The sequence below is a fragment of the Corythoichthys intestinalis genome, chromosome 17 (assembly GCF_030265065.1).
Source record: "Corythoichthys intestinalis isolate RoL2023-P3 chromosome 17, ASM3026506v1, whole genome shotgun sequence".
Taxonomy (NCBI): Eukaryota; Metazoa; Chordata; class Actinopteri; order Syngnathiformes; family Syngnathidae; genus Corythoichthys; species Corythoichthys intestinalis.
This window is the reverse complement of record NC_080411.1, coordinates 6,074,508-6,320,819: the sequence shown is the minus strand read 5'-3', so window position 1 is coordinate 6,320,819 and position 246,312 is coordinate 6,074,508. Positions and strand designations below refer to the sequence as shown.

Sequence of the window (246,312 nt, the reverse complement as noted above, 5' to 3'; positions counted from 1 at the left end):
CATAAATGATATTAACATACACAATAAATACAAACTTGTTAATAATCTCTTAACTATCGAGGAATGCAAAAAAACTTTTTTTTTCTTGTAAGACTATTCAACATTGTCTGTTTAAATAGAGGAATTATATATAACTGAAAAAACTGTCATTCAATAACAAAAATAAATTAAAAAATGGAACCTTCCTTCAGGTAAAACACTACTGCTTTTGTCCACAAGTACAGCCAAACCAAATAAAAAATGAAAGGTGTTTTGAGGCAGCTTTAAGACAACTAAATGCGAATAATTCACTTAATAACGGAAGGGTCAATTCTATCGTTACAACATATGGAAAGACAATCTAAATTACTTGTATAATCGAACTCAAAAAACTTATGCATGAATTAATTTTCAGTAGATTGGACTATTGCAACGGTATATTTACATGTCTTGATAAAAAATCAGTCAGGAAGCTGCAGCTTGTACAGAATGCTGCTGCCAGAGTCCTTACAAATACAAGGAAACTTGACCATATTACACCGGTTTTGAAATCATTACACTGGCTTCCAATGAGTTAAAGGATAGACTATAAAATACTACCGCTCGTCGTCATCGTTGGAAAGCTTAAAATCTCAATTTTCTGGGGGACGAAAAATTTTGAACAGGAGGGCATTTAAAAAAAAAAAAAAGTTTTTCAAACCGCAAAACCCTATCTGGAGGTGAGAGCACGCTAGAGCAGAATTACAGACGCCATGACTTTAACGAGATGTTATCGTGTACTTACCTTGTTTCGATCCAAAAACTGTGTAGCATGTATCACTGAGTGTCAAGACACAGCTGTAAATGGCCACAGCTGGATTTTTTGGGGGGATTTTATGGGTGAAACAAGGTAATATAACAAGGGTCGCGATGCAGAAATCACAGACATTAAGGAGTGGTCGAGATTTTTTTTTTTCTTCATATATTTACCCTTTTAAGTGTTATTTTTTTTTTTTTGTTCAGTATTTCTTTGTTTGGATCGATTATCATTAACATATCGGAGAAAATGCGAAAGTAACAAAAAAAATACAATTAAGCGATAATAATGAGGTAGATATCCGTGACTTTTTTACAGACGCCATTATTTTTCATTGTGACATAATTTGTTTAAAAGTTTAAAATATGTGATTGTATAATTTTTTAAAGTTGTTTTTTAAAAAAAAACGAAATATGAGACATCAATAAATGATTCTAAGCTAAAAACGACAAACATTTTGAATAATAAATATAATTACCTTCGTTTTATGGCTGGGTTGAAACAAAAGCGGTTTGGGCGACGTCTGTAAATGGGGGTTTTCAGGGTAAAAGGGACTAATTAAAATTAGTTCGGGGGCTTAATGCGCCATGAATCTGCTATGGCAGCATATAGACATATTGTTCTATCAAACACAACAGTTGTTTTGGCTTAAAATACAGCAGTTTCTTTTTAAGAGGAGTGCAAGAGCAGAAACTGCTTTTTCAGTCTTGTCTGTGTTTTCCGCCATATCGATTTTGAATTTGAGAAAAAAAAAGATTTGTCTAATTCCAAAGGGTTGGGTTAATACACGTGTGAAACTCATGGGGTTCGGTACATTTAGCTAGGTTAAGAACCACTGATCTTACTCTTTTTATATAAAATTGTCATGTTAGACCCAATAAGCATGCGCTTTCATGTAAAAACAATTCTAAAGCTAATCTTATAGCTTTTTATTTATTTATTTATTTTTATACAATATCCATCAGCTTTATTTGTAAATTCATCAAAGTAAAACAAACATTTCACGACTTGAAATTAATAGAATTTCAATTTAAAGACTTGAGGAGTGTAATGCGACAGCAGATAGAAGTCGGAGTACCCTAGTCATCGCTTGTGTTTGCTGTCCTCAGAAAACGTTGTCTTGTTCCAAAATGAACAACAACAAACGCGTGTTACGTCTTTCAATCTGTCGGTGACCATCTCAGTTCATCTGTAAAACATTTTTTGTCACTTCGTAAATTATTTTAAATCATTTTTGGGGAGTTACAAGTAAGGGATTTCTGCGTGTAGCTCAGCTGACGCCAGTGAAGAGGTGACTTTTGGAAGCTCTGTAACGAAAATGCAGGAAGTATACAACTTTCAAATACCTTTTATGTGTTAACACACGTGCGTGCTTTATATTAAAACAACTTCCGGCGTATTAAATAGTTTCTACCATGATTTATAACCTTTTGAAGTGTGCAGAGAAAACACAAGTGAGTAGCGTTTTGTCAGTTCGCCGTGAAGCACACTGCCCGATTGACTCTCCACGGTTCTCATGATGCGTTTAAATTCCAGCCTGCTGCTCGGGAATTATATCAGTCGAAGCATCCTGACTCTTACGAACGTAATGGCAGAAGTAGCACCAGCTCCAGCAACCCCGGCTAAGGCGCCGAAGAAGAAGACCTCCAAAGCGGCAAAGAAGAAGCCTGGTCCCAGCCTTAGCGAGCTTATCGTTAAGGCTGTGGCTGCTTCCAACGAGCGCCATGGCGTCTCTTTGGCCGCCCTCAAGAAATCACTGGTCGCCGCCGGTTACGACTTGGACAAGAACAAGTCCCGCGTGAAGACCGCCGTTGTCGGACTGGTGACCAAGGGTACTCTCGTCCAGACAAAGGGAGTTGGTGCTTCAGGTTCTTTTAAGATGAACAAGAAGGCGGAGGGGAAAGCGAAGGCCCCGGCAAAGGCTGCCAAGAAGACCCCAGCCAAAGCGAAGAAGCCCGCCGCAAAGAAAGCGACACCGAGCAAGAAGCCTAAATCTGCCGCAGCCAAGAAGACGGCCAGCAAGAAGCCGGCGAAAAAGGCAGCTAAATCAACGACCCCCAAGAAAGCAGCTAAGAAAGCCACCAAGAGCCCGAAGAAGGCAGCGGCCCCCAAAAAGGCTCCCGCGGCCAAGAAGGCTTCAGCGGCCAAAAAGAGCCCTGCTAAAAGGGTCGCCAAACCCAAAACTGTCAAGAAGGCAGCACCCAAAAAGAAGTAAATTAACACTTCTTTTTACACAAAAGGCTCTTTTAAGAGCCACCACATATTCTTCAAAGAGCAAAACAATCCTTTAATGTATAATCTGTGGTTACTGATGATATGTGAATTTATGGTACTAATAATTAGTGATGGGAATTCCGGCTCTTTTTAGAGAGCTGGTTCTTTAGGGCCGGCTCACTAAAAAGAGCTGGCTCTTTCAGCTCCCAAATGGCTCCTCAGTTTTTTGTTGTTGTTGCTTATATTAATTGACTACCAAAAATAATGTTGAATTATGAGTAAAACGAATTACTAAGGTATAAGGTAAAAATATACTAGTGATGGGAATTCCGACTCTTTTTAGAGAGCCTGTTCTTTTGGCTCGGCTCACTAAAAAGAGCTGGCTCTTTCGGCTCAAATGGCTCCTCAGTTATTTTGTTGCTTAAATTAATTTACTACCAAAAAATATGAGTATAACGAATTACTAATGTAAAAAATATACTAGTGATGGGAATTTCGACTCTTTTTAGAGAGCCTGTACTTTTGGCTTGGCTCACTAAAAAGATCTTTCGGCTCAAATGGCTCCTCAGTTTTTTTTTGTTGCTTACATTAATTTACTACCAAAAAATATGAGTAAAACAAATTACTAATGTAAAAAATATACTAGTGATAGGAATTCCGGCTCTTTTTAGAGAGCCTGTACTTTTGGCTTGGCTCACTAAAAAGATCTTTCGGCTCAAATGGCTCCTCAGTTTTTTTGTTGTTGCTTAAATTAATTTACCAAAAAATATGAGTAAAACAAATTACTAATGTAAAAAATATACTAGTGATAGGAATTCCGGCTCTTTTTAGAGAGCCTGTACTTTTGGCTCGGCTCACTAAAAAGATCTTTTGGCTCAAATGGCTCCTCAGTTTTTTTGTTGTTGTTGTTGTTGTTGCTTAAATTAATTTACTACCAAAAAATATGAGTATAACGAATTACTAATGTAAAAAATATACTAGTGATAGGAATTCCGGCTCTTTTTAGAGAGCCTGTACTTTTGGCTCAGCTCACTAAAAAGAGCCGGCTCTTTAGGCTCCCAAATGGCTCTTCAGTTTTTTTTGTTGTTGTTGTTGCTTGAATTAGTTTACTACCAAAAATAATGTTAATTTATGAGTAAAACGAATTACTAATGTAAAAAATATACTAGTGATGGGAATTCCAACTCTTTTTAGAGAGCCTGTACTTTTGGCTCAGCTCACTAAAAAGAGCCGGCTCTTTAGGCTCCCAAATGGCTCCTCAGTTTTGTTGTTGTTGCTTGAATTAGTTTACTACCAAAAATGATGTTAAATTATGAGTAAAACGAATTACTAATGTAAAAAATATACTAGTGATGGGAATTCCGGCTCTTTTTAGAGAGCCTGTTCTTTTGGCTCAGCTCACTAAAACGAGCCGGCTCTTTCGGCTCCCAAATGGCTCCTCAGTTTTTTTGTTACTTGAATTAATTTACTACCAAAAATAATGTTAAATTATGAGTAAAACAAATAACTAATGTAAAAATATCTTGTAACCATTTTTTTGTAATAGTGTCATGCTGTGGGTCAGGGTCACCAACCCGCGGCTCTACAGACCCCAATCACCAACGTCACACAATCACGTGATCGCTGTATTGTGCCGCCATGTTGCCAGGTTCAAACCTCTTTAACTGCTGAAATGCAAAGAAAACTGTTTTAACAGTTATTTCTATAACACATACGAAAACTGATTTTCATTAAAAATTGTATTGTTTCAATGATTTGCAAAATAAAAGTTAGCAAACTCTCCTAATTTTTATTTTCCCTCATTTCCTCACATACTAAATGCAAAATCTCAATTTTAACTACTTAATAACATGGGATATACATTAAAATTGAAGTGGATGTAAACATTTACTTTTTCTTTTAATAATACAGATACAAGTAACATACATTCAGAAAAATAAGTACAAATGACCTATATTATGCAGTGAAATGGAATATGTTTTGAAGATTGCGCAAACATTCTTTTTTAAATCATAAGGAAATGAATAAGTAGCCTAACACAAATGAACAAATATTAGTCCAAAGTGCACATGGACAGCTAAGGTGTTCTGAACCTCCCCATCAGAGTAAATAAAACTAAATATGATAAATAGGCCTCCTCAACTATTTCGTTGCTCTTAAAGATTTTATCCATTTTATGTTGCATTGCCCTTTTTTGTCGCATCAATTCAACAAGCTTTTTTTTTTTTTTTTTTTTTGCTGTTCCAGAAAACATGCACATTTGAACCAATCAGAGCTAATCATCTCTGCTGATTAGTGCTGCGTGCATTAGCACATTGACGTGGCTCATCATCGTCAGACTCCGATAACTGCAGCAGCTGGAGAAACCTCCATGCCGTCCGTGGAATAAAATCAATAATGAATATTGGTGGAAACAGATTACGCTACGCAAGCACTTTATTATGCTTGTTGTTAACACTTGTGTTTGTAAATCTGATGTTGTTAGATTGTTTTCTTCTTGGAGCTGAAATGCATGTGTGGCAGCTTGGCATTTTTTTTAATTTTTTTTTTGACATAGCATTTTGACAGTTGCTGTCATATTTTTGAATCAAAGCACCCTTTACCGGAACAGCATTCCGGCTCTGAATCTTATACCGAAACTGCGTTCTGGCCCTGAATCTTATACCAGAACTGCGTTCCTGACCGTTATGGCCCACTTTCACCCCTGGTAATAGGAGGAATGTACGTAGTGGTAAAATGTAATCACGATGAGCTGACGGACAATATGGCGGCACAAGTCAGGGGGGCGGAGTTGTGACCTCACGTTAATGGAGTCTATAGACATATTGTTCTATATAACACATCCGTTCTTTTGGCTTAAAATATAGCAGTTTATTTTATAGATGGTTGCAAGAGCAGAAACTGCTTTTTCAGTCTTGTCTTTTTTGCCATATATTTTCCTTTTTTATGTTTTCAATTAAATACATGTTTATCTCATATACGTCAAATTTTGTTGTTCACAATGTGGATTTCGCTGTTAAAAATGACATTAAAGACCATTCTATATATATATATATATATATATATTTTTTTTTTTTTCTAAATACCAACTAGGACATTTTCATAGCTTGAGAATAAAAGTTTCTTTAATAATAATAATATTGAACAAGGGTTTCAAAATTCATGCATCAGAAGATTAAAAAAAAAAACAAAAAAAAACTTGGCAGTAGTGATGTGTCGGTCACGAACGAGCCGGTACAAAGAGCCGACTCTTTGAAGTGAGCGATGAGAGCCGGCACCCTCCCTCGAGAGCCGGCTCGGTCATTTCCCCTTCTCTCTCTCTATTATATACACACATATATATATATATACACACACACATATATATACACACACATATATATATATACTGTATAAATATAGGAAAGGACACACAAACGCGGTTTGTAGGCCTTTAAGATGAGCAGAAAACGCAGTAACATTTGGAGACATTTATTTTGGCTAAAGCCACATGACAATAGGGCAGAATGCCGTGTCTGCAAACTTAACCCCTTAGAGCCTAATGTATCACATTTGATACACTTAGAATTTCAATAGAGACTAATTTAGAAATGTGAATTTTTAATTAATTTTTTAAATGAAGGATGCAAGTAAACACATGCATCTGCAGGTTCCATGAGAAAAAAAATCTGGATTTAGCAAAAAGACTGGACAAATAATTACTGAGAGAAGGAGACGGATCAGCCCGTCCAAGTGGAAATATTTAATTTTCTACAATGCAAATTTAAAATAAAGTAAGGAGTAGCTTATGTTTTGTTCGCTGCTGGTGTTGTTGCAGTTACTACTATTTTCGTCATGATGCAGCATGTTTGATTGTTGGTTGAAGTTTAATTTTGTTGCTTGTTTGGACCCTTTTTAATGTTCAATAAAATAAGTAAAAAACCCTTTTCTTTGCTTGATAATTGTTGCCATTTGCAGTCAGTTGAGTGCAATATTTAGTTCACCAAGTCATTTATCAAAATCTATGCTAAAATTTGTCATAAATATTTAAAAGAAAAGCTAAAGTTAAAAAGAGCCGTTTGAGAGCCAAAAGAAGCCGGCTCTTTTCACTGAGCTGATCTAAATGATCCAGATCACCAAAAATCCCATCATTACTTGGCAGTAGATGAAAATATTAGTTAGACACACTGAGATTTATCAGGTTTTAGATTTAAAAAGCATGCCCTAATAATTAGTAATTAAAAAGTTGCAATCTTTACTTTTTGACTACTGTTAGTTTTCTGTATGGAGATCAGCTCTTATAAGAAAGTGCATGGCTCTTAAAAGAGCCGTTTTGGGGATTCACTTGTCCAAGCTCAGAATTTACTTGGACTTGGTTGCCTTCTCGGTCTTCTTGGGCAAGAGTACAGCCTGAATGTTAGGCAGCACACCGCCCTGAGCGATGGTCACTCCGCCAAGGAGTTTGTTTAGCTCTTCGTCATTGCGGACGGCCAGTTGCAAATGACGTGGGATGATTCTGGTCTTCTTGTTGTCGCGGGCAGCATTGCCGGCCAACTCAAGAATCTCAGCGGTCAAATACTCGAGCACAGCAGCCAAGTAGACGGGAGCCCCGGCACCAACACGCTCGCCGTAGTTGCCTTTGCGTAGCAGTCTATGGACACGGCCGACCGGGAACTGAAGCCCAGCACGGGATGATCGGGTCTTGGCCTTAGCCCTCGCTTTACCGCCGGTTTTTCCTCTTCCGCTCATTTTCAAGTCGTTGTGATTCAAGTCTTCACAAATATACTGCTAAAGCGTTCATGGGTGAGTATTTATAGAAACATTGGCTGGTCATTGATTGGCTAGTTGTGTAGAAGAAGCAACTGGCCAATCAGAACAAGGGCTTTTTTTAGGCTGTTTTGCTTCAGTTTGATTATAATTGCCGCTTCGTTTTAAACTATTTATACTAAATAATCAATTTCAAGTATTAAGTATAACAATCAAGTCTTAATCGGCTATCTATTATTTAATTACACATTAGGTTTCATTATTTTGAACACATTTGGAAAGGAAAAGTTTCGTGATAATGATTTAAATAGACAGGGTAGGGTGATTCAAAAGGAATGTTCCTAAATCATCACGCGATATGTCAAAAATGAAAAACATTACAAAACTCTGGCATAGGCAAATGTGTTGAACATAACTTCAAGTATTATTTCATGTATTTCAAATGCCAGTGAGGGCCACCTTTGAGCACTTGATTTGAAAACTTACGTACGTAATTTTCGGACTATAAACCGCTACTTTTGCCCCTCGTTTTAAATCCTGCGATTTATAGTCCAGTGTGGTTTATTTTTGGGGTATATTGAACATGTGTCTAAGCAAAATTTCTGTAACTTCATTTATTCTTTTTTTTTTATATATATATATTTTTGATCAATCACGTGATTGTTTTGGCACATTCTTTTTGAATCACCCTGTATATTAGTCCTGCTCAAACGTAAGGCTGATATTAAGATGGGCCTAGGAAAATGTATAAGATATGTTTAGTTCTTCGAAGTAAACAGAAGTGATCATTCAAAACATTCGATTTTTAATATCATTTTAAAAAATATAGAGGGCTATAGACAACAAAGACAGATTTTGAATAAAACATAGCCATGAAGAAAATAATAATTCTTCTACATCTTTCAAAAATGTTAATATACTGTATCCCCACCCCCCCCAAAAAAAAAAAAATTATAGTATATGCACAGCTTTAAATATATTGTCACATGTTGCTGTTCAGTGAATGCTAGTTATAAAAAGTAAACATTTATCTTGATGAAAAACATCAATTAAAAAAAAAAACCAAAAAAAACTTTTAAATGTTGTATTTTTTAAGCAAACATCATGTCCTGCCACGCATTACATAATGCTTTGTTATGGTAAATGTATGTAGAATAGAATAGGAATAGCACAAGTCTTTATTGTCATTGACAGCAACGAAATGAACATTGTGAACAACGAAATTTGACGTAGCACTCCAGATGAACATATGTATTTTACAAAATAAAAGGGGAAAACATACGTATACTCTTGGGCTATAAGTGAGTAATTATAGCTTGCTTAGACTGAAATATGTGCAACAAAGAAATAGTGCAACGCGGTCCTACATTAGCGCCATAAGTGCAACAAGACTAAAATATGATTGTAAATTTTCTATGAATAAAAAGAGGCCAAATGATTGTGCAAGGTCACAATTTTGTACAGGTTGTATGTAGTACACATGGGTTAGTGTGTTTATGAGGATAGATTTTTGTGTTTATTTAGGGCAATGATGATAGTGAGAAAAAATGTGTAGATCCATCCAGTGTTTACTGTGAACATTATTTCCATAGGGATATAATTCTCTTCAGTTAAAGTGGGTGGCTCTTAAAAGAGCCGTTGAGTTGAGTAGCTGCCTAAGCAGTCTACTTGGAGCTGGTGTACTTGGTGACGGCCTTGGTACCCTCAGACACGGCGTGCTTGGCAAGCTCACCGGGCAGCAGGAGACGCACGGCGGTCTGGATCTCCCTGGATGTGATGGTGGATCTCTTGTTGTAGTGAGCTAGACGGGAAGCCTCGGAAGCAATGCGCTCGAAGATGTCATTGACGAAGGAGTTCATGATGCTCATGGCCTTGGAAGAGATACCAGTATCGGGGTGGACCTGCTTCAGTACCTTGTACACGTAGATGGCATAGCTCTCCTTCCTGGTCCTTCTCTTCTTCTTCCCGGTCTTGCTGACGCTCTTGGCGACAGCTTTCTTGGAGCCCTTTTTAGGCGCAGTCTTCGCTGGTTCAGGCATTTCGTTGGGGTATGGCTACCTTCTGTAGTGAGGGTAAGGAAAGAGCCCTACGTATTTATAGGAGGCTCGAGCACTGTGCCAGCGCGCCCCTCTGATTGGCTGAAAGTCTCTCGCTTGGTAACTCATACATTGGCGCGCTTGTGGTGCAGCGTTTTTGACCGACCTGAGAGAGGACAGTTGCCCCATTTTGGCGGTTGGATCGCGACTTTGTAGCACTTTCTTTGTTCTAAATGTATTAACACGTTTCACATACTAATTTAAGCTAGCGCTGTTTATAATCGAATTGCATTATTATTGTTTGTCACTAAATCGGAACTTTCTACAGTTTGAGTAAATGGTCAGTGTACCTTTCTGTCATTCGTTTTTATTTCAATTTCTGGAAAACGGAAACGAGCTTTTTTTCGTTTAGTGTCTCAATAAAACGGGGGAAGAAGCCTTTTTCTCTTGTTAAAAATGATGGTGTGCGAGGCCGGGGCTGGTTGGACTTTGGAAAATTATTTTGTGCTGTCTTTATTACTCTAATTTGATAATTCGTTCCGTGATTTATAAATAATGTTTATTTCAATTTCTTATGATCTCTGTGCCGTCATTTTCATTTAAAATAATTAAAAACGCCTGTAAAAGAAGTTGACTCCGGTTATCTTTGCTTCGACTTTTTCCCTCCTCTTCAAATCATAATTCTGAGACTGCACGATACAAATTTGGAAACACACATCTAAACAATTAAAAGTTAGAACTAGATCTCCTTCTATACCTCCCCCATCTTCTATTAAGCTTGCTTTATTGTGCATATCCATAACTGTCTATACATATATTTCAAATTTCAAGCTATTTGCCTTTTATTCATTTCCTGCTTCATTTCCATTTCTGATTTATTTGTATTTGTATTTTATTTGGATTCCCATTAGCTGATGAACACATCCGCTACTCTTCCTGGGGTCCACACAAAACATAAACAAGACATCAACATACAAATCAACATAGGCTATACATAAAAGAACGAAAAGAATAAGTTCCTATCTTGGGAATTCACACACTAAAAAAGGCATAATTCAACATACTGACAGAAAAAAGAAGAGACAGTAAGGAGGTAAATAGACAATAAGCAATATATAAGTAGACAACAACAAAGAGAATTCCATTACAATTTCCATCAAAAATTAAACACAGTTGACCCTAAAATACTTATAATAAAATAAAAATAATTTTGCTCAGAGTTTTTAAAATTTGGTCTGGAAGGGCATTGCATTCAACCATTGCTCTGTTTCAATTATCATTATTTTTATTATCATTATTATTAGTAATAATGTTTTTATTATTATTATTATATATACAGTGGGGCAAATAAGTATTTAGTCAACCACTAATTGTGCAGGTTCTCCCACTTAAAAATATTAGAGAGGCCTGTAATTGTCAACATGGGTAAACCTCAACCATGAGAGACAATGTGGAAAAATAACCAGAAAATCACATTGTTTGATTTTTAAAGAATTTATTTGCAAATCATGGTGGAAAATAATTATTTGGTCAATACCAAAAGTTCATCTCAATACTTTCTTATGTACCCTCTGTTGGCAAAAACGGAGGCCAAATGTTTTCTGTAACTCTTCACAAGCTTTTCACACACAGTTGCTGGTATTTTGGCCCATTCCTCCATGCAGATCTCCTCTAGAGCAGTGATATTTTGGGGTTGTCGTTGGGCAACATGGACTTTGAACTCCCTCCGCAGATTTTTGTATAGGGTTGAGACCTGGAGACTGGCTAGGCCACTCCAGGACCTTGAAATGCTTCTTACGAAGCCATTCCTTTGTTTTCCTGGCTGTGTGTTTGGGATCATTGTCATGCTGAATGACCCAGCCACGTCTCATCTTCAATGCCCTTGCTGATGGAAGGAGATTTTCACTCAAAATCTCTCGATACATGGCCCCATTCATTCTTTCCTTTACACAGATCAGTCATCCTAGTCTCTTCGCAGAAAAAAAGCCCCAAAGCATGATGTTTCCGCCCCCATGCTTCACAGTGGGTATGGTGCAATTCAGTATTCTTTTTCCTCCAAACAAGAGAACCTGTGTTTCTACCAAAAAGTTCTATTTTGGTTTCATCGGACCATAACACATTCTCCCAGTCCTCTTCTGGATCATCCAAATGCTCTCTAGCGAACCACATGGACGTGTACTTTCTTCAGCAGGGGGACACGTCTGGCAGTGCAGGATTTGAGTCCCTGGCGGCACATTGTGTTACTGATAGTAGGCTTTGTTACTGTGGTCCCACCTCTCTGTAGGTCATTCACTGGGTCCCCCCGTGTCGTTCTGGGATTTTTGCTCCCCGTTCTTGTTATCATTTTGACGCCACGGGGTGAGAAGGGAGTTGAAAGTCCGTGTTGCCCAACGACAGCCTCAAAACATCACTGCTTTAGAGGAGATCTGCATGGAGCAATGGGCCAAAATACCAGCAACAGTGTTTGAAAAGCTTGTGAAGAGTTACAGAAAACGTTTGGCCTCCATGATTGCCAACACAGGGTACATAACAAAGTATTGAGATGAACTTTTGGTATAGACCAAATACTTATTTTCCACCATGATTTGCAAATAAATTCTTTAAAAATCAAACAATGTGATTTTCTGGTTATTTTTCCACATTGTCTCTCATGGTTGAGGTTTACCCATGTTGACAATTACAAGCCTCTCTAATATTTTCAAGTGGGAGAACTTGCACAATTAGTGGTTGACTAAATACTTATTTGCCCCACTGTATATATGTATATACATACACACACACACACACACACACACACACATATATATATATATTTTTTTTTTTTTAAATTTTTTTTTTTTATTCTAACCGTTTTTAATGCAATTTTTTTATATATAACTTTATTTCCTGTTTTGATAGTCTTTTAACTTTCTTTTGATTTCATGTGTTTATGAAATTCATCTAATGTAAAGACCCTTGAATTGCCTTGTGTTGAATTGTGCTACAAATAACTTTGCCTTGCCTTTCAATTTGGGAAGAGTTATAATTTGCAGATTAATGTGTGCTCTGACTTTTTTTTTTTTTTTTTGGACATGTATCTTTAGTCTGGAGTATAACTATCAAAAGAACACAAAAGAAGCGACAAGGACAATACACCCCTCACCCACCATGAACCGCCCTGACTAGGCCATTATCTTGCCAGTAACGGCTACATTTACGGAACAAAGGCAGATGCTCACAGAGGATTATGGATATCAAGTAGAAATCACCCAGCCAAAGAGGCACCAATCATTAGGGCATGTAAAATAATCGCTCTTTGGAAATCCGATTTAAAAGGTGTGCTCTGCAAGGACACCTTTATGCGATTTCAACAACTGCAAAGTAAAGTTGGACTACCAAGCATTCATTTCTTTAGATGTCTTTGTTTACTGTCATGTGACCTTATTTGAAAGGGCCATTCTTTACTTCAATTTAAAAAGTTGTTTCGATTAAAAACAAAAACTTCAATTTAAAAAAAAAAAAAAAAAATGAAGAAAAAAATCCAATCAAAGAAAGTTTTCAAATGCATTTTTTTGAATCTCGAGTTTATTTTTGTATTCTAACATTGTTTTGAAGAGACTTTTTCCTTATTTAAGTGATTTTTCTTTTGGAAAAAAATTAATTTAAAAAAAAATATATATATATATATATATATATATATATATATATATATATATATATATATATATATATATATATATATATATATATATATATATATATATATATATATATATAGGCTGTTTGAAGCAACTTATTTTTGGCCCAAACTCAAAACAACATTACTTTAAGAAAAAAAAAAATGTTTCAATGTAAGAAAAAACTCAAAGAATCAAAGAAATTGTTATCAAATGCATTTTTTGGAGTCTCAAATTTATTTTTTTGCATTCAAAAATTTATTTGAAGTGACTTTTTTGTTTTATAGAAGTGATTTTTGTTTTGAAAAGAAACATGTATATATTGTTTGAAGCAATTTGTTTTTGGCACAAACTCAAAACAACATTACTTCAATTAAAAAAAAGGTTTAAATATTAAAAAAAAAAAAACCTCAATAAAAATCCAATCCAATCAAAGAAATCGTTTTCAAATGCATTTTTCTGACTGTCAATTTTTTTTTTTTTTTTTTTTTTTTTTGCATTCAAACATTACTTAAATATAAAAATTGTTTCAATATAAAAAAACCCTCAAAGAATCAAATAAATTGTTTTCAAATGCATTTTTTTTTATTCTCAAATTTATTTTTTGCATTAAAACATTTTTTTTTGAAGTGACTTTTTATTGAAGTGATTTTTCTTTTGAAAAGAAAATGCATATATTGTTTGAAGAGGGAAAAAAATCCAATCAAAGAAAGTTTCTAAATGCATTTTTTAATCTCAAATGTATTTTTTTGCATTCAAACATTTATTTGAAGTGACTTTTTTTTTTTTTTATATAGAAGTGATTTTTCTTTTGAAAAGACAATGTATATATTGTTTGAAGCAATTTGTTTATGGCACAAACTCAAAACAACATTACCTCAATTAAAAAAAAAAAAAATTTAAATGGTTTCAATATTTTAAAAAAAATTCAATCAAAGAAATCGTTTTCAAATGCATTTTTCTGACTGTCAAATTTATTTTTGCATTCAAACATTTTTTTGAAGTGACTTTTTATTGAAGTGATTTTTCTTTTGAACAGAAAATGCATCTATTGTTTGAAGCAACTTATTTTTGGCCCGAACTCAAAACAACATTACTTCAATAAAAAAAAAATCAGTATAAAAAAAAACCTCCAAGAATCAAATAAATTGTTTTCAAATGCATTTTTTTATCCTCAATTTTTTTTTTTGTTTTTTTTTTTTGCATTAACTTTTTTTGAAGTGACTTTTTATTGAAGTGATTTTTCTTTTGAAAAGAAAATGCATGTATTGTTTGAAGAGGGGGAAAAATCCAATCAAAGAAAGTTTCTAAATGCATTTTTTAATCTCAAATGTATTTTTTTGCATTCATTTATTTGAAGTGACTTTTTTTTTTTTTTTTTTTTTTTAGAAGTGATTTTTCTTTTGAAAAGAAAATGCATATATTGTTTGAAGAGGGAAAAAAATCCAATCAAAGAAAGTTTCTCAATGCATTTTTTAATCTAAAATGTATTTTGGCATTCAAACGTTTTTTAAGTGACTTTATTATTGAAGGGATTTTTCTTTAAAAAAAAAAAAAAAAAAAAACATATAGTAAAGAAAATGCATATATTGTTTGAAGAGGGGAAAAAATACAATCAAAGAAAGTTTCTAAATGCATGTTTTAATCTCAAATGTATTTTTTTGCATTCAAACATTTTATGAAGTGACTTTTTATTTGAGTGATTTTTCTTTTGAAAAGAAAATGCATATATTGTTTGAAGAGGGAAAAAAATCCAATCAAAGAATGTTTCTAAATGCATTTTTTAATCTAAAATGTATTTTGGCATTCAAACATTTTTTAAGTGACTTTATTATTGAAGGGATTTTTCTTTAAAAAAAAAAATATATATATATATATATATATATACATATATATATATATATATGCTGTTTGAAGCAACTTATTTTTGGCCCACCCACTCAAAACAACATTACTTCAATAAAAAAATAATTGTTTCAATATAAAAAAAAAAAAAAAAACTCAAATTGTTTTCAAATGCATTTTTTTGATTCTCAAATTTTTTGCATTCAAACTTTTTTTTTTAGAAGTGACTTTTTATATAAGTGATTTTTCTTTAGGGAAAAAAAACCCCCGTATATATATGTATATGTGCTGTTTGAAGCAATTTATTTTTGGCCCAAACAACATTACTTCAAAGCTATTAAAAAATCCAAAGGAATAAGTTTTTAAACTCATTGAGTCAAAATTTGTTTTACATTGAGATATTTATAAATTCAATTTTTTATTATTGTAAATGTTTACCGATTGAAACAATTTAATTTTTTTATTATTAGATAAATCTACCTCCATAAAATGCAGGCAGGCACAACATTAAACGACGGAGGATGAAGTTTAAACCTCAATCGCCGGTTTTATTATTCATGGATAACGGCACATCTCTACTGCTGACATTTAATAAACTACGTTTCAGCATAAATATGGAACAGAAGCTCAGGAGAGAAAGTGTGTGGCCCTTAAAAGGACCTTTTGGGATAAATTGTAGTAGTCTGATTGCAGAATTTAACCGCCGAATCCGTACAGTGTACGTCCTTGCCTCTTCAAAGCATACACCACATCCATGGCAGTCACGGTCTTTCTCTTAGCGTGTTCGGTGTAAGTGACGGCATCTCGGATAACGTTCTCCAGGAACACCTTAAGCACACCACGTGTCTCCTCGTAGATCAGGCCGGAGATTCGCTTGACACCGCCACGGCGAGCCAGACGACGAATTGCCGGCTTGGTAATGCCCTGGATGTTATCACGGAGTACTTTGCGATGGCGTTTAGCGCCCCCTTTGCCTAAGCCTTTACCTCCTTTGCCGCGACCTGACATTTTCTTTCACTTTAGCTGGATCGAAGAGAGAATAACCCCTCGCCGCCGGACTGACGTTCATATTACATGAATGCGGACCTAAACGAGAGCAGTTGTCCAAGTGTAAGAGGAGGAGTCACACAGCGGCCCTTCCCACATGAGAACACTCTCCAGTTTCCGCTTTTTAAAGCGCTTTATTGAATCGCACAAACATACAGTAATATAAATTGGACAGACTAAACATATAAAAATCACACAAAAACATGGATTATTTAACACAAATATGCCATTTGAAGGAGTTCGTGCATCCATTCCCCCCATTTTTCTTAAATCTGCTGGTATCTGTATTGCTATGTAACACCAAAAGGGTCAAAAGTTAATAAAGCAATTTGAAGTAAATACCATTTTATAAATAACAAATTGTGTAATATGCCCCTTAAAATGTAAAATAAGGTTATTCTAGTGATGGCCAATGAAGCTTTTTTAGAAGCTTCGAAACACTTGGGCAAAGTGCTTCGAAAATAGGTTCAGTACATGAAGCTTCATTACCTGTGAGCTCTAGCCTACTACAGTAGAGAGGTAGATTTGTGTCTTTATTATTCAATCCCCCCAAAAAGTAGCTTAAATCAAAATATATATTTTCAATTTTTTAAAAAAAAGTGTTTGAATGCAAAAGAAAATTTGAAACTCCAAAAAATGCATTTGAAAACTAGTTTTGTTTGACTTCCTTTTGTTTTATTATTAATTTTTTGGGATTGAAGTTGAGTTAATTTTGATTGAAGCAACTTTTTCTGGGATTGAATGATTTAGACTAAAATGGCCCACCTATAATATGGCCCAAACACAAAAAGGATTGCTTCAATCAGTTTAAAAGTAAAATTAAGTGTTCCTATGCAAATTTCTGAGTCTCAAATGTTTTTTCGCATTCAATTTTTTTTTTCTATGATTGATTTTTTTCTAGTTTTGATTGAGGTGGTTTGTCTTTTGAATTTTTTTTTTTTTTGTCAGAAGCAACTTGTTTATTGATTGGATAATAAAGACACAAATTTCCTGGCAAAATGTGGCCCAAACGCAAAACTACATTACTTCAATCAAAAAAAAAAAAAAAAAAAAGACTTGACAAAAAAAATTTTTTCGATGAAAGAAGACGTTTTCAAATGCTTTTTCTTTAGTTTCAAATTTATTTTTGCATTCAAACACATTTTTTTGATTGAAGTGACTTTTTTGTTGTTGTTGAAAATATACATTTTGATTGACGCAACTTTTTGGGGAGATTGAATAATAAATACACAAATCTACCTCCATACTGTACTGGCAAAAACTAAAACTGCAGGGGCTCTCAATGCATCTTTCCTTCGAGGTTTCAAGCTTGATGCATGCAGGAAAATTGATTTTGGTGTGCCATTTCGTCATCCTCTGAAAATATTTTTAAAAAGTAAATTTAAAAAAGTGTTTGTTTTTTTTGGGGGGGGGGGACATGAAATACTAAACGAACTTCTCTTTACATTATATTGATAAATAAATTCAATTCAGAATTGAGTGATCCATTTAACTAAGGATGTAAAAAAAAATTTAGCATAAGTGTACAGTATCTTGGCGAAATGTGGAAGGAAAAAAGTAAATACTGTAGTTGTCAAAATATGGCTTACACGAATATTTCAAGAGGGTGAATATTTACAAATGAAGATTAATGAATTACAAATAAAGATTTATGAATGTATGTTTTGTTTTATCAATGAGAGCAATTTGGGGGAGGGGGAACTGACGGTATGCTTTATGTAACTATGGCCATGTGGCATGGGGGGCACTCAAAAGTTTTTATTGAGGTACATAATTATCTTTTTTTTCTTTTTGCTCACAAAAAGTGGCAATTACTGACTATTTGTGTTTCTATTGAGTTTTTCATTAGCTTCTCATTGCCCCAAAAATACTTTTAGCATGCCTTTCCCTTTCATACTTTTAACCATTGTGTTTTCTTGTGGTAGCTTTAAAACAGAGAGTTGATCTGTTGACCACATTCGTCATATTTAAACCTTCCCTATTTGATATAACTACATTTAAGTATTTTAAAGGCATTTTATGTATGTTTTGCCCGTATGCATCCAAACAAAACAAGTAAAAAGCGCACGGTAGTACTTTGGGTGTAAAATTTGCCTCTTGTAGGACATTTTGGCAGAACACTTTTAGTGTTCGTCTAGTGACAGTAACAAACTAGGTCATTACCCCGAGCGTCCATTGCGTGCAAAATATGGCGCCCTCCATAGGTCAAAACATGTTCTAAATATTAAAGTTTTTTAAATCAATGGCAATATTTTATGTGTTTCTTATAACATATTGTAGTAAAAGAGAATTATGGCTTATTAGAGCCTACAAGTCTAAGTCCAAGGTTCCCTTTAAGTCTGCAGTTATCTGCATGACTATGGAATAGGGATGGGCGGATCGATACCAAAATATCGATATTTCGATCCAGCGCGTTAAGTTTTAGGTATCGATCCCCAAGCAAAAGTATCAATATTTGGAATTAATACATGATATTTTCTTTGTCTATTTTTTGGGTATAGACCCTACCCACGTGACGTCACAACTCCGCTCTCCTGAATGGTACCGCCCAATTGTCCGTCAAAACATAGTGTTAGCCTGTTACGGCTACGTACATTCCTCCTATTTATGGCGTGTTTTTCTGCTCCTTAACATTAATAATCAAAATGGTGAAGGCGTGTGTGGCTGTTGGTTGCACTAACAGAGAAGATGGAAGGAGAGACTTGAAGTTTTACCGTATTCCGAGGGATCCAAAGAGGAGAGCGAAATGGACGGCTGCAATTCGACGTGAAAACTGGGCACCAAAAAATCACCACAGAATATGTAGTAGTCATTTTATATCCGGTAAGATGCATTTAAGATATACTTAGAGGGTTTTGGGCTGACAAATAACCACAATTAAGATCATTGTTAGGCTAATCGCCGACAACATACACGTATGTATGCAGTGAGAGAGCTATCGCTAAACCATATAAACATTAAAAGCCTTAACTCCATTGACAAACGACATGAAATACATTAGACTTGACAGTGGATGTTAGCAATAACAAAAGATTTTGAATTGAAAATTTCGTAACTCACCTTTCCAAGCACAAGATAGATTCCTGCCGAATTTTCGTGGACGAGGACCTGTTTCACCCAACCAGCAACGAAGTATTTATAAGCCTCCAAGCTCTTGAAGTTTTTCAAATTTTCGTGAGAATAGGCTGATTTTGTGTGGACAAGATAATTGTAAATATCAGCGTAGCAGATGTCAGGCAGACAGGGCGAAGACAGTTGGTCGAAAAACATCGATTTGGGCATCAAATATGGATCTGGCGACTGTATAGAACAAAGCTTTTCCACATAACGCCTTTTATGCAACACATCCAGTGAGTTTACGGCATCAGAAAGCACCGGGTCTTTCATGAAATGCATTTTAAATTCCTCGATCAATTGAAACCAATGCTAAAAAATGACGGACAAGTGGGCGGAACCATACAGCGAGCACGTGGTTTTGTGACGTCGGTGGGTAGGGTCTATATTTTTGTGCACACTTTTGCACGTAAGCAGTGCACACACATAAGCAATGACTTTAATAAAAGTGTTAAGTGAATGGTTTGTTAAATATTTAGAGATTTAAACTATCCTGCTGCAGACTTTAAGGTTCTCAAGAAAAGGAAACCTACTGACCTAATGCCTTACTTGACCTTATTATTATTTCTTATTCATTATTATTTCTTGCAAATTTATGTTTAATATTTATTTTGTTTAATGTTTTATTTTCTGTGAAATATATTTTTCCATAATATTTTATGTTACAATTAAATGCTTGATTTCTTATGTTTTGTTGCTATTTATTTTTATTTTGTTAAAGGTCTGTTTCAATCATTTCGAAATCTGTTTGAAAATTGTGCTAGTAAAATAAAATTCAAAAGCGGCAAGTGACTATTGTTTATTGGATTTGTTTTTAATGATCTACCATTAGAAGGCGGTAACATGCTACTATTAATTCGTTCTTTAATTACATTAAAAATATATTTAACTTAGGTAGAATAAAATTTGACCAAATACAACGTGTAGCAGGCAAATGTTCTGTGCATATGAATTTAAGGGTCATGGTTAAAGAGTAAGACTGACTAATCAGATTTTGTTGTTGATGGATTGGTTTGTGAGTTTGTAGGGAAACTGCTTTGCTAGTTATTAAAAGCAGCAGTTTTTCCATTGCAGTGCATATTTGACACAGAGACTTAATAGTTTTTGAGTGCTTGCTGTAGTTGTACATTAGATGTCATCAGAATGGCTGAGAACTCTGCAGGGTTGTGTATATAAATATATATGTGTTGTATATAAAATATGAACTTCCGGTATTGTTCTCGGATCGGGATCGTAATATTTGGCCCTGGTGTGACTTGGTATCGGATCGAATCCAAAATCACTGGTACAGTATTGCCCATCACAACAAATTGTTTTCTGTTAAATCTATGGAGCAAAGTCAGTGGAAAATTTAGTTGTATAAAATTAAAACGTCTAAATTCGGAGGCCAAAATACTGCATAGATGTATGTAATACAAATCAATATTTATTTAAAAAAAAAAAAAAAAAAAAAAATACATTGATAGGTAGCAGATAGCTACAAGCAGCATGATTCAGAACAAGCTCAGAAAAGAGTGTGTGTGGCCCTTAAAAGGACCTTTTGGGATGATTTGTAGCAATTTTGCTGAAGAATTTAACCGCCGAATCCGTACAGTGTACGTCCCTGTCTCTTCAGAGCATACACCACGTCCATGGCTGTAACGGTCTTCCTCTTGGCGTGTTCGGTGTAAGTGACGGCATCGCGGATGACGTTCTCCAGGAAGACCTTGAGCACACCACGTGTCTCTTCGTAGATAAGACCGGAGATTCGCTTGACACCGCCGCGGCGAGCCAAACGCCTGATAGCTGGCTTGGTGATACCTTGGATGTTATCACGGAGAACTTTACGGTGACGCTTAGCGCCGCCTTTTCCAAGACCCTTTCCACCTTTGCCACGGCCTGACATATTTATTCTTATTGCTGTATCTGAAACAGAATGCCTCAGGGACGGACAGCCTGCCGCTCTTATTACATGAATGCGGACCTAAATGAGAGCAGCTGACGCAGTGTGGGCGGGAAAGAAAGGAGCTTCACTCTGCAGCCCCTCCTACATGAATGTCTCTCCAGTTTCCCCTTTTTACATCGATGCTCTCAATGTTTTGATTATAATAAGGCTGTAACAATTTTAAACATGATTATTCTTTCATAATAACTTTAGCGTGACTTGGGGCCATAACCATTCTATTAATTTAGAAATTGATTTACAATTATTTTAGAAATACAATCATCTTTAATATTTGAACAATATAATAATTGCTAATATATACTTATATATATGGCGGAAAACACAGACAAGACTGAAAAAGCAGTTTCTGCTCTTTCACCCCTCTTTAAAATAAACTGCTGTATTTTAAGCTAAAACAACTGTTGTGTTTGATAGAGCAATATGTCTATATGCCGCCATAGCAGATTCATGGCGCACTAAGCCTCCAAACTATTTTTAATTTGTCCGTTTTACCCTGAAAACCCCCGTTTACAGACGTCGCGCAACCGCTTTTGTTTCAACCTAGCCATTAAAAGAAGGTAAGTAATTATATTTATTATATAAAATGGCTGTCAAATTTAGCTTAGAATCATTAATTGATGTCTAATATTTAGTTTTAAAAAAAAGAAAAAGAAACGACTTTAAAAAATTATTCATTTGCATATTTTAAACTAGTAAAACAATTACGTCACAATGAAAAATTTGGCAACTGTAAAAAAAAAAAAATCACGGATATCTACCACATAACTATCGCTTAGTTGTTGTTGTTTTTTTGTTACTGTTGCATTCTCCCTGATATGTTGGATGATAAGTAATCGATCAAAACAAAAAAAAATTGAAAAATAATGTTTAAAATGGTAACTATATGAAAAAGAAAATCTCAACTACTCCTTGTTGTCTGCGATTTCTGCATCGCGACCCTTGTTATATCACCATGGCTACGTTCATACTACAGGTTTTAATGCACGAATCCGATTTTTTGTCATATCCGTTTTTTTGGCGGGCCCGTTCAGACTGCTTTTATCCATTGAGACCGTTCAAGTATTACGCATGCGCACTAATTCGCAGTCCGACACGCGCTAAGCAAGAAGACCCGCATGCGCAGAAGCATCAAAACAAATGACACACGTCATCCGTCATTCCAGGGATATCATGTTTTGCTTTTCAAAAGGAGGACACAAATAACAGACATAAATAATCCCCGTTTAGACTTATATTCAAAGTTTATATGGATTGATAGCATGCACGCACTGTCCGTGCACGTCACGCACATATGGGCAGTTTGCCCCGACTCTCTCTCGGCCGTGTAAGCAATGTTGAAATATTGCTCACTTGTAACAGAGAAAACTGAGCATTCTCAGGCTTATCCTCAACCCATTTTTTATTTTTTATGACTGTTGTGAAGCCCAGCCCTTCCCCGAAAGCCGTGTTCACTGCAAGCTAGGCGCTAATAACGCACAGGTGCATCGCTACGGTAACGACTCTCTCGCTATTTGATGACGTAATTGCTGCATGAAATCCGATTTGCGGGACTGGACAGTACAGACCGCCGCAACAGTCTGGAAAAATGTGGCCCAGATCGGATTTAGACCACATACGAAAGTGACCCAGATCGGATTTGAAATGGTCCGGTTCTATGCGACTTGTCACGTTCAGACCGTCAAGTTAATGCCTCACTCGAGTCGGAAAAACACGAAAAAATCGGATTCGTGCATTAAGACCTGTAGTATGAACGTAGCCCATGTTTCACTCACAAAATAAAATTTAAAAATCCAGCTGTGTCCATTCACAGCTGTGACTGGACACTCGGTGAAACATGCTACATGGAGTTTTGGATCAAAACATGGTATGTACGCGATTATATCTCGTTAAAATCATGGCGTGTTTAATTCTGCTCTCGCGTGCTCTCGCCTCCAGTTGGGGTTTTACTGTTCGTAAGTTTTTTGTTTGTTTTAATCTCTCCTGTATACATTTTCTCTTCCCCCCAAAAATTGAGGTATTAAGCTTTCCTATGATGTATCACATGTGCTTATCGGACAATTTTGAAATTTGGCCAAATTGAGGGATTTGCTGAATTTATGATTAAAGTTTTTCTTCAAAAGTTAGGGGGGGAAAAAACGTGCATCACAAAAGAAAAAAAAAATTAAAAACAAAACTGGAGACAAAATGGCGGATTAGACTGGCGTCGTAAAGTTGAAATCACTAGAGTCAGGTATTTAAATGTTTTATATTTGCCAATTGGTAGCAATTTTACTGTAGTGAAAAAACTCATTTTCTGGTACTTGTTTTAACTTGACTAACCCATATCTTATACAGGGGCCGAAGCTGTACTCTGTTCATTATTCAACAAACACGCCAGCAATTTATTTATTTGCTGCATTTTAGTTGGAAACTGATATGCTAAAATTTAAGTACCTTTCATAGGATTTTCTCATTTAGATTCAAGTGTGGTGGCTCTGAAAAGAGCCGTTGTGGTAGTTAGTAGAAGGGAGATTTTACGCCCTCTCTCCGCGAATACGCCTGGCCAGTTGGATATCTTTCGGCATGATGGTGACCCTCTTGGCGTGAATAGCGCACAGGTTGGTGTCCTCGAACAAGCCGACCAAGTAAGCCTCGCTAGCCTCCTGCAGAGCCATGACCGCCGAACTTTGGAAGCGCAGATCAGTCTTGAAGTCCTGAGCGATCTCCCTCACCAAACGCTGGAAGGGCAACTTGCGGATGAGCAACTCGGTGGATTTCTGGTAGCGACGGATCTCACGAAGAGCTACTGTGCCGGGCCTGTAACGATGAGGCTTCTTGACTCCGCCGGTGGCTGGAGCACTCTTGCGGGCGGCTTTGGTGGCCAACTGCTTCCTGGGCGCTTTCCCGCCGGTGGATTTACGAGCTGTCTGCTTAGTTCTTGCCATTGCTGACTTTTCGCCTTGCTTCCGAAGGGGTGAATAAACAATGACGAATAGTGATTCGCGGCTTGCTTTTAAACGCTACAAATGACCGCTCAGTGAACCCGGCGCATCCAGATTGGTGGAGAGATCAGCCCCGCCTTGACGAGAGCCCTCCCACCTCAAGACCGATTGGCGGACTGCATTCAAGTTCCCCCGCCCCCAATGCAAAGCCCCTCTTCGCGCTGAAAGCCTCTCTCCTGGTTGGTCTATCACAAACGTCCCGCGCATTTTGCAGCTATTAAAGCTGGACTTTGGTCAGCTACCGGCACATTCTCTGTTCTTACTCAGCAAAGAATATTCAACATGAGCGGAAGAGGCAAAACCGGCGGCAAGGCAAGAGCAAAGGCCAAGACTCGTTCATCCCGTGCCGGACTGCAGTTCCCGGTCGGTCGTGTCCACAGACTTCTACGCAAAGGCAACTATGCTCAGCGCGTCGGCGCCGGTGCTCCCGTCTACTTGGCGGCTGTGCTGGAGTATTTGACCGCTGAAATTCTGGAGTTGGCCGGCAACGCAGCCCGCGACAACAAGAAGACTAGAATCATCCCCCGTCATCTGCAGCTGGCCGTGCGTAACGACGAGGAGTTGAACAAACTTTTGGGCGGAGTGACCATCGCTCAGGGCGGTGTGCTGCCCAACATCCAGGCCGTGCTTCTGCCAAAGAAGACCGAGAAGGCAGCCAAGGCCAAGTAAATCTTCAACGCCCGGAACAAGTCCCCAAAACGGCTCTTTTAAGAGCCACGCACTTTGTTTCTAGAGCTCTACTCCTTCACAAATTTGTCACTCTAAAAATCAAAAGTTGTTCATGGTATGCTACTGCTGAAATTTAAAAGTAAATGCTTCAGGAAGTTTAAAATATCACGTTCGTTGGGAGCTTCTTTCCAATCAGGGAACCTTTACACAAAACTTTTAAACAATTTATCTTCTACAAATCAACTGATTCATGAATCATTACCTCAGCTGATTATTCTAATAAAGGAAAATCAAATTAGTTCGGTGCATTCCTAATAAAAGTAGTTGAATCAAAGTTTGCAAATAGTGATCCCTCGTTTTTTTGCGTTTAAAGGGGTCCAGAACCCACCGCGATAAGTGGAAAATCCGCCAAGTAGCAACTAGGGAAGGGCGATACCAGTGATTTTGGATTCGATCCAATACCAAGTAACACCAAGGCCAAATATTGAGATCCCGATCCGATATTGATACCGGAAGTTCATATATATACAACCCTGCAGAGTTCTCAGCCATTCTGATATCTAATGTACAACTACAGCAAGCACTAAACTATTAAAAGTCTCTTTGTGTCAAATACGCATTGCAATGGAAAAACTGCTGCTTTTAATGACTAGCAAAGCAGTTTCCCTACAAACTCACAAACCAATCCATCAACAACAAAATCTGGTTAGTCAGTCTCACTCTTTAACCATGACCCTTAAATTCATATGCACAGAACATTTCCCTGCTACACGTTGTATTTGATCAAATTTTAATCTACCTAAGTCAAATATTTTTGATCTAATTAAAGAACAAATTAATAGTAGCATGTTACCACCCTCTAACGGTAGACCATTAAAAACAAATCCAATAAACAAGTCACTTGCAGTTTTTGAATTTTATTTGACTAACACAATTTTTAAACAGATTTTGAAATAATTGAAAGACCTTTAACAAAACAAAAATAAATAGCAACCAAACATAAGAAATCAAGCATTTAATAGTTTTTAACATAAAACAATATGGAAGAATATATTTCACAGAAAAATATTAAACAAAATAAATATTAAACGTAAAATATTTTTAAAAAGTGCACAAAATATACCCCAAAAAATAGACAAAGAAAATATAATATATTAATTCCAAATATCGATACTTTTGCTTGGGGATCGATCGATTCCTAAAACATAATGCGCTGGATCGAAATATCGATATTTTGGTATCGATCCGCCCATCCCTAGTGTGTGAATGTAGTCTGATTTAGCATTGGAAAATTACACTACACAATTATTATTATACTGTATTATTGTTCCAATTTGTTTTCCTGTGTGTAATTGCCATTTGTAATAGAACCAGCGGTATTTATTAAAGATTTAGTGTAGGATTTCAGGCTGTGGAGCAAATTCATGGAATTATAATGTTTTCTTTTGGGAAAATCCTGCTCTACATGCAACCATTTTGAATTACGAACAAGCTCCTGTAACGAATTAACTTCGTATGTAGAGGTATCACTGTATATGTTAATACTGTATAAACATATAGTGTACTCGATTTTACATAATTCACAAACAAAACTACGTATATGAACAGACTTATTAAAAAGTAGTCAAAATGTAATTAAATGAAATCAGTCCATGGTGGAAATAAAAATGTTTCGGACCAACCAACTAAAGTACGAAATTATTTTTGCTGAAGCTACTTGGACCCCCCCCCCCCCCCCCCCCCCCCAAATGTTAGTTTATAGAAGATTAGCACTTTATGCTGTTTGTTTTACAATTTAAATGTATTTTTGGGTTTTGCCAGGTTGTTTTCCAACTACAAATCTTTCAAATAAAGTTTGTTTAAGCTTAAATATAATTTGAAAACACATCTGTCAAGAAATAAAGTTGGAATGACCGGTTATGAAATTGTTACACTGGCTTCCAGTAAGTCAAAGGATGGACTATAAAATACTACTGCTCAGCTACAAAACACTTAATGGCCTTGGTCTAAAATATATGCTTGATTTGTTGGATCCATATGATCGGATCCATCTAGCCCCCTAAGGTCGTCTGGAACCGGTCTGCAGTATGTTCCAAGAACAAGTACCAAGCAGGTCGAGGCAGCATTCAGTCACCTCTGGAACAAGTTACCTGAAGGTCTTAAGTGTGCTCAAACTGTTAGCTCCTTTAAATCCGGGCTAAAAATGCTTTTGTTTACCACAGCAAATTCATAACTATATATTTTTAAAGTTTCAAGCTATTTGCTATTTATTCATTTTCTGATTTAATTCGATTTCCGATTTCAATTATTATTTCTTTTTAATTCTATTGATGATTTAATGTGATTTTTATGTATAATTTCATTTGTTTCAATTGTGTTTGTTTTAACTTTCTTTCGATTGAATGTGGTTTTCACGAATCATTTTATCTCTGTTCGTGGACTTTCATGTGATGTAAAGCGCTTTGGTTGGATTGTGCTATAAAAATAAATTTGCCTTGCCTAATCTGTATGACTGCCGTGGCTCCTTTTCACTTGTGGGAGAGCAAGCTTGTTTAACAACTGTTTACAACCATGCAGCACTAAATGTAACAAATGAAGTAATCAAGGCAAATGAAACGAAAAACATTAATTTAAAGTGCAGCAACTACTGTTATAACGACGACCCAATAATAAGATCATATGCATTGATGATTACTTGTAGAGCGGTTTTACAAATGCTCAAAGACGCTTTACATTTAAAAACAAGGTAAACAACATGAGCAGAGTTTAAAAAAAAAAAAAATAATAATAATAATAATAATAATAATAGAAAAAAAAACCGTGAGAGCCAATTATGGCAGTAACGTAATGTACGTAAAGTATATGATTTAAATTAAAACAGTTACATGACTTGAGTCAAACATTTTGAACAAAGCACCTCTATGTATGGTCATTCGTGGACAAATTAGGCCAACTGTCTTCTTTCAGGTCGGCAGACTGGTCCCCCGCTCACAAAAAGGCGCGTTCGGGAGCTTTTTTGTCTGACCCCGCCCTCCTAGAGTCTCAGCCAATTGGAGCGTGGCGCTAGAACAGCGCGCGATGCTCCAGCCACATATAAAGACACGGACGTCCTCGACCGCAGATATTCAACCTTAGTTGACTATTGCAACCATGCCTGAACCAGCGAAGACTGCTCCCAAGAAGGGCTCCAAGAAAGCCGTCGCCAAGAGCGTCAGTAAGACCGGAAAGAAGAAGAGAAGGACCAGGAAGGAGAGTTATGCCATTTACGTGTACAAGGTATTGAAACAAGTCCACCCCGATACCGGTATCTCCTCCAAAGCCATGAGCATCATGAACTCCTTCGTCAACGACATCTTCGAGCGCATCGCTTCCGAGGCCTCCCGTCTGGCACACTACAACAAGCGCTCTACCATCTCCTCCCGGGAGATCCAGACCGCCGTGCGTCTCCTGCTGCCCGGTGAGCTTGCCAAGCACGCTGTGTCTGAGGGTACCAAGGCCGTCACTAAGTACACCAGCTCCAAGTAAACTGCGTAGGCAGCAACTCAACCCAACGGCTCTTTTAAGAGCCACATACTTGTTCAAGAGAGTTAATATTTTACACAGTAGGAATCCATATGGTCAGTGACGCTAACTGCTTGGATTGGACAGGACAAAAATACTTGAAAGTGTGTTTCTGTAATTTTTAATATTTATTATTGGGGAACGGTGGCCCTCACAGCAATTAACTCCCTGAGCCTCACATTTCCCCCTGATTTTTACTGCAACACCAGGGGGGAAAAAAGTGCAGTTTTTGGTCTGAAATATTTCATGCCTTTATTGGTCATTTTTAACGTTAATGTGATTTTGGTTTGAAATGAGCACTTACATTTGCCTCTTTGACGGTGTGTTTTGTCTCGGCCAAAGAGGGCATGCCAAACCTCATGATTTGATTTCAAAGGGTGAAGTTTCTTCCAATCATCTCACAGAAGTGGCAATAGTAACTAAATTCAGTGTATTTATTGGTTTAGATCAAAACATTTTACTGAAGACTAGTGATGGGAATTCCGGCTCTGTTCTGCCAAAATCTCCATCGGCGAAACGTCTACATTAGTCCAATTTGACACCTAAAGTACTACCGTGCGCGCCAAACTTGTTTTGTTTAGATGCATACAGGAATAACGTACTAAAAAAATGCCTGCAGAAAATACTTAAATGTAGTTATATCAAATAAGGACGGTTTAAATACGCTACGTGACTAATGTGGTCAACTGCTTCAAAGCTAACACAAAAAAACACAATGGTTAAAAGTATGAGAGGGTAATACATGCGAAAAGTATCTTTGAGGCAGTGAAAAGGTTCTGAATAACTAAATACAAACAAAAATAGTGAGTACTCGCTGCGCGCATGCGTGTGGATGCATGCGCAAGCACGCTGAGCATTGTGTAGTAGACGTTTAGCCGCGTAGTAAGGAATGGCCGAACACCGGTGTTCTACCAAAATCTGCTACATTGGCGAAACGTCTACACTGGTCGAATTTGACACCCAAAGTACTACCGTGCGCTCTAAACTTGTTTTGTTTAGATGCATCCAGGCATAACATACTAAAAATGCCTGAAGAAAATACTTAAATGTAGCTGTAGCAAATAAGAATGGTTTAAATTCGCTACGTGAGGTCAACTGCTTCAAAGCTAACACAAAAAAACAATGGTTAAAAGTATTAGAGGGTAATACATGCAAAAAGTATATTTGAGGCAGTAAAAAGGTTCTAAAAACCTGAATAAAAACAAAAATAGTGAGTTCTCGCCGCTTCTAACCGATGTGCTAATGCGTGTGGATGCTTGCGCAAGCGCGCTGAGCATTGTGTAGGACGTTTTGCCGCGTAGTACTCACGATTTGTTTTTAGTTATTTAGAACCTTTTCACTGCCTCAAAGATACTTTTAGCATGTATTACCCTCTCATACGTCTAACCATTGTTTTTTTCTTGTGTTAAGCTTTGAAGCGGTTGAGTCACGTAGCGTATTTAAACCGTCCTTGTTTGATATAACTACATTTGAGTATTTTCTGCAGGCATTTTTTTAGTACGTTATTCCTGTATGCATCTAAACAAAACAAGTTTAGAGCACACGGTAGTACTTTCGGTGTCAAATTCGACCAATGTAGACGATTCGCCGATGTAGCAGATTTTGGCAGAACGCCGGCTCTTTTGGCTCCCAAATGGCTCGTTTTTGTTGTTGCTTAAATTCATTTACTACCAAAAATAATGTAAAATTATGTGTAAAACGAATTACTAATAAAAAAATATACAGTATATCAAATATTTATTAATTATATGGCCTTATTTATATTCTTCTGAACATTTGCAATTTTGCAAGGCCCAGAAAAATTCTGTTCTATTGCTATATAAACATGTAACCCACCAAAAGAAAGATTAGACTCTCTTCAGCAGAAAAAAAAATCTTTAGAAATCAGCATTAGAAAATAGCTTAGAGCAATTTTCCAATTTCTGATGTAAAAGCATATATTTCAAACATAACTCCGACTTTAACACAGCTATTTTTCGCTTTTGTGACATCCCGAACATCTGAATAGTGTTTTCGTTCAACTGCATAATATCAACAACAAGACAAATAGAGCTTTTGATTGCAAAGTAACAATTTATTTACACATAACTATTGAACTTTTTGCGCACATAACAACGGAGAAGGCTCTTGGCTGCTCCCGGTTGAATGAGGTGGCTCCCAGTAATCTGCGGAGTCCGGATCAAGATCGGTCTCACTTTTTTCATCATCTTCATTGTTGGTTTAAACTTCGGGCTCAGAAGTAACACAACGTGAGCTCCGTAGAACGCTATGGAACCTGATGCTGTTGTGGCCGTCACCGTCGGTCTCATCAAGATATTTTTTTTTAATCTTTGACGATGGTTTCGTTTTCTTTTCAAAACACTCCTCCAGTGTTGTTTGCCTTTTTTCCGATCGTTCCCCACATTTTCTCACACGTCTTCACAAGATCTCCAACTTTCGTTTCCTGACTATTTTTCTTCACTTCCTTTCTTGGCCCAAGATGGGTTCTTACAAAATGCGCTACTGCCCTCCAGTGGCCAGTTTTATTGCTTTAAAATGAGTTTTGAGCATTGTGCATTGCAGTTTAGGTGCAACAGAACTTAGAGAAAAATGTAAAAGACGTATAAATACATTTTTGGGACACTGAAACAATTAAAAATAGAACGTATTTATACGTTTTTGGGAGCAAATGAGTTAATTACTGTATCATACTCAGGAAATGTTTTGTTATGGTTTGGAGAGTTTTGTTATTTTTTTAGCGATAGTCTTTTTAACCCTATTTCAGCCTGTTTTCAATAAATTAATTTTTTAAAGTGCTTTTTGTCTCACACACACACCCTTCTTGCTCGTGCATAGTACAGCCCAACTTAAAACGTGCAAAAGGTAAATTATAGCTATTTTTCAACTGATTTTAAGATTTTGAGTCACTTGCTCTATAAAGGTTTTCAGGTTAAGTGACAACATTTGATCTTCTTCTCAAAATTATCTTGAACGCAGTAAAATCGTAGGTCCAAATTGCTTAGCGATGCCCCTCAAAACAAGGTGAAGCCATTTATCAACCGAGTTTGAACGTGAATGCAACAGTGAGCTATGCTTCTTTCCTGAGATGAGCCGGCATGCTTGAAGCCCCAAGTTGACAGGAACTTGCATAATAAGGTGTGCGTTGACGTCACAATATCTGCTCATTCACACAGCTCTTTGACAAACGAAATCCATTGCAAACAAATCATAGCAACAAAATAGAATTCCGTCGCAGATCCCATTTAAGGGTACCTTCCCAGTGGCTTTTGGATCACAAACTCCTCCACAAAAGGTTTCTAGACTGCGTGATTTCTTGTGTGTACACTCAAGTTCTGCTTTACATAGACTCTTTGTCCACAAACTGAGTGTGCGAAAGGTTTCTCTCCAGTGTGGGTTCTTGGGTGTATTCGTAAACTTGACTTGTCAGGGAATCTTCTGGAGAAGATTTTTCACCCGTGTGCCTCATTGTGTGATTTACAAAGTTTTCCTTGCGAGTGAATGTTTTATCACAAAGTGAGCAGGAGAAAGGCTTCTCGACAGTATGTCTTCTTGCATGATTCTTCAAATGACTTTTTTGAGTGAATCTTCGGTCACAAACTGGACATGAAAAAGGTTTCTCACCAGTGTGGGTTCTTGTGTGCACTTTCAAAGAGTCCCTTTGAGTGAATGTCTGGCCACAAACTGCGCAGGCAAAAGGTTTCTCCCCTGTGTGTATTCTCACGTGGAGTTTTAAAGATTCCTTGTAAGCGAATGTTTGGCCGCAAAATGAGCAGGCAAATGGTTTCTCCCCAGTGTGGATTCTTGTGTGCATTTGTAACCCTCTATTTAATTTGAATTTTTTACCACAGACTGAGCAGGTGAAAGGTTTCTCACCAATGTGGGATCTCGTGTGTTGCTGTAAGTATTCTTTCCGGGAGAATTTTTGGTCACAAATTGAGCAGGAGAAAGGTTTCTCACCAGAGTGCGTCCACGAGTGTATTTTTAAGACTTGCCTCCGAGCAAATTTCTCCCCGCAAATTGAGCAGGAGAATGGTTTCTCACCAGTGTGGCTTCTCATGTGACAATTTAAGGAATCCTTGTAAGAGAAGGATATCCCACAAATTGAGCAGGAGAAAGGTTTCTCGCCGGTGTGTCTTCTCGTGTGACTTTTTAAGGATTCCTTGTGAGTGAATTTCTGCCCACAAACTGAACAGGAAAAGGGTTTCTCTCCGGTGTGTGTCCTTGTGTGTCTTTGTAAGTGTTCCTTTCTCGAGAATTTTTTATCACAAACTGAGCACTGGAATGGTTTCTCGCCAGTGTGGCTCATCATATGATTTTTGAAATGACACGTTTGGCCAAAACATTTGCCACATAGAGAGCATTTCCATCGTTTGTTTTCGTGACCCATCTGACCTTCATCGTCAACGTCAGGCGAGTGTGACGTGCCGTCGTCGCTTTCTGACAGTGGCGCTATGAGGCCTTCTGCTTGGGATCTTTCTGGTGAGCTGCCGCTCAGAGGCCCTCTGCTTGCTTCACTTAGATCTTCACCTTCAACACCAGTCACTAAAAACGTGGTGATCTGATCTTCCTCTTTAATTTGTGGTGGCTCTTCCTCCTCCTTTTTGATACTGGATATCTGCAGCATCACCTCCTCTTTAACGTGCGGGTCCCCTGATTCCTCGTTAACGTAAGGAGGCTTCTCCTCCTTTATATTTGGGAGGTGCTCCTGCTCCTCGTTTTCTTGCAGGTTCTCCGGCTCTTCTTCCTCTTTCACGGGATAGGGCCCAGGCTCATTGTACTCGGGACCAAGACATTGTTCACTGACGTTTCCTGTGGGACAAGAAGATAATGACACATGGTTTTTCCCCAAGTCAATTTTCATGTTGCATATTGTTAGCTGTGCCTCTGTTGAAATCATTCACCGTTATTGATAATGACAGAAATCCAACTAAACTGTTTAAATGGATAACAAGTGAGTGGCAAACTCCTTAGTGTCGACTGATTTTATCCTGACGTGGGACAAAGCAAGTACCTCGACATAAAATTGCTTCGACATCCAGCGTGAAATTTGACTCGCCATTTCTACATCCGACGACATGCTCGAAATACGACGATTTAGCGCTGTAGTTTCTTTGTTTTCCCGTAAGACCAACGCACATCGGATTTTCTTGTGAGTGAAATCAACATGGGTTCCAAGAATGTTAGTGCAAGTGGTGAAAAAGGAAAAAGGTGACGCTTATCATTGAATTGAAGATGGAAATTAAAGAAAAATATGAGCCTGGTGTGCGCGTCTGTGAACTGGCTCGACAATACAGCCATAGATTGATCTCAACAGTCCTCCTCTGAGCTCCGTTTACCAGTCTTTATAAGTTAAGGTGACTGTAATTATTGTAACATCGCCAAAGAAATCGCCAGCTTCGTCAGGTTTTTAATCACTTATTTCAGAACTTGTGCAACACAACATGCCAACTGTCCGCCGTAGCTGACGGCAACAACAGAACATGAAAAGTGAAAGTAAAAACTAATGCACCTTCCTCACTCTGTCACGTCAGCCAAGCAGTACGTTCACGTGCAGCATGCAAAACACACGCTACATTAGACCCCGATTCGTTAAATTATTATAGGTATTATTGTTATAATTATTACTATTATTATATTACTATTTCGATTTTTATTTACAATGTATTTGTTTTGCTCTGTGTAATTGCAATTTGCAATAGCATCAGCAGTATTACTTAAGGTTTTTAGTGTAGGTTTTCAGGCTATGGAACAAATTCATAGAATTATAATGTATTCTTATGGGCTCAACGTACGACCATTTCAACGTACAAACAAGGTCCTGGAACGAATTAACTTCGTATGTAGAGGTACCACTGTACTGCAATAGAATCCAAGCATTTGTCAAATGTTGGTCTGTGAAAAAAATGGGCTCCTTTTGGACCCTGCCTACTACTTTAAACCGGGGTCTCCAAACTGTGACCTGCAGCCCAGTTTTAATTGGCCCCCAGCAAATTATGACCTATGCACGATCTCCCTGAGTTTTGGGAACTTGGGATATCTCCTAACTTTACCCAATGTGGTAGGATATGCACTCTTTAGCCACATTACAGCCCAAGATAAAACCTAAGTACAAGTAGTCCCCGGATTACAACGGACCCGACTTAACAGATTTCGACTTCACGCCACCTTCGTCTCGTCCCCCCCCCCCCCCAAATGTTGACATTTGTTTTGTAATGCATGCTTTTATTTTGGCGCAGGAAGCGAGCGCATGAACAGACGCGCCAACTCCACACACACACACACAAATCAGCCGAGTGAAAGAGGTGACAGCCTGCGCGCGCTTTTGTTGATAGTGAAGAATCCACAGAGCCAACACCTGTATATAACACCTTTTGTAGTGCGTTTTCAATTGTGGTCAAAAACTTGGGGCGAGTTTATGTGATTGTTTTTAGTAATATGCGGACACTAACTCATAGATGCTAATCGTTTGTTATTGCTGTACCAGCAGCTTGTAAATGCAAATTTGAATTGCTGTTATTGAAGATGAGACCAATTTACGTTCTTTTTATTTTAGTTTCATTCTACAAGTGTTGATGTCATGAGCCGCTGAAAAACGTCAGCAAACCACTCGGACGTCATTTCGGAGCTTACTGTCTAGCTAGGACTTAAGTCCAACGTCTTGGCAAGGACAGTACAATGACGTACAATTCATGTTTATGGATAGTTATCTTTAATTTAGAGGCTGTTTAGGGGTTTTTAAAGGGTTAGTTCCGACTTATGCGGAAATCCGGGTTACATCGACAGCGCAGGAACTGAACTCGTTCGTAAACCGGGGACTACCTATACACATCACACCTTTAGGTACGTGACAAAACCAGGAAAAGTGGGGTTCAATGGTGGACAAAAAAACTGCCAAAATTAAAAATAGATACAAGTGAAAATAACGACTACATATACAAAAATGAGAAATAGCAATCAAAATTAAAAATGTATATGGAAATATATACACAAATAAATCAAAGTAAAAATAATTTTTTAAAAAAACCACAAAAATAATTCTATAAAAAATGAATAAAATATCAACGAATAAATAAAAGCACTTTGCGCTCATATTTATTTCATTGTAAGCATTCAACATACAGAAGGAAATGCTATTAAAATAAAGGGCGGTCGTAAAATTGTTGAACTGTTCACCTATTGGTCAGTTGGCATACTAGACATTTGTAGTTGGTAGAACTTTCGTTAGCAATAATTAAAATTGTAATTAAAAGATATTTTAAGAATTCCGTTTTCGTAAGAGGACATGAGTTACCACTTTCCGTAAATTTCACATTCAAATATTGAGGGGGAAAAATGCCAATCAGTTTTCACTGAAACACAATGTATAACAATGGTCTGGTAAATCCCCGGATAACTGACAGTGAACTTTTGTTTTTCAGCCCATTTTCAAAATATTGCTACTTATGTAAACCCTTTCCAATTCACTAATGCTCAAACAAAACATTTTTAAACTCATTTGCTGCCATTTACGGCGTCCAGTCGATTTCGACCGGGAGGATTTAAATCGATTGTGCATTCGTTACCTCTTGTAACATTATATAATTAAATATAAAGTCACACACGAAGTGAAATTGATGAGGGGATAACATTGAAACCATTTCCGAAATCTGTGAACCAACCTGCAAGTCTGTTCAGAACTATATTTGCTTGCATTTTGCAAACGGTCGAGAGTTGATGACGTCGTGCTTCTTTCGCACCACCCAGTTGTGCCTCGAACGTTGCAGCTGGCGTCCAGCCAGCTCACATTCTGCCCAATTCGATGTTGATGAGTCGATCACAACCACGTATTTACCTTTGTTCGCAAACTAAGCTAAGAAGAGCTAAACTATGCTAAGCTAAGCTAAGCTAAGTAGGCCGCGAAGCTTCAACGATTTCAAGATGGATGCAGCGAATGTTTTTAGCTTCATTTCGTTAGTGTTAGGCGTCCTGCTTTGGTAGGTTAACACCGCACAAGGCAGAAAGGTTTGTAGAGCGCGTGTGGCTATTTCGTGGAGAAAAAACTGCCACTTGAGGTAGCAAGTTGACAGCGCTGCGACAAGTGGTTGTGCGCATGCGCAAACAAGCAGCTCTCCAGTTGGTTTAAAGTGCCTCTGACAGCATGAAAAAAAAAAATCTCAACTAGCATTGTTATGTGAATCAGAGTCATATTTTGAGACGATTCGACTATATACAACAATTTGGCGAAGCGCAGATGACGAGAAATTAGTCTTTTAATCTGCTGTTTAGACATGCCTGTCATTATGGCGCTCTAACTTCCTCAGCTGGATAATGACGTCAGATGGGTCACGATTTCATCTGATTTAGAATTCAGCCCATTGAGGAGGGAAGATTCAGAACGAGGAAAATACAACAGAGAGGAGCAAAATGTCATGAATGTTTCAATCTCTGTACTACAATATTTTACAGGATATTATTTTTATCTAAGTATTTTCCCCAATTGCTAAATAAATGGTATGGTCTTGACAATTAACAATCTTGTGCTAAATGGAATATGAAATATTAAAAATGTAGTTATTCAGTACGACAGGGCAAAATTACTGCATAATGGTCAAAACTGGCAACTTCTTCCTCTCCCGAACGGTATTTTATGCCACCGGAGTTAGTCCGACTTTTGTCATTTCCCTGCCCCAGATTCGGAAGAAAGAGCATCGTTCTGCTGGGGCCACGGCAGTGCTCGTCCTCGTTGCCGGAAATGAACGCCGAAAATAGACCATTCTCGGTGGACAAACCGGCTGACGTTGGAGCGGGGTGCTGCTCAGGGCTAAGCCGAGAAAAGCGCATTCTTGGCGGGCATGCCTATATCGGCCGGCGACCTTGGTGATGGACGAGCCCCCGGTCGTCGGCCGTGTGGCCTTCTCGGTGGACAGGGGATGTGGAAAAACTCTGTTTACATAAAGACAGCCGCTATCTACATTCACTAATAGACTAGCACTGTACTTCAACATATTTACGTAAAATAAATGCTAACTGCTAGTTTTTTTGCTTTTAACCAAGAATAAAGACCGTTTAACATCCATATCGATAAAGAATTTGGGGATGTAAGCATTTATTCACAAGAATTTACACCAGATAGCTCTGTTTACATAAGGCGGCTGCTAGCTAGATTTTCTATAACAAAGTAGCATTGTACTTAAACATATTTACGTAAAATAAATGCCAACTGCACGTTTCTTTTATTGTTTTTTTTTTTTGTTTTTTTTTGCTTTCAACCAAGAATCAAGACTGTTTTACGTCAATATCTATATAGAATTTGAAGATTTAAGCATTTATCCACAATAATTTTCACCGGATAGCACTGTTTACATAGGGCAGCCGCTAGCTACATTTACTAACAGACTAGCATTGTACTTCGACATATTTACGTAAAATAAATGCTAACTGCACTTTTTTTTTTTGCGTTTAACCAAGAATTGAGACTGTTTTACGTCCACATCTAGAAAGAATTCAGGGGTTTAAGCATTTATTTACAAGAATTTTCACCAAATAAAAGCTCCTTGTCTGTAATTCCACTCGATCAGGTTTGACGGCCTCACCAACCAGCTACACTGTTGTTTTGGTAAGAGAAAGTGTAAAACGGAAGTCGCGAGCAGAAATGCGGAAGTACCTCGTAAACTTGTCTCTAAATATTACGACTATAATTTCTGTTTAAATATACTGTACAGAAATTAATTTTGGAACATTTTTTGGTTTGTTGTGTGCTGCAAGATTTTTTTCTAATGTAAAAACGTGCCGTGACTCAGAAAAGGTTGAAAAACACTGGTACATCGTACATAATTTTTCACTTAAAAAATTTCCCACGCTCATGTTTCCACCCGGTACGTAAACGTCGGCGCAACCCGGATGTGTCAACTTCTCGTGGTGGTGTTAGCGTTAGCATAAATTAGCCTCTCTTTTCCAGTCCAGCATGGAGAAAACAAGCGATGGGACGTGGGGCAGCTTAGCTGTTAAATTAAACGACAACATCTTGGAGACACTCCGGGAACTCCAATTCACGCACATGACGCCCGTGCAGGTTTGCGCTATGGACTTAGAAGTGCTACACTTTAGCCATTCGGCGGTAAACAAGTGTGCTTTTCTTCCAGGCTGCCTGTATCCCCCTTTTCATGAGCAACAAGGATGTCGCTGCCGAGGCGGTGAGTGATAAATATTACACAAAAATCGACAGTTAAAATAGCCAACGCTCAGCTGTTCCAATTTGTTGCCAAATAAGCAATTCAATACTTAAAAAAAATATTTCTTACCAAGGTGAATGGACAACATTTTCAAACACAAATTCCCAAACAAATCACATTTTTGACAAAGTCTTGGGGGGGGGGGGAACCTACAGCTAAATTATGCAATTTGGTCGGATATTCAGGAAGATGTGGTCTGAAACTTGCCTCAGACTCCCTTCATAACCAACAGTGTCTGTTTAATTTATAAATCACTGGGTGTTTGGGTCAGCAAATTAATTTCTATATATCCCACCAAAATATGAACAGAAAAATACTTCAGAATTGAAACTAGATTTTTGGGACTAAGGGAAGAGCGCAATGTGCATCAAAAATAAATGCGCAGGTGCAAAAATTTGGGCATCCAGACCAAGAAAAAAATGAATCAACATTCAATAGATCTTCTATTTACCAAGATATTACAACCCCGTGCAAAAAGTATGGAATCACCAGTCTCCGACGAGCACTTGCTCAGACATTTTATCATGTAGAACAAACTTGGATTAAAAGCTTGAAAAAAGTAATGAATTAGTTCAAAAGTGCAACTCTTTAGCATTCAGAAACACTGAAAGAAATGAATAAAAAACATTGTGGTGGTCAGTAAATGTTACTTTAATAGAGCGAATGCAGAGAAATATATGTGGAATAACTCCATTGTGAGGAAAAAAATATGGAATCATGAGAAACAAACAAAGAAATAACAGTCAAAACACATCTCTAGTATTTAGTAGCACCACCTCTGGCTTCTATGACAGCTTGCAGTCTCTGAGGCATGGACTTGATGAGTATTCTTCATCAATTTGGTGCCAACTCTCTTTGATTGCAGTTGCCATATCATCCTTGCAGGTCGGAGCCTTGCTGTGGACCTTTTTTTTTTTTTTTTTTAAATATCCAAAACAGGTTTTCAATAGGGTTGAGATCTGGGCTATTTGCAGGCCATGCCATTGGCTGGATAAGTCTTTCTCCAAGGAATGCTTTAACAGTTTTAGCACTGTGGCATGATGTATTGTCATCTTGGAACATGACAAACATATTTTCAATTGAAGGGATAATAAAGCTGTCGAAAATTTCAATGTAAACTTGTGCATTTATTTAAGATTTAACCACAGCCATCTCCCCAGTGCCTTTGCCTGACATGCAGCTCCATATCATCCATGACTGAGGAATTTTATTCTGGCAGTTATCTTTGTAAATCTCACTGGAACTGCACCAAACCAAAGTTCCAGCATCACCACCTTGTCCAAAGCAGATTCTTGACTCTTGACACCCTGTCCAATGCAGATTCTTGACTCTTGACAAGGTCATGATGAATTAAGTTGTTCGTCAGCACCATCTCAAAATATCTTCCTGGTTGTTTCAATTGCAGAGCAATAAAAGCAAACCATCGGAGGCAGTAAGAACTAGCGGTGGGAACCTCTTGGTACCTCACGATATGATACAATTTGCGATACAAAGCTCACGATGACCTAACGATACGGTGATAGGACGGTTATAGATGCATTGGTCAGGAAATCATTGGAGGATATTCTACAAAACATCTAATGAACAGAAAAACAAGCTATTTTCATCCTTCTCCTGTGAATTGGAATGAGTTTATCACTATTAGACGTCCAATCCGTCCCACTTCAAACGGATTGGGCGTCTATGGCGGTCAATGGCTACCAATGAGTTTAATTTGGTTGTATTTCAGGCTATTTGGTGTCGATTTTTAGTCACTTCCTGTTGATTTTGGGGCATTTATGGGTCACTTCCGGTTCATTTTTGGTTACAAAACAGGAAGTGACCCAAGAATCTCCCCAAATGAATTGGCAGTGACTCAAACTCAACAGAAAGTGACCTGTAAATACCCTAAAATGAACAAAAAGTGACCTGTAAGCGCCTCAACGATATATCGATTCTTGGCAGGGGCATATCGATAACCTTTACGGATATCAAAGTATCACGATAACGCTATATCACCCTTTCGATATTTAGTCGTACCCCTATTACAGACGCTATTTAAATAAATCTGAAAGGATAAGCATCTCGTCACGCTTTTTCATCCATTTTAAACTAATCTGGTAACCGGCAGTCTGTAAAAACAACACCAATTGGACTAAACCACTTCCTGATTCAATCCCTGAATGAAGCAGTAAAGTGAGTCATTGGTCACATGATTTGAAGAAAGTGTCGGAGCAGTGAATAATTTTGAAATTAATTGATGTCAATGGCAGCCAGTGAGATAATCAGGGTTTTACAGATACAGATACTGTACATAAACATCTATCTCTTTGTTATGGTTGCGTGACTTATTCGGCCTGATATCTTGTTCAGGTCACTGGGAGCGGGAAGACACTGGCGTTCGTCATTCCTATTCTGGAAGTTCTGCTCAGGAGAGAAGAGAAGCTCAAGAAGATGCAGGTGAGGGATCTTCAAATTTGGAATACATCGACTGGAATTAATGAGGATTCATGAAAAATGGAGTGAAATTGTAATACGCAATGGTGTCATGTTGGTTGACGTTCAGGTGGGGGCGCTGGTGGTCACGCCCACACGCGAGCTTGCCATACAGATCGGCGAAGTGATTGGGCGTTTCCTCCAGAGGTTCCCGCAGTTCACGTAAGTATTTCTGTCTAGCGTTAATGGTAGTCTGTCGTAGTGAGTCGAGTTTTACATGATGTCGTCATGTCCCGTCTTCTCTGTTTGCAGGCAGATGTTGATGATCGGCGGCAACAACCCGATGGAGGATGTGGAGAAATTCAAGAAAAATGGGTAAACTCGAAAATTTTATCGTATAGTCATGTGAAAAAATTAGGACACCCCATTAAATATTCATTTCTTAATTAAGAAATTTTCACTTATATTGTTTTTCTTTATCTCTGGAAAATACAGTGATTTAATAGCAAGTAAACAACAAAAATTAACATTGTTTTACTCATTAAACCAAATATATCAGCAAAAATGCATATTCTAACTGAAGAAAAAGTTGGGACACCTTACCACCTAATAGCTAGTGTTACCGCCTTTGGCTGAAATAACTTCAGTGAGACGCTTTTTGTAGCCATTTACAAAGTCTTTGACATCGGTCTTGGGAAAGTTTGCACCACTCCTCAACACTTCAGTGTCAAATTGTTCTTTGTGTTAGGCCCCAAGGTTTTCTCTTGACTATAATTCTGCATGAAGCTGCAAATAAAGTAAATGTAAATTTAGCCACAGCCATGCTATCGCTAATGGTGTTTTCAACTGTGCTTTCGACTCGGACAAACTAGGGTGTTGTTGGATAATGGAACAGTGGTGCTGTTAGTGACTCTCAATGTTCACCTTTCAACAAAGAACCAAAGTGCTAGTTAGCCAGTAAAATGCATTGGGTTAGCTTGGTTATTATAAAGTAATGGCTTCTAGTCTGCTAAATACGGCTAAATCTTTCTTCCATCTTGGCTGGGTTCTATTGAATACCACCCAGCACAGCAATGTTGGAATAAGAGTTTGTGTTGCAGGGCCAACATCGTTGTGGGCACGCCTGGCCGCCTCGAGGACATGTTCCGCAGGAAATGCAACGGCGTGGACTTGGCCGGCTCGGTCAAGAGTCTAGATGTGCTGGTTCTGGACGAGGCTGACAGACTTCTAGACATGGGCTTTGAAAACAGGTATCATGTATTGCGAAAAGCTCTGAAGGCCTTCAGCGGTCTACACAAAAACATGATTTGCGCTAACCCGATCCGTCGTTATGATCCCGTCAGTTTGAACACCATTTTGAGCTTCCTGCCCAAGCAGCGGCGCACCGGATTATTCTCGGCCACGCAGACGCAGGAAGTGGAAAAGCTTGTCCGAGCCGGACTACGGAACCCTATGCGGATCGCCGTCAAGGAGAAGCCGGGTGCCGGTACCACCCGCAAAACGCCTGCCGCGCTCCGCAACTACTACACGGTAAGGAGGCGGCAGCCGCGTGGATTTACCGTGCTAGCTAACGCCGCATATGCTCCTTTTTCAGGTTTGTCGCGCTGACGAAAAGTTCAACGCGTTGGTGGCGTTTCTGCGGCAACACAAACATCACAAGCAGCTGGTCTTCTTTAGGTACCCATTCTAATAATTTTCCCTTCCATCGCCCTACTTCTTGCTCTTATTCCTTTTTCTATTTTCTTTGTCTGCATCATACTCCTTTGCTTTTTGTTTTTCTCCATCCCATCCACTTTTTATCTCCCTTTCTCCTATTCCTGGATTTGAATTAAGGAGAAAAAAAAACGTAAGTTAGGGTTGTTCCGATCATGTTTTTTTTGCTCCCGATCCGATCCCAATCGTTTTAGTTTGAGTATCTGCCGATCCCCATACTTCCCGATCCGATTGCTTTTTTTGGCTCCCGATTCAATTCCAATCATTCCCGATAATTTTTCCCGATGATGTACATTTTGGCAATGCATTAAGAAAAAAATGAATAAAACTCGGACGAATATATACATTCAACATACAGTACATAAGTACTGTATTTGTTATGACAATAAATCCTCAAGATGGCATTTACATTATTAACATTCTTTCTGTGAGAGGGATCCACGGATAGAAAGACTTGTAATTCTTAAAGGATAAGTGTGACTTTGTATATTGTGACTAAATATTGCCATCTAGTGTATTTGTTGAGCTTTCAGTAAATGATACTGTAGCCATTTAACTGTTGTGCCCAAATGCATGATGGGAAGTGCAACCATGACTGTACGTAGTGGCACCAATTGATATATCTTTTCTGCGTTGGGAAATAACAGGGTGTTAAGAAAAAGATCAATTACTACCTTTGTTTCCCACATTGCTTCCCACAATATTTCTAATCGTAGGGAGAGGGATTGTAAGGCTTTAGCCAATTAAAAAAATAAAAGGTTCCAAAAGCTGCCAAAATTCACTCTGCTCATTTTACGCTGCCTTTTAGCTCTCTATATAGGTAAAGCGGCGCCATTACAGATTGAGTGCGACAATGCGTGAGTGGGTCGTGCACCGCATGCATTAATTGCGTTAAAATAACGTGATAATTTTTTTTTTTAATTAATTACCGCCGTTAACGGGATACATTTGATAACCCTACCTTAAGCCTAAACGAAAGACTCTGGATGAGTGTAACATATTATGTCTGTAACATTAAATACAATTAGAAAACGATTTAATTAAAAAATATATATATATTTTAAAAAAGGCATGTGCGATATTTATTTGCCGATTCCGATACTTTGAAAATGACGTGATCGGATGCCGATCGATCGGGACATCTCTAAACGTAACCCAATTTTTAAATGTGATTGCAACACGCACTATTAGTAATATTATGAAACTGTTTAATTGGATTTCATAGGTACTTACGAAATACAGTGATACCTTTTTTTCGCAGTTAATGAGGACCAGAACGTGAAAAACCACGAAGTAGCCTCCATACATTTAGGAAATGTTTCATTAAAAAAAAAAAAAAAATCATTAGTTTAAATATTTATTTAAAAATAACTTTGCAGTACCTCGACATACGATCACTTTGACATACGATGTTTTTGACATCCGACGTAAAATTGGACTCGCTTTTGTTTCTATATGCAAAGACATGCTCAAAATATGACAGAGCAACAGTTTGTTTCTGCAAAACTGACGCTCAGCAGATTTTCTTGTGAGAGAACTCAACATAGGTTCCAAGAATGTTAGTGCAGGTGGTGAAAAAAAGGTGAGGCTTACTATTGAAATGAAGATGAAATTGTTAAAAAAATATGAGCGTGGTGTACCCGTCCGTGAACTGGCTCGACGATACGGCCGTAGAATGTCAGAGATCTCGGCGGTCCTCTTCCGTTCGTCAGTCTTTTTAAGTTAAGGTGACAATTATTATGATTGTATCATCGCCCAAAAATAGCCAGCTTAGTTTCAATCATTTATTTCAGAACTTGTGCAATACAACATGGCTACTGTCTGCCGCAGCTGACGCCTTACACAACATGAAAAGTGAAAGTAAAAAGTCCTCTGTCACTGTTCAGTCTGTCACGCGGTGCATTCAGGTACACTACACAAAATACATCCGCCACATTAGAAACCGATTCATTACATTATTACTATTATTACCGTATTGGCCCGAAAATAAGACGGCCCTGATCATAAGACAACCCACTCTTTTTCGAGACGCTTGTTTGAAAAAAGACTTTTTGAACACCGATTTTTTTTTTACAGAAAATAATTATAGTACATCTGAAAAATGATAATAACAATATATTTGAGAGAAAAAGCATGTTATTTTGCCTCATTCAAATCTTAATATCTGAACCTTTAAATATGTAAACTAAAGTGCAATCACATTCGTAAATGAATGGCTACTGGTTTTTGAAATGTAAAGAAACCAATCTATTGTGATAAAACAAAAAAATGCAATAACTGCATTAACCACCACATTGAAGTCTAACTTTAATTGTAGTCTTGAAACAAATCTGAATAAGGAAAAACCTTGCAATAAAATAATGAAAACTGGTTAAACTTCTACTACCGTCATGACAGAACATTGCTTCAATGATATCTGGCGCCATCTAGCGTCGTGAATGGGTATAATGTCTTGACTGCAAATATAAGACGACCCCCACTTTTTCAGTCTTATTTCAATGCAAAAAACACTCTTATATTATTGTAAGACCATATTGTGATATGAAAATATGAATTTTTATTCATATTTTTTGTGTTTTGCTCTGTTTAATTGCTATTTGCAATAGTACCAGCAGTATTAAAGATTTAGTGTAGGTTGTCGTGCTGTGGAAAGAGTTAATGGAATTGTAATGTATTCTTATGGGAAAATCCTGCTCAACATACAACCATGTCGACTTATGAATTAACTTTGTCTGTAGAGGTACCACTGCATATATATGTATTATTATTATTATTGTATTAATAACTGTTTTTTAAGCACTTCAAATGTTATAATTATGTTTTAAACATGTTACTGTCCCACTGAATTATTTTAAACAAGAATAAAGTAGAAAAATATTTGTCTTTTCAATGCTTCATTGAGTGAGTCCACTCAAATCAGCTCAAGCTGCTCACTTACACACAGACTTGCCACAGCAACTGTTTAACAAGTTAAACGATAATTGACGCATGCGGTGCTTTGAAGGCTTCCAGGCATCTCTGGCAAGATTAAACCTTAATGTCTGTCAGTCATTGTTAAATTTATTAAGCAACTTCAGTGCACTCCCTAACCAAGAAAAGCAGCAGGAGGGAGAGTCAGACTACGTGATTGGATGGGGACAGCTTATCCGTATTTATTTATTCTTTAATTCGACAAAAAAAAAAAAAAAAAAATCAGCGATGGACCGAGGGCACGAAGTAGCGAGGGATCACTGTGTTCTACTTACTGCTAAAAAGTCATTTGGAACTTACTTACGGTACTCCTCCTTACTTTTTCCTCTGTCTGTGGTCAGCACATGCGCCTGCGTGGAGTACTTTGGCCGCGCTCTGGAGAATTTGGTGAAGAAGGTCCCTGTCCACTGCATCCACGGCAAAATGAAACACAAACGCAACAAAATTTTCGCCGACTTTCGGGCCCTCAAAAGGTAAGAGGCGACCGACGCTCACTTAAATCGATCGCCAGTCCGCAGTTTTGACGCACGGTCATTGCAGCGGCATCCTGGTGTGCACGGACGTGATGGCGCGCGGCATCGACATCCCGGACGTGGAGTGGGTGCTGCAGTACGACCCGCCCAGCAGTGCCAGGTGAGTGGCGCCGGCCAACCGGCGTCAGTCGCTGGCTTCATGTTGGCTTCCGTCTTGTCTTTCCCAGTGCTTTCGTACACCGCTGTGGTCGCACGGCACGCATCGGTAACAGCGGCAACGCTTTAGTCTTTTTGTTGCCCATGGAAGAGTCCTATGTCAACTTCCTGTCCATCAACCAGAAGGTGAGCTGGTCACCATAAACAGGCGTATAGTGGTATGAAAAAGTATCTGAGCCTTTTGGAATTTCTCACATTTCTGCATAAAATCACCATCAAATGTGATCTGATCTTTGTCAAAATCACACAGATGGAAAAAAAAAAAAAAACGTTGAATGCTTTAATTATAGGCTTTTATATTTTAATGAGGATTGTATGCAAACAATGACATCAGGGGGGGAAATTAAGTAAGTGAACGATCACATTTAATATTTTGTGTCCCCCCCATTTGACAGCAATAACTTCAACCAGACGCTTCCTGTAGCTGCAGATCAGGCTGGTACATCGAGCAGGACTAGTCTTGGCCCAGTCCTCTTTACAAAACTGCTCTAGTTCAGTCAAATTCCTGGGATGTCTGGCATGAATCGCTGTCTTTAGGTTATGCCACCGCATCTCAATGGAGTTCAAGTCTGGACTTTGACTTGGCCACTTCAGAATGTGTTTTTTGTTCTTCTGAAACCATTCTGAAGTTGATTTACTTCTGTGTTTTGGATCATTGTCTTGTTGCAGCATCCATTCTTTTAAGCTTCAACTGTCTGACAGACCGCCTCAGGTTTTCCTGCAAAACATCCTGATAAACTTTTAAATTCATTCTTCCATTAATGATTGCAAGTTGTCCAGGGCCTGAGTTAGCAAAACAGCCCCAAATCATGATGCTTCAAGGTGGGGATGAGGTATTGATGTTGGTGAGCTTTTCCATTTTTCCTCAACACGACATTGTGTCTTACTCCTAAAAAATTCAACTTTGGTTTCATCAGTCCACAAAATATTTTGCCAAAACGTCTGTGGAGTGTCCAAGTGCCTTTTTGCGAACGTTAAACACGCAACAATGTTTTTTTTTTTGACAGCAGTGGCTTCCTCCGTGGAGTCCTCCAATGAACACCATTCTTTGCCATAGTTTTACAAATAGTTGATGTGTGCACATAGATATTTGGACTGTACCAGTGATTTCTGTAAGTCTTTAGCAGACACTCTAGGGTTCTTTTTTTTTAGCTGAGTATTCTGCGCTGAACTCTTGGCGTCATCTTTGGTGGACAGCCACTCCTTGGGAGACAAGCAACAGTGCCAAACTTCCTCCATTTGTAGACAACTTTCCCAGCTTTATACAAATCAAAAATCCTTGATCGCAGGTTTTCAGACAGCTCTTTTGACCAGTGTTGGGAGTAACGCAGTTATAAATAACGCCTGGCGTTATTTTTTTCAGTAACGGGGTAATCCAACTAAAAACTTTTTCCGCCGTTACTGACGGTCAAAAGCGGTGTGTTACTTACTCTGAATAAATTGAAGAAACTACCAGCCGTGTCGAGTCGACTCTCTGCTCTGTTGATTTGTCTTCCAAGACTTGGGGTGCGTTCAGGTTCGAGAATAGCGCACATACTTCTGACTCCAAGCTGTTTGTCCCTGCTCATTCAATTAGACAATGCTTTCCAAAGTTTGGTACCGTTTCTGTGTTTGCTACACCTGATAGCTAGCCTCGTTCCCATCTCCCACTGTCAGCCAGCAATAATTCTTCCATCTTGAGGACGGCAGACGCTTTGAAGGTGACGTGAATTGTCGGGAAACCAGCCCCTCGAGAGATGCGATGGAAGTGATTTTGATGGGCTGAGGGTCATGTGTCGTAGTAAGCCAATCAGAGCCGATGATTTCACAAGCAAACCGGAACAGCGCGTGCGGCAAACACAACGCAAAACAGATGCACAGGGTCGGGATGGCAGAGCATTCAGAAGAAAAATTGTCCTTTAAGAGGTGGACACTATTTCAAGTTTGTCGAAATTTAATGAAAGAACCTGCATGTAATGTGTAATTTATGTCCCGGGGCAAAGCTTTTGTCGACATCTGTGGTAAGCAATTCAAATCTGCTGAAGCACCTAACAAGTTAACTACCTGTCTGTTGTTCTCTATTCGACTGACTCGAATACTGCTCAGAAAATTTCAAATTCTTTGACATACAACAAGTTCTTTTTAAAGTAATGGAAATAGTTACTTTCCCTGGTAACTAGTTACTTTTTCTATAGAGTGACTCAGTTACTTTTGGGAAGAAGTAGTGAGTAATGTAACTACTTTTTTAAAGTAACGTGCCCAACACTGCACATCAGGCAATGCTTCTCATCAAGACAATTCTTACCAGCTGTGTGTTTTAAAGTGGACAGGACGGCTTTAAACCACTCATCAGTGATTGGGCACACATCTGACTTAAATTGTGTGGTAAAAATTGGTTTCAAATGCTCCTTAAGCCGAGGGTTTACTTATTTTTCCCCCCTTCTGTCATTGTTTGCATGCTCTTCTCATTAAAATATGAATGCTATAAATGTTTGGGTGGTTTTAGTTAAAGCTGACTTTTTTCATCTGTGTGATTTTGACAAAGATCATTTGACAGTGATTTTATGCAAAAATGTGAGAAATTTCAAAAGATTGATACTTTTTCATACGTGTGTATGTAGGTGTGGTTAGGCTGATTAATACTTGCTTTTGCAGTGCCCACTTCAGAAAATGGCTGCCGTGAGCGACGTGGTGGACGTGCTGCCCAAAGTGAAGGCGCTGGCGCAAGCGGACCGCGCCATGTTTGACAAGGGCATGAGGGCGTTCGTGTCGTATGTACAGGCTTACGCCAAGCACGAGTGCAGCCTGATCTTCAGGATTAAAGGTCATATCTTTAACGGTATTTTTGCAAAAATACAAAAATGGATTTTTCAACTTTTTTTGACATCCTTAGATTTGGACTTTTCCTCGGTGGCCCGCGGCTTCGCGCTCCTTCGCCTACCCAAGATGCCGGAACTGCGTGGGAAAAGTTTCCCAGACTTCCAGCCGGCGCCGCTGGACACTGAGTCAATTCGCTACAAGGACAAACAGCGCGAGAAGCTGCGGCAAAAGACACTGGCCGAGCTGAAAGAGCGGCAGCAGCAGGAGGACGGCAAGCGCCCGGGCCCCAAACCCGTCCGGAACCAAGCGTGGTCCAAACAGAAAGCTAAAAAGGAAAGGCGAGCCAAGAACGCCGCCAAGAGAAAACGTGCGCAGGTAGTACGATGTTGCAAATTTCTCGCACAGATTTGGCAGCCGCTTTGAGGATGAGGGTCATACCGAGAGTTTACGTTTTGTGTCCGCAGGTCGACGACGACAAAGAAATGCAGGAGCTTCTTAAGGACACTCGCCTGCTGAAGAAATTGAAGAAGGGGCAAATCTGTGAGGAGGACTTTGAACGGGAGATCACCGGCGGGACGTTTCATTAACTAATTGGATGCCATTGCCAATGTCCAATCCTAGTTCAAATGTAACGAATGGCAGTGAACGAGTTGATTGATCTGGCACTTTAACCAGATCACCTTTGTTTACCCTGAATGTCAGCGAATGACATACAGACGCATTCAGTTTTTTTTCCCCTTTTTGTCTTTTATTTCGTATTTATAAATACAGTTTGATTAGCTCATCGCTGACAGCCGACGGCGTGAGGACGCCAAGGTCGGTAAAGAGTAGCGTGATGAGCGAGGGCGGCGTGTAGTCCACCAGGGGGTGCTCCTCCGACAGGTTGCATTGGGTCTTCAACGTGTCCGCCTTGTACTGAAAATGCATGTAGGTCATGAGTCAATGCTGGATACCTCACAATATGATTTGCCGTACAAGGCACACAATAACTTCACACAATTAGGCATGTGCCGGTATGAAATTATGACGGTACGATAACCGTCAGCAAAAATACCGCGGTTTCACAATTATATATAATATTAGGGCTGTCAAAATTATCGCATTAACGAGCGGTAATTAATTAATCCCATTCAAATATTTAACGCACAAATGCCCCGCTCAAACAGATTAAAATGAGAGTTCAGTGAAATGTGTACTTGTTGTGTTTTTCGGAGTTTTGCCGCCCTCTGCTGGCGCTTGGGTGCGACTGATTTTATAGGCTTCAGCACCCATGAGTATTGTGTAAGTAATTATTGACATCAACAATGGCGGGCTACTAGTTTATTTTTTGATTGAAAATTTTACAAATGTTATTAAAACGAAAATATGAAGAGGGGTTTTAATATAAAATTTAACTTGTCTTTTAAGAACTACAAGTCTTTATCTATGGATTGCTTTAAAAGAATGTTAATAATGGTAATGCCATCTTGTTGATTTATTGTTATAGTAAAATTCAGTACTTATGTACCGTATGTTGAATGTATATATCCATCTTGTGTCTTATCTTTCCATTCTAACAATTTACAGAAAAATATGGCATATTTTATAGATGGTTTGAATTGCGATTAATTACGATAAATTTTTAAGCTGTAATGAACTCGATTAAAAATTTTAATCGTTCGACACCCCTAAAATATATTCATGTCTTTTTTTATACTTTGGGGGGGGATGAAAAAAAAAAGTCTTACAAATTTGAATAAATACATTGAACACAAGGCAAAAAAAAAATTGGGGGGGGTAGTGTGGGGCACTACGTCGAGGTTTATTACTTATCGCGGCAGGTTTCGGTCCCTGTTACCGTGAGAACTGAGGGATTGCTGTACATATTTTTAAGTAATAAAATAATAATTTTCTATTTCAATCTATCCTGAAAATATTTTTGTGAAAATTGGGGGTGTGGGGGTTCACATTTCTCAAAAACACCAAAAGCATTTAGTCAAATTTTTCATTTTCTGTGTATCTAACAATGTTTTATAACTTATTTTTAAATCAGAATAAAATACAAGTAAAAGTTTTTTTAAAAGTTTACTATTAAGCCTTTTAAAACTGTGGATTTGGATAATTTTGAAGTCAGAAATGTAAACAACTAGCAGTCATAAGTGTCCATTAATTTGATAATAGATTTGAAGTGGCAGCTCTTTTTTTCATCGACGCTACAGTGAAGTTTGTGAGCTCTCACCTTAAACTTATCTGGCACATCCTGCTGGTTGAGCGGGTAGAGGCGCACAAACTTGAAGCTCTCTGCCACCACGTAGAAAGGCTTGTTGTGCGCTTTGGCACATACCGCCATCTGGTACGTGCCGATCTAGACAAACGTAAGATGAGCTTGACGAACAAACAACAGAGGTTAAAACGAATCGCCAACCTTGTTGATGATGCCACCGCTTTCCACCACGCCTTCTGCACCCACGATCACTTGATCCACTTTCTCCAAGATATATCTGAGAACACATAGTAGCCGATAAAATCCAAATTGACAAAGTCACCACCACCAACAACACGTTTAATCGCAAATCCTCATTTTTTTCAAGCTGTTTCTAATGGGTTTATAATGGAAAAAAGACCAATAAAATGGTGATATACAGTCATGGAAAAAGTACTTGAACACCCTGCGATTATGCAAGTTCTCCAACTTAGAAATGATGGGCAGGTCTGATTTTTTCATGGTAGGTGCTTGTCCAATGTTAGAGAGAGAATCTAAAAAAAAAATCCATAAATTCCAGTTTGTTTTTTTTAACAATTTAAGGATCGCTTTAAGAGAATGTTAATAATGGTAATGCCATCTTGTTGATTTATTGTTATAATAAACAAATACAGTACTTATGTATCGTATGTTGAATGTATATATCCGTCTTGTGTCTTATCTTTCCATTCCAACAATAATTTACAGAAAAATATGGCATATTTTAGAAATGGTTTGAATTGCGATTAATTACGATTAATTATTTAAGCTGTAATTAACGCGATTAAAAACCTAACTAATCGTTTGACAGTCCTAATATATAATTTAGGGCTGCAGCTATCGAATATTTTAGTAATCGACTGAAAATTCTATCGATTAATCGAGTAATCGGATAAAACAAATATATTTTTAGGTGAAGAGCAATTATAAATATACATGAGAAAACAAGACATTTCATCTAATCTTGAACCATTTTCAGTCAATCAATGTCTTTATTTTCGATGTATACTGTTGAAAACAGCCAACAATTGCATCTCAGATGTAACTAGAATAAAAAAAAAAGACTTTAATTCACTGATTTCACTCAAAAAACCATTACATCTTATAAAAACAAAAATATATATATATATATACACATATATACATATACATATATATATATATATTAGGGCTGTCAAAATTATCGCGTTAACGCGCGGTAATTTTTTTTTTTTAATTAATCACGTTAAAATATTTGACGCAATTAACGCACACGTCCCGCTCAGAAAGTATTCTGCCTTTTGTTAAGTTCTACAGCAAGACTTTTTGTGCTGTCCAACAGCGAACTCTTGTGGTCGCTTTGCGACATGGTTTATTGTTTTCTTTCCAGTTTATTATGGCTGCACGACGTCTCGGGCTGATAATGTTGTGCTTATATGATCCTTGGACAAGATTTGTCCGTAAGTATGGTTGTTGTAAAGAATGTACATATTATGTTAGTAAGCGAAATGTTATATTTTTTGTATTAGACGCTTTTTGTTTATGTTTAGTGAACCTGTATAGCGTGCTAAGCTAACGTTGTTGCTAATGCAATGCTTGTGTAGTTTTTTTTGTAGTTTTACGACGGTCTAAAGAGTACAATGGTTTTAGGCCATTTTATTAATAAATCAGATGAAAAAGGAAGAAGTCTGATTATTAAGGCGTCGTTCACTAGCTGTCTAGCTTTGGAAAAAGTAGACGCTTCGGAGTGAGGACAGCATAGACAGATTTAAATGACAGTAGAGTGAAATGCCCACTACAGTCCTTTTGTACCATATGATGAATGTATATATCCATCTTGTTTCTTATCTTTCCATTCCAACAATTTATTTTACAGAAAATATACATAATTTACAGAAAAATATGGCATATTTTATCGATGGTTTGAATTGCGATTAATTGCGATTAATTACGATTAATTAATTTTTAAGCTGTAATTAACTCGATTAAAAATTTTAATCGTTTGACAGCCCTAATATATATATATATATATATATATATACCTAAAAATGCCGTTACGCTTGATAACACACATCACTTAAAAGTTAGGATTTTTTTTACCACGTGTTTCAATTGAATTTCTATTTCTGTCAAGCCATTTTTAAGTTCTAGTTAAGTTTTAAGTTAGTCTAAAATCCTGATAGGATTTGGAGTTTTTGCAGTGTTCAAAATAAATGTATGATACAGGCTGTATTGGAGCACATTAGGGACCAGTGCTACTTGGTGTTTTATCCAGCAATGCTACTTGGTGTTTCATCCAGCAATGACTACTGAGCTAAAATTGATAGTTAGCATTATTGAGTTTTTATTTGACACCCTCATCACTCCACAACGCTATGTTATGTTAAAGCCTGTATGTAAGACACGTTAGCCACGCATCGACAGTGGTCATAATTAATAGAAACCCAGCACTCCGCAGGGCTAACGTTACGTGAGCTAAACGTTAATCTTAAGTATTAGCGCTTAGCGCTCTTTATTAGCGCTTAGCGCGCTTTTGCTTTAAGATGGCGGCTGTTTACTAACGCTGCCCAGACGCGGCCGAGTCTGTCACTTTGCATCTAGTTCAACATACATGTGATCTCTATGAGACTCATCAGACGCCACCTACCTATCAACTAGCATCGTGCGGGATAGTATTTAGCAACGTCGGCGTTGTTTGTTATGCGGCTGTCGGCTGATGTAAGTTTTTTATTTATTTTTTTGCTTCTTCCTCTACGCACGTGACATCAGCACGTTCTCCCGCATTTAAAGTAGTCAGAGCAAAACGTGATGCTTAGAGCTGTCAAAATAAACGATTACTCGAAGTGAATAAAATTACTCAGATCAGTTTTTAAACTCGAGTTGCTCGAGTATTCGTTTCAGCTCTAATATAAATATAAAGCAAATACTCAGAAAAATGATAAAAACTACTGAACATGATGTCACTAGGCATGTGCCGGTATGAGATTTTGATGGTACGATAACCGTGAGCAAAAATACCGCGGTTTCACGGTATCACTGTATTGCAATTATAGCTCCCAAAAATGTTGAGATGTATGGATTAAAAAAAAACAACTTTTTTCCATTGAACAGGATTTTTTTTTTCAGACCATAGTTGCAAATTGGAACATAAATATATTGTGAAAATAAATAATCAATAAAAAAATATTTGAAATATAATTAAAATAAATATAACTTATTCACTATACTCACAGCCACAGCTCAATTTGCACAAGATTACAGAATAATAACAAAATAATTTCTATAAAGTAAAAACACTTCTGAATAAAATTTTTAAAAATTTATACTGCATTACTTTTTTTTGAGGGTGGAAAAGCTTAAGTGAAGTTTCGCCATTTTCAGCCACTGTGTCAACTCTAGTCTACATGATGTCATGCCTTTGTGTTAAAAAGAACATAAGGAATTCATAAGTGAGGTAAAAATGTATAAGTTAGTTAAAATGTCAATATTGTTGTGGAAAGGTTTCATCTAAAAAAAAAAAAATTAAAAAAAAAACCAAACATTGAGAGTGAGACCTCACCTTGATCCAGCGAACGTGGATTTGTGCTTAGGGCAAGATCATCGTTCACAATTAGCGATCTTTGATGCTATCACTTTTTCCCCTTCATTCAAGCGAATCAAGCTTGTTTTCTCACTCTGCGGCTGTAACACTCAACGAAGTTGCTCTCCCAGCTGAGCCTAGGCTAACATTCATCTTTGTAAGCTTTTACTTAGTTTGTATATTGAATTTGAAAGGAAAATGTGTGTTTTGTTTTTGGCGAACTTTTCCCATGGTGCTAATCTGTGGAAGCTACTCACATGGAAAAATCTAATTGTACAACATTTTAAATGTATTCATTTTGTATATTAAACTTACCACGATTTGAGAGCTCAATAAATTGAAGAACAGTACGCCTTATGTTTGGAGTAATTGTTTTTGGGTTAGCTGGCTGTGTAGCCGATAGCGTCACTCTCACACACAGCAACAAACGGGAGGGGGTGAGCGCTGCTGCGCCAAGCCGCTTCTGGCTGCATTTTTGACACAAGAAAAATTGCGAATACCGTCCTACGGTCTGACGGAAAATTTTAATGGTTTTGAAACCGCAAAGTTTTCACACCATGGTAAACCGTGAAACCGGTAACCGGCACATGCCTAGATGTCACATGATAAAATGTTTCGATTCCTTACCCAACTGCCGCGTCCAATATAACTGTGACAGGAACGTTGAGTTTCCTCAGGTGTTGAGCCATCAATCGCCTTGGAAGACAACAACAACAACATGTTGGAGCACAGCTCTTCCAAAAGGCAGGAACGGGCGACTTACCCGGCGCTGTCGGGTTGCGACTCTGTGACAAAAACGGAGAACCGTTTCTTCTCAGCCGCCGCCTTTTCCAGCACCCTCAGGACCACCCGCGAGTAGGAGTGGGTCAGGATTTTCTGCCAACGAATGCAAAAACATTTGATCAACCTGGTATGACCCCTCGAGTTTATTTGTGGTTTTTGCGAGTGTGAGACTTGCAGCTCCGTCCTTGATGAAGGTGTGACACAGCTTGGCCACTTTCCCCCTGGACATGGAGATCTTGTCCACAAACAGTTGCCCGCGTTCCTCCATCACCTTCTTGCAGCGTGACAGGTCCTGAAAAAAAAAAAAAACGTGGTGAGAAGCTGCCGTTTAGCATCCACATCATAGATTGAGATACATTTTAGGTCAGTTTCGGTGATACACCAATATATTTAATTGCGGTAGCCCTAAAAGGCCTTCAGTGTTAGCCAAAAAAAAACGATGTACCGTAATTTTCGGACTATAAGCCGCTACTTTATTCCCCTGATTTTGAATCGTGCAGCTTATAGTGCAGTGCGGGTTATTTGTTGTTATACTGTATTGGGTTAATAGGTAACACTTTATTTGACAGCGGTGTCATAAGACTGCCATAAAACCGTCATAATTATGACATGACAATCCAAAAGAAAAAGAAGAAGTGAGGATGAAGATGTCATTAAGTGTCATCTGGCAAATCATGTCACTAACTCCTTTTACAGTGCTGGCCAAAAGTATTGGCACCCCTCTGATTCCATCAGATAATGCTCCATTTCTCCCAGACAATGATTGCAATTACAAATGCTTTGGTAGGAATATCTTCACTGATTCTGCTTGCAATGAAAAAACACAAAAGAGAATGAAAAAAATAATAATTTTCATTTTACACAAAAGTATTGGCACCCTTTAAAAATCATGTGATGCTTCTCTAATGCTTTGGTAGGAATATCTTCACTGATTCTGCTTGCAATGAAAAAACACAAAAGAGAATGAAAAAAATAATAATTTTCATTTTACACAAAAGTATTGGCACCCTTTAAAAATCATGTGATGCTTCTCTAATTTTTTATTATTAAAGTGAATGTGACACGAAAAAGCATGTTTGTTTCATAATACACGCTGTATTTTATGCTCCTGAATGATATGGACCGCTTGGATGTGTGTGGAAGCGATCGCTATATTTATTTAGTTTTTTTTAATCCCGCGCCATGAAAATGAATGACTTCCAGCTTCGGTCTTGCATTGAGGAGGAGGGCGCTGTGACGTGTACGTAAGCCTGTCGCAATGGCGTACCGCACGCAGGCTATTTTTAGACCGTGACGTCGCATCGTAGAGCGGAAGTAAAGCAGAAGTGGGACATTATAGACCCGCCCTCGCATAGACCCAACGTAAAAAGTGCTACTTTTCTCCGGTAATCTTTCAAAAACGAACATGCCGATCACGCATTGCTTTTTTGGAACTTGTAGAAACGACTCTAGACATTACGACACATGAAGGATGTTTTCTTCATACGTTTCCGGAAACCAAAAACTCGGGAGGAAAAAATGTGAAGACCGAATCAACTTGCGCGGACTTTTAACACCAGCTCGGTGAATCCATTCACATTTCATATGCAGTAAACATTATGTTGGGTTGGCATGGTCTTTCAGAGGACAAAGAGGTAAGCCATTTTTATATTTTTAACTGATTTTTTTAGCGTAACGTTGTGCCGTACTGCTTCTGTCTGACAGTGAATGACCTGAAAAGAATTACAATGGTATCTGACTGCCACTGTTACAGTTTCTGTTATATATATATATATATATATATATATATATATATATATATATATATAAACTTTAGTAAGGGGGGAGTGTAAATAAATTATAGAATTAAGATGTGTTATAAATGAAAAAATTAAAAGTGTTCGTTGGCTGTCACTGAGCAGCATTTGCGATTGCTACAAAAAGCTAACTAAATTACCCCCAAGAACGGTAAGAGACGTAGGACAACCAGAGGATATATAAGAAAGACAGGGCTGATGGTAAAGGATAGCTTGTTGTAACAGGAGAATGTCATTGTCAGTCGCGTCGATAAAAAAGCTAAAGCTATGCTTAGGTCGGCTCGTTTTTTTTCCCGTCTTTTTCAGCCTTCGACACTAAAGCCATCTCTTTAACTGAACATTTTTATGTTCTTTCACATCTTTTCCAGTCAATTTGGCACCAGGGCCATCATTTTCGGAGAGAATTGGTAGGTTTAGCTCTGTAAACATCTCCTTCGTACACGATTTCCATTCATTTCCTGTTAGGGACAAACGGTGGCTTGTCCCTACTTAGCAACAGTAGCTAATATCATGAAATATTAATGAGCGGAAGTGACGTGTTGCATTAGGCTCGAGCGTTTACGTCACAGCAACACTGGATCATGCGAGATTTGCGACAACGCAGCCATATTGGAAGCACATCTGCATCACGGGACATTTAAACTTAACGGCAAATACAATTAAACTATGAGTGCCAAAGATGGAAAAAAGTAAGGAAAACTTGCCAGTTCGATAGAGACAAACTCGTTACCACGGCGAAGGACAGATATGTGAGCAAACTTAAGGATGTGAACAATGTTGACCCTTACGAGCAAGCCGAACACAAATGGAATAAAGATGTCGACAAGCTTCCACCACTACGCGAAATGGACATCATGCTGTATTTAGTGTTTGGTGTAAATTACTACACTCATCAGCAATTCCGAAACTACAAATCGCTACAAAGCTACAAACAGTTTTGCTGCGGATCGGTGCAGGACCTGCACATTATGAGCGTAGCAAACGGCAACACCATCGTTCTTGCAAAGGTAGGCAATGTGTGTTTACATTTTCATTGTCATGAACATCTGGACTTGTTCTGTGCTGAGCTGTGATAGTTAAAGGGTATGTAGTGCCCTGGGAAAATGCTAATATTCCATCATTTATCCATAAACGCATGCCTTTTGTATTCATATCATGCCACTTTGTGTAATTACACACAAGAAAATGAGAAATTTGGCTCGATTGTCAAGCTAAAACGACCGGCGCCCGAGATCTGGCAGATTGTGTGCGTGACGTCACGACAAGTGAAGGGAGTGCCACCGGCCACTAGGGGGGCAGGGCCTATCTGCATCAATATAATTCCTTCTAGTTAGGGGAGAATTAGGGGTGTTTTCAGCTGTTTATGCTGATGCATTGTGTTCGTCCTGCACATATTCCAGGTTCCCTCATGAAGAAACACCCCTCGTTGTCAATAAAAGAGAATTCAGAATTGACAGTGAGGGGTGTTTCTTCAACAAGAAAAAGGCTCAGTGCTTTAATACTGAATGGCGGCGATGATGGAAGACAATTTCGTTTCTAGTTTCAGCGACGAATCCGACGTAACGAATGTTCATCTAATGGTGACGAGGAGAGTTACGAAGCTTTAATCGGTGTTTTAGGTTACCAATTTGAGCCCAAACGAACGCCAATGCAGCGTAATGAAATGGTCATTGAGGGGAGCAATGACACTGATGAAACATCGGCAGCAGATCGTGTGGGAAACACCAATGATTTGTTTTGCATTTCTTTTTGTGAAGCTGATACACCGTGACTGCAAAATAAAGGAATGCATAGAATAATTATCATTTATTGCGCTATCATAGCTTTTCGCTCTGCCAACAGACACAAATATGAATGGGGTCAGAGGATTTGTTCTATATATTTTACGAACGATAATTTATACATGTGTCCAGTCCTGTATCCAATGCGTGACATTTTTTATTATTATATAAGAGTACTCACTCCGACCATTTCGAGCTTGGCTGCTCCCCTCCTTTGCTTAGCTTTAGCCTCCTTTACCAGTCATCGTCCTCTTTCTTGATATCTCGGGACATTTAGGTGGCTGCACCTGTATGGTCGGCACCGCATCTCCATTGAGCAGCAATCTTTTAGCAAAACCCGATTTCTCTTGTCCATAGTTCGAGAAGCTTTCAGGTGGAAAATGCGCACCACAGAAAAGCGTGCCGGAGGCTGTGTCTAGAAAATTAGCCCTCTTTGCACGGACGAACTTTACCCATTGTCTGTGTAGTACAGCTTTTTTTTTTTCGCGTTCAGGAACTCATGGATACTATATTCCGATAAATAACTATTTGTACACCACATAGCACAGCAGTTTTGAACCATTTTTGTGATGTTTTGGTCAAACAAACCCCAACGCTACGCTCTCGTCGTTAAAAAACAATGGCACCTGGTTCCGCCTCGACTGTCAATCACTTGTCGTGACGTCTCCGCCCCATTCGGCTGTTTCCGGAACACTTTCGGAAATGTTCATTTTCTTTCTATTTTCGATAATTGCTCATTAATATGATTTTTTTGTTAACTTTATCAATATTTGTTATCTTGGCACATAACGGTTCTGTTGATGTCTCACACCCCCTTTGCTGCTACATACTCTTTAAGTGACAAATCAATGCTGTGTTTTAGAAAACAGATTTGTTGCAATGTAGCCTGTGTACTACAAATTCTTTGCCACTATCTCACGGCAACATGTTACAGCTTTTTCATTTAGAAACGACGGGAATTATGTCTTATGAAGACAATGCACATGTATGCATGCTAGTTGTTTAGCTGTAGCTATAGCTAACAACAGGTCGACTTAGGGCATAAAGTTACCGAAATTTGCGTAGACAAACGAAATTAACTTACCGGAGTGGACGTGCATAGAGCAAACTCTGTAACTGGAGAATCAAACGTTATGCCCTTCCTTCTGATCGAGGCCACCCATGCCATTCTTCGACCTTTGGTAAGTTGATGTGAGCTTTCCCTCGCCTTTTCTCCATGTAGGGATCCGGGAGAAACTCAATGGGGTTCCGTCGAGCTGTACATTCTCCTTTCTATTCGATCGGTTGTTGCAATTCTTTACAATAATAATTTCCAATCATTTTTAAAGAGCGACCTGAGTCGAAATGCCTCACTGTTTATGTTTCCCGGAGTTCTGACACCTAACTTCCTGCTTCCAACATTGCGATAGGGGCGGAAACCTCATACGCTCGAGCCTAATATGCAATAATTCCATTTATCACGCGATAAATAAAAATGAAGGCGGTAATTTTTCCGCTGCGATTTATAACCCAGCAGACGTGCTGTTAAAAGTTAGGATTCCTCGTTACCAACAGCGCAAAATGCATCTTCGTTCCAGGTCCGGTGTTGTGACGAAAAATAGCCGCCCCGCATGAAATGTCCTCCCTTGACAGGAGCGCCCACACGTCACTCGTGCAAAAAGCTTTTTCTTACCAAACTCGTACAAACAGCTTTTTTTTTTACTAATTGATGGACACGGAAACGACTTTCTTGGACCGTGAATATGTATTATTTTACTCTGCTCGAACTAATAAATGTCCTACCTGTGTGATTGTCATTGGGATATGGTCATGAAAACCTGACTAGACTAATACATTTCTGTTCAAAGATGGTTATGTGGCCCAGTCCGCGATTTGTTACCAAAATACAGTACTAGTATTTTGTGTAACTTATTTATTTAAAACTGGATTTACAGTCGTAAATCCATTACTGTAATGCATCCATGAAAACATTTGATGTTTTCACCTCAATAAAGCGTCATAAATAAGCGCTCCCCTCAGGAGGGACATTTCACGGCACAACACCGGCAAAAACTAGCGCCGGAGCCAATCGTTCCCATTATATCCTATTGTTCAACGTATACCGGCCGCGTCAGTGCTCCGGAGTGACTGTGGACCATCTATGGCGCGCCGGTGTTGTTGACGTGTGGGCGCTCCTGTCAGGAGTGACATTTCACGCGGGGCGGCTATTTTTCGGCACAACGCCGGATATTTACAACGAAGTCCGCCAAAACATTGTTACCGACTTGGCTGCTACGAACAACCTCGCTTTGACAACGAACAGCTGAATGAATTTAAGAGCGCTGTGCTTCAAACTCGTCCTGTTTATGAAAGTCGATTGTCATATGCTGGTGTTGTGTAGTAATGAGCAGACGTGACTTCAGCGGCGCTTGCTAACTTTTTTAATGCGCGCACACACTCGATATCATGAAATGGCAAACTAGATGTACTACGTCCCATGCCATTGGCTAAGTGAGCCCAGAGTGATTATGGGACACGTAGTCCATATACTACATCGATGAATTCTAAACTGTCATGACTGAATGGAAGTTAAGAAGGCCAAATCAATCCATACCAGTGACTATAGATAATGATGCAAATATTGTTAATTCAGTACATGACACAGATGGATTCGGACCACAAATAGGATGTCTTGCTCGTGTCGTAAACCTAGCTGCTCAGAGAGCTGCAGCAATCAACAGTGTGCCCTGCCTCACTTTAAAAACAGTAAAGATTGTTCTCAGCACTTTTATACAAAATATTTTCAGATCAGTAAGAAGCAAGCACATAAATATTATGCACTAAAATGCATGTTTATATGATGGCAATTTAATTTTTGCTCGTTAGAAAAACAAACAAAAAAAACGAAACAAAAAAAATATATATATATTTTTTTTTTACAGAGCACTAAATGTATTGAATCGGATCGAAAAGTGTCCCCCGTATCAAAAATCGTACCGAACCATGACTTAACTATATCGTTGCATCCCTATGGAACACCATTGCAGAAGCTATGATGGGAAAAATTTTCATTTGCCTAAATGCTTAAGTTATTAAGTGCAATTTTTTTTAACACATTTTATTTATTCTGTTTCTGTGCGGTATCAATATTGTTGTTTTTTACTTAAGAGGCATGGTCTATTGTTTTTAGTTGTGATTTCTTAAAAAGTATTTTTGAATTTAAGAGTAAATATTTATCGCGTTTAAATGGGTGTACTTGATCTATTAATATATACTGTATTCTCACTGTGTTATTGTAAATTGGTTAAAAAAAAATGGGGGGGCGCAATAATAACGCATATCGCAATATTTTATGAGAATAATTATCGCACACTAAAATTTGTTATCGCAACAGGCCTACCTGTATGGGTGAAGGCGTCCTCTTCACTAAACAGCCATATTGTTGTGTATGAGGACTAAGGATTCAGCTGATTTTGCGGATTAATACGTTTATTTTTCGCATCACGCCAGCCAAACGGCTGCAGAAAAATCTTGCTTTATGAGGGAGAGGCGTGTGCGCCTTTTTGGAGTTTCAAAAGTTCCCATTCATCGTGGATATTGGCCAAGCCCGACTACTGTGTGACCATTGGACTTACGAGGAAGTGAGTAAACATCTTGTTTGTTTTTTTTATGTCAAATATTAATACAGTGATTACAAAGTAAACACTACAAACTTTAAATAAAGGACTACTTACGTTAGATCATTGATAGGCATGTAAAAACATTAGCTGCACGTTAGCTGCAGAACAACTGCAGCCGCCCTCCTCCGGGGAACGAACTGTAAATTGCTCTCCGCCGGGCGGTTTGCCGATCCGCGAAGACAATCGACAACCCAGACGTCATGTCAAATAATCCGGGCTAGTTATGTGTGATTTTCCACATCGAAGACTTTGAAACATCACTCGGTTCGGGTTAGCATGTCGGCTAGCTGTCACACCTCTTGGTTCGTTTACATTCTCCGAAGCCGGGTAAGGGAAATGACATATGTCCGATTTAGGTGTCATAAAATATCATTCGGGAGGTGCGACAGTAAAGGTGACGTCGACAGTTTTGACAATTATGGAATAATTTTTCCATGTCATCCTGAATAAGTACATTTTTATTATTTCATATTCCATTTAGCACAAGACTTATTTGTCATGACCATGCCATTTATTTAGCAAATGGGGAAAATACTTGGATAAAAAGAATATCCTGTAAAAATATTGACGTAAAGAGACAGAAACAATGACATTTTGCAGCTCTCTTCGTCGCGTTTTCCGCGTTCTGAATAATTCCCCCTCAATGGGCTGAATAGTAAAACCGATGAGCCCAGTCACCCGCTGACGTCATCCACCTGTTGGGGACCCTAGAGCCCTGTAATGGTAGGTGTGGCTAACCGGCAGATTAAAAGACTAATTTCTCGTCGTCTGCGCTTTGCTAAATTGTTGTATATAGTCGAATCGTCTCAAAATATGATTCTAATTCACATAATAATGCTATTTAATACTTTTTTTCTCCTGTCGTATGCTCTTTAACAGTACCTGTTACTTACCTATTGCACATAAGCGGTGGCAAGAACTTGCAGCCAGTTAAAATGGATTAAAGTTGACAAAAGAGAATGAATTTTTAAAAAATCATTATCATTTTACACAAAACTCCAAAAATGGGTAGGACAAAAGTATTGGCACCATTTGAAAAATCATGTGATGCTTCTCTAATTTGTGTAATTAACAGCACCTGTTACTTACCTGTGGCACATAACAGGTGGTGGCAATGATAAAATCACACTTGAAGCCAGTTAAAATCGATTAAAGTTGACTCAACCTCTTGTCCTGTGTCCTTGTGAGTACCACACTGAGCATGGGGAAAAGAAAGAAGACCAAAGAACTGTCTGAGGACTTTAGAAGCAAAATTGTGAGGAAGCATGGGCAATCTCAAGGCTACAAGTCCATCTCCAAAGACCTGAATTTTCCTGTGTCTGCTGGGGCCGCAGCTATCGAATATTTTAGTAATCGAGTAATCGACTGAAAATTCTATCGATTAATCGAGTAATCGGATTAGAGCTGAAACGAATACTCGAGCAACTCGAGTTTAAAAACTGATCTGAGTAATTTTATTCACCTCGAGTAATCCTTTATTTTCACAGCTCTGAGCATCACATTTTGCTCGCACTACTTTTAATGCGGGACAGCGCGCTGATGGCACGTGCGTAGAGGAAGAAACAAAAAAAAACTGCAGCCGACAGCCACTACAAACGACGCCGACGTTGCTAAATACTAGCCCGCACGATGCTACGTTGGTAGCCGGTAGCGTCTGATGAGTCTCATAGAGATCACACGTATGTTGAACTAGATGCGAAATGACAGACTCGGCCGTGTCTGATGAGTCTCGTAGAGATCACACGTATGTTGAACTAGATGCGAAATGACAGACTCGGCCGCGCCTGGGCAGCGAGTGCCACCGGCCACTAGGGGGGCAGCGCCTGTCTGCATCAATATAATTCCTTCTAGTGAGGGGAGAATTAGCGGTGTTTTGAGCTGTTTATGCTGTTGCATTGTGTTCGTCCTGCACATATTCCAGGTTCCCTCATGAAGAAACACCCCTCGTTGTCAATAAAAGAGAATTCAGAATTGACAGTGAGGGGTGTTTCTTCAACAAGAAAAAAGGCTTAGTGCTTTAATACTGAATGGCGGCGATGATGGCAGACAATTTCGTTTCTAGTTTCAGCGACGAATCCGACGTAGAAGGACGTAACGAATGTTCATCTAATGGTGACAAGGAGAGTTACGAAGCTTTAATTGGTGTTTTAGGTTACCAATTTGAGCCCAAACGAACGCCAATGCAGCGTAATGAAACAGTCATTGAGGAGAGCAATGACACTGATGAAACATCGGCAGCAGATCGTGTGGGAAACAACGAATGATTTGTTTTCCATTTCTTTTTGTGAAGCTGATACACCGTGACCGCAAAATAATGTACAGAATAATTATCATTTATTGCGCTATCATAGCTTTTCGCTCTGCCAACAGACACAAATATGAATGGGATCAGAGGATTTGTTCTATATATTTTACGAGCGATAATTTATACATGTGTCCAGTCCTGTATCCAATGCGGGATATTTTTTTTATTATAAAAGAGTACTCACTCTGGCCATTTCGAGCTTGGCTGCTCCCCTCCTTTGCTTAGCCTTAGCCTCCTTTGCCAGTCATCGTCCTCTTTCTTGATATCTCGGGACATTTAGGTGGCTGGTGTATGGTGGGCACCGCATCTGCTTTGAGCAGCAATCTTTTAGCAAAACCCGATTTCACTTGTCCATAGTTCGAGAAGCTTTCAGGTGGAAAATGCGCACCACAGAAAACCGTGCCGGAGGCTGGGTCTGCAAAATTAGCCCTCTTAGCCCCCTGCGTAGTCCAGCTCTTTTTCTCGCGTTCGGGAACGCATGGATACTATATTCCGATAAATAGCTATTTGTACACCACATAGCACAGCAGTTTTGAACCATTTTAGTGATGTTTTGGTCAAACAAACCCGAACGCTGCTCTCTCGTCGATAAAAAACAATGGCACCTGGCTCCGCCTCGACTTTCATTCACTTGTAGTGACGTCCCCGCCCCATTCGTCTGTTTCCGGAACACTTTCGGAAATGTTCATCATTTTCGATCTATTTTCGATAATTGCTCATTAATGTGATTGATTTTTTTGTTAACTTTATCAATATTTGTTATCTTGGCACATAACGGTTCTATTGATGTCTCACACCCCCTTTGCCGTTTCATATCCTTTAAGTGATGTGTGTTATCAAGCGTAACGGCATTTTTAGGTATGTATATATATATATATATATATATATATATATATACATATATATATACATATATATATATATATATATATATATTTTTTTTTTTTTTTTTTTATAAATAAGATCTAAAAGTTTTTTAAGTGAAAGCAGTGAATTTGTCTTTTTTATTCTATTTACATCTGAGATGCAATTGTTGGCTGTTTTCAACAATATACATCGAAAATAAAGACATTGATTGACTGAAAATGGTTCAAGATTAGATGAAATGTCTTGTTTTCTCATGTATATTTATAATTGCTCTTCACCTAAAAATATATTTGTTTTATCCGATTACTTGATTAATCGATAGAATTTTCAGTCGATTACTTGATTACTAAAATATTCGATAGCTGCAGCCCTAAACCAGATAAAACATCTTAGGTGAAGCGCAATTATAAATATACATGAGAAAACAAGACATTTCATCTAATATTGGACCATTTTCAGTCAGTCAATGTCTTTATTTTCAATGTACATTGTTGAAAACAGCCAACAATTGAATCTCAGATCAAACTAGAATTACAAAAAAAAGACTTATTCACTGCTTTCACACAAAAAACATTTTTTATAAGATCTATTTCTTACCTAAAAATGCCATTACGCTTGATAACACACATCACTTAAAAGTTAGGTGTTTTTCCCCACGTTTCAATTGAATTTCCATTTGTGTCAAGCTATTTTTAAGTTCTAGTTAAGTTTTAAGTTAGTCTAAACTGTAAATCCTGATAGGATTTTGAGTTGTGCAGTGTTCAAAATAAATGTATGATACCTGCTGTACTGGAGCACATTAGGTACAAGTGCTACTTGGTGTTTTATCCAGCAATGACTACTGAGCTAAAATTGACAGTTAGCATTATTAAGTTTTTATTTTACACCCTCATCACTCTACAGCGCTATGTTTTCACAATTAAATAAAGCCTGTATGTAAGACACGTTAGCCACGCATCGACAGTGGTCATAATTAATAGAAACCTAGCCCTTCGTAGGGCTAACGTTACGTGAGCGAGTGACAGTCTACTGCTTTAAGATGGCGGCTGTTTACTAACGCCGCTGACTCTGTCATTTCGCATCGAGTTCAACATACATGTGATCTCTATGAGACGCATCAGACACTACCTGCCACCGTAGCATCATGCGGGCTAGTTTTTAGCAACGATGACATCGTTTGTAGCGGCTGTCGGCTGCAGTAAGTTTTTTTTTTTTTTTTAAATTGCTTTCTTCTCAACGCACGTGACATCAGCGCATTGTCCCGCATTAAAAGTAGCCCAGGCAAAACGTGATGCTTAGAGCTGTCAAAATGAAACAATTACTCGAGGTGAATGAAATTACTCCGATCAGTTTTTAAACTCGAGTTGCTCGAGTATTTGTTTCAGCTCTAGTGTCTACCGTGACAACAGTGTTTACAGCAGGTGGCAGTAGAGGTTGACTGTCTCCTCCAAGGGGGCAGTGATGGCCAAATGAAGCTTCCTAAAGCACTGAAGCTTTGCAGCCAATTGGTTCAAAGCTTCATGGTGGTTCATTTGGTCTTATGTCAGTCTTATGATGCCGCTATCAAATAAAGTGTTTCCGGTTAATATCTTTTGTTGTAAATATCCCATAATACAGTGAGGACACCTGCGGTTTATAGTCCAGTGTAGCTTATCTAGTAACAAATGTTGTTTTTGGGTCAAATTTGGTGGGTGGCAGCTTATAGTCCAAGAACTACGGTCATAATGTTGCTATGACTTCTAATCCTAGTTTTTTCCACCTGGTGTTCGAGCGACGTGAGGCTGATGAAGCGCAGGAAGAGTTCGCCACCAGAAGACACTGCCACTGACGAGTCCACGCTGGCCAGGCGGGCCGTGGCCCAAGTCAGGTTTTCCCTCAGGCCCAGCAGCGTCTCGCCTGAAAGCCACCATGTCAACCACCACAACAACGACAAGGAGAGACCCGCATGTCACCTTCATCACGCTTGAGGAACTCTAGCAAGGTGCGAATCGCGGCCACCGCCGAAGCCACGTCAGGATCCTGCTTCAGCTGAGAGCGGAAATACTCCAACAACTCTGCACAAACAACAACATTAGAAACAGTCATTTACATACAGTGGGTAGAACAAGTATTTGATACACTGCCGATTTTGATGGTTTTCCCACTTGCAAGCCATGTAGAGGTTTGTAATTTGTATCATAAGTTCTCTTCAACTGTGAGGGACGGAATCTAATACAAAAATCCAGAAAATCACATTGTATAATTTTTAAATAATACATTTGTATTTAACTGCATGAAATAAGTATTTGATACATTACCAACTAGTAAATATTTCGGCTCTTAGTTCTTTTTTAAGAACCCCTCCTGTTCTCCACTCATTACCGGAAGTTACTGCACCTGTTTGAACTTGTTACCTGTATAAAAGACACCTGTTCACATGCTCAAACAAACAAACTCCAACCTCTCCACAATGGCCAAGACCAAAGAGCTGTGTAAGGACATCAGGGATAAAATAACAGACCTGCACAAGGATGGTGTGGGCTACAGGAAAATAAGCAAGCAGCTTGGTGAGAAGGTAACAACTGTTGGAGCGATTATTAGAAAATGGAAGAAGTTCAAGTTGACGGTCAATCTGCCTCGTTCTGGGGCTCCATGCAAGATCTCACCTCGTGGGGCATCCCTGATCACGAGGAAGGTGAGGGATCAGCCCAGAACTACACGGCAGGGCCGGGTCAATGACCTGAAGAGAGCTGGAACCACAGTCTCGAAGAAAACCATCGGAAACACATTACACCGTCATGGATTAAAATCCTACAGCGCACGCAAGGTCCCGCTGCTGAACCCAGTGCATGTCCAGACACGTCTGAAGTTTGCCACTGACCATCTGGATGATCCAGAGGAGCAATGGGTGAAGGTCATGTGGTCGGATGAGACCAAAATTGAACTTTTTGGTCTAAACTCGCCTCGTCGTGTTTGGAGGGAAAAGAAGGATGAGTACAACCCCAAGAAAACCATCCCTACTGTGAAACATGGAGGAGGAAACATCATTTTTTGGGGCTGCTTCTCTGCCAAGGGTACAGGACGACTGCACCGTATTGAGGGGAGGATGGATGGGGCTATGTATCGCCAGATCTTGGCTGACAACCTCCTTCCTTCAGTGAGAGCCCTGAAGATGGGTCGTGGCTGGGTCTTCCAACATGACAACGACCCAAAGCACACAGCCAAGGCAACTAAAGAGTGGCTCTGTAAGAAGCATCTTAAGGTCCTGGAGCGGCCTAGCCAGTCACCAGATCTGAACCCGATAGAAAATCTATGGAGGGAGCTGAAAGTCCATGTTGCCTAGCAGCAGCCCCGAAACCTGAAGGCTCTGGAGAAGGTCTGCATGGAGGAGTGGGCCAAAATCCCTGCTACAGTGTGTGCAAACCTTGTCAAGGACTACAGGAAACGTTTGGTACCTGTAATAGCAAACAAAGGGTTTTCTGTTCCAAATATTAAGTTCGATTTTTGTGATGTATCAAATACTTATTTCATGCAAATAAATGCAAATTTATTATTTAAAGATCATACAACGTGATTTTCTGTTTTTTTGTATTAGATTCCGTCCCTCACAGTTGAAGAGAACTTATGATAAAAATTACAGACCTCTACATGCTTTGCAAGTGGGAAAACCAGCAAAATCGGCTGTGTATCAAATACTTGTTCTGCCCACTGTAACTGCACCAATAATCGAAAATAAAAGCACAATAAACTTCCAAAATACCTGCACAATAAGATAGCTGATGCATACACCCTTGCCAAGAAATCCAGCATATGCTGGTTCCTGTACCAGTAAACACAATAAATAAGGCAGAAGCTTGCCGGATTGTTGTTGCTGGTTCAGAAACCAGCATATGTTGAATTTCTTAGCAGGACCAGTAAACACAAACATAATTAAAAGCCAAATTTAAAAAATAACGATGCAGAATCTCACACACATTGCAGATAAACACAGTAACGGCATCAAAAACTCATTCATTCATTTTCCATGCCGCTTTTCCACACGAGGGTCGCGGAGGTGCTGGAGCCTATCCCAGCTAACTACGGGCAGACGGCAGGGTACACCCTGAACTAGTTGCCAGCCAGCCGCAGGGCACAACGAGACATACAACCATTCACGCACACACTCATACCTACAGACAATTAAGAGCAGACATGTCCAAAGTCCGTCCCGGGGCCAAATGCAGCCCATGGTCAAATTTCATCCGGCCCCCAGCCTCTGTCATAAAATCAATAACGTCTGGCCCGCACACAGACTTAATAAATGGGTCAGCAGTACCGCAACCACCATATGAAGTAGCTTACACACGAAATGCTGCTCCTCATTTACCCACTAAAAGGCAGCAGCACTTTAACCCTTTATTGCCAAATGTATCACATTTGATACACCTAAAACTTCATGATTTTGAGACTAATTTAGAATTTTGACATTTCTTTTCGGGAAAAAAATGATGGATGAAAGTCAACACATGCATCTGCAGGTTCCATGAAAAATAAACATGATTTAGCATGGGTTATAGATATGAGAGCGCTTATTACACATATTCATTTTGACTTTTCTTTTTACAAATTCGAAAAATAGGTTTCATTAGGACCTTATTTTTAAAATTTTGGGATTTTTCAGATAATTGCTTCATGTTGCAGGTATTTAAGGGCTAAGCAACATTACTCCGTGTGACCCATTACTTCCATTTTCTAAAATGGCGACAATAAAAAAAAAAGAAAGTTGACTGACGGCCGACGCTTCAAGGATAGGTGGAAATTGGACTATTTCTTCACTAAAATACGCAACAACTGTGTCTTGCCTCAATTGCAAAGAGACAGTCGCTGTTTTTAAAGATTTCAATGTGAGGCGATATTACCAAACAAGACACGCTGACATATACGACAAGATTACAGGGAAGATACGCAGCAAGAAATTGAAGCAACTTGAAGCTAGTTTAATTTCACAGCAGTAGTATTTCGCAAGAATCCGAGAGTCGAAAGAGAATGCCGCAAAGGCTAGTTGCGAGATTCTTGAAATTATTAATTAAAAAAATAACAAAGCAAATGTGACACACTGAATGGCTTGCTAAATTTTGCTTAAATATATTGTTCAATGTAAAAAGGACGTGAGCCAAGGTCGGCCCCCCACATCATTACCATTGGCCCCCTTTGCAAAAAGTTTGGACACCCCTGATTTAGAGTGTTCAATTAGCCAACCATGCATGTTTTTGGGATGTGGGAGGAAACCGGAGTTCCCAGAGGAAACCCACGCAGGCACGAGGAGAACATGCAAACTCCACACAGAGGGCCGGAGCCCTTGATCTCAGAACTGTGAGGCAGATGTGCTAACCACTCAGTCACCGTGCCGCCGGCATCAAACTAATTAACAAAATAAAAAGGAAAAGCACAAATGCGCGCACATTCCAACTCATGATAACACTAGTTCCTCAGCTCTTACCTTCTTCATTCATCCCGCTGGACTTGTTGTTTTTCGGAACAATTTCGTGGGGTTTGTTTTTCAAATATTTGCGGGCCGTATACTCGCAAAAACGGCAAGCGAATTATTATATCAGCGTTAATTGGTGAGAAACTTGCTGTCACTTAAACACATTTATGCTGTTTTTTTTTTTGGTTTGCGCTGACGTGTCGCGCGTTGATGACGATTCATATTGCGCATACTCTCCAAGACTTGATGGTATTACCGCCACCCTTTGGGCTGGAGCTGAATGATCCTAACGGGCTTTACATAGATGTTAAAAAAATTATTAATATCGTGATTTTTAGATGGGGCTTCGCTAGGCAAAGGCCCATATAGTAAAATTCATTAATATTATTATTATTATTATTAATTTGTTCGTTTTGAATGGCGTTTCTTCTGTTCGCCCGTAAAAAAGGGTTTTTCGAGAAAAAAAAAATTCAAAATGTATCTAGTCCTACAATTTTTGACCAAATCACATAAAAAATTCCCGGACAATAAGGAGCATAAAAGTTGTTTACAGAATTTGCCAAAAACTTGCCCTTTCATTTCTAATGGGATGCCATTGACAGCCATGTCATTCTATTCATTTGTAATGGCAAACATTTCAACTTCATTTTCAATGGCAGCAAACTATAGGTAGTGGTGATTTTTTTCAACCGCGTACCATTACAGCCCATTGACATTCAACTGGGCCCATGTAAGTCAATGCCGTTGACAGCCATGAACGTCCAAATTTCCTATTCATTTTGAATGGCAGAAAAACATGTGTGGTTGTGATTTTTTTTCACAAAAACTAATCATTACAGCCCATTGAAATTCAACTGGCGCCCAAGTCAGTCGATGCCATTGAGAGCCATGCAACAGGACGTGGTCCCGAAATGACCCCAAATCAATACGACGTGACCAGATATCAACAGGACGTGTCTTCAAATCAACAGCCCTGATAGATCTGTATCTACCACAACAAAGCCAGAAATCGCAGTTTCTAGAGTTGATATATGATTATAAAATCATAAATTAGTACTAAAATATATATTAAACATTAAAAGACTAATGGTGACATCCTCTGAACTAAATCCCCACACCAGATGAGAAAGACTAAAAAATGCAGATATGTAACTGACCCACTGAAAGAAGTGCTTTTATTTGATTTACATATTTTATTACGTGAGGAAATATAGTTTCCTTTCTGAGCCAATGAACAGGAATATTGTGAAAACGTTTTCTTTATGAAGATCTACTGTACAGTGATCCCTCGCTGCTTTGCGGCTCAACTTTAGCGCCCTCAGTGCATCGCGGATTTAAAAAAATGATAAAAGAAGTTATAAAAACATTTATGGACGCTTTATTTACATCTCTACCTGTGTGTACACTTACACAACTGTACGTAGCATAAGAGAGTGAGCGAATGTACAGTTATTATACAGGTTTCAAAATTTCTATTGTTCTAAATCTTAATGGTATGGCATTATGAAGTCTAGGTTCTAATGATAACATATGCATTCAAAGGGTTTTATATACACTTATTGATATTACTCAAAAGAAAGTTAAAAATGGGTTGACACGAGGCGGTTTTTCACTTTATGCTGTCGGTTCAATGAAAGAACAAGTCGTAAGACATCAACACATTTAATTTAATCATTTACAGAATGCAAGGTGTACAAATGACAGGAACGGGGAGAAGGACGACCATCTTGGCGGTGGTCTTCGCAGACTTTAGGACAAATTAGAAGCACATAGAGTCCGTTTTTGTTGTTGCTTGCTTCGGTGGTTGTCGAGTCCAGCCATGACGATGATCCAGCCGGCGTCCCCATTATTCTTCCTTGTTCTCGTAGTTGTGTTTGATGTGTTTCCACAGTTTCTAGAATAAAACACAAACTCGGTTAAATGACAACTTCAAAATATAAATAAATAAAGCTATTTAATTGGAGTCATTTTGGGGAAAGCGGGTACACTAGCTTAGCTAACTCTTAGCATCGCTTCGCCCTCTGACTGCAAGGTCAGGATAAAAACCCGATTTAAGCACAGTTTAAGCGACTTACCCCGCGATTCATTTGTTCAAAGACTGCGTCCCCGCCTTGGTCGAATATTCGTTCGAAGAGGACAGCCCCGACCATGATGGTTACGGCGAAAGTAGACGTTCTCCTAAAGAGCAAATTGTACACAGTCTTTGCCAGCGCCATGTTGATGGTGGAGTCAACGCGGCGACGCGCCTGCGCAGTGGCTCATTTTCGAGACCGCTAGCAGGAGGGACGCGCACTACTGTCGTAATATGCCTACGTGGCGGCCACATTGGTGGGGGCAAACCCTACTTCAATGGTAATCAAGCCCGTTGACAGGTGGGGGGGGCAACCGAGTAAATATTATGTTCTACTCGATGTATACTTACAAACTTTAATATGTTAAATATTTCATATATATATATATATATATATATATATTTTTTTTTTTTTTTTTTTTTTTTTTGCACAACACCCCCTTCCCCTCACCTCTGTCTTACCAGAAAATTGTTTTACAGCGCTCTGGCGCACTCAAGGGTACACTACGTACGTACCCTGAAGCGGGAAATTAAAATCTGTCATGTTATAAACTCTAAACATGGCGAGTCGTCATAAATCGGGTGCGCAGAAAAGAAAGAGATGAAGTTCATAGAGTTGAACGAGAAGTTTTTAAAGTTTCTAAAAGGGGCACAAGAAGCCAGAGAATTAGGGCTAGAGTTGGCTGTGGACGGTGATGTTGGTGAGTGAACAACAGCCGCAAACACTGAATGTTTACATTCGCGATCACCGTGACCAAAGCCCAATTCGAGTCTGTCACCGGCCGCTTGTAGCCTATTGAGCTGCGGTATGACAAGACATGCTGCTCGCGTTGAACCGAGGAAAGAGAAGGTGATGGGAGAGTATTGTGTATTATAGCAAACGCTTATACAAATCCATCACTAAAATGACACAAACGAGCAGCAGTGGAAGTTATACTGTTTTGTTGCTTAGCAGGCAGGCATAGCACTCTCAGTTGTATTGCACTGTAGCCAACATGGGACAATAGATGGAAATTGTTTGTTTATATTGTGTCACATCACATTACGGTCTATTAAATTTAACCGTCCACCTCAAATTAAATAATTTGACAATTTACACTGTCATTGCTTGCGATGCGTTAAAAGTACTACGTATGTTGTCGTGACAAGCCGGTGGCATAGGGTGGGGTGGGAGGGCCCTATAATGGTTTCTTGTCCCTGGGCTGTGGTTGACAGCTCTGATGGTAAAATATGGATATTGAAAATGGAACCAAAAAAATTATAAATCATAAAATCTGGTAGACCAACAAGTTATGGCTTGTTTTCAGTTCACAAATGTTAAATGGTAAACATTTTAAACGTGTGCCAACGTTTAAAACACACTTTTTTTTTCTTACTTAAGTGACAACGCTGCTGAATAAAAACATTTTAAATGCTTTATTATGTGTATATGATAAAAAAAAAATTATCTTTTTAATACATTTCAGGGGGAAAACAGTTTATAAGGGAAGAGATGTCACATGCTTCTCCTCGCTGAAGTCTCCTGACCCCATCAAGCTCACTTAGTATAGAAATACAATTAATCAAGCAACATCTACGTCAAATCTTAAGCGCGAACTATTCTCGTAGCTACAGCTCTATGTTCGCAGCATGTGAACGCAGTCATGTGACACCAGCTGTCCACTTCCGGTAACGATCTCTGAGGGGGGAAAAGTTGAAGGAATATTTTAAGAAAAGTTTGGCCGCTTCCTTCTGAAGTTCCACGACAAACTCCGCGCCGACATACACGAAACTCGAGTGGGAATTTGTCAGTTGAAGTGGGAGTTTTTTGCGTAGGGGCCACAAACTTTGGAACATGTCAACGACAGCTTTGTACAACGACCAAGGAGGAGCGGAGGCTGCGGTGGAAGCTGGCCAGGAGAGCGCCCCCTCCACCGTCGGGGCCGCCTTTGGACTCTTCAGCGCTGACTTTAAAAAGTGAGGCAAAGTCATTAATATGGGTTCATCCCTGTTTTAATTCATGCTAAACCAGGTGTGCCACGTAGCAGCTTGATGGAGGCTGCTAGCTAACTGGTTGCTAGTGAGGGCGAATGACAGCCGCGAAAGTTGGCTCAGTCAGCCCCCGTTTATCGCAGTTATGATTTAGTCAGAGATTTTGAGAGGACGTAAAAGTAGTTTTTAACTCTTTGGCAGACATTTACTGTGCTAGACGTCCAATCTATTTGAACTGGGAGAGTTGGCAGTTGTTTTCATATTTCTTGGAATATAAACTTTTACGACTCAGTGTTATGTGAAACATGCAGAACTTTATTTTTTTCCTATTTTCTGATATATTAGAATATGGATAAAGTGCTGTAAGTGTCAAAAATATCCCCGAAAAAATTTTTTAAGTAGGGCTGCAGCTATTGACAATTTTAGTAGTCGAATAATTGATGTTATTCGATGATGATGATAGTTGACAGTTTGTTCGAATAATCAGGTAATCGGATAAGGAACATAAAAAATTAACATACCTCAGCTCACCCTCAAACGGTATAAAAAAAAAAAAAAAAGATTAAGTACAATGAAAGAACAATTGGCTAACTTACATAGCAAAAGTCCGCTAGCTTAAATGCTATAAAATGCTAACTTTTTTTTCAATGCTCTTAACAAAGGGTTCAAACACATATTCCCACAAAAATGGCTAAATATACAGATAAACTAAATTATGAATGCATAAAAAAATATTTGCTCAAACAAAAACATAGCTTATTTTGGTCTTAACAGGGTGCAGCTGGATTCAGCCATGTGAAATGAGTTATGTCATATTCACTGTTGCCACTAGTGGGCAGTGTATCCACTCGAATCAATAAAACTAAATGCAAACACTTCCAAAACAAACCATTACAATGCCACTTTAATTAAACGAATAATCGAAGCAGCAAACTTTAATTCAAATCTTTTTTTCTAATCGAATTACTCGAGTTAATCGATTAATTGTCGCAGAACTACTTTTAATTATTTTTAAAAAACTGGGCGGGCTGATATGGATTTTCATATTTCAGTGCCGTTGACGGTGTTGTAATTCATATTCATTCATTCATTATTAGCGAAATTAATCGCAAAATTAGGCAACATTTCTCTCAAATTCATTTATTAATCACCACATTATCTGGCAGATTAATCTATCGTGAACTCATTCACTGCCAGTGGTCATTTTTCACTGCCATTGATGGCATTAGATTGCAGCGACTAATGGCAAAATTGGATTTATTGCATGATTATGAAGCAGACTAATCAATTGGCTTGAGTATAAAACAAGGACAAACATCAAAAAATCAGCTTAAAAAAAACTAAGAAAATTAGCTCTTTGTGAAAAATCTCAATAAAGGTACAGAAACGAGGGTGGGGAAAACATGACCTTCTTAGCTTCTCAGGGCCGTTGAGTGGCAGGCGGGAATGTCACACTTTATTGTAAATATTTCTGTCGTCAGAAGTACATGTTTAGAAATGATGACTCGCGTTCTCCAACACGAAAACATATAAAAGTGAATTAGGAAGTTGTTGTTTGTGGATTTGTTTTTTTGCAAGGTAGCACAAAACAAAATTTTAATCTATTTGAATTAAGACAAGATGGTAAATGGTAAATGGTGTTATACTTATATAGCGCTTTTCCACCTTTCAAGGCGCTCAAAACGCTTTACACTATCTATGTACCATCATTTTCGCACTGTTAGGCGCACCTGACTATAAGCCGCCAACCACCAAATTTGGCACAAAAACGGCATTTGTTCACAGATAAGCCGCACTGGACTATAAGCCGCAGCGGTCCTCACTGTATTATGGGATATTTACACCAAACAATACCAACCGGTAACACTTTATTTGACAGCATCATCATAAGACTGTCATAAGAACAAATGAACCACCATGAAGCTATGAAGCAATGGCTGCAAAGCTTCATTGCTTCAAGAGGCTTCATTTGGCCATCACTGCTCCTTTGGGAGAGAGAGTCAACCTCTGCTGCCAGCTGCTGTTAACACTTTTGTTGCCCAACATACCTCCGAGTATCCATTGCGGCGCTACAGATGTAAATAACAATCAAAATTCATGTTCTGTGATAATAATTTCTTCAGCTACTCTTCCAGTTGTTTCATTAATTGATAGTTATGGTATTTGGTAACACTTTATTCGTCAGTAGTGTCATATGACTGTCATTAGAGAATCATAATTATGACATTACAATGTCATGAGCATTTACGAGCATTTATAATGCTTATACCTAGGGTTGTTCCGATCATGTTTTTTTGCTCCCGATCCCGATTGTTTTAGTTTGAGTATCTGCCAATCCTGATATTTCCAGAGCCGATTGCTTGTTTTTGCTCCCAATTCAATTCCAAAAATTCCCGATAATTTTTCCCGATCATATACATTTTGGCAATGCATTAAGAAAAAAATGAATAAAACTCGGACGAATGTATACATTCAACATACAGTACATAAGTACTGTATTTGTTTATTATGACAATAAATCCTCAAGATGGCATTTACATTATTAACATTCTTTCTGTGAAAGGGATCCACGGATAGAAAGACTTGTGACTGTGTATATTGTGACTAAATATTGCCATCTAGTGTATTTGTTGAGCTTTCAGTAAATGATACTGTAGCCTTGCCCAAATGCATGATGGGAAGTGGAACCATGACTGTGCGTAGTGCTACCAATTGATATATCTTCTCTGCGTTGGGGAGTAATATAAGGTGTTAAGAAAAAGATCAGTTGCGACCTTGCTTCCCCACATTGCTTCCAATGATCTTTCTAATCATAGGGAGAGGGATTGTAAGGCTTTAGCTAATTAAAAATTGGCTTCAAAGGCTGTCAAACTTCACTCTACTCAATTTACGCTGCCTTTTATCTCTCTATATAGGTAAAACGGTGCCATTACAGATTGAGCGCGACAATGCGTGAGGGGGTCGTGCAGCGCATGCAGTAATTGCGTTAAATATTTTAACGTGATACATTTTTTTAAAAATTAATTACCGCCGTTATCGGGATAAATTTGATAACCCTACCTTAAGCCTACACTAAAGACTCTGGATGAGTGTAACATATTATGTCTGTAACGTTAAATACAATTAGTAAACGATTTAATTAAAAAATATATGTATATTAAAAAAAGGCATGGCCGATATTTTTTTGCTGATTCCGATACTTCGAAAATGACGTGATCGAACCCGATCAATCGGGATGCTGATGGATCGGGACATCTCTACGTATAACAGATATCCATTTAGCCTTATCCGGCAAATTATATCTTTATTGAATGGCTGTAACAGATTCAAGCTGGACATAAATGGATTTAGTGACCTAATTTGCCTAATGACACTTAATGACATAATTATTCAGTAATGCCCATGATAGTGTCATGTCATAATTATGACGGTCTTATTGCAGTCTTATGACCCCACTGTCAAATAAAGTGTCACCGATTAACTCAAATAAATCAACAAAATAAGCCGCACTGGACTAAAAGCCGCAGGATTCAAAATGAAGTAAAAAAGTAGTGGCTTATAGTCCGAAAATTACGGTATTTGGAAACATAAAAAACTGCTTTTTTTTTTGTTGTTTTGATTATGATATATGTAAAAATTCTTGATTAATTATCTTTGTCTTAGTTTTTTCCAGAGCCAATGTTGGTGGGTGATAACAACCACCCAGGCTACGTTCACACTGTATAGCCGCATAAATGCGACCTACACTGCTGGTCAAAAGTATTGGCACCCATGCAATTCTGTCAGATACTGCTCAATAAAAATGATTGCAATTACAAATGCTTTGGTAGTAGTATCTTCATTTATTTTGCTTGCAATGAAAAAACACAGAATGGAAAAAAACCCAAAATAAATCAATAAATCATAAATCAATCAAAAAATTGGCCGGACAAAAGTATTGGCACTCTCAGCCTAATGCTTGGTAGCACAACCTTCAGACAAAATAACTGAGAACAACCGCTTCCGGTATCCATCAATGAGTTTCTTACGATGCTCTGCTGGAATTTTAGACCATTCTTCTTTGGCCAACTGCTCCAGGTCTCTAAGATTTGAAGGGTGCCTTCTCCAAACTGCCATTTTCAGATCCCTCCACAGGTGTTCTATGGGATTCAGGCCACTTTAGAAGTCTCCAGTGCTTTCTCTCAAAACATTTTCTAGTGCTTTTTGAAGTATGTTTTGGGTCACTGTCCTGCTGGAAGACCCATGACCTCTGAGGGAGACCCAGCTTTCTCACACTGGGCCCTAAATTATGCTGCAAAATTTGTTGCTAGTCGTCAGACTTCATAATGACATGCCCACGGTCAAGCAGTCCAGTGCCAGTGAAAGCAAAGCAACCCCAAAACATCAGGGAACCTCCACAGGGCCATGGGTTTTACACTTATTGCGCACGGCAGACACAGGAACATTCAGGTCTTTGGAGATAGTACAGGTTGACACTGTTGTAACCTCGAACTGCAGGACAGCTTGAACCTATTTTGGATGTCAGTCGAGGTTCTTTATCCACCATCCGCGCAATCTTTCATTGAAATCTCTCGTCAATTTTTCTTTTCTGTCCACATCTAGTGAGGTTAGCCACAGTGCCATGGGCTTTACGCTTATTAATGACTCTGCACACGGTAGACACAAGGACATTCAGATCTTTGGAAATGGGCTTGTAGCCTTGAGATTGCCCATGCTTCCTCATAATTTTGCTTCTCAAGACAGTTATTTGGTCTTCTTTTCTCCACGCTCAATGTGGCACAGACAAGAACACAGGACAGAGGTTGAGTCAACTTTAATCGATTTTAACTGGCTTCAAGTGTGATTTTATCATTGCCACCACCTGTTATGTGCCACAGGTAAGTAACAGGTGATGTAAATTACACCAATTAGAGAAGCATCACATGATTTTTCAAATGGTGCCAATACTTTTGTCCGGCCCATTTTTGGAGTTTTGTGTAAAATGATTATGATTTCTTTTTATTCATTCTTTTTTGTGTTTTTTTCATTGCAAGCAAAATAAATGAAGATATCACGACCAAAGCATTTGTAATTTCAATCATTTTCTGTGAGAAATTGAGCATTATCTGACAGAATTGCAGGGGTGCCAATACTACGACGTAGTCCTTTTTCTTCCTTTTATTTGGCCCTAATACGTACTACATTACCACAACAATAATAGTCCTTCTGTCAACGGACCCATTTCAAGGAGTAGGGGCGAAATTATAATAGTCGTGTAAAGTTTTACTTGTTTCTGTGAGGTGAATACCATAGTTTTTTTGTTGTTGTTGTTTGTGTACTACATTTCCACACAAATGCACGTTGAGGTACCATTAATTTAAGGTATAAGAGTCATTTTTGGAGTGTCCCAGAGCTCGCGAAACTTGGGGGGGGGGAGAGCGCATTTATCAAAGTTTCGTCAGCCGTGATTGCATATATCCGTCCACCGAAACAGCCTGATAGCACAGATACAAGTACACCTGCCCCTTGTTGACGCAGTTAGCGCGGCGGCGCTCTGAAAATAGAGCAAGGCTCTATTTTGGGCTCCGCCTCTCGGCGCAAGTTCATTCGAACTTGGCCTTCCGTCCAAGACGGCCATCCACTGTATGGGAAAGAGGAGAGAAGTCGGTATTGGCTTACTTTATTGTGTAATCAATAATAAAGAAAAACAATAACAAAATGCCAGCGGGCTGCCGCGAAATGCGACCACTATCTCTCGCTATTTTGCCCGTTCTCCCATTCTTCGTACTTGCTTCCCCCTGCGTCACAGCTCCCTAGTCCAATCGTCTCTTAAGGGGGCCACACATAGTTACGGACGTTACAATACACAATGAATAGGTTGCCGCTGAACTCTTCACACTCGGCTGCCGTTAGTTTGAAACGGCCTTAAAAAAAAAAAAATCTCATTTGCAAGGCGTGGCTGCTTTATTTTGGTGTGGCGGTGCGCCACAATCGCTTGTCTGTAGGGGAAACCCTTTATGCTATTGTTAAGCCACAACTGGATTCATTACATCATTACTATTCATCCTGCAGACAGCCGCTGGAAACAGAAATGTCATTTAATCCATCGCAGGGGACCGGGAGATCATGATTTTACGACACTGTGCGCTGGTCCTCTTACTTAAGGCAAAACACTAGCGCACTAGTTAGCCTGTGTCGCTAAAATCGACCAAAACTGAAATTTTACCTAGTGTTGCTTTAAGTTTTATTTATTTTTAATTAAAAAAAAACTATATTTTTATTTAAAAAGAATAAATAAAAGATTAAAAAAAGGTTGATATTCTACTATTTGTGTGGTCCCTGCTGAAAGTAGACTATTATCTTTTTAAATTAGATATTTGCAAACATCTGCTTTTGCTTTGGAGAGCAGTTACCATACAGTAATTCCGTAATTGCCATAATCCAACTTTTCTCTGCACAACTACTTGGCCAAACCAAAATGCTAAAATGTTAAGACCAGAGTAATCGAACAGAAATATTATGTGATGTACTGCAGAAGAATGTTAGCGTGGCGTGTCAGTCTTGTGACTTCATTTGCCAAAGTCAATAAAAAGAAGGCGAGCAGTGAGCGGCGCAAACAAAGCCGTCCAGATAGAGAAGCAAAGCGGAGCCGGCGTCTGGATGGACGCGCGCCTGACTAAGATCCGCTCGGAAGCGGCTGTCGCCGTCAGGTCAGCCGTGATGTCGGCCGAGCACTTGCAGTTGTCCTTCAAGGCTGACTTGAGCCAAGAAGAACGTATCTTGACGCTCAGCGCCAAAAAGTCGCACGTAGACGGGTACGGCAGCGTTTTTTGTTGTTTTTTTTTGCTTGCTCTTCTGGATTTTGACTTATTGTCTGCCATTGACGGCGATAGACGTCCCATCCATTTGAACTTGAACAGGCTGCAAGACTTTGATTGGTTGTGAATTAGTTAATGATACATTAACCTGTCGATTACTTTTGCGATTAATTTGACAGAATTATCTGTTGTTTAATTTTGAGATTAATCTGTGAATTTTATCGCTGACAGTGGTTCTGAAACATGATCATTTTCAGTGACCGGGATCATGATAGATTAATCAGCCAAATAGTTATGCAGTTAATTGATGGATTTGATGGATTCATCTGTTGACCAAATTGTGATTAATTTCCTGAACTCTTTAATTAATTGCATTGTGACTGGCAAGGCAATGAAACATGGTCTATGGCAGTGAATGAGTTAATATCACATTAACCTGCCAATTATTTTGCAAAAAATTGATGGAATTATGTTGCTTAATTTTACAATTAATCCATGAATTCTGTCTCCAAAAGTGGCACTGAAATATGATCATCAGTGAACGAGATCGTGATAGGTTAATCAGACATGTAAGAATGCAGTTATATGCTGAATTTGATAATTATTCTGTTGACCAAATTGTGAATAATTTCCTAAATGTATTGCAAAATGGCCAACAAGGCACTGAAACATGGTCATTGGAAGTGAAGGAGTTGATGATACATACTGTAAATCTGTCAATTAATTTTGAAATCAAATGATGAATCATCTTTTGCTTAATTGTGAGATTCATCTAATTTGATGATTAATCCATGAATTCTGTCGCCTACAGTGGCACTGAAACATGATCACTGTCAATGAATGAGTTCATGATAGCTTAATCAGACAATGATTATGCGATTAATTGTGGAATTTGATAGATTAATTTTGCCTAAACGTGAATAATCTCCTTAATTCTTTAATTAATCGCCAAATGACTGTCAATGGCAGTGAAACATGATAACGGTACTTTGCTGGCAACCTGTCCAGTTTCACATACATATATCCAGTGGTATGAAAAGGTATCTGAACCTTTTGGAATTTCTCACATTTCTGCATAAAATCACTATTAAATGTGATCTGATCTTTGTCAAAATCACACAGATGAAAAAACTGTGTCTACTTGAACTAAAACCACCCAAACATTGATAGGTTTTCATATTTCAATGAGGATTGCATGCAAATAATGACAGAAAGGGGAAAATAACTAAGTGAACCCTCTGTCTAAGGAGACTTAAAGAGCAATTGAAACCAATTTTTACCAAAAAATTTAAGTCGGGTGTGTGCCCAATCACTGATGAGTGGTTTAAAGCTGCCCTGCCTACGATAAAACACACACCACCCCTGCCTACGATAAAACACACACCTGGTAAGAAGTGTCATGATGAGAAGAATTGTCTGATGTGCATCATGGCTCGGTCAAAAGAGCTGTTTGAAGACATGCGATCAAGGATTGTTAATTTGTATAAAGCTGGGAAAAGATACTAAACCATCTCTAAAAATCTGGATGTCCATCAATTGATAGTCAGAGAAGTTGTCTACAAATGGAGAGAGTTTGGAATTGTCCTCTCCCAAGGAGTGGCCGTCCACCAAAGATGATGTCAAGAGTTCAGCACAGAATACTCAGAGAGGTAAAAAAGAACCCTAGAGTACCTGCTAAAGACTTAAAGAAATCACTGGTACAGTCCAATATCTATGTGCACACATCAACTATATGTAAAACTACGGCCAAGAATGTTGTTCATGGGAGGACTTCACAGAGGAAGCCACTGCTGTCTAAAAAAAGAAAAATTGTTGCTCGTTTAATGTTCGCAAAAAGGCTCTCCACAGAGGTTCTTGCAAAATATCTTGTGGAATGATGAAACCAAAGTTGAATTGTTTGGGAGTAACACACGTCTTGTGTGGAGAAAAATGGAACAGCTCACCAACATCAACACCTCATCCCCATCGTGAAGCATGGTGGAGGGAGCATCATGATTTGGGGCTGTTTTGCTACCTCAGGGGCTGGACAACTTGCAATCATTAATGGAAGAATGGATTCAAAAGTTCATCAGGATGTTTTGCAGGGAAACCTGAGGCTGTCCATCAGACAGTTGAAGCTAAAAAGAGGATGGATGCTGCAGCAAGACAATGATCCAAAACACAGAAGTAAATTAACTTCAGAATTGTTTCAGAAGAACAAAATACACGTTCTGGAGTGGCCAAGTCAAAGTACAGACTTGAACCGCATTGATATGCTCTGGCATGGCCGAAAGACAGCGATTCTTGCCAGACATCTCAGGAATCTGACTGAACTACAGCAATTTTGTAGAATTGGCCAAGATTAGTCCTGATCGATGTGCCAGACTGATCTGCAGCTACAGAAAGTGTCTGGTTGAAGTTATTGCTGCCAAAGGGGGGGCACAAAATATTAAATGCGATGGTTCACTTACTTATTTTTCCCCCTTCTGTTATTGTTTGCATACTGTCCTCATTGAAATATAAAAACCTATAAATGTTTTGGTGGTTTTAGTGAAAGCAGACAGTTTTTTTCATCTGTGTGATTTTGACAAAGATCAGATCACATTTGATGGTGATTTTATGCGGAAATGTAAGGAATTCCAAAAGATTCAGATGCTTTTTTCATACCACTGTATACAATTGTTTTTAGATTATTTACTTTTGACAACTAGAAAGATTACAATTGTGTGTGATGGTGGGGGTGGAAATCTGAAACACAACTTTATATTTTTAAACATGCTTGAAGCTTTGACATTTTGTGTTTTTCTGATATCGAAAAGAACTGATGGAATTCTCAAGAATTTCAAGCACAACAGAGGTCTTGAGTATAGGTGGACAATGCTGTCCTAGTGTTAGCGTTAGCTCAGGAATGAGCTGCTGTAGCATGCCACTGATTAACGCCAGTTGTTTGGTTGCGGCGGAATCGGGCCGCTTATCACACATTTGTTTGTATGGAAGACCAAGAATGCCAAAGTTAAATAAATAAATAAATGCATCATTGAATAAATTATTAAATGATTTTTTTTGAATATGTTCTTTTAAATATTTGTTCATTTCGAAAGAAATTTATTTCCAGTTTATTTTTATTTACATTAATTTTAGATTTTTATGTTTTTTTTAAATACGTTTTAATTTTTTTTTTCAGCATTTATTCAACATTGATCTGAATATTTTCAATAAACATTTGTTATTTCTATTTTTATGTTTTTACTTACTTACTTTTTACCTTTTTACTTGTTCTTACTTTTATTTATTATTTTTTTATTTTGGCACGCTTGTTCCTTTGCCCATCATGACCTGATTTTGATTAAATTTAATCATTAAACATTAAAATAAATATCTGAAAATTTAAATAGTATTTTGATAAATCAATTGAAAATCAAATCATTGAAATAAAAATTAAAATAAATGATGACAATGAAATAAATAAATTGAAATATACAAATCAAAATTTTAAAAAAATATGTATATATCTAAAAATATATATATCTAATGACTAGACATCGACCGATATGAGTTTTTCAGGACCGGTACTGATTATTAGTAGTTAGAGGGGCCGATAGCCGATTTTTAGAGCCGATATTCATTTCAAGTAAAAATTGTACTGTACAATATTATTTTAATCTTTTGTTCTTTTTTGTCTTTTTGTGTCTTTGTTTTACCTGCCTAGGGACCGCGGATGAAAATTAGCATTTTTTGCTACAATCTGGCATATTTGCCTCTTTTAGATGTTCATCAATGTGCATATTAAAGAAATAAATTGTAAAAATTGGCATAAAAAAACTGAATAGTGAGAACACTGAACTTCATTGAAATGCCGAAAACATGTTTATTGAATCACACAAATGAAAAAAATAGCTCCATAAGTGCCACAATTTCCTATACTCAGACACATCTCTTATTAAGTAGAATAAAATGTTAAATAAATAGCTCTCCGTAAGAAAAGGGTTATTCAAAAAAAAAAAAAAAATTAAACATCTTACTGTCCCACTGTGCCACCTTCATAATGTAGATTATTTTTAAACAAGAATAACTTAGAAAAATGCTTGTCTTAGTTTATGCTTCATTGAGTGAGTCCAGTCAAAGCCGTTCACTGCTGAGAACAGCCGTGCACACACACACACAATGATTTGCCACAGCACACTAGTGTTTAACAAGCCAAACGACGATTGACACATTCGGCGTCTTTGAAGGTAGCGATGCCATGCTTTTCTGTCAAGATCAAATCTTCAACGCCTGTCAATCATTGTTAACTTGAACAAGCAAAACTCTCAGTGCACTGCTGGCTAGGGCTGAAGCAATCGATTATTTTAGTCGTCAATTAATCGATGAACTAGTTAGTTCGAATAATCGAGTAATCAGATATGGGACATAAAAAATTAAAATTCCTGAGCTGAGGCTCAAACAGCAGAAAAAAATAATGTTCTAAGTACAACAAAGAACAACTGGCTAGGTTACAGAGCAAAAGTCTGCTAGCTTAAATGCTATATAATGATAAGGGTTTTTTTTTCCCTGAACAAATGGTTCAAAGATATTCCCTCAAAAAACAGCTAAATATACCTATAAAGTAAATTACGAATGCATTAAAAAAAAACATTAGCTCAAAGAAAAAAACTTGGCTTATGTTGGTTTTAACAGGGACCAGCTGGATTCAGCCATGTGATATGACTTATGTCATAATCACTCTTGCTTCTAGAGGGCAAATCAATAATCAATAAAACTAAATGCAAACAGTTTCAAAACCATTACAACACCACTTTAATTAAACGAATACTCAAAGCAGCAAAATTTTGATTCGAATCGTTTTCGATTAATCGATTAATCGTTGCAGCACTACTGCTGACCAAGAAAAGCAGCAGGAGGGAGAGTGAGGCTTTATTAGCTGAGGCAGAAAAACATAAATATATATATTTTTAGTTAAAAACCCGATAATTTTCATCCGATTCCGACACTGTGAAAAATGGCGTGATCCCAAGTCCCTATCCCTAGTTTTAAATTGACTTTTTCATATCGGCTGGTCAGATTTAAAAAAAAAAAAAAAAGGCTGATACCGATATACGTCAAATTTTCAAATATCGGCTGGCCAATATATCGGTCTATCTCTTCTAATGACACATTAAACTTGAATGTTGGCGCGCCATTCCGTTTGTTTTGTGTCCTTCAGGAATGAAGACCTGAAAGAAATGCTGGAGAGCAACAAGGAGTCGCTCAAACTTGAGGCCATGAAGAGGGTGGTCGGGGTGAGTGTTCTGAAATCGACCTGAATGTTAAGCTAGCTTAGCATTACCTTGCATAATATTTTCTCCGCAGCTGATTGCGAAAGGAAAGAATGCATCCGAGCTGTTTCCCGCCGTGGTGAAGAACGTGGCCAGTAAGAACATCGAGGTATGACAGTCAACAAAAAATACTGGCACATTTATACATAATTCAGTGCAATGTTATTTAGAGATTAACTTTGCGTGTTGGTTTGTTAGCTGAAGAAGCTGGTGTACGTGTACTTGGTGAGGTATGCGGAAGAGCAGCAGGACCTGGCCTTGCTCTCCATCAGTACCTTCCAGCGGGCCCTCAAGGTATACCAAGGTGACCTGGTAAACAGGAGCGTAGGGTGTCGTTGACATTTATTTTGCAATAGGACCCAAACCAGTTGATCCGGGCCAGTGCACTGAGGGTTTTGTCTAGCATCCGCGTGACCATCATCGTCCCCATCATGATGCTGGCCATTAAGGAGGCCGCCGCCGACCTGTCTCCTTACGTCAGGAAGACCTCCGCCCACGCTATCCAGAAGCTTTACAGGTACAGCCATTTGAAAAAATTACACAACCCATTAAATATGCAGTTCTGTTTTAAGAAATGTTCACATATCAATGTCTGATCTTGTTTTTTTTTTTATCCCTGGAAAAGAAAGTGATTTAAGTGCAGGTAAACAACAAAAATTAACACTGTTTTCACTCATTAAGCCAAATACATCAACAAAATGCTTATTCTAACTGAGGAAAAAGTTAGGACACCCTACCACTTTATAGCTACTGTTACCCCCTTTGGCTGAAATAACCTCAGTGAGACGCTTTTTGTAGCCATCTACCAGTCTTTGACATCGGTCTGAAGAAAGTTTGCCCCACCCGTCAATACTTTCAACAGTGACTGACTGTTAAAGTGAGAGAAAACCCCATGGTGAGATCTAAGGAGCTGTCTAAGCTGTCACCACACACATCATACTCCACAGGAGAGCTCCGGCAAAGGGCGGTGGGACAAGCGGCTGGGCAGAAACTCCATGCTGCGGTCCCATTGCCCCAAGCCAAGCTCTCCTATTTTAATGCATACATTGCACTACCCTCCCCTCACACCTCCATCACGGTGCTGGGTGATGGCTGCCAGTCGGGAACCTGGCAGCCACAGTAATAGGGTGGTAGGTGGGTCCCACACTTTTTCTATATGGCGTGGCTCCCGGGGTGTGGCCTCCCCTCTGCCTCTGCTGCCGGCCGCGGGAGTGGGTTGGGGGGTCGGGTCTCCGATCTTGCATCGTCCCGTGGCAGTACCTGAGCGTTCTCCTGCCTCCGCCTTCCCCTCTCTTCTCTGGCTGGGCATCCACCCTGCGCTCCGTCGCTGGCTGGGCGCCGGTGTATCAGCGGGGTGTCGCCTGCACCGGCGGGGGACCCTGCCTTGCCTGGGGCTTGGTGGACCGCTGGGGGTCCCGCGGCGTGCCGTGCCGGTTGGGGGGCTGTGGCTCGTGGCCCGGGTGGGCGGGCGGGGGTGGGTGTAGGCGTGGGGTTGGTGATGCGTCCCCTCCTGCCATCCCTGAAGGCCGGTTGATGGGCGCGCAGGTGGCCCAGGGGACCACCCTGGGTCCCGGGGGGGGGGGGGGGGGGGGGGGCGATGGCTCCTTTCCTGGGCGGCGGGAGGAGGGATGGGCTGTGCATGGCCACCCCACCCCCCCACCCGCCCTCCCTCCCCGAGCTGGCTGGGTGGGGTCCGTGGCCCTGGGTTGGCACCCGCGCGGTTTCTCCGCCCGTCTGCGTGGCTGTCGCACGCCCGGTGGGGCTTGCGTGCTGCTGGATGTGGTAGGGCATGCTCAGGTTGGGGGTCCCGGTGCCGGGATTGGCGATGCGGCGGCGTAGGGTTGGTCGCCAACGGGCTTACACTCATAAGAGATTCACACGATTACTGGGTTCTAGATCACAGAACAGAACACTGATTTGTGTACACTCTACCCCTTTCAATCACTTAGCTTATAGTCTTATAGACACCCCCACCCCCATTCTCCTCTTTCACTGGCCAATAGGCCCCCACATGGTGTAAACCGGAAATACATCTCGCTGACGATAGCACCAGCATATTAGTAACTAGTTTAGATGTTCAATGTATTTCTTGTTGTTGTTTGTGTATGTTTCTTTTCTTTCTTCTCTTGTATTTCTTATCTTCTGTCCCCCCATAATCCCTTCCTGTTCGCTGCTTTGTCATAATAAAAAGGTATTTTGAATGATCACAATGGGAGTATGTCAGACTCTCAATGTGAAACATTAAAACTGTTCAGAATCCGGGCACTTAGACTTCCATTCTCTGTGTCAAACAGCTGAACAGGACAGGTTAAAAAAAAAAAAAAAAAAAAAAAAAAAAGGAGCTGTCTAAGGGCTTCAGGAAAAAGATTGTAGACACTTATGAGTCTGGTAAGGGATTTCAAAAGATCTCAAACGAATATAAAATCAGCCATTCCACTGTCTGAAAAATGGTCTACAAGTGGAGGACATTCAAAACAACTCCCAACATGCCCAGGTCTGGCTGTCCAAGCAAGTTCACCCCGAGAGCAGACTGCAAGATGCTAAAGGAAGTCTCCAAAAACCCAAAAATGTCATCACGGAACCTGCAGCAGACTCTTGCGTGTACAGTGATACCTCGGCTCACGAACGCTTAAGCTCACGAACTTTTCGCCTCAAGAACATTAAATTCGCGAGCATATAGTCTCTGCTGACGAACTAGTTTTCGGCGGACGAACCAATTCACGCGGTCGAAAAGCTCCACGAGAAGCTGACGCACGCTCACGGCGTCCCAGTTCGTCCCCTCACTCTCGTTGAGTGCGGACGTGGTTTGTGTTTGATAGAGATTTTGGACCATATTGAGTGTACTTTTGCTATTATGGGACCGAAAAAGAGTTACCTACAGTCCTTATGGAAGGTGACTCGTGTTACCAATTCACCCTCGACTGGTAATTGGCGGTGCTTTCAGCTTCCCACCGTAGTGAGAAGTGGACCGGCGAGTCACGTTGGCTCGTTGTCGTCGGTTGTCTTCGGTTCGCCCGATTTCCTCTCCAGAAAGGTGGCGGCGTGCATACAAACACCCAGAGGCGTCGGATGGCTTTTATTAACAACCAAAAGCATGTGGGGGGCACAGCAGTGGAGTCTACGCTAACTGCGCACTTTGCTGGTAACACTCTCCTTCCAAACAGTAACTCCCTCCCTCCCTACTCCTCCCACTCCATTCCATCAAGCCATCAACTACCATCACAAAGGTAAATAAAACTACTTTATTATACAGTACAGTTTATTTCTTTAATTATAATACAATAGCACATTTATTATACATAAAATAAGGTATATTTTTGTGTAGTTTTAAGGCTTATTTAGTAGAAAATTATGTTTTATGGGGACCTGGGAACGGATTATTCTCATTTTAATGGTTTCTTATGGGAAATAAATGTTCGGAAGACGAACTTTTCGCCTTACACACACTTTCTGGGAACCAATTATGTTCGTGAGCTGAGGTATCACTGTATGTGAAAATGGATGCCTCTACCATCAGAACGAGACTTCAAGTTTAACCTTCATGGGAGGTGTGCAAAGAAGAAACCTTTGCTTTCCAAAAAGAACATGAAGGCCAAACTAAAGTTTGCCGGAGTGAATGTAGACAAAGACCAGGACTTCTGGAATAATGTTCTTTATAGAGATGTACCTAAAATTGAATTATTTGGACACCAGCACAGAGGACATGTTTGGCGTAAACCCAATACAGCAATCCAGGAAAAGGACCTCATACCAACTGTGAGGCATGGAGGTGGAAGTGTCATGGTTTGGGGATGCTTTGCCACAGCAGGACCTGGCCAACTTACCATCTTAGAATCTACTATGAAGTATATCGTTTATCAGAGGGTGCTTGAGGAACATGCGAAATCATCTGTGAACAAATTAAAGCTGAAGCGAAACTGGACCCTGCAACATGACAATGACCCAAAACATACCAGTAAATCCACCAAGGACCTGCTGAAAAAGAAGAAATGGAAAGTCCTGGAATGGCCGTGTCAAAGCCCAGATCGTAATCCCGTTGAGATGATGTAGGGTGACTTGAAATGGGCTGTACATGCAAGAAACCTCTCAAACATCTCACAGCTTAAAGTATTCTGCGTTGAGGAGTATGGCAATCTTTCTTCAGACCGATGTCAAAGACTGGTAGATGGCTACAAAAGCGTAACTATTAGGTGGTAGGGTGTCCTAACTTGTTCCTCAGTTAGAATATGCATTTTTGTTGATATATTTGGTTTAATGAGTAAAACAATGTTATTTTTTGTTGTTTTACCTGCAATTAAATCGCTTTCTTTTCCAGTGATAAAGAAAAACAAGATCAGACATTGGTATGTGAACATTTCTTCATAAAGAACTGAATATTTAATAATGGGTGTCCTATTTTTTTCACATGACTGTACATCAATGATCTTTAGATGCCACAAGATGGCGCCAGAGCAGTAGATGTGGCTTTGTGTTTCTCATATCTTGTGCGTTTGGTTCCTCAGCCTGGACCCGGAACAGAAGGAGCAGCTGATTGAAGTGATCGAGAAGCTCCTGAAGGACAAAAGCACGGTGAGTGGCAACCACAGGAGGGCACCACAGTCAAGCGTTCAGTCTTCGCCTCGGCCTCGCGCAGCACTTCATTTTGTTAGCAGCTACTTAAAATTCCCACAGAGTCAGATGCTCCTGGTTAACTCGTAGGCTGCCATCGACGGTCACAGACGTCCTGTTGCTATTCAGACACAGGCCAAATGCATTTGACGTCTATTGCTGTCAATTAGGACTGTTGTACTGAAGTGACTAACTGAACAATAATTGATAATTGAATTACTCTAAATCTATTTATATAATTGATAAGTTGTTCAGAAGCATTGTTGACTTCGAAATTGTAAATATGCTTATTTTTATTATAATTATTTTTAAAAAAAATACAACAAAGAACATGAAAATAGTATGTTCTATTTTTATATAGTTTTTATCTTGAAAATTGTTTTATGTATTCTTCAAACATTTTAAAGTAAAATACAAAATGGAAAATAAAGCAGTAAATACTCATTTAAAATACATTTTAAAATATTTTTTAAATGGAAAAATAAACATTTTTTTCTTTTTTAAATTATTTAAAAAAAATATATATATATATATATATATATATATATATATATATATATATATATATATATATATATATATATATATATATATTCTTTGATTTTTGTAGTTTACCATTAAAGCAGATGATTATCTCTGTAATGAATCCAAATGAGATGTCTGAAAACATCTGCTTTTGCTTTGGAATGTAATGCTACTTGAAATAATGTGATTTATATTTGAGCCGATTAGTCGAGTAATTGTAGAAATAATCAGTGATTAACCGATTATCAATATAATTATTTGTGGCACCCATCCAAATGGATTGGACGTCAATTGTCATTAATGCCACAAATTAAATCATTATCCTTTTATATACAGTATGTACACATACAGTATGTAGACTGCTGGTCAAAAGTATTGGTACCCCTGCAGTTCTGTCAGATAATGCTGTTTCTCCCAGAAAATGATTGCAATTACAAATGCTTTGGTAGTAATATCTTCATTTATTTTGCTTGCAATGAAAAAAACACAAAAGAGAATGGAAAAAAAAAAAATCAAAATCATTTTACACAAAACTCCCAAAATGGGCCGGACAAAAGTATTGGCAGCCTAATACTTGGTAGCACAATCTTTTAGGCAAAATATAACCGAACAACCCCTTCCGGTATCCATCAATGAGTGTCTTCCAATGCTCTGCTGGAATTTTAGACCGTTCCTCTTTGGCCAACTGCTCCAGGTCTCTGAGATTTGAAGGGAGCCTTCTCCAAACTGCAATTTTCAGATTTCTCGACAGGAGTTATATGGGATTCAGATCTGGACTCATTGCTACTTTAGAAGTCTCCAGTGCTTTCTCTCAAACCATTTTCTAGTGCTTTTTGAAGTGTGTTTTGGGTCATTGTCCTGCTAGAAGACCCATGATCTCTGAGGCAGACCCAGCTTTCTCACACTGGGCCCTTCATAATGCCATGCACCAGAGGTAGCAAAGCAACCCCAAAATATCAGGGAACCTCCGCCATGATTGTCTGTGGGGACAGTGTTGTTTTCTTTGAAGGCCTCGTTTTTTTTTCTTGTAAACTCTATGTTGATGCCTTTTCCCAAAAAGCCCTACTTTTGTCTCATCTGACCAGAGGACATTCGTCCAAAACGTTTTTGGCTTTCTCTGTAAGTTTTGGCAAACTCCAGCCTGGCTTTTTTATGTCTCTGGGCCAGAAGTGGGGTCTTCCTGGGTATCCTACCATAGAGTCCCTTTTCATTCAGACGTGGACGGATAGTACGGGTTGAAACTGTTGTACCCCTTGTAACTTGTTAGGATGTTAGTCGAGGTTCTTTATCCACCATCCGCACAATCTTTCACTGAAATCTCTCGACAATTTTTCTTTTCCGTCCACATCTAAGGAGTTTAGCCACAGTGCCATGGGCTTTACGCTTGTTAATGACACTGCGCAGAGTAGACACAGGAACATTCAGGTCTTTGGAGATGGACTTGTATCCTTGAGATTGCCCATGCTTCCTCACAATTTTGCTTCTCAAGTCCTCAGACAGTTCTTTTGTTTTCTTTCTTTTTTCCATGCTCAATGTGGTCCACACAAGGACACAGGACAGAGGTTGAGTTATCTTTAATCCATTTTAACTGGCTGCAAGTGTGATATAGTTATTGCCAGCACGTGTTATGTGACATAGGTAAGTAACAGGTGCTGTTAATTACACAAATTAAAGAAGCATCACATGATTTTTTTAAAGGGTGCCAATACTTTTGTCTGGCCCATTTTTGGAGTTTTGTGTAAAATTATGATTTATTTATTTCTGCATCGTTTTGTGTTTTTTCATTGCAAGCAAGATACATGAAGATATTACTACCAAAGCATTTATAATTGCAATCGTTTTCTGGGAGAAATTATCTGACAGAATTGCAGGGGTGCCAATACTTTTGGCCAGCATTACATGTATATATAAATTAAAACAAGTGTCCGAATGAATGAATGAATTCTTAACACGTCCGCAACCGTCATGCGCAGAATGTTCGTGATTATGTATTCATAGCGTACACTTATGTTTTCACAAATAAATAAAGCAGCTCAGGCCAACTGGCAGAGGAGTGGCGGTTTGGGATGGCGAGCCAGGGAGCAGATGTATAGCATATTTAGCCACGGCCCGCTAATGAAGACAGATGACTTCTGTGCGCGCACGTGAGGGTTAGCGCTAGCCGCTGCTGATTTATGGCCAAAAGCCCTGGTGAATATTTAATAGGTGTCAAAAAGTGGGTTTTATGCCTGCGTACTGTTTCCCCAAATCTCACGAGACGGCCAGATACTCTGCTGGATGTGGAGTTCTGAGTTTTGCAAGTGTCTTCTTTAATACGCTGTGGAAATAGCACTGGAAGCACTCATTGAATTATTTTATGAGCACTACTGTATATTTAAAGACCATTTTTATGTCGAAACATATTTAGCCTATTGCAAGTCTGCCTACTTCATGCTAACACAAAATGCAAAAGGCAAAACATGGAAATTACATCAAAGCGAATTTAATTACAAAGTTAAAAATGGAAATCCAATCATGATATCAACAATAACCAAAAACAGTCCATTATTTTCAATGAATTGTACCCACCTGAACGCCACAAACTGTACGTAAAAAAAAAAAGTTGCCCGAGAGTTTAAGATGACGCTCGTCACGCTAAATGCTCGTGCTGGCGAGAACGCAAGTGCTATGCTAACGCTCCGAGCCACTTAGCATCGCATTTGCAACGGCGTCGCAACCCCCTTACTTACTTTCCCTTCCTGCTCTGCTCTCTCCGTGTCTCCCACGTCATTCACCCAAATTGTAGTAACTCACACCTTCACATCCTCAGTAACGGTAACGGCATTGCAATGATGGGAAAAGTAATTACCGTAATTTTCGGACTATAAGCCGCTACTTTTTTCTTTCATTTTGAATCCTGCGGCTTATAGTCCAGTGCGGCTTATTTTTTTATTTATTTGGGTTAATAGGTAACACTTTATTTGACAACAGCGTTATAAGACTGTCATAAGACCTTCTTAGTTATGACGTGACACTGTCATAGGCATTACTGAATGCTTATGACAGATGTCATCAAGTGTCATCTAGCAAGCTATGTCACTAACTCAAAATTGTGTCCAGCTTGGATTTTTACATCCATTCAAAAGTGAGATAATTTGCCGGATAACACTAAATGACATCTGTTACAAGCATTTATTGATACTCATGACAGTGTCATGTCTTAATTATGACAGTCTTATGGCGCCACTCATATAAAGTGTTACCAAATACCATAACTAGCAATTAATGAAACAACCGGAACAGTAACTGGAGAAATAATGAGAACAGAACATGAATTTTGATTGTTAGTTACATTCGTAGCAATGCATGCTCGGAGGCATATTGGACAACAACACTGTTGACAGCAGGTGGCAGCAGAGGTTGACTGTCTCCCCCAAGGGAACAGTGATGGCCAAATGAAGCTTTGCAGCTAATTGGTTCAAACATTCATGGTGGTTCATTTGTTCTTATGACAGCCGTATGATGCAGCTATCAAATAAGTTGTTTCCGGTTAATGTCTTTTGGTTTAAAAATCCCATAATACAGTAAGGATAGCTGTGGCTTATAGTCCAGTGTGGCTTATCTATGAATAAATGCCGTTTTCGTGCCAAATTTGGTGGGTGGCGGTTTACAGTCAGGTGCACCTTATAGTGTGATAATTGAGGTAACTAGATTACTCACTACTGACAAAAATAACGCCGTTATTAACAGCACTGCTCATAAATGCCCCAAAATCACAGGAAGTGACCCATAAATGCCCCCAAAACAACAGCAAATGACCTTAAATGCCCCTAAATTAAACTCATTGCTTGCCATTGACCACCATAGACGTCTGATCTATCTGAAGTGAGAGGGATGCTCCCAGTTCTCTTTAAACACAATAAGGATATGATTTTGCTCTCAGAAGCAAAATGCTTCTGTTGTAAGCACACACGTTAGGATAATTTTAGTTGCTAACATCATACAGCTTGGCATGTGCCGTTACCAGTTTCAAGGTTTACCGTAGTATGAAAATGTCACAGTTTCGAAATCACAAAAAAATTTCTGTCATACTGTAGTTACGGTACTAGCTATTTTTGATTTCCCAAAAAATGTAGTGAGAAATCTGTGGCTTGGAGCGGCAGTGCTCACCCATCCCCTTCCAGTTGTTGCTCTTATCTACACCCGAGCTTTTTCCCCCCTTAAAATAGACAAAGTCGCAAGTAGGGGAGTGCTTAGGCTACCGAAAAGAAACAGACTGCCGCGGCTTAGAGGAGGAAGGTCAGCCGACGTACAGGCAACACCTCCAACATGATTTCACATTTACCGTATTGGCCTGAATATATGACGGCCCTGATTATAAGGCGACCCCCTCTTTTTCAAGACTCAAGTTTGGAAAAAGGCTTTTTGAACACCAAATTTTTATACAGAAAATAATTACAGTAAATCCAAAACAAATGATTATAAAAGATATTTGAGAGAAAAAGCATGTTATTTTGCCTCATTCAAATCTTAATATCTGAACATTTATATATGTAAACTAGGGCTGTCAAACGAATAAAATTTTTAATCGAGTTAATTACAGCTTAAAAATTAATCGTAATTAATCGCAATTCAAACCATGTATAAAATATGCCATATTTTTCTGTAAATTATTGTTGGAATGGAAAGATAAGACAAGACGGATATATACATTCAACATAATGTACATAAGTACTGTATTTGTTTATTATAACAAATCAACAAGATGGCATTATTATTCACATTCTGTTAAAGCGATCCATGGATAGAAAGACTTGTTGTTCTTAAAAGATAAATGTTAGTACAAGTTATAGAAATTTTATATTAAAACCCCTCTTAATGTTTTCGTTTTAATAAAATTTGAAAAACTTTCAATCAAAAAAATAAACTAGTAGGCCGCCATTGTTGATGTCAATAATTACACAATGCTCATGGGTGCTGAAGCCCATATAATCAGTCGCAACCAAGCGCCAGCAGAGGGCGACAAAACTCCAAAAAACACAAGTAACAAGTTGCCATTGCATTGTGCTGTCATTCTAATCTGTTTGAGCAGGGCGTGTGCGTTAATTGTGTCAAATATTTTAACGTGATTAATTAAAAAAATTAATTACCGCCCGTTAACGCGATAATTTTGACTGCCCTAGTGTAAACTAAAGTGCAATCACATTCGTAAATGAATGGCTTCTGGTTTTTGAAATGTAAATAAACAACAAAATTGCAAGAACTGCATTAACCATCAAAGTGAAGTTTAACTGTAACTGTAGTCTTGAAACAAATCTGAATTAGGAAAAACATTGCAATAAAATAATGCAAACTGGTTAAACTTGAGAGTAGCTGAGATCTGTCATGACAGAACATCACTTCAATGATATCTGGCGCCATCTAGCGTCGTGAATGAGTATAAGGTCTAGACCGCGAATATAAGACGACCCCACTTTTTCGGTCTTATGGTAAATGCAAAAGACACCGTCTTATATTTGGGCCAATACGGTACTTGAGCATCATCCGTCACTTTACACAAAATTTAAGGTAAATAAACGCTGTAATGAACGTTTCCCATCTGTTTTCCGAAATTTCCAGGTTCGCGGTGAATCAGTAACAGGCACACTTTTGCTCAATAGACGATGTTTATTGATTAGAAAATGCAGAATAAATGAGATTTATTGATTACAATCCCACAAAAGCAAGCAGATATAAAAAACAAGCAAACAAATGGTAAAGTGATGCTAGATTTCAGTTTGTCAATCTCAGAATCCCCGCGTTACGTTACAGCACAACTAGTTGTCCCTTAGAAATGAAAATTGCTTACTGTGACAAACGAGTGGGAAGCCAACAACACTGCAGTAAAGCGTCAAAAGGACAAAAGCCAGGCGATCCGTACGTGACTCGCTGGTGGACCTTGAACCTGGAAATTTTGGAAAACATTAGTGGCGTCACGGACAGGATCGCCTGGCTTTGTCCCTTTGCCGCTTTACTGGAGTGTTGCTGGCTTCCCACTCACTTGTCACGGTAAGTGATTTTCATTGCTAAAGGGATATTTTGTTTTGCTGTAACGGTAACGCAGGGATTTGGGGGCTGACAAGCTCAAGTCTAGCGTCATCGTTGCTTTTGTTGATACTTGTTTGCCTGCTCTTGTGGGATTGTAATCAATAAATCTCATTTATTCTACATTTTCTAATCAATAAACATTGTCTATTGAGCAAAAGTGTGCCTGTTACTGATTCACCGCGAACCTGGAAATTTCGGAAAACACCATCTAGCGATGGTAAAACAAATACTATAACGTAGGCTTGTTAGAGAGGCAGACAATGTGGCTAGTTAGCATGCTAAGACGGCTAACTAGTTTTCTCACTACTATTAGCCTACTTTTGTAAAGTCTTCCGCCATTGTAAACATCTGCCAATTTGCAAATATGTTGTGAAAAAGAAAATCCTGTTCAATGTTTTTTTTTTTACCGATACATCTCAAAATAACACATTTTAGAACCATAATTGCAATACCGTGAAAACACGGTATTTTTGCTTAGGGTTCTCATACCGTCAAGATCTCATACCGGCACATGCCTACGTACAACCATCTCTACTGGTTGACTACTTCTGAGCAGAGATGCTCTCAAAGCGAGATCTCCTAATTTACAGCGACATCTAGTGGCAGGGATGAAAACGCCAGGTAAAATGAAATACAGGTATTCCGCACCTCGCCCTATATTCCAGAGATAGTTTTGATTTCCCGTAGGGCAGTGGTGTCCAAACTATTCCGCATAGGGCCGCAGTGGGTGCTGGATTTCATTCCTACAAAACAAGATGAAATCTTTTCACCAATCTGGTGTCTCACAAGTGTAATCAGTTGATTGCAGTCAGGTGCTGCTTGTTTCATCACAAACTTCATTGGTTAAACTGTCTGTGCTTGATTGGTAGGAACAAAAACCAGGATCCACAGCGGCCCTTGCGGACAGGTTTGGACACCCATGCCGTAGGGCATTGAAATCTGCGGAAATCGCAGTCTAAATAATGACTCAGTACATTTGTTTTAAAATCATGAAACCAATAAATGTAGAACCACATATTTCTCAGCCCAAATATTTGCAATCCCCCATCGCTTTTCCAAGCGTTTGCACATTAAAGACGCGCAATCTTAAGTGCCAAGCTAATCACTTGTCGGCATTAATTAGGAAGAAGTTCCCGCTCCGCGTTTGCCTCTGTAATGAGTCCATTTAAAAGCAAAAGAAGTGCTATCAGGTGAGTCGCCGTTGCCCCCCTTAACAAATGCGCCTGCTTGTTTAAATGGCTGTGACATACATCGGCGGGGGATGTTTTCAAGACAAAATGGGACGGCGTGATGACAGCGGCGACGGCGGAGTTTGTGCAGCTGTTTTAGCGTGATGGATCTATTATGTCGCCATTACAAGATAAATGGCGGCTCCCTCCCTGCGCTCCTCTTCCCAAATTGAAAGCCGAGGAGGGTGGGGGTCCTTATGATTAGGGGCGAGGTGGGACGACCATTCATTTAAGAAGGGGGAGGAAAACGGGCGGATCGTCCATCAAAAAGAAAAAAAAAAACACTGCAGTCAGTGTTGTCTCTCGCGTGATGACCCAGCACTCCCCGCCTCCCCGGCGCCTTAATTGGAATTCATGGCGAAACAGATGCAAGGAAACAGTGCCGGCCCCGCCTCATTTTCAAGGAAATTTATTGTTATTAGAAGAGCCATTTGCTTAGTGTGATTTTTCCATTACCACCTTGTCATAATGCAGTGGCGGGTGTCCAGGAGGCACCTCCACGGCACCCAGCGAGGTGTCACCGTTCTTGATGTTCTCCTTGGAGGTGGCGGCAAGAAGCTTTAGACCGGGGCTGTCGAACTCATTTTCATAGTTTTGGTTGCCTTCGGAGGACCATTATGACTGCCAACGAACTAGTCGACAATATTCTTTTATAAGGCTTCAACAAATAATTGGTTAAAATTAGGGTTGTTCCGATCATGTTTTTTTGCACCCGATCGTTTTAGTTTGAGTATCTGCCGATCCCAAAGTTCCCGATCCGATTGCTTTTTTTTGTGCTCCCAATTCAATTCCAATCATTCCCGATAATTTTTCCCGATCATATACATTTTGGCAATGCATTAAGAAAAAAATGAATAAAACTCGGACGAATATATACATTCAACATACCGTACATAAGTACTGTATTTGTTTATTATGACAATAAATCCTTACGCGATAAATTTGATAGCCCTACTTTAAGCCAAAACTAAAGGCTCTGAATGAATGTAAAACATTTTGTCTGTAACGTTAAATACAATTAGAAAACGATTTATTTGAAAAATAAATATATATTAAAAAAAGGCATGTCCGATATTTTTTTGGCGATTCAGATACTGTGAAAATGACGTGATGCCGATCGATCGGGACATCTTTAGTTAAAATCGATTAGTTGCCAACGAATTTGATCATCGATTTTTGCCGGCAGCAGTGTTGTTTTTAGCAGCCTTTTAATTTTCGTCTTAGTCTTAATCTTTTGGACGAAAATACTTATTAGTCTTAGCAGGGGTATCAACAGACTTGCACGGGCCCGGGGACAAGATAAAAATATAGGGCCCACCCAACCCACCCCTGCCGCCGGCTTGTCACGACAACATACACAGTACTTTTGACGTTTTGCAAGCAATGACAGTGTAAATTTTCAAATTATTTGACCGTAATGTGATGTGACACAATATAAACAATTTCCACCTATTGTCCCATGTTGGCTAGAATACAATACAACTGAGAGTGCTATGCCTGCCTGCAAAGCAACAAAACAGTATAACTAAACATCCTATCCCTGCCTCCTCCACTTCCCTGGGGTTATCAAGCCCTCAACAAACAGTGATGCGGCTAGATTTTTTGACAGTCATTTATAACATCAGTGAAATCCAGTTTTTGTGCAAGCTCGAGCTCGTTTGCTGTAATCCACAGTGGGTTCTAAACCCAGGATAAATCCAGCCACCGGACCAGAGTCTGTTCAGCCTCGGCACGTGCTCCCCACAGACTTAACATATATCCCGATCTCCCATCACCTTTGCTCGCCTCGGCTCAACGCGAGCAGCATATCTTGTCATACCGCAGCTCAATAGGGGGCTTTGATCACGTGATCACGAATGTAAATGTTTGGTGTGTTCGCAGCTGTTTTTCACTTACCGACATCACGGTCCACAGCCAACTCTAGCCCTAATTCTCTGGCTTCTTGTCCCCCTTTTAAAAACTTCATCGTTTCACTTCATAATTTTTTCTCGTTCCCCTTTATTATCTTCATCTCTTTTTCTTTTCTGCGCACCAGATTTATGACGACTCGCCATGTTTAGAGTTTATAACAATGGCATATTTTAATTTCCCGCTTCAGGGCACGTACATAGTGTAGCCTTGAGTGCGCCAGAGCAGGGTCAAACCATTCTCTGCTAAGACAGAGGTGGTGTTGGTGGGGGTTGTGCAAAAAAAAAAAAGGAAAATAATATACTGTATATTTGAAATATTTAAAATGTTAAGGTTTTTAAGTATATATCGAGTCAAACATAATATTTAATCAGACAATGATTTAAATAAAAAACAAATATGTGAATGTAAAGAAAAATAAATTAGGAGTCATTCAGGGGCCCCTATGGTCCTGAGGCCCGGGACAACATACCCAGTTGCCCCCCCCCCTCACCACTGACGGGCTTGAGTCTTAGGAGTGTAACAGTACATGTATTTGTATTGAACCGTTTCGGTATGGGGTGCTCGGTTGGAACGGAGGCGTACCGAACGAGTTTCTGACATAATGTTTATGTAACCCTTACTTTTCGAGGCTGTGGTCATAAAGTTATAATGAGAAACTTGAAACTGTTCAGTGTTGCAACTGTTCAATTTTGCACATAAGATATTTGTTTAAAGAAAAAGTCTGAGCCAATGTTATGTATTTTTATTTTGTTTTTCAAAATATCTACATTTCGGAATATTGTATTTTCTATTTTTGAGCAGAATTCTAGCGTTGTGTAGGCTAATCTTCCTATTGTTGAAAGCACAAAAGTGTGTAACAGACAACTAGCACATTTATATTTTGCATTTTGTTTTCTTACTGTACCGAACCGTGACCTCCAAACCGAGGTACGTACCGAACTGTGACTTTTGTGTACCGTTACAGCCCTAGTCTTAGTCATCTCAAAATGTCTTTGTCTTCGTCTAGTATTCGTTGACAAAAACTCGACTAATTTCGTCTAGTTTTATCCAACGTTTAAAAAAATGTTTTCGTCTGTAACATTAAAAAATTCCAAATATAAATAACGTTTTCCAACTATTTCAAATGAACACTAACAGACGAGCATATATTGTAGCGTCTATCTGAAAGCACAACGCCAATTTGGTGATAATACATACTCGTCAGGAAAACTGAACATTATTTTCAATTAATTATACACACCTCGACGCCACGAACGGTAAGTAAAAAAAAATTGTTCTAGAGTTAAGGGATACTCCCCGTTAGCATTAGCCTAACGTGAACCTAAATGCTATGCTAATGCTAAGAGTTACGTGTGGTCTGGGCTAAAGCAACATTGCGTATTTCTGTAGCCAAGAAAACAAATCTTACCATGTGTTCAAGTCTGCATGGAGACTGGAGTTGACACACTGGTGAGTCGAAGGGGGGGTGCAGCAAGTCACAAGTGACACAACCAGACACTGCTATATGCATACTAACGGCACATAAAATGTCAAACACTGTGAACTTGACCAAACTATTGCGCATTTTTGTGTGGTTCTCCTCTTGTCAGACGAAAACTGGCATTCGTCTCGTTCTGTTTCAGTCTCCCAAAACACGTTTTTAGCTCGTTATCGTGTCGTCATCGTCATGGGAAAAGTGTTCTTTGACGAAATATTTCCGTTGTCGTCATCCTTGACGAAAACAACACTGGCCGGCAGCTATGAGCAGTCCCGTTTGGGTCCTTGTTTGTGTGTAATGTGGGGCTGTACGTGTGCCCCAGTGATTAGAAATATTATTTACATTTGTTTTCATATTTAAAAAAAACAAACAGAAAGGGAAATACAGTGCAAAAATAGTAAAATTCTCTTGGCTACTGCATTTTTCATGGAGGCAAAACGAGATGGAGCAAAAACTATTTTAATTACGGTACTCACAATGAAAAAAATAGTTCATCAAAATATATTAACTCCTGCTAATGAATTGGTATATTGTTTAATAACCCCATGTTATATTTTAGCTGACTTGACTCGTACAGAAAGACGTTAAACTTGAAAATGGAGGCATACTAAATGATAGAGTTGTTCTGCTTCTCAGGGAATTGCTTTGATTTGTAGGAAAGGTATAATTGATAGATTTACTTCTCTCGCTTGTGAAAATGAGTCAATTCAAACTTTTTAAGCTCCGACATTTTTTCTTCATAATGATTGCCCGCTGCAATCAAAGTTGAAAATACTTTTTTTTCCCCTCCCTCTTGAGTGTTGCAAGCATAATGAAGTCAATCTAGTTAACAATTCCTCCGGAATATCCGGACTCACTTTGTTTTTCTGGCTTTGCAGCTTGTGGCGGGCAGCGTGGTGATGGCCTTCGAAGAGGTGTGCCCGGACCGCATCGACCTGATCCACAAGAACTACCGCAAGCTGTGCAACTTGCTGGTGGACGTGGAAGAGTGGGGCCAGGTGGTCATCATCTCCATGCTCACACGCTACGCACGAACGCAGTTCACCAGCCCGTGGAAGGAGGTCAGCCAAACATTTGTACAGTGACCCATAGACTTCATAATGATATCGACAGACCAATTAATAGGGGGCATGCATTGTTGTCGTGGCCGTCAAATCTGACCGAGTGGAATCACAGACAAAGAGCTTTTGAATTCTTTATAGATATGGACGTAAAACAGTCTCGATTCTTGGTTAAAAAAGCAAAAACATGCAGTTAGCAATTATTAAGCGTAAATATGTCGAAGTACGATGCTAGTCTGTCAGTCAATGTGGCGGCCGCCGTATGTAAACCTGGCGTTTTTGGTAAAAATTCTTGTGAAAAATGGTTAAATCTCTGAATTCTTTATAGTTATGAACATACACACAGTCTCAATTCTTGGTTAAAAGTGGAAAAAAAAAGGTGCAATTAACAATTATTTTACATAAATATGTCGAAGAATGATGCTAGTCTGTCAGTCAATGTGGCGGCCGCCATATGTTGCAGTACGATGCTAGTCTGTCAATCAATGTGGTGGCCGCCATATATACAGTGGCACAAATAATTATTTAGTCAACCAGTAATTGTGCAAGTTCTCCCACTTGAAAAAATTTGAGAGGCCTGTAATTGTCAACATGGGTAAACCTCAACCATGAGAGACAGAATGTGGGGAAAAAAATGAAAATCACATTGTTTGATTTTTAAAGAATTTATTTGCAAATCCTGGTGGAAAATAAGTATTTGGTCAATACCAAAAGTTCATCTCAATACTTTGTTATGTACCCTTTGTTGGCAATAACGGAGGCCAAATGTTTTCTGTAACTCTTCACAAGCTTTTCACACACTGTTGCTGGTATTTTGGCCCATTCCTCCATGCAGATCTCCTCTAGAGCAGTGATGTTTGGGGCTGTCGTTGGGCAACACGGACTTTCAACTCCTTCCACAGATTTTCTATGGGGTTGAGATCTGGAGACTGGCTAGGCCACTCCAGGACCTTGAAATGCTTCTTACGAAGCCACTCCTTTGTTGCCGTGGCTGTGTGTTTTGGATCATTGTCATGCTAAAAGACCCAGCCACATCTCATCTTCAATGCCCTTGCTGTTGGAAGGAGATTTTCACTCAATACATGGCCCCATTCAATTTTCCTTTACACGGATCAGTCGTCCTGGTCCCTTTGTAGAAAAACAGCCCCAAAGCATGATGTTTCCACCCCAATGCTTCACAGTGGGTATGGTGTTCTTCGGATGCAATTTGGTATTCTTTCTCTTTCAAACATGAGAACCCGTGTTTCTACCAAAAAGTTCTATTTTGGTTTCATCTGACCATAACACATTCTCCCAGTCCTCTTCTGGATCATCCAAATGCTCTCTAGCAAACCGCAGACGGGCCTGGACGTGTACTTTCTTCAGCAGGGGGACACGTCTGGCAGTGCAGGATTTGAGTCCCTGGCGGCGCAATGTGTTACTGATAGTAGCCTTTGTTACTGTGGTCCCAGCTCTCTGTAGGTCATTCACTAGGTCCCCCCATGTGGTATTTTTGTGGGATTTTTGTTCACCGTTCTTGTTATCATTTTGACGCCACGGGGTGAGATCTTGCACGGAGCCCCAGATCGAGGGAGATTATCAGTGGTCTTGTATGTCTTCCCAGGCTGGTGCAGGTCTACAATTTTGTCTCTGGTGTCCTTCGACAGCCCACGTGACATCAGCGCGTTGTCCCGCATTAAAATTAGTCCGAGCAAAACGTGATGCTTGGAGCTGTCAAAATAAACGATTACTCGAGGTGAATAAAATTACTCGGATCAGTTTTTAAACTCGAGTTACTCGAGTATTCATTTCAGCTCTACTTTCAACAGACTATTGGGGTTGATATTTCTACTCCTTCACTGCTAATGATGGAGAAGAACTTCCAAACCATTTGGAAATGGTTTGGATGTCCATCACCGTCCATGAGCAGTCAATGTTAAGTGGCTTTTTGTATTTGCAACTCTTAGGGCGCCGTCTTTGAGGAAAACCATGACAAGACCTTCTACGAATCGGACCCAGAGGAGAAAGGCGAGGCGGCGGAGGCCAAGCCGTACGTCATGGACCCGGATCACCGGCTGCTGCTCCGGAACACCAAGCCGCTGCTGCAAAGCCGAAACACGGCGGTGAGTGGCTTTACTTTTCACTCCCAGTTTAGGTTTAACCAACAGCGGAGACCAACAGACACTTCTCAGCAGTGATGCATACCTGGATGCCATTTTGTATTAAAACAAAGCTACACGGACAAACTAGTTGCTGTCATAAGATGTCTGTACGCGGCGAGAGCACTTCTCCATCACGCAGAGGCTCAAGGTCTCCTCGGCGCTTCCCAAGGATTACAAATGAGACTTGCGCTACAGTTTTTATTTTTTTTTCTTCCCCCGACACGTTCGCTGTCTTTATTGAAGACTTTCCATGTCTGGGATGGACACGTACCGCTAGAAACTGTGCAGGGAAAAGTTGTTTGCTCAAATAATCAAGCACCTCAAACTTGGGCTGTCGCATACAATTATCTTTATAGTTGATCAATCGGTGTTTTGTTTTGCTTTTTCGACTGATCAATTCATATATAAATCATATCACAGAGGTGGGTAGAGTAGCCAAAGATTGTACTCAAGTAAGAGTAGCATTACTTCAAAAACAATATTACACAAGTAAAAGTAGTCAACCAATAAATGTACTGAAGTGCAAATAAAAAATTATTCAGTGAAAAGAATATTCAAGAGTAAATGCTTACACTATCTGGCTTTATTTTTTTTCTCAGCACAACTTCAATCTATACGAGCTGGTATTGTGATTGCGATAACCGATTACATTTTTGGCCAAAAAATGCACAAATATCAACAATTTCCAACAAGAAATTAAATTTGAATGAATTTTTTTTTTTTAAACTAGGGCTGTCAAAATTATCGCGTTAATGCGCGGTAATTAATTTTTTTAATTAATCACGTTAAAATATTTGACGCAATTAACGCACATGTCCTGCTCAGAAAGTATTCTGCCTTTTGGTAAGTTTTACAGCAAGGCTTTTTGTGCTGTCCAACAGCGAACTCTTGTGGTCGCTTTGCGACATGGTTTATTGTTTTCTTGCCAGTTCATTATGGCTGCACGACGTCTCGGGCTGATAATGTTGTGCTTATATGATCCTGGGACAAGATTTGTCCGTAAGTATGGTTGTTATAAAGAATGTACATATTATGTTAGTAAGCGAAATGTTATATTTTTTGTATGAGACGCTTTTTGTTTATGTTTAGTGAACCTGTATAGCGTGCTAAGCTAACGTTGTTGCTAATGCAATGCTTGTGTACTTTTTTTTTGTAGTTTTACGACGGTCTAAAGAGGACAATGGTTTGAGGCCATTTTATTAATAAATCAGATGAAAAAGGAAGAAGTCTAATTATTAAGGCGTCGTTCACTAGCTGTCTAGCTTTGGAAAAAGTAGACGCTTCGGAGTGAGGACAGCGTAGACAGATTTAAATGACAGTAGAGTGAAATGCCCACTACAGTCCTTATGTACCGTATGTTGAATCTATATATATCCATCTTGTGTCTTATCTTTCCATTCCAACAATTTATTTTACAGAATATATATATATTATTTACAGAAAAATATGGCATATTTTATAGATGGTTTGAATTGCCATTAATTGCGATTAATTACGATTAATTAATTTTTAAGCTGTAATTAACTCGATTAAAAATTTTAAATTTTAAAAAAAAACTGCAAATATACAGTCAAAATCTCACAGATGAAAAAACAGTGTCTGCTATAACTAAAACCACCCAAACATGAAGAGGTTTTCATATTTTAATGAAGATGGTATGCAAACAATGACAGGAGGCGGAATAATAAGTAAGTGAACCATCACATTTAATATTTTGTGGTCGCCCCTTTGGCAGCAATAACTTCAACGAGACAATTCCTGTAGCTGCAGATCAGTCTGGCACATCGATCAGGACTAATCTTTGCCCATTCTTCTCTACAAAACTGCTGTAGTTCAGTCAGATTCCTGAGATGTCTGGCATTAATCGCTGTCTTTAGGTCATGCCACAGCATCTCAATGGGGTTCAAGTCTGGACTTTGACTTGGGCACTCCAGAACGTGTATTTAGTTCTTCTGAAACTATTCTGAAGTTGATTTACTTCTGTGTTTTGGATCATTGTCTTGTTGCAGCATCCACTTTTGAATTCATTCTTCCATTATTGATTGCTTGTTGTCCAGGGCCTGAGGTTGCTAAACAGCCCCAAATCATGATGCTCCCTCTACCATGCTTCAAGGTGGGGTTGAGGTGTTTGTTTGTGAGCTGTTCCATTTTTCCCCCACACATTACATTGTGTGTTCCCGCAAACAATTCAACTGTGGTTTCATCAGTCCACAAAATATTTTGCCAAAACTTTTGTGGAGTGTCCAAGTGCCTTTTTGCAAACATTAAACGAGCAACAATGTTTTTTTAAACAGCAGTGGCTTCCTCTGTGGAGTCCTTCCATGAACACTATTCTTGGCCATAGTTTTACATATAGTTGATGTGTGCACAGAGATATTAGACTGTGCCGGTGATTTCTGTAAGTCTTTTAGCAGACACTCAAGGGTTGTTTTTTTACCTCTCTGAGTATTCTGCGCTGAACTCTTGGCGGACGGCCACTCCTTGGGAGAGAAGCAACAGTGCCAAACTCTCTCCAATTGTAGACAACTTCTCTGACTGTCGACTGATGACCATCCAGACTTTTAGAGACGGTTTTGTATCCTTTCCCAGCTTTATACAAATCAACAATCCTTGATCGCAACTCTTCAGACAACTCTTTTGACCGAGCCATGATGCACATCAGACAATGCTTACCAGGTGTGTGTTTTATAGTGGGCAGAGCAGTTTTAAACCACTCATCTGTGATTGGGCACACACCTGACTTAAATTGTTTGGTAAAAATTGGTTTCAATTGCTTTTTTAAGTCTCCTTATGCAGAGGGTTCTCTTACTTATCCCCCCCCCCTCTGTCATTGTTTGCATGCTATCCTCATTAAAATATGAAAATCTAAAATTTTTGGGTGGTTTTAGTTAAAGCAGACAGTTTTTTCATCTGTGTGATTTTGACAAAGATCAGATCACATATGATGGAATTTTATGCAGACGTGAGATATTCCAAAAGGTTCGGATGATTTTTCATGTTACTGTACTTGTTCTTTTTCATTTAATATATTTTTTAAAAAGTATTTAAAAAGATTTTTTTTTTTTTACAAAAGTAGAACTAAATTTGAATATATTTTAAATATATAAAACAGTATATTTATATATATATCTTCCCCACTTAACATATTTTTAAAATTAAAATGATATAAGATATTTTGATACGTTTTTTTTTTTTTTCCCCAAAATCAACAAAAATAGTCACTTGCCCCAAAATGTGTTATTAGGAAATTGTAACCTGAATACACGAGCCAGCATGTGTTTACTGTGATTCAAGGTGGTGATGGCGGTGGCTCAGCTTTACTGGCACCTTGCACCCAAACAGGAAGTCAACGTGGTCACCAAATCGCTAGTGCGCCTGTTGAGGAGCCACAGGTAAGCATTGAGCGTCACCTCTCTTCTCATTTTTATTTTTTGACCGCCCTTTTGTGACGCAGAGAGGTGCAGTACGTGGTTCTTCAGAACATCGCCACCATGTCCATTCAGAGGAAGGTGAGTGGCAGCCGGGATTCAAACACAAACCTTGTCATTATTTTTGCGTTTGCTTTTCAAATTCAATCAGGGGATGTTTGAGCCTTTCATGAAAAGTTTCTACGTCCGATCCACCGACACCACACACATCAAAACACTGAAGGTACAACCTGCATTGAGAATATTGGATTCATACCTGTGATTTTGAGTTAAATTTTGGGCCTGATTGCCCAACCTTATTGTATACGGTGAATTGATTTGCTTTGCAGTTGGAGATCCTGACCAACCTGGCCAATGAGGCCAACATCTCCACCATCCTAAGAGAGTTTCAGGTTTGTCTTCTCCGCCTTATGGAACGACGTGAGGGCTAGCCTTGACGTAGCTTGTCTTGCAGACGTACGTCAAGAGTCAGGACAAAGCTTTCGCGGCGGCCACCATCCAGGCTATCGGCAGGTGCGCCACCAACATCGCCGAGGTGACGGACACCTGCCTCAACGGTCTGGTGCTCCTGCTGTCCAACAGAGATGGTAAAGTAAATGCTTTTTTGGGGGAACAACACACACTATACACATCAAGTTTTTTTTTTTTGTTTTTTTTTTATAATTACTAAGGGTGTAACGGTACATGTATTTGTGTTGAACCGTTTCGGTACATGGTGCTCGGTTCGGAACGGAGGCGTAACGAACGAGTTTCTGATGTAATGTAACCCTTACTTTTCGAGGCTGTGAGTCGATTGGGTTACAGTTTCTTTGTGTAGATTATATTTACTCCATCTTCTCTACTATAATGAGGACCAACACGGTAGGACAGACCCAGAAACGTCAACGGCGCGACAACGTGGCCGCCGCGAGAACGCGGTGAAACGTGGGCGTTAAAGTCAATCGGCCAATGCACACCAGTCGCAGTGCGGCCGCGTGTTAGACGCGTCCCAGAAGCGGCTCAACACGACGCACGCGAAAAGAATGGCAGAGTTTATTATTTGACGCGAGACGCGACCCTCCTGCGTCAATACTACTACCGGTAGCTAGGATAGGGCAGACCGGAAGTCACTCGTGTAAAAATACGGTGGATCCGGTCGATTTTCAAACTAATATGCAACCGTAATCTACTTTTTGAGTCCATTAGATCTCTTGAGTGGTAGATCGGGGCACTGTTGACTTGTCTTTGTTGATTTACTGCTGTCTTCTCTGCTATAATAATAACCAACACGGCGCTGTGTTCAATACAAAACCCTCCTACCACAACAAAACAAGTAGGAACTAATATTCACACAGGAACTAAAGTTAAACAACATGAAATATACAATATAAATGAATAAATCACATTTGTAAAATATAAACAGATAATAAAATAAATAATAGCCCATTTAAATAAAATAAACTGAAATGAGCTAAAACACCTGTAATTGAATAATAAGAATAATACACAGATCCTGCTTACACAATTAAATTTATTAATTTATGTGTGGCGCTTTAACTTGAGAAAATCCACCAATAAAGCTTTTGAAAACCATTCATAAGAAAAAAAAAATATTCATTGAGGATTTCATCATTTGTCATTGGGATTGCTTTTCTCTTTCGCACAGGACTTTTTTCTTCTTTCTTTCAGAAAGAAAGCTGGCCAATATGCGGGGTTTCAAAGGCAAATTGTTGTTGGATTATCTTTAAATACCTGCTACTTTTTGAGCAGAATTCTAGCTTTGTATAGGCTAATGTTCCTATTGTTGAAAACATAAAGGTGTGTGATAAACAACTAGCACATTTACAGTGCTGCTCAAAAGTTTGTGAACCCCCTCAACATTTTGGAATTTTCTATTATTTCAACCTGATTTCCTAATCAATCAATTCAGTAGTTTTTTTTTTGTTTTTTTAACAGTTGTGTTGTCGAGACTAAATTAAAAAGAGTTTTCATCAACTGATGTAGGTGCAAAATTGAACTGTTTGGTCACAACCAAAACCGCCATGTCTGGCGAAAAGTCAACACTGCATACCACCAAAAGAACCTTCTCCCAACAGTGAAGCATGGAGGTGGGAATGTCAAGATCTGGGCTTGCTTTTCATCCTCAGGACCTGGACAACTCCACATAGTCCAGGGAATCATGAATTCTGAGGAATATTGTCAAATCCTAGAACATAACCTGACGCCATCTGTTTTGAAGTTAAAGCTTGGCAGAAGGTGGATCATGCAACATGATAATGATCCAAAGCATTCCAGCAATACAACCAAGGAATGGCTGAAAAAGAAGAAGATTCGTGTTCTGGACTGGCCCAGTCAAAGTCCTGACCTAAATCCCATTGAAATGCTGTGGCGGGACCTGAAGCGAGCAGTTCATGCCAGACGCCCATCAAACCTCTCTCAACTGACTGCGTTCTGCAAGGAAGAATGGGCAAAAATCCCCCAAAGTAGATGTGAGAGGCTGATTAGTCACTACAGAAACCGTTTGGTTGAGGTAATCTCTGCAAAAGGAGGCGCAATATCCTATTAACTGAAGGGGTTCACATACTTTTGCACACATGATATCTGAGTTTTTCTTAAATCAACCACTTTTGTTAAATAAAGAATGACAATATAACTATTTCTTTTGTTTCAGTCCATTATTTGGAATGTCAGTGTTGTGGATTTGGGTATAACTTAACATTTAATAAGGTTATTTTAGTTTTTTTTACAAAAAATCTGACCATCGCTGTGGGGTTCACAAACTTTTGAGCAGCACTGTATATTTTGCATTTTGTTTTCTTACTGTACCGAAAATGAACCGAACCGTGACCTCAAAACCGAGGTACGTACCGAACTGAGATTTTTGTGTACCATTACACCCCTAATAATTACAATATTTTTCGCACAAGTATAAATTACTCCGGAGTAAAAGTTTCTCAAGTCAAAAAATGCATAATAAAGAAGGAAAAAACATAAGTAAGTACATTTTTTATGGGGACATTTTTTGAATAAAATCCAACCCAAGAACAGATCGTTCATTTTGTGGGAAATATAAATTAATGTGGGGAGTGATGTGGGACACAAAGTATGGAATCACTGGCATTTACATTCACAGGCTGTTCTCAAGACTCATACACCTCAACTCCAAGAAATTGCTCGCTACTCTAAAGGCGGCACACAGGCAGGTCATTAACTCAAATGTCATGCACAGTCATGGTGTTCTAACAGATTACTAAGAGTGTAACAGTATTTGTATTCGCCCCGTACCGTCACTGTACGGGCATCACGGTTCAGTGCTCGCAGTCAGATGGCTAATACGTTGGAGTAAAAACAACAAATCCATGTCAGAGTTGTTCCTCCTCAGCTCCAGGGGGCGGTAGAGGTTATGCGACTAAACCAGCAACCAATATTAAAAGAAAAAGAAGACAAACTCACTACTAGGAAGGTTATGGCGAACATAAAGCGTGGGAACTATAAAATGTATCATTAGTAACTTTTTAAAGTGTAATTTATATTTTTAAATCAGGAAATGTTTATTTTGCTCTAGCCTTAGGCTGAAGTAATTTAAACACTGAGTGGATATTTGTTTTTGCACTATTTCAAGAGATGCATTTTTATTTTGGGAACTATTTGGACTTTAAAATTTTTTTTTATTTATTTTTTTTTTAATTTTAGCCAATATAAAAATTTACGTGAGAGTATGTTCACTGGTAATGGTTTACAGTTAACTGTGTGTAATCCAACATTGAAAACAGAACCTTTTAGTATAGTATCAATTAACCAAGGTTGCAAAAGCTGGCGAGTGCTACCTGACTTTACCTGTTACCTCAATCAATGCCTATAAAAAAGGGTGTGTTCTCTCTGTTGCTCATAAACTGTGAATTAAAGGATGTCAGAACAAGTTTTCGTCTATTTATTTTGCACTTTGAACAGACTTTAATTTTCAAATTCAGTGATAAAACTTTTTGTTTTTTCTGTTGTACCATACCGGACCGAACCGTGACTCCCGTACCAAGGTACCGAGGGCGTAGGTTTGCATAGGAACGGTAAGGACATAACCCTACCAAATTTTCAGGATGCTCAAATTTTTAAGCAACCTTATATGCATGACATAATGAGTTCAGTTATACAAGTCATTTAGATTGTCTTCCCATATGTTTAAGGATAGAATTGACCCTACCATTATTAAAGGGTATGACAACACCTGGGGCAATGCTAATATTTCATCATTTATCCATAAACGCATGCCTTTTGGATTCGTATCATGCCACTTCGTGTAATTACACACATCGCAACACCAAGAAAATGAAAGAAATTTGAAACGATTGTCAAGCTAAAAGGACCCGCCCACGAGATCCCGGAAATCTAGCATATTGTGTGCGTGAAGTCATACGAGGAAACAACCGGCTCAGTGCTTAGTACTGAATGGCGGCGATGATAGCGGACAATTTTGTTTCTAGTTGCAGCGACGAATCCGACGCAACGAACATTCTTCTAATGGTGACGAGGAGAGTTATGAACCTTTCTTTGGTGTTTTGGGTTATCAGTTTCAGCCCAAACAAAAGCCAATGCAGCCTAATGAAAGGATCATTGAGAGGAGCAATCACACTGATGAAACACCGGCAACATCGGCTGGGAAACATCGAATGGTTTGTTTTGCATTTCTTTTTGTGAAGCTGATAAACCGTGACCGCAAAATAATGTAATGTATAGAATAATTATCATTTATAGTGCTATCATAGGTTTTCGCTCTGCCAACAGACACAAATATGAATGGGATTCGAGGATTTGTTCTATATATTTTACGAGCGATAATTTATACACGTGTCCAGTCCTATATCCAATGCATCATATGTTTTTATTATAAAAGAGTACTCACTCTGGCCATTTCGAGCTTGGCTGCTCCGCTCCTTTGGTTAGCCTGTGGTTGTCTCATCAGAGCCAGTCGTCCTCTTTCTTGATATCGCGGGACATTTAGGTGGCTGCGCGTGTATGGTGGCTGCTTTCATCAGCAATTTCTTAGCAAAACCTGATTTCATTTGTCCATAGTTTGAATAGCTTTCAGGTGTAAAATGCGCACCACACAAAACCGTGCCGGAGGCTGGGTCTGCAAAAGTAGCCCTCTTAGCACGGACGAACTTTACTCATTGTCTGGGTAGTTCAGCTCTTTTTCTCGCACTCGGGAACTCATGGGCACGTAAACCACATAGCATGACAGGTTTCAACCATTTTAGGGATTTTTTGATAAAACATGAACGCAACTCTCTCGTTGATAAACGATGGCACCTGTCTCGACCTTTTGTTTCCTTGTTATGACGTCTCCGCCCCATTCGGCTGTTTCCGGAATACTTTCGGAAATGTTCGTAATTTTCGATTTATTTTCGATAATTGCCCATGAATGCGATTTATTTTTTTGTTAACTTTATTGATATTTGCTATCTTGCCACATAACGGTTCTATTGATATCTCACAGCCCCTTAGTGTTTTCATACCCTTTAAGCGAATTATTTTCATTATGTTCAAACTTCGATTTACCCCTTTTCACTTGCTGAATGCGCCAGTCCATTTTTTCCCCCTCAAACGGATGTTTGATTGGCTGATGACTTGACCCATCCACGACACACACACGCACGCTCTCACAGCCCCAAAGAAATACACGTCAACAACTTGCTGCCTCCTCTTCAAAGAGAAGGGTTATTTGAAGTTTTTTTTCGGCCAGCAGCAGCCACTGTAAGTAATTTAAATAGACGCCAATGATGTCGAGGTGGGAAACACACCACTAATTTTGCTCCTGAAAGTCCGACCTGCATCAGAGTTAGCATAAAATTATACTTTGTGAACTTGCTAACCTGCAAAACTCCAGTAAGAAGCTGCTGAGAGGTGTCCTTCTGTTTGTTTTCTCCTGTTAACGTTAATTAAACTGTGAGAAATGTAGTGAACTCTGCTGGAAACCATAGAATCAGAAAAACGTGAGCAAGAAGCTCACCCAATCTGTTTGGCCTTATTAATGTCCCATCCCGAGCAAACAGTGTACATGCGGGTTATTCTGTTATATCGTCCCCACCAATGTTGAGACCAAATCTACGCCCTTGCAAGCTACATACTAAACCGTGATTTCTGTGTACCACTAGACCCCTACAAATTACCCATTAACCTTTGCAGGCAGAACAGACCAATAAGAACAGTCTCATGCCTCCCAGCATGCATTGTGGTGTTCAGGATGTAAAGAATGTTCAAAGTTGATGTTCTGTGCTAATTATTTCTTCAGTTACTGTTCCGGTTGTTTCATTACTTGCTAGTTATGCTATTTAGTTGGCTGTTATGGGATCATTTAAGTTTTGTTATGACTCCATTGCTCTGCATGACTTTTGAGGTAATGATTAGCTATTATTTGGCATTGTGGATATGAATGTAAGCCTAAAAGTCTGCTTACAATATTAGAGTGCAAATTCTCATGAGTGCCACAATACAGGATGTCAATCAAAAGTAGCTTCCCAAGAGTTGTTATATTGATGCGCACAGAGGGCGTGGTGGCCGAGAGCGTGGTCGTGATCCGCAAGTTGCTGCTCACGCAGCCCACCCAGCACAGCGAGATCATCAAGCACATGGCCAAGCTCTTCGATAAAATCACCGTACGATTCTTCTGCCATTCTCTCTCCAACGGATGGACCCGCCGTGCCGCTCATTCCTCCCTTTTCACCTTCTCAGGTGCCCATGGCTCGGGCCAGCATCCTGTGGTTGATGGGCGAATACTGCGAGCGCGTGCCCAAGATCGCGCCAGACGTGCTGCGCAAGATCGCCAAGACTTTCACCGCCGAAGAGGATATCGTCAAGCTGCAGGCCGTCAACCTAGCGGCCAAGCTCTACCTCACAAACTCCAAGCAGGTTCGGACAAAGGAGCTATTCTGTTTAGCTTGCTGATTTACTGGGACTCTCCCACTATTTTTCAAAAATCTGTAAATTGTGTGACAACAATTTTCACATTGAAAAAAACCATAGCAACTTATGTCGCTTGCAACGTCCAAAAACTGTGATCCAACATCACCAAATTTTCAAGTACATCTCTATTAACACGTACATTCCGATTAACGGAAAAAAAAAAAGCCAATAAAAAAGGATTTTGATCAGGCATCTGGGTGGGCAACAATGGCCGCTTGAAGGACCCTGCAGCAGCTTGAAGGCAGGCTGCTACAGGAAGCTTCAGGTTTGCCTGTTTTGTAAATATTGCCAGATTCTTTTTTTTTCTTGCATGAGAAAAATATGCAATGTTGCTTTAGCCTTTTAAGGTGTTGAGTGAGTGATCCTTACACTCTAAATGTAACTCATAGCTTTAGCATAGTATTAGTTTTAGCATGGCGAGCATCCTCTTAAACTTACGCTCACTTCTTTACATGTCATCATGACGTCTTGGTGGGTTTGATTATTTGAAAATAATGTACTGATCTTGCTGAGTGTGTATAACCATAAAAAAAGTGCTGCATTCATTGGTTTGGTAGCACTTGACCGCATTCATTCTCAGGTCGTCATTCTAAATTTGAAGCCGTTAAGATTTTTTTAAAAATGCCTTTCATAATCTACGTGCTTTAAAAAAAATTAAATAAACCAACCTCAAATATCAGCTTACAAAATCAGCTTTGGATATCTGAAATCAGCTGGAAAAAAATTTGCTATCGGTATCAGCATTTGAAAATCCCATATCGGTTGACACTATACAAACACTATAAAAAAATAAATAAATGAATGACGATCTAGGTACAACAAGAGATTAATTGGCTAATTTGCTTAGCAAAAGTCCGCTAGCTTAATGCTATAAAAGTTTTTTTTTTATACAATACTCTCAACAAATCGTTTAAAAACACATATTCCCACACACAAAAAACATCTAAATATACCTATGAAGTAAATGCAAATAAACAAATGCATAAAAAAAAAAAATATTAGCTCAAACGAAAACTTACCTTATGTTGGTCTTAACAGGGAGCAGCTGTATACAGCCATGTTGAACTGTTGAAACATTTTTTAAGTTGTCTTTCGTAATCTACGTGCTTAAAAAACAATAATAAATCGGCCTCAAACATCGGCTTACAAAATCGGCTTTGGATATCGGCAATCAGCTAAAAAAGATTTAGATATCCGTATCAGCATTGGCATTTGAAAATCCCATATCGGTGGACCTAAAGTTTGTGCTGCTAGCGATTTTCATCTTCACCCAAGATGTCCGAAGCTTTTTGCATTTCCTCTCTCTGTCAATTGTCTTTTATACAAATGTTGCCAGTTTGTTTGAAAAGAAAAAAATGCATGTTTTTGTCTTAAATATAGATAAACGGATAATTCTGAGATATTTTCTAATGCGACATCGTCAGGACTATATATATATATATATATATATATATATATATATATATATATATATATATATATATATATGCATGTATGTATGTGTATGTATATATGCATATATGTATATATGCTATAAAATAGGATGTATATATGTATAAATAACCGATGGGTGGAATGGCATCTGACATTCTTGTGTATTTCCTGATACTGCCAGACTAAGCTGCTAACCCAGTACATCCTCAATTTGGGCAAATACGACCAGAACTATGACATCCGCGATCGCACCCGCTTCATACGGCAACTGATTGTGCCGAGCGAGCAGATGGGCGCCCTTAACAAGTACGCCCGCCGCATCCTTTTGGCACCCAAGCCCGCTCCCGTGCTCCAGTCTGCTTTCAAAGGTACGTCACGCCAGAGCAACGGATTCATAATTTGACACTAGCTCTGGACTTTTTTTTTGGGTCCAATTCTAGATCGAGATCGTTTCCAGCTGGGCACGCTTTCTCACAGCCTCAACAGCAAAGCCGCCGGATACCATGAGCTGTCAGAGTGGCCCGCGGTGGCACCTGACCAGTCTGTGAGGAACGTGGAAGTCATTGAGCCGGTAAGTTACTGCGCCTGCAAAACAAGACACAAAAGCCTTTTTAACCCCTTTAGACCTGCATTTTTTTTGCGAAGCAAAATTTTAAAAAATCTGCGCTGATTTTTACTCTATCCAGTCACCAAAAAATGCAATTATCTGGTCAGGCATATTTAATGCTTTTATGAGTTATTTTCAAAGTTAATGATGTCTTTTTGATGAGAAATGAGCACTTTACGTTATCCATCTTGAAGTTGGATTTTGCCATTTTCAAAGAGGCAATAATGGCAAAAAGGGCGTGCCAAACCTCATGATTTGGTTTTAATGGGTAAAGTTTCATCCAACCTCCCAGAAGGGGCAATATCAACTAAATTCTGTGTATTTATTGGTTTAGAGACGCAAACACATCATGTCCTTCAGCTTCATGCTTAGGTCTGAAAGGGTTTGTATTTTTTAAATTTTCAATTTTTATTATTGTTAAATATATAGATTTTATTGTTATCTATACATATCTTCTATATTTTAATTTATCATTTTATATATTTCTTTTTTAAAGGTTTGAATTTTTTAAATGTGTGTGTATAGACCGTAATTTTCAGACTGTAAGGTCACCTGACGATAAGCCGCCAGCCACCAAATTTGACACGAAAACAGCATTTGTTCATAGATAAGCCGCACTGAACAATAAGCCGCAGCTGTCCTCATTGCATTATGGGATGTTTACACCAAAAGATATTAACTGGTAACACTTTACTTGACAACGGCATCATAAGACTGTTATAAAACCAAACGAACCACACTGAAGCTTTGAACCATTTGGCTGCCAAGCTTCAAGAAGCTTCATTTGGTCATTAGTGCTGCCTTGGGGGTGACGGTCAACCTCTGCTGTCAACACTGTTGTCGTCCAACATACCTCCTAGCATTCATTGCGGCGCTACAGGCAAAATTTATGCTCTGCCAGTTGTTTCATTAATTGCTAGTTTTGGTATTTGGTAACACTTTATTCGACAGTGCCATCATAAGACTCTCATAAGACAGTAAGAATTATGACATGACACTGTCATAAGCTACAATGAATGCTTATAACAGATGTCATTTATCGTCATTCGGTAAATTATCTCACTTTTGAATGCATGTAAAGGTTTCAAACTGGACATAAATGGAGTTAGTGACATAATTTGCTGGATGACAGTTAATGACATCTGTCATAAGCATTCAGTAATGCCCATTATAGTGTCATGTCATAATTGTGATGGTCTTATGACAGTCTTATGACACTGCTGTCAAATAAAGTGTTACCAATTAACCCAAATTAATGAACAAATAAGCCGCACTGGACTATAGGCCGCAGGATTCAAAATGAGGGTAAAAATAGCGGCTTATAGATAAAAAAATTACAGTATATTTATGTATATATGTGTTCTTATTTTTATTTTCAATATGTATAATTGTTTTTTAATTTCCTGTTTTAAATTTTCTTTGACTGCTTTGTTGGTGTTTTTCAAAAGTACATATTTTTTTATATTTAAAATTTTTCTTTTGTATTTTTTATTGAATGAATAAATGTGTATACAGTGATCCCTCGCTACTTTGCGCTTCAAACTTCGCACCCTCAGTCCATCGTGGATAAAAAAAAAAAAAAAAAAAAAACATACAGATGAGCTGTCTTGATTCGATCTTGGTGTCTCACTCTCCCTCCCGCTGCTTTACTTGGTCAGGCAGTTCACTGGAGTTGCTTATTAAAGTTAACGATGATTGACAGACGTTAAGGTTTGCTCATGCCAGAGATGCTTGGAAGCCGAAACTTCAAAGCGGCGCATGCATCAATCATCGTTTAGCTTGTTAAGCAGTTGCTGTAGCAACACATTGTAAGTGAGCAGCTTGAGCGGATTTGAGTGGACGTAATCAATGTGGCATTTAATAAAGACACGCATTTTTCTACTTTATTCTTGTTTAAAAATAATTCGGTGGTACAGTAACGTGTTTAAAACTGAACATAATTATTACATTTGAAGTGCTTAAAAACCATTTAAAATATATATACGGTACTTTTTTTTTTTTTATTATTATACTTTGGGGGGGGATAAAAAACGTCTTATATGTATCTTTCCATTGCTAAGTCTAAATAAATACAATGAACAAAAAAAAAAAAGTTTTTACTCGTGGTTTTTCACTTATCACGGCGTATTCTGGTCCCTGTTAACCGCGAAAAATGGAAACTATTAAGAGTATAGTAAATGAGAAATCAGGATGATACATGTGATACATAATTTTTATGTTTTTTGAATTCAGATTTTATTTTTTAATATTCTTACATATTCTTTTTTATGTCATTTAAATACACTAAATCAACATGAATGCAAAATTTGAAATAGAATTATGGTAACCTTTATTATAACCACACTTGCCATTTTGGGGGCATCACCAAATAGTGCTACAAAAAAAAAAAAAGTTAAATTTTAGGCCTCCTACTCCCTCTTTTGGTTTCTTCTTTAGGCCAACTAATTTAGCCTGTGAAGGTTATGCTCCCAAATCATTTTCTGTGTCATATAACCTGGATTATTTGATGTAAGAAAACTGCCACGTTTAGGTAAATGAGTGGGCGTCGCTGGTCGGGAAGGCCAAGCCGCCGCCTGATTCAGATGACAAATTCTACTCTGACGAGGATGGAGACAAAAAGGAGGACACCAGCGACGAAAACAGCAGCAGCACAAGCACTAGTAGTAGTAGCAGCAGTGAAGGTTAGTGTCACTTTCTAATATTTTGGGGGACTCTCATAATATACAGACTGACACAACAGTCCGATCGTTGTCTGCTGCATCAGAGTCTGGAAGCGGCAGCGACGAAGAGGATGGTAGCAGCCAAGAGTCTGACGAGAGCTCCACCGATTCCGGGAAAAGTTCTGGGGAATCAAATAAGAGCTCCGGCGATTCAGGTTCAGAACAGAAGAAGAAGATAGTGAAAAAGACCAAGAAATCTCAGAAACACAAGCAAAACACTGCTGACAGGTACTTGAAAGCTTCTAAAATGTGTACTTTCCTGTTGATTTTGGGGCAATTCCAGGTCAGTGTTGAAAGTCAACGGGAGTCATCATTCTCTGCCGTATTCTTCGGGTTCAAATGAACTACCGTCAATGTCACTGAAACTCCAAGCACCTGGCAATTTCCGGTCTTTTTCGGTCTCCACGGAAGCCCCTTTCTTTCCCACTGTCCATCACAACCTTTCTTTTTCTTTTTTTTTTGCACATGAGTTCCATTAAGACGCTAATCAAGCAGAATGGTCGTCCACTAGCGGGAGCCACATCTACACGGCTAACGGCTAATGACTTGTGATTGGTCACTTATCAGGCTTGTGTTAGCAATGAATGATATTTGACTCATTACGCTGCTCTTTTCAAATTCACGAGCTGCGCTCGCGCTCGGCCTGACCCCGTTCTCGCCATTAGCCGGCGCAATTAGCGTTACATGATTAGCGCCCCCGCCTCTTCACGCTTCCACAACAAACACGGCATAACGCCCTCATTATGGCCCAGTCATTCCGGGCCGAGCCTAATCGGGCCCGCTGTGATTTATATGACTTTTTCCTGTTCGCCGCAAATGAAATGTGTTAGCCAAATGAATACTGGCTTTTCATCATGGCCCAAGTTAGAGATGCGGTTAGCGTCACAATTCCCCTCATTAATTTAACGGCCCAAAGTGGCAAGCGCAGCCGAGTAAACACTCATTATCAGGACAAATTGAAGAGACACGGAGCCGGCCAATGAGACGGCGCGGCGGCGGAGGAATCAACGCAACGTTAAATTAGCTCGGCAAATGCATTGATCCTTTTGTTTTTCTGACCTACTTTGGATTCCATCAGGGATTCCCGTCTGTGCTTGAAGGTACGACCGCGTATATCGTGGGGGAAATGTACGCCACTCTACAACTGTGTGATTAGCTTAATGCTAACATACAATGGAAGATGCCAGTGACGTGCTAATAGAAATTAGCATTGTAGAGTACCACAAAAGCTTCATCCATTGATTGAACCACAAACATATGTTTAAGTCTCACCTTCCGAATTCCAGCGGCAAAAGTGGCGACGAACCAATGGACGAAGGAAGCAGCTCGTCAGCTGAAAGCTCTTCGTCCGAGTCGGACTCTGATTCGGAATCGGACTCCGAAGCTCAGCGGCCCAAGAACAATGTCAAGGCTAACCCCAAAGTAATGTTAACATTGGTGCTTTTTATCCTACTTTTTTCAAATGTTTGACACTCACGCTGTTTCTTTTGTTGTAGGTGGACAACACGTCTAAGGAAGTGTCCTTGCTGGATCTCGACGATTGTGAGTTTACCGCATGGCGACTACAACATGACAATACGCTATTTAATGTGCTGTAATCTTGTTGTTTTGTCAGTTTTTCCAGCTCCCACGAACACAAGTAAACCCTTTGCGGTCACTTCCAGTTTGATGTCAGACCTGGAAGGACTTTCCCTCTCTGGTGGAGCTGCCACCATCACACAGGTGAGCAGTGTTGGAAATAACGCCGTTATAAATAACGCCGTTACATAACGGCGTTATTTTTTCAGTAACAGGGTAATCTAACTAATTATTTTTTTCCACCGTTACAACGCCGTTACCGTTACTGACGGTCAAAAGCGATGCGTTACTTACTTTGAATAAATTGAAGAAACTACCAGTCGTAGCGCGTCTACTCTGCTCTGTTTATTTGTCATCTAAGACTTGGGGTGCGTTCAGGTTCATGGCAATGAAAATAGTAAACACACATAGCCTACCTTTGCAAGAACGATGGAGTTGTCGTTTGATATGGTCATAATGTGCAGGTCCTGCACCCATCCGCAGCAAAACTGTTCGTACCTTTGTAGCGATTTGTAATTTCTGAATTGCTGATGAGTTTAGTAACATACACCAAACAATAAATACAGCAGAATGTCCATTTCGCATAATTGTAGAAGCCCGTCGACATCTTTACTTCATTTGTTTTGGGCTTGCTCGTAAGGGTCAACATTGTTCACATCCTTAAGTTTGATCACATATCTGTTCTTCGCCTTAGTAACAAGTTTGTCTCTTTATTGAACTGGCAAGTTAGTTTAATGTCCCGCGAGCCAGACCTGTTTCCAATATGGCTGCATTGTTGTCAAATCTCACGTGATCCCCCATTCTGTGATTTAATCGCTCGAGCCTAATAGCACACGTACTTCAGAGCCGGTGTTTTCACACACAAACCGGAACAGGTCGTGCGGCAAACACACACGCAAAACAGATGCAGAGGGATATGATGGCAGAGCATTCAGAGGAAAATTTGTCCTTTACGAGGTGGAGATATAAACACTATTTCAAGTTGGTCGAAATTAAAGGAAAGAACGTGCATGTAAAGTGTAATTTATGTCGCGGGGCAAAGCTTTTGTCGACATCTGTGGTAAGCAATTCAAATCTGTTTATTTTTATTGCACTTCAAGTGTAGGATACATTTGTTACTGATGAGGTGCAATAAATATTACAAGGTTCCATAACACAACTACCTGTCTGTTCTTCTCTATTCAACTGACTCGAATACTGCTCAGAAAATTTCAAATTCTTTGACATACAACAACTTCTTTTTGAAGTAACCGAAATAGTTACTTTCCCTGGTAACTATTTGCTTTTACTATAGAGTAATTCAGTTACTAACTCAGTTACTTTTTGGAAAAAGTAGTGAGTAACTATAACTAATTACTTTTTTAAAGTAACGTGCCCAACACTGCAGGTGAGTGACTGACTCTTTTGCAGTTCGTGTGCTGCCTTTGTGTGTACTGTAAATTCCGCACCTGACTATAGACCTTACCCACGTGACGTCACAACTCCGCTCTCCTGAATGGTACCGCCCAATTGTCCGTCAAAACATAGTGTTAACCTGTTACGGCTACGTACATTCCTCCTATTTACGGCGTGTTTTTCTGCTCCTTAACATTAATAATCAAAATGGTGAAGGCGTGTGTGGCTGTTGGTTGCACTAACAGAGAAGATGGAAGGAGAGACTTGAAGTTTTACCGTATTCCGAGGGATCCAAAGAGGAGAGCGAAATGGACGGCTGCAATTCGACGTGAAAACTGGGCACCAAAAAATCACCACAGACTATGCAGTAGTCATTTTATATCCGGTAAGATGCATTTAAGATGTGCTTAGAGGGTTTTGGGCTGACAAATAACCACAATTAAGATCATTGCTAGGCTAATCGCCGACAACATACACGTATGTATGTAGTGAGAGTGCTATCGCTAAACCATATAAACATTAAAAGCCTTAACTCCATTGACAAACGACATGAAATACATTAGACTTGACAGTGGATGTTAGCAATAACAAAAGATTTTGAATTGAAAATTTCGTAACTCACCTTTCCAAGCACAAGATAGATTCCTGCCGAATTTTCGTGGACGAGGACCTGTTTCACCCAACCAGCAACGAAGTATTTATAAGCCTCCAAGGTCTCGAAGTTTTTCAAATTTTCGTGAGAATAGGCTGATTTTGTGTGGACAACATAATTGTAAATATCAGCGTAGCAGATGTCAGGCAGACAGGGCGAAGACAGTGGGTCGAAAAACATCGATTTGGGCATCAAATATGGATCTGGCGACTGTATAGAACGAAGCTTTTCCACATAACGCCTTTTATGCAACACATCCAGTGAGTTTACGGCATCAGAAAGCACCGGGTCTTCCATGAAATGCATCTTAAATTCCTCGATCAATTGAAACCAATGCTAATACAGAGACAAAATGACGGACAAGTGGGCGGAACCATACAGCGAGCACGTGGTTTTGTGACGTCGGTGGGTAGGGTCTATATGTCGCTCTACCACCTAACACTTCCAAACAACAATGAAATCTTTGCATGCATCTAAGGCCAGTTTCATACCGCAGGTCTTAATGCACAAATCCGATTTTTCTTCATGTCCGTTTTTTGGGCGTGCCCGTTCAGACTGCATTTTCCATTGAGCCCGTAAATGTAGAACGCATGTGTTGCACTAACTCGCAGTCTGACATGCGCTGAGAAAAGTGACCCGCATTCGCAGAAACATCCTGGTCTAGCTAAGAGAAAAAAACGGGCAGTTAGTGTTCATTTTACGTACATATTTCAAGTCAAAGTTACAGTATTGAGTAATCCAAATCCAACATGGAGGCCATCACGAAACAAAGAGGTTTTTATGTTGAAAATTCTTGTAAATAAATTCTTAAATCACGCAATTTCTATAGATATGAACGTAAAACAGTCTAGATTCTTGGTTAAAAGCAAAAAACGGGCGGATAGCGTTCATTTTACGTCAATATTTCAAGCCAAAGTTACACAAATTTTATCCATTGATTCCCCCCCCCCCCCCCCCCCCCCCCCCCCCCCCCCCACATTTTGAAGTGCATGCATGGTACTATTTGATATAATAATTACCTTGAATCCTCGACCAAATCACTCTTGAGACAATCCTGCCTGGTTGTATGCAGTAAAACCTTTGTCCTGTTTCCACCTAAATTCGGCGTTAGAACGCAGCGTGTGTTTGAGTTTATCAGAATGAAAGCCAACTCAACGTTCTGCCTGGGTTGGCCCCCTACGAGAAGGCGAGCAATGTCTGTTGGAGCTGTCTTGTCAACTGATGGTGGAGTCTATGGATTAGTTTGTAAAAATCCCTAATTTAACCATGTCGTTATAAAAGACAGTTTTAAGGGAGATCAAAACAATGATTGCTATAGTCTAAAAAATACTGTTGTTTGTGTGCGAGTTCTCATGGAATTGTGCGCATTATAAAAAGTGTCAGGCAACATTTCCTCCATCAAGGTGTGCTGAGAGTCCATTGTTCCTGGCGGCGGCAGCCAAATGAGCTTCTCCTTCCCCGGTGGAACGTTTGTGCTCCACGCGCCGACGTATTGACCTTTTCTGACGCCTTCTATTTATGGCCCGTCAGGATGCCTGTCTGGCAGCGCTTGTCTCCCTTGCACCCTTGAACTCTATTTCTACTGGTGGAACTTCTTCAGCGCTCGCCTTCCGTCTCTCCCCGGCATACATCAGATGGTCGACCTTTCTCGCAGCGACGGCCTCTTCTCTCTATGCCGTCGTGTGTACTTTGTAGTCTATCTCCTGCTCCCGAGAGGGAAGCAAATGTCCGGATCATTCTTTTCTTTTTCCCCTGCTGTCAACAGTGTGGATTTTCCACTACTTTCCTCTGAGCTAGAGTTTCCCATCCTTTCAATCATGAGGTAAATGCCAATGACAATGAGAGACGTCCAATCCATTTGAACTGGGAGCGATTGGACGTCTAATTCCATTAATAACAGCTCGGATTGTTCCGATCATGTTTTTTTGCTCCCGATCGTTTTAGTTTGAGTATCTGCTGATCCCGATATTTCCCGATCCGATTGCTTTTTTTTTTTTTTTTTTGCTCCCGATTCAATTCCAATCATTCCCGATAATTTTTCCCGATCATATACATTTTGGCAATGCATTAAGAAAAAAATGAATAAAACTCGGACGAATATATACATTCAACATACTACATAAGTACTGTATTTGTTTATTATGACAATAAATCCTCAAGATGGCATTTACATTATTAACATTCTTTCTGTGAGAGGGATCCATGGATAGAAAGACTTGTGACTTTGTATATTGTGACTAAATATTGCCATCTTGTGTATTTGTTGAGCTTTCAGTAAATGATACTTTAGCCATGCTCAAATGCATGATGGGAAGTGGAACCATGACTGTGCGTAGTGCTACCAATTGATATATCTTCTCTGCGTTGGGAAGAAACATAAGGTGTTAAGAAAAAGATCAATTTCTACCTTGCTTCCCGTCATTATTTCCCATGATGTTTCTAATCGTTGGGAGAGGGATTGTAAGGGTTTAGCCAATTAAAAAAAGGCTCCAAAGGCTGCCAAAATTCACTCTACTCAATTTACGCTGCCTTTTATCTCTCTATACAGGTAAAATGGCGCCTTTACAGATTGAGCGCGACAATACGTGAGTGGGTCGTGCAGCGCATGCATTATTTGCGTTAAATATTTTAACGTGATACATTTTTTAAAAAATTAATTACCGCCGTTATCGGGATAAATTTGATAACCCTACCTTAAGCCTAAACTAAAGACTCTGGATGAGTGTAACATATTATATTTGTAATGTTAAATACAATTAGAAGACGATTTAATGAAAAAATATATGTATTAAAAACAGGCATGGCCGATATTTTTTTGCCGATTCCGATACTTTGAAAATGACGTGGTCGGGATCGGGACATCTCTAATAACAGCCAAGGGTGTGTCAGTTATTAGAACATTCCAGATATTCGCTGTCAGGATTAGTTCATTTTGGGGGGGAGGGAAATATATTTTTTGAGAAATCTGATTAATTTTTGGACGATTCTAGGTCATTTCTTGTTGATTTTGGATCACTTCATGTTCATTTTTTAGTGCAGTTCCAGGTTCCTGTTCATTTTTGGAGGTATTGAGGTCAAATCATGTTGATTTAGGGTCAATTTCTGGTAATCTTGGGGCAATTAGGGTTAGGTTAGGGTTTCAGCACCTCCAAATCCGAGACCATGGTCCTCAGTCGGAAAAGGGTGGCTTGCCGTATCCGAGTTGGGAATGAGATCCTGCCCCAAGTGGAGGAGTTTAAGTATCTTGGGGTCTTGTCCACGTGTGAGGGTAGGAGGGAGCGGGAGATCGACAGGCGGATCGGTGCGGATTCTGCAGTGATGCGGACTCTGCCCCGGTCCGTAGTAGTGAAGAATGACCTGAGCCAAAAGGTGAAGCTCTCTATTGGCCAGTCGATCTACGTTCCTACCCTCACCTATGGTCACGAGCTGTGGGTCATGACCGAAAGAACAAGATCCTGGATACAAGCGGACGAAATGACTTTCCTCTGCAGGGTGTCCGGGCTCTCCCTTACAGATAGGGTGAGAAGCTTTGTCGTCCGGGGGGGACTCGGTGTTGAGCCGCTGCTCCTCCTCTGCGTTGAGAGGAGCCATTTGAGATGGCTCGGGCATCTGGTTCGGATGCCTCCTGGACGCCTCCCTGGAGAGCTGTTCCGAGGATGTCCCTGGGGTCCCTGGAGGCCCTGGGGTCGGCCCCTGGAGGCCCTGGGGTCGGCCCAGGACACGGTGGAGAGACCATGTCTCTCAGTTGGCCTGGATAAGCTGGTTGAAGTGGCTGGAGAGAGGGAAGTCATGGCTTGCCTGCTCTAGATGCTGCCCCCGCGACCAGAGTTCGGATTAAGCGATGGATGGATGGACGGATGGATGGATGGACGGACGGATGGATTGACTGATTGATTACAGGTCACTTCCACTTGGTCTTTGGTCACTTTTTGATTTTTGGGCAATTCCAGGTAATTTCCTTTAATTTTAGGGCAATTCCAGGTCACTTCGTCTGGGTCATGGGACACCTCCTGTTGATTTTAGAGCAATTCCAGGTCACTTCCTGTTTTTTCCGCTTGTTGATTTTAGGTCAATTCATAGACTTCACTATCAGTTGACGGGAAACGGGGCGCGGGGCTGCTCCGTAGGGGGCCAATTTTCAAAAACTTAACCTATAAATGATTTTGAAAATATCTGAATTTTTTCTTATTTTAATGAGGATAGTGTGCAAACAATGACAGAAGGGGTGAAAAATAAGTAAGTGAACCATCTGCCTAAGGAGACTTAAAAAAAAAACAATTTGTCAGGTGTGTGCCCAATCACTGATGAGTGGCTTAAAGCTGCCCCGTCCACTATAAAATACACACCTGGTAAGAATTGCCTTGATGAGAAGCATTGTCTGATGTGCATCATGGCTCGGTCAAAAGCTCTGTCTGAAGACCTGCAATCAAGGATTGTTGATTTGTAAAAAGCTGGGAAAGGATACAAAACCATCTCTAAAAGTCTGGATGTTCATCAATCGACAGTCAGAGAAGTTGTCTACAAATGGAGAGAGTTTGGCACTGTTTGCTTCTCTCCCAAAGATTGGCCGTCCACCAAAGATGATGCCAAGAGTTCAGTGCAGAATACTGAGAGAAGTAAAAAAGAACCCTAGAGTGTCTGCTGAAGTCCAATATCTACCAGTATGTGCACACATTAACTATATGTCAAACTATGGCCAAGAATGGTGTTCATGGTAGGACTCCACGGAGGAAGCCACCGCTGTCTAAAAAAAACATTGTTGCTCGTTTAAAGTTCGCAAAAAGGCACTTGGACACTCCACAGAAGTTTTGGAAAAGTATTTTGTGGACTGTTGAAACCAAAATTGAATTGCTTGGGAGTAACACACAGCGTCATGTGTGGAGGAAAAATTGAACAGCACACCAATATCAACACCTCATCCCCAACGTGAAGCTTGGTGGAGGGAGCATCATGATTTGGGGCGGTTTGCTGCCTGGGGGCCTGGACAACTTGCAATAATTAATAGAAGAATGAATTCAAAAGTTTTGCAGGAAAACCTGTGGCCATCTGTCAGACAGTTGAAGCTAAAAAGAGGATGGGTGCTGCAAAATGACAATGATTCAAAACACAGAAGTAAATCAACATCAGAATAGTTTCAGAAGAACAAAATACACGTTCTGGAGTGGCCAATTCAAAGTCCAGACTTGAACCCCGTTAAATGCTGTGGCATGACCTTAAGACAGCGATTCATGCCAAACATCCCAGGAATCTGACTGAACTACAGCGGTTTTGTAGAGAAGAATGGGCCAAGATTAGTCCTGATCGATGTGCCAGACTGATCTGCAGCTACAGGAAGCGTCTGGTTGAAGTTATTGCTGCCAAAGGGGCGGGCACAGAATATTAAATGCGATGGTTCACTTACTTATTTTCCCCCTTCTGCTATTGTTTGAAAACTATCCTCATTAAAATATGAAAACCTATAAATGTTTGGGTGGTTTTAGTTAAAGCAGACAGTTTTTTCATCTGTGTGATTTTGACAAAGATCATATAACATTTGATGGTGATTCTATGCAGAAATGTAAGAAATTCCAAAAGGTTAAGATACTTTTTCATACTACTACAGCGGGGAGAACAAGTATTTGATACACTGTCAATGGGAAAACCCATTGGCAGTGTATCAAATACTTGTTCTCCCCACTGTATATAATGTAGGCGTTGTATTTTTCAATGATTATATATAATTTTATTTTCAAATTCTTCTGGATCCCCCAATCTGTAGCCCTTGAAAGCAGAGTATGTATTTAACTCAATGGCTCATTGCTGACGGCAATAGATGTCCAATCCATTTGGACTAGGAGGAATGTCAATGAGTTAGTTAATTAAACAAAATTAACTATTTAATTAATTCTATCACACAATCGCTAAGCAGTCCAGGTGAGAAATGTTCAGAGAGTAAACATCGAAATCAAATATTTGTTCATTTGAAACTAGTGCTGCAACGATCAATCGATTAACTCGAGTATTCGATTAGAAAAAAAATATTCAAATTAAATTTCGTTGCTTCGAGTATTCGTTTAATTAAAGTGGCGTTCTAATGTTTATTTTGAAAGTGTTTGCATTTAGTTTTATTGATTACACTGCCCTCTGGTCTGCTTCTTTTCACATGCCTGATTCCAACTGCTCCCTGTTAAGACCAACGTAAGCGAAGTTTTTGTTTGAGCTCATGGTTTTTAATGCATTCATGCTTTAGTTTATAGGTATATTTAGCCTTTTTTGTGGGAATATGTGACTGAACCATTTGTTAAGAGCATTGTAAAAAAAACTCTAGCATTTTATTGCATTTAAGCTAGCGGACTTTTTCTATGTAAATTAGCCAATTGTTCTTTTGTTGTACATAGATCCTCATTTTAAAAAAGAAAAAAAAAGTTTATACCGTTTGAGGTTCAGCTCAGGAATTTTAATTTTCATGTTCCTTATCCGATTACTCGATTATTCAAACTAACTAGTCCATCGATTAATCGACTTCGCGCACTACCATTTCAAGTGATCAGACGTCCGTCGCCGTTAATGGAAGAGAACTGGAAAAAAATGTTAGAAAACAAACATTTTTTGCCGGAGCTTTTTCCCCCCATTCTTTGCATTTGAGTGGCGGCTGGAGGTCGGCTTTCCGAGCCGCCGTCCAATTAGGACTCAGCGAGAGGAGCGGGGCGGACCCGTGATGGACACCAAATGAACAAATTATGATGGCCCTCTTCTGCTGCTGATGGGGTCAAACGCCGCTGACAGTTCAATTTCCCCGCCCGGGGCGGCTAATTATGAATGAAACGCTATAGGGACGGGCGCGGAAAGAGGTCCGCGGCTCCGCTCGGGATCCCCACGTCAAAATGTTATTAGAGGCTAGCCGGCCAAAGAGTGGGTCAAAGACGGCGACCGAGGTTAATCTAAATGCCTTTGATAAGCACGCGGTCGTTCTCCAAAGGGGCCGGGAGCGCTCGGCCGAGACCCGCTCGCCGCCAGATTGCGCACAAATCCAATTGACACCGGGGCCGGTCTGTCCACGCGCTCGCGTATGGAAACGGTGAACTTATTTACTCCTTGCGCCCGTCGTGTATTTATGCGTACAATGGGCTTCAAATCAGATCGGCTAATCTGCATTTCTATTGGCTGGCCTTCACCCGCGCCGCCGAAAGCGGCTGTCAATTACCGTGAGCGGCAGACGGGCCGGGAACATCGGAGGAGCCCGCGAAGGCGCCCCAGTTGTTAAGACGTAAACTGCTTTGTGGACGACAATGACGCCATCTTTATCTCTAAGCTGCACATTTATTGCAGCGGACACAAGTCGACGAACGGAGCGCCTCATGAAGCAGGGATCCATCAATTCTTGACATTGCATAAGTCAAAAGATTGACAACTCGACGATAATCTAATTAATATTCAAGCCTACTTGGATACTTCGTTTTAACAGGAAGTGAGCTGGAATTTCCCCAAAATTTGACTGGAAGTGGGTAAAAAAACAGGAAGTGACCTGGAATTGACCTAAAATCAACAAGTGGTACAAAACGTAGGGGGCTGACCCAGGCAGAGCGTTGAGGTGGCTTTCATTGTGACAAAATCAAACACATGCTGCGTTCTAACGCCGCCTCCTGGGTGGGGGATCCTGTTCCAGGTTTGGTAGGCCATGGAGGTCCTGTGGTGTGCCGTGTCGGCTGGCGGGGGGGTGTCAGTGGCTTCCACTTTTCTGCAGGACTATCACATGTCTGAGTGGACGCATGACTGGGTGCAACTAGACACTCAAGTAGAGAGATAGGATGAAGCATAGAATAGGATGTCTACATAACCACACTAATATTTGATTCACATGATACTGGGTTCCACACCTCACATTGCTGATTTGTGCGCGCTCCACCCCGCCTAATCACGTCTCCTTTTGACTTACCTCCCCGCTTCTGTGATCAGGCCACAAAATTCTGTCCACGGGTAGGCCTATATATAATTAGCTAACGATAGAATCACGATGTTCATAGATAGCATAGGCGTGTAATGTAGTTCCTGTTGTTTATTCTTCTCCTCCTCTGTCTGCTTCCTTCCCTTTCTGTCCCCCCATAAATTCCAAAATTAGAAAAAATAAACATTTTTTTAAAAATGAGAATATATAAAGTTAATAAAAATTATTTTAAATTTTATATATATATATTATATATATATTATATATTATATTATAATTATTAAAAAAATAAAATGAAACTTATGAACAAATTTCCCATTTTCTAATGTTTGAAATTTGATACTGAATCATTATTTTTTTAAATGGTTACATATGGCGGAAAACACAGACAAGGGTGAAAAAGCAGTTTCTGCTATTGCACCACTGTTTAAAATAAACTGTATTTTAGGCCAAAAGAATTGTTGTGTTTGATAGAACAATATGTCCATATGCTGCCATAGCAGATTCATGGCGCATTAAGCCCCCGAACTATTTTTGATTTGTACATTTTACCCTGAAAACCCCCGCTTTTGTTTCAGCCCAGTCATAAAACGCAAGTAATTAATTATATATATTATTATTAAAAATGTCCGTCGTTTTTAGCTTAGAATCATTAATCGATGTCTCATATTTTGTTTAAAAAAGAAAAAAACGGCTTTCAAAAATTATTCACTTGCATATTTTCAACTTTTAAACAAATTATGTCACAATGGAAAAAAATGGCGTCTGTAAAAAGTCACGGATATCTACCTCATAACGATCTCTTAATTGTATTTTTTTGGTGACTGTCGCATTTTCTCCGATATGTTAGATGATAAATAATTGATCCAAACAACAACAACAAAATGGGGGGGGGGGGGACGTTTAAAAGGGTAAATATCTGAAAAAATCTCGACCACTTCTTGATGTCTGCGATTTCTGCATAGCGACCCTTGTTATATTACCATGTTTCACCCATAAAATCCCCCCCAAAATCCAGCTGTGGCCATTCACAGCTGTGTCTTGGCAGTAATTGGATCGAAACAAGATAAGTATGCGATAATATCTCGTTAAAGTCATGACGTCTGTAATTCTGCTCTCGCGTGCTCCCACCTCCAGATAGGGTTTTGCTGTTGAAAAAACTTTTTTTTTTTTTTTTTTTTTTTTTTTTTAAATGCCCTCCTGTTCAAAATTTTTCTTCCCCTAGAAAATTGAGATTTTAAGCTTTCCAATGATTTATCACACATGCATATCGGACAATTTTGAAAGTTGGACAAATTGGGGGTCTCAGAGCGGAACTTTGAGTCACCTGAGTGTTTTCCACCATATATATACAACCATGTGAAAAAATTTGGACACCACATTAAATATTCAGTTCTTTATTAAGAAAAGTTTACATATCAATGTCTGATCTTATTTTTCTTCATCTCTGGAAAATAAAGTGATTGAATTGCAGGTAAACAACCTAAATTAACATTGTTTTACTCATTAAACCAAATATATCAACAAAAATGCATATTCTAACTGAGGAAAAAGTTAGGACACCCTACCACCTAATAGCTAGTGTTACCCCCTTTGGCTGATATAACTTCAGTGTGACGCTTTTTGTAGCCATCTACCAGTCTTTGACATCGGTCTTAAGAAAGTTAGCCCCACTGCTCAGTTTCAGCTGTGAGATGTTTGAGGGGTTCCTTGCATGTACAGCCCATTTCAAGTCACCCCACATTATCTCACTGGGATTAAGATCTGGGCTTTGACTCGGTCATTCCAGGACACTCCATTTCAGTCAGTCTTTGGTGGATTTACTGGTATGTTTTGGGTCATTGTTGTGTTGCAGTGTCCAGTTTCGCTTCAGCTTTAATTATTTTACAGATGATCTCACATGTTCTCAAGCACCCTCTGATATATGATAGAATTCATGGTGGATTCTATGATGGTGAGCTGGCCAGGTCCTGCATCGTAAAGCATCCCCAAACCATGACACTTCTACTTCTTTTCCTGGAATGCTGTATTGGGTTTGCGCCAAACATGTCCTCTTTTCTAGTGTCCAAATAATTCAATTTTAGATTAATTTTTCCAAAAAACATTATTTCAGAAGGCCTGGTCTTTATCTACATTCACTCTGGCAAACTTCAGTCTGGCCTTCATTTTCTTCCACCTCCTATGAAGGTCAAACTTGTGATGTCTCTTTCTGATTATAGAGGCATGCACTTTAATACCAACAGTAGCAAGTGCCTGCTGTTGGTCCCGTGATGACATTTTAGGGTTTTAGGAGACTTGTTTTAGCATCTTGCAGTCTGCTCTCGGGGTGAACTTGCTTGGATGGCCGGACCTGGGCATATTGACAGTTGTTTTAAAGGTCCTCCAATTGTAGACTATTTTCCGGACAGTGGAATGGCTGGTTATATATTCTTTTGCGATCTTTTGAAATCCCTTTCCAGACTCATAAGTGTCCACAATCTTCTTTCTGAAGGCCTCAGACAGCTTCCTTGATCTCACCATGGTTTTTTCTCTCACTTTAACAGTCAGGGGCACACCAAACTCAGTGTGAGGTTTAAATAAGGCAAGCCTCCTTCAAAAAACTGGGTAATGATGTTCTAATCATGTGCACCTGATGTGATACACTTGTGTGTGATTTTAGCCATTTTAAGTAGGATTGAATGTGGGGGGTGTCCTAATTTATTCCTCAGCAGAAATTGCATTTATTTAAAATTACATTTTACAGAAAGTTCAAAAAAAAAATCTTTTTTTCAGATTTAATTGTTTAGTTTTATTGAATCTTGAATCTTTCAAGATTGTTAAAATTGTTATTAAATATCCATATGACCAAATATGTTAGAAAAGTCTTCCATAGGATGTCCTAATTTTTTCACATGACTGTACATTTTCTTTATTTTTACTTTTATCATCCATTAATGATTCGTTTTTTAATTCAGGATTTTCTCATTTTTAGCTGTATTTTTCCTCTGTAATTTTCATTACTTAGTCCTTTTTTTTTTTTTTTTTTTTTTAACGATTTTTATGTACAGTATTCCTCCAATTCTTTATATTTGTTAAATGCAAATTCAGATATCGAGGGGGTAAAGCTGTTACAAGAGCAGGTCTAGTCTGTCAACAACTGTCAATGGCATTCAATTAGTTAAGAAGCTTTAAAGAAAAATCAGATTTGGACCATTTTTAAGCCAACAATGTCTCTAAAAAAAATTCACTGACTATCAAAATAGCTGTTGATTAATTTGTTCATCAATTAGCGGTGGATGAGTCTGTTCATCATTGCTAGACTCATACTGTAACATACTTATTAGCGCTAACGTGCGCTTCCGGCATCGTGGCTAATGAGTGGTGTGAGATCGGCTCATTTGCTGATAAATTGGCATAAATGAAGTCACCTGGCAGCTCCGTGAGCGAGTAGTTGCGCTTTAATTCAATTTGCCAGCAAGGTCTTTGCGCCTTCCCGCCATTAATTGTCATCTCCACACAGCGGAGGGGACAATTAAAGTTTTTCTCCATGAAACCAGAAATGGATTTTCAATACAACCCCCTCAGTCGCGGCGTCTCCTTTTTCTTGTAAATGGGCCGTCACGTGCGCGAGGCTATGCGCGTTAGCCCTTTTGGGATATGTCAGCGGGATTTTCAGGTCATTTGCCACGGAGGGCGGGGAAGCGCATCCACGCCGGCCGGCCCACGGGCGCGCTGAAGGTGACTGGCGACGGGCCGTCATCCATCACGCCGCCTTTCTTCAAGTTGACGCGTAATAGAGCCTCTCAATCAAAGTGTACCCTCCCCGTCGCCGCCGCTGTCCGGCGACGACCGAGCAAATGCGGCTGACGAGGGAGTCAAGGTTACATCCCTCTTGTTGCCTTTATTTACTCTTGAGGTGTTACGGCCCGGCGCCGCTGTCACACGTCGGCCGTCCGCCGTGTCAAATGGGTGATGATAAGCTCCGCGAAAGCCGTCCGGCCCACCCCCGCGCCGGCGGGACCTTGAGGGAAGCGGCTAAATCTCCGGCCGACGTTACGGCGGACTTTATTGACGCCGACGTGGCCGAAAGCGGTCCGGGAAATTGAGCGGCGTGACGGGCGCCCGCGCTAACAAATGTTTGCCTGGCCTCCTTTTACAGCGGACACAGTCAAGGACTCGCGGTGGTGTCCGGGAGTTTTCCACGAGGGAAAACTGAGGCCGTAGTTAGGGCCCGACCACTCGCGAGGTTAAATTTAAGGAAGGAACTTTAACGCGTTTACTCATTGGCTGCTATTAATGGCAATAGACGAACCAGAGTTGCTTGTTTAGACACAGTTACTTTGGTATATTACCACTTGAAACACGCAAACTAGAAAAATAAGAAACTGCCTACTGTTTAATGACTTTTGACGTTTTTTACATACATTAACTCAACGGCTGCCCATTGACATCCAATCCATTTTGACTAGGTGGCTGGCTACCCAGTCAAAATGAATTGGATGTCTATAACCCCTTTCACAAACACCAGACCACCGTTTAAATCCCAGAATTTAAACGGGCAGGCCTTGTATGTGAAAGCAATTTCCCGGATCGACTGACACGGAGATTACGTGGACATTTAACGGGTCGCGTCTTAGTATAATGTCCGGAATTTTCCCGGGACAAGACGTGAAAGCAAGCATTAAATTCCCGGCAGTGCTGTTTTCGTCAACGATAACTATAACAAAAATATATTTCGTTGAGGAACTGTTTTTTTCATGACGATGATGAGACGATAACGAGTCGAAAATGCACCGTAGTTTCCGTCACATGTTCACAATGTGTGACATTTTATGTGTAGTTAGCATGCATCGCAGCAGTCTCCGGATGTGTCACTCATGTGACGTGCTGTGCCCCGCCCCAACTCACCCGCTAGTGTCCTCTCCAGTCTCCCCATTGCTTGTTTTGAGACACACACAGTAAGATTTGTCTTTTTATATTTGCAAGAGAGAATGTGCTGTGCTGAGCACTAAATGGTACATACTAAATGTAACTGGTAGCGCGAGCATAGCATTCAAGTTTGCAGTAGCATTAGGCTATTGCTAACGGCGACAGACAACTTTTTTTCTTTTTTACTAAGTTTGTGGCGTCCAGGTGGGTTTAAGTCAGTACTTCTCAAATAGTGGGGCGCGCCCCCCCAGGGGGGCACAGAGCAATGCCAGGGGTGGCGCATGTGACCTCGGGGAACATTTTTTTTTTTTTTTTTTTTTGCCGTAGTAGAATAAAGTGTACTTGCACATCCACTCAGTGGGTGGCAGTGGCGCTCTCATTTTCAGAGTGCGCGCAGTATTTCTGAACTAAGCAAGAGCACACAGAAAAGAGATATGAAGTAGGGTTGTTCCGATCATGTTTTTTGCTCCCGATTGTTTTAGTTCGAGTATCTGCCGATCCCGATATTTCCCGATCCGATTGCTTTTTTTGCTCCCGATTCAATTCCAATCATTCCCGATAATTTTTCCCGATCATATACATTTTGGCAATGCATTAAGAAAAAAATGAATAAAACTCGGACGAATATATACATTCAACATACAGTACATACAGTAAGTACAGTATTTGTTTATTATGCCAATCCCCAAGATGACATTTACATTATTAACATTCTTTCTGTGAGAGGGATCCACGGATAAAAAGACTTGTGACTTTGTATATTGTGACTCAATATTGCCATCTAGTGTATTTGGTGAGCTTTCAGTAAATGATACTGCAGTCATGCCTCAATGCATGATGGGAAGTGGAACCATGACTGTGCGTCGTGCTACCAATGGATATATCTTCTCTGCTTTGGGAAATAACTTCAGGTGTTAAGACAAAGATCAATTGCCACCTTTCTTCCCCACATTGCTTCCCATGATATTTCTAATCATAGGGAGATGGATTGCAAGGCTTTAGCCAATTGAAGAAAGGTTCCAAAGGCTGCCAAAATTCACTCTACTCATTTAGCGCTGCCTTTTTTCTCTCTATATAGGTAATACGGCGTCATTACAGATTGAGCGCAACAGTGAGTGAGAGGGTCGTGCAGCACATACATTTATTGCGTTAAGTATTTCAACGTGACACATTTTTTAATAAATTATAGCCGCCGTTGTCAGGATATTTTTGATAACCCTACCTTAAGCTTAAAGACTCTGGATGAGTGTGACATATTATGTCTGTAACGTTAAATACAATTAGAAAACGATTTAATTGAAATATATACTGTATATATATTAAAAAAAGGCATGGCCAATATTTTTTTGCCGATTCCGATACTTTGAAAATGACGTGATTGGACCCGATCGATCGGGACATCTCTAATATGAGGCCGTTTTCGAAAGCCGTTGTCCGGCCGGATTCACACAGCGACCTACTGTCTTCTCCAGTTCTCATGTGTCCGACCCGAGAAGTGCCATTTTCAGCTTAGGATCGTCACGACGACTGCCCTCACCTACAGTTTTCCCTCGGCCGCCAACAATGCGCTTTTTTCGTGCAGTTTGCCTTTTGGATTCGTTTTTTTAATACAGGGGGAAATGAGGAAAGACCACTGTTTACTGTGTCTAAAAATGATTATAGCGGACAGTCGGAAGCCAAATCAATCAAGACGCCACTTAAAGACATTAGAGCCAAATCTCATTGATAAGCCGCTTGATTGTTTTTCAGCAAAAACATGCCGAATATTGCCAACAATCGTCCCGCTTTGTCAGTGTTTTATCAATAAACAACTGAGCACCGTTAGCATGCTCAGTGCAAAATAACCCCACACCATTGCAAAGGAGGTGATACTGTGACCAGCAAAAATAAAAACTGTCCTTATGTACAAAGACATACTCTTTTTTTCATCTCTTCAGTTTTGTTTTTTCGGTCAATTTTTTTTTCGATATTGTCCTCATGAGTTAGTTTCTAATCAATTTGAATCTTATTATTTACTGATTTTATTACATTTTATTTTGCAGTATCAAATGGTCAAAAATGTACCTTGAGTGTATTTTTACAGTTTAGATGTGGCTTTTTTTCTTTAAATTCAGGCAAATTGAAGTGCGTTAAGTCTTTTCTGTTACAATCAAACAATGTTAATAAAGTTATACTTTATTATAAGTTGATCTATGTTGCTTTTTTTCTTTAACGGAAAAAAAGGACAATGTTAGGCAGAGGCGTACTTATAATAGTAATTTTATAGACAAATGATTTACATTTTACAATGGCGGCAGAGAGTTTGGGGGGGGCGCAAAACAGAAAATAATTGATAAGCACTGGTATAAGTACAGTGGTACCTCGACATACGATCGCTTCGACACACGATCTTTTCGACATCCGACGTAAAATTTAACAAGGTTGTACCTCAAAGCAGAAAACAAAGGAAGGACATGTTCAAGGGTTTATTAAAAGCAAATGCATTGCAATTGCCAAAATTGGACTTTTTTTTTTTTTTTTTTTAACTCAAGAAAAAGATTTAAAATTTGCTTCAAATATTAGTTTTCCCGATCACATATTTGTGCACCCGAGTTTAAATTACCTGATTTTGAGGATCAACTAATACCGAGTACCAATCCAATACCTGGGCAATTTATTTATTTAATCATATATTGCAAAACATAACTTTTGTTTCTTTTGATAATGTCCTCATCCATCCTGGTTATTTTGTTGCTTTGTAGCCATTATAAAAATTTAAAAAAAAAAAAAACATCTTAAAAACAATCTTTTTCCACTCGATTCCAATCTTCTAAAAATGATATGCTCAGGCCTGATTTCCAACAATCCGATAAAATGTTTTTATCGAATAATTAACTCAAACCGTAACTTTTTTTTTTTTTTTTAATTATAATACTAAAAATACTTTTTTTCCTTCAACTACCATTGACGGCAATAGACGTCCAATTTAATTGTTCTGGGATCGACTGATAGCAATCACCGTCAGTGGCAGCCAATGATTTCAACTGACCAACATGTTGGCTTAGCTAACAGCTACCGAAATGGCAAATTTTGATTAAACATCACTGCTCTAGAGGAGATCTGCATGGAGGAATGGGTCAAAATACCAGCAACAGTGTGTGAAAAGCTTGTGAAGAGTTACAGAAAACTCCGTTATTGCCAACAAAGGGTACATAACAAAGTATTGAGATGAACTTTTGGTATTGCCCAAATACTTATTTTCCACCATAATTTGCAAATAAATTCTTTAAAAATCAAACAATGTGATTTTCTGTTTTTTTTTTTAACCACATTCTGTCATGATTGAGGTTTACCCATGTTGACAATTACAGGCCTCTCTAATATTTTCAAGTGGGAGAACTTGCACAATTAGTGGTTGACTAAATACTTATTTGCCCCACTGTATAACACTACATTTTTGACCAAAACCCCACACCTTCCAAAGAAGAGTCTTTTCACAGTCTTTTGGATTAGCAAGTGATGGTGATTGGTTTTAAAAACAGCCACGAGTGTGAGAATTGATGTATTCACATACGCAGCAATAAGTGCTCTCACCGTAATCAAGAAGACAAGTGAAGAGCCGAGAAGCCCAAAGTGCCGGTGCTCCCAAAAGCACTGCCTCTGTCTGTTTTGACCCTCTGCTTAATCCAATATCCTGCTCCTGAAAGGGTAAAAGCTCCTTTTTCAAGTAAGAACAGCACCTTTGCCGTTTCTATTCATTAAGTTTTCATTCAACTCAACATCCAGTCCATTTCCATCTAGGACTGAGGACATTTCTTAATTGGGTACTAGTTAATAAAGAGCTTTTCCTCGGGGCACCACTCTACTCCTTTTTTCGGGTTAACTCATTGGCCGCCATTGACGACAATAGATGAACCAGAGTTGCTCTAAAAATGAGCCGTTTTTACATTGAATCCATAACGTTGGCATGTTAACACAAACGCACGAAAAACATCAACAACCGACCAGCTTTAATTTTATTTTAGAAATTAACTCATTGGCTGGAATTGACAGCGATAGATGTCCATTCCATTTGGACAGGGATAGAAAAGATTAAATGCATTCGAGAATATATACTGGGTCCCCAATGAAACCCCAATAATAAAATAGAAGATTTCATTTTTCCCATTTTTTAAATTGGAAATGTTGATTGATTGATTGATTGATTTGATTAATTTATTTCGAGCAGTAATAACAAAAACGGCAAGAATAGGGAAAAACAAATAACAATAGTACCCGTAATGTTGATTTTAATGAAAATTAATAACAAATACATACATACGTAGCTTGAAAAGGAGTGGGAAGAAGCCGAGCTTTTTTTGGGTCCCATCCCCAATTTACTCCCCAATAATTCAATGGAAATACAGTCACTTCCCAACATCGTCATCATCATTGCACTATCACCACCACCATCACTACCACCGCCATCATCGTCATCATTACCGCCGTCCCCATATATTGATTGTACATTCAAAATCTAAATTCATGTAATAACAACTTTACTGGTGCCAGTGGTGATAATTATTGAAATGTGTATTATCATCCAATGTTATTTGTGGACCTGCTGCCATAGGGAAACAACCCCCAGGCAACAGGACCACTCATTGCTACGTGTCCTAGCTGTGCATTAAAAGACAAGATTTGGGTACCTGAGCCAAGGGGTTAACCTCCAGCGTCAGAGCTCCCACTTGCCAGCCCTATACTCCAAGTTTAATTGAATGTGTAGCCATATAACATGCTTGCATACTAGTTCATTTATAACCATTTAACTATCACCATCGGTACCGCCATTCTATTTTACTATGTTAAAATTACACAAAATTACACAAATTTTTAAAAAAGTAAATGACTAATAGTTTTTTTCCTTTTTTAATTTGAAGGGTGTTTTTTTTTTTTTTTTTTTTTTTTTTTTTGCTACTAAACCAAACGAAAACCTAAAAATAAGAAAAAAACTGAATATTGATGTTTTCTTTTTGTTGTTGTTTTTTTTGGATAGTATAAAAAAATATGCATAATTTCTGGGTGCACTGAATGATTTTTTTTTTTGTTTTTTTTTCAATCTACACCTGAAGGGGTATGAAAATGTTTGTGATCACTTCGGTGCATAAATTTGGGCACCCCAATAGCAAACATGTTTACTTGTCGGTTGGCCCTCCTCCTCTAAGCCGCGACCGTCTAACTTTTCTGTAGCCGAATTATTCCCGTACCAGCAATCTCGTTTTCTACGATGGGGGAAAAATTTCAGGAGTTTCACTTCCTCCAGCTATCGTGTAGCACAGCTGACTCACTGACACTGAGCAACAACCGGTGGGGGAGGGTTGAGCCTTGCAGCTGCAAGTGAGGGATTTCTCCATGCAATTTTGGGACATAAAAAATAGCTAAAACCTTCCTAAATTCACAGTTTAAGAGCAAAACTAGACAACACAACATGTTTTGTAAGGAGCGACTAAAGTAATAGTTAAAGTCAGGTAGCATTCGCTTGCAGGAAAACCTTTTTATAAATATGATACCACCGTTTTCAATGTCGGATTACACAATGTTAACTGTAAAACATTACCAGTGAACATACAGGTTAAAATTAAAAAGTGCGAATTGTTCCAAAACTGAAAAAGCATCTCTTGAAATATTAAAAAAATAAAGGATCACCCAGTGTTTCAATGACTTCAACTTAGGCCTTAAGAAAAATTAATATCACTCTTGACAAGGTGATCTCATGATTCCATATTTTTTTCCTCAGAATGGAGTGATTCCATACATATTTCCCTGCACTTGCTCTATAAAAGTAATATTTACTGACCACCGCAATGTTTTTTTCATTTCTTTTAGTGTTTCTGAATGCTAAACAGTTGCACTTTTGAACTAATTCATTATTTTTTCAAGCTCATTATCGGAGTTTGTTCTACATGATAAAATGTCTGAGTGAGTGCTCGTCATAGACTGGTGATTCCATACTTTTTGCTAGGGGTTGTAGAAAATAAATACACTTCAAAAAGTTATTAATACTGCATTTGACAGTTCCCACTCGTGACTGTACGAGACAAATACCATTGCACTTTTAGTATTGGATGTCAGTGGCACTGAAATGTGAGCATTAATTCCCAACCATCCCAATTCAGATGGTCTTGACGTCTATCACTGTCATTGGCATTGAATGAGATAAATGACGCATGTGCCATCTGCCTTTCAGGTGACGAGTCTGTCTTTCGGGCTGGTGAAAAGCTACGAGCTGCTTCACCACATGAGCGGGAAAGGCCTGTCGGCTAAGTACTGCTTCCCTCGCCAGCCTTGCCTGTACGGGCCCAGCATGGTGGCCGTGCAGGTCACCCTAACCAACAACTGCGAGCGCCCCTTGGAGGAGATCCATGTCGGCGAAAGCGGACCCGCCGGCCTTGACATTCACGCTTTTAACACTATTGGTGAGTGTGCTCAGTAGATTTGGGCTGCAGCTATTGATTATTTAGGTAATCGATTAATCTATCAGTTAGTTCGAATAATTGAGTAATCGGATTACGAACATTTAATGTGTTGCAGAATAAATTTTAGGTTATGTAAAAACAAATATGTGGTTATGCTTGCAATAATAATTATTTTAACTTTTAAAAGATCATTTAATGCGAATACAAAATAAAATTCCTGAATGTTTCTTCAAACAGTGCAGAATTCCAATTTGATTTCACAGAGCAATAAATGCATTTAAAAATAAATCAGAATACATGAGCTTAACCTCAAACGATGTAAAAAAAATAATAAATGAGGATCTAAGTACAACAAAAGAAAGATTGGCTTGCATCGCAAACGCGCACTAGCTTAAATGCTATCAAAAAAAAAAATCTTACAATGCTCTTAACAAATCATTCAAACACACATTCAAACACACATTCCCACATACCTTATCTTGGTCTTAACAGAAGGCAGTGGGATTCAGCCATTCGGCAAGTTATGTCATATTCACTGTTGCCACTAGAAGGCAGTGTAACTAAGGGTGTAACGGTACATGTATTTGTATTGAACCGAGGCGTACCGAACGAGTTTCTGACAAAATGTAACCCTTACTTTTCGAGGCTGTGAGTCGATCGGGTTACAGTTTCTTTGTGTAGATTAAATTTACTCCGTCTTCTCTATTATAATGAGGACCAACACGGTACGACAATATAACCCAGAAACGTCAACGGCGCAACAACGTGGCCGCCGCGAGAACACAGTGACACGCGGCTGTTAAAGTCAATCAACCAATGCACACCAGTCATAGTGCGGCCGCGTGTTAGACGCGTCCCAGAAGCGGCTCAACACGACGCACCCGAAAAGAACGGCAGAGTTTATTATTTGACGCGAGACGTGACCCTCCTGCGTCAATACTACTACCGGTAGCTAGGATCAGGCAGACCTGAAGTCACTCGTGTAAAAATACGGTGGATCCGGTCGATTTTCAAACTAATATGCAATCGTAACCCACTTTTTGAGTCCATCAGATCTCTTGAGTGGTAGATCGGGGCACAGTTGACTTGTCTTTGTTGATTTACTGCTGTCTTCTCTGCTATAATAATAACCAACATGGCCCCGTGTTCAATACAAAACCGTCCTACCACAACAAAACAAGTAGGAACTAATATTCACATAGGAACTAAAGTGATACAACATAAATTATACAATATAAATGAATACTACATCACATTTGTAAAATATAAACACATAATAAAATAAATAATAGCCCATTTAAATCAAATAAATCGAAATGAGTAGGGCTGTCAAAATTAACGGGCGGTAATTAATTTTTTTAAATAATCACGTTAAAATATTTGACGCAATTAATGCACATGCCTCGCTCAAACAGATTAAAATGACAGCAGAGTGAAATGTCCACTTGTTAATTGTGTTTTTTGGAGTTTTGTCGCCCTCTGCTGGTGCTTGGGTGCGACTGATTTTATAGGCTTCAGCACCCATGAGCATTGTGTAAGTAATTGTTGACATCAACAATGGCGGGCTACTAGTTTATTTTTTGATTGAAAATTTTACAAATTTTATTAAAACGAAAACATTAAGAGGGATTTTAATATAAAATTTCTATAAATTGTACTAACATTTATCTTTTAAGACCTACAAGTCTTTCTATCCATGGATCGCTTTAAGAGAATGTTAATAATGTTAATGCCATCTTGTTGATTTATTGTCATAATAAACAAATACAGTACTCATGTACCGTATGTTGAATGTATACATCCATCTTGTGTCTTATCTTTCCATTCCAATAATAATTTACAGAAAAATATGGCATATTTTATTGATGGTTTGAATTGCGATTAATTGCGATTAATTACGATTAATCAATTTTTAAGCTGTAATTAATTCGATTAAAAATTTTAACCGTTTGACAGCCCTAGAAATGTGCTAAAACACCTGTAAATAAATAAAAATAATACACAGATCCTGCTTACACAATAAATGTATTAATTTCTGTGTGGCGCTTTAACTTGAGAAAATCCACCAATAAAGCTTTTGAAAACCATAAGGAAAAAAAAATTATTCATTGAGGCATTTCATTTGTAAAATACATGTTAAAATCTTTGTCATTGGGATTTTCTCTTTAGCACAGGACTTTTTTTCGTCTTTCTTTCAGAAAGAAAGCTGACCAATACGCGGGATCTGAAAGGCAAATTGTTGTTGGATTATCTTTTAAATACCCGCTACTTTTTGAGCAGAATTCTAGCTTTGTATAGGCTAATGTTCCTATTGTTGAAAGCACAAAGGTTTGTAATAAACAACTAGCACATTTGTATTTTGCATTTTGTTTTCTTACTGTACCGAAAAAGAATCGAACCGTGACCTCAAAACCGAGGTACGTACCGAACAGAGATTTTTGTGTACCGTTACCTCTAGTATCCACTCAAATAATTAAAACTAAGTGCAAGACTTTCAAAACAAACCATTCCATCATTCTAATTAAATGAATCCTCGAAGCGGCAAAACTTGATTCGCTTTTTTCTAATCGAATTACTTGAGGTAATCGATTAATCATTGCAGCACTTTATGAGATAAATATGGCGACTAATTTTCCGATTCATTTCATTTTACTATTGGTCTGTCCCAAGTCATGTGTTATTCAAGTATTGAAAACAGTTTGAGAATAAACACAAATAATCATTTATCCCTTTTAAACAAAAACAGAGAAGGGGGAGTAAAGATTTTTTTCCACGCGATTCGTGCTTTTTCTTCCTCCCAGCGCCTGCCCGTCGATCCCGATCGCCCGCCGCTTCCTCGGACGACCGGTCGATGCGCCGCAATCGGCCACTCCGCACGCGCGGATGCCGTATTTGGCGGATGCCGTCGATGCTAACTAGCGGGGAATAGCTCAAACTGTATTGATGGACTTGTATGTGTCGGCACTACTTTAGATTTGATTTTATACGCTGCAGCTACCTTGGTTTACGTCAAGACCATTTCAAGTAGTAAGGCTGACGGTGAAGAGATTAATGACCAAATCGAATTCATTGCAAAATTGGTCAACAGATTAATGTAACATTATCTCATTCATTGCCAATGTTCCATTCTAATTGAATGATTAGAAAATAATTACCGTAATTTTCCGACTATAAGCCGCTACTTTTCCCCTTCATTTTGAATCCTGAGGTTTATAGTCCAGTGTGGCTTATTTGTTGATTTATTTGGGTAATTGGTAACACTTTATATGACAGCGGTGTCATAAGACTGTCATATGACCGTCATAATTATGACATGACACTATCATGGGCATTACTGAATGCTTCTGACAGATGTCTTTTAGGGTCATGCAGCAAATTATGTCCCTAACTCCATTTATGTCCAGCTCAGATCTTTTACATCCATTCAAAAGTGAGATCATTTGCTAAATGACACTAAATGACATCTGTTATAAGCATTCATTAATTCTAATGACAGTGTCATGTCATAATTATGATTATCTAATGACAGTCTTATGGCGCCACTGTCAAATAAAGTGTTACCAAATACCATAAATAGCAATTAATGAAACAACTGGAACAGTAACTGAAGAAATATTTAGCAGGAGGCATGTTGGACTACAACAGTGTTGACAGCAGGTGGCAGCGGAGGTTGACTGTCTTACCCTAAGGAACCAGTGATGGCCAAATGAAGCTTCTTGAAGCAATGAAGCTTCTCAGCCAATCGGTTCAAGGTTCATTGTGGTTCATTTGGTCTTATGACAGTCATATGATGCCGCTGTCAAATAAAGTGTTACCGGTTAATATCTTTTGGCGTAAATATCCCAATTATACAGTGAGGACGTCTGCGGCTAATAGTCCAGTGCGATTTATGCTTATTAAATGCCGTTTTCGTGTCAAATTTGGTGGGTGGCGGTTTAGTCAGGTGCGTGGCATAGTGCAAACATTACGGTAATCACAATAGGAGTCGTCAGATCAACCAATCGAATGCATCGATTGATTGCAAATTATTCAACATATTACAGTGATCTCTCGCTACTTCGCACTTTAAACTTCCCTCGCAATTTTTTTTTTCTTTTTCAATTAAAAAATAAATACAGATGAGCTGTACCGATCCGATCACTCTCCTTCCTGCTGCTTTTCTTTGTCAGGCAGTGCACTGGAATTGCTTATTAAAGTTAACGATAATTGACAGACGTTAAAGTTTATTCTTGCCAGAGATGTTTGGAAGCCGAAACTTCAAAGCGCCGCATGCGTCAGTCATCATTTAACTTTAACTTTGCTGTGGACTCACTAAATAAAGCAGTTCATAAAGACAAGCATTTTCTACGTTATTGGTATTTAAGAATAATTCAGTGGGACAGTAACATGTTTAAAACTTATCATAATTATGGTTAAAAAATATTAAAATTAGGGCTGTCAAACGATTAAAATTTTTAATCGAGTTAATTACAGCTTAAAAATTAATTAATCGTAATTAATCGAAATTAATCGCAATTCAAACCATCTATAAAATATGCCATATTTTTCTGTAAATTATATATATATTCTGTAAAATAAATTGTTGGAATGGAAAGATAAGACACAAGATGGATATATACATTCAACATACGGTACAAAAGGACTGTAGTGGGCATTTCACTCTACTGTCATTTAAATCTGTCTATGCTGTCCTCACTCCGAAGCGTCTACTTTTTCCAAAGCTAGACAGCTAGTGAACGACGCCTTAATAATTAGACTTCTTCCTTTTTCATCAGATTTATTAATAAAATGGCCTCAAACCATTGTCCTCTTTAGACCGTCGTAAAACTACCAAAAAAAAGTACACAAGCATTGCATTAGCAACAACGTTAGCTTAGCACGCTATACAGGTTCACTAAACATAAACAAAAAGCGTCTCATACAAAAAATATAACATTTCGCTTACTAACATAATATGTACATTCTTTACAACAACCATACTTACGGACAAATCTTGTCCAAGGATCATATAAGCACAACATTATCAGCCCGAGACGTCGTGCAGCCATAATGAACTGGAAAGAAAAAAAAGTCTTGCTGTAAAACTTACCAAAAGGCAGAATACTTTCTGAGCGGGACATGTGCGTTAATTGCGTCAAATATTTTAACGTGATTAATTAAAAAAATTAATTTTGACAGCCCTAATTAAAATATACTATATATATACTTTTTTTTTTTTTTTAATTATACATTGGGGAGTAAAGTCTTATACGTATCTATTTCCAATGCTACATCAAAATAAATACACTGGACACACACACTTCAATATTTTGCGGTTTTTCATTTATCGTGGCGGGTTCTGGTGCCCGTTAACGGCGAAAAACGAGGGATCACTGTATTCTATCATTAAAGTAGCTTTTTTGGTGGGGTTAGAATGTCGCCATTTCCCATCTATGCCGTTTCACATGATTTTTTATCATTAAGTCCACTAACTACCACCGAATGATGAAAGTTTTGGTGTTTAAATATCCATTCTCAAGTTTTGGCGCCAGTTTTCTCGTGAACATCAACCGGGATCAACAACTCAACGGCTGAGCTCGAAACGTTTTTTTTTTTTTTTTTTTTTTTAATCTGGTCTGCGTGTGTCGAATTTTCAGCTATTGCAGCGTTTTTGTCTGGATTCTTTCAACGGTTGTCGCACCTCATCTCCTTGTTGTACATCAGCAGCTTGTTGTCGTGGAAACGAGTCTGCGAGATTGAAGGACGGGCTTCACACACACACATTCGGCCTTGCTTTGCCAGCTAACAAACAAGCCGCGGTTATACCTGTCGGTTCCACTCTGCCGACCCCGCCCCCTTCTTCCTACTCACCACCCTTGTCGCTCACGAGAAACTCCTCCACCCCCGCAGAGCGCTTGGATCCGGAGGCCTCCGTCACCGTTTCCATGGGCATCGACTTCAATGACTCCACGCAGGCGGCCAACTTCCAACTGTGGTAAGATTTTTATTGTTTTAATTAAAATCGATATATAACTCACTGGTTGAAATTGATGGCGATTGTGGTCCAATCTGTTTGGATGGACAGGGTCTATGGCAGTCAATGGCCATGAATGAGAAAATAGTAAGTAATGATGTATTCATTAAAAAAAAACAAAATGAAAAAGAAAATAATAAAAGCAAAATAATAATTATATAATTAATAAAAAAAATTTAAAAAATATATATACAATATACAATAACAGTTATATATAATTCTGTATATATATTATAAAATAAAAAAAATATAACAAAAAAGTAAAAAATACCATTTTAAAATGTAAACGTGTATATATCAGCAAAATTAAAAAATACAACTATTTTAAAAAGGAAAAAAATTTGGGGAAAATTATCCTTTCATATATATATAAAACACAAAATGTATATTTACAGAAAAAGAAAAAAAAAATTTATAGAATGAAAATTATCTATTTTCATACACTGTATATAAATCCATAGACTTCATAATTATATTGACGGGTCACAACCATCAGACACTGTGTCACGCCTTTAAGTAGGGGGCCTCCCCACACCCAGCATCAAGAGGAGTTATTCTCAAACACACGCACGCAGCGATCTAACACCGGATTTAGGTTGAAAAAGTACGAAAGTTGTACCGCATACAAACAGGAAGGATTATCTCAGGAGTGATTTGTTTGAGGATTCAAGGTAATTATTATATTTTTTCGTACCATGTATGCATTTTGAAACGTTGTGAAAAAAAATCAATGGGACAAAATTAGCCTCTACGGCGTTGGCGTCATATTTCGCAATATTTACCTCAATTAAATGCTAACGGCACTGTTTTTTTGCTTTTAACCACGAATCGAGACTGTTTTACATCCATATCTATAAAGAATTCAGGGATTTAAGCATGTATTCACAAGAAATTTCAACGGAAAATGCTCTTTGTCTGTGATTCCACTCGTTTGGCGTTGACGGCCACGCCAACAATGCAGGCCCCCTATTAATCGGCTCCGTGTTCCGTCAATATATTATCGTTTAGTCTGTGTATAAAACAAAATATATATATTTATAGAAAAAGATCAAACAATAAAAAAATACAATTTTATGAAAGAAATTTATGTATTCATATATACAGTGGGGAGAACAAGTATTTGATACACTGCCAATGGGTTTTCCTATTGCCAGTGTATCAAATACTTGTTCTCCCCACTGTATATATAATGTATATTTACAGGAAAATATCAAACAATTTAAAAAAAAAAAAATAGAAAGGAAATTATTTTATTTAAATAAAACAAAATGTATATTTAAAGAGAAAGGTAAAACGATAAAATAATTTTGAAAATTATGTATTGTATTCGTATAGAGTATACAGAATAGGGCTGCAGCTATCGAATATTTTAGTAATCGAGTAATCGACTGAAAATTCTATCGATTAATCGAGTAATCGGATAAAACAAATATATTTTTAGGTGAAGAGCAATTATAGATATACATGAGAAAACAAGACATTTTATCATTTTCAGTCAATCAATGTCTTTATTTTTGATGTGTATTGTTGCAAACAGCCAACAATTGCATCTCAGATGTAACTAGAATAAAAAAAAAGACTAATTCACTATATATATATATATATTATATATATATATATATACATACACACACCTAAAAATGCCTTTACGCTTGATAACACACATCGCTTAAAAGTTACGATTTTTTCCCACGTTTTTCAATTGAATTTTTATTTGTGTCAAGCCATTTTTAAGTTCTAGTAAAGTTTTAAGTTAGTCTAAACTGTAAGTCCTGATAGGATTTTGAATTTTTGCAGTGTTCAAAATAAATGTATGATACAGGCTGTATTGGAGCACATTAGGGACTAGTGCTACTTGGTGTTTTATCCAGCAATGACTACTGAGCTAAAATTGATAGTTAGCATTAGTGAGTTTTTATTTGACACCCTAATCACTCCACAACGCTATCTTATGTTAAAGCCTGTATGTAAGACACGTTAGCCACGCATCGAAAGTGGTCTTAATTAATAGAAACCTAGCCCTCCGCAGGGCTAACGTTACGTGAGCTAGTAGTGACAGTAAAGTTAATCTTATATATTAGCGCTTAGCGCTCTTTGTTAGCGCTTAGCGCTCTACTGCTTTAAGATGGCGGTTGTTTGCTAACGCTGCCCAGACACGGCCTAGTCTGTCATTGTGCATCTAGTTCAACATACATGTGATCTCTATGAGACTCATCAGAGCTAACTGCAACTAACGTAGCATGTGCAGGCTAGTATTTTGCAACGTCGGAGTCGTTTGTAGCGGCTGTCTGCTGCAGTAAGTTTTTTTTTTTTTTTGCTTCTTCCTCTACGCACGTGACATCAGCGCGTTGTCCCGCATTAAAAGTAGTCCGAGCAAAACGTGATGCTTAGAGCTGTCAAAATAAACGAATACTCGAGGTGAATAAAATTACTCGGATCAGTTTTTAAACTCGAGTATTCGTTTCAGCTCTAATACAGAAAAGATCAAACAAGAAAAAGAAAAAAATTTTAGAAAGAAAATTATGTATTTATATATAACAAGCATGTACAGTGGTACCTCAACATACGATCGCTTTGAGACACGATCTTTTCTACATCCGACGTAAAATTTGACTTTGAATTTGTTTCTACATCCGACGACATGCTCGAAATACGACATGACAGCGCCAGAGATGGACGCACGGCGGATTTTCTTGTGAGACAAATCAACACAGGTTTCAAAAAAGTTGGTACAGGTGGTGAAACAAGGAAAAAGGTGACGCTTACCATTGAAATGAAGATGCAAACTATAGAAAAATATCAGCGTGGGGTGCGCATCCATGAACTAGCTCAACAACTAGCTCACGGTCGTCCTCTGACCTCCGTTCGCCAGTCTTTATAAGTTAAGGTGACAATTATTATTGTAGTAACATCGCCAAAGAAATCGCCAGCTTTGTCAGGTTTTTAGTAGGGCTGTCAAACGATTAAATTTTTTAATCGAGTTAATCACAACTTAATAATTGTAATTAATTGCAATTCAAACCATGTATAAAATATGCCATATTATTCTGTAAATTATTGTTGGAATGGAAAGATAAGACACAAGACGGATATATACATTCAACATACTGTACATAAGTACTGTATTTGTTTATTATAACAATAAATCAACAAGATGGCATTAACATTATTAACATACTTTTAAAGCGATCCATGGGTAGAAATACTTGTCGTTCTTAAAAGATAAATGTTAGTACAAGTTATAGAAATTTTATATTAAACTTGTAAAATTTTCAATCAAAAAATAAACTAGTAGCTCGCCATTGTTGATCTCAATAAGTACACCATGCTCACTCATGGTACTAACCCATAAAATCAGTTGGACCCAAGCGCCAGCAGAGGGCGCCAAACACCAAAAAACAAGTAACAAGCGGACATTACACTGTACTGTCATTTTAATCTGTTTGAGCGGGGCATGTGCGTTAATTGCGTCAAATATTTTAACGTGATTAATCAAAAAAATTAAGTACTGCCCGTTAACGCGATAATTTTGACAGCCCTAGTTTTTAGCATTTATTTCAGAACTTGTCCAAGACAACACGCCTACTGTCCACCGCGGTTGACTGTGTTCTCAACAAAACATGGAAAGTGAAAGTAAACACTCAACCGCACCGCTCCCTGTCTCTATCACGTCAGCGACGCGGTGCGTTTAGGTACAGCACGCAAAACACGTCTGTCACATTAGAACTCAATTGGTCATATTATTACAGGAATTATTATTTTATCATTCCGGTTTTCATTAATAATTTATTGGTTTTGCTATGTGTAATTGCCACTTGTAATAGTACCAGCAGTATTTATTAAGGATTTATTGTAGGTTTTCGGACTGTGGAACAAATTAATGGAATTATAATGTATTCTTATGGAAAAATGCGGCTCGACATAAGACCATTTCGACTTACAAACAAGGTCCGAATTAACTTCGTATGTAGAGGTACTACTGTATTAATATATAAAAAGCACCAAACATAATTTTACATTTGCCTTTTGTTGGTGAGTTGATTTGGCTGAGCAATAAACAATGTGACAGAAAATCACAAAACTTATCTGAAGCATCACCTGTATGTGGAAAAAGAAACCATGAAATATGGAAGCAAGTCCAGTTGAAATGATATGGAGAATGATTTGAAGTAGTCACAGCCTGGACGGTTATACTATCACTTCTCTCCTCTTATTGCATTCCAACTTGACGCTACAGCCACAATTGATCAGCACTTCTCTGAGATAACAATTATTCTCCCAATAATCAGGTCCTGGTGCGCGTCCGATCACTAAATGCCAATCTATACCATTTTATGAGAAAATGTGCTTGGCACAACGGAATCCATCCTGCCGCTAAAAAGAAAGATGTTGGAATTGAATTGGTGAAGAAAGTGTAAACCAAGTGATGTTTGTTTTTGTGGCTGTTCAGCACCAAAGAGGAGCGCTTTAGTGTTTCAATACAGCCTGCCGTGGGGGAGCTTCTGACGCCCTGCACCCTCAGTGAGACAGACTTCTCCAAGGAACAAAGTGAGTCATGGCACAAATATACATATACAGTCATGTGAAGAAATTAGGACAACCAATGGTAGCCTGTGTTTTTTCTAATATATTTGGTCATATGGCAATTTTAACAATCTTGAGAGATTCAAGTAATAGAACTAAACAGTTAAAACTGAAAAAAGATGTTTTTCTTATAACTTCTTGTGAAATGTAATTTGAAATAAATGCAATTTCTGTTGAGGAATAAATTTGGACACCTCCACTTTCAATCCCACTTAAAATGGTTAAAATCACACACAGGTGTATCGCATCAGGTGCACATGGTTAGAATATCATTACCCACTGTTTTGAAGGAAGCTTGCCTGATTTAACCTATACATTTAGTTTGGTGTGCCCCTGACTGTTGAAATGAGAGAAAACACCATGGTGAGATCAAAGGAGCTGTCTGAGGCCTTCAGAAAGAAGATTGTAGACGCTTATGAGTCTGGTAAGGGATTTCAAAATAGTATAAAATCAGCCATTCCACTGTCCGGAAAATAGTCTACAACTGGAGGACATTCAAAACAACTGCCAACATGCCCAGGCCTGGCCTTCCAAGCAACTTCACCCCGAGAGCAGACCGCAAGATGCCAAAGAAGTCTTCAAAAACCCTAAAATGTCATCAGGGGACCTACAGCATGCTCTAGCTACTGTTGATGTGAAAGTGCATGCCTCTACAATCAGAAAGAGACTTCACAAGTTTAACCTTCATGGGAGGAGTGCAAGGAGGAAACCTTTGCTCTCCAAGAACGACGTTTGCCAGCGTGAATGTCGACAAAGAACAGGACTTCTGGAATAATGTTCTTTGGACAGATGAATCTAAAATTGAATTCTTTTGGCACCACAGAGGACATGTATTGCGTAAACCCAATACAGCATTCCAGGAAAAGAACCTCATACCAACTGTGAAGCATGGAGGTGGAAGTGTCATGGTTTGGGGATGCTTTTCTTCAACAGGACCTGGCCTGCACACTATCATAGAATCCACCATGAATTCTATAGTGTATCAGAGGGTGCTTTAGGAACATGTGACATCATCTGTGAAAAACTTAAAACTGAAGCGAAACTGGATCCTGCAACATGACAATGACCCAAAACATACTAGAAAATCCACCTAGGACTGGCTGAAAAGGAAGTAATTGAGAGTCCTGGAATGGCCGAGTCAAAGCCCAGATCTTAATCCCATTGAGATGCTATGTGGTGACTTGAAACGTACATGACTTGCTGTACATGCAAGAAACCCCTCAAACATCTCAATGTTGAAAGTATTCTGCGTCTAGGAGTGGGCCAAACTTTCTTCAGACCGAGGTCAAAGACTGGTAGACGGCTACAAAAAGTGTCTCACTGAAGTTATTTAAGCCAAAGGGGGTAACACTTGCTATTAGGTGGTAGGGTGTCCTAACTTTTTCCTCAGTTAGAGTGTGCATTTTTTTATATATTTGGTTTCAAGAGTAAAACAATGTTATTTTTTGTTTACCTCCAATTAAATCATTCTTTTCCAGAGGTAAAGAAAAACAAGATCAGACATTGATATGTGAACATTTCTTAACCAAGAACTGAATATTTAAGAGTGCCCTAATTTTTTCACATTAATAACATAAATAACAACTTAGTTGTAGCACACACTGTCAATGTCCTTTTTTTTTTTTTCTCTCAAATCCGTCAAACCAGCCACAGGTAGCCAAGCCTTTTGACGGCCAAAATAAAAAAACGCTCGTAAAGCTTGGAGGTCACAACTAGTACCATCCGAGTGGGATAAGTACGACTTCCCACCTTCTTCGAATGCAGCATGAGCACGAGTGGCCGAAGCACATCTCTCTATTGTGGTCTTATTACGCATCTAAAAAAAATAGTCCTGCAGAAATAAATGAATTACGGCAGTTTGGTGTGACATTGTTTTGGCCGCATGCGTATTTTGAACAACGATCTGCATTTTGAATTTACTTGACTATCTCTTAATATTTTTTTTATTGGCATGCTAGGAAAGGAACATTGACTTGTGCTAGCATAGCCAGTCTGGAGCCCTGAAATTAATAAATGTAAGATATGCTTGAATGTATGACCATTATACTCTGCGGGTTATACAAGTTTGCTCTACCACAGCTATTATACGCGCTCTCCCAAGCTATTATGAAGAATATAGTTTTCGCCCATAATCATGTGCTTACATTTTTTTTACCGGCAATTGCTCACATTCTGCTGATAAATAGGTACACACACATGTGTTGATTCATCACACAACGTCTCAGTACTTTTCCACCAAGCTACTTCGAATGCAAATGTGTGTTCAAAACAAAGTTATCTTGCTCACTCAAGAGTGTGACTGTTAATTTAATCAATGAGTGTGACTGTTAATTTAATCAATGACTAGAATAAGGAACTTGCCCGATCGAAACTGCCACGTTTTGTAACTATATTCTGCCCAGCAACAAGCCCTCAATAAATGTCAGCAGCGCGGGGAGCTCTGAGAGAGACTTCGATGAGACGCTCTTAGTCACGTTGCCCAATCTCAGACCTCTCCCCAAACTGCAGCTTGGTAAAAGTCTACTCTCTGACTCCTGCCTCCTTGTGTCCTGCCTTTGTCACCTCGCTCTGGGTCAACAGCTAAATTGAAGGTGTTTTAGACCCAACAATAAATAACTAACAAACTGCACAGAATCTGTTGAAATCAACTCCACCGACTAATTTAAGCCCAGCTAGCTCGAAGATTAAGCCTAATGTCAAAAAATTCTATTCAATTCTAAAAGAAGTAGTGGTTTATTGTCACAATATAACACTAACCCCTTCAAACTTTCAACAGTACTTGAACACGCATTTGTGTTCTGGCAGGTAAACTCCGAGGAATGAACGAAACCTCGGCAACCATTGTCATGGCGACGCCTGACATTTCAGACCAAGCTGTCGCCGAACGTGTCCTTTCAGTTGCCAACGTGGGCGCGGTGGCCTCCTCAGAAAGTCATGTACTAAGGTGAGCTAAATTTTGTGTAAACAAACAAAAAAAGGAAATTTTAAGGGTGTGTGTGCTTGTGGACATGCCTGGAGAATGCCCCAAGATGGCCGACTGTGTAATTGGTGTACACGGAGTGCGCTAATGAGCTTCCTCCTCTGTCGCGCACACCTTGAGAGATAATTAGAGCTGCTCTTCCTCCATCTGTCGCTCCTTCCACTTCCTCTTTGTCCTCACTCACGTGTGACCGATTCCTATAGATTGAAGGCGGAGCCACAGAAATCAATGTCAATGTCCGATAGAAGACGTTGCACGGCCTTGTGACTAAACAGCATTTTGTCAATCAATCACACTGTCTAGTTTGAAAACAATTGAGCGTTTGCTCCATATGGTTAACCCATGGGTTGCCATTGAAGGAGATAGACATCCGACCCAGGTCAAATGGATTGGACATCTATCGTTGTCAATGGCAGAAGAAACATGATCATTTGTAGTGAACGCGTCAATGAATCTCAACTAATTCTGCAATTACTATGTAAATTTTAACGATTGATTTTTTGGATGATTCCGTGATTAACTCATTCACCCCCAGCCATTTTCACCGGAGCAAGGCCCTTCGCTCCTGGCCGTTTTACTGGATTTTGACTGATTTTGCAAGGCCTACTGAAAATTCTGTTCTATTGCTATATAAACATGGAACCCACCAAAAGAAAGACTAGACTTTTCTTTCAGCAGTAGAAAAAGTTAGTTCATATCTTTTTCCATTCTTTAGAAATCAGCATTAGAAAATCGCTTAGTTTGAGCAATTTTCAAATTTCTGATGGAAAAACTGAGAAATTGAGCTTTTTGTGGGAGCATACATTTCAAACATAACTTTTATATACACAGCTATTTTTTGCTTTAGTTACATCCCAAACATCTGAATAATGTTTTCCTTTTACAAAATTAGATAAACAACAAGACAAATGGAGCTTTTGATAGCAAAGTAACAATTTATTTACACGTAACTAACTGAAAAATGACGCTGTTCTGGCCGCGACAGCCGGTTAAACTTTTCCCTCATTGCCGTCTGTCTCATAAAGATGGATTTTTTTGAGTCTCTGCGGGCTCTGCTCGCGAGCAGAACGGACTCAAAGGCATCATCCGCTGCACTAGTGGTCCCGGTCGTTCTGCTCGGTCGTCCAGCACCTGGCATCCCGGGCGTCCTACCGTTTGTTCTGCTCGGTCGTCCGCCGCCTGGCATCCATTCGGTCGTCTTCCACCGGCGCCCGGCCGTGCGGCTTGGCCGTTCGTTGCCGTTGAATCGGGTTGTGGGTCTCACCAAATGCGCGACTGCCTTCCAGTGGCCAGTTTTATTGCTTTAAAATTGATTTTCAGCTTTGTGCTTTGGAGCTGTCTTTTTTGGAAAAAAAAAAAAACACGTAAAAGACTTATAAATACGTCTTTGGGACACGGAAGCAATTAAAAATAGAACGTATTTATACGTTTTGGGGAGCAAATGAGTTAATATTTGCCAGGGTCCCACTCAAAATGGATTGGACAGTTTTTGGCAGCCATTTTAATTTTCATTTTAGTCTTTTGGATGAAAATACTTATTAGTCTTACCATATTTTTCGGACTATAAGTCGCACCAGAGTATAAATCGCATTGTTGGGGGAAATTTACTTGATGAAATCCAACACATTGAACAGATACAGTATGTCATCTTGAAAGGCAATTTAAAATAAAAATACAATAGAGAACAACATGCTGAATAAGTGTACAGTATAATATGTTATAATATGTTACGTGATGCATGAACAACAAAATGCGAACGTGCCCGGTATGTTAACGTAACATAGCTATTAAGAGTTATAGCGTAAAGAACATGCTAACAAGTTTACCAAACCATCAGTGTCACTCCAAAACACCAAAATAACACGTGAAATGATTTGATAATCAGTTAATAATTTCACACATAATTCGCTCCAGAGTATAAGTCGCACCCCCAGCCAAACTATGAAAAAAAAACTGCGACTTATAGTCCGAAAAATACGGTAATCGATAAGCAAATTAATCGACAACTATTTTGATAACCGATTAATCGCTTAGAACGGGTCGGCAACCCAAAATGTTGAAAGACCAAAAAACAAATATGTCTGGAGCCGCAAAAAATTAAAAGCCTTAAATAAGCCTAATAATGAAGGCAACACATGCTGTATGTATCTGTATTAGCTATATTAGCCTACTATCAAAATGACGAAGTCAGCTAAAAATACATCATGAGCCTTCGTGATTTATTGCTTATTTTCCCTGCAGTGCATCCAGCGCACCACGTGACTACTCTGTTGTATGATGCCACCTCATGAAATCCGATTTTTGATGTAATTTTTATCTTGAGGTTTCCAAAAACAAAAAAAATGGAACGTGCATAACATGCCCCTTATCTGAGCATATCTTTGATTGTCTTTATTATGTCAATTTTGTTTTTGAAGTCTGCAAATTGGTATTCTGATATGGTGATGAATGTCTCCTTTATGTACCGTATTTTTCGGACTATAAGTCGCAGTTTTTTTCATAGTTTGGCTGGGGGTGCGACTTATACTCAGGAACGACCTATGTGTGAAATTATTAAGACATTATCAGTTCATATGTTATTTTGGTGTTTTGGAGTGACACTGATGGCTTGGTAAACTTGTTAGCATGTTATTTATGCTACAGTTATCTGAATAACTCTTGATAGCTATGTTACGTTAACATACCGGCCATGTTCGCATTTGGTTCTTCATGTAATATGTAGGGCTGTCAAACGATTAAAATTTTAAATCGAGTTAATCACAGCTTAAAAATTAATTAATCATAATTAATCGCAATTCAAGCCATCTATAAAATAGGCATATTTTTCTGTAAATTATTGTTGGAATGGAAAGATAAGACACAAGACGGATTTATACATTCAACATACTGTACATTAGTACTGTATTTGTTTATTATAACAATAAATCAACAAGATGGCATTAACATTATTAACACTCTTAAAACGATCCATGGGTCGAAAGACTTGTAGTTCTTAAAAGATAAATGTTAGTACAAGTTGTAGAAATTTTATATTAAAACCCCTCTTAATGTTCTTGTTTTAATAAAATTTGTAAAATTTTCAATGAAAAAAATAAATTAGTAGCTCACCATTGTTGATGTCAATAATTGCACAATGCTCATGGTGCTGAAACCCATAAAATCAGTCGCACCCAAGCGCCAGCAGAGGGCGACAAAACACAACAAGTGCACATGACACTGTGCTGTCATTTTAATCTGTTTGAGTGGGGCACATGCGTTAAATGCGTCAAATATTTTAACGTGATTAATTTTAAAAAATAATTACCGCCCGTTAACGCGATAATTTTGACAGCCTTAGTATTATGTAACATTGTCATACTGTACACTTATTCACCATGTTGTTCTCTATTGTATTTTTATTTTAAATTGCCTTTCAAGATTAAATATCTGTTCTATGTGTTGGATTTCATCAAGTAAAATTCCCCCAAAAATGCGACTTATACTCAGGTGCGACTTATAGTCCGAAAAATACGGTACTCACCATCTGTGAAAGGTTTTCCACGCTTTATTATCTACCGGGTTGCAACAAAACATGCAGCAATAGCGGAGTTTGTGGATGCAGTCCACTTATTACATCTATTTTTGCGCTTCCTCTTTCTTCAGAAGTAATGGATTTTCCACTTTTTGTCTCACTTCCAACTGGGTACTCGGCTGCCGGTTTGTTTACAATAGCCACCTGCCAGGCATCCCACCCAGCCGATAGAAACGTGTGTCGCGATTATGACGCAAATCTTCGTTGACAGAAGTGTTGAAATGTAATATTTATTCTACACATTTTTACAGCATTGGAAAACGTTAAGAATGTTTGTGTCATTTTTGTCCTCCTACAGAAACCATATCAAAACAAAAAATATATTTCCCTCAACCATCTTTTTCCATTTTCAAACATTTTTGAAAGTGCTCCATGGAGCCACTAGGGCACCGCTAAAGAGCCGCATGCAGCTCTCAAAACACGGGTTGCCGACCCCTGGCTTAGAACCTTCTTCACCTTAAACTTGTCTAAATTCTTAAAATTATAACATATATAAAACTTCTCGGTTGTCAATATTATCAGATTTCTTCATTATATTTTTGTTAATTCAAAGTAGGACCTGAAAAAAAAATCTTTTACTTTGGAAAACAACAATTCACATTTTTGCTAATTTTCGGACATCCTACTGTCTAAACTACCTCCTTAATAAGGCTGCAACAACTAATCAATTAAATCGAACAAAACATTTGTTGCCTATGAATTTGATAGTCGATACAGTTAAAGGAAATAGTCATCCATTTTGTCTTCATTGCTGCTTAAAACATGCCGAAAACAACACAGAGGTAAATTTTAAGGTGATTTATCCGATTAATCGTTTAATTAATATTCCGATTAATCAATTATGAAAATAATCGTAAGTTGCAGCCCTAAAATCATTAAGTAAAAATGCACTTTCAGTCACTGTAATTTAAAAAAATATTTTTAAAAGATATACAGTATTCGCTTGTATCAAGCTAATAATGAAAATTTACAATTTAAAGTCCACGCCTGCCAGTGTTATTTTCAAATGATTAAAAATAAAATAAATAACTTTAAGTTTTTTTTTTCTTCAAACAGTAAATAACAGGGTCATCCAACATTTCTCATTTATGATTATTTATGATGATACAATGGCCTTTGCAACATAATAAATAAAAGCTAGTTCTTGTGTTGCTCAGCAGGGGGCGGCACTGCTTCTAACAAGGGTAGAAAAAAATCATTGTGGGGGTGTCAGTGCTGGTGGTGTTGGGGAGGCGAGGCGGGGCAGTCTGCCCAAGCAGCCAAATTGATTGCTGCAATGGAGGATGGCAATAAATCAAGCAGGAAAGCAAATGTAGAAAAGGCTGTTCTTGTTTGTGTCTAAACAAGCGGAATAAAATAAATGCGCTCCATTTTTCAGTTGGTTTGAAGGCAAATGTGATGGAGTGTTACCCGGCCCGCAAACAAGGCGCTGCTTTGTTTAGAAAAATACAATTCAATTAGGAGTTAACCCTTAACGTGGCAGACAAGGTTTTTTTTTCCACCCAGTGTTTCACCGCTATCGGAGAACTTGTAAAAGCAATTATTTTCAAAATCTGTAATATTGGTGCAATATGGTAATGCTGCGGACACAACCACCCCCAAAAATGGCCTTCAGTTAGATTTTATATTTTGATATATACTGTACAGTAATTACATCCTGCACATCAATGTAGCAAAACCAGGCTGACTAGTCCCCACCCTTATTTGCACGACAGACCGGTGTGATGTGGGCCTTTTTTTTCACGGACCGGCAATGTGTGGCAGAAAATTACAGTAAATATAAAATTACACAAACATTAAGGCCAGGGGAAATTTAACTTACTACACACTTAAAACTTGACGGCAAATATCCTTGGTCGCAGGCATATGATTTTCTCGAATCGTGAAAGGTTTCTTGGCTTTAGCAATACATTCCGCCACAATGCTCTCAGTGCATTCACTTTTATTGCCTAGCTAGCTTTTAACTAGAGATGCCGATCGATCGGGTCCGATCACGTCATTTTCAAAGTATCGGAATCGGCAAAAAAATATCGGCCATGCCTTTTTTTAACTTTTTTTTTTTTTTATTATTAAATCGTTTTCTAATTGTATTTAACGTTACAGACATAATATGTTACACTCATCCAGAGTCTTTAGTTTAGGCTTAAGGTAGGGTTATCAAATTTATCCCTATAACGGCGTTAATTAATTTTTTAAAAATGTATCACGTTAAAATATTTAACACAATTAATGCATGCGCCGCACTAATCCACTCACGCATTGTCGCGCTCAATCTGTAATGGCGCCGTTTTACCTATATAGAGAGATAAAAGGCAGCGTAAAATGAGTACAGAATTGGTGAATTTTGGCAGCGTTTGGTGCCTTTTTTTTAATTGGCTAAAGCCTTACAATCCCTCTCCCAACGATTAGAAATATCATGGGAAGCAATGTGGGGAAGCAAGGTAGCAACTGATCTTTTTCTTAACACCTTATGTTATTTCCCAACGCAGAGAAGATATATCAATTGGTAGCACTATGCACAGTAATGTTTCCACTTCCCATCATGCATTTGGGCATGGCTACAGTATCATTTACTGAAAGCTCAACAAATACACTAGATGGCACTATTTAGTCATAATATACAAAGTCACAAGTCTTTCTATCCGTGGATCCCTCTCACAGAAAGAATGTTAATAATGTAAATGCCATCTTGAGGATTTATTGTCATAATAAACAAATACAGTTCTTATGTACTGTATGTTGAATGTATGTATTCGTCCGAGTTTTATTCATTTTTTTCTTAATGCATTGCCAAAATGTATATGATCGGGAAAAATTATCGGGATTGATTGGAATTGAATTGGGAGCAAAAAAAAGCAATCAGATCGGGAAATATCGGGATTGGCAAATACTCAAACTAAAACGATCGGGATCGGATCGGGAGCAAAAAACAATGATCGGAACAACCCTACTTTTAACCATATATTATGCAGAATGGACTTGGTTGTAGGCTCCTCTTCTGGCTCGGCAAGTGGCCTTTTCACCGTAAAAAAGCTGTCCGAAGACATCGCAGCCAACAGCTCACGTTACCGTTTACATTGAATGACGCTGTGCAAACACCCCAGTAATGGCAGCCAACCACGAGACAGCGACGCACACAAATCTCTACTTGGATTAGTCAAGAGGCAGAGGCCAGACTGCGGTCGTTAAAAAATTATTTACTATTTCTCAGTGACCCGGTAGCAAATGCGCCACGGACAAAACAAGAGATTTCACTATTGAACCATTTTAGACAATCAAGGTGTTTACTTTAAATGTACATTGTTGACAACAGCCAACAATTGCATCTCGGATGTGACTAGAAAAAAACAATAAATTAACTGCTTTCACTCAGAAAAACGTAAGATCTTATAAAAAAAAAAAAAAAAAAAAAAAATCTTAGCTAAAGATGTCATTAAGCTTTACAACACACATCATTTAAGTTTTTTCCACATTTCTCAATTGAATTTCCATTAGTGTCAAGCTAATTTTAGTTAAGTTTTAAGTTTGTCCAAATTGATTAAATAAAGCCTGTTTGAAAGATGTGTTAGCCACGCATTGGCAGTAGTCATAAGTAGAGCATTGGCCCGAATATAAGACGGTGTTTTTTGCATTGAAATAAGACCGAAAAAGTGGAAGTCGTCTTATATTCGGGGTCTAGACATTATACCCATTCACGACGCTAGATGGCGCCAGATATCATTGAAGCGAATGCTGAACTTGAGGAGTAATATTCTGTCATGACCGATCTCAGCTACTCTCAAGTTTAACCAGTTTGCATTATTTTATTGCAATGTTTTTCCTTATTCAGATTTGTTTGAAGATTACAGTTACAGTTAGACCTCACTTTGATGGTTAATGCATTTATTGCAATTTTGATGTTTTGTCACAATAGATTGGTTTATTTACATTTCAAAAACCAGAAGCCATTCATTTACGAATGGGATTGCACTTTAGTTTACATATTTAAATGTTCAGATATTACCGTAGAGGCCCAAATATAAGACGGCACGGATTCTAAGACTTTTTTAAGAGTCAAGTTTGAAAAAAAGACTTTTTGAACACCAAATTAATTTTTGTACAGAAAATAATTACAGTACATCTGAAACAAATGATTATAACAATATATTTGAGAGAGAAAAAACATGTTATTTTGCCTCACTCAAATCTTAATATCCGAACATTTAAATATGTAAACTAAAGTGCAATAACATTAATAAATGAATTGCTTCTGGTTTTTGAAATGTAAATAAACCAATCTATTGTGAGGGGAAAAAAACAAAATTGCAATTAGAGCAGGGCGGTAAACCGAAAAGTTACCGTCACCGAAATTCTTCACGATGACCGACGTAATTTTGACCAAGTCGGTAAATTCGGTAATTTAATAAAACAAGAAAATATTGTCTTTTTATCCCGCTTTGACGCTGTGTTGTTCAGCTATGTTCATTCCCCTTTAAGAAAACAGACAGTGTACTTACGTATGGAGTCACGTGGTTTTCAGGAAGCCAATCAAACAGAAGCCCGGTAGGCTAATGCTAACGGCTAACGCTAAAAGTAAACGGGATGGAGTCGGGCTTAAGTTAGCTAATTTAGCTTCACCAAACTTTCACCCGGCATTAAGTAAACTCTTGGCGGGTTCCAGACGGGCTTTCACCCGCTGTCCTCCCTGGTTCTAACGATATTAGGAGAGGATGCTTTCAGTGCGTTCTTCTGGTAGCCAATCTACAGGCTAACGCTAGCAGCTAACAATGGCTACAAATGAACGTGAAAGAGTCGGACAGCGGCTCTAACCTTGTCGAAACGGCTGAAATTAATGAGTGGACTGGGCACGGACTTCATGTAGAAATCATCATGTCGCGTTATTTGGCATCTCTGTGTGATTTCTCTGAAAGGTTTCATGATGGTAAAGCACTCAGCATAAAGTAGCCTAATCCAACAGTGAAGCTTATATATGACAGTTTAATGGCCACAGCTATTTTTCTGTATGTGTTTGCTTTATTCTGCCATCATAAAACCTTAAATGTTTCATTGGCATCAGAGCAATACAACTATAATCTGGTTGTGTCTGTGTGGAGGGTGCATGTATTAAAAAATGTTTCGGGGGGGGGGGGGGGGGGACTGAAACCTTGACGTAAACACTTGTGTTGAATAATTATGTCACATCAGCCATTACCAATAAATTGTCTGAAGTGTACTGTTAAAGCTGCAAGTCATTTGTGTTAGAATGACATGTTTGCACAGTCATCATATTGATTTTTATAATGTTGTACATTTTCCAAGTCATACAAGCTGTTATAAATGTTGACACTAGAATTCTTATTGTTTACAAGGTTTTTTTTAATACTTAATGTTTAGACTGCATGTGCAATTGTTAGATTGAAAGCTGGTTAAATAAATTTAACAAGAAACGGTTAATTTGTATTCCATGCATTTATTCAAAATTTCAAATTATATAACAGTCTACTTTGGCGAATTTATCGTCATTTATCGTCATCGAGGTAAATCTGCTCAATTTATCGTGATACTTACTTAAGGCCATATCGCCCAGCCCTAATTGCAATAACTGCATTAACCATCAAAGTGAGGTCTAACCGTAACTGTAGTCTTGAAACAAATCTGAATAAGAAAAAACTGCAATAAAACAATGCAAACTGGTTAAACTTGAGAGTAGCTGAGATCTGTCATGACAGAACATTGCTCCTCAAGTTCAGCTTTCGCTTAATTGATATCTGGCCCTATCTAGCGTCGTGAATGGGTATAATGCCTTGACCCCGAATATAAGACGACTCCCACTTTTTCTGTCTTATTTCAATGCAAAAGACACAGTCTTATATTTGGGTCAATACGGTAAGATTTGAATGAGGCAAAATAACATGCTTTTTCTCTCAAATATATTGTTATAATCATTTGTTTCAGATGTACATTAATTATTTTCTGTATAAAAAATAATTTGGTGTTCAAAAAGTCTTTTTTCAAACTTGAGTCTTGAAAAAGAGGGGGTCATCTTATAATCAGGGGCGTCTTATATTCGGGCCAATACAGTAATAGAAATCTTGCCATCAGTAGGGCTAATGTTACGTTAGCAAGGTACAGTGACGTTAATTTTATTTATTAGTGCTACATTAACTTAATTTTACCTTTTCCCGAGTATCTCTCCTCCGCTCACATAGTAAACTGGGTTGTAACGGTGGAGTTGTAGCATTGAAGATGTGCTGTAGTGGTACGTAAGCGCTGTCTAAGAGTGTTCTTCGTCATTACCTCTATATTCATGCATGGTTGAAATTAATGCTGCAACAATTAATCGATTAACATGAGTAATTCGAATTTTAAAAAAAAAAAGCTTTGAATCTTTTCTTGCTTTGAGTATTTGTTTAATTAAGAGTGGCATTGTAATGGTTTGTTTGCATTTAGTTTTATTGATTTGGGTGGATACATACAGTCAATATTGCATAATTCATATCTAATAGCTGAATCCAGCTGCTCCTTGTTAAGATCAACGTAAGGTTGTATGTTTTTGTTTTAGTTAATGTTTTTTTTTTTAATACATTTGTAATTTAGATTATAGGTATATTTAGCCATTTTTTGTGGGAATGTGTATGAACGACGTGTTAGTATAGTAATAGTAATAGTAATAGTCATAATAGTACTCGTACTGTAATAATATGTAATAATAGTAATAGTACTGTAAAAAATTGTTAGCATTTTGGAGCATTTAAGCTCTATTGTTCTTTTGTTGTACTTATAGTCATTTATTTATTTTTTTATACTGTTTGAGGCTAACCTCTGGTATTTTTATTTTTAAATGAAAGTGCAATTCTGAATAGTTTGAAGAAACACTCAGAAATTGTTATTTTGCATTCAATGCTCTTTTGAAAGTGCAATCTCAAAAATACATTGAGACAATTAGTAAAGAATTTTAAGGGGTTTTTTCTTTATGTAAAATTTATATTCTAATAAATATTTCTTGAAAATGACATTAGAACAGACAATATTAACAGTAAAAAATAAATACATCCACATTTAAAAATATAAAACTGAAAAATAAGAGATTTACAATTAAGAGGGCTCAAAAAAGATGATTTAGACCATTGTTAGGTTAGCAATATAGCTAAGCAATTCATCGAAGTTTGACATAGTTGTCAATTCATTCGATCATCGATTAGTTGTCACTTAATCATTGCAGCCTTACACAGCAGTTTTGGCTCCGTGACTGCCTGTCCCCGAGCATAGGTTGTCAGGCTCAATAGCTGCCGTTTATTTGCTTTTAACACATGAATTTTCAAAGGTCTAGGATCCAGGAGATATACAATAACAAAGCTTGGACGTCAACCGCCGTCAGTGGTGGTAATTAAGTCAATAATGCAGGTTGAGGCCTCGTATCCAGCGGGCCATCTGGCCGGTCTGACCACTAGTTTGAAGGACACTCGTGGGCCTGTCCAGTGTGTGAAGGTGAGGCCGGCTTTATCCCGGGTGAAGGGGAGGCAGATGGCACCCGCGCGGGCTGTGCGCAGCGAGGAGAATGGCGGGTAATTGGAGAGCCCTGCAGATCGATGCCAATCTGCCTGCTTGGCCGGCCTCTGCTTTGCTTTGCTATTGGCCCGGCTGCAATTAGCGCGCTATTTAGGCCCCAAACTGTGGCGAGTGCACGGGAATACCAATGAGCCATTTAGTGCGCCGCTTGACACCCGCATCCACAACTGCTCTGCCCACCTGACTCTCTATGATGAGATTCCACACAGGACAAGACAGTTTTTCCTCAAAAGTGAGGCTATTATTTGTTATTTTTCCCCAGTTCTTTAAAAAAAAAAAAAAAAAACATACATAATTTTCAGACTATAAGGTGCACCTGACTATAAGCCGCCACCCACCAAATTTGACACGAAAAACAGTATTTCTTCATAGATAAGTTGCACTGGGCTGTAAGCCGCAGCTGTTCTCACTGTATAGCTGGATATTTACACCATAAGATATTAACAGGTAACACTTTATTTGACAACGGCGTCATGAGACTGTCATAAGACTGTCGTGCTGCAACGATTAATCGATTAACTCAAGTATTCCATTAGAAAAAAAGATTTGAATTAAATTTTGCTGCTTCGAGTAATCGTTTAATTAACGTGGCATTGTAATGGTTTATTTTGGAAGTGTTTGCATTTAGTTTTATTGACTTGGGTAAATAATAGAGATGTCCAGATCGATCGGGTCCGATCACGTCATTTTCAAAGTATCGGAATCGACAAAAAAACATCGGCCATGCCTTTTCTTAATATATATATGGCGGAAAACACAGACAAGACTGAAAAAGCAGTTTCTGCTCTTGCACTCCTCTCGCAGAGAAACTGTTGTATTTTAAGCCAAAACAACTGTTTTGTTTGATAGAACAACATGTCTATATGCTGCCATAGCAGATTCATGGCTCATTAAGCCCCCGAACTATTTTCAATTTGCCCGTTTTACCCTGGAAACCCCCGTTTACAGACGTCGCGCAACCGTTTTTGTTTCAACCTAGCCATAAAAAGGTAAGTAATTATATTTGTTATTCAAAATGTCTGTCATTTTTAGCTTAGAATCATTAATTGATGTCTAATATTTAGTTAAAAAAAAGAAAACGACTTTAAAAAATTATTCACTCGCATATTTTAAATTTTTAAACAAATTACGTCACAATGAAAAATTTGGCGTCTGTAAAAATGTCACGGATATCTACCTCATAACTATCGCTTAATTGTTTTTTGTTTTTTTTTGTCGCATTTTCCCCGATATATTAGATGATAAATTATTGATCCAATCAAAGAACATTTGAAAAATAACATTTAAAAGGGTAACTATATGAAAAAGAAAATCTCAACCACTCCTTGTTGTCTGCGATTTCTGCATCGCTACCCTTGTTATATCACCATGTTTCACCCATAAAATCTCCCAAAAATCTGGCTGTGGCCATTCACAGCTGTGTCTTGACACTCAGTTATACATGCTACATGGAGTTTTTGGATCGAAACAAGGTAAGTTCGCGATAATATGCCGTTAAAATCGTGGCATCTTTAATTCTACTCTCGCGTGCTCTCGCCTCCAGTTATGGTTTTGCTGTTTAAAAAAAATTGTTTTTTTTTTCAAAAATGCCCTCCTGTTCAAAATTTTTCTTCCCCCAGAAAATTGAGATTTTAAACTTTCCAATGATGTATCACACATGCATATCGGACCATTTTGAAATCTGGCCAAATTGGGGGTCTCAAAGCGGAACTTCAAGTCACCTGAGTGTTTTCCGCCATATATATATTTTAATTAAATCGTTTTCGAATTGTATTTAACGTTACAGACATAATATGTTACACTCATCCAGAGTCTTTAGTTTAGGCTTAAGGTAGGGTTATCAAATTTATCCCGATAACGGCGGTAATTTGTTTTTTTTTAAAATGTATCACCTTAAAATATTTAACGCTATTAATGCATGCGCGGCACGACCCACTCTTCTTATATTCTGAAAAATACAGTAAAAAGGTTTGTGCGGTCGCGATTAGAGGCGTGTGAAATTTCCGATTCTTAGATTATTCGCGATTCGGCCGTGGAAGATTCGAGAACGATTCAAACATCCAAATTCTGATTATTGACTTATACCAGTAAAACGGAAGTAAAACACAGTCAGCGCGGTCTTTGGGACGCAATGAGGAACGGACCGAGAGTAAATATCACGTTCAACTCATGCTGCTAGATAAAAAAACAATCATACCTGACTGCGGCCGACAGCCGCTACAAACAACGCCCAGTTGCTAGTTGCTACAAACATACGGCTACAGTAGATATCATATACATGCAGTGTTGTTAATCTTACTGAAAAAAAGTAATTATAGTTACAAATTACTTCTCCCAAAAAGTAATTGCGTTAGTAACTCAATTACCTGAATGTAAGAGTAATTAGTTACTTGGCAAAGTAATTGGTGATAATTACTTTTTTTTTCCCCTCAAAAAAACAAAAAAAACATTGGCCGCACTATGTGAAGTTTTTTGTGGAGCCCAATTCTTTACCCTAATTTACCCTTTACCCTGAATCAACTGTTAAAAAGTTGTTAAAATTGCTCCCACTATTCCATTAGTTCCCTTCTCTCTACTTTCGACATATGAAAGTTTTAAAACTGTTTCATCATTTAAAGATAGATTCAAGTCAAGATTTTGCCGATTTAGAAGTATTTTAGATAAAAAGTTACTTAGGTTCGCTAGGAAGGTTCTCTACAACAGAGCCGTCCTAAAAAGCCTACTGCTTTAAGATGGCGGCTGTCTACTAACGCATCTAGTGCCATGTCTGTCATTTTGCATCTAGTTATATCTATATACAGTACATGTGATATCTACCATGTCTACCATATCTACCATAACATGCGAGCGTAGTTTGTCTGCTATCGGCTACAACATGTATTATTGGAGCTACCTAGCATCGCGTTTGCTCGGCGTCACAACTTTCTTGCCTCCTCCCCGCTCCTGCTCTGCTCTGTCGTCTCGGTGAGTCCGTCTCCCTCAGACTTTTCGACCAATATAGTAACGCATAGTAACGCATGCCTTTCCGTCCTCAGTAACGGTAACGGCGTTGCCAAGATGAGAAAAGTAATTAATTAGATTACCCACTACTGGAAAAAATAACGCCGTTATATTGTAACGCCGTTATTAACAACACTGTATACATGTAGAACTAGATGCAAAATAACAGACTAAGGTGGTGTTAGAACAAATATTATTGAACCAAGATGCGAAATGACAGACTTTCCGGCGTTAGTAAACAGCCGCCATCTTAAAGCAGTACTAAAGCAGCGACTTCTCTAGAAGGCTCTGTTGTAGCGCACCTAATTAACTTTTTATCTAAAATACTCCTAAATCAGCAGAATCATGTCTGGAATCTATCTTTAAATGATGAAATAGTTTTAAAACTTTGACAAAGTAGACAGAAGGGAAATTATGGCATAACGGGAGCAATTTTAACAACTAACAGTTGATTCACAACATTGAATTAATTGAATGGAGTTTAAAGCTGCTGATACAGAATGGGGTCTGGAGTATTTTATTTACTGCTATTTTTGTATATTTCTTTACTGTTATATGCTAACTTGATACTGAAATTGTAGTTTGGTTTAGCCTGAGAGGATTTTTGAACAATTTTGGAACTAATGTACAAAACATTTATTTAAAAAAAAAAAAAAAAAAGGACGGGGGTGCATCAATAATCGTTTTTATAATGGAATCGGAGCCTCTGAATCGTAATCAAATCGTTAGGTGCCCAAAGATTCCCAGCTCTAGTCGCGATATGTTTGGTTTCCACGTTGTTATCAATACTTGAAAAGGGCCTCCTCCTTCCAATTCTGCAGTTGAGTACATAAACACAGTGTTTACACTCCAAGCACGGTGTTAACAGGCCGAGTAAACGTTAGATTTAGTTCCTAAATCCATTAGCGGAGGCCCCGTGTGGCCGGACGCCTCGGGCCCGCTTTTGAGATGTGATTTCAAGTGGCGGGGGCTGAAGAGGCGTCCAGACGAGCGGCTAATATTTTAATTAAGGCCGAGCGAGAGGCAGATGATAAACTCCATCCGATGCGTTGACGTTAATTTAGACGCTCTCCCGGGAACGAAGCATACACTCGGGGCGCCGGTCACAGTGGCATTGTGTGCGCTTGCCCCCCCATGCTAATTGGCGGACTCGCCACATCGTCCTGTCCGCTCTTGACAGGCTTTAGATGGGTCTAAGTGGCCGCCTTTGTGGGATGTTTGTCAGGCCTAAGCGGGCGTCCGCGGGGGGTCTTGTCGCACTAAATGGAGGCAGATGGCAGGGATGGGCGGGGGTCCCCGCGATGAGGGTTTGAAACGGGTCACGGCCTTCTGGTTAGGACCCTCAATGTGGGGACCATGTGCGTGGGAGGGTTTCCACGGAAACGCCCGACCGGGAATTCCCTCAGTGGGATGGACGCAGGGGAACCGTCATAGTCCCGAGGGGGGGGGCGTAGTCCACTCAGTAGACAGTGGCAGTCCATAAAATGAGTTTTAAAGTGGGCTTTCAGGGGCGGGGCTCTCACCAAGAGCTCCCTGTCGGTCGACGGCAAAGCCAAAATGTTAGTTTTTGATGAAATGTAAGGGCCGTTTACATGGTAAGTAGGGCTGTCCCAAATGATTATTCTACTCCTGATTAGTCTGCAGACCTTGTTAACAATTATTCAACTATTCTAATAATTTTGTAAACTTTTTTCTATTACTAGTCATTCAATTACATTTTTGTTGACGATTATTAATTCACAAAATTGGAACACATAAAGTGCCTGTGACACCATAAAAAAATCTTAAATAGCATTATTATGTGAATATTTTGAGAAGATGCGACTATAAAAAAAACAATTTGGCAAAGCGCAGATGAGGAGAATTTAGTCTTTTAATTTGCCGTTTAGCCCTGCCTGTCATTATAGAATCTAGCGCCTACAGGTGGGTGATGACGTTGGCAGAGTAACGATTTCAGCTGGTTCTGAATTCATCCCATTGAGGGGGAAGATTCAGAACAAGGAAAATGCGACAAAGAGCAGCAAAATGTCATTATTGTTTTAGTCTCTCCAAGATTGGATATTCTTTTTATCTAAGTATTTTTCCCCAATTGCTAAATAAATTGTATGGTTATGACAAATAAGTCTTGTGCTAAATGGAATATGAAATCTTAAAAATGCATTTATTCAGCACGACAGGGCTAAATTACTGCATAATGGTCTAAACTGACGCCTTCTTAAACCTCTCGAACGGTATTTTATGCCACCGGAGTTAGTCCGGCTTTTGTCATTTCCCTGCCCTGGCTTCGGATACAGAAAAAAGACCTCCATTGGCTAAATTCAATCCAATCCCGTACGTGAGGTCGTGGGTGGCCAAAGGACACACAACTGCCACTGACACACGCAGTAAAACCAGAAACGGAGAGGAGGAGGAGATTCCGGACATGCTCGCGGTGTAGAATTTTTGGGAGTAAATAGTAAATATTAAGGGCGTAACGGTACATATAATAGTATTGAACCGTTTCGGTACGTGGTGCTCGGTTCGGAACGGACACGTACCGAACGAGTTTCTGACGTAATATAACCTTTACTTTTCGAGGCTGTGAGTCGTTCTGGTTACAGTTTCTTTGTGTAGATTATATTTACTCCGTCTTCTCTACTATAATGATGGTATAATGACTGTCCAACACGGTAGGACAGTATAACCCAGAAACGTCAACGGCGCGACAACGTGGCCGCCGCGAGAACGCAGTGAAACGCGGGAGTTAGAGTCAGCCAATGCACACCAGTCGCAGTGCGGCCGCGTGTTAGATGCATCCCAGAAGCGGCTCAACGGGACGCACGCGAAAAGAACAGAGTTTATTATTTGACGCGGCCCTCTTGCCTCAATGCTACTACCGTTAGCTAGGATCGGGCCGGAAGTCACTCATGTGGAGGAAGCCATGTTTGCGACACCAATATGATGTGCACCGGGTCCACGCTTTGACAACATTACAAAGACTTTTCTGTCCCAGCAAAAGCCGGGGCCTTACGGAGTACAGTATGTATGCTCAACAATCCCAGTGGTGATAAACAACAAAAAAAGGGCTAGACTGGTGAGAAATAAAAAACGTTCAATCAACTCTGCCAACCTGTTAACCATAGTATGTCATTCCCAAAACTCACCAGTGAATCCAGTCTGGCATCTCCAATTGGCTCTGCTAAATATTAGATCTTTAGCTGGCAAATCTTTCTTAATTAATGATTTTATCAGCAAACATAACCTTGACATGTTGTTCCTAACAGAAACTTGGTTAGATCAAGATAAGAGTTCGACAGTTCTGATCGAGGCAACCCCCGCAAACTTCAATTTCTTTAGTGCGCCAAGAACCCATAAGAAAGGAGGTGGGGTTGCCAGTCTGATCAGGGACAGTTTTCAATGCACGAATATTTCATGTGGTCAGTTTGATTCCTTTGAGTATATTGTCATTCAGCTAAAAAGCCCTTGCAGAGCTGCCTTGGTAACAATTTACAGACCACCGAAGTATAACACAATGTTTTTTGATGAGTTTACCAAAATACTGTCTTCCGTGTGCATGGACTTTGATTGTGTTGTTTTAGTGGGTGACTTTAACATTCATGTTGATAATCCTGAAGAAGGATGTGCTAGAGAGCTTTTAAATATTTTGGATACATTTGGTTTATCTCAGCATGTCACAGTTCCAACACATAACAGAGGGCACATACTGGACTTAATAATATCCAAAGGTCTTAACATCTCTGAGGTCACAGTGAATGATGTTGCTCTGTCTGATCACTACTGCATAATGTTTAAAATGACCACCCCTGTCCATCCTCTGAAAAGGGAAACAGAGTTTATTACGAAGCGTTACATAAGTGATAACACATGTGCGTTATTCACACAGGCCTATGCCTCATTATTAACCCCTACAATAGCTCCAGTGGAAGAACTTGTAAATAGTTTCAGTTCCGGTGTGATGACTGTAATGGACACTATTGCCCCGATTAAGACAAAAACTTTGTCAAGAAAGAAGAGGTCACCCTGGAGAAATGCCATACTAGCTATAAAACAAAAGCCAGTTTGTAGACGAGCAGAACGCAGATGGCGAAAAAACAAACTCCTAGTTTTTTATGATATCTACAAAGAGAGTCTTCGCAAATACAACCAGGAACTGAAAAATGCTAGACAATCATATTTTTCAGAGATCATTAGTAGAAACACCAACAATACTCGCACACTATTTTCTGTTGTTGACAAACTGACAAACCCACAAGCATCAATACCTCAGGAATTGGCATCTGAGGTGTCCTGTAATAATTTCGCAGCATTCTTTACACACAAAGTACTAATGATTAGACAGACTGTGTGCAACTCCGGATTAACAAATGTTACACTAAATGCCTCCCAACATGTCCCCCACGTCAATCTTAGACAGTTTAGCCTCTTGGACTATGCCACTTTAACAGAAATTGTGTCGAAACTAAAGCCCACAACATGCTGCCTTGACATCCTTCCTTCAAACTTTTTCAAAACTGTTTTTCATTGCATAGCCCCAGACATACTTCAGATTATAAATACTTCCCTTCAAACAGGAGAGTTTCCTCAGACTTTAAAAACTGCAGTAATAAAACCTCTCCTAAAAAAACCTAATCTGGATGCCTCAACCATTAGTAATTACAGGCCAATATCAAATCTGACATTCCTGGGGAAAATTATCGAAAGGGTTGTGTTTGAACAGATCCAGACTTTTATGATCCAAAACAATCTTTTTAACTCATTTCAGTCTGGATTTCAGCCACAACACAGCACCGAGACTGTGCTTATCAAAGTCCTAAATGATATTCATCGGAATACCGATGCAGGCAAATCATCTGTTCTGCTACTATTGGATCTCAGCGCCGCATTTGACACGATTGATCACAACATACTACTCAGCAGATTGGAACAGTGGGTAGGGCTTACTGACACTATTCTTCAGTGGTTCACATCCTATTTACATGATAGGGATTTCTTTGTGTCAATCGGAAATTATCAGTCAGAACGAACCAAATTCACTTGTGGAGTCCCTCAAGGGTCAATTCTTGGACCACTCTTATTTAACATCTATATGCTTCCGTTAGCTCAGATAATGGAACAGTATGACATCTCCTATCACGCCTATGCAGATGACACACAACTGTACATTTCTGTGTCCCCACATGATTATAGTCCCTTAGTCTCCCTGAGTAAATGCATTCATCAAATCAATGAATGGATGTGCCAGAATTTTCTCCAGTTAAATGTGGAGAAAACAGAGGTGATCATTTTTGGGCCAAAAAAGGAAAGGTCAAAGATAAGCAGCCAACTTAGCACAATGTCACTTACAGCTACAAATCAAGTCAGAAACCTTGGCGTAATTATTGACTCAGACCTAAAATTTGATAGCCATCTAAAGTCCGTCACTAAATCCGCTTATTACCACCTAAAAAATATAACCAGAATTAAGGGGCTTCTGACTCAACAAGACATGGAAAAACTTATGCATGCATTCGTTTTCAGCAGATTGGACTACTGCAACGGTATATTTACAGGTCTTGATAAAAAATCAGTCAGGAAGCTGCAGCTAGTACAGAATGCTGCAGCCAGAGTCCTCACAAATACAAGGAAGCTGGACCACATTACACCGGTTTTGAAATCGCTACACTGGCTTCCAGTGAGTCAAAGGATAGACTATAAAATACTACTGCTCGTCTACAAAACACTTAATGGCCTTGGACCAAAATACATGCTTGACTTGTTAGATTCCTATGAGACATCTAGACCCCTAAGGTCGTCTGGAACGGGTCTTCTGCATGTTCCAAGAACAAGAACCAAGCAGGGTGAGGCAGCATTTAGTTATTATGCTCCTCACCTCTGGAACAAGTTACCCGAACGTCTGAAGTATGCTCAAACTGTTAGCTCCTTTAAATCAGGGCTAAAAACGCTTTTGTTTAGCACTGCATATCCATAACTGTCTATATATTTCAATCTACCTGCCTTCTATTCCTCTTGTGCTTATCTCCATTGCTGATTTCAATGATTATTAGTAGTAGTAGTTTTTGCTTTTATTTCTATTTTTGTTTTATTTTTATTTATTTATTTTTATTCTGTGATTAAATGCGATCTTTTGTCTTGGTTTTTACGTTGTGTTGATTTAAATGTGATTTTTATGGTTTTCACGTGATGTAAAGCACTTTGAATTGCCTTGTGTTGAATTGTGCTATATAAATAAATTTGCCTTGCCTTTGCCTTGCCATGTAAAAATACGGTGGATCCGGTTGATTTTTAATCTAATGCAATCGTAACCTACTTTTTGAGTCCATCAGATCTCTTGAGTGGTAGATCGGGGCACAGTTGACTTGTCTTTGTTGATTTACTGCTGTCTTCTCTGCTATAATATTAACCAACACGGCCCCGTGTTCAATACAAAACCCTCCTACCACAACAAAACAAGTAGGACCTACATCGGAACTAAAGTTATACAACATAAAATATACAATATAATTGAATACTGCATCGCATTTGTAAAATATAAACACATAGTAAAATAAATAATTGCTCATTTTTTAAATAAATTGAAATGAGCTGAAACTCCTGTAATTAAATACTAAGAATAATACACACATCCTGCTTACGCAATTAAATTCATTAATTTCTGTGTGGTGCTTTAACTTGAGAAAATCCACCAATAAAGCTTTTGAAAAGAGTTCATAAGACAAAAAAATGTTTGATTGAGGCATTTCATTTGTAAAATACATGTTCAAATCTTTGTCAATGGGAAGGCTTTTCTCTTTAGCACAGGACTTTTTTCCTCTTTCTTTCAGAAAAAAAAGCTGAAAAATACGCGGGGTCTGAAAGGCAAATTGTTGTTGGATTATCTTTAAATACCTGCTACTTTTTTAGCAGAATTCTAGCTTTGTATAGGCTAATGTTCCATTTGTTGAAAGCACAAAAGTGTGTAATAAACAACTAGCACATTTATATTTTAACATTTTGTTTTCTAACTGTACCGAAAGGGAACCGAACCGTGACCTCAAAACCGAGGTACGTACTGAACCGAGATTTTTGTAAATATGGTAAGCATACTTAATAGACCGCCATGCCAATCTTTTAAGCAATAGTAGACGAGATTCTGTTGTTTAACGTCATTGGTGGTACGAAAGGCGTGAATATAACGGCATAGTGATACATTTGGTGATGAGGCCTTCGCCATGTATTAATTATTCAGCCATGTTATGTCGTCATTAATACACGGCAACTGACCATCAGAGAGCTTCCTCAAACCCACCCGTTATTATAATTAATAATAATGGGAGATTTGTGTAATTTATTGCAATCTTTTTTTTTTTTTTTTTTTTTTTAATACAAGTTAGACCTGTTGAGACTGTGTACTGTAAGTCCCACCTGTGGTTATATGGGCAATTGCCCGTGCTTTGCAGAGTATGGCTTAAATAATTGTAAATTGTTTTTATAACATTTATACCATAGATTATTATTATCTGAAATTGAGGCTTGTAAGTCCCAAAGCATGGCAAGCTGGCATTTGCGTGTTGTTTTCAGCACCATTTTCTGCATATGTTCCCGGACCTGTGCCTGTCTCGTCATCCCTGCAGTGCCATATGTACTTTGCGTTCCGGTACCTTATGATTTACAAATTAAGCACTGCTCTGGATTATTTTGTTGCTAATATCCCTTAATACTTCACATTAGAAATACATTTTAATAACCCGATCTTTTTCACCAAATTCCAATCTCCTAAAAATGATGTACTCAGGCCAGATTTCCGATCACGTGATCAGATCGGACAACCCTAATTTCATCTCAAGCGTCTGTGTTTATGCCCTTAGGTTTGCGGGTCGCACGGTGAGCAGCAAGGTTCTGGTTTTACTTCTCCTGGACCTGAAGGAGCAAACAGACAGCGTCTTGCTGACAGTCAACACAGAGAAGAGTGTCATGGCGTCCATGTTGCTGCGGGACCTCAAACAGACCTTGGCCCAGGCATAGAACTCCTACAACACTTTTTTTTTTTTTTTTTTTTTTTTTTTTTTTTTTTTTTTACACCTAGTTCAAGCCACATTACAAAAAACTGGAGCTAATATTTCGTAATGTGTGTTATAGTTTTCCACAGTTTCAATGTCCTTAAAAACACTTTATTAATCATAAAGCTGTCAAACTGAGTGGCTACGTTTCATACGTTTTCAAATGATCTAAGCGCAGTATTTCCAATCGAATTTCAACTTTCCTCCAAATTGGAAAAGCAAAGCGTTGTTTGCTTTTTCCACGGCCGCTAGCACCTGTTAGCTCGCCTGTCACGGCGCATCCGTCACCGTCGCGCTCGTTCACGAGCGCACCTGTTTACACACACACACACAGACTCTAAAAATTTCACAACTGTTCAAATGGATCGGACATCTACCACAGTCAGTGGAGATTAACGAGTTAAAACAAATCTTGGATAAATAAAATCACTTTGAATAGAACAGAGCTGCGTTTTTCTTTACAGAAAAACTACAGTCATGTGAAAAAATTAAGACACCCTATGGAACACACCCTGTGTGTTTTCTTACATATTTGGTCATACGGATATTTAATACCAATTTTAACAATCTTGATGGATTCAAGTGATAAAACTAAACAATTAAAACTGGAAAAAAAAGATAACTTTCTGTAAAATGTAATTTTAAATAAATGCCATTTCTGTTGAATAAATTTGGACACCCCCATATTCAATCCCACTTAAAATGGCTAAAATCACACACAGGTCCATCACATCAGGTACACATGATTAGATCATCATTACCCAGTGTTTTGAAGGAGGCTTGTCTTATTTTAACCTCACATTTAGTTTGGTGTGCCCCTGACTGTTGCAGTGAGAGAAAACACCATGGTTAGATCAAAGGAGCTGTCTGAGGCCTTCAGAAAGAAGATTGTGGACCCTTATGAGTCTGGTGAGGGATTTCAAAAGCTCGGAAAAGAAAAGAAAATCAGCCATTCCACTGTCCGGAAAATAAGAGGACATTCAAAAAAACTGCCAAAATGCCAAGGTCTGGCCGTCCAAGCAAGTTCACCCTGAGAGCAGACCGCACAATGCTAAAAGAAGTCCTCAAAAACCCTCAAATGTCATCACGGGACCTACAGCAGGCTCTTGCTAATGTTGATGTGAAAGTGCATGCCTCTACAATCAGAAAGAGCCTTCTGAAGAAGATGTTACCTTTTCTTGAAGGTACATTTGCATTATTCTAACAGCAGCTGTCGATTATTTTAGTAGTCGATTAATTGATTAACAAGTTAGTTCGAATAATCGGGTAATCGGATAACGAACATAAAAAATTAAAATACCTGAGCTGAGCCTTAAACGGTATTTAAATAAAAATAAAAAATGAGGATCTATGTACAACAAAATAACAATTGGCTAACTTACATAGCAAAAGTCCACTAGCTTAAATGCTTTAAAATGCTAATGTTTTTTTTTTAGGGCTGTCAAAATTATTGCGTTAACGGGCGGTAATTCATTTTTTTAAATTAATCACGTTAAAATATTTGACGCATTTAATGCACATGCCCCGCTCAAACAGATAAAAATGACAGCACAGTGTGATGTGCATTTGTTACTTGTTTTTGGATGATTTGTCGGCCTCTGCTGGCGCTTGGATGTGACTGATTTTATGGGTTTCAGCACCATTGTGTAATTATTGACATCAACAATGACGAGCTACTAGTTTATTTTTTTGATTCAAAGTTTTACAAATTGTATTAAAACGAAAACATTGAGTGGGGTTTTGATATAAAATTTCTATAACTTGTACTAATATTTATCTTTTAAGAACTACAAGTCTTTCTATCCATGGATCACTTTAACAGTTAATTATGTTAATGCCATCTTGTTGATTTATTGTTATAATAAACAAATACAGTACTTATGTACAGTATGTTGAATATATATATCCGTCTTGTCTTATCTTTCCATTCAATAATAATTTACAAAAAAATATGGCATAATTCATAGATGGTTTGAATTGTGATTAAGTACGATTAATTAATTTTTAAGCTGTCATTAACTCGATTAAAAATTTTAATCGTTTGACAGCCCTAGTTTTTTTTTTTTTTTTTTTTTTTTTACAATGCTCTTAACAAATGGTTCAGACACATATTCCCACAAATCAGCTAAATATACCTATAAACTAAATTATGAATGCATTAAAAAAACATTAGCTCAAACAAAAACTTAGCTTACATTGGTCTTAACAGGGAGCAGTTAGTTTTAGCTATGTGAAATGAGGCAGACCAGAGGGCAGTGTATCCACCCTAATCGATAAAACTAAATGCAAACACTTTCAAAACAAACCATTACAATGCCACTTTAATTAAACGAATACTCGAAGCAATAAAATTCGAATATTTTTTTTCTAATCGAATACTCGAGTTTATCGATTAATCGTTGCAGCACTAATTCTAACACACTTAATATAATCAATCAGGGATTAGTATCTTTTCTCTTATTTACCGATCGACTGTTTGTATTACTCTAACACACCCAATATAAAATAAATAGCACTTACACCATAGATTAACCCATTTCAACCCGCCGGTCACAATAGTGACCAGAAAACAATATTTTTTTAAATAATTTTTTTCTTTATTATTGATTACTGAAAGGGGGCAATCCGGTTTGGTAGTTTGCATGTCTGGGGAAAATTCGGGATAAAATGGGTTAAGGAAAACAAGCTGAATATAGGGGATTAATATACATGACGCCTTCTTATCACGTGTGCAACATGCAACTGACTGACCAACTCTCGCAATCAGTTCTCCCGGACAGTCCAGAACAAATGGCAGGACGCTCTGTCCCAACACAAGGAACACCGGAGAACACCCGAAATCCAACTGATAACACGACTGACAAGAGCCCATTTCACGCTGAGGTGGCAAAATCCACAACCCTCATTGCCCGGACAACAGTAACTTCTGAATCCTCCTGTCCAATCCACAAACAGACAATAATCCTAAACACACCCTTCTTCCCGCCCCGCAAGAGCCTTCAAAAGACTGAATGCTTAACTAATCGTGGTTATTTTTTCTCGGGAACCTTTTGTTGATGTGTGATAGGGTGACCTTGCCTCCCGGCCTGAGTCTGTTTCCCTTTCGCCTTGCTGTTTGATCGCTGTCGACCTAAATGAATTGTCAACTTGTTTTTAATGAGCCATCTTTAAGCATTTCAAAATGGAATCAGTAAAAAGGGTTAAGACTAAGGTCAACGCGTGGAGTTGAGAGATGTCGGGGTCCCGCCGACCAGGGTCATCTGATTTGCACCAGCGCGGGTTCTGCGGTCGGCTGGTGCGATTCCGGCAGTCTGGCTAAAAGGTCAGATTCCTTCACAAGTTTAACCTTCATGAGAGTTGTGCAAGGAGGAAACCTTTGCTCTCCAAGAAGAACATGAAGGCCAGACTGAAGTTTCCCAGAGTGAATGCAGACAAAGACCAGGACTTCTGGAATAATGTTCTTTGGAAACCAGAACAGAGGACAAAAGAACTTCATACTAACCGTGAAACATGGAGGTGGAAGTTTCATGGTTTGGGGATGCTTTGCTACAGCAGGACCTGGCCAGCTCAGCGTCATAGAATCCACCATAAATTCTATCGTGTATCTGAGGGTGCTTCAGGAACATGTGAGATCAACTGTGATCTTTTTCCTCAGTTAGAATATGCATTTTTGTGTATATATTTGGTTTAATGAGTTAAAGTTAATTTTTGTTGTTTACCTGCAATTAAATCCCTTTCTTTTCCAGAGATAAAGAAAAACAAGATCAGACATTGATATGTAAACATGTCTTAATAAAGAACTGACGATATAATGGGGTTTCCTAATTTTTTCACATTATTTTATGAAAGTCAGCGATTTGGACCATCATTTTTTAATTAAAATAGATTAAATGCATTATTTGTATATATTTGTGTCCATGCACAGCCGCTCATCTGAATGCTAATTGCCCTTTTAAAAATCCTGGCTCGCAGGCCCGCACCGTGACCTTCAATTAACCTTCGCCCAGCCCAGCCATTTTTTTCCATCGGGGGGAAAGTGGGGGGGATTCGTCATTGGGGATTTAAACGCTCCTTTTGTCATTGAGAGTGCCTAAATGGAGAGCGATGGCGGATGGATTACGTGGACGGACTCCCCGTCGGGACAATGATCACGCTAGTTAGCATGTGAAAAGGCCGCGCACATGTGGCCAAACACACGCTGAGGATTACGCCCCCGAATCTTATCATCTCCTGCTAATCTCCTGGTAATCCTGTTAACATGCTCGCGGAGTCCATCAAACGCGTCGATGCTGCTTTCCAACTTCAATTTGGGGGGGGTCCTAAATTTTTACAGTAAGTCGTGTCCACCATCGTAACTCATTGGGTGACACAAACTAATAATTCTTTGCAATTAGTTGACTATCAATCAGGGTTTTTACTGTAATATTAGTATGGGTTTGTATATGGAAATGTGCCTTGGAACTTAAACCAGTACTGAGAATGAATGAATGCATGCTTTATTTTGGACATATGCCAAAGGCAGCATTGTTTTCGTCAACGATGGCTATAACGTAAACATTTCGTCAACGAACAATTTTTCATGACGAGACGATGAGCTAAAAATGTGTTTTGTGAGACTAAAACATAACAAAACCAATGCCAGTTTTTATCTGACAAGACGAGAACGAGGCGAAAATGTGCCGTAGTTTCCGTCACATGTTCACAATGTGTGACATTTTATGTGTAGTAGAGATGTCGGGTCCGATCACGTCATTTTCAAAGTATCGGAATCGGCAAAAAATATATCGGCCATGCCTTTTTTTAATTAAATCGTTTTCTAATTGTATTTAACGTTACAGACATAATATGTTGGACAGATGGATTTTTGGGGGATTTTATGGGTGAAACATGGTCATATACTGTATATATTCTGTAAAATAAATTGTTGGAATGGAAATATAAAACACAAGATGGATATATACATTCAACATACGGTACATAAGGACTGTAGTGGGCATTTCACTCTACTGTCATTTAAATCTGTCTATGCTGTCCTCACTCCGAAGTGTCTACTTTTTCCAAAGCTAGACAGCTAGTGAACGACGCCTTAATAATTAGACTTCTTCCTTTTTCATCTGATTTATTAATAAAATGGCCTCAAACCATTGTCCTCTTTAGACCGTCGTAAAACTACAAAATAAAAGTACACAAGCATTGCATTAGCAACAACGTTAGCTTAGCACGCTATACAGGTTCACTAAACATAAACAAAAAGCGTCTCATACAAAAAATATAACATTTCGCTTACTAACATAATATGTACATTCTTTACAACAACCATACTTACGGACAAATCTTGTCCAAGGATCATATAAGCACAACATTATCAGCCCGAGACGTCGTGCAGCCATGATGAACTGGCAAGAAAATAATAAACCATGTCGCAAAGCGACCACAAGAGTTCGCTGTTGGACAGCAAAAAAAGCCTTGCTGTAAAACATACCAAAAGGCAGAGTACTTTCTGAGCGGGACATGTGCGTTAATTGCGTCAAATATTTTAACGTGATTAATTTAAAAAATTAATTACCGCGCGTTTACGCGATAATTTTGACAGCCCTAATATATATATATATATTTAAAAAGGCATGTCCGATATTTTTTTGCCGATTCCGATACTTTGAAAATTACGTGATCGGACCCGATCGATCTCTAGTTTCCAGCAGAGTACACTACATTTCTCACAGTTTAATTAACGTTAACAGGAGAAAACATAAACAGAAGGACATGTCTCTCTAAGCAGCTTCCTACTGGAGTTTTGCAGGTTAGCAAGTTCACACAGTATAATGTTATGCTAACTCTGATGCAGGTCAGACTTTCAGTAACAAAATTAGTGGTGTGTTTCCCACCTCGACATCATTGGCGTCTATTTAAATTACTTACAGTGGCAACAGTTAGAAAACGATTTAATTAAAAAATGTATATATAAATATTAAAAAAGGCATGTCCGATATTTTTTTGCCGATTCTGATACTTTGAAAATGACGTGATCGGACCCGATCGATCAGCATCCCGATCAATCGGCATCTTTAGCTAATGCCATTAAACTCTCGGACACCTTTTTGTGTTACATATAGTCCGGGGTTAATTTGTGCCGGATCCTGCCAGAACAAGATCCGGCACCTCTCGTGTATAGCAAATAATAATAATATGTGGATTGTCGATTTCCGTGGCTTGTTCGTCGTCGCTCCTACGTCCGGTTCTTCCTTCGGGGAGGTGATGTAGTGTATAAAAACGCAAAGACGCCTCGGATGGCTGTTGCATGGAGACTTTTATTAACTAAACAAAAACCAAAGGGGGAGAGTCAGCCAGTCAGCACCACAGTCCCGCGCAACTCTCCTTTTCGCTCCCTCTCTCTTTCCCCCTTACACTCGCCCACTTCTTCTACGCCAGATTGGCAATGCGGGTCACTCTAAAATGGGACAGCGGCTCCTTGGGGATGCCTGTTTATAAAACTTTAACGTCATTTGAAAGAGAAGATTTGTTGATACACCGAAAAGCTGGACCAACAAATCAGGCCCCTGACAAAAAACTTTGGAAATTTGCGGCATCTTGGGAGCAAGCGGCCTGGGTCAAACTCTATTTCAACATGCCAAAAAGACAGTTTTTTCAAAAAGAAGGAAAGTGGTTAAAAACGAGTCAGAAAAGCAACAACCGGCGATGAGGTCAGCTGCAGCGATCATGCTAACAGACAGGACAGGTTGCAGCAGGAGGCTAGCGCCGCAGCAGCTAGCCAGGTTCATGGACAGCCAGCCAAGCCGGGGCAGGAGGCTGCTACCGTGGCAGCAGCTGGTCAAGTTCAGCGCCACCCAGAGTGGGGGCCAGCTACAGCGCAAGCAGTCAGCCAGGTGGACCACCAACAGCCGGAGCAACAGGCCAGTCCCCTTATGTTTGAGCTGTACAATTTGTAAGGGGTGGGAACTTTGGGGCCAGAGAAGACTGGGGGATGAAACGCTCAAGAGAATAGGTTTGTGTTATTTATTGTAATCTGTGATTATTTTTATATATTTTACAAGTTACAACTGTTAAGAAGCTAATTGCTGACTGTGTACTCTAAGTCCCACCTGTGGTTCTGTAGGCAATTGCCTGCACTGTGCAGATTATAGCCTAAATAATTGTAAATTGTTGTCATAACATTTATATCATGGATATTATCTGAAATTGAGGATTGTAAGTCCCACAGCGTGGCAAGTGGGCATTTGCTGTCTTCAGCACCATTTTCTGCGTATGTTCCGGGACCTGTGTCCTTCTCGTCATCCCTGTGCTGTCCTACAGTTGTTGTCAAAAGTTTACATACACTTGTGAACAACATAATGTCATGGCTCTCTTCAGTTTCCAGTTATTTCTACAACTCTGATTTTTCTCCAATAGAGTGATTGGAACAGATACTTCTTTGTCACAAAAAACATTCATGAAGTTTGGTTCTTTTATGACTTTATTATGGGTGAACAGGAAAAAGTGATCAAATCTGCTGGGTCAAAAATATACATACAGCAGCGTTCATATTTGGTAACATGTCCCTTGGCCATTTTCACTTCAATTAGGCGCTTTTGGTAGCCATCCACAAGCTTCTGGCAAGCTTCTGGTTGAATCTTTGACCACTCCTCTTCACAGAATTGGTGCAGTTCAGTTAAATTTGATGGCTTTCTGACATGGACTTGTTTCTTCAACATTGTCCACAAGTTCTCAATGGGGTTTAAGTCAGGACTTTGGGAAGGCAATTCGAAAACCCTTAATTCTAGCCTGATTTAGCCATTCCATTACCACTTTTGATGTGTGTTTGGGGTCATTGTCCTGTTGGAACACCCAACTGCGGCCAAGACCCAATCTTCGGGCCAATGACTTTAGGTTATCTTGAAGAATTTGAAGGTAATCCTCCTTCTTCACTATCCCATTTACTCTCTGTAAAGCACCAGTTCCATTGGCAGCAAAACAGCCCCACAGCATAATACTACCACCACCGTGCTTGACGGTAGGCATGGTGTACTTGGGGTTAAACGCCTCACCTTTTCTCCTCCAAACATATTGCTGGGCATTGTGGCCAAACAGCTCATTTTTGTTTCGTCTGACCACAGAACTTTCCTCCAGAAGGTCTTATCTTTGTCCATGTGATCAGCAGCAAACTTCAGTCGAGCCTTAAGGTGCCGCTTTTGGAGCAAGGGCTTCCTTCTTGCACGGCAGCCTCTCAGTCCATGGAGATGCAAAACACGCTTGACTGTGGACACTGACACCTGTGTTCCAGCAGCTTCTAATTCTTGGCAGATCTGCTTTTTGGTGATTCTCGGTTGAATCTTCACCCTCTTGACCAATTTTTTCTCAGCAGCAGGTGATAGCTTGCGTTTTCTTCCTGATCGTGGCAGTGACAAAACAGTGCCATGCACTTTATACTTACAAACAATTGTTTGCACTGTTGCTCTTGGGACCTGCAGCTGCTTTGAAATGGCTCCAAGTGACTTTCCTGACTTGTTCAAGTCAATGATTCGCTTCTTCAGATCCATACTGAGCTCCTTTGACTTTCCCATTGTAGCGTTTGTGGGCGTTTGCATCCAATGAGCCCTGTTTAAATGGCCTCAGAGAAGTCAAAATTGCTAATTCGTGTTGCTGTATGTATATTTTTGACCCAGCAGATTTGATCACTTTTTCTGTTAACACATTATAAAGTCATAAAAGAACCAAAGTTCATGAATGTTTTTTGTGACAAAGAAGTATCTGTTCCAATCACTCTATCGGAGAAAAATCAAGAGTTGTAGTAATAACTGGAAACTCATTCCAGTACCTTATGATTAACAAATTAAGCACTGCCTGGCATGCTTGTTTAGGAAGAGTCGAGCAGGGCAATTTCCTTATTTTAAAATGGTTGCATGTTGAATTTTGAGCAAATAACAACGCTTTACTAAAGCAGTTATGAGCTCAGCCAATCAGATGCCAACAATCATAAAGCACACAAATGCAATTTTGTATTTGTCACATGTTAGATACATATTTATATACTTTGTACATTTAGTTGCTCATTCCCTTTTGGAACCAAGCCAGATTTGGGATGGAACTGTAAAACATTTTTTCCGTAATTTATGCTCGCACCATAAATCAAAATTAAGGTGGAACGTCACCCAAGTATACAGCGTACGCACAGTCGCATATTCTTTTATGTTCTGTGTACTTGATCACAATTTAACTTTTTTTCTTGACTGAACCAACTTTAAAGATGGAATATTTGCTCAAACTGCCAGTAGGTTAGCATAGAACAAAGAATTTGAGAGAAATGTTTTTCTTTAGGCGTCAAATATATACAGTGAGGAGCAGAAGTATTTTCACCCCTTGTGATTTTGCAAGTTTACCCACTTAGAACATAGGTAGAGGTCTGAAATTTCAAACATAGATAAATTCCCACTCAGAGACATAATCTATATAAAATTTTTTTAAAAAAGTCCAGAACTCGCATTGTGTGATTTTTCAATCATTTATTTGTAATTCACTGGGGTTCATAAGTATTTGTACCCCTGAGAAAATCAGTGCTATTTATATTTAGTGCAGAAGCCTTTGTTGGCAATTACAGAGGTCAGACGGTTTCTATAGTTCTTCACCAGGTTATCACATATGGAAACAGGGATTTTGGCACATTGCTCCACACAAATCTTCTCTAGATCTGTCAGGTTTCGGGGCTGTCGTTGAAGTTTCAGCTCCATCCAAAGATGTTCTATTGGATTGAGGTCTAGAGACTGGCTATGCCACTCCAGAACCTTGATATGTTTTTTACATAGCCACTCCTTGATCAGCTTGGCTGTGTGCTTCGGATCATTGTCACGACGACACGACTCATCTTCAAGTCTCTGACTGAGGGAAGGAGGTTGGGCCTCAAAATCTGACGTTAAATTTCACCATTCATCCTCTGCTTTATACAGTACAGTCGTCCTGTCCCCTTTGCTGAAAAGCAGCCCCAAAGCATGAGGTTTCCTGCCCCATACTTCACAGTGGGGATGGTGTTCTTGCGATTGTACTCATCCTTCGTTTTCCTCCGTACATGACGTTTAAAGTTTGCATGGAAAAAGTTCTACTTTGGTCTTATCTGACCATATGATTTTCTCAATTGACCCATCTGCATCATGCAGATGGTCCCTGGCAAACTTCAGACGGTCCTTCACATGGACTGGCTTCAACAGGGGAACCTTCTGAGCAATGCATGATTTTGAACCATTGCACTGTAGTGTTCTTTGAAACTGTGCATCCAGCTCCTGCCATGTAGTTCTAGGCTGAGCCCTCACTTTTCCTTATCACGAGTGATGCCCCACGAGGAGAAATTTTACATGGAGCCCCAGTCCGATGTAGATTATCAGTCATATTTAGCCTTTTCCATTTTCTAACAATTGCTGCAACTGTTGATTTATTCTCACCAAGCTGCTTTCCAAATGTCCCATAGCCTTTTCCAGCTTTGTGGAGCTAAACATTTTTTTCTCTGGTGTCTTTTGAAAGCTCTCTGGTCTCGCCCATGCTAACAGTTGGATTATGACTGACCGAGGTGCACAGGTGACAATATTAAGCTCTAACGGGTGGTGGTAGGGTGGTTACTCATGGGGTAAAGGTAGACTTTAGGTGAACTGACAACTCTTTGAGTGTCATTATTATTGCCGATTCTTGGGGGTACAAATACAAATACTTATGAACACCAGTAAATTACAAATAGTTTTTTTTTTTTTTTTTTTTTTTAAGTCATCCAATTGAATTTTTGGATTCTTTTTTAGATTGTATATATATATATATATATATATATGTATTAGGGCTGTCAAAATTATCGCGTTAACGCGCGGTAATTAAGTTTTTTAATTAATCACGTTAAAATATTTGACGCAATTAACGCACATGTCCCGCTCAGACAGTATTCTGCCTTTTGGTAAGTTTGGTAAGCAAGGCTTTTTGTGCTGTCTAACAGCGAACTCTTGTGGTCGCTTTGCGACATGGTTTATTGTTGTCTTGCCAGTTCAATATGGCTGCAGGACAGCTCGGGCTGACGGCCTACGTTGTAATGTTGTGCTTATATGATCCTTGGACAAGATTTGTCCGTAAGTATGGTTGTTGTAAATAATGCACATATTATGTTAGTAAGCGAAATGTTATATTTTTTGTATGAGACGCTTTTTGTTTATGTTTTGTGAGCCTGTATAGCATGCTAAGCTAACGTTGTTGCTAATGCAATGCATTGTGTACTTTTTTTTTTTTTGTAGTTTTACGACGGTCTAAAGAGGACAATGGTTTGAGGCCATTTTATTAATAAATCAGATGAAAAATAAAGAAGTCTGATTATTAGGGCGTCGTTCACTAGCTGTCTAGCTTTGGAAAAAGTAGACGCTTCGGAGTGAGGACAGCATAGACAGATTTAAATGACAGTAGAGTGAAATGCCCACTACAGTCCTTATGTACCGTATGTTGAACGTATATATCCATCTTGTGTCTTATCTTTCCATTCCAACAATTTATTTTACAGAATATATAATTTACAGAAAAATATGGCATATTTTATAAATGGTTAGAATTGCGATTAATTGCGATTATTTACGATTAATTAATTTTTAAGCTGTAATTAACTCGATTAAAAATTTTAATCGTTTGACAGCCCTAATATATACAGTATATATATATATATATATATATATATATATATATATATATATGAATATCTTTTTTTATGAAGTGTGGGTAGCTTTTTTATAAACTAAAAGTAAAAAAAATCTTGATTTTTAAATGAATTATAATTGGATATTTTACTAATATTTTTTTTTAAGTTAGAAGTGTTAAACTAATTTAAATTTACAGCAGAAGGATAAAAGGAGCCACGCGATTGGACGGAAGTTTTATCATCGTCAGTGGTCCTGAAAGTTAGTCATCTTAACAAAGACGACAACAATGCATTAACAAAAAAAACAAAAAACAAAAAGACCAGAAAAAGGAGATCAAATGACAACAACAACAAAAATAAGGACAACTTGAGAAAAGGAAGCAAAGTACCAAAAAACGAGCAAAATAAACAAATGACAAAGAACTAAATGGCAAAAGACATTTTACCAAAAAAATAAAATGATAACAAAAGGTCAACACATTTTTTTTTTAGGAAGCAAAACATAATCTGAATTTTATTTTTACTTCACCCAAAATGAGTCCCGTGCGAGTAACAGCTCGTAAATCAAAACACTCCTAAGTCAAGACACCATTTTTAGTCTTCAACGCTCCCTTTGGACCAACGCTAGGGGAAGGCGCAGTGAGCGCTTGCCAGATTCATTTAGCTCCGAGCCAGCTGATTGGTCGCCGCCCTCCAGTTGGCAGATAAATAGCTCGCCGCTAAGTGTCAAGCTAAACTCGCAAGCTAATAAATTATTCCAATTCCGTCAGGACGCCATTTTCTCCTGAGAGTTTGCCCCTCCAGGAAATACACCTTTTGACGTGCGTGCGCGTGCGTTGTCCGCCCGGACATTGGGACGTGTCGTTTTTGATTAGCGGCCGTGTTGTCGGACTGGGGGGGTTGTTGGGGGCTGTCACCGGGAGGATGCGTCTTGCATTATTCATAAACTTACCTGAACGTTTGGGAGAGGACACTTTGACACAAGACAGCCAAAACACCCAGCAAAACACATGACTCCTTGACAAGCGGCACATACACACCAAATCAACACGCACACATGTCGAGGTTATTATAGTTCATGGAAAACCTAAACATTTTTGTAAATGAAATAAAATTCCTTATTTGCTTGAAAGAGAAATACAATAGCAGAAAAGATGGACAAAAAAACGAAAAGCAAAACAAGTAGTCACCTTGACACAAAAGGATGAAGGCAAAAAAAAAAAAAAAAACATGACAAAAATGAAAATGCAACAGCAAAAATATGAGTGGGGCAAAAAAACGTCAAAAAAATAACATGTAAAAAAACATGGGGGAAATGTACAAGGAAGATGGACCAAACAAACTAACAAAACAAACATTCCCAAAAACTTGACAAAAAAGTATGATGGCCAAAAAACAAGAGTTCAGAGTTCAAACAACTTCAAAATCAAGTACAGCTACATTGGCTCCCTCTACTGGTTAACTCTGAACCTACAGGCAACAATAAGTCTGTTATGAATGAAGGTAATTAATCAGCCCTGAGACAAAAAATGAATTTTAGAAGTCAGGGCTCCGAGGATCAGTGCATATACAGTGGTATGAAAAAGTAATTTGAACCTTTTGGAATTTCTCATATTTCTGCATAAAATCACCATCAAATGTGATCCGTCATTGTTTTAGCTTCAACTGTCTGACAGACGGCCTCAGGTTTTCTTGCAAAGCATCCTGATAAACTTATGAATTCATTCCTCCATTAATGATTGCAAGTTGTCCAGGCCCTGAGGCAGCAAAACAGCCCCAAATCATGCTCCCTCCACCATGCTTTAACTGAAAAAAGAACAACCAAAAGTCAATTTAACAATAAATATGAAGTCCAAAAAAATGACAAAAACTGCACCTTGGTAAAAAAGGACTAAAGTGTAAATGCAACAACAACAACAACAACAAAATTGGGGGATAGGGCTGAGAACTTTAAAAAATAGAATGAAAATTTAAAAACAAAACCAAAAAAAAAAAAAAAAACATGGACATTTAAAGAAGTCAATTTGACACAAAGGATAAAGGTGGGGGAAAAATGCAGAAAAAAAAACTTGACAAATAAACTAAATGCAACAACAACAAAAAAATTAGGACGGAGAAGACGGCAAACATTTTAAAAGATTATTTTTTTTAAAAAAAGACAAAATGGCAAAAATAAAAACAAACAAGAGACCAAAAATTATAAGGACGTAACAAAAGTAAAATTAAAAAAAATTTTAAAAAAGAAACAACCATGGCAAAAAGTCCAAATGATGACAAAAATACGACGCCCTCCCCGCCAAAAAAAATAAATACATAGGCAATTTTGACCAAAACAACTTATTTCTTTGTTCATGTAATTTTGGCAAAAAAAAAAAAAACTTGAAAATGAAAGGACATATAAAATATCCAAAGTACATCTTGAAATAAAAGTAATTTGTTTGGAAAATGGTAAGTGATTTTTATCTTTTTTTTTTTTTTTTTTTTTTGCATGTATTCCGAGGAAAATGGTCTGGGTTTTTTTTTTTTCTCCTCCTCCTCCATTTTGGGAATGACGTCGGGATATGTATTGTGGACATCCGTCCCCCATTTGTTTAATCCATGGAAATTGCGTGTCAACAAACCGAGTGCGAAATAAAGGCGGTCGCCCAAGCGTGGCGGCCCCGCCCCCTTTTCCCATTTATCAGGAAGCGTCGTCCAACCGCGCAAAGGCGATGACTTCATTTTGTGGATTTGATTTACATAACAAAAACATTTCAGCGCCAATTATTAAATTTGCGCACAATTTAAATTCACAGCAGAAGGACAAAATCGACATCAATGGCAGCCAAAGAGTATACAAATATGCATAAAACATTAGAGAAATACGTAAACACATAAAAAGATAGTAGTTACTAAAATTTAGAAAATTACATTTAAAAATACAGCCGAAAATGAGAATTTTAACAAATTTAAAAGAATCAATATAAGTAAATGGAAAAAATTAATCTAATATCTCATTTTAAAGTTAAAAATGAATAATATTCCATTTAAAAAGGATTTAAGATAAATAATATCTAGACAGAATATTTCTTGAATTTTATTTTAACCAATTTTTTATTTATATTCTTTCCATCTTTTTTATTTTGACTTAATTTTTTTTCTAATTTCATTTTTTTAGTAGTTTTTACAAAAGTGTATTGCTGCCACTCAAAAAAAAAGTATCATGTAAAAACATGATACCGCATAGTTTCCTCTTTCAATGTTTCAGTGAAATTTTCACGTTTTTACATGATAGTTATCACATCCAGAAATAATCACATTTTTACATGATAGTATAACGTTTTTACATGATAGTTATCACATTTTTACATAATGTTCACATTTTTACAACATATCATGAAATTATAATGAAAAAATTACTATAATCATCTAAAAACGTGATTATTTTTGTGTAAAGATGTGATAACTATCATGTAAAAACGTGAAAATATCACTTTGAAACATTGAAAGAGGAAAGTATACAGTTATGTATGTACTGTATATATGTACACTATGGCGGAAAACAGACAAGACTGAAAAAGCAGTTTCTGCTCTTGCACTCCTTTTTAAAAGAAGCTGCTGTATTTTAAGCCAAAAGAACTGTTGTGTTTGCTAGAACAATATGTCTATATGCTGCCATAGCAGATTCATGCCCCCGAACTATTTTTAATTTGTCCGTTTTACCCTGGAAACCCCCGTTTACAGACGCAGGGCAAACCGCTTTTGTTTCAACCCAGCCATAAAACAAAGGTAATTAATATTACAATTAGGGGTGTCAAACAATTACAATTTTTAATCGAGTTAATTACAGCTTAAAAATTAATTAATCGCAATTCAAACCATCTCTAAAGTATGCCATATTTTTCTGTAAATTATTGTTGGAATGGAAAGATAAGACACAAGACGGATATATACATACAACATACTGTACATAAGTGCTGTATTTATTATAACAATAAATCCACAAATGGCATTGACATTCTTTCTGTTTAAGTGATCCATGGATAGTAAGACCTGTAGTTCATAAAAGACAAATGTTATAGTTACAAGTTATAGTAATTTTATATTAAAACTAGGGCTGTCAAACGTTTACCATTTTTAATCGAGTTAATTACAGCTTAAAAATTAATTAATCGTAATTAATCGCAATTAATCGCAATTTAAACCATCTATATAATATGCCATATTTTTCTGTAAATTATTGTTGGAATGGAAAGATAAGACGCAAGATGGATATATATATTCAACATACGGTACATAAGGACTGTATTTGTTTATTATAACAATAAATCAACAAGATGGCATTAACATTATTAACATTCTGTTAAAGTGATCCATGGAAAGAAAGACTTGTAGTTCTTTATGAAAAATGTTAGTACAAGTTATAGAAATTTTATATTAAAATCCCTCTTAATGTTTTCGTTTTAATAAAATTTGTAAAAATTTCAATCAAAAAATAAACTAGTAGCCCGCCATTGTTGATGGCAATAATTACTTACACTATAGACCCTACCCACGTGAGGTCACAACTCCGCTCTCCTGAATGGTACCGCCCACTTGTCCGTCAAAACATAGTGTTAACCTGTTACGGCTACGTACATTTCTCCTATTTACGGCGTGTTTTTCTGCTCCTTAACATTAATAATCAAAATGGTGAAGGCGTGTGTGGCTGTTGGTTGCACCAACAGAGAAGATGGAAGGAGAGACTTGAAGTTTTACCGTATTCCGAGGGATCCAAAGAGGAGAGCGAAATGGACGGCTGCAATTCGACGTGAAAACTGGGCACCAAAAAATCACCACAGACTATGTAGTAGTCATTTTATATCCGGTAAGATGCATTTAAGATATACTTAGAGGGTTTTGGGCTGACAAATAACCACAATTAAGATCATTGCTAGGCTAATCGCCAACAACATACACGTATGTATGTAGTGAGAGTGCTATCGCTAAACCATATAAACATTAAAAGCCTTAACTCCATTGACAAACGACATGAAATACATTAGACTTGACAGTGGATGTTAGCAATAACAAAAGATTTTGAATTGAAAATTTCGTAACTCACCTTTCCAAGCACAAGATAGATTCCTGCCGAACGAGGACCTGTTTCACCCAACCAGCAGCGAAGTATTTATAAGCCTCCAAGCTCTTGAAGTTTTTCAAATTTTCGTGAGAATAGGCTGATTTTGTGTGGACAAGATAATTGTAAGTATCAGCGTAGCAGATGTCAGGCAGACAGGGCGAAGACAGTTGGTCGAAAAACATCGATTTGGGCATCAAATATGGATCTGGCGACTGTATAGAACAAAGCTTTTCCACATAACGCCTTTCATGCAACACATCCAGTGAGTTTACGGCATCAGAAAAGCACCGGGTCTTCCATGAAATGCATTTTAAATTCCTCGATCAATTGAAACCAATGCTAATACAGAGACAAAATGACGGACAAGTGGGCGGAACGACACAGCGAGCACGTGGTTTTGTGACGTCGGTGGGTAGGGTCTATAAAATCAGTCGCACCCAAGCGCCAGCAGAGGGCAGCAAAACTCCGCAAAACACAATTAACAAGTGGGCCTTTCACTCCACTGTCATTTAAATCTGTCTGAGCTGGGCAAGTGCGTTAATTGCGTCAAATATTTTAACGTGATTAATTTAAAAAATTAATTAACGCCCGTTAACGCGATAATTTTGACAGTCCTAATTACAATTCAAAATGTCTGTCATTTTTAGCTTAGAATCATTAATTGATGTCTAATATTTCGTTTTAAAAAAAAGCTACTTTAAAAAATTATTCACTCGCATATTTTAAACAACTGACGTCACAATAAAAAAAAAATGGTGTCCGTAAAAAAGTCACGGATATCTACCTCATAACTTTCGCTTTGTATTTTTTTTGTTATTGTCGCATTTTTCTCATATGTTAGATGATAAATAATCGATCCAAACCAAGAAAAATTGGGGGGGGGTTTAAAAGTAGGGTTGTTCCGATCATGTTTTTTTGCTCCCAATCCAATCGTTTTAGTTTGAGTATCTGCCGATCACGATATTTCCCGATCCAGTTGCTTTTTTATCGCTTTAATTTTTTAATTTGGGCTGTTCCTTTATTATTATTGTTGTTGTTACCCCCCTCCCCAACCCCTATTGATTTTTGATGTATAATTGTTAAATGTAAATCCAGGAAACGGTAATGTAAAAAATTCACAGATATCACGTTTTTATATTTTCAAAATAAAAATTAAAAGTCATCGGTTTTAAAACTAAAAATATTCCTAAAATGAAGTCAGAATTTTCCAAAATTAAACCATTTTACAGGAATCAAGTCATGTTGAAACGAGAAAAATTACATTTTAATTACATTAAGAAAATGTTAGAAAATAAAAATCGTGACTAGATAAAATTGTAATTTCCTATTGATAAGTTGTTGTTGTTGTTTTTTTTAATTCATCACAAGACTGAAGATGTGATATTTACTAGGGTTGAGAATTATTTTAAAAAAAAAAGAAAGTGAAATGTCATGATGTCGGAATTTTACTGTAAATTATAATGTTGAAAAAATATATAATTTCATAAGAATTAATATTTAAAAACATGCTTGTTGCATAATGAGAGGAACCTTTAAAATAAATAAAATAAATAGTCCCGACAAATTCTTTTACAATTTCATGTAATTTTAGTTTTCATGAAAAATATAACACAGCTTTCTTTTGTTTGTTTATTTGTTTGTTTGTTTTTCAAACCTGGAGTAAATTGGTCGTCACAGAACCGATGAGAGTGCAAATCTTAAACCAAAAAAAACAATTCTCCAAATCCAAAGGCGGCGGATGTTGCGCAAAAAACAACACGCATATTTTACGGGCTCGTTTAATGGGTATAAAAGAGGCGGGCGAGCGGATGAGTGCAGATGTGTTTGATCCAAATGGTCATTTTCCTATTTGCTGCCTCGTTGAGCTTGACGAACGACGGCGCTCGCTCCGGCTTGATGAATGGCGCCGTCGCCTCGCCTACGTCGCACGCCCGATTGACTCGCCTTCTTTATTACTCGCGTGGGGGTTCCCCTGCTTTACCAAATTCAATGTTGTGTCATTAACCCGTAGGCTACCAGTGACGGCGATAGATGTCCAATCCATTTGGACTGGGAGGTGTTGGCAGTCCTCCCAATCCAAATGAAATCGACGTCTTTCGCCGTCACTGGCACCGGAACATGGTTATTCACTGCTAGCCTAGTCAAAAACATTGCACGCATGCTACTTGGATGGGAGATGTTTCATTTCTGTAGATGTTTCTAGTCAGAATTCAATTATTTTTGTCAGTTTTTTTTTTTAGTAATTCGATCATGTAAAATGTTATAGTACAGTATAACAGTTTTTATGGATGATGTCGTGCTGAGAAAAAAAAAATGATACCATTGTTTAAAAAAAAAAAAAAAATTCAAAAATAATCATACATTGCCAGCAGTTGGCTGGGTGGCTGGCAATACATATGCTCTCTGGGTGTTTACTTTAAGCCAAAAACTAAACAAGAAAAAGAAACCCTTTGTTTTATTCCTATCTAAATTATAATAATTCATATTTAAATTTGCAAACAATTATCTAATGTTCTAATTTTCTTTGTGGGCCCCATCAAGGCATGGGCCCTTAGAAATCATATCACTTTTCACCCGTATACGGCGCCCCTGCGTGCACCCAAGTATGCGTACTTGTAGTTCACTTGCGCCCAAGTACGCGTACTTGTAGTTCACGTGCACCGAAGTATGCGTACCTGTAGTACAAGTGCACGTACCTGTAGTACAAGTGCACGTAATTGTAGTAAAAGTGCACCCAAGTACGCCTACTTGTAGTTGACATGCACCCACATACGTGTACTTGTAGTTCACGTGCACCCAAGTACGCGTACTTGTAATTCATGTGCACCCAAGTACGCATACCTGTAGTACTAGTGCACGTAGCTGTAGTACAAGTGCACGTAGCTGTAGTACAAGTGCACGTACCTGTAGTACAAGTGCACGTAATTTTAGTAAAAGTGCTCGTAATTGTAGTAAAAGTGCACGTAATTGTAGTAAAAGTGCACGTAATTATAGTAAAATTGCACCCAAGTATGCGTACTTGTAGTTCACGTGCACCCAAGTACGCGTACTTGTAGTTCACGGTCACCCACGTACGCGTACTTGTAGTTCACGTGCACCCACGTACGCGTACTTCTAGTTCACGTGTACCCAAGTACGCGTACTTGTAGTACAAGTGCACGTACCTGTAGTTCAAGTGCATGTACCTGTAGTACAAGTGCACGCACCTGTAGTACAAGTGCACGTAATTGTAGTACAATTGCACGTACTTGTAGTACAATTGTACATACTTGTAGTACAAGTCCATGTTCTTGTAGTTGAAGTGCACCCAAGTACGCGTACTTGTAGTTCAAGTGCACGTACCTGTAGTTCACGTGCACATAGCTGTAGTACAAGTGCACGTACCTGTAGTACAAGTGCACGTACCTGTAGTACAAGTGCACGTAATTGTAGTAAAAGTGCTCGTAATTGTAGTAAAAGTGCACGTAATTGTAGTAAAAGTGCTCGTAATTGTAGTAAAAGTGCACGTAATTATAGTAAAAGTGCACCCAAGTACGCGTACTTCTAGTTCACGTGTACCCACGTACGCGTACTTTTAGTACAGGTGCACCCATGTACGCGTACTTTTAGTACAGGTGCACCCAAGTACGTAGTTCAAGTGCACGTACCTGTAGTTCAAGTGCACGTACCTGTAGTACAAGTGCACGTACCTGTAGTACAAGTGCACGTACCTGTAGTAAAGTGCACGTAATTGTCGTACAAGTGCATGTACTTGTAGTTGAAGTGCACCCAAGTATGCGTACTTGTAGTTCAAGTGCACGTACCTGTAGTACAAGTGCACGTACCTGTAGTAAAGTGCACGTAATTGTCGTACAAGTGCATGTACTTGTAGTTGAAGTGCACCCAAGTACGCGTACTTGTAGTTCAAGTGCACGTACCTGTAGTTCAAGTGCACGTACTTGTAGTTCACGTGCACCCAAGTACATGTACTTGTCGTACAAGTGCACGCAAATACACCTACTTGTAGTTGAAGTTCGCCGAAGTACATGCAAGTACACATATCAATTGCTGTCAATGAGTTATTGTGAGTCATCCTACATTTCCTCTTGTGGACAATTCCAAAGGTTGTGTGGGGACATTACCCAGCAAGGATGTAATAGAGTAGATAGAAGAAGATGAATAGCCGTCGTGCAAAAGCAGTGACCCCCTCCAAAGTTTGATTTAGCCAACCGTCACCCCCTCGCCCTCCTCACACTCCCGGCAAGCTTGGAAGAGGTAATCATGGACGGACGCTTGTGCTGACTTGACACACACATTTTTCTGTCTAACTACACGTACGCCATCAACACGCTTATTGAGACACGCACACACAGTCACGCTTGGTGAGGAAAGGAAGGAAGGAACGGCAGGGGGAAGGAGCAAAGGAAGTGAAAGTGCTCTGTAAAAAAAAAAAAAAGCTAGTAAAAAATAGAGGAAAATTACAAATGTTCATTTATTGAACAACACAAAATTTTTCTGTTTTTTTAAGTTAAAGATATGAAAAAAGTGTCAATTTCTTATATTTTTTTGTTATTGCCCATCACAAAATATATGCGGCCAACACTGATACTACAATAGCGTACCGTACGAATACTATTTTTAGACCGCAAGGCTGCGTGACGTCACCATCGTAAACCGGAAGGGGGTCAACATAGAAGCACCCATACATACAACCCATGTTAGTACTGCTTGTTTTCTGCCGGTAATCTTTCAAAAAAGAACATGCCGAGCAAACACTACTGCTATGGAACTTGCTGAAACAACTCAGGACATTACGACATATGAAGGATGTTTTCATGTTTCCCGAAGCCAAAAACTCGGAGGAAAAAATGTGAACAATGGATCAACTCGTGCGGACGTCCAAAAGACCAGTTTAACGCCAGCAAGGTGAAGCCATTCACCTTCATATGCAGGAAACATTTTGTTGGGGGGCGTGGTCCTTCAGAGGGCGAAGAGGTATGCCATTTTGATATTTTTGCTTATTTGTTAGCAAGGCGTTTTGCCATGCTGCTTCTGTCAGACAATGAATGACCTGAAAAAAATTAAAATGCTAACTGCCTGCCACTGTTGTTACCTTTTCTGTTGTAAAAAAAAACAACTTTAGTCAGGGGGAAGGGTAAATAAATTAATAGAATTAAGATTTGTTATTAATGATAAAAATTAAAAGTGTTCGTTTGCTGTCACATAGTAGCATTTGCGATCGCTACACAAAAATAGCAATATAAATTACCCCCAAGAACGGTCAGAGACGTAAGACAACCATAGGATATAATATATAAGAAAGTCAGGGCATATGGTGGTAAAGGATAGCTTGTTGAAAAAGGAGAATGTCATTATCTGTGGCATAAGGCAATGCACACGAGAAAAAGGTGTCGGTAAAAAAACCTAACTGTGGATCAAGTCTGCTCTTTTCCCCGTCTTTTTCAGCCCTCGACACTCAAGCCATCTCTTTGACTGAACATTTGCATCTTTACCAGTGAATTTGGCACCAGGGACATCACTTTCGGACAGAATTGGTAGGTTTAGCTCAGTAATCATCTCCTTCGTACAGTTTTTACATGCATCTAGCATGAGGGACAGACGCGAGCTTGACCCCCCCAGCAACAGTTGCTAACCTCATGTATATTAATGAGCAAATGTGACGTGTTATGTGCAGTAAGCTATTGAATGTCAAATGAGGGACACAAAATATTGTCCCGCAGGCCAAAATTGGCCCCTGGGCTGCAAGTTTGAGACCCCCGGACTATTTGAATGTAACAAAAAAAAAGTATGGAAGGAAAAAAAACATAATTGGTCCATGAAAGTAATTGAAAGTTAATTGAAATGAAAATAATAGTTTTAGTCTTTTCTAAGAAGTACATCCCCCTCAATGCCAAATAGCAATGATTCATCTATATTTTAAGCAGTTTAAAATGTGTTCGTCTTCGTCTAGTTTTAGTCGACAAAAATAACACTTCCTGCCAAACAAAAAAAACTACAAATGTGCCGACTAAAGATGTCCCGATCGATGGGTCCGAAAACGTCATTTTCAAAGTATCGGAATCGGCAAAAAAATATCGGACATGCCTTTTTTTAATTTTTTTTTTTTTTTTTTTTTTATTAAATCGTTTTCTAATTGTATTAAACGTTACAGACAAAATGTCTTACATTCATCCAGAGTCTTTAGTTTTGGCTTAAAGTAGGGCTATCAAATTTATTTAACGGCGGTAATCAATTCGTTTTTAATTGATCACGTTAAAATATTTAATTCAATTAAAGCATACGCTGCACGACCCACTCACGCATTGTCGCGTTCAATCTATAAGGGCGCCGTTTTACCTATATATAGAGCTAAAAGGCAGCGTAAAATGAGTGGAGAGAATTTTGGCAGTCTTTGGAGCCTTTTTATAATTGGCTAAAGCCTTAAAATCCCTCTATCAACAATAAAAATGTCGTGAGAATCAATGAGGGGAAGAAAGGTAGTGGTTGATCTTTTCCTTAACACCCTATGTTACTTCCCAACGCAGAGAAGATATATCAATTGATGCCACGACGCACAGTCATGGTTGCACTTCCCATCATGCATTTGGGCGGAACAGTTAAATGGCTACAGTATCATTTAGTGAAAGCTCAACAAATACACTAGATGGCAATATTTAGTCACAATATACAAAGTCAAATTTATCCTTTAAGGATTACAAGTCTTTCTATCCGTGGATGCCTCGCACAGAAAGAATGTTAATAATGTAAATGCCATCTTGAGGATTTATTGTCATAATAAACAAATACAGTACTTATGTACTGTATGTTGAATGTATATATTCGTCCGATTTTTATTCATTTTTTTCTTAATCCACTGCCAAAATGTATATGATCGGAAAAAATTGATCGGGAATGATTGGAATTGAATCGGGAGCAAAAAAAAAAAAGCAATCGGATCGGGAAATATCGGGATCGACAGATACTCAAACTAAAACGATCGGGATCTGATCGGGAGCAAAAAAACATGATCGGAACAACCCTAGTGCCGAAAAAAATGCTTTACGGCATACGTCACTTCCCCCTTTCCCCAGTCATTATAAAGACGGAAGTCGATGCGTACGCTTTCGTGCAAATTCTGCAAAGATGGCAGAGCAACGAAAGGGACAAAAAGTTTAATCTCAGCAGAAAAAATAAGGGGCGGGGCAACCAGGAAATACAGAAAAAACAATGGCCCGGCTTTCACTCGCTGGCGTGATGTCCCCCCCTCACAACTGGATTGATGACGTTATTACTATTCATCCTTCACACAGCCACTGGAAACATGTTGTTTAATCCATCTGCAGGTGACCGGGAGATTCATTTTTGATTGATTGATGATTTTACGACACTGTGCGGGTGTGCGCTGTTCCTCATCGGAAATACAGTCTTCCTTAAGGCAAAACATTACCGCTTTTGTCCACCGGCGTCACTAAAATCAACCAAAACTGAAAAGTTTTATACTGTTGCTTTAAGACTTGCTACAAACAGTAAAGTATCACATTTACTGTTTTTACATTTCTGGTGCACGTAGGCCAAATGCTCGTTGCTTTATGTTCGTGCTAGTACAACCATGCTCGCCATGCACAGTATGCAGTGACGTTTTAGGTGGCAGTATCGAGTAAAAAAAAGTGACAAACTCTGTATCGTCCCTTTAAGTAAGATTTGCTGATAACTGCAGAACAGGGCCGGCCCAGGCCATTTGCGGGCCCTAAGCATAATGCAAAGGGGCCCATATTTTTGGCCCACCATTTCATCACGGTGTACTGTGAAACCCATACATGCAATCCAACCCATACGTCCGTATTTTGTATATAAATGCATACTTCAAACTTCTCACCCCAACTGATTGTCAGTACTTACAGTAGATAGCGCCAAACCTTTTTCTAAAAGAGGAAAGAAAGAAGTTAAGGAACTTTTATTTTTTTTAAGCTTATAATCAAGTATCAAAACTCACAAAACTCAAATAAAGCAAACTGTAGTAAACAAAATAGAATATAAACTAAAAAATTGCCAGATTGGGGGCCCCCTAGTGGTCAGGCGCCCTAAGCAGCTGCATAGTCTGCGTATAGGTTGGGCCGGCCCTGCTACAGAAACCCTGTTTACAGTAAAACGATACATGTTGAGCATTTCTGAGGGAGAGAAAAAAAAAAAAATTTATAGAATAAACTTTTTCAAAATTGGAAGGGAAAATAGGCTATTTATCAGAAGTTATATTAGAACAGAAAATTAGAAAAGTCTTACTGAAAATAAATTTGTCAACAGCTCCAAAGTTGCAGTTTGGTGAGAATCAAGTCATATTTAACATTTTTAGCATTCATTTTGAAAATATTCATTCATTCATTCATTCATTTTCCATGCCGCTTCAGAATTTTAAAAATACTCATAAAACATCATTTCATAAGATTTGAAATTATGTTGTTTTTTTTCCTAACAAAAAATTGAATCATCACTGCAAGCCTTCCAAGTTTAAATGTTTTGGACGTCTAATGCCGTCAATGGCAGCCACTAAGTTCAAAACTGAATTATTCTTACAGTTTTTTAAATTTGTACTTTATGTTCCATACTGTATACATATAAATGAGGAGGGGGCAGAAGAATATCCCAAAGTCATCCAGTTGGCTCTAATCATGACAATTAGCCGAGAATTATCACCGGACTCTGACAGACGTTCTTGTAATTCTCTTTTATTTCCAACCCGCGCTAATCAGCGGCTCTCATTACAAAGGCTGATTAAACTGCAAATTAGCCAGTGGCGGCACCCGACCCCCCGAACCTCCTCCACCCACATATACACCTCCCGTTCAATATCAATTAAGTTCACGTGCTCTCTACGAATGCTTGATCGTGCTACTTATTAGTTTGGAAAAGTCGGAAAAGACCAATAATCAACGGCCACCGAGCCACCGCCTGAGTCGATAAATGTCCCTGGGGAGTTTCAACTTCATTACGGTAATATCAAACTTAGCAATAGAGACATTTTCTAAAGCTTTTGAACGAAAGCTTTTAGTAATGGCTAGCAACACTTGGTTACGTTTCAGTTTTGGTCAATTTTAGCGACGCCGGTAGACAAAAGCGGTAGTGTTTTGCCTTGATTAAGACTGTGTTTCCCATGAGGACCAGTGTACACCCGCACAGAGTTGTAAAATCATCAATCAATCAAATAATCAATCTCCCAGTCACCTGCAGTTGGATTAAACAACATTTCTGTTTCCAGCGGCTGTGTGAAGGATAAATAGTAATAAGGTTATGAATCCAGTTGTGGCTAAACAATAGCATATGACAGTTAGCAACTGTGTGGTTAACCACCCCGGTGGGGGGGGGGGGGGGGGGTCACACAAGCAAGTGAAAGCCGGGCCAATGTTTATTCTGTATATCCTGATAGCCTCTTTTTTTCCACCTCAGACAAAACTTTTTGTCTCTTGTTGCTCTGCCATCTTTGCAGAATTCGTGCAAAAGCGTTAGCATTGACTTCCGTCTTTATAATTAATGGGTAAAGGGGGGAAGTGACGTATGCCGTAAAGCATTTTTTTATGTGGGGGTTCCTGCCAATGCCGGTGTTCTGACGAATGGGTATCCCGGTCCAATTCATATCCGAAGCGCTACTGAGCATGTACAAGACAACCACGCCCCTCCAGGGGTGATCACATTTCAAATGTCCTTTGAGTTTATCTTCCATTTTGACTACGGCGTCGTTGCTGTAGTTGTTGCTGCGATTAATTTTTTATATGTACAGTGTACAGTACATTAGGGCTGTCAAACGATTAAAATTTTTAATCGAGTTAATTACAACTTAAAAATTAATTAATCGTAATTAATCGCAATTCAAACCATCTATAAAATATGCCATATTTTTCTGTAAATTATTGTCGGAATGGAAAGATAAGACACAAGATGGATATATACATTCAACATACGGTACATAAGTACTCTATTTGTTTATTATAACAATAACTCGACAAGATGGCATTCACAGTATTAACATTCTAAACAAAGCGATCCATGGATAGAAAGCCTTGTAGTTCTTTAAAGATAAATGTTAGTACAAGTTATAGAAATGTTATATTAAAACCCCTCTTAATGTTTTCGTTTTAATAAAATTTGTAAAATCTTCAATCAAAAAATACACTAGTAGCCCGCCATTGTTGATGTCAATAATTACACAATGTTCATGGGTGCTGAAGTCCATAAAATCAGTCGCACCCAAGCGCCAGCAGAGGGCGACAAAACTCCAAAAAACACAAGTAACAAGTGGACATTGCACTGCTGCTGTCATTTTAATCTGTTTGAGCGGGGCATGTGCGTTAATTGCGTCAAATATTTTAACGTGATTAAAAAATTAATTACGGCCCGTTAACGCGATAATTTTGACAGCCCTAATATATATATATATATATATATATATATATATATATATATATATATATTCCATTTTATAGTGCCTTTTGACTACTAAACTCTGTAAGCAATTACGTATACGGACGAAAGACTACAATAGAATATTGATGATGTTGCGAAATAATAGCGTTAGGACATTAACGTTGTCTGATAAGCAGTAAACGTGTGTCGCCTGGGTTATAGACTTCATAATGTATTGACATGACACATTCCCCATTCATTGCGTCACGCCTTCCCAAAGGGGGTCATCCAACACTCCACTTCATTTCTTAGCAGTCGGTCACATGCAGCGATCTAACGCCGGATTTAGGTTAAAAAAAATACAAAAGCTGTACGCATACAAACAGGAAGGATTGTCTCAGGAGTGATTTGTTTGAGGATTCAAGGTAATTATTATGTTTTTCCTACTATGCATGCATTTTGAAAAGAAGAAGAAAAATTAGCTGCTACAGCATTGGCATTATACTTCGCAATATTTACATAAAATAAATTCTACTTGCAAGTTTGTTTTTTTTTGCTTTTAACCAAGAATCGAGCCTGTTTTATGTCCATATCTATAAAGAATTCAGGGATTTAAGCATTTATTCACAATAATTTTTAACAGACAAAGCTCTTTGTTTACATATGACGGCCGCTAATTTCATAACTGACTGGCCTCATAGTTTGCAATATTTACGTAAAATAAATGCTACCTGCACGTTTTTTTTTTTTTTTTTTTTGCTATTAAGCAAGAAACGACTGTTTTACGTCCATATTTATAAAGAATTGAGGGCTTTAAGCATTTATTCACAAGAATTTTCAACGAAAAAAGCTTTGTTTACATATGGCGGCCGCTAATTTCCTTACTGACTAGCCTCATAGTTCACAATATTTACGTAAAATAAATGCTACCTGCGCTTTTTTTTTTTGCTTTTAACCAAGAATCGAGACTGTTTTACGTCCATATCTATAAAGAATTCAGGGATTTAAGCATTTATTGACAAGAATTTTCAACAGAAAAAGCTCTTTGTGTTTCCACTCGGTCAATCTATGCCTGGGTTTTAATAGTGTTTATTGTTCAAGAAGAATATTGACATTAAAGCGGGAGTATCCAAATATTTCTATAATATATCTATATAGACGCGTCAAAATGTAATGTAGAAGATTCTACTCGTGACTGGTTTATCTGAAGTTGTTGACCATCAGAAGTGGCTCCGATTAGAGAGCACAGGAGTCGTCGGATGAACTGAACTTCTTTAATGGCTCACGTGCAGATGTGTATAAACGTACACAAGCAGTTTCTATTGAGTAACATAAAATATCTGATTAACATCCACAATCCAACTAATATTATCCATATTGAATCAAAACCTCCATCATTTCCATATTAAAGCACAACCTGCATTATTTAACAATAATAAACGAATTATAATGAACATTATCATATTTCCTCTCATCAAATGACAACATTCACAACTTACATCAAATATTCAAATGCTACATAATGAGCTACGATAGCATGCTAACGTTCGATAGCCGCTAAAACGAGCTAACAGCTACAAACCTACGAGTGAAACGAATGGCAAAAAACGACCACAAAACCACATTTATTATGAATATTCCGCCACTTAGGTCTGTGGGGAATGTACACAAACTATGTGCAGCGCTTACTATTAAGTCTAAATGTATACTCACATCGTCATGGACTTCTGCACTGCGTGTAAGAGCCGACTAAAGAAACCGGAAGCGCGAAACCGGAAGTAAGCGTGCGCGCATCGTTACCAAATAAAAGCGCGACTCTACACATAAAATAACTGAATTAAACGGCGAAATTACTAAACTATTTGAAGAATTCTTAACAGCCGCCCCCACATTTGCTCGGCAAATGTGAGACCCAAGAAGTCTTCAAGAGTCTTTAGTATCTTCCGAGTCATCATGAAGCTCAGGAAGTTCAATGAGGCGGGCAACTGGTCGTGTGTAGATCCTCCCTTTGACTAGAACGTCTGCCGTCCGAACACATCCATCCTGGCTGGCGACCGTCTTCACCACTTTCCCGACAGGCCACTGAGCTCTCGGAAGCGTTGGGTCCACAATCAATACAACGGCGTTCTCTTGTAAGTTTCCAGTTGATTTCCTCCACTTCTGTCGAGTCTGAAGATTCGGCAAGTAGTTCTTGGTAAACTGGAGCCAGAACTGATCCACTAGAGTCTGGCAATGTCTCCACCTACGACGGCCTATACTCACTGGAGCATAAACAGCTTGTGGGAGTGTGGCGTCCCGCCGCCCCATAAGGAGAATGTTTGGCGTGATGGGATCGAGGTCAGCCACGTCAGCGGATACATAGCCCAAGGGTTTGGAATTCAATATCCCCTCTACTTCCACCAAGATTGTGTGAAGGACGTCTTCTGTGGTGGATTGGCTCCCTACCGCTACTCGTAGACCAGCTTTGATTGAGCGCACTTCCCGTTCCCAAATTCCTCCAAAGTGAGGAGCATTAGGTGGGTTGAGCTTGAAGTCTATCTGATAATCCATTAGCTGCTTCTTGAGTTCCGGTTCAAGGGCAGCGAAGGCCTCTCTCAGCTCTCGTTCAGCGCCCCGGAAGTTAGTGCCACAATCGGACAGCACTTCTTTGGGTCTTCCTCGTCTGGCGATGAACCGACGAAGAGCGAGAAGAAAGGCATCTACATCCAAGGAGTTCAGAAGTTCGATGTGAACGGCTCGGGTTGTGAGGCACTTGAAGAGAAGACCCCATCTTTTCTCTGTTCTCCTGCCGATTTTTACCAAATATGGTCCGAAGCAATCAACTCCTGTTGAGTAGTAGGGTGGAGAGAGGAGTCTTAGACGTTGGGGAGGCAAGTCTGCCATCTGTGGCACCTTTGGTTGTGCTCGCCACCGCTGACAGGATGGACAGTTGAGTTGATGGTGTCGGATGGCTTGTCGTCCACGCAGAATCCAAAACTGTCTTCGTATTTCTGCATACACTCGTTCTGAGCCAGGATGCAACAGCCGTTCATCAATTTCCTTAATAAGGAGTTTCACTGCTGGATGTTTGGAGTCCAACACAACAGGATGAACTTCCTCAACACTTGCGTTACGCAATCTCCGCAGTCTTCCTCCAACACGGATTAGCAATGTTTCAGCGTCCCATTCTGGAGCGAGGCTTGCTAGTCGGCTGTGATTGTGTACAGGTTTTTGTGCTTGAAGTGCAGCTATCTCTTCTGAGAAACTTTGTGCTTGGCAACTTCTCAACACCAAAACTTCTGCCTCTCTACGACTGGTAGACTGAGCTGATCCTGCTGCCGCCCCGTGTAAGTGTTGAGTTGCTTCGACAAGTTCCTTCCAAGAGCTGTACGTCGTGGCATCAGGAACGTGTTGGTTCAGCTTCAGTGCGACGATGCCACAGAAGGTACTGGATTTCAGCTCAGGTGAAGCTTCCTTTGTGACATACTTGGGCTTCTTTGGCCAATGTTCTACATTCTGCGTGAGGAATTGAGGTCCTTGCTTCCATCGAGCAGACTCTGTTAACTCCATCAATGTCTTTCCCCGAGTTATGTCGTCAGCTGGATTATTCAGACTGTCCACATACCGCCAAGCCTGCCGATCTGTGAGCTCCTGTATCTCCGAGACACGAGTTCCAACAAACACTTTAAATCTGCAAGAGTCTGATTGTAGCCATTCAAGCACGGTGGTTGAATCAGACCACAAGATGGTTTGTCGGATGGGGAGCGTCATTTCGATCTCCAGGAGTTTAGCTAGTTGGGCTCCGGCCAAGGCAGCGCATAGTTCAAGACGAGGAATTGACTGTTGTCTTTTTGGTGCAACTCTAGACCTGGCCATAACAAAGGAAGTCTGGATAGCGTCGTTTGCATTGATCGCCAGGTAAGCTACTGCTCCGTAGGCCCGTTCTGAAGCATCGCAGAAGACATGGAGGTCATACTTCATATCCTCTGAGAAGGATGTCGAGTAACATCGGGGAATGGTTACACTGTTGAGATGTTTCAGCTCATTCTCCCATGTTTCCCAGGCTTGCCTGATGACTGAAGGTAAGTCTGGATCATCCCATCCTCGTTGTTTGGACCAAAGCTGTTGAATTAGTACTTTAGCCCGTGTGGTGTATGGGACCATAAACCCTAACGGGTCATACTGACTTGCTAGCACTTGGTAAGCTGTTCTCATAGTTAATGTTGTGTGTTCTATGAGCCGATACTTATAACCAAGGCTATCTGCGGCACAGTTCCATCTCAGGCCTAGAGTGGGTTCCAGCGGATCAGTGCAACTCTGACTAAGCCACTGTTCGGTCGATGAAGATCTTGCTTCAGTTGGAAGGTGAGCTAGAACTGCCTGTTCATTACTTGCCCACTGTCGGAGATCGAACCCTCCATCGGCTAGTAGGGTCCGTAATTGGTCCACTCTCAGCTTGGCTGCAGCAATGGTTGGAAAGCTCTCAAGACAATTGTCGACATAAAAACTCTGCTGGACTGAGCGGAGTATTTCTGGATGACTTTCTTCATAATTACGGGCATGCTGTTGAAGTGCGAAGATCGCACAGCAAGGGCTACTTGTCGTGCCAAAAGGCAAAACTTGCCATTCATAGACATCTGGTGGATTTTCACAATCCATATCTCGCCAGATGAACCTCAAGAGTGGTGTGTCCTCAGGCAGCAGTCTGACTTGATGGAACATGGCACGGATGTCTCCACTCACTGCAACTTGGAGTTGTCTAAATCGAATCAGGACGCCTACCAGGGATGGACCCAATGCTGGTCCAGGGAGGAGCTGGTCATTCATAGACAACCCTTGATGACGAAAGGAGCAGTTAAAGACTAATCGTGGCTTATTGTTGTGGCAGACAAGGTGATGTGGGAGATACCACGCTTCTGCTGACCTTTGTACTTCTTCTGGTTGAAGTATTTTCACGTATCCAGCTTCAGTAAGCTTGTGAATTTCAGCAGCGTAGATTGTGGCCTTTTCTGGGTCTCTCTTTAGACGCTTCTCTGTAGCTCTAAGATGAGGCATGACTGACTGAATAGAGCTGTGGAGTGTAGGACCGCCTATTTTCCTCAAAAGAGGGGTGGCATATCGTTTAACTCCCTCAACTTCAAGACGCTGCGTTTTTGTCTCTAGCAGGTTCATGGCTTCTTGATCCTCACGCGAGCGAGTGACGATCTTTTGATTACGGAAAGGTAGGACATCGAGTTGCCATAACTTTTCCACATTTCGGTACAGAAGATCATCGGAACTTGTGACGGAAGTAAACAGGCACTGCTGAATGGGGACCTGTTCTTTCTGATCTTGTTGTGCACCTTGCAGCGCCCATCCCAGGACAGTTCTGATGGCTATCGGGCCTCCCTTTGTCGCGTTGCGGATGGGCTCTGTGGCTGTAATGAGGTGTACCTGGTCTGAGCCAAGCAGTAACAGTGGTCGTACATTGTTGAATGACTTGAGTGGTATCCCCTTCAAATGGGAATAGCGTTTCTGAAGCATTTGGATTGGGTATGTTTGCTCTACCAAATCCAAACCTGCTGCTGTGAATGCACCTGCTACCTTATACCTCTTCCTAGGGCTGTCTTGGGGGGATATTTCAAAGCTAACCCTGACCCCTTGGAGGTGTGTGACGTCTGGACGCACAGTGCGCAGTGCGAGGGTCTTTGGCTCACCACTCAACTGCAGCTGTTGTACCGCTGCAGTCAAAATCATGGTTCGCTGTGCGCCATCGTCTAATATGGCGTAAGTATTCATTGAGTTTGTTTTGTTGTGTAGCACTACAGGAACTACTTTTAATAGTACTTGAGCTGACTTGATACTCGGTGTCAAGTACACACGGCTCTCATTGGTTCTGAACTGTGTGTCGGTGGAGCGCAATTGAGCTACATTATGAAGTACTTGAAGGTGCACATCACCGCAGTCTACACAGGGTTTTTTCAGGGTGCATGCTTCAGGAGAGTGAGAACGCGCACATTTCCAGCAACGTTTTCCTTCTACTATCCATTTATTTAAATCCACTGCAGATTTCTCCCTTGCTTCGGGACAACGACTGATGTAATGCTCTTTGCTATCACAGAATAGGCAGTGCACTTTGTACTGTTTCTTGTCACCAGCGGATCTAGCGGAGGTGTTCATTTGGGTTTCTGCGCCATGGTAAACAGCTACAGGTCGACCCTTACCTTTGATGGAGATCTTGTCTTTACCATCACTGTTCGGTCGCTCCATCTGATAGCGCTGCACTAATCGGCTGGAGAGGCGCTGTTGTTGAGCTTTACCTTGCAGCCACCCGTTTAGATCTTGTAGGTTGTAGGGGTTCAGACTCATGGTGTTGAGCTTCCCGTGCAGCTGAAGATGCTCAATGAACCCGTCTCGGAGGTACCTAGGCAGTTTACTTAGCAAACGATCAACGTGAGAGCAGCAGTTCAATTCCATTCCCCGTGACCCCTCCAAAGATAGCAACATGCTAACCAAAAGATGGACTCTGAGAGCAAAGTTCTGAAATGTGCGTGCATCACCTGATTTTACATCTGGCATTGTTAGGATAGCAGCTATTTCGCTTTGTGCTAGCTGGTGAGGCTGGCCGTACTGAAGCTGTAGAGCGTGCATAGTGGCCGAGTAAGGAAATGGATCATGGCGACATGACTGGCCAATCATTTGCGCTTCGGGGAGTTGGAGATGCTCTAATAACACGTGATATTTGTATTTTTCAGTAAGCTCGGTATGAGGTTCAAGCAAATTATCTAGAGCCAGCTTGAGGTTGGCGAACTCCTTCTCACTGTCTGTAGTGAAATTGGGAATTTTGGGTTTTGGCACACCGTAGATTGAGCGTGGCTGCCCGTCACAAACTGAAGCAGTTGTAACTTGGTGTGTTGGTAACTGCGGCGGAGCAGCTGAATAGTTACTACTCACCACAGGCGGTGGTGGTAACGGTGGTCGATGGCCAGGTTGATAGTGTTGTGGACTGTAAAACTGGAAGGTTTGAATTGGAGGATTGCTCACTCTTGCTGGATAATTTTGCGGGTAAGCAATAGGTTGCTGTCTGGGAACAAAGTCATCATTACTGCGACGCTGCGTTGTCCACTGTAGCGAGTTCTGTTCTTGGTGGTTCTGCTGAATCAGCGCTGGCGTCGCCATACCAGATGAAACCGTCGAATAGGGTGAGTGACGAGTCTCTGTTGAAGGATGTTGGATGGTTTTAAATGAAGAATGGACTAACTTGTCTCCTGCTGTCGAGGTGACTTCACCGTGTCTTTCTTCCCCATCCAAATTCGAGTTTGTGTTAACATGTCCCTCTCCCTGAGGTACTATGTCATGAACCTGCTTTGCAGGTGTTGAGGCGTGGTTTGAAGCGTAGAGATGAGAGGTGAGGTGCTTCAGTGTAGGAAGTGGTGTGCGACTTGAAGAACTATAGTCATCATCATCATCTTCTTCCTCTTGTTGGAGAAATGACGTAATGTGCTCCAGCAGCTCTTGTCGACGACGTTGTTTAGCTTCATATTGAGCAAGTCTGTTTGTGAGTTGGGCTATTTCTGTTCGACTTTCCCTTTCACTTAATGACATGGACTCAACGAGTTGCCTTAATGCTGAGGTGCCTAGTGAGTCACCTTTGTGAAGGCTGGGTGAGGTTCTGCTGCTGCCAAGACGAACACTTAGGTCTACTATTCCTCCATCCGATGTGGCCGTTGCTCCTCTCTGCTCCTCATGACCCCTCTCGTCAGGGTGGGAGGAAAGGGCAGTCCTCTGTGGATGATGTGAAAGGATGTAGTCATCGAAGTGCTTGGGTGTGCAGTGTTGCCTCCTGGGTCGTTGAGCGTCCACTTGAGGGGAGGGAAATGAGTCCTCTTCTGACGACATGACCTCCAATAGTCAACAATCCGGCTCGAAGGACCTTTGTAGAAGATTCTACTCGTGACTGGTTTATCTGAAGTTGTTGACCATCAGAAGTGGCTCCGATTAGAGAGCACAGGAGTCGTCGGATGAACTGAACTTCTTTAATGGCTCACGTGCAGATGTGTATAAACGTACACAAGCAGTTTCTATTGAGTAACATAAAATATCTGATTAACATCCACAATCCAACTAATATTATCCATATTGAATCAAAACCTCCATCATTTCCATATTAAAGCACAACCTGCATTATTTAACAATAATAAACGAATTATAATGAACATTATCATATTTCCTCTCATCAAATGACAACATTCACAACTTACATCAAATATTCAAATGCTACATAATGAGCTACGATAGCATGCTAACGTTCGATAGCCGCTAAAACGAGCTAACAGCTACAAACCTACGAGTGAAACGAATGGCAAAAAACGACCACAAAACCACATTTATTATGAATATTCCGCCACTTAGGTCTGTGGGGAATGTACACAAACTATGTGCAGCGCTTACTATTAAGTCTAAATGTATACTCACATCGTCATGGACTTCTGCACTGCGTGTAAGAGCCGACTAAAGAAACCGGAAGCGCGAAACCGGAAGTAAGCGTGCGCGCATCGTTACCAAATAAAAGCGCGACTCTACACATAAAATAACTGAATTAAACGGCGAAATTACTAAACTATTTGAAGAATTCTTAACATGTAAAGTAGATTTGTTCAACATTAAGCTGCTATCAACAGCAGGAATACTACTTCGACTAGGGATACCCATTCGTCAGAACACCAGTGAAAGCGATACATCATTCAACTAGTTGTCAGTCGACATATTATCACAAACATAATGAAGATATTTTATAAAGTTTGAAAAGTTACCTAGTGTTGCTTTAAAGCATGTGGTTTTCATAAGTGTTCCCAGAGAATTTAAAGCTAGCGATGCTAAGCTACTTTTGGACCGTAAACGAGGTGACGTTAGACACGACTGTGGCTATGGTAGCATAAATTATCCGTAGCAGTGTTTATGTAACACTAAAATTATTGTTTTTTACTCTCTGGAATGTACAGTCAATTAAAAACTAAAAACAAGTGAGAAATGTATTTGTTGAACATTCATTCATTCATTTATTTCCCATGCCGCTTTTCCTCACGAGGGTCGCGGAGTTGCTGAACAAGTGTTGGTAATTGGTCGCAATTCTGAATCCTCTCAATTTACCTCGCGAAACAGTTTCCTTCCCTCCAACAAATTCACATTAAGGTAATAGTGAAACAAGTAAACATTATTGAGTCAATTTTCCATATTTTTGTTTCTGTATTTTTCAATCGCACTCACTTGCTGATATAAGATCATGAATCTTTGTTTACTAGCCACGCTGCTTTTGCCATCCAGAAATTATACCAGTACACCAAGTAATATATCACACCCAGCAATAAACGTTAGTCAAATTAAGGTGCAGCGTGTTTCATATGGCATAATGGTAATATAAATCATTTTATGGCTGTGTTTTCGTAGTTGCTATTCAGATTTACTACTTTCCTCCCACTGTGGTCGATTGCTCTACCATCAACTGGTCGTGACTGCAATCACCTGCTATCTCTGCTAGTTTGGCAACAAGACGCTTGCAAGCACATCTGTCCAATAAACCTCACCACCCGGAGCAATGACCGACCCAAGAATACGACAAATTAAGATCAAAACCGGCGTATTGAAGCGGTAAGTTATTTTTAACGAAGCTCACATTCGGGACTGTGACGCAAAGAAAGCTCGGCAACTAGTTAGCTTAGCCGCGCTCAGCGTCAAAACAGGCCGACGACGTGAGGTCATCTTCGGTTTAAGACTGTACGCGACTCCGGTGCTTCAGCAAGGCCTACCTTCGGAGAATGCGACAAAATAGCACTGCTGTTTCCGTATAATAATAATGATAATTCTATTTCCGTAACGTAGCGCTGCTTGCTATTTATTATGTCATCGTTTTTATAATTTTCTCTGTATTCTTGTCACGTGTTTACTATTTAGCCCCTGTGTTGCTAACGACAAGCTACATCCCCATTCATTGTGACGAAAAATGGTTTTTAAGCATTATTCTAACTGTTTACAACTTATTTTAAGTATGTCTTAGGCAGGTCGGCTCTTTTAGATTTGCAACAGACCTTATTTCGTATATTTATCACTTATCTAGACTTTTGGCTAACAAAATCAGTGGCCTACTTCAATACTTTTTTTTTAAATTCACTCTAGAGCAAAGTCTAAATCTAAAGCTAAGTCTAGGCAAAGTGGCGTTTCAGATTAGGTTTTGGACTCGTTATTACCCAATTTAGAGGTTTTATTTAATTTCTTTCAACTGCTAGTTCTCTAAGAGAAAGAGAGACTGGTTTGCTCAGTGGAAGGTTGACTCTCACTTGGTATGAGGAAGCACAACAGACCTACGGGCAGTGTTGTTAATAACTGCGTTATTTTCTTCAGTAGTGAGTAATTAATTACCTTTCACATTTTGGCAACCACCGTTACTGAGGCGGGAAAGTCGTGCGTTACTATGCGTTACAATGTTGGTTGACTGACGCGAGAGAAGTCTGAAAAAGACGGACTCACGGAGACGAGAGAGCAGAGCAGCAGTGTGGCGCAGGCAGGGGAGTGTGACGCTGTTGCAAACGCGATGCTACTTTCCTAGGTGGCTCTAATAATATCTGACTGTAGCTGATAGCCTACAAACTACGCCCACATAATGCTTCGGTAGATATCACATATATACAGAACTAGATGCAAATAACTGACATGGTGGCATTAGCAACTATTATAATAAAGAACTAGATGCGTTAGTAAACAGCCGCCATCTAAAAGAGCATATGACACGAGAAAAAAAGTCTTAAATTGCATTATTATGTGAATTAGAATCATATTTTGAGACGATTCGACTATATACAACAATTTAGCAAAGCGCAGATGACGAGAAATTAGTCTTTTAATCTGCCGGTTAGCCACGCCTACCATTATAGGGCTTTAGCGTCCCCAACAGGTGGATGACGTCAGCGGTAGACTGGGCTCATCGGTTTTACTATTCAGCCCATTGAGGGGGAATTATTCAGAACGAGGAAAACGCAACGAAGAGAGCCGCAAAATGTCATTGTTTCAGTCTCTCTACTCCAATATTTTTACAGGATATTCTTTTTATCCAAGTATTTTTCCCCAATAGCTATATAAATGGCTTGAGAAGGACCAGTCAGCCCGTCGAGGGGGAACTATTCACAACGAAGAAAACGCGACGAAGAGAGCGGCAAAATGTCATTGTTTCTGTCTCTTTACTTAAATATTTTTACAGGATATTCTTTTTATCCAAGTATTTTCCCCAATAGCTAAATAAATGGCATGGTCATGACAAATAACAGTCTTGTGCTGAATGGAATATGAAATAATAAAAATGCACTTATTCAGGACGACATGGCAAAATTACTCCATAATGGTCAAAACTGTCGACTTCACCTTTACTGTCGCACCTCCCGAACGATATTTTATGACACCTAAATCGGACATGTGTCATTTCCCTTCCCCGGCTTCGGAGAATGTAAACAAACCAGAAGGCGTGACAGCTAGCAGACATGCTAACCCGAACCGAGTGATGTTTCAAAGTCTTCGAAGCGGAAAATCACACATAACTATCCTGGATTATTTGACATGACGACCCGGTTGTCGATTGTCTTCGTGGCTCGGCAAACCGCCCGGCGGAGAGCAATTTACAGTTCGTTCCCCAGAGGAAGGTGGCTGGAGTTGTTGTGCAGCTAACGTGCTGCTGCTAATGAGCATTAAGAGAGCTTTTTACATGCCTATCAATGATCAAACGTAAGTAGTCCTTCATTTAAAGAAAGTTTGTAGTGTTTACTTTGTAATCGCTGTATTCGTTTTTGACATAATACAAAACAAGATGTTTACTCACTTCCTCGTAAGTCCAATGGTCCCACAGTAAATATCCACGGTGAATGGGAACCTTTTGAAACTCCAAAAAGGCGCATACGCCTCTCCCTCATACAGAATGATTTTTCTGCAGCCGTTTGGCTGGCGTGATGCGAAAAATAAACGTATTAATCCGCAAAATCGGCTGAATCCTTCGTCCTCATACACAACAGCACGCTGTAGCGTGAAGAGGACGTCTTCTACCATACACGTCACAGCGCCCTCCTACTCAATGCAAGACCGAAGCTGGAAGTCACTCATTTTCATGGCGCGGGATTAAAAAAACTAAATAAAAATAGCGATCGCTTCCACACACATCCAAGCGGCCCATATCATTCAGGGGCATAAAATACCGTGTGTATTATGAAATAAACATGCTTTTTCGTGTCACAGGCACTTTAAATGACCTCCACACATAGCAAAGTTTACTATCTAGTTATCGCAATATCCGCAATACCCCTGTGTCTAGTTAAGTTTAGGGTAAACAATTGGGCTTGGGCCAATTGTCCCAAAAACCCTTTAAACTTCACATTGTGTGACCTGTTTTTTTTTTTTTTTTTTTTTTGAGAAAAAAAACCCATGAAAATTATCACCGGTTACTTTGCTAAGTAACTAATTACTCTTACATTCACTTAACTGAGTTACTAACCCAATTACTTTTTGGGAGAAATAATTTGTAACTGTAATTAATTACTTTTTTAAAGTAAGATTAACAACACAGCCTACGGGTAATGTGCCCTGCGTTTACATAAAAAACAACAACATTTGCCTCACATTTTACGCCATGAAAATATGTGAGGTAGAATGAGAAAGTCGACATGAAAACAAAAATGGAAACCGTGTAAAATGAATCGAGTTTAATTTCATTTTCCAATGTGAAAAGCAAATCAAAAGGCAAAATGTTTTGTTGTAAATTCACACTCTTAGGTTTGTGAGAAGAGTCATGTTTTTTTTTTTAACATAATAACTTTGTGTACAAATTTGGCGGTCGTTTTGTACAGGTTTTTTCATAAAAAATTTTATCATTTGAGATGTAAACATGACAGAAACCTCACAGTCAAGGTTATTTCAACCAACCAGGTTTAATGTTGAATAATATAAGATATATTGCTCGAAATTTGAATGAAAAATTCAAAGATATGCTTATGCGGCCAGTCTTTGTTTAGTGGTCTGATGATGCTGCAGGCATAAAGATAAAAACATACACTTTGGCCTGTTTAAAACATGCTGTCTAAATGAGAAGAAATTTGAATGGAAATTCTCTTACGTTTTAAGCTCGCTAGCTTAGAAAAATCTTTTTATTTTATTATTTTTTTAATTCAAAATCGTTATATCTAATTCCAAAAGTTTCAGTGAATGAATAAATGCATTTTTAATATTTCATATTCCATTTAGCACAACACTTATTTGTCATGACCATACCATTTATTTAGCAATTGGGGGAATACTTGGATGAAAACAATATCCTGTAAAAATATTGAAGAAGAGAGATTGAAACAATCGTGACATTTTGCTGCTCTCTGTCGTATTTTCCTCATTTGAATTCTAGATCAGATGAACTCGCGACCCTGCCGACGTCATCATCCAGCTGGAGACGCGAGAGCGCAATAATGACAGGCGGAGCTAAACGGCAGATTAAAAGACTAATTTCTCATCATCCGCGCTTTGCCAAATTGTTGTATATAGTTGAATCGTCTCAAAATATGATTCTAATTTGATTCTACCCTAATTTTCGCACTATAAGGTGCACCTGACTATAAGCTGCAGCCCACCAAATTTGGCCCGAAAACGTCATTTGTTCATAGATAAGCCGCACTGGACTATAAACCGTAGCTATCCTCACTGTTTCATGGGAAATTTACACCAAAAGATAGTAACCGGTCACACTTAATTTGACAGCGGCATCATACGACTGTCATAAGACCAAATGAACCACCATGAATCTTTGAACCAATTGGCTGCAAAGCTGCATTCCTTCAAGAAGCTTTATTTTGCCATCACTGCTCCCTTGGTGGAGACAGGCAACCTCTGCTGCCACCTGCTGTAAACACTGTTGTCATTCAACATGCCTCTTAGCATGCATTGCATTGTACAGATGTAAATTTTAACCAAAATTCATGTTCCGTGCTAATTATTTCTTCAGTTACTGTTCCAGTTGTTTCATCAATTGTTAATTATTGTATTTGCTAACACTTTATTTGACAGTGGCGGCATAAGACTGTCATTAGACAATCATAATTATTGACATGACACTGTCCTGAGCATTAATGAATGCTTATAACAGATGTCATTTTGTGTTATCCGGCAAAAGATTTCACTTTTGAATGGATGTAAAAATTCAAGCTGGAAATAAATGAAGCTAGTGACATAATTTCCCGGATGATACTTAATAATATAAGTATTCAGTAATGCTCATGATAGTATCATGTCATAATTATGACTGTCTTATGACAGTCTTATGATGCCGCTGTCACATAAAGTGTTACCTATTAACTCAAATAAATCAACATTTAAGCCGCACTGGACTATAAGCCACAGGTATCAAAATGAAGGAAAAAAGTTACGGTAAAAAATTACGGTAATTCAGATAATAATGCTATTCACGATTTTTTATATGTTGTCACAGGCACTTTAAATTTGTAGGACTGGCTGTGAATTCTCATCTTTCAGTGCTTTTGAAGTCACGAGACATCCAAATCATTTTGACTGGGAGGGGCGAATGGAGTTTTTTAATCTTTCTTTTTTCTCCAATTGGCAGCCATAATGTTTCAACTGGTATTTGTTGTGACTAAATTGGTGATTTATTCCAATTAAAGTCAATGCTCTCTCCTTCTAGTAAAAATGTTGTTTGTTTGAAGCTTTTCTAGCTCTTGACCCGCTCTCACGTCTATATTTTCTTCACGGCCTAATTGACTGTCACAAATAGGAAAATATGGCGGATCGGTTCGAAAATGAGCTCCTGGTGTACAGCAAGCTGCCTTCGATCATGCGCCGCTGGTCCGTAATGCGCTATCGATCGGCATTCGATGAGGGTCGCGTTACTAACGCGTACCCCGACTCACTGATGAGGGCGGAGGCCTTTTGGAGGACAATGTCACCCCTTATTCACCTGTAGTATTGGAGGGGAACAAGTTTAGATTTGAGTCTGCTAACCTGTTTTCCGGGTTTAGCCACGTGTCGTTGGCTGGTTTTCCCGAGGGTAGGTCATTGGCTGTCGTTGACAGCGATGTGTTTTCAAATATCTTCATTCCAAAGACCATCTGCTTCCATCAAGGACTACAAAAATCTGAGAATATTTATTGTTTTAATCTCTTTAAATATTTAATTAAAAAAAATATACAAATGTAACTTTAAAAAAAAAAAAGAAAGAAAAGAATAAAATTAACACTTTTTTCTTTTTATTTAAAATAGATAAAATATTGTCAAAATCAGAATACTCGTATTAATCTTTTTTATTTAAAAAAATTACAAATTAAAAAGATAATATTTAAAGATTTTTACATATTTTTTAATTTAAAATGTAGTTTAAATAAACCTGAAAATATTAAGTTTTTTTTTTTTTTTTTAGGTAAAAAGTCTAAATAAATGTTTTATATATATATATTAGGGGTGTCAAATGATTAAAATTTTTAATCGAGTTAATTACAGCTTAAAAATTAATCATAATTAATCGCAATTAATTGCAATTCAAACCATCTATAAAATATGCCATATTTTTCTGTAAATTAATGTTGGGATGGAAAGATAAGACACCAGATGGATATATACATTCAACATACGGTACATAAGTACTGTATTTGTTTAGTATAACAATAAATCAACAAGATGGCATTACCATTATTAACATTCTGTTAAAGCGATCCATGGATAGAAAGACGTGTAGTTCTTAAAAGGTAAATGTTAGTACAAGTTATAGAAATGTTATATTAAAACCCCTCTTAATGTTTTCGTTTTAATAAAATTTGTAAAATTTTCAATCAAAAAATAAACTAGTAGCCCACCATAGTTGACGTCAATAATTACTTACACAATTATCATGGGTGCTGAAGCCTATAAAATCAGTCACACCCAAGGGTCAGCAGAGGGCGACAAAACTCCGTTAAAAAACAACAAGTATACATTTCACTGTCTTGTCATTTTAATCTGTTTGAGGGGGGCATTTGTGAGTTAATTGCGTCAAATATTTTAACGTGATTAATTTAAAAAATTAATTACCGCCCGTTAACACCATAATTTTGACAGCCCTAATATATATATTGTTTTCTTTTTTATTGAAATATTTTAAAAGCACAAAATTAAAAATTTACTTTTGTCTTTGTTTGAAATATTGTAGGAGTAAATTAGGGAAAGTTTACTGTTTTAATATCCCTTTTTTGAAAATTAATTTTAAAAAATTAAGTAAACAGAAAATAATAAAAGGAATATTTAGTGTTTTCTTTTTTATTAAAAGCAACACTAGGTAACTTTTCAGTTTTGGTCGATTCTAGCGACGCCGGTGGACAAAAGCGGTAGTGTATTGCCTTTAGGAAGACTGCGTTTCCCATGAGCAAAAGCGCACACCCGCACAGTGTTGTAAAATCAAGATCTCTCGGTTGCCTGCAGATGGATTAAACAACATTTCTGTTTTTAGCGGCTGTGTGAAAGATGAATAGTAATAAGATGATGAATCCAGTTGTGGCTAAACAATAGCATATGACGCTTAGCAACCGTGTGGCTAACCCCCCAACCCACCTGAACTCGCCAGCGTTGACGAGTTCAGTTAAGGGGGAGAGGGCATGCCAGCGAATGAAAGCCGGGCCAATGAGTATCCGTTTATCCTGGTAGCCTTCCTTTTTTTTCCTCCTCGGACAAAACCTTTTGTCTTTTGTTGCTCTGCCATCTGCAGAAAAGATGGTAAATGGTGTATGCAAAATACACATAAAACTTAGACTTTGGTCAAACTCTTAACTATTTTAGCAACTCGTTTAGCTCAACAAATACACTGGATGGCAATATTTAGTCACCATATACAAACAATGATGCTGGGAGCCATTATCAGGAGTCGTTTGTTGTGAAGACAACACTCAAATGAACATAAATCACAATGGACCCGCACTAAACAGGAAACTACAGCGTCAGTCGAGGGACAAAACACACTCATTAACTTGATCACTTATTAACTTATTCACTCCCAGCCATTTTCACTGGAGCAAGGCCCTTCGCTCCCAGCTGCTTTGCTGGATTTTGACTGATTTTGCAAGGCCACAGAAAATTCTGTTCTATTGCTATATAAACATGGAACCCACCAAAAGAAAGATTAAACTCTCTTCTTTCAGCAGGAAAAAAAGTAAGTTCATATCTTTTTCCATTCTTTAGAAATCAGCATTAGAAAATAGCCTAGTTTGAGCAATTTTCCAATTTCTGATGAAAAAACAGAAATTGAGCTTTTTGTGAAAGCATACATCTCAAACATAACATTGACTTTAACACAGCTATTTTTTGCTTTAGTGACATCCCAAATATCTGAATGTTTTCCTTTTACAAAATAACATAAAGAACAAGACAAATAGAGCTTTTGATAGCAAAGTAACAATTTATTTACACATAACTAATTGAGAGATGACGCTATTGTCGCCGCGACAGCCAGGTAAACTTTTCCTTCATCGCTGCCTGTCTCATAAAGATGGATTTTTTCGAGTCTCTGCGGGGTCTGCTCGGTGAGCAGCACGAACTCAACGCCATCTTCCACTGCACTGGTGGTCCCGGTCGTTCTGCTCGCTCGTCCAGCACCTGGCATCCCGGGCGTCCTCTCGGTTGTTCTGCTCGGTCGTCCGCCACCTGGCATCTGTCCGCCGGCGCTCCGACCGTGTGGCCCGGCCATTCGTTCCGTTGAATCGGGTTGCGGGTCTTACCAAATGCACTACTGCCCTCCAGTGGCCAGTTTTATTGCTTTAAAATGGATTTTCAGCTTTGTGCTTTGGAGCTCAGCTGAATCAGAACCCAGAGATGTCTCTAATGAAAAACAACGTAAAAGACGTATAAATACGTCTTTGGGACACTGAAACAATTAAAAATAGAACGTATTTATATGTTTTTGGGAGCAAATTAGTTCATTTAAAACTTGACACCTTGTGGTGTATTTAAATCACTACCTTACAGAGTTAAAGAGTGATACTATGAAGTACGGCAGCATGGCCATGTGACGTCAACATCAATGGCGAGCTGCTAGTTTATTTTTTCATTTAAAATGTTGCAAATTTTATTAAAACGAAAACATTAGGGTTTTTAATCAGGGTTGTTCCGATCATGTTTTTTTGCTCCCGATCCGACCCCGATCGTTTGAGTTTGAGTATCTGCCGATCCCGATATTTCCCGATCCGATTGCTTTTTTTTTTGCTCCCGATTCAATTCCAATCATTCCCGATAATTTTTCCCGATCATATAAATTTTGGCAATGCATTAAGAAAAAAAATTAATAAAACAGGGACGAATATATACATTTAACATACAGTACATAAGTACTGTATTTGTTTATTATGACAATAAATCCTCAAGATGGCATTTATATTATTAACATTCTTTCTGTGAGAGAGATCCACGGATAGAAAGACTTGTAATTCTTAAAGGATAAATGTGACTTAGTATTTTGTGACTAAATATTGCCATCTAGTGTATTTGTTGAGCTTTCAGTAAATGATACTGTAGCCATTTAACTGTTCTGCCCAAATGCATGATGGGAAGTGCAACCATGAATGTGCGTAGTGGCACCAATTGATATATCTTCTCTGCGTTGGGAAATCACATAGGGTGTTAAGAAAAAGATCCACTACCTTTCGTCCGCACATTGCTTCCCACGATACTTCTAATTGTTGAGAGAGGGATTGTAAGGCTTTAGCCAATTAAAAAAAGGCTCCAAAGGCTGCCAAAATTCTCTCTACTCATTTTATGCTGCCTTTTAGCTCTATATATACGTAAAAGGACGCCATTATAGATTGAAGTGAGTGGGTCGTGCAGCGCATGCGTTAATTGCGTTAAATATTGTAACGTTATTACCACCGTTAACGCGATAAATTTGATAGCCCGACTTGAAGCCAAAACTAAAGACTCTGAATGAGTGTTAGACATTTTGTCTGTAACTTTAAATACATTTAGAAAACGATTTAATTAAAAAATATATAAATATTAAAAAAGGCATGTCCGATATTTTTTTGCCGATTCCGATACTTTGAAAATGACGTGATCAGACCCACATCTTTAGTTTTAATATCTATTATATCTTTTAAGAACTACATGTCTTTTTTATCCGTGGTACCCTTTAAAATGTGTGGTTTCTTTTCACAAAATGCCTATTTCCTACCACCGCCATATTTCGTTTTTTTTTATTTATTTTTTTTATTGGGGTCTAGCTGCCCTGGCGAGGCGGATGCCCTTAATAAAATGACAACAGTAATTTGCCTTTGTCACGGCACTCCCGAGCGCCCACGACGCGCCGCCTCAAAAATACAGTGCGTCTTGAGACGGCGACGGAATATCAGCACGGGCTTTAATTCCTTTTTTTCCCTATTTTCCAGCGAGCTGCCTTTTCCATTAAGCCGGAGGTGGCAGGTCTATTTAGCCGACGGCGGTGCCGCCACGACCCCCGGCGCGCCAACTCTGAGAGAAATAAGGAATTAACATCAGCGCTGGGAAAAAGGGGAGGCATGGACATTTTGTTATTAAACTGTCCTTCACTTTTATTCAAATGATTCCCACTTTTGCGTGCGGGTTTCCATCCCAGGGAATCGTTAGCAATGGCAAATGTTTGTCATGTGTTTCGCAGATTGACTTCCATTTGCTTGGTAATTGATAAATAATCCAAATGGATCAATGTGCTCCAGCTCCGTTTTCACTAACAATCAAGGAAAAGAGGCCCATTTACTGGCTGACTTGCTCCAAATTAGAGGCCAAAGTGGTGATCAATTCATGTGCATGGGAAGAAGTCGCTTAAGCATTTTTTTTTAACATCAAAATAACAAAATGGTACAAATAACAAATTCTCTTGATTATTTTTTTTAAATTGTGTTATTTATTCTTTAAATATTTTGCATGAAAAAGGAAAACAAAATCGCAAATATTCTCTTATTCATGTAAAAAAATAACAACAAAATTCAGTTGACCCTCACAATACGAGCACTATCCGTTCCACGACCAAGTTCGTTACGTGCTCATATTGTGAATGTATTTTCTCTAGTGCTGCAACGATTAATCGATTAACTCGAGTATTCGATTAGAAAAAAATATTCAAATTAAATTTTATTGCTTCGAGTATTCGTTTAATTAAAGTGGGTTTTAATGGTTTATTTTAATAATATGTTTGCATTTAGTTTTATTGACTGCCCTCTGGTCTGCCTAATTTCGCCAATCCAACTGCTCCCTGTTAAGACCAACATAAACTAAGTATTTGTTTGAGATGTTTTTTATGCATTCATAATTTAGTATATAGGCATATTTAGCCATTTTTTTGTGGGAATGCGCGAACCATTTGTTAAAAGCGTTGTAAAAAAACGTTAGCATTTTATAGTATTTAAGCTAGCGTACTTTTGCTATGTAAGTTAGCCAATTGTTCTTTTGTTGTACTAAGATCCGCATTTATTTTTTCATAGCGTTTAAGGCTCAGCTCAGGTATTTTAATTTTTCATGTTCCTTATCCGATTACTCGATTATTCGAACTAACTAGTTCATCGATTAATCTACTAGTAAAATAATCGATAGCTGCAGCCCTAATTTTCTCCATAAGAAATAATTAACTTCCAGTTAAAGCATGCAACATTTCCCATGTTACCCCTAAATTCTTTCAAGGCGTCATTTTTAAGGCTAAATAATCTGGAAAAAAATTCAAGTATAAAAACTCGGGGTGTGACAATATTAGTGCTGCAACGATTAATCGTTTAACTTGAGTAATTCAATTGGGAAAAAAAGCTTTGAATCAACTTTTGCTGCTTCGAGTATTCGTTCCATTAGAGTGGCGTTGTAATGGTTTGTTTTGAAAGTGTTTGCATTTAGTTTTATTGATTTGGGAAGATACACTGCAGGCGGCACGGTGGCTGAGTGGTTAGCACGTCTGCCTCACAGTTCTAAGATCAAGGGTTCATTCCCGGGCTTCGGCCTTCCTGTGTGGAGTTTGCATGTTCTCCCCGTGCCTGCGTGGGTTTCCTCCGGGAACTCCGGTTTCCTCCCACATCCCAAAAACATGCATGGTAGGCTGATTGGACACTCTAAATTGTCCGTAGGTGTGAGTGTGTGCGTGAATGGTTGTGTGTCTCCTTGTGCCCTGCGATTGGCTGGCAACCAATTCAGGGTGTCCCCTGCCTACTGCCCGAAGTTAGCTGGGATAGGCTCCAGCACCTCCGCGACCCTCGTGAGGAATAAGCGGCATGGAAAATGAATGAATGAAAAAGATACACTGCCCCCTAGTGGAAACAGTGAATATGACATAGCTCATTTAACATGGCTGAATCCAGCTGCTGCCTGTTAAGACCAACACAAGGGAAGTTTTTGTTTGAGCTAATACAGTGGTATGAAAAAAATATCTGAACATTTTGGAATTTCTCACATTTCTGCAAAAAATCACAATCAAATGTGATCTGATCATTGTCAAAATCACACAGATGTAAAACCAGTTTCTGCTTTAACTGAAACGACCCAAACATTTATAGGTTTTCATATTTTAATGAGGATAGCATGTAAACAATGACAGAAGGGGGGAAAATAAGTAAGTGAACCCTCTGCCTAAGGACACTTAAAGAACAATTGAAAGTTTGAAACCTATTTTTATCAAACAATTTAAGTCGGCGTCTCCGCTCGTCTCCGTGGCTGTTGCGTGCCCGGTGGGGCTCGCGTGGGGCTGGATGTGATTGGGCGCGCTCGGGCGGGGGTTCCCGGTGCCGGGATTGGCGATGGGGCGGCGTAAGGTCGGTCGCCAACGGGCTTACACTCACAAGGGATTCACACGATTACTGGGTTCTAGATCACAGAGATGATTTGTGTACACTCTACCCCTTTCTATCACTTAGCTTATAGACTCCCCCACCTCCTTCCCCCTCTTTCCCTGGTCAACAGGCCCCCCACATGGTGTCAACCGGAAATACATTTAGCTGACGATAGCACCAACATATTAGTAGTTAGTGTAGTCAGGCGTTCAATGTATTTCTTGTTGTTGTTTGTGTTTCTTTTCTTTCTTCTCTTGTGTTTCTTTTCCTCTATTCCCCCGTATCTCGTCCTGTTCGCTGCTTTGTAATAATAAACGAGGTATGTTGAATGATCACAATGGGAGTATGTCAGACTCTCAATGTGAAAATGTGAAACATTAAAACTGTTCAGACTATCCGGGCACTTAAACTTCCATTCTCCGTGTCAAACAGCTGAACAGGACAGGTTTTATTTATTTTTTTTTTTTTTAAGTCAGGTGTGTGCACAATCACTGATGAGAGGTTCAAAGCTGCCCTGCCCACTATAAAACACACACCTGGTCAGAATTGTCTTGATGAGAAGTATTGTCTGATGTGCATCATGGCTTGGTCAAAAGAGCTGTCTGAAAACCTGCGGATTGTGGATTTGTATAAAGCTGGGAAAGGATACAAAACCATCTCTAAAAGTCTTGATGTTCATCAATCAACAGTCTGAGAAGTTGTCTACAAATGGAGAGAGTTTGGCATGGTTGCTTCTCTCCCAAGGGGTGGCCGTCCATCAAAGACGACACTAAGAGTTCAGCGCAGAATACTCGAGAGGTAAAATGGAACCCTAGAGTGTCTGATAAAGACTTACAGAAATCACTAGCACAGTCGAATATCTCTGTGCACACATCAACTATATGTAAAACTATGGACAACATTGGTGTTCATGGGAGGACTCCACGGAGGAAGAGGAAGCCTGTACTATCTAAAAAAAAAAATGTTGCTCGTTTAATGTTTGCAAAAAGGCATTTGGACACTCCACAGAAGTTTTGGCAAAATATTTTGTGGACTGATGAAGCCAAATTTGAATTGTTTGGGAGGAAAAATGGAACGGCTCATCAACATCAACACCTCATCCCCACCGTGTAGCATGGTGGAGGGAGCATCATGATTTGGAACTGTTTAGCTGCTTCAGGGCCTGGACAACTTGCAGTCATTAATGGAAGAATGAATTTAAAAGTTTATCAGGATATTTTGCAGGAAAACCTGAGGCCGTCTGTCAGACAGTTGAAGCTAAAAAGAGGATGGATGCTGCAACAAGACAATGGTCCAAAACACAAAAGTAAATCCATTTCAGAATGCTTTCAGAAGAACAAAATACACGTTCTGGAGTAGCCAAGTCAAAGTCCAGACTTGAACCCCATTGAGATGCTGTGGCATGACCTAAAAACAGCAAATCATGCCAGACATGCCAGGAATCTGACTGAACTACAGCAGTTTTGTAGAGAAGAATGGCCCAAGATTAGTCCTGATCGATGTGCCAGACTGATCTGTTGCTACAGGAAGCGTATGGTTGAAGATATTGCTGCCAAAGGAGGGGCCACAAAATATTAAATGTGATGGTTCACTTACTTATTTCCCCCCTTCTGTCATTGTTTGCATGCTATCCTCATTAAAATATGAAAACCTATAAATGTTTGGGTGGTTTTAGTTAAAGCAGACAGACACTGTTTTTTCATCTGTGTGATTTTGACAAAGATCAGATCACATTTGATGGTGATTTTATGCAGAAATGTGAGAAATTCCAAAAGGTTCAGATACTTTTTCATACCACTGTATGTTTTTAATCCATTTGTAATTTATAGGTATATCAAGCTGTTTTTTTTTTTGGGGGGGGGGGGGGGGGGGATCATGTGTTTGAACGATTTTTAAGAGCTTTGTTGAACAATGTTAGCATTTTATAGCATTTAAGCTAGCAGACGTTTGCTATTCAAGTTAGCCAATTGATCTTTTGTAGTACGTAGATTCTCTTTTTTTTTTTTTACGCTGTTTGAGGCTAAACTCAGGCATTTAAATTTATTTTTAAATGAAAGTGCAATTTTGCATAGTTTGAAGAAACACTCTGTGGAATTTTATTTTGTATTCGCATGAAATGCTCTTTTGAAAGTGCAATCTTAGCAAGCCTTTGTTTTACATCTCCTAAATTTTATCCTGCCACACATTAAATGTTCCTAATCCGATTACTCGATTATTCGAACTAACTACTTGATAGATTAATCGACAACTAAAATAATCGATAGCTGCAGCACTAGGTAGTCTTTATGGGGTAAAGTTTTTTTAAACATGCTCACTCAATGCCAGCTCGTCCGCGTTCAAATGGATTTGACGTCTATCGCTGTCAATGGCAGCTCTTGGGTTCATCTACGATGAGTTGACAAGTTTTTCCCAAACATACTCATGCCGCCATGCAGTGCTTTTGTCTTATTTTGTGCGCAGGCTAATCAAGGAGGAGGCGTCATACAGGACGGAGGCAAATAAGCAAGAGGAGAAAATTGAGCAGCTTAAGGCAGAAGCAGCCGACAATTTCCTCATCAAGCAACACGTATGTGAAACAATGAAATCATTGGATGCCCTTGACGACAATAGACGCCCGAATGCATTGGAAGTCTGTTGTCCAAGTCGAAATGAATTAGACATCTATTGATCCAATTCATCTCACAGAAGGGTAGAATAGACAAAACTGTACTCAAGTGTAGGCATCTGCCAGTATGAGATTCTGACGGTATGATAACTAGAGGCGTGCGAAATTTCCAATTTTTAGATTATTCGCAATTCGGCCGTGGAAGATTCGAGAATGATTCACAAATATCCAAATTCCGATTATTGAATTATACCAGGTAAAGCAGAGCTAAAACACAGTCAGCGCGGTCTTCAGGACACAATGAGGAACGGACCGAGAGTAAATATCATGTTTAACTCATGTCGCTAGATTTAAAAAAAAACAATCATACCTGACTGCGGCTGACAGCCGCTACAAACAACTAGAGGTGTGCAAAATTTCCGATTCTTAGATTTTTCGCGATTCGGCCGTGGAAGATTCGAGAACGATTCACAAACATCCAAATTCCGATTATTGAAATATGCCAAGTAAAGCGGAAGTACTACACACTCAGCGCGCCGCGCGGTCAATGAGCAACAGAGCGAGAGTAGCTAAACATCATGCTTCTCATTACCCGGCCCCTCGGGTAATGCCAATGCTCAACTCACGGCTCTAGCTCAACTCATGCCACGAGATAAAAAAACACAACCACATACCTGACTGCTGCTGAAAAGCTGCTACAAAAGTACGTCATCCACATAATGTTACGGTAGATATCATTTATATAGGACTAGATACACTACGGTAGCGGTAGCGTTTGCAGCACATCTACAAAAAGCTAGATGCGGACGTAGTAAACGGCCGCCATCTTAAAGCAGTACACTTGTAGCGAACCTTCCAAACAAACCTAATTAACTTTTTATCTAAAATACTTCTAAATTGGTAAAATATTGACTTGAATCTATCTTTAAAATAGTTTTTAAACTTTCACATGTCGAAAGTAGACAAAAGGGAAATTATGGATTAACGGGAGCAATTTTAACAACTTTAACGGTTGATTCACAACATTAAATTAATTGAATGTAGTTTAAAGCTGCTGATACAGAATGGGGACTGGAGTTTTTTATTTACTGTTATTTTTGTATATTTGTTTACTGCTATATGTTAACTTGATACTGAAATAGTAGTTTGGTTTAGCCTGAGAGTATTTTTAAACAATTTTGGAACTAATGTACAAAACTTTAAAAAAAAATAAATAAAAAATAAAAAAAAAAAGGGGGGGGGGTGCATCAATAATCGTTTTAGAATCGAATCGGAGCATCTGAATCGTAATCGTAATCGATTCGTTAGGTGCCCAAAGATTCCCAGCTCTACAAACAACGCCCAGTTGCTAGTTGCTACAAACATACGGCTACAGTAGATATCATATATATGTAGAACTAGATGCAAAATGACAGACGACGTCAGTGTTAAAATATGTATTATTGAACAGAGATGCAAAATGACGGACTTTCCGGCGCAAGTAAACAGCCGCCATCTTAAAGCAGTAGACCTCTCTAGAAGGCTCTGTTGTAGCGAACCTAATTAACTTTTTATCTAAAATACTCCTAAATCGGCAGAATCTTGTCTTGAATCTATCTTTAAATGATGAAATAGTTTTAAAACTTTGACAAAAGTAGACAGAAGGGAAATTGTGGAATAACGGGAGAAATTTTTACAACTGAAACAGTTGATTCACAACATTAAATTAATTGAATGTAGTTTAAAGCTGCTGATACAGAATGGGGACTGGAGTTTTTTTATTTACTGTTATTTTTGTATATTTCTTTACTGTTATATGTTACCTTGAAACTCAAATAGTACTTTGGTTTAGCCTGAGAAGATTTTTGAACAAGTTTGGAACTAATGTACAAAACATTTATTTAAAAAAAAAATGGAGGGGGCGGCCACTTTATTAGGTACACCTGTCCAACTGCTCGTTAACACTTAATGTCTAATCAGCCATTCACATGGCGGCAACTCGGTGCATTTAGGCGTGTAGACATGGTTTAAGACCATCTCCTGCAGTTCAAACCGCGCATCAGTATGGGGAAGAAAGGTGATTTGAGTGACTTTGAACGTGGCATGGTTGTTGGTGCCAGAAGGGCTGGTCTGAGTATTTCACAAACTGCTGATCTGCTGGGATTTTCACGCACAACCATCTCTAGGGTTTACAGAGAATGGTCCGAAAAAGGAAAAATATCCGGTGAGCGGCAGTTCTGTGGGCGGAAATGCCTTGTTGATGCCAGAGGTCAGAGGAGAATGGCCAGACTGGTTCGAGCCAATAGAAAGTTACCGGTGACTCAGATAACCACCCGTTACAACCAAGGTAGGCAGAAGAGCATTTCTGAACGAACAGTACATCGAACTTTGAGGCAGATGGGCTACAGCAGCAGAAGACCACGGCGGGTGCCACTCCTTTCAGCTAAGAACAGGAAACTGAGGCTACAATTTGCACAAGCTCATTGAAATTGGACAATAGAAGATTGGAAAAACGTTGCCTGGGCTGATGAGTCTCGATTTCTGCTGCGAAATTCGGATGGTAGGGTCAGAATTTGGCGTCAACAACATGAAAGCATGGATCCATCCTGCCTTGTATCAACGGTTCAGGCTGGTGGTGGTGGTGTAATGGTGTGGGAAATATTTTCTAGGCACTCTTTGGGCCCCTTGGTACCAATTGAGCATCGTTGGAACGCCACAGCCTACCTGAGTATTGTTGCTGACCATGTCCATCCCTTTATGACCACAATGTACCCAACTTCTGATGGCTGCTTTTAGCAGGATAATGCGCCATGTCATAAAGCTGTAATCATCTCAGACTGGTTTCTTGAACATGACAATGAGTTGACTGTACTCAAATGGCCTCCACAGTCACCAGATCTCAATCCAATAGAGCATTTTTGGGATGTGGTGGAACGGGAGATTCACATCATGGATGTGCAGCCGACAATTCTGCACCAACTGTGTGATGCCATCATGTCAATATGGACCAAACTTTCTGAGGAATGCTTCCAGCACCTTGTTGAATCTATGCCACGAAGAGTTGAGGCAGTTCTGAAGGCAAAAGGGGGTCCAACCCGTTACTGGCATGGTGTACCTAATAAAGTGGCCGGTGAGTGTATTTCATGGTATTGAAATTACAGCTCTAAAATGTGAGATAACTGGGAATAAAAATAACTTTTTAAGGACCTTTTTAAGAATGGGGACTGGAGGGTGTGTTCCAATTATAGAGGGATCACACTCCTCAGCCTTCTCGGTAAAGTCTATTCAGGGGGGCTAGAGAGGAGGGTCCGTCCAGAAGTCGAATCTCGGATTCAGGAGAAGCAGTTTGGTTTTCGTCCTGGCTGTGGAGCAGTGGACCGGCTCTACACCTTCGGCAGGGTCCTCGAGGTGCATGGGAGTTCGCCCAACTAGTCTCCATCTGTTTTGTGGATCTGGAGAAGGCAGGGAGTCTTGTGGCGGGGGGTGCTCCGGAAGTATGGGCTACCGAGCCCCTTGGTAAGGGCTGTTCGGTCCATATATGACTGGTGTCAGAGTTTGGTCCGAATTGCTGGCAGTAAGTCGAATTGGTTCCCAGTGAGGGTTGGACTCCGCCAAGGCTGCCCTTTGTCACCGATTCTGTTCAGAATTTTTATGGACACAATTTCCAGGCGCAACTTGTGTGCGTGTCTCATTTTATGTTACGCCCTTAGCAGCCGTCCGTGGGACGTAACAGTGGGATTATGGGAAGCATGAGCGGGCATTCCGCGCTTGCGTTAAATGTGTCAAATATTTTAACGTGACTAATTCCAAAAAATTAATTACCGCCTGTTAACGCATTTCATCAGAAACTCGTTCGGTACGACCCCCCTACCGAACCGAGGACCCCGAACCGAAACAGTTCAATACAAATACATGTACCGTTACACCTTTACAATTAAGCGATGGTTATGAGGTAGATATCCGTGACTTTTTTTGCAGACGCCATTTTTTTCATTGTGATGACATTTGTTTAAAAGTTTAAAACATGCGAGTGAATAATTTTTTAAAGTCATTTTTTTATTTGAACGAAACATTAGACATCAATTAATGATTCTAAGCTAAAAATGACGGACATTTTGAATAATAAATATAATTAATTATCTTCGTTTTATGGCTGGGTTGAAACAAAAGCGGTTGCACAACGCCTGTAAACGGGGTTTCCAGGATAAAATGGACAAATTCAGAGTATTTCGGGGGCTTCATGCGCCATGAATCTGCTATGGCAGCATATAGACATATTGTTCTATCAAGCACAACAGTTGTTTTAGCTTAAAACAAAGCAGTTTTTTAAAGAGGGGTGCAAGAGCAGAAACTGCTTTTTCAGCCTTGTCTGTGTTTCCCGTCATATGCATCTCCCCCGCACCCCTCCATTTTGACTGAAGTAATGAGTCTCGAGAAACGTAGCAATCTAGCGGTCTCTCAAGTGGCTTTCAAATGGACCTTTTCCCCGTTTGTTTTTGTTTTTTTTTACCCCCAATTCCCCGAGTTTTTATTCCTCCAACGGCCACGATGTTTACCACCAGCATTAAAATTCCGGGCGTGTGCGTGTTTTGTTTGTTCATTCATAGCGCGACGGTCGGGGGGCCGAGTGGCGGCACGCTTGGCTGCCGTTAATGGCAAGTCGGGAGGCCAGATGGATGATGGTTGGAGATGATGCTTCTCAGGCAGGATGGATTAGAGATTTTTTTATTATTTTTTTATAGAATCAATATGTGGCTAAGTGTCATCTTTCATCCCGCCACTGATGGGATCATTCCATCGCGGGCAGAGGGCACCGTGACTTTTCTCACCGGCGCTTAGCCCCGAGACGTCGACGGTAACGGGTCGTGTCCACCCGCTATCACACGTGTAGTTCACGTTATCCCATTTGAATCGCTCCAGAGGTTCAAAAGTTGCAAAAAACTGACAAAAGAGACATTTTAAATTTTTGTTTTTAAACTGGAAAACGTTCAACAAAACAATCTTTTTGATTTAGTCAGCTAGCTTAATGCTAACATGGAATGCGAAATGCCAGAGACAGCCTAATGGGAATTAGCATGGATGTTTATGCTGATTAGAAAGGACGAGTGAGGAATGGCGGTTTTTAAAAAAAAAAAAAAAAAAAAAAAGGGATATATGTGATAGATTGAGACAGAAAAAATGTACGTAAATTGAGGAAAAAAGTTAGGATTGGGTCAAACAAGTTGGGAAAAAGTTAGGTATTAGGCATGGACTTCATAATGTGTTGACGGGGCGTGGGGCCGATAAATAGGGGCCTGCATTGTTGGCGAAGCCGTCAAAGCTGATCGAGTGGAATCACAGACAAATAGCTTTTTTAGTTAAAATTTCTGGTGAATAAATGCTTACATCCCTGAATTCTTTATAGATATGGATGTAAAACATTCTCGATTCTTGGTTAAAATAAAAAAAAAAAAAAAACATGCAGTTAGCGATTATTTTACGTAAATATGTCGAAGTACAATGCTAGTCTGTTAGCAAACGTAGCTAGCGACCGCCTGATGTGAACAGCTTTTCCGGTGAAAATTCTTGTGAATAAATGCTTAAGTCCCTGAATTCTTTATAGATATGGACGTAAAACAGTCTTGATTCTTGTTTAAAAGCAAAAAAAAAATGTGCAGTTAGCGTTTATTTTGCGTAAATATGTCGAAGTATAATGCTAGTCTGTTAGCGAACGTAGCTAGCGGCCACCTGATGTAAAAAGAGATTTTTCCGTTGAAAATTCTTGTGAATAAATGTTTAAATCCCCATATTCTTTATAGATATGTACGTAAAACAGTCTTCATTCTTGGTTAAAAGGGGGAAAAAAAGTGCAGTTAGTGTTTATTTTACGTAAATATGTCGAAGTACAATGCTAGTCTGTTAGTGAATGTAGCTAGCGGCCGCCTGATGTAAACAGAGCTTTTTCCGTTGAAAATTCTTGTGAATAAATGCTTTAAATCTCCAAATTCTTTATAGATATGTACGTAAAACAGTCTTCATTCTTGGTTAAAAGCAAAAAAGACATGCAGTTAGCGTTTATTTTACATAAATATGTCGAAGTACAATGCCAGTCTGTGTGTGAATGTAGCTAGCGGCCACCTGATGTAAACAGAGCTTTTTCCGTTGAAAATTCTTGTGAATAAATGTTTAAATCCCCAAATTCTTTATAGATATGTACGTAAAACAGTCTTCATTCTTGGTTAAAAGGGGAAAAAAAAGTGCAGTTAGCGTTTATTTTACGTAAATATGTCGAAGTACAATGCTAGTCTGTTAGTGAATGTAGCTAGCGGCCGCCTGATGTAAACAGAGTTTTTTCCGTTGAAAATTCTTGTGAATAAATGCTTTAAATCTCCAAATTCTTTATAGATATGTACGTAAAACAGTCTTCATTCTTGGTTAAAAGCAAAAAAGACATGCAGTTAGCGTTTATTTTACGTAAATATATCGAAGTACAATGCTAGTCTGTTTGTGAATGTAGCTAGCGGCGCCTGATGTAAACAGAGCTTTTCCGGTGATAATTCTTGTGAATAAATGCATAAATCCCTGAATTCTATATAGATAGAGATGTAAAACAGTCTCGATTCTTGTTTAAAAGCAAAAAAACTAGAAACACGCAGTTAGCATTTATTTTATGTAAATATGTCGATTTTACGTAACAAATCACTCCTGAGACAATCCTTCCTGTTTGTATGCGATACAAACAAATTGTGAATAAGTGAGTGATTAGGTAAAAATCATCATGTGAATAAGGGACTGAGTAAAAATATGAAGAATGGAGGATCAGTTTGTAAAAAATGCTAACAAGTGTTGGGTTCTGTAACGGTAAAAGGTTTCCCAAAACTTTTTGAGAATCTTTGAATTTGCAAAAACAAAACCACAATTATGTGTGAGTCTGTTCTAACGGCTGGACGCAAATGAACATAGAGTATCCTGTTTTTCAGACGGCCAGTTTGCAGGAGACTATCATGATGATCCCGGACAGCCGGCGTCGCATGACCGTTGCCCGCGCTGACCTGCAGCAGCTACTGGTGTGTTGGCTGGATTGTTTGACCATGTGACTTTAAAATGTCCCACATTGTGAACCTATGACAGAAAATACAGTGGGGCAAATAAGTATTTAGTCAACCACTGATTGTGCAAGTTCTCCCACTTGCAAATATTAGAGAGGCCTGTAATTGTCAACATGGGTAAACCTCAACCATGAGAGACAGAATGTGGGGGGAAAAAAAACAGAAAATCACATTGTTTGATTTTTTTTAAGAATTTATTTGCAAATCATGTTGGAAAATAAGTATTTGGTCAATACCAAAAGTTCATCTCAATACTTTGTTATGTACCCCTTGTTGGCAATAACGGAGGCCAAACGTTTTCTGTAACTCTTCACAAGCTTTTCACACACTGTTGCTGGTATTTTGGCCCATTCCTTCATGCAGATCTCCTCTAGAGCAGTGATGTTTTGGGGCTGTCGTTGGACAACACGGACTTTCAACTCCCTCCACAGATTTTCTATGGGGTTGAGATCTGGAGACTGGCTAGGCCACTCCAGGACCTTGAAATGCTTCTTACGAAGTCACTCCTTTGTTGCCCTGGCTGTGTGTTTGGGATCAATGTCATATTGAAAGACCCAGCCATGTCTCATCTTCAATGCCTTTGCTGATGGAAGGTGATTTTCACTCAAAGTCTCTCGCTACATGGCCCCATTCATTCTTTCCTTTACACAAATCAGTCGTCCTGGTCCATTTGCAGAAAAACAACCCCAAAGTGTGATATTTCCACCCCCATGCTTCACAGTGGGTATGGGGTTCTTCGGATGCAATTGAGTATTCTTTCTCCTCCAAACACGAGAACCTGTGTTTCTACCAAAAAGTTCTATTTTGGTATACTCTGACCATAACACATTCTCCCAGTCCTCTTCTGGATCATCCAAATGCTCTCTAGCGAACCGCAGACGGGCCTGGACGTGTACTGGCTTCAGCATGGGGACACGTCTGGCAGTGCAGGATTTGAGTCCCTGGCGGCGCATTTTGTTACTGATATTAGCCTTTGTTGCTGTGGTCCCAGCTCTCTGTAGGTTATTCACTAGGTCCCCCCGTGTGGTTCTGGGATTTTTGCTCACCGTTCTTATCATTTTGACGCCACGGGGTGAGATCTTGCATGAAGCCCCAGATCAAGGGAGATTATCAGTGGTCTTGCATCTCTTCCATTTTCTAATAATTGCTCCCACAGTTGATCTCTTTACACCAAGCGTTTTACCTATTGCAGATTCAGTCTTCCCAGCCTGGTGCAGGTCAACAATTTTGTCTCTGGTGTCCTTCGACAGCTCTTTGGTCTTGGCCATAGTGGAGTTTGGAGTGTGACTGACTGAGATTGTGGACAGGTGCCTTTTATACCGATAATGAGTTAAAACAGGTGACCATTAATATGGAGCCTCGTTACACCTAGACCTCTTTGACAGCCGGAAATATCTTGCTTGTTTGTAGGTGACCAAATGCTTATTTTCCACTCTAATTTGGAAATAAATTCTTTAAAAATCAAACAATGAGATTTTCAGTTGTTTTCTTTTTTCCCACGTTCTGTCTCTCATGGTTAAGGTTTACCCATGTTGACAATTACAGGCCTCTCTAATCTTTTCAAGTCTTTGGTTGTATGGGGGACGGGAAACTGATAAGCATATGCTTCATCCCGTCCGCCTTTGTCTTCCTCTTCGGTTCCTTCGGGCAAATCATATCACATTTTGTAATTGTCAATGATACCGATGATGATGACAATAAAATTCCATTCCATTTCCATTCCAAGTAGGAGAACTTGCACAATTGGTGGTTGACTAAATACTTATTTGCCCCACTGTATGACGCATTCTCTCGTCAGACGAAAACTGGCATTGGTCATGTTTTTTTTTTTTTTTTTTTTGCTTTTTATGTTTTTCATCGTCATGCAAAAATTGTCCATCAATGAAATGTTCTCGTCGTTGTCATTGTTGACGAAAACAAACATTTTAAACACAAATGTTTGTTTTCTTGTGCTTAACTCAGGAAGCCGAGGAGGAATTATCGGAGTCCGCCGAGTACCAGGAAGCCAAAAGTCTCTTGGACTCCGTCCCGTTGGAGGCTTCATAGATATGGTATATTAGGCTAGATGTCTTACGCGCGAGTTGAGTATTTCAGTGGTGTCAATAACATGAATAGCGCCAGTCAGAGAAGTTCTGACTTAAGATGGCCACCAGTTAGCTACACTGCCAACTCTGCCTTAAGACATCTTGCCTTTATATATGTATTTATCAATTGGAGAGATGATGCCCAAGTTGTCATCATAAGCTCATGTCAAACTATTCATTCCTTTGTTTTTTGCATATGGAGGAGGGTGGGGACACACCATTCTTTACACTGCCGTTGCATACTTTTTTTTTTGTTGTCGGCAAATTATCTTGTGTTGATGACGTCAATACACCGCAGACTGACTTGAACAATCTCTTGTCTGTCTGGTTCTTTGCAACATCTCATCATTGATAGCAATGTGAAAAACCTTTCGAAACGAATTTGGAGGGGTTTTTAGCGGCATAATTGAAGGGAGTGGTCATTAAGTGATGACCATAGACATTCAGTCAGTCCAGACCCAATAGTAATTGGACGTTTATCGCCGTCAATGGCAATGAAACATCAGTGACAGTGAAAGATTTATCATTAAAATCATGCTAATAATTGATTAATTGTTTGAGTAGTTTTGTTATTCATTCAATTTTTAACCCTTACGGTAACAGTAGTTGGCAGGCCATGGCATTGACTGGATGAGTCATCTTGGAAAATGACAAACATTTTCAATTGAAGGGATAAGAAAGCTGTCTAAAATTTCAATGTAAACTTGTCCATTTATTGAAGATTTAACCACAGCCATCTCCCCAGTGCCTTTGCCTGACATGCAGCCCCATATCATCAAGGACTGAGGGAATTTTGATGTTTTCTTCAGGCAGTCACCTTTGTAAATCTCACTGGAACAGCACCAAACCAAAGTTCCAGCATCATCACCTTGTCCAATGCAGGTTCTTGACACCTTGTCCAATGCAGATTCTTGACAAGAGCCAAGATCTAAACCCTATTGAAAACCTGTGGTGGAAATTGAAAAAAAATGGTCCACAGCAAGGCTCCAACCTGCAAGGATGATCTGGCAACTGCGATCAAAGAGAGTTGGCACCAAATTGATGAAGAATACTCATCAGGTCCATGCCTCAGAGACTGCAAGCTGTCATAAAAGCCAGAGGTGGTGCTACTAAATACTAGAGATGTATTTTGATTGTTATTTCTTTGTTTGTTTCTAATGATTCAATATATTTTTCCTCAGAATGGAGTGAGTCGATATTTATTTCCCTGCACTTCCTCTATAAAAGTAACATTTACTGACCACCACAATGTTTTTTATTCATTTCTTTTAGTGTTTCTAAATGCTAGAGAGTTGCACTTTTGAACTAATTCATTATTTTTTCCAAGCTTATTATCTTAGATTGTTCTACATGATAAAATTACTAAGTGAGTGCTCGTCCATATCTATGAAGAATTCTGGATATTTAAGCATTTTGTTCACAAAAATTTTCACCGGAAAAGCTTTCTGTCTACATCAGGCGGCCGCTAGCCTCGTTCACTACAACTACAGTGGGGCATATAAGTATTTAGTCAACCACTAATTGTGCAAGTTCTCCCACTTGAAAATATTAGAGAGGCCTGTAATTGTCAACATGGGTAAACCTCAACCATGAGAGACAGAATGTGGGGAAAAAAAAAAAAACAGAAAATCGCATGTTTTAAAGAATATATTTGCAAATCATGGTGGAAAATAAGTATTTGGTCAATACCAAAACTTCATCTCAATACTTTGTTAAGTACCCTTTGTTGGTAATAATGGAGGCCAAACGTTTTCTGTAACTCTTCACAAGCTTTTCACACACTGTTTCTGGTATTTTGGCCCATTCCTCCATCCAGATCTCCTCTAGAGCAGTGATGTTTTGGAGCTGTTGTTGGGCAACACGGACTTTCAACTCCCTCCACAGATTTTCTATGGGGTTGAGATCTGGAGACTGGCTAGGCCACGCCAGGACCTTGAAATGCTTCTTACAAAGCCACTCCTTTGTTGCCCTGGCTGAGTGTTTGGGATCATTGTCATGCTGAAAGACCCAGCCACGTCTTATCTTCAATGCCCTTGCTGATGGAAGGAGATTTTCACTTAAAATCTCTCGATACATGGCCCCATTCATTCTTTCCTTCACACAGATCAGTCGTCCTGGGCCCTTTGCAGAAAAACAGCCCAAAAACATGATGTTTCCACCACCATGCTTCACACTGGGTATGATGTTTTCAGATGCAAATCAGTATTCTTTCTCCTCCAAACACGAGAACCTGTTTCTACCAAAAAGTTCTATTTTGTTTTCATCTGACCATAACACATTCTCCCAGTCCTCTTCTGGATCATCCAAATGCTCCCTAGCGAACCGCGGATGGGCCTGGACGTGTACTGGCTTCAGCAGGGGGGCACTTCTGACAATGCAGGATTTGAGTCCCTGGCGGCGCATTGTGTTACTGATAGTAGCCTTTGTTACTGTGGTCCCAGCTCTCTGTAGGTCCACACGATTCTGGGATTTTTGCTCACCGTTCTCGTTATCATTTTGACGCCACGGGGTGAGATCTTGCATGGAGCCCCAGATCGAGGGAGATTATCAGTGGTCTTGTATGTCTTCCACTTTCTAATAATTGTTCCCACAGTTGATTTCTTTACACCAAGCGTTTTACCTATTGCAGATTCAGTCTTCCCAGGCTGGTGCAGGTCTACAATTTTGTCTCTGGTGTCCTTCGACAGCTCTTTGGTCTTGGCCATAGTGGAGTTTGGATTGTGACTGACTGAGGTTGTGGACAGGCGTCTTTCATACCGATAGTGAGTTAAAACAGGTGCCATTAATACAAGTAACAGGTGGAGCCTCGTTAGACCTTGTTAGAAGAAGTTAGACTTCATTGACAGCCAGAAATCTTGCTTGTTTGTAGGTGACCAAATACTTATTTTTCACTCTAACTTGGAAATAAATTTTAAAAAATCAAACAGTGTGATTTTCTGGTGTTTTTTTTTTCCACATTCTGTCTCTCATGGTTGAGGTTTACCCATGTTGACAATTACAGGCCTCTCTTTTCAAGTAGGAGAACTTGCACAATTGGTGGTTGACTAAATACTTATTTGCCGCACTGTATATAACTAACTATACAACTGTATAATGACAATAAAGGGCTATTCTATTCTGTAATGAGTTGTGATTGCATATGTAATTTATTAATAATCTATTTATAAATTATTTAAAATTGATTCTGCATGTTTTCCTCAAGTATTAAGTTTCTGATGTGAAAATTGAGTGATTTATTAGCTGTTGAAATTTTTTTTAACCCTTTCTTGCTAAATGTAACACAATTAATACACTCAGAATTTCATGATTTTGGGACTAATTCCGAATTTTGAAATATCTTTCCTAAAAAAAAAAAAAAAAAATGGATGTAAGTCTACTCATGCATCTGCAGGTTCCATGACGAAAAAAAAAAAAACGATTTAGCAAGGGTTATAGATATTAAAGCCCTTATTACACATATTTTTTTTCTTTTTTACATATTTAGAAAAAGGTTTCAATAACTTATTTTTCAAATTTTGTGATTCTCTGACATTAGCATCTTTAGTGGGGCAAATTGAAACTCCGCTCACTATTTTGACTGTGGTCTCTGGTAGAGATGCCGATCAATCGGGTCCAATCACGTCATTTTCAAAGTATCGGAATCGGCAAAAAAATATCGGACATGCCTTTTTTTAATATATATATAATATTTAATTAAATCGTTTTCTAATTACAATATTTAACGCAAGTAACACATCCGCTGCATGACCCACCCACGCGTTGTCACATTCAATTTATAATGGCGCTGTCTTACCCATACAGTATATAGGGCTAAAAGGCAGCGTAAAATGAGTAGAGTGAATGTTGGCAGCCTTTGGAGCCTTTTTCTAAATGGCTAAAGCCTTACAATCCTTCTCCCAACGATTAGAATAATCGTGGGAAGCAATATGGGGACGATAGGTAGTAGCTGATCTTTTTCTTAACACCCTGTTATTTCCCAACGCAGAGAAGATATATCAATTGGTACCACGACGCACAGTCATGGTTGCACTTCCCATCATGTATTTGGGCAGAAGTTAAATGGCTATAGTATCATTTACTTAAAGCTCAACAAATACACTAGATGGCAATATTTAGTCACAATATACAAAATCACATCTATCCTTTAAGAATTACAAGTCTTTCTATCCGTGGATCCCTCTCACAAAAAGAATGTTGATAATGTAAATGCCATCTTGAGGATTATTGTCATAAGAAACAAATACAGTACTTATGTACTGTATGTTGAATGTATATATTCGTCCGAGTTTTATTCATTTTTTTCTTAATGCATTGCCAGAATGTACAGTGCTGCTCGAAAGTTTGTGAACCCCACAGCGATGGTCAGATTTTTTGTAAAAAAAACTAAAATAACCTTATTAAATGTTAAGTTATACCCAAATCCACAATACTGACATTCCAAATAATGGACTGAAACAAAAGAAATAGTTATATTGTCATTCTTTATTTAACAAAAGTGGTTGATTTAAGAAAAACTCAGATATCATGTGTGCAAAAGTATGTGAACCCCTTCAGTTAATAGGATATTGCGCCTCCTTTTGCAGAGATTACCTCAACCAAACGGTTTCTGTAGTGACTAATCAGCCTCTCACATCTACTTTGGGGGATTTTTGCCCATTCTTCCTTGCAGAACGCAGTCAGTTGAGAGAGGTTTGATGGGCGTCTGGCATGAACTGCTCGCTTCAGGTCCCGCCACAGCATTTCAATGGGATTTAGGTCAGGACTTTGACTGGGCCAGTCCAGAACACGAATCTTCTTCTTTTTCAGCCATTCCTTGGTTGTATTGCTGGAATGCTTTGGATCATTATCATGTTGCATGATCCACCTTCTGCCAAGCTTTAACTTCAAAACAGATGGCGTCAGGTTATGTTCTAGGATTTGACAATATTCCTCAGAATTCATGATTCC

General features: G+C 39.1%; 14 protein-coding genes across 20 annotated transcripts; 6 read left to right on the top strand and 8 right to left on the bottom strand.

Annotated features, from left to right (window-relative positions):
- The first annotated feature begins 2,034 nt into the window (after positions 1–2,034).
- Positions 2,035–5,312, top strand: LOC130906035 (histone H1-like). The gene is made up of 3 exons (XM_057819916.1): positions 2,035–2,229; positions 2,312–2,986; positions 5,237–5,312. Exons 2-3 carry the CDS (start codon positions 2,364–2,366, stop codon positions 5,283–5,285), a joined length of 672 nt encoding a protein of 223 aa, XP_057675899.1. The 5' UTR covers positions 2,035–2,229; positions 2,312–2,363; the 3' UTR covers positions 5,286–5,312.
- A 1,853-nt stretch (positions 5,313–7,165) lies between these two features.
- On the bottom strand, positions 7,166–7,734 carry LOC130906036 (histone H2A-like). The gene has a single exon (XM_057819917.1). The coding sequence runs from the start codon at positions 7,715–7,717 to the stop codon at positions 7,331–7,333; it is 387 nt and encodes a 128-aa protein (XP_057675900.1). The 5' UTR covers positions 7,718–7,734; the 3' UTR covers positions 7,166–7,330.
- A 1,329-nt stretch (positions 7,735–9,063) lies between these two features.
- On the bottom strand, positions 9,064–9,788 carry LOC130906037 (histone H2B 1/2-like). The gene has a single exon (XM_057819918.1). The coding sequence runs from the start codon at positions 9,772–9,774 to the stop codon at positions 9,400–9,402; it is 375 nt and encodes a 124-aa protein (XP_057675901.1). The 5' UTR covers positions 9,775–9,788; the 3' UTR covers positions 9,064–9,399.
- A 6,089-nt stretch (positions 9,789–15,877) lies between these two features.
- Positions 15,878–16,292, bottom strand: LOC130906038 (histone H4). The gene has a single exon (XM_057819920.1). It carries the CDS (start codon positions 16,278–16,280, stop codon positions 15,969–15,971), a length of 312 nt encoding a protein of 103 aa, XP_057675903.1. The 5' UTR covers positions 16,281–16,292; the 3' UTR covers positions 15,878–15,968.
- A 4,633-nt stretch (positions 16,293–20,925) lies between these two features.
- Positions 20,926–21,342, bottom strand: LOC130906039 (histone H4). The gene has a single exon (XM_057819921.1). The coding sequence runs from the start codon at positions 21,316–21,318 to the stop codon at positions 21,007–21,009; it is 312 nt and encodes a 103-aa protein (XP_057675904.1). The 5' UTR covers positions 21,319–21,342; the 3' UTR covers positions 20,926–21,006.
- A 3,285-nt stretch (positions 21,343–24,627) lies between these two features.
- Positions 24,628–25,091, top strand: LOC130905977 (histone H2A). The gene has a single exon (XM_057819809.1). It carries the CDS (start codon positions 24,642–24,644, stop codon positions 25,026–25,028), a length of 387 nt encoding a protein of 128 aa, XP_057675792.1. The 5' UTR covers positions 24,628–24,641; the 3' UTR covers positions 25,029–25,091.
- Positions 25,092–28,138: 3,047 nt separating this feature from the next.
- Positions 28,139–28,611, top strand: LOC130905474 (histone H2B 1/2-like). Its single transcript, XM_057818920.1, has one exon. It carries the CDS (start codon positions 28,179–28,181, stop codon positions 28,551–28,553), a length of 375 nt encoding a protein of 124 aa, XP_057674903.1. The 5' UTR covers positions 28,139–28,178; the 3' UTR covers positions 28,554–28,611.
- A 2,069-nt stretch (positions 28,612–30,680) lies between these two features.
- LOC130905707 (zinc finger protein OZF-like) lies at positions 30,681–36,666 on the bottom strand. The gene is made up of 2 exons (XM_057819323.1): positions 36,248–36,666; positions 30,681–33,398 (listed from the first exon to the last, which is right to left on the bottom strand). Exons 1-2 carry the CDS (start codon positions 36,279–36,281, stop codon positions 31,927–31,929), a joined length of 1,506 nt encoding a protein of 501 aa, XP_057675306.1. The 5' UTR covers positions 36,282–36,666; the 3' UTR covers positions 30,681–31,926.
- Positions 36,667–38,452: 1,786 nt separating this feature from the next.
- Positions 38,453–53,488, top strand: ddx55 (DEAD (Asp-Glu-Ala-Asp) box polypeptide 55). Its single transcript, XM_057819464.1, has 14 exons — positions 38,453–38,640; positions 38,711–38,761; positions 41,153–41,239; positions 41,346–41,437; positions 41,528–41,590; positions 42,316–42,465; positions 42,559–42,745; positions 42,810–42,892; positions 46,240–46,371; positions 46,439–46,531; positions 46,599–46,713; positions 49,222–49,390; positions 49,460–49,761; positions 49,851–53,488. Exons 1-14 carry the CDS (start codon positions 38,533–38,535, stop codon positions 49,971–49,973), a joined length of 1,755 nt encoding a protein of 584 aa, XP_057675447.1. The 5' UTR covers positions 38,453–38,532; the 3' UTR covers positions 49,974–53,488.
- eif2b1 (eukaryotic translation initiation factor 2B, subunit 1 alpha) lies at positions 50,102–72,026 on the bottom strand. Of its 2 annotated transcripts, XM_057819465.1 has the most exons (10): positions 71,816–72,026; positions 68,310–68,411; positions 68,117–68,253; positions 64,351–64,380; positions 56,125–56,241; positions 55,930–56,042; positions 55,794–55,862; positions 51,791–51,866; positions 51,605–51,730; positions 50,102–50,301 (listed from the first exon to the last, which is right to left on the bottom strand). In XM_057819465.1, exons 1-10 carry the CDS (start codon positions 71,826–71,828, stop codon positions 50,146–50,148), a joined length of 939 nt encoding a protein of 312 aa, XP_057675448.1. In that variant the 5' UTR covers positions 71,829–72,026; the 3' UTR covers positions 50,102–50,145. The 2 variants fall into 2 exon arrangements, with proteins under 2 accessions (XP_057675448.1, XP_057675449.1); XM_057819466.1 differs by lacking the exon at positions 64,351–64,380.
- A 1,423-nt stretch (positions 72,027–73,449) lies between these two features.
- LOC130905809 (cytochrome b-c1 complex subunit 9) lies at positions 73,450–74,046 on the bottom strand. The gene is made up of 2 exons (XM_057819507.1): positions 73,879–74,046; positions 73,450–73,697 (listed from the first exon to the last, which is right to left on the bottom strand). The coding sequence occupies exons 1-2, from the start codon at positions 74,017–74,019 to the stop codon at positions 73,650–73,652; spliced, it is 189 nt and encodes a 62-aa protein (XP_057675490.1). The 5' UTR covers positions 74,020–74,046; the 3' UTR covers positions 73,450–73,649.
- Positions 74,047–75,512: 1,466 nt separating this feature from the next.
- On the top strand, positions 75,513–184,635 carry ap3b1a (adaptor related protein complex 3 subunit beta 1a). Of its 3 annotated transcripts, none has more exons than XR_009061093.1 (28): positions 75,513–75,830; positions 87,825–87,900; positions 87,971–88,045; positions 88,135–88,230; positions 88,293–88,453; positions 92,439–92,505; positions 104,631–104,813; positions 106,760–106,915; positions 110,249–110,346; positions 110,409–110,463; positions 110,534–110,605; positions 110,712–110,774; positions 110,837–110,969; positions 116,902–117,011; positions 117,088–117,264; positions 118,934–119,120; positions 119,193–119,323; positions 121,890–122,040; positions 122,124–122,307; positions 123,366–123,501; positions 123,576–123,621; positions 123,695–123,801; positions 144,742–144,970; positions 150,860–150,944; positions 155,434–155,531; positions 158,373–158,511; positions 180,511–181,886; positions 183,470–184,574. XR_009061093.1 is itself a non-coding variant. In XM_057818765.1 (28 exons), exons 1-28 carry the CDS (start codon positions 75,709–75,711, stop codon positions 181,534–181,536), a joined length of 3,291 nt encoding a protein of 1,096 aa, XP_057674748.1. In that variant the 5' UTR covers positions 75,513–75,708; the 3' UTR covers positions 181,537–184,581. The 3 variants fall into 3 exon arrangements, 2 of the variants coding, with proteins under 2 accessions (XP_057674748.1, XP_057674747.1); XM_057818765.1 differs by having other exon boundaries at positions 180,511–180,661; positions 181,534–184,581; XM_057818764.1 differs by having other exon boundaries at positions 180,511–184,635.
- A 25,037-nt stretch (positions 184,636–209,672) lies between these two features.
- On the bottom strand, positions 209,673–211,546 carry LOC130905096 (uncharacterized). Its single transcript, XM_057818125.1, has 2 exons — positions 210,087–211,546; positions 209,673–209,993 (listed from the first exon to the last, which is right to left on the bottom strand). Exons 1-2 carry the CDS (start codon positions 211,371–211,373, stop codon positions 209,748–209,750), a joined length of 1,533 nt encoding a protein of 510 aa, XP_057674108.1. The 5' UTR covers positions 211,374–211,546; the 3' UTR covers positions 209,673–209,747.
- A 5,345-nt stretch (positions 211,547–216,891) lies between these two features.
- On the top strand, positions 216,892–242,871 carry tbca (tubulin cofactor a). 4 transcript variants are annotated; one of them, XM_057819693.1, is made up of 5 exons: positions 216,892–216,974; positions 217,230–217,430; positions 232,070–232,175; positions 239,153–239,239; positions 241,244–242,871. In XM_057819693.1, exons 2-5 carry the CDS (start codon positions 217,378–217,380, stop codon positions 241,325–241,327), a joined length of 330 nt encoding a protein of 109 aa, XP_057675676.1. In that variant the 5' UTR covers positions 216,892–216,974; positions 217,230–217,377; the 3' UTR covers positions 241,328–242,871. The 4 variants fall into 4 exon arrangements, with proteins under 4 accessions (XP_057675676.1, XP_057675678.1, XP_057675677.1 ...); XM_057819695.1 differs by having other exon boundaries at positions 216,941–216,974; positions 217,321–217,430; XM_057819694.1 differs by lacking the exon at positions 216,892–216,974 and adding an exon at positions 217,137–217,152.
- The last annotated feature ends 3,441 nt before the right edge of the window (positions 242,872–246,312 follow it).

Excerpts from the sequence above, each read along its gene's own strand:
- eif2b1 (XM_057819465.1), bottom strand. Across the intron at positions 64,381-68,116 it reads TCACGTCGCTCGAACACCAG|TGTGGTACTCACAAGGACAC; the intron begins GTGGAAAAAACT and ends CCCCATGCTCAG. Across the intron at positions 56,043-56,124 it reads CCTTCATCAAGGACGGAGCT|AAAATCCTGACCCACTCCTA; the intron begins GCAAGTCTCACA and ends ATTCGTTGGCAG.
- LOC130905809 (XM_057819507.1), bottom strand. The coding sequence starts at position 74,019 with ATGGCGCTGGCAAAGACTGTGTACAATTTGCTCTTTAGGAGAACGTCT. Across the intron at positions 73,698-73,878 it reads TTGAACAAATGAATCGCGGG|AAACTGTGGAAACACATCAA; the intron begins GTAAGTCGCTTA and ends GTTTTATTCTAG.
- LOC130906039 (XM_057819921.1), bottom strand. The coding sequence starts at position 21,318 with ATGTCAGGCCGTGGCAAAGGTGGAAAGGGTCTTGGAAAAGGCGGCGCT.
- LOC130906037 (XM_057819918.1), bottom strand. The coding sequence starts at position 9,774 with ATGCCTGAACCAGCGAAGACTGCGCCTAAAAAGGGCTCCAAGAAAGCT.
- ap3b1a (XM_057818764.1), top strand. The coding sequence starts at position 75,709 with ATGTCAACGACAGCTTTGTACAACGACCAAGGAGGAGCGGAGGCTGCG. Across the intron at positions 122,041-122,123 it reads TAGTAGTAGCAGCAGTGAAG|AGTCTGGAAGCGGCAGCGAC; the intron begins GTTAGTGTCACT and ends CTGCTGCATCAG. Across the intron at positions 150,945-155,433 it reads GCGGCCAACTTCCAACTGTG|CACCAAAGAGGAGCGCTTTA; the intron begins GTAAGATTTTTA and ends GTGGCTGTTCAG.
- LOC130905474 (XM_057818920.1), top strand. The coding sequence starts at position 28,179 with ATGCCTGAACCAGCGAAGACTGCTCCCAAGAAGGGCTCCAAGAAAGCC.
- LOC130905096 (XM_057818125.1), bottom strand. The coding sequence starts at position 211,373 with ATGGAGTTAACAGAGTCTGCTCGATGGAAGCAAGGACCTCAATTCCTC. Across the intron at positions 209,994-210,086 it reads CACAAGCTGTTTATGCTCCA|ACTCGACAGAAGTGGAGGAA; the intron begins GTGAGTATAGGC and ends CCGAATCTTCAG.
- LOC130906036 (XM_057819917.1), bottom strand. The coding sequence starts at position 7,717 with ATGAGCGGAAGAGGAAAAACCGGCGGTAAAGCGAGGGCTAAGGCCAAG.
- LOC130905977 (XM_057819809.1), top strand. The coding sequence starts at position 24,642 with ATGAGCGGAAGAGGCAAAACCGGCGGCAAGGCAAGAGCAAAGGCCAAG.
- LOC130906038 (XM_057819920.1), bottom strand. The coding sequence starts at position 16,280 with ATGTCAGGTCGCGGCAAAGGAGGTAAAGGCTTAGGCAAAGGGGGCGCT.
- tbca (XM_057819693.1), top strand. The coding sequence starts at position 217,378 with ATGACCGACCCAAGAATACGACAAATTAAGATCAAAACCGGCGTATTG. Across the intron at positions 232,176-239,152 it reads ATTTCCTCATCAAGCAACAC|ACGGCCAGTTTGCAGGAGAC; the intron begins GTATGTGAAACA and ends CCTGTTTTTCAG. Across the intron at positions 239,240-241,243 it reads CTGACCTGCAGCAGCTACTG|GAAGCCGAGGAGGAATTATC; the intron begins GTGTGTTGGCTG and ends TGCTTAACTCAG.
- LOC130906035 (XM_057819916.1), top strand. The coding sequence starts at position 2,364 with ATGGCAGAAGTAGCACCAGCTCCAGCAACCCCGGCTAAGGCGCCGAAG. Across the intron at positions 2,987-5,236 it reads AAGGCAGCACCCAAAAAGAA|AAAACATGCACATTTGAACC; the intron begins GTAAATTAACAC and ends TTGCTGTTCCAG.
- LOC130905707 (XM_057819323.1), bottom strand. The coding sequence starts at position 36,281 with ATGCAAGCAAATATAGTTCTGAACAGACTTGCAG. Across the intron at positions 33,399-36,247 it reads AGTTCTGAACAGACTTGCAG|GAAACGTCAGTGAACAATGT; the intron begins GTTGGTTCACAG and ends CTTGTCCCACAG.
- ddx55 (XM_057819464.1), top strand. The coding sequence starts at position 38,533 with ATGGAGAAAACAAGCGATGGGACGTGGGGCAGCTTAGCTGTTAAATTA. Across the intron at positions 38,641-38,710 it reads CGCACATGACGCCCGTGCAG|GCTGCCTGTATCCCCCTTTT; the intron begins GTTTGCGCTATG and ends CTTTTCTTCCAG. Across the intron at positions 49,391-49,459 it reads CCTGATCTTCAGGATTAAAG|ATTTGGACTTTTCCTCGGTG; the intron begins GTCATATCTTTA and ends TGACATCCTTAG.